The sequence below is a fragment of the Sturnira hondurensis genome, unplaced genomic scaffold (assembly GCF_014824575.4).
Source record: "Sturnira hondurensis isolate 20B ecotype Veracruz unplaced genomic scaffold, ASM1482457v3 Scaffold0006413, whole genome shotgun sequence".
Taxonomy (NCBI): domain Eukaryota; kingdom Metazoa; phylum Chordata; class Mammalia; order Chiroptera; family Phyllostomidae; genus Sturnira; species Sturnira hondurensis.
In genome coordinates, this window is record NW_028079044.1 from 8,083,984 (window position 1) to 8,372,341 (window position 288,358).

Consider the following 288,358-nt stretch of genomic DNA (forward strand, 5'->3'; position numbering starts at 1 on the left):
AGTCAAACATCTGCAGCCAACTTTCTTTAAACCTATGTCTTGGATGAAATGAAGGAGAATTGACTATAACTAATTGGACTAAACTATATCCACAAGGCCTAGAAAGAACTTCAACCCAAATTAGAACAGGAAATCTATGGATTCTAGAAAGACTATCTTCCAAAAAGAGAAAGAATTTCTAAACAATAGGTATAATATGGAACAAGATAGTGATACAATAAAGATGGTTAGTATGTTCCTTGTCTCAACAAAAAAAAAGAAAGATGACTTTAGGTTTAAAAGAAAAACAAAAAATATACAAAAATATGATCCAAATAAGAAGCAAACAAAGTGTGGCATGATTTTAAACAAACAATACAAGAAGAAAGCATCAATTTTTTTGACGCCAGGAAATTTCTCTTTCAGTTACTTAGGGATTTTTGACTTTGGATTTGCAGAGAAGAAAATATGTGCTTCACTATAGTGAAAAAAATACTAATAACTCCTTTTTAATGTGTATGAACTGAAGACAAAATATAGACTTCAATATAGTTGTAGAACAACATGTAAATATTATCAACACTGAAGGTGGAGGGTGTAAGATATACAGAGAATAGTAGAATCCTTAAGAATATCTTCAGTAAGGGCACTTAAGAAATGCAGTTGACATCCCCCTGTCTCTTTTGTGCCTACCAATTTCAGCTTGTTTTTTTTTTAAGATTTTAATTATTTATTTTTAGAGAGATTGGAAGGGAAGAAGAAGGAAAGGGAGAGAAACATCGATGTGTGGGAGAAGCATCTCCATCAGTTGCCTCTCATACTCCCTTCCTCCACACCTTGCCCCAGGGACCTGGCCTGCAACCCAGGCATGTGCCCCAGTGAAGAATCAATGATGATATAGGAAACGAAGCCAAAGAGCTTATATGCATGACCCATGGATGTGAGCTAAGGGGGGGATTGCTGGAGGGCACGGGGGGTACTGGGTTGAGGGAGGCAAAGGGGGGAAATCGAGACACCTGTAATAGCATAATTATTAAAATATATTTTCAAAAAGATGCGATCAAAAGTTAATATTATAGAATAGGAAATATAAGAAACTTTAAGTATTTAAATAAACGTATTATTCGACATTACAAAGTTAATGTTAAGAGATTTAGAAAATTATACCACTCTCACAAACTGGGGAAGGTAAGAGAAATCTGTATTATGAATGAGCTAAATTTTCTTTGATGTTGCTCAGTCAAGACATGATGTTTAAATGTGATAAATCAAGGAATTAGGATATAAATTATATTACTTATCCAGCCTTAATATTACAAATATCTGATAACTATTATGGCACAGACACATGACTTCTGCCTATATAACCAGGCAGAAGTTTACATATTCAGAATGGTGGCTCACTGGGACACACTGGCTACATGTCAACTCTTTTTAAAAAAGAGCTAGGAAAGTAACAACTTTGGAAATAAAAATTGGAGCAGGCTGAAAGGTAGGCAGGGTTGGCATAGGGAACTGCTGCTTTTCTGTGTTATTTTAACTATTGCCTTTCTGTGTTATTTTAATTTTTACTGTATGCATGTATTACTTTGAGGAGAAATAATATCTGTAAAGGGATATTTTCATTCTATCAATAATGAAAACAATTTAATATATACTATAATTCTTTTAAAAACCTATAAGCAGTTGATATTCAGTAGAAATAAGTTTAATAAAATAATAGTAAACATTTTCATGGGTTAGTAGCAAATTTTTTAAAAATTATAATGTATCCTCATATGTATTCTCAAGAATACATTAAGAAATTATTTCAAGTTTTAATTTAGGAGATAACTCATAGTTTTACTTCTTTTTTATGATAGGGAAGCAATGGAAAAATATCCTAAAACACATAGCTTCTCTCCAGGGCACATTGCTTTAAAAGTTATCAATGCTTTTAAACATAAGGCAATTCTCCTTACCAAAATTAAAAGTGACGTCAGGAATTTTATTTTGCTTGAATGAATGGACCCCAACGAACCACATCTCATGTGTATGTGGCACAATTAACTATCCTTTCTGTTCTTTAGATCACACAGAGAGCAGGAGGCCTACCATAATTATTAGAAAATGTACTTTAAGGACATTTTTTACTTGAATTTATGAGTCACAGATACCGTTAGTGGCAAGAAATAAGTCCATGAAAAATAGTCTTCAAATTACACAGATGCCTGGGCTTAGAATTAGTTGGATGTCAGATTCATTCATTCAAAGGTATATGAAGTCATTAAAAGAAAATATGTAAGAAAATGTATCCAAAGGTAATTAATTGCAATGGTCATGTTTCAAAACCTAGAATTCTGCAGAATTTTGCGTATATTTATAAATATGTAGAAATTTTCTTATTGTTTAACGGTTGTCATATCACGAGGTATAGAGGTGTGGGAGACGGGCGGCAAGTGAAGGTCCCAGAGTGCCTGGGTTCATTTGGAGGAGGACCTCACAGATCAGTTTTGAAACTGCATTCCATTTAACCAATATCTAACCTTAAATCAACTTCTTCACTGTATAACGTAATAATATCTTTGTGAGGTATTTTTAGACCATCAGAGTCAAATAACATAGGTTTGCCTACCATATGGGATTCCTCTTGTATGTTCCAAACATTTTTTTAATTTAATTTACTTATCTTTAGAGGGGAAGGGAAAGACAGGAGAGAAACATCAATGATGGTTGTCTCTCCTGTGTCCCCTGCTGGGAACTCGCCCCTGCCGGGAACTGGCCTGCAACCCAGGCATGTGCCCTGACTGGGAATCGAACCATGATCATCTGGTACGCAGGCCCGCGCTCAATCCACTGAGCTATACCAGCCAGGGCTCTTTTTTTTTCAATTTCAAACATTTAAGTTACAGTTCTTTCTTATGTTTACTATTAATTTTTATAGATCCTTTGGAATATAAATACATTTTATACATAGCTTCTTCATATGTAGAAAAATAGTGCAATTTCTACATGAATGCACATTCTGTAACTCAGAAATGAAAAAGAAATCTTAAATGAAGTGAATTTGAATTATTTGACTTATTCAAACCAAATAGCTCTGTGTTTGTACATATATGTCTATAATAGCTTATTCAATGGTAAAGATAGTTAATAATTCAAAGCTTTGATTTTTTAATCAAATAGGTGGACTTTTTGAGGCCATAAAAATCAGATAGGCATAAATACATGAAGTGTATAATTATAGTTAAAATCTTGAGTTCTAGCAAACATCTGTAGAAATATACCAAAATTACTTTTTAGAATCAGTATACAGTTTTTAGTTAATGCAACAAGGTTACATAATCCATGTATACTAAAGCATCTCTTTTTGTTCTATGGTATAAAGTATTCAAAGCAGAGTTCTTGCCCTGGCTGGTGTGGCTCAGTGGGTTGAGGGCCAGCCTGCAAACTAAATGGTCACCCATTAGGTTCCCAGTCAGGGCACATGCCTGGGTTGCAGGCCAGGTCCCCCCTGGTGAGGGGCGCCCCACAGGCAACCACACATTGATGCGTCTCTCCCTCTCTTTCTGCCTCCCTTCCCCTCTTTAAAGATAATAAATAAATACATACATCTTTTAAAAAAGCAGAGTTTTTGAGGGTTTTATGACATAGCAAATGAAATAAATACTGTTTTAAGCCACATTATTTCTACCAAAAAAAAGTTAATGCTGTTGCTTGTTCCACACTCATTCAATCGTTCATTCATCATTCATCTTATAAATATTTATTGAGCCCCATTCTCTCACACTACTACAGTGAAGGCCAACATAAAATGTGTGGCCATGGTACAGTGCGATAAGTGATCTGGGTTATTTAGCAAGGTAGGCCACTCACAGGAACAAATAAGTTCTTTACAAAAGGTCCTTCAGTAGTGTTACTTCTGAAGTGACAGGTTTTAAAAATAAAAAGTTGTGTACATGAGGCTTCATTATGTTATAAAAAACTAGCAAGTGGAAAACTCTAGAATTATTATATTTACATTACGAAGAATTAGGCAAGATGCCTATCTTTTTAACTTCGTGTTGATTTTAATGGACATCCATTCTTCATCTTTTTTCTTCAGTCACAGAAGTTCTCGAAAGGCATTATAACAGGTTCATTTTAATAAGAAAGAGGACAATCACACAGAAAATGACTAAATTATCCTCAGTTTAGGATTTCACTGTTTATTTATTTATTTTTGCCTCGGGCTTTGGGACATTAAAGCTATGTTATAAATCCTGGTCACTGCTTTTACTAAAGAGCAAAAATGAGACTTTATTAGCATCTCAGAAGTTGCTTCAATGATAGCAAAACAGCGCATCATTACTGCTCATTAGTTTCATATTAGATTCATTTGCAATAGCAATATATCTTCTATTCACACTGGATTGCAAAGCAGCTGATATGATTTGACACCTGCTGTACAATAGAATTCATTAGACAGTAATAATACAAATATAAAGGCAGAAGCTGGACTTCTATTTGCCTCTATGATGACTCCGTACAGGAAAAGGCCTCTGAAATCATCTAGGCTAGAATAAGATAAATATGCACAGCAGATAATCAAGGTTTTCAAATACTGAATTCTCTGTTTTTCTATTTGCCATAATGTTCTATATATACAATGTAATACTTTAATGAGTGGCATAATTTCCAAAATAATGAAGCACTTTCTACTGCACAGATGAAATAAAATATTTGTTCAAAGAACCATATTGAATGAAAAACAAGTCTAAGAGAGTATAATATTCTGAACCCCAAACAGAATAAATATAAAAAGAAAAAATATCTTGGAAAAGCAAAATAAAACTGCTAAAAATAATAGACCAAATTTTAAAAGCATTCATGAAATATACCTTTCAAAAGTATCATTCCAAACTGAAAGGTAAATAAAGATATTTTTTGAAAAAAAATTTACCATCAACAAATTCTTACTAAAGTAATACTATGGGTGATCTCCAAGCAGAGGAAAAATAGTTCTGAAGGGAAGCTTAGATGTGCAGGAAGGACTGAAGAACAAGAAAAATGTAATTACATGGGCAAATATAAATATACTGTATAAAACAAAAATAGCAATAACAGGTCACAGGGTTTAAAAATATATATGAATTATAATACATGACAATAATAACAAATAATTTATGAAGGGGTAAATGGTGATATAATATTTTAAGATCCTTGCTAGGTCTGGAAAGTGGCTGAATGCCAATAAAACAAAGAAGTATGCTGTAATTTCTGATGTAAAATCCTAAGGAGTAATAAAAGAATGTGTAACTATTAAAATTGTAGAGAGAAAATGAAACTACAAAAAATTCTCAATCATTTTAATAGATTGCCAGAAGGACATAGAAGGCAAGAAAAAGAATACAGGCAGGCCAAATGGAAAACAAATTGTAAGACAACAGACGAAAATACAATAGTCACATTGAATGTCAATGAACTAAATGATCCAAATAAAAGTCAAAGATATAGACTCAATTTTAAAAAGCCTATGAGCCAATTAAAAGAAGCACACCTAAAATATAAGGATATGTAAAGCCTAAAGGCAAACAGATGAAATAGATAATCCATACAAATATCCACCAAAAAGAACTATACACCTACATGAATGTGTGCCCATATTAATATACAGTTAATGTATCAAGAAAAGAATTAGAATTTTCCTCTTTATTTCTTTTCCCATTCCAGAGAATCACTGGTTTGCTTCCTGTCATTACACATGTTTGCATTTCCTAGAATTCTTTACAACTGGAATCATATATTAGGTACTACTTCACTTAGCAAAATGATTGTGAAATTCATCCATGGTGTAGTGTGTTTCAATAGTTCTTTTTACTTTAATCACTGAGTAAAATTCCATTGTATGGATATATTTGTTTATCCATTCACTCCCGGATATTTGGTTGTTTCCATTTGGGGGTATTACCAATGAAACTGTTACCAACATTCATATAGCAATCTTGGTATGGACATGTGCTTTCATTTTTCTTAGGTCAGTACCTGAGGACTAGAATGACTGGATGATATGGGACTATAACATTAATCATACATTAACTTTTAAAGAAACTGCTGAACTTGCTAAACTGTGTTTATATCCCCATCGTAAGGGTATGAGTTGCTCCACATTCTAGCACTCAGCATGGTCAATCTTTTAAATTGTAAACATTCTAATAAATGTGTAATGGTAACTCATTTTGGTTTACATTTGTAGTTCCCTCATGTCTAATGCTGTTGGGATATTTTCAGGCTCTTATTTGCCATTTATATATTTTTCTCTGGCTAAATGTTTTGTTTTCAACTGTGGTTCTTTTAAAATATGATCACAAATTCTTCAATACTCCTCAAAAAAGAAGCTTCATTCCCATTGCCTTTAGTGTGGGCTAGATGTAATGTGAGTTTTCTCGTTAGGCTTCTTTCTTCCTTTTATTTTCCTTCTTCTCATGCTCTATATAAATCTCCAACTTGTTCCATTATGAACGCATTCATTTATTTTTGTATGATTGCCATTATCTCTGGGCCAGCTATTTTCACTCTATTCCAGAGAATAACATAGAGAGGGCAGGTGCAGAAGATGGGCTTGTCCAGCCAACCCCACTTCTTGCATCTCGTCATTCCAAGTCGAGGAAGTCATCTTCCTTTGGAGAACCCCATGCGCCGCCTGAACACAGGAGAGAGATGCATCCATACACTCAATCCTCCATTGATTTTCTCCAGAATTCACTGAATTTTGCATCTATTCTTCACTTTTGGTTGAGTATCTGGTACTCTTTTATAGGTTTCATGTAGAAAATGGAACAATTTTTCCCTTCATTCTATTTGTTGCTTCAAGTAGGTTTTAGAGAGCATAGTGTGGCAGAAAGTCTTACTCTACTATACCTAAATGGAAGTCATTCTAAACTTTTCAAATTTATAGAAAATACAGGATAAGTTGCATTTATGACTGTGTGCATTTATATTATCACTTCCTTCATGAAAGTGAGAGATCTGGGACAGGATATGTGATTATTAAACCATCTTTCAGGAAGGTCGTACCAACTTAGATGCCATAACCAACACAGGAGTATGCCTACCTTCCCACCTTTCACTAGTGGTGTTATCCTTCTTTTTAATCTTTGCATGGCAGATAAATAAAAATGGTATATCATCTTCTTCATGTTTAACTATTTATTTCTAGTAATAAATATATGTTATAGTTATATATTTGCAATTTGTAACTTTTAAAATAAAGTGTCTTTTATAAAGGGTTTTTCTGGTTGCTTTTTCTTTCTCTTCTGATCTATGGTCAAGTTTTATTGGAAACAGACATCGTAATGGAGAATTTTTTGCAGGAAGTTTTTCGGGGGAATGTATTAGTTCAGATTCTTTTTTTTTTTTTTTTTTTTATAGGTAAAGTGAGAATGGAACTGGCTGAGAAACCATTCTTTTTTTTTTTTAAGATTTTATTTATTTATATATCTTTAGAGGGGAAGGAGAGAGGGAGAGAAACATCAATGTATGGTTGCCTTTTGTGCGTCCCCTGCTGGTAGTTAGCCTGCAAGGAACCGGCCGGCAACCCAGGCATCTGCCCTGGCTGGGAATTGAACCGCGATCGTCTGGTTCACAGGCCCGCGCTCAATCCACTGAGCTACGCCAGCCAGGGCTTTAGTTCAGATTCTTAAAAGGACATTGGCTCCCATGATTATGGGAGGCTGAGAGGTGCCATGATCTACCACCTGCAAGCTAGAGACTGCAGGAAAGCTGGTAGAGTCATCCTGAGAACCAGAGGGCTGATGGTGTACAGTCCGGGCCAGGGCAGGAAAAGACTTACATCCCAGCTCAAACAGTAAGGCAGGGACAGGGAATTCCCCTTTCCTCCACCTCTTGGTCCATTCAGGCCCTAAATATAACACACTGGGGAGGGCAATCTGCTTTACTTGGTCCGCTAATTCTATATTACTTATATCTCAAAACACCCTCACAGACACACTCAGAAATAATGTTTATTTTGTGCACTGGTCAAGTTGACACATAAAATTAACCCTCACAGAAAGTACTCTTGGAAGCAATACCAGTGAGGGGTGTAAAGGAAGTAAGATTGGCCAGAGAAATGGAATTGAACTATAGTCACAGCAAAGCCTCTAGGAATGGTATGGTCCAGGAAAGTTGCCCACATAAGACAAAGGGTCAGGCTTTGTTTTCCCACACTTACTGGTTATTTGATCTGGGCTGTCCTAAGGAGGGGGCATGATCTTAAGTGAAATAGCCTCCTCTGACTGAGAAATTGCTGGAGATGGTCTCAATGGTGAGCCATCACCAACCAAAAGTCCTGGAAATTGTTAAACTGATTCCCTCTATCTTAAAGGGAATTTACAGACAGTGTACCACAGCATCTACCACACACAGTTCTGAGTTTCTTCTGTGAAACTGAGTTCCTAAAACTTCAGCCATGAAGTTTGTACAAAATTGACCTCATAGGACCTCTAGCTCCCAGAATAGATTGTGATTGGCCTAACCTTATCTACAGAACCTCAACCAACGTCCTTGCTACCGTATTTAGTTTAAGTGTAGGCACAGCAGTAAATATAATTACCTGAACATGATGTTTCTTTGAAGCAACCAAAATCATCACAGACGGTTCAATCAGAGCAAAGACCAAAACTGGCTTTCAATCAATCTCTCTCTCAAAATAAACAAAGAAACACATAGCCCTGGGAGCTGCTGGGAGCCACATTTTTGACTAGGAAAACTAAGCATAGGATGCAGGCGTTAAGGTATACAGACTTTAGTTAATTAGCAGATGGACACTCAGCGTCAGGATAAAGCTGACAGTGCAGAAAGAAGCAGAGATGTGGATGAAATCAGGCTCTGTGGCAACACTGGATTTCTGGCTAAAAGCAATCTTGAAGACTCTCTGTGAAGACTATTTCTACACCTGCATGAGCTAAAATGTTCTCATGTTGTGTAAGCCAGTATGAGCTGTTTTTGTTTGTTCTGTCATTTGGAAAAGGAAGGGGGTACTGAGAGGTCTGACATGGAGATATCTATGCTCATTGCTAATGTTTCTATTAAAGTATAATCATTTTTTCCATATGCAGTTTGCAGCTTGTTCTTCTAAACATCTATTGAGTGCTATATTTTATCATGTTCCTTTCTATTGTCCTCTATATGAGTATTATCTACACGTCTTATGTTGTATCCTATCAGCAAAAAATGTGAGTTATAGTTCACCGTGTGGATTGAACTGTCAAAGTTGACTCTGGTTGATCATGAATATTACCCATGACATAACCGAACTTTACTAGTGATTCAAAGCATAGAGGCAAAAACTGGCACAAATGTAGCATTTCTTTTTGGACATGCTCAAACCCTTTAGCTCCAGTTTCAAAAACATACCTTTCTTTTTTGTTAAGACAATTTGAGTTAAGATAAGAGACAAATTCTGAACAACGGATGTGGAAGTATGTGTCTCAGAAAAGTGGTTTAAGTTTTATAGTTCCCCAGTTTTATATTCAGTTACCCAGATAGAACATATCCATGTTATCATATGTCATTCTCCAGCAAGAAAATTACAGGGTGACTTACAAGCATTCTGCACAGACCATGTATAGTATTTTTTTCAGATAGGCATTCACCAGTATCTTTCCCCTAATAAATGTCACAAGCAGGTTTTATAAGAGGTCTGCACAGAGTGGTCAGAATAGGTAAGAAGTAAGTCACAGTTAGCTTGTTTTATACCACACACAAAACAATATCTATTCAAAGCATGTACATATATTGTATCATAAAGTATATATAGAAGCAAAAATTTAGAAGACACAAGAAAAAGACATAATACATTTCTTAAACACTGTTTTATTTCTTTTTTACATTTTTTAATTATTGATTTTAAAGAGAGAGAGAGAGAAAAATCAATTTGTTATTCCACTTATTGATCCATTCATTGGTTGATTGATGTATGTGCCTTGACCAGGGATCAAGCTTGCAACCTTCGCACGTAGCATGATGCTCTAACCAACTGAGCTACCTGGTGAGGACTATACTGTTTTATTTCATGTATAAAGAGCAAAAGTCTTTATGTCCTTTCTACAATATTATTTATAAAATTGACAATAATGGTAGTAATGTCTTGTGCAGCAGTATCATTGAACACACACCATTGATTTGGAAATTTTTGATTTAATATTCTTTGACACAATGCCTCTGAGATCTAGGTTTTGGATACTTGATTTTAATGATTAATATAACTGAAAAGAATTAGGTCCAAGTACATATGGTTCCATGTGGCATAGCTGCTGAATTATCTGTACTTACTAAATTATGATATTAACTTTCAAATTCCATAACTAATTATGCATAGTTATTTTTGTTAAAAGTTAGCTATTAAATTTCTAACTTCCTTGTTGTCAATTTTTGCAAGATAATCAGAATGTGACATAATCACACATTTTTTATAAGAGGTTCAAAGTTCACTGAAACTCCTCATACAGAAGACTTCATAATCAAGTTAGAAAATTGTGCTTCCAAAAATTTTAAGTATGTGGATATATGAGTCTTATCACTAACACATTTATAGTATTATCAGTCACACACCTATATACACACGAAACCCCACACAGTGGGGTTTATTAGCAATGAGCACAGTGTAGTGGAAACAATTCCATACAATCATTTTCAAACCCTTTTCTCTTCACCATGAGTTTCTTTGAAAAAACAACTACTTTCTCATTTGTTAATAAAAATCACTTCCATGAGAGAATAGGTTAACGTGGGGTTTTTTTAGAATATATACCAACTAGCAACTGGCTGACAGCCCTTTTGTCTTTATAAAAAATTTAGAATATGTTTTTGTTTTAAAAAAACTCATAGCCCATTTAACAGGAATCTAAACAACAAAACAAACAAGCAAGCAAAATGTAACCAAAGACACTGAAATACAGAACGTGCTTGACAGGGACCAGAGGGGAGAGGGGAGAGAATCACAGGGGAAAAGGGGAAGGACTCACATGAAAAAGTATAAAGGACACATGGACAATAACAAGGGGCAGGTGGAAGTGGGAGGAAGGTGGGGAGGGCTAGGGAGATGGGCTGGGATGGGGGTAAAGGGCAGAAAACTGTACTTGAACAACAATTAAAATTTAAAAAGTTAAAATTAAAAAAAACCAAACTCATAGCCCAAATTCAAATTCAACATTTCTCTTAAGTACTTCATCATGAGGTAACCAGTACAAAAATTTCTCATAGTCAGTTCTCATCTCATGTGCTGAAAAACTATTCTATGATTCAGGAAAATACAATCTGTCAATCTCTCTGTCTGGGTGCATAACACATTGCATAGGCCTAAACACACATCACTGTATGCAAAAAAACAAAAACTCCTGAGAGGGCCACTGCCACTGCCGGTCTCTCAAGCTACACACCATGGAGCCTTCTCCTCTCCTTTCTCTCTGCACCACTTTAACTGAATGTCCTTCATAACAGTAACAAAGGGAAGCCGCCAGTGCAGTCTGTACAGTGAAGGTAAATAGAGGTTGATTTATTTCTTACTTTTAGTTTGCACATAATATAATTGATAAGTCTACTATGTCTTTTTTACCCTCTGATTGATCATTTGGTTTTCACCCATGATGCTCACACCTTGAATTGTATGCACATTTTATTTAATTCCTTATTTGATTTTCCGCAGTGTCTGTTTTGATCATTACTGCTCTTTTTATATCATTTCAGACTACCCCATTTTCATCTCCTTCACATAGCCCATATTTTATTGCAATTGTAAAGAGTACAACATAGATACTTACTAAAGTGTTCTTGTTTCCTAAAGTAAGTAATGTTTAGACACCCTTTGATTATTATCTTTAGGTCCATGTTTTACTTATATTACATGAGAGAATATTGCCATTGATGCCTCATGGTGATTCTTTTTCCAGATCACTCATGCTTTAGTGAGGAACAATCAATATACTCAGGTCTACAGGTCATAAATTGCCAGCAAATGTGCATTCCAACTTTTATCTTTACTTAATGTCTCCTGGGATGCTGCTGAAATTCTCCTCCCACATCTGAAGCTGAAGAACAATAGCTATATGCAGAACCCTCCACCATCATGCGTTCAATCTAGCAGTTCTGCACTGGCAATGCTTATTCGGTGTGACTGGGGCAGCATTGTTTTTTCACCTCCACTGTCTGCTTTCTTTACTCTGGGGAGGCAGCGTGGTGAGCTGCCTAAGAGCATGCTATCTCAAATCCTATTGCCTGGGGTCCTATCCTGGTTTTGCCACCTGTTAGAAGTATGACTTTGGGCAAACCACTTAATTGGTCTCTGCTTTGGTTAGCTGATAGCTCTAAGAGTGTACCTCTAAAAATAAAATCTTTACCTTGCCGGGACAATTCTGGGGCCAATGACCAAAGAGATCTTACTAATTTCTGTTAGGATCCACTTTTTGCTAAAAATTCTAGATGAAAGTAAAATTTTCTGAAGAATACCAATTCTCTGTTTTTCCTACTTCTACTCTTGCTTACAGCTGATTTCATTGATATCCAGACATGAGTGTGTCCTATGTATCCCTATTCACCTTTGGCTAGTTTATATGCCGTGAGGTCAGAGGCGCAATGAATAGGGGCAATTTAGTCTGTTGATTAATTTTGCTGGCCCCAGCAGGGGTGTAATGGCCACTCATTGTTTTGTTTAGGCCGTGGCCTCTGTTTCTGATACAGGGAGAGGGAATGTGGGTATGCAGGGACTCTCTCCCATACCCTACCTGCCCGTCCGTGTAGAAGTTTCAGAGGCCCAGACACAAAGGCTGTTGTTTCTTGATCTGATCCTTCTGCATAGCTCATGTTTTCAGAGTTTGGCAACGCTCTATATCCCTCTAACTCAACGATTTTCAACCAGTGTGTCCAAAGAACTTTTAAAACATTCAACACTTGACTCTTACTGTCAGTATTCAACAGATGGTAATCAATAAAGGGGATCAGAGGGAAACTGAGCTTAATAAACTGGGGAACATGAGCCTGTTTTCTTCACTAGGAAGCTACAGCTTTTTCACACTGCAGGGGATCGTAGCTCTGGGTTCCACCAAGGGAATTAACACTTGTCCCTTGGCCCCCACTGGTCCTGGATTGTTGGCGGGCACAGGGAAAGATGCTGGACTATTGAGGCCTGTCAGTCTAACTAGGATGTGGGCCTATCAAAAGCCCACAAAAGCCTAGGAAACTAGTTCTTTTGAAAAGGTACCTGGTCCATCCCAAGCCCAAATTAATATAATCCCAGGGAAACAAAGAAACTCTCTCTCTCCTAATGACCTGCACTCACACAGTGCACATGCCTGTTCTCCCCATGGCCAGGTGGCCCTGGCAGCCACATGGCCCATGGCCACGTGAACTCCACACCCAGGCTCCAGGAGGAAGTTTGAACTCTGCAGCACAGCAACGGACTTCAGCTGGAAACACACACTAAGCTAACCAGAAGCTGGCCTGGACGGTACTTTAATATGGAGAAGAATCTCTGGGCGGTCGTCTGTATACTCACTCTCCTAAAGGCGTGGTTGGACCCCGTCTATGGCGAGGCAGACAGAGATGGAACATTGGGAAGTCAGGAGGGGAACCCCCTTAATTTTATATCATCAAGGAAATTCACCATAGAGCTCCATCCTCCTGTACAGGTCCCAGAAAATGTTTTCCCTACCATAAGACACCATAAGAACTCATCTTCCACCGATAACATGACTATTTAGTCAGGAACTCTGACTTCTTTTCCTTAGGTTGTCAAATAAACAAACAACAACAGCCCACACAACAGCCACCCAGTGTGAGTGAATAAAAATTATATCTATTTTTGTCAGATCATCAAAAATTAGTTTTTGGTGTGCTACAGAATTTTAATCATTGGTTTACGTGTGCCATGAGATTTTTTTTAAAAGGTTGAAAATTGCTGCTGTAACTCACGACACTCCCTACCTTCTAACAGACTGTGTTAATTGCGTATTGCTGTCCCCGCCCTGTCATTGCTAGAACGCTAGCTCTACAAAAGCAGGGAATCTCTCTGTGTGTTTACCTGTAACAATGCCTGGCCCAGAATAGGCCCTGAAATAAATAGTTTGTAACACATTAAAAACCTTACGTTTCAGTGCAGCTGTGACTCAACCAGAATTCCTGGGTTTTCAGAGGCATTGCAGTGAGCTAGCTGGCAAACCCTAACTTGGAGGTCAAGAGCCAATTATTTACATTTTCTTCAGTGTGAGACACGGTAGTGAGAAGCTAGGAAAATTCCTTGGCTAGTGGAATCAGAAAATGGAAACAGATAGCTGGACAAACTGGCCAAGCACTTTATAGCCAGATACGGAAGCTGACCTCCCCAGAGACAGCATCTAGGCCTAAGTTGTATTTCAGCTCCTGGCCCAGAGAAGCAGAAAAACCATGTAAGTTATGCCAGGACCTACTGCAATGACTAATGACCCCCTACCCTGGCACTGACCAATCAGTGGAGACCATGACCCTGAAAGAGCACACCTGGAAAACTGAGGAATATTTTTCTGAAACCCCTCCTGAGATCTCCCCTGATTCTTGCCTTTAAGAAAAAAAAAAGCCTCAAGACAGAGGACTCAGGACTAGCAGTCACCCTCTGGGGAACAGCCAGTGCCATTTCCTTTCCCCTCTTCTGTCCTCTCTTCTTCTCCCACAGGCACACATCTTCTAAACTCTAAGCGATGCCAAGCCTTGCACAGGGGAGCAATGGGCAGGGGCAGCTCATCCCAGGCTAATTCCCTGAACCTCTCTCCAAGACCCTATTTCCTCTGACCTCCCAGTGAGTTAAGGCAGTCCGGCATAGGCCCTGCCACTGCATCTTCTATCCTTCCTTGTTTCACTGTCCCCAGCTTTAATAAGCGTACCCTCATGGTCACCTGGACTAGTGTTGTGAAATCTTTCTTATATAAAGTCAAGAACCCATGTAATGCGGTACTAAGCTGAAGGCCCCCTAAATTGAGAGAACCCCCACAGCTATCGTTTGGGAGATGAGGGAAGTAGAGCAGGGCCATTGAAAGCTACTTTGCATATCGGAAGAGCATGGCCTGTGTTTAATAATGTTAAAAGCTGTGCCTGCACTTGGGAGCCAGGGAGATGGTGTGACTCTAACCTGTGATGCAATATAGCTGCAGGGACTTGGAGGCCGCTCCTAGGCCACAGGACCACACTTGCCTGAACTAACAATGGCAGCCCAGAAAGGCAGAAGAAACCAGACTACTGGCAGTTGTGACCCAGTGTGGGAGGAGTCAGAGGTAGGGTAGGATTCAAACTCAGGTGCTCCAGCCATGCTGGGGCTTAACATGGGCCTTATCACGGGGCTGGGGAGCTGGGAGAGAGCGCTCTCTCTCTCTCTCTCTCTCTCTCTCTCTCTCTCTCTCTCTCTGCCTGCCATGCTTAAGCTCTGCCTCATTTGGAAAGGAGAGTAGGAGAACCATGAGAGGTTCTCTCTCTTGCATGTTTGTGCTCTTGACCTTGAGGGCGGGGAAGGAAAATCCTCTGGACCATGTAGCAGCAGTGTGGGATTTTGGCCATGTGGTTGGAAAGAATGCAGAAAGACTCCCCAGCTCATGGAGGACGCCGTCTTGGATTAAGAGCTACTGACTTCTAAGCTGAGCTTCGTACTTCTGTTTCTTTTCTTGAGATAGGTACCCCTGCCTGGCCTGGTTTGGCAAGAGAAGGCAGAACTGTGGGTGTTTTAAAAGGTCTTTGGGATTTAATGGAAACCTTCTTCCATTATTCTGAACCTCTAAAACTTTTGAATAAATAGTTTCCTTTTTACCAAACTCTGGCACTGAGAGCTACAGTTCATATGGGCAGCGGGCAAAAAGAACCATAGAGTAATAGACCCACAGGGGGGTTTCTGTTACGCCCACACACTAGAGCTGGCCCTACGCAGACCCACTCAGGGCCAGGTCCCCTGTCTGGTGACAAATGCATATCAGTTATTTATAAATATACATATTTAACAACCCAGGCATTTTTGCTGTCATTGTTGTAATGCCAGAGAAGACCATTGAAGTCACTGAATTTTCATTAAGAATGGAAAATATTCCTCAAACAATAGGTACCTAAGGGCAAGGGCAAAACTTCAACTTTTTTGGTTAGGCATAGATGAAAAACCTGATTGGTCACAGAGGCTGCTCTACATATATTGTTGGGAGCCGCCCTGCCTGGTTTCAGAAGCTGTGACCCACCCTGGCTAAGGCTGAGTAAAAAGACCTCGGGACCATAAGGCACTAAGGCGATATAGCTTATCCTCCCCGCAGGGGTGCAGCCTCTGCCCCCTTTACTTCACCCTGCTTGGCCCCGGGCAGATGACTGGTTAGCCAATGACAGGTAAGATTCCTCAAAGGAGGGATGACCTAAGATGGGCATGGTCATGAAGGGGCCATTAGGGAAGGATTTAGGGGACTATAGAAAAGGGGTGGTGGACCCTCACCCCTAGGCTTTGTCATAGCCTGAGTCCCCATTCTATCTGTAAGAAGTCTCCTAATTTCTTGGCCGCCTTATTTCCCCCACCTGACTTAAGGTGGCCTGAAAACAATGCTAGAGGTGGGTGCGGCCCTGTGCTGGAAAGGGCAGTTCCCTGGGGCAATGGGTCCTAAGAAAGAATGCGTGAAATCCTGTGAAACCTGCTTTGCTAAGAGTACCTTCAATTTAAATGGTAAGGGTCCAAGCATGAAGTGAGTTTGTTTCCCAAAGTTTTATGGCCCGTTAACTATCTGACCCTGACTCAGAATAAGCCCTCAGAGTCCTTTGAATCATCATTTCTGCCTGACAATGATTGATGAGCTTTACATATACACCCTGCATTCCTACGCAAATTAAACCCAATAAAATCCCATTGAGGAATAGGTTCCTGGTCCTTCTCCTTTGAGAAATCCACCACCCTTCCTCCCCAGGCAGATCCTGTTGTCTTGGTAGACTTATTCTCATCTGCTGCAGCTGTGGGGGCTCTGCAGGTGGAGCCCCCCCCAATAGATTATCTAATAAAATTGGTTTTAGTAATATTTATAACAGTCCTTTTTTATTTCTTCCAATTCTTTTCAGTTCAAAAGTCCTATCTTTATTTATGGTGATTCTAACAGCCAATCAAAAAGCTTCTATTAGGCCCTGGCTGGTGTAGCTCAGTGGATTGAGTGTGGGCTGGGAACCAAAGGGTTGCCGGTTTGATTCCCAGTCGAGACACATGCCTGGGTTGTGGGCCAGGTCCCCAATGAGGGACACGACGTGAGAGGCAACCACACATTGATGCTTCTCTCTCTCTTTCTCCCTTCCTTCCTCTCTCTCAACAAATAAATTAAAAAAGAAAAAAAAGAACTTTAAAAAAGTTTCTGTCAAAGATGCTGGCTTAGGAGATACTGAAATTTCTGGTAGTGTTTTACAAACAGTGATTTAATGTCATTCTTCTAATAACTCATATGAAATCATGGAAGAAATACACACTGGAGTCTGTTGGTCTTTTTGTCTTTATGAACTTTTTCTTTCCTAATAATTGCACTTACAATGTTAAGAGAGTAACAAATGAGTTCAGGTTAAGGTACTGGAGATCAACACCAGTTCAATAAAATTAAATCATATTAAGTCCTGGAGCTCTCCACAGATTCAAATTCACAGTCTCATTTGCTGTTAGATAAATGCTATTACCTGAACTAAATATCACTTACTATATGGAGAACAATATTTGAGTCTGTTATTTTCCAACAGTTCTCATTCTTTGATAGCAACTGGGTGTCCTGTAATTCGATCTGATTCCAACATTAACTACCCAGTACTTATATCAGACTCCACAGATCGAAGGCGTGAATCCCACAAGACTGCCCTCACTTCAGATACCAGTCACAATTACTGGGTCCTGAACTTCTGTCCAACTTGGCTAGGTATCAGGTTGTCCCACAACTCCCCCTCCCTGTTCGATGATTACTAGAATGACTCACAGAACTCAGGAAGTCACAGTACTTAGAATTACCAGTTCAGTAGAAAGAATGCAATTCAGCCAAACGAATGAAATGCATGGGTGTGAGGAAAAAGGGACAGAGTTTTCTTGCCTCCTCAGGGAGTGTCATCCTCCCAGCACACCAATGCATTCACCAGCCCAAAGCTCTCTGAAGCTCACTGCTCATGAGTTTGTTAGGGTTCCACTCCTTAGGCACGCTTTATTAAATCTTTGTCATTGGTGGCTGAATCTGTTTTCCAGCCACCCTATTCTCTCAAGAGGTGGGGGGATGGGAATGAAAACTCTAGTCCTCCAACACGTGTGGTCAGTCTCGCCCTTGAAACTATTTAAGGGACCACCTTGAGTGGCCTCATTAGCATAACACACAGTGGAAAGAGACAATTATTCTGAAGAGCAAAAGACACTCCAGTCACTCAGGAAATTTAGAAGGTTTTAGGAGTTCTGCGCCAGGAACCACAGACACTAGATAAATCATATTGGCTAAATAAAACACTTTGCATATTATACCTAAATAATAGTAACTATTTTAGCTACCATTATGTAGCCAGGTATTTTTTAATAAAAATAAATAAAATTTGAATCCTCCAGTGAGTTTTAAAAGGTCACAAATTTTGTTAAACCTCCCATATCTAAAAATTCAAACTATGCCATATTTTAAAAAATCATAACTAGAAAAAAGTAGGCTCATTGAGAAGAACAATTTTTCAGAATAAAGCAGAAGTTTAATTCTAAATGTATTCTATTTTCCATTTTAAAATAAAGTTTAGTTTCAGTTTTAAATTAATAAAATTAAACCCCAAAAAATCAAGAGGCAAAAAATAAGTCTATTGGAATCTCTGTTTTTTAAATGCCAACAAATTTTATGGTGAAACGTGAAAATAAGTACAGTATAAAAAAGAATTTTAAGTATTATAATCAAGGTTATAACACTACTAAAATAACCTGTATGAGTGCATGTGCAGAAAAGATTTATGTAAGTTCAGTATAGGTCTACTTGTATCAGGGGGTTTTTATTTTTGCATATTTACTAAGACCATCAAAAATATATGACAGAGCAGGGCCAGAATACTTAGCTCTAGACAATATATTTACATATTCTGATTGGTAATACACTATGTGATGCTGAAAGAAATAAATAAGTTAAAATATCCTTTCAGTTGTAACCGTGTAAAGAATTTAATTTTTTAATTATCTGTAAGTTTTTTAATGTAAAAATTCCTCCCTATATTTTTAAAATAAGTACAAGTTATTAAAGAGTTTTGTACATACCTTGTTCAATGCAAACTGACTGAATTTTCATATTATTTTTATATTAGACTAATATTTTCTCAATTTACTCAAATTTCACATGTTATAGGTTAATCCTTTCCTAATACTTTCAAAACATAATAGGTAGAAATATCACGTGGCCAATAATGATATCACTGTGTTTTCACAGTAGAGATTTATTAGCAGCTATTCTTAGCAGTGAGAATTCTTGTTAATTGATTTATTTTCATCAATTTTTAAATGAATAAAAACTGTACAAAAACTTGTGCAAAAAAAAATTGGACCATAATAAATTCTAATTTGCTGTAGCTGGTGTCCTGTTCTGTCTGCTCAAAGAGATTAAACCATCAAATCTACACACTATACACTGGACAACAGTAATGTAAAATATCAATACTGTATGCTCAAAAATAACTCCAGTTAATTACAATGTCCTTTTTGCTGCATTCAGATACCTAGTTCATTTCTTATTATGAGGTTTTCTTTGATAATTGATTCTCTGTCTACTCCTTTTTCTTTTTTTTAGAATTAATTCTGCGGTCTCTTGAGTTGCATTGTATAGCCCTACCGCTTACAAATCTTTGACCTTTGCCAAATTGCCTACACATTCTGTCCCTTGGTTTCCTCATCTATAAAATGGAAAGTATTGTAGTGTTCACCTTGTGATGTGTTGTGAGGATAAAATCATTTACTGCATGTAAAAAATTTGAACTCTGACACATAATAAGTATCCAACAAATAATTTTTGTTGATAATATTTTAATCATCATATCCCTGTAGAACTTTTAATGTACATAGTCTCTATTGTGTTTTACTTTGGAATAAAGTTTTATATCTAAATGTGATCTTTTTTAAACATTCCTAAATTGCTGCATTTGTATAGATGCCATATTTTCTACACTCTCCTGGGATTATGAACTAGAGAGTTCTGACATTTGCCCTTGTTTCTTGGAATGAATCTGTTTTATTCCCTCCAGAGGACATTTACATTGTATCCTTACAACAGTTTTCCTCCCTTGAAAGACAAAATATCTACCTATTAGTAGATAGGTAACCTGCCTGGTTATTTTTCTGTTTGTTCAACTTTACAGAATGAGACACTTTGTTCAATTGGGGAAGTGGATACGGGATCAGCTAGCAATTATTTGGGTTTCATTTTTAACTTTTAACTCCAGTCAAAAGAGAAAATGAAATGTTTTTCGTTCTCTGTAACTTTATTTTACGAAATGCAGAAGTCCTAAGTGGCTGCAGAGAGCAGCCCAAGAGCTTCTGGGGGGTGGGGGGGGAGGCAGTCACATGATAGAAAACTCTGCTTTGGTAAGAGGTTTTCTTGCCACAGTTGTTGAACAGCCCGGAGTCAGCCGAGCGCCTGTCCCTGCCATCTCCACCTGACTGGACGGAGGCGAGCCTCTGCATCACTGCCCACTCCAGCCAGTCGTGTTGGTGCCCTCTATTACTGTGATTAGTGGCCGCTCCAGGGGACTGAATCCCCAGCCTCTGGTCAGAGATTGGGTTTGGGAGGAGGTGTTAGGCAATACTGTTTTCTTACTCGACAGGTGGACTTTTCTTGTCATAGCTGCCTCACTACAGACTAGTTATGGCTCTTAATCGGATCCCACCTGCACTAGGTTTTGTAGAAACAACCCTCCAAGTTGAGGTCTCTTAATGGCCTTTTTGTTAATGCTAGCCAACACTGCTAATGACGTGTTCCAGTTGTCCCATTATTTACATTTCTTTGGTCAGTTCCACGGAACTTAGAAAAACAACATTAAATACATGTACTCACATTAATATCCTGAAATGGAAAGGTCCTATTTTTTAATGGGAAGTTCTTACTTTTCCCAAGCACTGACAGTGTTTGAAGTATGTGATTAAATATGTAATACATTCCTTCAAGGAGAAATCAGTTACTCTATTTCCTGTTAATATGGTAAAGCCACACTCTCTTGGATTTGTAGTTGAATATGTTAAACAACTAAATACGCCAAATAAGATGAAAATTTTAAAGCTGCTCCTTGATAATATTCATATTTTTATGAATATAAAAATATTCATAGTGCATGTTGTATCATAATAGGCAACAAATATGCATACAAAGATTACCTCACTTGGCTGTAAGGAAACATATTCTTTAAAAAAAAAACAACCTTTAAACTATGAAATTAAGTCCAGTTCTTCAATGATAGCATTTTTTTACTTAGTTCAGATTACCTTGTTATTTAAAAGATTTCCATTTATGAATTATGTATATTAGAGCTTTTCCACTTTTTAAAATTCATGTTCCCTTTGTAACAAATGTCTGTTAAGAGTGTAATGTTCCTAAAATTTATATTTCAAAAGATAATGTTCATTGGTAAATATAATGTAATTTTGTAATATTGAATTATATGAATTATTTCAAAGTATAGTTTTCTTACAGAAATTCTGATATGCCCTCTAGGCTACCTATGTATACATTTGATTCCTGTTTCCTTTTGGTGAAAATACTGATCTATATGGAGGAATTGCATCTAGACTTTTGTGTTGTTTATTTATTTTGTAGTGGAGATATGATCTGGCTGAGAACCAAACTCTGATTTTTCCTTTTAACTCTTCTCTAAATGATCTAGGCATAGCTGACCACTTCTAAATCTGAGGGTATAAATTACAAGTTCTCCACCAAGAAATTGCTAGAACCAATAAATGAATGCAGCAAAGTAAGAGGATACAAAATTAATGTCCAGCAATCACTTGCATTTTTATATGCCAATAACAAACTAACAGAAAGGGAAATTAAGAAAACAGTCCCATTCACAATTGCTTCAAAAAGAGTAGAATACCTAGGTATAAACCTAACCAAAGATGTAAAAAAAAACCTATACTCATAAAATTATAAGACACTGAAAAAAGAAATTGAAGAAGATACAAATAGGTGGAAGCACATACTGTGTTCAGGGAGAGGAAGAATTAACCTCATGAAAATGTCTGTACTACCCAAAGCAAGCTAGAGATTCAATGCAATTTCTATCAATACTCCAATGGCACATTCCACAGAACTAGAACAAATATTTGAAAAATTCATATGGAACCACAAAAAGCCTCACATAGCAACAGCGATCCTGAGAAAGAGGAACAAAGTTAGAGGAATCAGACTGCCTAAGATCAAATTATATTATAAGGCCATGATAATCAAAACAGAATGGTACTGGCATAAAAACAGACACATGGATCAATGGAACAGAATAGAAAGCCCAGAAATAAACCCACATGTTTATAGTTTATAGTTTATAGTTTATAGTTAACTGATATTCTATAGACAAAGCAAATACATATAATGGGCTAAAATATTTTACTCAACAAATGGTGTTGGGACAATTGGACACATAGGTGCAGAAAAATGAAACTAGACCACCTTCTTAGACCACACACAAGAATAAATCCAAAATGGATTAAGACTTAAATGTTAAACCCCAAACCATAGAAATCCTAGAAAAAAACATAGGCCGAAAAATCTTGATTGTTGCTCATAGCAATATTTTATCAGATATATATCCTCAGGCAGGGGAAATGAAAGGAAAAATAAACAAATAGGACTACATCCAACTAAAAACATTTTGCACAGCAAAGGAGACCATTGACAAAATTAAAAGACAACCCACAGAATGGGAGAGCATATTTGCTGTTACATCTGATAAAGGTTTAATATACAAAATTTATGAAGAACTTAAAAACTCAACACCAAAAAACAAACAACCCAGCTAAAAAATGGGCAATGAACTTGAAGAGACACATTCAAAGAGAACATACAGATGCCTAATAGACATATGAAAAGATGCTCAACATCACCAGTCATCAGAGAGATGCAAATTAAAACCACAATGAGATGTCATCTCACTCCTATCAAAATGCCTATCATCAATGAATCAACAAACAACAAGTGCTGATGAGGATGTGGAGAAAGGGAAACCCTTTTGCACTGTTAGTGGGAGTGAAGATTGGTATAGCCACTGTGGTAAGCAGTTTGGAGATACCTCAAAAAATTAAAAATGAATCTGCCGGTTGACCCAGTGACCCCACATCAGGGGATACAAAGTCTGTCCGGAAAAAGTATAGCCATTGTTAACACGAGAAAGGTTTGTGCTACATCAATGTAACCTGGCAGCCCAGGAGAATGGACTGCAATGCACATGCATGAACAATGATGACTTCACTGTATTAGTCGGTGTGGGTGGTAGATGCCAGTGAGTGAGCATGTGTACTGCGGGGTCTGCGCGCAAAATGACTGAGTGTGTAGAGCAATGAACCCGCATCAAGTTTTGTGTTAAGCTTGAATGTTCTCCTATAGAAACTATTCGGATGATTCAGAAAGCCACAGCTATGGGCAACTGGTGACGGGCAACTTCATCACAACAACATGCCTGCTCATGCATCATGTCTCATGCCGAGTTTTTTGGCCAAACATCAAATTACCCAGGTGACTCAGCTCCCCTGCAGCCCAGATTTGGTGCCCTGTGACTTCTGGTTTTTCTCAAAAGTAAAACCACTTTTTGAAAGGGAAGGGATGTCAGACTGTCAATGAGATTCAGGAAAATGCAACAAGGCAGCTGATGTTGTTTGGGAGAACTATGTGAGGTCCTAAGGTGCCCGCCTACTTTGAAAGGAACTGAGGCATCATTGTCGTATGTACATTATTCTTATATCTTGTATCTTCTTCAACAAATCTCTCTATTTTTCATATTGCATGGCTGGGTACTTTCTGAACATATCCAGTATATGTGAAGGAACCCAAAACACTAATTTGAAAGAACAAAGCACCCCTCTGTTCATCGAAGCATGTGTATAATTGCCAATATACAGAAGCAGCCCAAGTGTCCATCGATAGATGAGTGGATAAAACAACTCTGGGACATTTACACAATGGAATACTACCTGACTATAAAAAGAAGAAAATGTTACCCTTTGTAACAGTGTGGATGGACTTAGAGAACATTATGCTAAGTGAAATAAGCCAGTCAGAGAAAGACAAATATCATATGATTTCACGTATATGTGGAGTCTAATGAACAAACTGAACGAACGAGCAGCATAGAGACAGACTCATGAATAGAGAACAAGGCGACAGCTAAGCTGGGGAGCCTAGGGGCTGGAAGAATTGAGCAAAAAGGAAAAAGGACTCATGGACACAGACAATGGTGTGATGATTGCAGAGGGGAGTGGGGTATAAGGGGACTGAATGTTAAATGGAGAAAATTACAGTAAAATTTAAAAAAAGAAATGGTGGTATCTGGGGAGTAGATTTGGGGTTAAGAGAGAGACTTGCTTTTCCTTGTATAACTTGTACAACTGACTTTTTTACAGGCATGCATTATTTTAAGTTTTCTAAAATAATCAATAAACTCTCAGAAGTAATTGAGATTCTCACAAGCCACTGGTCTAATGTAAACCATTTAGACCTTAACAAAGCCACGCTGGAGCTCTTGACCTTTTGGGCCACGGGCCCGTCGACAGTCCAGGGCAGCCTTTCATCCCTCCCCTGTAAATAGTTAATGTTTTTTAAGTGGATAAAACAAATAACATAGAATCATAAAGAAATTAAAGTCTATTAAAATTACAGTCTATTATCACAGTATCTTTAGAAACTAGATTTGACAGTGAGTCGACTTTTGAAATAGTGATGAACATAAATATTTTGATACATCTATAATAGCTCTATTATGACACGAAAGCAACTTCAATTTCTCTTGTTGGAAAAATCATAAGTAATGCTGATATGACATGGTTTTTAATGTAATTACAGAAAATGCTAAATTCCATCCAGACAGTCACTGAACCAGGACTTTAAATTAAGAACGCTTTCTTTATAAAAATTCACTGGGATTATATTCTTGTTATTCAAAATAAAAAAATTTAATATAGATTCTTGCCATGAGGGTGTCAGATGAGTAGCTAAATGAGTATGTCACTGTATATTTTTCTTAATTGCAACTTATAAACATGCCTGAGATCTTTGTTTTTCTAAGATACCAGTCAACAGGTTCATAGAAATATCACAACAATTTTGTTTGAGTTTGTACTAATGTATGAGATGAAAAATACATGAACTACCCAGTGAATTGTTTTCATGTAGACACCTGTTAATGTTGGTTTTAGTCTTTTTTTAGTCATTGAACTTCCCCTTTTTTCTCTATCTCACCCTAAAGTCAGTGACTTACAGTTTTTAACATTTCCTTTACTTTTTCTCTGTGCGCAGGACTCAGCTAATAGCACCTCCCATACCCTCTCCATGCCTACGACAGATGGCCACTGAAACCTACATTTTCATTTGATTTTATGTAGCATTATGTTTTTCATCCCGGGGTACATGGTTAAAAGAAATTGCTCAAATTCCAATGTCCCTGACTTTTAAACAATTGTTGATGCTTTTTTTTGCCTCAATCGTCAAATCTGTTAGCACTTTGAACCCTCTTTAAGTTGCAGAATGTCCACTTGAAAACCTTAATCAGTCAGAAAGTTGGTAAATTATACCTTCATGCTATCCATATTGAATACCCATTACTCCTGGACATAGCACATTAACTGACTCATTAGCTATTTCAAACCATATGGACTTGGGTTTGGGTGGGTCATTTTGATAATATCCTGAGGTGAGTTTCCTAATTATTGCAATTATGTGATCTCAATCATGAGGCCAGGCTCACAAAACAGTGTCAGTGCCTTTAGAATGGGTGGCAGTGCACCCAGACAATGACTGAGATGAGCAACATGCTCTTTGGTTGTTATAAGTCCCTTGATACCCCACAAGTAATTACTTGAAAAGTTTTGAGAAGATGCCAGAAACAGGCTAAGAATGGAAGGAGCTGGAATGCCGCGGTGCTTGACAATCATAAATAGATTACTCAGAGTTGAAAGCGGAAAAACTTGAATGCCTTATGTTGATGCTGCTTAAACCTTATGTTTGCTTCCAATGTATATCTTGTGGAGTATTTTAAGTAACAATGCAGATATTTTTTAAAAGGAGTGATAAAGTGCAAGTGTGAAAATCATGTTGTCTGCGAGAAATTCTGTGATGTTATCACCAAACAGTAAGAGGTTACACATTCACGTATCAAAACTGGAGGAGAGGAGAAAGAGACATATTTTTAAATAACAGAACGTTGTTTTTATAGCAGTAAAATATACTTGAAAGTTACCATTTCAAAGTGTACGGTTTTGTAAGTTCAGTGCGTTCACATTGTTCGGCAGCCGTTACCACCACCCAACTCCAGCGGTTTTTCTTCTTGTAAAACTGAAACTCCGGACCGATTGAATAATAACTCCCCATTACCTACTCTCCTTGCCCAGCAACGAACATTCTATTTTCTGTCTCTATGCATCGGACTACTCTTGGTTCTTCATATAAATGAAATCACACAATTTGTTCTTTTGTGACCAACCTGTGCCACTTAGTATAATCTCTTCCAGGCTCACCTATGCTATAGCATGTATCTGAATTTCCCTCCTTTTTGACTCAATAATATTCCATCGTGTGAATGAATAGACAGATGATTGATGATAGATAGATGGATGGATCTATAGACACCACATTTTGTTTATCCATTCATCTGTCCATGGACACCTGGGTTGCTTTCATCATTCAGCCATTGCAAAGAATGCTGCAGTAAACATGGGTGAACACATATCTGTTCAAGTGCCCGCTTTCAATTCTGAAAAGATTTTTATTTTTCTCCTCAGGCAAGGACATTTTTTAAAATTACTTTTAGAGAAAGAAAGGGAGAGAGAAAAACATCAATGTGAGAGGAAAGAAAGCATCATGGGTTGCTTCCTATATGCATCTAGACAGGGATAGGACCTGCAACCCAGGTATGTGCCCCGGTCCAGAATCGAACCCACAACCTTTCAATTATGGGAAAGTGCTCCAGCTGACTGAGGCACACAGGCTAGGGCCAAAAGGTTATGCTTTAAGAAACAAAATAGTGGATGTGCATTTTTAAAGCCTGCCCTCTGTACAGGCAACTAGAAGTTACCAATTACAAATTAGAATTAAAATAGTCAATTTGAAAGTAAAATAAAGGAAATCCCCCAATTTTTCTGGCTTCTTTTTGAACAGCCAAAGATAAACATTAGAAATAAACAATTTCTTTTTTCTAAGAATGTAAGATAGATATGAAGGGATTAGGACAACCACAGTTGCCAAAATGGGTCAGCTGGGGACAGCACCTGAACATCGTTACAGAATAAATACAAGCCTACCTTGTTTTATTGCACTTCACACGTTGCACTTCTTATCGATGGAAGGGAAGGCATGGCTGTCCCCCGGACAGTGATTATGGCTCGCTTTACTGCAGTGGTCTAGAATGGAACCAGCGAGATCTGTGGATGTGCCTGTGCTGAAAGCTCTGGAGAGGAGTGGGCATGGTCAGGCTGGTGTGAACAACCAAACGATTGAAATATGGAGGTTTGCAGGAAAGAAATATATAATTCCACAACTGAATACTAATGGGGAACAAATGACTCACTGATAAGAAGTATTTTTGTGTCTCAGGAAAAGTCTAGAGACGGAGACACAAAGCCGCTCTGAAATACACATACCTGTAGGCTGGAATTGTGGTTGATGGTGTAAATGGGCCTCAGGTTTGCAAAGCACCATTCACATTAGTGAAAAGTTGAGGGTTCAGAGGTTGGAATAGTCTCAGAAAGCAGAAGACATCAGGAACTAATGGGTGTGTGTGTGATTCTGTAGGAATTAAAGCATCTGATAGAGTGTAATATCAATTGGTAGTGGGAGTCTAAATTCAGCAGATTTATAGTGTTCAACAATCAGACTATTGAGAAGACACTCCCATTGGCTTTAGTTCTTTTAAGTTTGTTCGTGGAGGGAAAGAAAATCCTGGCCTTCTTGATATTTTATTCTAGAATCGTTCTTCTAAAATTGGGCCTATCCAACTTTATTCCTAGCCAGCCTACCCAGAGATCCTGTTGAAGAAAATCTATTACCTCTGGCATAAGGGCCAAAGACTGTACAGACATTTTATTTCAAGGTTTTCATGCCCTTATAAAGACCTGACTCCTAAACTTCTAAGTTCTTTAGCTGGACTCACTAGTATTCAACTAACAATGCCTGCTGAGGGGACTGAATTGAGTTGGAGAATGTGACAGCTGCTGAATCCATAAACTGGGGAGTTAGGGATTATCTAAAGAGATTCGCATATAAGAGAAAGAAACGTCTATTAGAAACCAAATATAAATGTAGGAGCTTGTTTTATTTGCCTGAGAATTAACTTAGAGAATGACGTCAGAAAGACTGGATGGTGAGGCTTCTTTCCTCTGCAAGAGACCTGTCACCCGGTTGCTCTTTAATGGAGCTGTCCTTGTCCTTGACCCCACGTTCCCTGAGCGTTGGACGAGGTGAAGAACAGTGGTGAGGAGCACAAGCTCTGCAGCTAGACTGCCTGGGTTTAAATTCTGTCCCTGTCCCTTGCAAATGTGTGACCTGAAGCAGATAATTAAACTTCTGAGAGCCTCAGGTTCATCCTGTGTAAAAAAAAAAAGGTTGTGGGGGGTGGAAAGTATATATATCTTTGTTCTTGTTTGTTTATTAAATGACTTAATAACTATAAGGCACTTACACCACAGCCTGGGACCTATTAATAGCTCCATAGATGATAAGCCATTATTCTTGCTGTCACTGTGGTTTCCTTCTTTCATTTGACTTCTTTTTTTTTTTAAAGCCAATTTTACAGAAAGCCCTAATTAAAGACCCAGGCAATAAAAGAAAATCATAAGCCATTTAAAAAAAATTAAAATATTTACTATGTTTTAACCCTTTCTACGCTAAATGCTGTTTATCTACCTTCATATTCATCGCTCAGAACTGTCCTGTGAAGTCTGCTCGTGCAAAAGGCATTATTGTCTCTGTGAGAGCTGATGGACAGCCCAAACCTGGGGCCTGAACTTTTTGTCCAGGGACAGAATGAATCCTGCAGCTGGATTAAAGATGCCCTTCTATGCTGGAATGCTTTATGCGGGTGTTTTTCATAGTTGATTCGGTTTACCAAAGAAAGGATGCCAGTTGAGTGGCTTTTATAGAAAAGGTAAGCTTCTGCTAGAGAGACTCAAAAACCTTTCACCTGACCTTTGCAGATCGCTGACTCCTGTAGTGGCCTTTCCAAGTAGTGTCTCCTTTATCTAACTTTTGCTCCCATACTCCCTGTCCCTTTTCATCTAATTTATAAGATGTACAAAGCATACATCTGTTTGTAATGGTTCCTGTGATTTCAGTATGGATAACTACTTCTCAGGCATTAAATAGTGTTCTACAAAACTATGTGTAAATGAAATAAAATGGGACTCAGTTGGGAGATTTTAACACTTCAATTACTGCAAGTCTTTTCTCTTTCACTGTCCTCTGTCTCACTTGTTTCATCACATCATGGAGAAATGCAAAGTGAAAATTGCCTGGCACATTTTCTGTTTGGAGAGAACGGGAGCATCTCTGAATGGCTGAGTTTGTTGGAAAGTCCTGTTGCCTCAAAGCTAGTGTGGCCAATTGGGCCAATGCTTTGAGAGACAGAGGGAGAGGGAGGGAGGGAGGGAGAGTCAGTTTAGTATTTGATTTTTGTGATTAATTTTTATACCATGAAAGTGGCCTAGATATTTAGCAAAGACAGTTGATGTGACTCCTCTAAAGATGGCAGATTCACAATACTCTTCCTCTGAATATGAAACCACGAATAGTAGGCAGATTCGAAATAATGTGGAGTTTGTGAAGGGAGCTCGTCAGTGTTGGTAGCTGCAGCATTTCAAACGAGTTAGTACACTCTGTGTTTGTTTTAGAATGGACTGACCTTACTGGAATAAAAGACAATTTAGTAATTTATCATATAGTCTGGTGGCAAAAGCAAAAGCTTTCTTGGTGGACTGCTGAAGAAATAAAAACCTACACATTTTAGTGGGTTTGAGTTAGCCTGCGGTTTTGTAGTTTTAAACTTTCATTTAAAATACAATAATAATAAGTTAAATAGCTATACCATTTTGTGCAAATTAAGGATGCCACTCCTTTTTCAATCTTTTCTTTTCCCAATTATCTAGCACTTCCATCCCATCCCATTCCAAATTTAAGGGCACCAACCCAGGAGGCCCAGTGATTCTGCAAAATGAGAAAAACCTTACTGAGGCCAGTGACAATCCAGGGTGTAACATAAAGACAAATGCCTCCCCATCCAACCCTACGAACATAAGTCCTTCAAGTACTCAAATCACGTCCCAGGAAAGGCACCAGAAATGGGTAGTGGTGAAAAGACTTCTAAAGAGTTTGAGCAACAGCTATGGTTGGTAATAGAACTTCTAAAATGGCTGGACATGAATCCAAAGCAGTCTTATGCACAACAAAAGACTGGATTTCTCCTACTTAACAAACTTATTTTTGAGGGGCCGCAGGCCAGGGGTAGTGATTCAGGGAAGCTGTGAAAAAGGTTGGAAAGGGGGGTGGAATTGTTAGACATCTGTGAAAATGTGGGGCTGCAGAGTTAAAGAAAATAGTCAATTGTACAGTTAGTCAACTATATAAATAAAAATTACTTTTGTATACATCTTAGCCCGTGTATAAAAAATATTAACTCCACTACAGATAGAAATATTGACAGAACTTTTTTAAAAAACAAATACATATATTTTAATTTTATTTATTATTTTTAGAGAGAGGGGAAGGGAAGGAGAAAGAGAGGGAGAGAAACATCAATATGTGGTTGCTTCTCGCGCGCCCCCTACTGGGGACCTGGCCTGCAACCCAGGCATGTGCCCCAACTGGGAATCGAATTGGGATTGGTTAGCTTTGCTGCCGCTAAATCCACTGAATCACATCAGCCAGGGCTTGACAGAACTTTCTTACAGGTGTCTCAGACTAGAAAAAATAATTCTGCCTTCATCTATAGGATTTACAGGAAAAACTGTAAGTTTTCAACATGGAAGACCGACCAAAGAGAGAATGATAGGAACATTTAAATAAATATAACCAGTATTTTATAAGAGAAGTCTTAAGAAGAGGAACTGGGGTTGGCGAAATGACATAGTTTTAGTAAAATGTGACCAGCATCACAGTATTTGTCCATCTGGTGGATGAGGAGTAAACTTCACTGCCGAGGCTTTTGAATGAGGATCTGCCTCGTAAGGAAGACAGTAACTGTTATTAAGTAGACCTCAAACAAGCTTGTAATCTAGGTCTTGAATCTAGATGGAACCTGTCTGAATACTGTACCCGGATTCACCAGCTATTTTTAGGATTCAGAGCAGGGGAAATTGTTTTTATCTTGGGACTTGTATTGATCCTGATTTAGCGCTTTGTACTCGAGGGCTCTCAGAAAAAGGTAGCACTGAACAGCAACAAGAAGTAACATCCTTTCCTGGTCTGTTCCATCACTCCTTTTACTGTAGCTCTGCATCAAGGGATAAGAATATAAAGAAGGAAGCCTTTTCTTCCCAAGAGTAATCCAATAGAATAGTTTCTGGCTTCATGAAATTCTTGACAGTTACATGAAAACACTTAGCCATTTGATCTGTCTTGAAAAATACCCATAGACCTTCCTAAAGATGAAAGATCTAATTGCAGTTTGGATATCCAATAATTCCAAAAAAAGGGCAGCTGAGAATTCTATTCAACAAAGTCCTTTAAAAGCCTAAAGCACTCTACAGAAACTGATTAGCTATTTTCTATTTCTATTATAAACCAAATAGAAGGGGAGGCGGGGGCGGGAAAGAAAAGCAAACCTCTAGGCATGAAGTGATCAACATAATTGGAACCTTCAGTTTTTTTCCACTTTCATTATCTTTTACCTGTCTGGCCTGCTTCCACCTTTCCTGTCTGTTATAGACTGGTTTCCTCTCAGGCACCACTGGACTTGAACTCTCAGAAGTCTCGATTTTTCCTCTCGAACCTAGCTTAAATGGAATTATTTTGCTTTGCACAAATTCAGGTAGAAAGCCTTGACTTCTGCAGAAAGAAGTTTAATTAACATTTAAGGGGAAATTTAAATTATTTTATATTGACCAAGTGTAGACTTGACCAAAAGCTAGTGGTGTGGTTGGCAAAGCTTGTGGTTGGCAAAGCTCTGCCCCGTTTTCTTGTCTTAGCCACTGTCTTTTCCCAGGACCAGATGAAATTATTCAGATCATTATGCTAAGGCAGATAGAGTGCCTGCCTTGTCATACTGAGGTTCCTTGAGGCATTTTTCTCTGTTTGTCTATGAGTTTGTGTCAGGATGGCCACTTTGGTTTTGGACTCCATTGAGCTCCAGGTCTACTTTCATTTTTGATTGTTGACTGTTCTCGTTCACATTTATCCAACTTTTCCTTGAGTATCTGAATGAGAAAGGCACATGTCTGGCCCCTAATAATGCCTTCTGAGATCCTGAGGCATCCCTCACCCATTTATCATCATTGTTTGACCTTGTGAATGTTACTGGAGCTCTAGAGCCTTTGGAGCCACACATTTTTTTAGATTCTGAGTTTCTGTCCTGTGTCGTCCACTGAAGAATCTTCAGGGACCAGTTATTAAGAGTGTTTCTACCAGGAACACTTTACTTCTCAGGGAAGTGAGCAGCCCAGTTTAGCCTCAGAGTCAGGTTTTTAGCAGGTGACCCCAGCCAGGATGTCTGTTATTATTATTATTTTTACCTGCATTGGTTAAAAGACCTCTTCCTCTTATAAAACAATTGCTGCATTTAGGTCGTCTGAGGACTCCTTTAGCTGTTACCAGCTTGATACAGACATCGAGGTTTTACTCAATGAATGTGCACATAGGTTATTGCTGCTTATTTCCCAAAATCTAATAACCTTAAGTTAATTACTCATTTATAATCTTACCATTATCTCCAAATCTATCATGGACCAAAAAATCATATATATATATACATATATAATTTTCAGGTATATGAAATGCCTGTTAGATCCCTATAGAAATATGATGAAGTAAAGTAAATATACAAGCTTGAAATTCACTGCAATTTATTGAAACTTGTATGGCAGATTCTACATTTCAAAGATGGCAGCAAAAATCTCTCCCATCCCACAAGCTCTTCTCTATTATGATCTGGACAGCACATTCCACCTAGAAGTGGGGATAGGTCTCCTCTCCTTAAATATTGGCAGGCTTGTGACTGGCTTGTAATCAACAGCATGTCTCAAAAGTGATGCACAGGACTCTTGAGGCTGGGTAAGAAAAAGCCATGCAGTTCTGCCTGTTCCTTAGGGCACTCGCTCTGCAGCCCTGAGCCACCACATAAAAAGTCCCAGTACCCTGAGGCTGACATGCCCTGAGGAAGTCAAGACACCGGTCCTTGGTCTTGGTCTTCTAGTCCAAACATGTGAGTGATCAAACTGTCAGATGATTCCAGCCCTCCGGCTGCAAGTGATCCCCAGCCTGCAAATCATCCCAGCAGGGGCAAATCATCCTCTCTGTGACCTTTCCAAGTTCCCAAAACACAGAATATGAGTGCATAATAACATAGCCATTGTTTTATGCCAAGTTTGGAGTGTCACTCCAAAATGGTAACTGAGACAACTGGGTGGGTAAACTTTGGAGCTCACAACACATACATTTCATTTAAAGCCTTGGGACTCAATGAAATAAAAGATTGTCATTTTCTGTACCCTGAATAGAAACTCAGCATAAACAGATTAAGCAAAGAAGATTTAGAAGGAAAAGCCAGTGGGCTAGAAGGAGCACAGGGAGTGTGCGGTGTCATGGAAATCCAAGGAAGAGAGCCAAGGTTGAAAGTGATGCGTTTTTTTGGTGATGAGACCAAGAGTACGATGTCCATTTCCTCCTCCCTCCCCTCAGAGTGATTGGCTTCAGTAGGAGTGGATTAAAAAAATCATTGAAGTTGAGAGGTCAAATTAAAGAAAACTTTTAAATACATTTTGAATGATAATTAAAATAATTAATTCGACTTCAGATCGTTAGTGCTCAGCACCAGTATGTTCTGGCTGTAATTTCCATTATTCACATGCAATCCAAATGATAGCTAAGTGCTTCCAAGTCCTTCAAGGTCCAGGTAAAATGAACTCAAGACCCTTTCCTAAAATGTATATGGATTTTCATGAATTTATGTTCTTATGGCTATGTCTGAACTGAGCTTCTTCATGTGTTTTCTCTGATTTGAGTCACATCTACTCAGACATGGAATGTGGATGCTTCCATTTACACACTAATACAAACTCAAAAGAATGGAAAAAGATGAGAAAGGAGTTGGAATTATAGTAATTCAAACAACTTTGAGTAAAACAGTAAACATTATTATTCCTGACGTCCTTTGCCTATCTTACAACATCTGTCCACTGTGATGACTTCTTACCTGATCCAACATCCAACCTCAAACCAACTCTCAGATTAATCTCTTACCCACTTTCTGGTTTGCTTACCCCTCTTTTGCTTTTGGAAAACTCCAAGAACACACTTTTTCTCAATTCTGCATAGCAATTTTCTCTTCAAGTTATTGGCAAATATAATTCCCTTTCTTAGAAGACAGTGTGATTGTGAATAGATAAACAAAGAAATCCCTGTTCTTACTTTTGACTCATTTTTAGTGTTTTTCCTCAGGTTTTTAGTTACTTAACTCAGGAGGTTTCTTAGCCTATCTTCTGACTTTAACATGTTTGAAAATATCTCTATTTTTACCATCATGCATAAGGTTAACAACTGTGTTTAGCATTCTTAAGTCACAGTTATTTTATATGCAACTATGTGATTGAGATTCCTTTCTTTCTTTTATTTAGTGTCATAGTGAAGAATTTTTGAGGCCCATCTAATTTTGTAGGCAATAGATTTTTGCCCTGATAGTTTATGGCTATTTTCCCCTTATCTTTGAAGTTTATTATCTGTCCTTTCATTTGAATTCTAAAAGAATTGTATAAATCTTTCTATATAACAAAATTTGCTTTTTCAGATGTAACAGACTGAGCGCTTTTATCTTGGTTTATTATTTAGATTATGTTATTTATCTCTTTCTTTCTGGTCCTCTGTCCTAAGGGCTTTTAAGGGTGGAAATTTTAGGTGAGGTCCTAGGGGAGAATCCCAATAGAATATTCATCAGCTTTCCAGGTGTGTCCTTTCAGGGTCACAGTCTCCACTGATTGATCGTGCCAGGACAGGGAGTCATTAGTCAATGATGCTGGTCCTGATGTTGGCCAGGGCATTACGTTGTCTGGTTTTGCAGCTTTTATGGGCCTGATGCTGAAACACAACTGAGGCCTAGGTGTTATCCCTAGGAGTTAATGCTTAAGGGAGTAATCATGCAAGGGCCACCACGAGAATTGCAGGAAGCCATCCTTTGGCCCCTTGTTCCTCCTCCAAAAAACGTCCAACAACATGCCAGGGGAAGAAAGGTCAGGGGAGGTTCAGAACTTCATGACCAGTGATCTTGAAGGTCGGGGGGACTAAACCACATAGTCTGTGATAGGCCAGGGGAGGAAAGGTTACCCTGGGGCTTCCTGCCCCAGCGACCTTTAGTACTGGGTCCATCGTTCTTTCTGGCTAACTACCTACCACAGTGACATTTGCATTTCTGCTGATTCAGTTCTCTTCCTTGTGAATGGAGGAGTGCTGTCATGAATACTTTACACTGCTGATTCACTCCCATATATTGGTATTTGTGTGTTCATCACCCCTATCAAAGTCAGTTCAGCATTCCTGGCTTCACTTCTAGGAAATGGGTTTTTGTAGCTTTCTCCTCCATAGCTTGGAAGGAGGGAGAAGAGAATGATCCATGAGGTATGAATGAGTGCTAAAATTCCTCCATTTTTGAAGTGAAGTCAAGTGGCATCAGATGAAATCAACCACATAGGTGTAAAAATATGTAATACTGAGATGTGGATAATATTCCAATATAAAATGAGATTCATCTGTAAAAAAAAGCGTGTATCCTTAAAATAGAGTTGTTCTTTTGAACTGTATCATTGGAGAATAATCTTGGAAGGAAGATCTTCCAAGACTAGTTGTGACTATTATCCATTAGGATGACTTCATAGAAGTAGCTTATATCCTTTTAAACATCTTTGTTTGTGAGTAATTTTTCTTTTATATGACTGAGACAGTAAATAAAACACAGTCTTTTTAAGAACCAAGGCTAACATGATATGTCATTAATTTTATCCAAATATTTCCTGAAGCTGTCCAATTATATGATTATTTTTCACTTAGTATAGTTCTCAATAAAATGTAGAATGTAAGCAATGTTGCATTTCATTTTTCACCAAGAAAAGAGAGTATGTTTAATATAATAATAATATTTGAGTCCTTTATATTTAAACAAATATCCCCTTAAACTAGAAAGTATCTACATTCTACTGGATACCTAATTATCTTCCTTTAGAACTTAAGGGAAAAAAAACAAATGTGATGAGGTGGTAGAGATATCATTAATTTCCATTTAGATTTTCCAAATTTCCATTTGGATTTTTCTTTGTCAGAGTTAGTAACACATTTCAGAGGTCTAAAATAAAATATTAATCTACTCTCCCCTTTCTTATTCCACATTCTGAGATAATGATACAGTCATTGTCAGTATGACACCTATTTTCCATGTCCTTTCTTATGTTTATGCCAATAAAATTAATACAAATACATATATGAAGAATTTGTGAAAATACCTCAGGCAGCATCAAAAAATAAATGAAATGTATTGTAAAATTACTATAGTGAAAAGAATATGGTATCAACCAAGGAATAGACCTTCACATATACACCATTCTATATTATGTGTGGTCATCACACATCAGCATTGAGTGTTCGCCTCCTGATCGAGTTTCCAGTGATTCTCCATTGCCTATGGTAGTGCTGTCCAATAGAAGTTTCTATGATGATGAAAATATTCTATAGTGTGTGCTGTCCAATAGGGTAGGCACTAGCTACGTGTAGCTATTAGGCATTTGAAACCAGGCTCATAAAATAGAGTTACTGAATTATTTTTTAATCCTCGCACAAGGGTATGTTTATTGCTTTTGGAGAGAAAGACAGAGATAGAAACATTGATGTGAGAAATACTGATCAGTTGCCTTTCCTGTGCCTCCGCACTGGAAACTGTACCCACAGCCTTGGTGTGTGCCCTCACTGGGAGTTGATCTGCAACCTTTTGGTGTACAGGGTGACACCAGCCAACTAAGCCACTCAGCCAGGACAGGGCACTGAACTTTTTATTTTAAATGATCACAGATGGTTTGTGGCTACCCTACTGGACCGCACAGTTCTAGAATACTAAGTCCTACCTGCTTATCAAGCAGTTAAGGTCCGTCATAATTTTATCTCAGACAACCTGAGATCCGGACCTATAGGGCTTGATAATAGAAACTGTTAGTGGAGCTGTGAACTCACAAAAGCCTGAAAACATAGCTCCCCTGATGTATGAGACAACTGCTTTCACTTTTCGTTTGATTATATCATCCATGCTATTTTTATTGAAAGCACAACTTCTGCTAAAAAATTGTTAACTACTTTCCTTTCCTCCTTTTCCAGCTTGTGCTTTTGATTATTGCAGGCATGTTCGTTGGTGGGGGTGGGGAGCAGAAGATAAATAAATATAGAGTGTGAATACGGTCTTATGATTTAATAAACTTTTATGATGCTTATATGAGGGGAATGGACATGGTGGGACTAACACCACTTCTTGCTAGCCAGTATTAGGTTATAGCACATTCCATTTGGTACATATTTACTTCCAATTATTTGGCAGGAGGGCTCAACTAATTGATATCTCTGGGGGAGGGTTTACGGAGCCTGCTGTCATACTCAAGGATGACACTTTACATTTTTTTTGTAGCCTTGTCTTTCATTTATATGGACAATAAAGAATGATGTCTTTTGGACAAATAAGTTCATGGTTTGTGATGGTCTCACATGTAAAGAATGCAAAGGACATAGATATTTGGTTTGGCGTATATATAATAGATTTGTGATTCCTTTTATCTTCAAAATTTCTATGCCAGGGATTGTGCATTTGTGAGTGCGAATGGCCTCCTGGTTTTTATAAAATAAAAACTAGCTCTTCCTTGGCAGGCAAAATGTTTCCAGTGACGTGATCTCCTTTCACACATTAAATAACAAAGATTGGATTTTTCTGGATGTTTTGGCTACGCAACATCTTTAACACTTTAATCGATTTGAAGTGATCTTGGCTTTGTAGAGTATGCTCACTGAATGGTTAGGTGTTTCTTCTTTCTTTGAACCACTGGAAGCGTTTTACAGCACCTGGCTCTTTGAAAAGCAGAACCCATGCCTTACCTACATACACGCCTGCACACAGCCAAGGAAGTCCTTTTGTACGTGTTTGTGGTGAATCATTCAGGGTCTGTAAGATTCATCGAAATTGTGCTGTTTGAAAACCTTGTTTTCCCTACGTTTTTTGTCTTCTGATGACTCATACTTCGGTGCCCTTTATGTCTAGATTCTCTCTTCTCTCTTGTTTCCCATCCTGTTCATTCAGAAGACGTTCTTTCACTAGTTCCAAAATTTGTACTTCTATATTCTGTCAGTTTTCATCTTGAAACATACACACAGCAATATGCTCTGAATCATAAAACTCTGCATTAAATCCCAACACTGAAAAACCCCACATATTCTCAGTACAAGTTTACCTGCACTTCTGTTCCCATTTCCATTCAGTAAAAATGTATTAACATTTTAAATTCATTGGCACTTGAACTCTTATGATGTCATCTGTTAGGAATATTTTGGCTGCAAGAAACATAAAAATCAATGCTAAGTGGTTTAAACAATAGGACACACCACCTCATGGATGAATATGACAAGTATGGTGACTTCCAGGTTAATCGAATCAATAGTTCAAGAATGGTCCCAAGGACTCAGGCTCTTTTCCATCTTTCTCTTTAGCCATTGTTTTAAGTCAGTTTGATGGAGGTACCATTTACATATAATAAAATTCATAGAATTTAAGTGTACAAGTAAATGAGTGTTGACACATGTATGATCATGGAATCACTATCACAATCAAGAAATTAAACATCTCCATCATTCCAAAAAGTTCCCTTCGCCCTTTTACAGTCAGTCCCAGCCTCCCAAACTGGGTCCCTGGCAATTTCAATGACATTATACAGTTTGCATTCTTTGTGTCTTTTCTTCCTTCACACAGCATCGTGCTTTTGACATCTACCCAAGTTTTTGCCTGCATCAGTAGTTTATTTCTTTTTATTGCTGAGTGACATTCTGTTGTATAGGAGATACGACATACATCACAATTTGTTTATCCACTCACTAGTTGATGGGAACTCTAGGTATTTCCAGTTTTTGGCTATTACATATGAAGCTGCTGTAAACATTCCTCTACAAGTCTCTTTCTTTTTTGCTTTTGTATTTTTAAAGTATATTTTATTGATTATGCTATTATAGTTGTAGCATTTTTTCTCCCCTTTATCCACCTTCATCCTGCACCCCCCTCTCACCAACACCCCCCTGGCCCCAGTTAGTTTATGTCCATGAGTTCTAGGTATAAGTTCTTTGGCTTTTCCGTACTAGTCTTAAACTCTCCATGTCTATTTTGTATCTGCCAATTATGCTTCTTATTCCCTGTGCCTTTCCTCTTGCCCCCCCTCCCCAATCCATGTGATCTTCACCTCTGTGATTCTGTTCCTGTTCTAGTTGTTTGCCTTGTTTGTTTTCGTTTTTCAGGTTCAGTTGTTGATAGTTGTGAGTTTGTCATTTTAATGTTCATAGTTTTGATCTTGTTTTTCTTAGATAAGTGTCTTTAACACTTCATATAATAAGCACTTGGAGATAATGAACTCCTTTAACTTGACCTTATCTGGGAAGCACTTTATCTGCCTTTCCAGTCTAAATGAAAGCTTTGCTGGATAGAGCAACCATGGACGCAGATCCCTGCCTTTCATGACTGGAATACTTCTTTCCAGCTCCTTCTTGCCTGTACGTCTGTTTTGAGAAATCAGCTGACGGTCTGATGGGAACTCCTTTGTAGGTGACGGTCCCCTTATCTCTTGCTCCTGTGTGCTGGGAGTTTCTCCCACTGCTGCCCCAACCCCCCACTGGTGTTTTTAGTCAGGGGCTTTGAGGCTTTATTTTCCCATGCTGGAACCTGGGTTGTGCAATCTGTCTCATTCCCCAGTTGCTCCTCCTCGTTTATCCACACGCGAATGTGGGACTGCCTGCTCCACCAGCCACCTCCTTGCCCGGTTCATCAGTAGCTGCCTTGCCATGAGTCCACTCTGCCTGGCTGCCTATCTCTACCCCTCCTGCCAGTCTGGATGAATATCTCTTCTTTAACTCTTTGGTTGTTGGACTTCCATACAGTTAGATTTTCTGTCAGTTCTGGTTGTTTCTTGTTTTTAAATGTGTTGTTGTCCATCTTTTGGTTGTGTGAGAAGGCACAGTGTGTCTACCTACTCCTCCAATAAGTCTTTGTGTGTATATATATATAATTCTACATTTCTCTTAGGTAAATATTTAGAAACACAATTGCTGGGTCATATGTTATTTATATGATCGACAGGATATGAAATTGACAAACTGTTTTCCAAAGTGGCTGTACCATTTTGTATCTCCGCCAGCAATGTAAGAGAGTGCCAGTTACTCCACACACTTACCAAAACTTGGCATCTTAATGGTGCTTTTTGAAGAACAATACCTTTTTAATTTTGATGAAGTTAATTCATCAATTTCTTCTTTTAGACTTTCAGCCATTTTTTGGTACATTCTAATTACTTAAACTCAAAGATCAGAAGGATTTGCCAAATCCAAGATCATAAGGACTTTCTCTTAGGTTTTTTTCCAAAATTAAAAAAATAGCCCTTATATTTAGATTTACTTCTATATCAATTTCAAGATAATTATTATGAGGGGTATGAGTTAAAGGCTGAATATGTGTGTGTGTGTATTCTAACCTTATTTGTTGAATGTTCTGCTATAGGAGGCCACTCAACCCTGAGTCAAATCAAATCCAGGGAAAATACACATCCCTGGGTGGAGACTCAAGGTGCTTAAGAAGGTCTCACTGACTTTTGAATAAAGATCTGAAGAAAGTGATAGAGCAGGTCATGCAGTCCCCAGATTGAAGGATGGTTCAGGTAGAAGGGAAATTATAAAGGTCCCAAGAAGAGCAAGGACACATGGTTGGAGAGGGTAATAAGGTAGGGCTGTGGGGAGGGTGAATGCGCAGAACATGTAGATCACTGTAGGCAAGTCATTCTCAACCAATAAAAATTTTGGCAAAATGTACAAATTTGGGTAATATCTGAGGACGTTTTTGGTTGCCATAACTTGCAGGGGAGGAGGGGGTGCTAGAGAGGCCCTGGGTGCTGTTAAGTAACCTACAATACCCACGAGAGTCTGAGTTTTGAACATCTTTCCTTTACAACAAAGGATTATCTGGTCCAAATGTCAATAGTACCAAGGTTGACAGATGCTATTATAGGTCATAGTAAGGACTGGCTAATACCAAGTGAAGTAGAATGACACTGAAATGTTTTGAGAGGAGAAATGATTAATTTAAGCTTTTAAAACTATCATGTGGCTGTTTGTTGTGAAAAAAAAAACACTAAAGGGATAAATGGGTAGGAAATAGGATAGCATTTGGGAAAGTACTAAGATTATCCAGGAAAGAAATAATGGTTTGGACCAGAATAATAGCAGTAGAGATGGTGAGAAGTAAGGGATTCTGGGCATATTTTCAAAGTCAACTTAGTAGGACTTACTAAGTGAATGTCTATGTCCTGAAATTCTATGTTGAAACCCAATCCCTAGTGTGATGGCATTTGGAGATGGTGCCCTTGGGAAGTGAACTTCCCAGCCTACAGAAATGTGAGAAATATATATATTTGTTTAGAAACCACCTAGTCTCTGGTTCTATGTTATCAACCTGAAAGGACTATGACACTAAAATACTGGGTATATAGGTGAAAAAGGGGAGCTATGGATGTCCCCTCAAGAGTAATCTATTGTGCCTGGTACTGGAGCTGGAGGAAGTAATCTGGAGAAATGGACAGAAACCTAAACAATTGGGGATGGAAGAAAGAATACCCCTACAGATGTGTGGACAGGCTACCAGTAGTATTTCTTACATATATATCTTATAGAAATAAGAATGGACATTGTTGGATTTGTGAATGACTACCTTAAAGGGCACAAGTATTCTACATATAGACTGTGGAGTTTCTTTAAAAAATGTTTTTATAGCCACAGCAGCAAATGCTTTTTAAAAAATGTCTCCTCATGCAAGCACTCCTTTGGTGACAATCTGAGAGATGTTGGTACTCCCCAAAACCTGTTCTATCAGTCATTAGAGGACTTGGATTTTCCTTTCAGCATTTGCATCCCAAACACTTAGTGACTTCCTACACAGGAAATTGATGTATTGCTTAATCATTGCTTTCTGAGCATTTGTTTTTGTCTCCCCTAAAATATTAGAAGCTCACCGAGTCCTTACTATGCATTAGAAACTCCTTAAATTATCATAATCATCTTTATAACTGTAACCTGATAAAGATCCTTTCCTTGACCAAACTCTAATCAGGCTTCCATGAACTCTTTTTCAACTAGGCCTTGACTTCTGGACTTTCATGTTCTTTCTATACTTGTCCAAGTTTAGTAAGCATCCTGTTAAGTCAGTTTGGCCAGAATCCCTCGTCTTGCATGACTGATCACCCCGAATTCTAATGGCAGTCCCCATCCTCCAAAATCCCCCTGGTGCAGTCTGATCACCCTGGCTTGCTATGACATCCTTCCTGTGAGCTCAGTTTAGCCAGAATCCTCCCTTTACTCCAGCTCCTTCTGTCCTCCCACCCTGCTCCTTGGCTGTAAATTCCTACTTTCTGTTGTTGTATTTGGAATTGAGCATAGCTCTTTCTGCTATTTCAATAATTTTGAACAAAACCTTCCTTACCATTTTAACAAGTGTCAGAAATTCTTTTCTGTTAAACTTTAAAACCTAAATAACCTAACTAGGGTTATTTCCATTTTGCAGATGATAAAATTGCAGTTTTGTCAAGTAATTACATTTAATAAAGGTTATCCAACTTGTGAATTGAGCATTATTACAGTAGACAATGTATAGAAGCCACCCAAGTGCCTGTCAGTAGAGAAGTAGATTTAAAAAAGTGGTGGTACATGTGCATGATGGAATATTACGCAGCAATAAAAAGAATAAAATCTTACCATTTTTGACAGCATGGATGGACCCAGAGAGTATTATACTAAGTGAAATACCTCAGACAGATAAAGACAAATGCCAGGTGACTTCATTTATATGTGGAATCTAAAGAACAAAACAAATGAACAAACAAAATAGAAACAGACTCATAGGTATAGCCAACAGATTGGTGGTTGCCAGAGGGTGGGATGTTGGTGGCTGGGTGAAAACAGGTGAGGGGATTAGGAAGTACAAATTGGTAGTTACAGAACAGTAAGAAAGATGTAAAGTACAGCATAGGGAATACAGCCAATATTGTAATAAGTATAGGGTCAGGTGGGTACTGGAAACTTCTGGGGGAACACTTTGTAAGGTACATGACAGTCTAACCACTATGCTGTACACCTGAAACTAATACAAAATAATATTGAATGTAAACTGTAATTAAAAAATAAAAGTAAAAGCAGATTATTCGACTAGTAAATGGTCTTGAGCCAACATGCCTTTTAGAATTTAACCACTCTGTTACAAGCACTCCTACTCACAACCAGCCTTCTTGCTCAGGCGGGCCTGGCTAGTGTGTTAGTTTTCTGGGAAGGGCCCGGTAAGGGCTTGGCGATTCAGTTAGAAGCTCTCAGTACTTAGATCGTGGTACACCAGACCTAAAATGGCACAAACACAAATGTTGGTCCTGGTTGATTCACACTGAACTGATCTGATGGCTGATCTTAGGACTCTGGCGGGCGAGGGTGGATGACAATAATATAGCTCTCATTCTCGATTTAGAACCGCCGCTCCCTCTTCCCCTCGGCGGCCCCCCAGCGTGGACAGGCCGATGGAAGGAAGGCACCGGCCTCACCCGGACTCCGCGAGCCCGGGCCCGTCGGCCGGGAGGGAGGGGGCGCCGGCGAGCCCTGAGCAACGGGCCCAGGTGCGGGGAAGTTAGTCTGGCCCCTTCCGCGGGCCGGCCCGGAGCAGGGCCCGCCTCCCCGCAGGATTGGAGGCCCGCGGCCCCGCCTGGGCACCCACAGGCCGGCGGGAAGCCGAGCGCGGGTTCTCCGGTGTCTCTGCCGGCCCCGCCCGTGCTGCGTCGCGAGGAGCAGGAGTCCGAGCGAGGTGCAGGCCGGGTTCCGCGGTTGCTTTTTCAAAAGTCGGAGCGAGGACCCGGGTACGGTTGACTTTCTCCGGTCCACCGAGAGCCTGAGCCGGGCAGTAAGTCTCCAGACGCGGGCTTCGCGGTGGGTCGGGCCGGCCTGCCCCGAGGTCCGGGCGCTGCGGACAGGGGCCGAAGCGGGTGCTGGGATGCGCGGAGCTGATCTGTCGGCCTCACTCGGCGTTCTGGCTGGTTTTCAGGCCTCTGGGTGTCGGTCCCCCGCCCCCCCCGCCCCCGGAAGCTCTTGAGCACTTTTCCTCACAGCCCCAGGAAGAAATCCAGAAGCAGAAGGGACACCCGGGGACTGACCAGGAGAGGAGGATGCCTCTTCTCTCTGGGAAGGTGGACTCAGGATCCGCGCCCAGGATGTGCATTTTACAGTCACATTTCAGGTCTCAAGTTCTGATACCCCCAAATTTTTACTCTTCTTAAAGTTGTTCTTCGGAGACTTTAGGTTTTAAATCAGCAAATATGCACTGGACACCAGTATGTATAAAGTACTGGTCAAGAGGCACCACCACAAAACTTTCCTGCTTTAGGCTTAGTTCACCAGCTAACTTTCTGGCCTCCCTTGTGTTCCCCGTTGCAAGAAGGGCAGGTGGATGTCCTTAAAGATTTCAGCCCGGCTCCTTTGCTCTGCCTGGGGCATTGCTGCTAGATAAATGATAGCAAGCCATTGGATGAAAGTAAATGAAGGAGAGAGAACCTATTAAAAGGAACAGAAACTTTCTCATTCTGAAGATGGGGAGATGGTACAACAAAACCTTTATACTAACTTTCGTTCAGAAGCACTCAACACTTTACAAAATTCTTCGGAAACGCAGGATTGCAGGTGCCTTCACTTTCAAATTAGTTTGAGGCATATATGCCGGCCTCTGGCACCTAAGAAGTTTGCACTTCTAATGTAAAAACCTCTCATTTGAACTTCACTGACCTGTGCACAATTATAATGAATTGATTAAAGTCATGTGACTGTACTGTGCGGTCTGTGCTTTTGTTGTTGGCTGTGCCACGCTAACCTCGCAGGCAGAGCAGTCTCCCCTTTGGTGAGGGTGGCAAAGGGACAGGGCATAGAAAAATGGGAAGGAACTAAAAGAGGAGTGTCAGTCTGAAGCTGCCCAATGGCCTAGTGCGCTGCTGAATTATAAATCCATGGAAACCTCAGCCTTCTTTAACAAACTGACTGTGTCCTTGGCTGTTTGGTGATGACGTACATTGCCATCTTTCGTATTTTTTTGGTCCAAAGCTGTATTTTTTCCTAGTGACCCAAGACCTCCTCTCTGACACTGCGTTCTCAGTGAAAGGAGCATGGAACATTTATTTCTGTCATTGGAAATTATTAACTCCATTTTTATGTTATTACTAGGTATTAGAGACCCCCAGATGAATTTTGGAATGTTGAATTAAGTTCAACAGGCTTGTTTTTAAAATACCAATACCTCTTAGATTGCACTATTATGATGGATGTGAATCTTCAGTTTGAATATATGAGGACTTTTCCATACCCAGTTGACTCCAGAACCCTAATTTCTGGAAACCTGGGAAAGTTCCCCATAGAAGACATTTCGAGAAATGTATTATAACTGCAATTTTTTGGTTACTGCTGTTTTTATTTTTAATCACTGACCTCACTCACCCCTTCTGCCAGCAGAAGTAATGCCACCAAGAAGGAACCAGAAATACAAACTCCCTGTTCCACTTCCAGAAGGCAAGGTTCTGGATGATGTGGAAGGAAATAAATGGGTGCTAGGCAAGATGATTGGTTCTGGAGGATTTGGATTGATATATCTAGGTAAAGTATAATTATAAATTACCTTCTATTCTTATATACGTGACTGTAATATTTTGAAATTACAGCTTTGAAATACAATAGAATAAATGTGCTTTATTAAGTACTATGAAGATGGTAAATGTTTAGTAGAATTTCTAGTTTCAAGACATGACTGGCCCCACTCCTTGTCCATTTTTTTCCGAATGATTCTTAGGAGTATTTTCAGTACATAACTACACAGGCTGCCAGACAAAAATGTTAATGTTCTTTTTTGAGAATGTGTTTTCCTGGAAACATTGCTTTTTTACAGCCCTGAAACCACACCTGCGTAAGTACAAATACTTCCTGTTTGTGACTTTTAATCATTAAGTGATGTAAGGTCCTGGTGATTTCTTAATTAGTTTCCACTAGAGCAGCGGCCCCAACCTTTTTGGCACCAGGGACCAGTTTTATGGAAGACACTTGTTCCACGGACTAGAGTAGGAGGATGGTTTTGGGTGATTCAAGTGCATTACATTCAAACTCACCTGCATGTGATCTTGTCCCTAAGAGGCCCAGACCTGTACCCCAGGGTCTGGAGGTTGGGGACCCTTGCACTAGACAATGAAGCCTTCCTAGCTCAAGGCGTCTAGCATGAAATGAATTAACTTCTCTCCTGTGCATCTAGAGTGGTACTCGATACGTGCCATCTTCGGACAAATTGAGAAAATAGACACTCAGTATTATTTTCTGTGTTCTTTGTTATATGGAGCTTTGGTTGAGTATACTTGTACACTACATTTAAAAATGTTTAAGTTACACTAAATTTAAAAGAGTCATGTAGGGCTACCTTAAAATCTGCAGTTTAATGATCGGGGGAAATCCATTATAAGACTGGATTTAATGGATAAAATAAGATTAACAATAGTGATTTAAAAAAATACCCTCAAGGATAATTCTAAACGTATTGACTCATTACATCTGTTTCTGTAGGAATACAAAAACGTTGGTAAAAGACCTCCACTGCAGACATCTTGGGATCCTCATTGAACATTTTAAGTTACAGGGTAGGAAGGACTTTCCCTCCACCCTCTGTCGCTGGGTTTATGAAATGAACTGACAATTGGTAGATTAACAGGAAAAAAGGTGTACAAATTTATCAATTAAAAAAATTTGATTGTATACTAACTTGTGTACAATTATAACTAATTGATTAAAGTCGTGTGACTATACTGTGGAATCTATCCTGTTGTTGGCGGTACCACATGAGTCTCTCAGGCAAGGCAGTTTGCACGGGAGCAAGGGTGGGGAAGGGACAGGGTATGGAGCGACCCAAAGAGCTGAAACATGGATCGGTTGCTTCTTGCATGCCCCCAACTAGGTACCTGGCCCTCAGCCCAGGATTGTGACCTGACCAGGAATCGAACTGGCGACTTTTCAGCTTGCAGGATGACACAAAACCCACTGAGCCATACCAGTCAGGGCCAAATTTATTAAGTTTTAATGTTATGTGCATGGGGATATTATAGAAAAAAAGTAAATATCCCCCAAAGTGGTGAGATTTGAGAATTTACATACTATCTCAGGGAACAAGAGAAGGGATGTAGGCCACTTAAGGCAGAGTAAATAATTTTTGGGAAAGATGAATGGGCCCTTAGGAGAATAGACGGGGGGGTCTGGCTTTGTGACAAAGTTAGGGAGTGGTGTCAGCTTCTGTTCTCCAGTGGTAAGAATCCGTCTCATCTACCTGATAAAATTCTGGAGGTGGATTTATGATAAGTTGAGGTTTTATTGGGAAGGTCTGTATCTAGGCAATGAATGGGAGTTCAGAGAAAGCCTCTCTCTGCAGTAGTTATTTTTCAAGTCTTTTCAGCTCACAGTACAATTAAACTTCGGACAACATCGGCTTAAACTACATGGGTCCACTTATATGGGGAACTTTTTCAATAAATATTGTAAATGTCTATTCTGTTCCTTAGGATTTTCTTGATAACATTTTTCTTGAACCTCATGCCTTATCAGACATACTTTTAGTTTTCTGTTTGAATTATTTGAATAATGTCAAAAACTACGGTAAAGTATTGATTATAATCATCTTCCCTTTTTAAATGGAAATATATGTGAGGATATGTGTTATGTTTAAAATGAATATGACTATACACATATGTATAGGTATATTTGTATGGTCAGTATTTGTGTGGTAAAAAGGAATTTATTTGCTCAGGGATATGATTTATTTGTCTCTTTTCAAGTACAGAAAAATCTTTGCTTCATTCAGTCTTAAGCGCACGCCACATAGTTTTTGCTTATTTTTTCTCGTTACCAAACAATATTTGTTGTATAACTTCAAGGTTCTATGTGTGTGCAATTCCTTCTACTGTGTGAATTTTAGAACCTGGATCCTGGGAATATTAGCAAATGAGCACCACTGGGAAAAGTTTAGTTACTTGAGGCAAAGGCTCCATGCATGCTTCAGAATCCGTAGTAAAGCTGTGTGTTCCAAATGTCGTCGTTGTTCCAAAGGATGGCAGAAGTGGCTCTCATAAATCACAGAATCTGCTTTTTAGTGACATGCCATCAGCAATAACTTCATTAAACGGGTTTGTATTGATTATTTTCAAAGCTATATAAGCACATCCATAGGACATTATATCGTGCTTTTGCATTTTACCATGGTTCTCATCACTTCTGTATATACATGAAGAAGCAGGTAAATCCAGGTTTTCGTTAATACCTTGTGTCCAGCTGCATTCATTTCTGGTATTCGTCTTTCCAGACGCACTGTTTTGGCAGACGCTGCTGCCTAAGGCGGGGAGCAGTGAGCCTCCGTGTCTAACTCATTGTACATGTACAGCTAGCTGTCCTCTAGCTTTTAGATCAATAGCTAAGACCTTTCAGTGATCAGCAAGGGCAGAGAAATTTATTTACTCTTGACTTGAAGAGATAATATGCCTGCAGCAGTAACAGTAAGAGTTATAAGAGGGAAAAGAAAAGTTTGAATACAAGAACAGAAAGTCAAGGTTCTTTTTTTTTTTGGTATATGAAAAGAGAGAGGAAGAAAAAAAAAGAAGAAAGGAAACTGGTTTAGGGGATGGGAGAAATCACTGCCATTTTAGTATGAAATCAGTGGGAACGTTTCTAAAACTCCAGGGAAGGAGAGAGAACTGAGTTTGAATTCTGCTTTCATAGAATTGCATAAATAAGGGCACGGGTTTTGGTGTGTGGCAAATCTGGGTTAAATTCTGACCTTACTAAGCCACTTAAAACCTGCGTGACTCAGAGTCACAGGTCTTTGTTCCTGTTTTGTGTAATTGGGATAATAATGAATGTGAAGCTCGAGATACTGGTTTAGAAGAATTTAGATTTTGTTAAGCCCTTAAATGTAACTTATTTCTTTCTTTAGAGTTTCCCATTCTCAGTGATAATCGAACTCTGGGTTCAGTGTCTGGTGCTGCAGGTAATTAGGGAGGTGTCTGAGCATCTGTGGGAGGGATTTTCCGTGCATCCCGCCAAGGATGGTGATAGATTTAGCGACTGGTATGGCATAACTGGGAACATAGAAAGTGTCAGTGGGAGACTGGGACATTTTCCTCACCAACCACTGTCTTTTTTCCCCTTTACGGTTTACGGGGGTGGCCAGGATGGCACCGTGGAAGGTTCTCATTTAAGCCATTTTGTCTGTTCTATATGCAAAAGATAATGGGTTTCTGAAGTTAGTCAAAAATCCAGAGAAACAGAATTATTGGTAGTAAACTTCAGCTAAATTCCTGTGAAGACTTAGATGAGTGAAAATTAGAAATGCTTTATCTGCGGAAGTATTCGTTTTTTTGAAGTTGGGTATAGTGATGACTATTGAGCAGCTGTAGAATATCAGGCACCAAGTAGATGTTCAAGAGTCATTTGTCTGAGAGGTTGAGACTGTGGTTGAGATATTTCACCCAAACAGGTCAGTTTGCTTTATTTGCTTCCCTAATATAGATGCCACCCTTAATTCTACCCTGTAATCTCAGAGTCATAAGAAGAGCTGGGACAAGTTAAAAATCCTGATGTCATCTCAAAGAACTTATGTATGCTTTATTGATAGGAAATCAATAGCATCTTTTATGAAGATGAATACATTACTGTAACTAAAGTTAACTGTGGGGAGGCCTCAAGACTGAGTCATTTATGCATAGATAAGTGTTTAGACTTCATTTAAGTGACTGTCATTACATTTTTTTGGTTGTGCTCCCCTATTAAGTTAATTTTGATCTTTGGAAACATAGAAAAAATCTTTTTTGAGGGGGAGAAAAGTAAATAGGAATACTAGGGTTTTTAGAAGTTACCAAATTTAACTCACTTATTTGATTGACTTCTACTTACAAAGAAATAGAAAAGATTATTTATGCCAATGTATTTTTTACTTATTTTACTTTTTAGTCAGCTGTAATGGGTTAATTTTTACAGCAGGCGGGATAATGTTCACAAGAGCCTAATGATAAACTATCAGCAAGGTGTAGTTGTTGGAACCTGAGTTGCATTGTCGTGCATTGCTGTATGGAAGGTTTCGGCCGTGATCTACTGAGAAGGATTTAAGATAAGCAGGTTGTCTTATTTAACACAATGCAGCATTATGCTGCCACTTCAACTGTTGCTTGGACATTTTGCAAATGATACTGTGGGGGTGAAAAGAAGAAAGTAATAAATATGAAATTAGGATAACATGCATTAGAAAGCATATGATAAGTTAGTTCACAGAGGGAGGTGTAGGGAGATAATGGGTGATAAAAACTCCACTTGGATTTGTGAATTTTATGCCCCTATTTGGCCGATAGGTAAGAAATAAAAGTTTCCAGAAGTTGTATTTTAATTTTGTATGTGCTGTCCATGGGCTGTTAAGAGCACTGTTCATCTACCTATCACTTAAAGAATCTTTTAAGTATTTACAAAAGTTTGGCTTCTTTCTATAAAAAAGGGAGAGTTTTTCTAAGGTGTAGCTTTTGCTTGTCATTTTCGTTTTTTTGAAATGCCCAACCTTTTTAACATATTTATATTATAGTTTTCATTTTCAGCATTTTTGCTGTTAAAAACTTTTTTGCCTCAGGGAAGATATACAAACGCTTCTGCTCTTCGGTGATTATAGATGTCTCTTCCACTGCGCCCGTTACTATTTTTTAACTGTTTGCAGTGGTCAGGGTTTTAAAACGTGAAACCTATTGCTATAGGGAAATGTCTTCCTCATGAAATGAACTCGCCTCTTTTGCCGCACGATAAAAGAGTTCTCAGCTTTTGAGAGTTTCTGGCTTCCTTATGAAATATGGATAGACTTTGCCTTCTCAAGTGTTTGAGGGTATTTTCTTTAGACACAGAAGAAGAGGATAAATTGTAGGAGGTATGGTCCTTCTTTAAGAAAGGAATAGCTGTGTTTATAAAATAAGTGAGAAGTGAAATTCCAAAGCTCTGAGTGGGAGGATTTACTAGAAATTAGCTATTTGAATGATGACAGTTTGTCCACCACTTACAGTTAACAGTGATACAAAAGTGTTTATGGATTTTCTATTGCTTAGGTACTTGGTTTTGTAATTCATACTTCTTCAGAATGTTTGTTCCTTATAACTCCATTATATGGACTGAGTGCTCTTTACAGTAGTCTAAGTGTAAGAGTATTCTAGGAGAAAAGACAGAAAACACAGCAATTATTCCAAGACAATTGTTGAAGATTTCCATTGTTTCTTTTAAAAGGATGTCCTTCAATTAGTCAGGTAGGCTTTTCTTTTCGAGCATCTCCAACCAAGTAATACTTAAGGGGCAAGATTCTGTAGAAAGACATCCACTGAAGGCCGGAAACATCTACAGATGCAATGTGATCCCAAGCAATGAAGCATGTGGCCCTTCATTGGCATTATATGATAACAGGAGGGTCTTCTGGCAGAAGAGCTGACTTTTGCTGCGTTCTGCATGCTGCCCCTCCAAACCCATCTTTGATTGGCACCTATGCCCTATTGAAACTGGCATCACACCTTCTGAATGGGCACGGAGCCAGGCTAGCAGATGGGTATGGGCAAAAGCCTGCCAGAAACCCAGTATGTGCATCAAGTTTAAGTATCAGGGGCCCAAACTTCCATCCAGGGATATAAAAACTGCAGTCTGTTGAGAGCTTTTTGTGCTTAAGGTTAAAGGACATGCCATTTCTACTCTAGCTTAGAGGTTGATTAATTTTGAAAGTCAAACAGGCGCTCCTGTGGCTGAGTGAGGCACAATCCTATCTGTGGTGAATGAGAATTACCACTTCATGTAGGGAAGAGAAAGTATTGTAATGAAGTTTCCGATGAGAGTTACTCTCCTGCAAGTGCCTCCAGCACTTAAGCAGCATGCATTCAGTGGAGATGAATATTTCTGTTCTCCAGCAGAGCCAGGTGCAATCAAAGCCAGATCTTCAACCTGCTGCAGTGAAGAACCCTAAATTTAGAAAGGGCAGGCAAAGTTTGGAAGAACTCCTTGGTGGCAGCTTTCACCAGGAACTGATGAGGCTTCACAAAAGTGTATAAAGGAGATGAAGGAAAAGCTCCAAATAAAAACCCTTTGGGATACTTTAGCCTCACACAGAAAGATCTTCAACAAACCAAAGGAATAGTTTAGTCCTTTCTCCCCAGTGTAGAAATTCTGCTGAATTTTATATCAATAAAAACTTAGTTTACCAAAATGTTAGAACCAACTTAACGCATGAGTAACAAAGCTTCCTATTCTAACATTTATTTCATTGCATGTCTATCATGTATATAAACTTCACTTCTTGAATAATGGATACTGCATAAAATTGAGTTCTAAATATCATATTCCTTATGATCGTCTCACACCAACTACAGAACTAGGCAAAAAAGGGGGGGGCATCATTCCTTGTGATCACTTCACTTATATCCCCTAAATGGTCTTAAATTTACAGGAATGCCTGTAAGACCAGCTGCGGCCAAGACAGGCTCTTCCTAATCGCCTTATAGCCCATTGCTTTTTCTTCTCCACTGTGTAAACTTTATCTATGGAACAGATTCCATGAGACCGTTGTGAATACTTCAACGTATTCAAAACATACAACTGCCACAAATTAAACTACTAAAACTAAAGCTGGTGCCTTGCGACTGCCAAGTAGAACTGGCACGTCCCTCTGTCAGACTGCGGGAGAGTGTGCCATACAGGCCTCAGAAAACACAATTCATCCAGAAGCACTCTTGTCACTTGCTCTGATATTAAACCGGAGAAAGTGACATTAATTAAAGAAGTGACACGAGCCAACAAAGGCAATGAAATTCAAAGCTCTGGCTCATGGGCAGACCTTAATCCAACTTTCTCTGCTTAGGTATTGTGGCCATTTCTGGAGAGGAGTGTGGCTCCTCCCCGCCTCCCGCACTCCTCTTTCCATGCTGAAACATCCTCTTCAAGCAACTCAGATTTCCTAGCCAGGGTTGGACTAGCCAGTTGGTGCACTGGTAGGCATCGCGGGGTTTCCCAGAATGGCAGTGTGATGGCATGCGATGCACTTCCTGTGCTTGGTAACTGCAGGAGATGAACAGTCAGAGGCAGAGGCGAGTTGGTCTAACAGAAAGGCCAGCCACAGCCGGACAGAGAAGAGTCCCAGGGTGTGGGGGACCGGAAGCGAGGGGAGTCTGCTGCTGGGATCAGTTCTGAAAAGGAATGGCCTGTGGGCCTTAGGAAAATTCTCACGTGCCAAAGAGGCAAGCCGGGGAGTAGCCACAACTTTTCCTTCTCTTTGTTTCCGTAGTGTGCTCTCTCACAGTGCTCATCTTGCTGTTTCATATGATTATTACTTGTGTACTATCTTATTCACCCCCTTCCCCTGCCGACATTAGATTGTAAACCCCTGGTAGGCATTCTCAGGATGCTTAAACAAGGCCTTATGTATGATCGTTTTCTAAAAACGATTGGTTAAATTAACTTTAGAATGAGTTTGTTATGGCAAAACAATTTTCCCAACAACTATCTGAGATGAAATTTTTTTGCTGCAACACGTGTTTTGGGGATAAGACACTACTTTCAGATTTACAGACACTATTTAAAGAATTGGGGGGACTTTAGAGGGGGAACCAGACATACAGGTTTATTCTCTTATAAAAATACATTAGCATATTTTTAGGATACAAGAAACCATGTACTTATGCCACAGATTATAGGAAAAGCCTAATTTGCTCATGCGTTGTGTAGGGAGAGTTGGAGAAATGGATATTGTGTTAAGATTAAACAATTTTGTGTCTGATTAAAACAGTTCCGCTGAGTAGTGCTTACTTGAAATAGACCTGATAGCAAGTATGAACTGGTGCAGCGGAAAGGGGTGGCGTTTGCTGTTGAATGAATCGGCTTGTAGGCATGTAACATGCATAAGAAATCTACTTTTCACAGAATGTAAACACAACTTTAATGGAAAATAAATTATTGGAATTTCTTTTAAGTGAATGACAGGTTTGATTAAGAGTTTTGTACGTAGTCAGGAGCTTTTGTTATGGTTGCTGGGCATAAGTATTTTGTAGTGGAGATCAGAAATTTTTTATCTGTGTAATTAGTCATGAGGTTTAATGTACATTTTTCATATCAGGCAGACAATTGCTTCAAAGAGACAGCAGTGCTGCAAAGGAGCAAGAAAAGAAGGCCAAAGTTGACACACACAGAGGCAAAACAGTGTAGGAAAAATCAACACATTTTGCAAAATCAATCATTGAAAATGTGTCAGTGTTCAGGAGACTGCCTTTAATTTGCAATCCAAGTGAAAAAGAGTATTTAAATATGAGAGGCAGTATTATTGAGCCCAGCATGCCTGCTACCACTTGTTTGACTAGCTCAGAATAGAACACTGAGAGGCGAGGGCTCAAAGTTAAATGAACATTTCTACATTTTAAAATCAAATGAAAGATTCAAAGTATATTCATGAATTAAAATTTTTTTCCAGAACCCTAAATTTAATCAGCTGGAATTACTTTTAAAGTGTCATTCTATTTAACATTTGGGAATGATGAATTTGCCTTTTAATAGGGATGCTGTATTTTATCATGAAGATGAAACAAACTGTCTTTTGTTAATTATTCCCCAGAGACACTGCCATTTTTCTTTTCTCTCCTGTGCTTAGTGTGGAGTAAAGGCAGCTTCCGCAAAGTGGTTTTGAGCAAGAGCAATCTGAAGCTACAGCGTGTGTGAAAAAGGCTCATGGAGAGCGTGGCCTCCATTGGAGATGTTCGGGGTGCCAGCTAATGAAATTTTTGTGGGTAATGTTAGCACAGCATCACCGAGGGGCCATGAACACAGCGCATAGAAGAGTAAAAAGAAGAAAAAGAGCATCATCTCTGGTGGAGAGTAGCCAAAGGGTCCTATGCGTCTGTGGTGTTTGATACGTACTAGGGGCACTTCTTGTCTTTTTTTTTTAAAGGAAATCTCATCATCCACTACTAAAATCTTTTCCTAGTGTGTGCCAAGCTCTGTGTTAAATGCTTTAGGTGCATTATTTCACTTAATCCTCCCAACATCTTAGCATGGAAGACATTGAGGCCTTGGGAGGTTCAGTAAGTTGTCTCCATGCCACAGCTTCAGTAATTGTCTTCATCTCTATTTGAACCCAGGTTTCCTTGCTCTACTGATTGGTGTCCTTTGTGAAGAACACTTTGAATTAATCATGGCTAGAGGAAATAGTGGCAAATGACATGCTAATGACATGCTCATTTCCAAAATAACAGTGAAGTATCTAATTGATAGTATTGGCAACTGATTTAAGAAATCTGTTAGTGACGATGCTAATGGTGTCTTTTTCATTCAGATTGACAACTCGAGGTGTAGAACATCAGTGATATGCTTTTAATTTTATTATGTTCACAAAAAATCTGTGAAAGAGCATCTGATATTTATAGTAAATCTAATATTAAGAACTGGGAAAAATATATTTAAAATGTAGGATACCTAGATCAAATAATATTTTTATGAAGAGTGAGAATAGGCAACCAGATAGTACATACAAATTGTTGGGAAAAATTTGGTGGATTGCCCTGGTTTTTTAAAAATGAATGAATGTGTATTTTATATGGATTTTGTGTATTTGTTTGGAATCTAATAAGCAAGAGGGAGAACAAAAGAGGCCTCTTTGAATCTCTGACACAATTTTCATAAGCATCATGTAAAAATCTATATTTTTACAAATATTGAATTATTCTTGATCATGTCTTTTTTATTGGATAACAATTTAAAGATACACTCTTTAGAAATCTAGGTTTTTCACAAAGTAAAAAAACGAAAATATTTAAAGTAGAATCCTGATAAACAAAACATTTTCTTACAGAGTTTGTTCAGATACCAAAAGATTTTATCTACAATAGAAGTATAGTTTTTGAAAATTATTCAGTTCTTTCGAGATATTATACCATGTTAATAATCTAGTACATACTTATACATGATTTTATGAAAAACATGACATTTCATGCAGAGGCAAATTTTTAGGTTTTTGTTTTTATCCTCACCCACGGACATGCTCATTGATTTTAGAGGCGGGGGGAGGGAGGGAGAGAAGTAGGGCCGGGGGTGGGGGGGAGGAGAGAAACGTCAATGTGAGAGAAACATCCATCGACTGCCTCTTGCATGTGCCCTGACAGGGGTACCGAACCTGCAACCTAGGCATGTACCCTGACTGGGAATCGAACCAGGGATCTTTCAGTCCATGGGATGACACTCTACAACTGAACACACCAGTGCGGGCTTAGGTGTTTTTAATGGAGAAGAGTATTTATTATCTATTGCAATACTGATTGTTATGCTAGAATATTTTTTGTGTATATACATAGGAAGAAAAAGAATGAAAAAACTATATTACATTAGAACATGTGTTTTTGAACACTTAGGGTGATACAGGGTTACAGTTTCAATTTCTGGAGGATGTGAAGAAAACTTACTATATTAATACTTGACCTTTTTTTAAATTAAAAGACTATGTGTTATAAGTCTAATTTAGATCTCCAGGGTCAAATGTGAGTATTACCGTTGAGATAGATTATTACTTATGTAAACCCTCTCTCTTAACAATTTGTTAGGACGGTAGAAGGAAAAGTAGTATTGCTAGAACATTCTCACAGTACATTTCAAGAAAAATGAGAAGAAATCAAAACAAAATTGTGTATCTAATGGGCGAATGTTGCTGTGTGGTACCAGGAAAAGACAAAAATTGTATAGACTTCTGTGATTTCAGAATTTCTATTCCAGCAACTGGGGAACGAACATTATGTTCCAAAATTAACTAGTTTAATGTAAATTGAATGCATTATGACAGCTCTATAAAAATAAGTTTTTATTGGGGGAAGAACTTTTAAATTCCTCTGATCCTAACAACCTGTGAGATCGTGAAAGATAATGAGAGATACAGAAACATGGAAACAGGCCTTAAGGAGAGAGTTGACTCACCTGTGCAAAGGTGAGTTAGCTGTGCTATTAATGAGAAAGCAAAATGTCATAGAAAAATGACATAAAGAGATCGTCAAGAAGAAAAGATCATGCTCTATTATGTTTATGTAGTGTATCTTTGGATAATAAGAATATCACATGAAAAGGTAAAGACATGCAAAATAGAGACCATAATGAGAGATGTTAAGAGAGACTTCTCATATTTGAAACCTAACTTTAAAATTAGTATGAGTTAACTTTTGGAAAGTATTTCCAAAAAGTGAGGGTGGGGCCGAAGGTTTTATGTAGTGGGCTTTTAAACTTAAAATACAGAATTTAATTATATCATTTCAAAAAGGGCAGTCAAGAACTACTTCAGCCTTTAACTCACAGACCGAAAATAGAAAAAGTTCATGATAACTAAGAGAAATATGGCTGTTATTCCACTATGCTATCTATCCTGATTGAATGTTTCAGGATATTGAACAGGATATCCTGTTTCAGGATAATGTTCAAAAATTACAGTTTTGAACCTCGAATATTATGATGTAATTTCTAAAGTAGATTAATGAACCGTGTTTAGTAATTATAGGGATAAAAGTTAAACAAAAATGTTAAGTTCCACATCAACCTTTCAGGCAAGCTGAAAATGTATTTAACTAATAATACTAATGATGAAAACATCTGAATTAGAGTTTATCACTGTTAAGAGTGTCTGAGAAATAGGTAAATAGATTGAAAGGTAGTCTATTATGAAGCGAAATAAAATACGTACCATGTAGGACAGTATGTAATTGATAAAGGAGAGAGCAAAGAAGGATAATGATAACATAAATTTGTAGAGCATTGGATTACAATACAGTTGCCAGTTACCACATTAATAAAAACAGCCTAAAATCCTGTTAAGGAATAGTGTTGACAGAAATCCCATAATTAGTTACCAAAAAAAATATACTTAAAACAATAAAGACAATAAATGCTCAAGATTTTTCATGCACATGTAAGAGTAAAATAAGCAGTTTTTAAAAATTGTTCTACAAACAAGGATGTAATGGCAAAAGTTTAATAAAGCCAAGTAAGATTACGGTGATAGAATTTAACATAGCTGGATTGCTGTTGCTTATTTTTATGCTTAAAAAGAGGAAAGAAAACATATTATTCAATCAGAAATACTACCAATATATGAGAACTGGAGAAAATGTGCACTCAGAAAATGATAACTCAGCAGCAGCCTTCACTCGCACTGGCCTCGGTGGAACCCAAGAATATGGGGGGAGGGGCCCCGGTCCTTCACTCCTGCTCCACCCGAGCATTTCTTTGATCTGTTCCAGGAAACATCCTCTTACTGAAATTGGTTGAGGGTAACTGTGCTATAAAAATCAGTGAACTACATAGTTGAATATTTAAGAAGAAATAACTTATATTTGGAGGGGCTTTTATAGCATTATAGTGAGTAAGTGTGGTGGAACTTACTAACCCAACTACGCAGAACTCATTTTAAAAATTAGGTGTGTGGTGGTTAAGTAAATGTAAAAACAAGAATATTGATAGGTCTTAGTTTTGGAATCCTCTGCTGGAAATAAGTAACAAGATCAACTTGCCTGTTCTATGTTTCTCTTTGTCACCTTTCTCTCGCTCTCTCCAGTTTCTACGTAATCAGATTGTGTTCAAGTCCGCCTTCCCCGTGAAGCCTACTGTTTTCCTTTTTTGCATTTTCTGCCAATGTTTTGCGTGATGTATTTTTCAACAATATTTTCCCTCTCTTTTATCACTAAGCATATTCTGCTTTGTATTAGGATTATATCTTAGTTGTATCTTTTTTGTTAATATTTAAAAATTAATATAGAGAAAAAATGACTTAATGTGTGTGTATATTTCTATGAATTTTGACACGTGACAACAATGAGGATAGAATACAAAAGAAATTCATTGCCCCTAAAATCTTCTTCATACCATGTCTTTGTAGTACACTTTTTCTTTGCCCCTAACCCCTGGCAACTGTGATCTGTTGTTCCCCATTACTGCAACTGTGATCTGTTGTTCCCCATTCTGTATTTTTTTAACAATGTACAGAATTCCTGTAAATGGAATTGTATAGTATGTAACGTTTTGAGGTTGAGTTTTTTAAATTAGCATAATGCCTTTGAGATTCATCCAAGTTGTTGTGCACATCAGTAGTTCATTTCTTTTTATTGCCACATAGGGGTGTATTATATGCATGTACCAGTTCATTTCCTGTGCCATTAAAGGGCGTTGGGTGGTGTGATTTCTTCTACTTTGTTCTTTGTAACAATTATATTAGCTCTTTTTTAAATTCCTGCCTTTCCATATATATTTTTTATAATCAATTTATATTTAGAGAAAAAAGCTTGCTGAGGTTTTGATTGTTATTGAGTTAAATCTATAGGTAACTTTGGAGAGATGTTACTTTTTTTACTATGTTGAGTTTCCTAATCCATGAATACAGTATGTCTCTCTATTTCTTTAGGTCTTGTTTTCTTTCTTTAGTATTTTGTAGTTTTTAGTGTATTGGCTCCGTATGTGCACTGTTACCTACATATGTAAAATTTGTTTTTAATTTTTTGGTGGTCTTGAAAATGTTATTTCTTTTGTAATTTTGGTTTCTAATGGTATATTGTTACTATATAGAAATATAATTGTTTTTGCATGTTTACCTTATGTCCCGTGATCTTGGTAAACTTAATTATTCTAGGACTTGGGGAGGATACCAGGTTATTTGGAATTTTCTAAACATATTAGCAGTAATGTCATCTGCAAATAGGGATTATTATATTTCTTCCTTTTAATCTGTATGCTTTTTATTTCTTTTTATTTTTTCTTTTTATTTTTTTTAGATTTTTGTTATTAAATTATTTTTCGAGTACAGTTTTCTGTCTTTTACTCCCATCCCAGCCCACCCTCCCCCCCACCGTGCTCCCCACCTCCCTCTCATTTCCACTCCCCTTAGTTGTTGTCCATGTGTCCTTTATACTAGTTCCTGTAAATCCTTCCCCTTGTTCCCCTGAAATTCACTCCCCTCTTCCCTCTGGTTGCTGTTCCCCTGTTCAGTGTCTTTGTTTTTATTCTGCTTGCTTGTTTGTTTTGTTGTTTAGGTTCCTGTTAAAGGTGAGATCATATGGTATTTGTCTTTCAACACCTGGCTTATTTCACTCAGCTTTCCAGTTGTATGTCTTGCTTTCCAGTTCTGTGTGTCTTTTATTATTTTTCTTGACTCATTGCAGTGGCTAGGACTTCCAGTACTTATTGAATAGAAATGGTGAGAGTGCACATACTTGACTTGTTCCCAGTTTTCGGGAGAAAGCATTTAATCCCTCATTATTTAGAATGATTTTAGCTATAGGTTTTTGATAGACATTCTTTGTCAAGTTAAGGAAGCTTTCCCCTAGTATACCGAGAGTCTTTATCAAGAATGGGTATTGAATATAAGACAGAAAACTGTACTTGGAACAAGAATTAAATAAAAAAAATAAAATAAAAAAAAATTAAAAAAAAAATTTGAATTTGGTATTGAATTTGTCAAATGCTTTTTCTTTCTTTCTTTTTTAGTTGAATATACCAGGGTGACATTGGTTTGCAGAAACAAACAGGTTTCAAGTTTACAACTCAGTAAAACATCATCTGTACACTGCGTCGGGTACCCATCTCATCAAGCCAAGTATCTTTCCATCCTGGTTGCCCCCTCCTTTGCCCATCTCCACCTATTCCTACCTGCTTTCCCGTTGGCTATCCCTATTCTTTGTCTGTGTCTTTGTGTAAAGAAAAACCATACACACACACACACACACACACACACAAATAAAATGGGTTTTTTTGCTTAATCCCTTCACCTTTTTTTATGCAGTCCCCCAAGCCCCTGCCCTCTGATAGCTATCACTCTGCTTTCTGTGTCCATGCTTCTGTTTTTGTTTTGTTCCTCAGTTGTTGTTGTTCATTAGATTTCACACATAAGTGAGATCAGATGGTGTTTGTCTTTCTCTTCCTGGCTTATTTCACTTAGCATAATGTTCTCCAGGTCTAGCCATGGTGTCAAAAGGTTAGATTTTCTTTATTTTTTATACAGCTATTTTTTTTTATCCTATCATCTACTGATAGGCACTTGGGCTGTTTCCAGATCTTGACTATTGTAAATAATGCTGCAGTGAACAAAGGGGTGCATATATTCTCTTGAATTACTGTGTCAGGTTTCTTAGGCTGTATTCCCAGAAGTGGGATCACTGGGTCGGAAGACAGTTCCATTGTTAATTTTTGAGGTATCTCCATACTGCTTTCCGCAGTGGCTGCACCAGTCTGCATTCCCAGAAACAGGGCGCAAGGGTTCTCTTTTCTCCACACCCTTGCCAGCTTTGTTGTTTTATTGATGATAGCCATTCTGACAGGTGTATAAGAGTAGTATAAGCAGGCATTCCTTGAGGGAGACACTTTTATTAGTTTAAATCCAGTGTTTTCTTATTGGTTTTCTGTCTGACCCATCTATCATTGAAAGTAGGGTATCCAAGTCCCCTATTATTTTTGTATCGCTGTCTATTTCCACTTTTACATCTGTTAATATTGGCTTTATACGCCCATAAATGAGTGCATAAATATTTACAATTTTATCCTCTGATGAATTGATCCCTTTATTGCTATATAAATAATATAATGTCTCCATTATCTCATTACAGTTTTTGGTTTAAACTCTGTTTTGTCTGTGATAAGCATAGCTTTTCTGCTTCCCTTTGGTTTCCATTTACAAAGGACATCGTTGTCATTCTTTCACTTTTAATATCTGTCTTTAAAGCTGAAGTGAAACTCATGTAGGCATTACATAGTTGGGTCTTGTTTTCTTCTCATCTATTCAACCTTTCTATGTCTCTTTGAAAATTTAGTATATTCACATTTCAAGTAATTATTGATAGGTATGGACTTACTATTGTTATTTTTATAACTGTTTTTTGGTGTTTTATAATACCTTTGTTCTTTTTTTTGCTCTCATTTGTGATTTAATAATTTTTTTCATGGGAAGCTTTGATTTCTTTATCTTTTGTATATCTACTATAAGTTTTTGTTTTGTAGTTATTCGCAAAAAACATCTCATAACAATCTATTTTAAGTTGATAACAATTCAACTATGAACACATACAAAAGTTCTACATTTTTACATTCTCAGATTTTATATATTCAAAATTTACATGTTTTGTCTGATATGTTTATTAGAAATTATTATAGTTTTAAAAATAGTTTTGTCTTTTAACCTCTATACTAGGGTTATATGAGATTTACCACTGTCTATATTAATGTAGTTTGAATTTTACCATGTATTTACCTTTAGTAGCTTTATACTTTCATATGTTTTTTTTAAAATAATTCTCATCTTTTATATAAGCTTAGAACTTTTTTAACCTTTCTTGTAAGGTTAGTCTAGTGGTTATGAATTCCTTCAGCTTTTGTTTGGTTGGGAAACTCTTTCTCACCATTAATTCTGAAGAACTTTGTCAGTAGAGGATTCTTGGTTGGCAGCTTTCTGTTTTTTCATTTTTCACTCTTTTCTGTTCTGCAAGGTTTCTTCTGAAAAAGCTGCTGTTAGACTAAGGGGTTTTCTCTCGTACATAACAAGTTGCTTTCTTTCTTGCTTATTTTCTCTTGCTGCTTTTAAGGTTCTGTCCTTGTCTGTAATTTTGGACTATTTAAGGATAATGTGTTAGTGTGCTTCTCTTTGGATTAATCTTGCTTAGTACTAGGCTTCCTGGATCTGGAAGTTTGTTTCTTTCTCCAAGTAAGGAAAACTTTAGACCTTATTACTTTGAATAAACTGCCCTTTCTCTTACTTTTCTCCTACTGGGACGTTTAAAATATGGAATTGGTCTGTTTGATGGCGTCTCATAAATCCCTTAAGCAGTATTTACTCTTTTTTATTCTTTTTTTCATTTTGTTCCTCTGATGGTGTGAAATTCACTGCCTTGTCTTTCAGTTCATGCATCCTATTTTCTACTTGAGGCAGACTGCTCTTTAAACCCTGTATCAGACTTTTTAGTTCAGTTACTGTATTCCTTGTTTTTTCATTTATACTTGGTCATTTGTATTATTTTTTATGTCTTCATTGAAATCTCACTTTGTTTATGCATTGCTCTCCTGACCTCACTGATTTCTTTCTTTCTTTTTTATTTTTTATTATGTTTTATTGTTTTTTTTCTCACTGATTTTCTTTATGATCATTATTTTGAACTATCAGGTAAGTTACTTATCTCTTTTTCATAAAGATCTATTTCTAGGTATTTATCTTCTTCTTTTGGTTGGAATATATTTTATCATTTTTCATTTTTCCCTGACTCTCTTTGTTGGTTACTGCACATTACATAAAATAGCCACTGCCCCCATTCCCGACAGAGGTGTCTCGTGTTAAATCAACCCCGTCAGCTAGCCTGGCCTGAACGTTGTCTGTCAAACCTCTGTGATTATTTGAGGCGCCTTTTTTGTTTTCAGTGGAGCCAGTAGTTGAGGCTGTGCCCAGGCCTGTCAGTATTGCCTCGGTGAGGATCACAGTCAGTATCTCTTATTCTATGTGTATTTTTTCATTCACCTGATGTGTAGGAGTTGATCAGCGAGTTTATGCATCTCTTTCAGAGGGAATTGCTTCTTGCGTGGCTGTACATTCAGTGCATCCGTGGGTGGAAGGGGGCTCAGGAGTCTCCTAGGTCAGCATCTTGGCTGCTCCTCAGTCTTGTTAAAAATAAAAATTTTAATTCTATAAACGTACTCTCTGTACTACTACTATTCCTTAAATTACTTGTCAAATATATAATGAATGCCCGCTAGGCTCTATTGTAGGTGTTGGGGCACATCTAAATAAAACAAAACATTTTTATCTTTGTGAAGCTTATGTTCTGTCAGAAAAACAAGTAATAAATGTGAACTTTAACTGCATTCCTGTTTCAATGTGGTATTTTCAATGTTATTTAGTACTATGTATTTTCTCATTTCCATTGTGATTTCTTCTTTCTAGGGACCAGGCACTATGTTCACAGAACGTGGCTTTAACAATCCTGACTTTCTGGTATTTGATGAAACTTGCTCTGGGTACAAATACAGGCTGTGTCTAACAAAGTTTTACATTAGTTGGAAAAGAATGTGTATTATTTAATTATTCTGGTATTTTGTTTTATGTGGCCTCTGGTTAAAAAGTGTTAATTGGGTTTCAGGTTCTTTTTTTTTGTCTGCTTGTCTATATATTATAAAATTGCATTAAAATGTTCCACAATTTTTGTCACCTTTTCTTGTAATTCTGCTGGTTTATGATTTGTATATTATGAAGGTACATTATCAGATGTTTTTAAGTTCATAAATTTTATTTTTCTGTCGTATCATTTTTTATGATTAGGTTGGATTAACTTTAATAATTCTTATTTACTGAGGTTTGTGTAATTTTGAAAATATATATTCCAGCCTTTTAGTGGCTAGTTTTGTCTTATTATTTTATTTTTCTCTTTTTATTTTGTTTCTCTGTCAGCACTAGGCTTAGTTATGTCTCATAACCAGTATTCATTTATTTATTTTTAACAATGTTACAATTTCTTGCTTTAGCTGGTGAACTTAATTTACCAAATTTATTGTGATTACTGTCATATTTTGTCAAATCTAAGAAGTCATGGATTATAGATACATCATTATTTTGTATATGTATGTTGAGTTTCCATTAGATGCTTAAAAGTCCATAGTTCTCTTTCTTTTGAATCATTTCTTTGTGGTCATGTAAGACCTATTTTATATGTAATACTTAATGTTGCCTGTTGGACTATAGCATGATACCTTAAAGTTAGTCTTACAAATGGAACCAATAGAGTACTCAGTTGTTGATGTCATATCTTAATGAACATTTTTTCACTAATGTAGAATTTATGCACCACTCCTGTGTTTGGGCTAGCTAATTAATTAATTTTGAACTTATACAAATCATTGCAAATGATGGTTCAGCTTACCTGTAATACTACCCATGTATGTGACTCAATAAAAGTGAAAACAGACAGACACCGGGGACTGAGTGTATGCCCGCACAGACGGTGACAACTGCCGTGTACCTGCTGTGTGGCCCACAGCACCTGTGAGATACCTGCAGTTATCAGATGGATTCACACTTCAGAGATCTTAAAATGTGAAAAAAATGTGTGGCTAAAAACAGATGTACTCAGGTATCTTAATTTATTTCCATTTTCATATTTTCTAGTTTAATCTGCCTTTTATGTCTTTTTAAAAACTGTTCTTTTCCTATTAGATTTTTTTTTTTAGTTTTTCTTCACTTTTTTTCTTAACTGATTTTAAGGTTAGTGAATTTTATTTCTGTGGTTTTAGTGGGTACCTGTAAACTTTCAGTGTATCTTCTTGATTTAACAGATTATGAAATTAAGAGTATCTTTCTTTTTCTCTTGGACAAATACCTGGGCGTTGCAACACTTTAGTCACATGGTCCTATCTTGTACATTATTCCTGTCACCATTTTCAGTGCCCATATTTTCAGTGCACATATTCTGGTGTATGTGATCATTTTCTCTCAGCGTGTCAAGATGATGTTATTGAATTCTTTAGTTACTCTGTTGTTGCTATTCAGAAGTCTGTTGTCACTTCATCTACTTTTGTATATAATGCATTCTTCCTTGTCAAGTTGCTTTTTAGAACTTAGTCTTTAATTTTCTACAGTTTGAATACAGTAGGCTAAAGTACAAATTTATTATTTATCTTGCCAGGGACTTGTATTCTTAAATATGAGGATTCATGATTTAAAAATATTAGGAACTTATCAGACATTCATTCAGCAGTGTCTAGCCTCCACTCTCTCTATTTTCTAGGTGTCAAATTTTTGTTAGAAAATTGTTTTTTCCGTCACATATTTCCTGATGTTTCATAATCTCTTCTTCATATTTTATGTCTCTTGATCTATGTTTGCTGAATTCTGTATTATTTCCTCAGATGTAATCTGGTTCACTAGTTCTCTTTCTTGCTCAATCTAGTCTACTATTTTTTCTGTTTATTAGGTTTTGTGTAGTAATGGTATATATCTATTATGTATATTAACGTATAGAAAAGTCCATAAACATAGATTATCAACAAAGTGTAACTTGAAACACTCAATTCCCATTCAGGTGAAATGAATAACAGATCATAAACTATGCAGCCATCCAGAAGCCCTAACACCTCTTCCTTCCATTGTAGTGCTAACAACACTTTTTATTTTGCTGTTTTTGATTATAGTCATATGTATATATGCATTCCAGACCAAACGTAATTTAAATTTATGAGTTTTAAAATTTATATGAATCAAATCACAAGTATTTGTTCTATTTTATGCAGTTTCTTTTGCTGTACAGTGTGTCTTTAAGATATATCTGTATTGCTACAGTATCTGCATTTCATTTATTTGCTTTGCTGCAACGTATTCAATACTGACTGTAATACAATTTGTTAAACATTCTGCCGAAGATAGTTATTCGGGGAGCTTCCAGTATTTGCTGTTGCAAATTCAGACCTACTCCCAGGTTTTCCCTCGGCGTTGTAACGTGTTTCCTGTTTGTGGCTGTTCTTGTAGATCTCTGATGCTTTTCTAATCACAATCAGTCTGTTCAACACTCTCGTTTATATAGCATTTGCTTCGTTTCTTGTTGATACCTTTGTTTGTGGTGTGTTATCATCTTAAGCAGATATTCAATCTGTGGATCTCTATGGGAAGTACAAGTTCCGTGAGGTTGTATACGTTTTGTGTGTCTTTTCTTCTGTTTTGTAATTATGGATCAGTAACTTATCTTTCACTGTGCTTCAGCTCTGGTCATCTTGTGTGTCCTGAGTGTCCCTTGAAGGAGAGTTGCTTTCTCTTTCTGCCAGGTGCCGTCATTGGTTTGGAGTTTTGGTACCACACTGTGGTGTAATTTTTAGACTAAATTCCTGAAGGGAACTTTTGGAATAATTATCAGGTGACACTTTGCTTTTCCTATTACTCAGGGTCTAGGCCAAGACAAGTTTTTGTTTGTTTGTTTGTTTGTTTGTTTGTGTTTTGTGGTAGTGGATTCATTCATTTATTTATATTCTCTCTCTCATTCGTTTTCTCTTTCCTCTCTCCCTCCCCTTTATCCCGCTCCCCTATCTCCCTGTCTGTTTAATGCCCCACACTTGTAAAGATGCAGCACTTTGAAAATTCTGACTTTTTGTGGCCATCTCAACCTTAAATGTCTTTACCTTGCTGGCCCAAGGACTTGTCCTTTTCCCAGGAATGCGGTTCACACCTGGGTTCTTGATCACCCTGCCTGGGCAGCATCCTTCAGGGGCACGGCGTGGCCTGGACATCAGTGCTCTGCGCGTCTCCCACTGGTTTTTAGATTTCCCTTTGCCTTTGGTTTCCTTACTGTTTTTTTTTTTTTTTTTTGGCTGACTACCTCTGCATTTATAAGAACATTTGATTTATTTTATTCAGCACCCTATTTATTGTTATAGAGGAAAGTTTTGGGTTTACCTAGTGTACTAGTATTATGTTTTAATTTTTCTAGTTGCTGTGTAGTCTTTGGTTGCCGATGTTAGAAACACAAATGGGTGATTTTAATTCTCGTAAGTGGTACATACAAGGCTTTTCTGGCTGCAGACATGGGTAGACCAGGGCTCTCTCTCTGCCTTAACCCTACTTTCCTCAGGGCTGGATTTGGTTTCCAGACTTTATTTCCCATTTAGCTAAGGAAAATGATCACTACTATTTCTAGGGTTTTGGCATCCTTATAGCTAATGGGTTATCTTACTTAGCATTTTAACATCAAATCTTAGGGAAGAATTTTTCTTTACCTAGTTGGGTTTTGCCATTTCTGAGCTGTTTACTGTGGCCAGTGGGCTTGTATTTTGCCATTAGCCAGGCTCGGTCATGAGCCCAGCTGCGGAGTATAAGGGAGTAAATCCATATGGAAAGTGGGAGGTTTGGTTTCTCAGAGGAAAACCAGGTGAGGTTTCCAATGCATAGAAGAGAGATGCTAGGAAGGAGATATCACACATGTGCTCAACACGTTCCTTATCAGGCCATCAGACTTCTCGTCAGAAGTTTAACTGCAGGTATGAGACTACGTACTTTCAACACTGTCACTGTTGATGGTCATTCTTCTCATCCCCAATAGATCAATCAAGCTGTTACTTACCAAGCTAGACCCCTTTTCCTCCATTGTTAAGTTCAATCAGCTTCTGAAATCTGTTATTATTTTTCTTTATAACAGATTATAAAGTGCATTCTTTTCTGACATCGATGCTCTAGTCCAAGCTGTAGTCCTCTCTACCACAATTAAACCCGTACTGCTCTGTCCATATCTACTGAGGCTCCCTTCAGTCTGTTCTCCATATTGCAGTGCAGTGATCTGTCCACAGTGCAGATCTAATCGTGTGCTTCCTGTCCTCCATATATATCTCAAGCTTTTAAAAACCTTTCATTAGAAATTATTAACTAGATTTTCATCTAGCCCTTAATCATCTCTCCAAATAGTTTTGCTCAAGCATTTTCTTTTGTATAAATTAAATTATACATTCTCATACTACTATCTACATCTTCCTTTAACATTCATTATAATTACAGTTTTACACTGTGTATGAGTATTTGATGAATGTCTGATTTATAAAAGCAGATACCATGTCTGTTTACTGTGATCATTTAATTTTACTAGCTAGAATGTGGCTAGGCTTATAGTGGTAAATAAATATTTGTTTCATTACTTAACTGATTGATTACTGTAAAGAGAACTCCATGGTAACTAAGGCAATTTATTTGTTTAACATCTATCTCCAAAAGCTTTCTAGTCAATTGATTTAGGATTTGGGCTCTCCAATATAATCTGACTTGGGAGTTTTAGAGAACATTGTGTGACTATCAAATGAAGAGTATGGGGATGTTTCAAGTACTTGTCAACACGTGATTATATTCATGTGAAATAATGTGCAGGGAAGATTTGGATGGATTATAGGGATGTACTGATTGAAATCAGCAAGGAGTGGCGTTTTGGACTGGTTGGATATCTGTTTTCCCCATGGCAGCATAGTATGTTACTTTTGTCCAACCCGCGGCCTGCAGACTGCTAGTGGCCCAGGATGGCTGTGAATGTGGCCCAACACACAGTTGTAAATTTACTTAAAACCTTTTTTTTTTTTTGCTCATCAGTTTTTCGTTACTGTTTGTGTATTAAATGTGTGGCCTAAGACAACTCTTCTTTCAGTCTGGCCCAGAGACGCCAAAAGGTCGGACACCCCTGATTGAAATCCCCGTTTTCCTTTTGTGCTTTTCTGCTTTTTACATTCCGTTTGGCTTAAAGATTTATTTGCTGCTGTGGCCACTTGCTTTTAGACAAGAAGCAGAATGGTTTTTGTTTTTGTCATTTTTTCCCTCTTACCAGCTTATAACCCAAAAGGCAAAGACCAGTGGACCAGGGTTAGCACAGGACTGTTTCTCCGCGGCCGTGGGCCTCGTCCCAGAAAGATCAATTGCCCTTGGTTGGGAGGAGAGGCTTCTCTCGCCTCTCTAGCAGGACTGCAGCCCTTCTGTGAATACTTGCTTTTGTTTTTTTTTCTCCATAAACGTGGATAATTCACTCCTGCATGCACTTGCCTTGGGACTACTGCATGGGTGAAAGCAAAACCATTTTATATGAATAAAGGTGAAAAGAGAAATTCAGTTGAATATGAATAAGTTTAGTTTCTTTGTTACTCTAAAGACATCTAGGTTCACAGTTTATTTGTAATATCCACTAAGATTGAAGTAATAACTTCAACTGACTAATCGCATTGCTAACATCAAAATTTGGAAGACTGGGTAGGAAAATGGTGCATTGTATAACTTTAAAGTACAATTTATATGCTTTAGTAAAGTTGTGGCGTATTTTTTACATCTACCTTGTGAATCAGTAGGATAGCTGATAGAGTTAGGAGAAAGAAAAGGAAAAATGTTGGGAGTGGTAGTAATAAGAGGACACAGCATTTTGATCAGCATACAGAAAATATGCCTGAAGAATTTGATCTTGTTCTAAGTGCCGATTTTCAGTCCTATTCAATAACAATTTCACCTTTTCCCTTTTCACTCTCCTGTAAATACCATCCTAATGCTTAGCATGGTGCCTTGCATATTCTAGCCTCTTGATAAATAAATATTGGTTAGTTGAAGGAAGGAAGGAATAAATGGATGCTAATAAGTAATGGATGGGGAGAGAATAGATGAATGACAAAACTCTAGACTTCACAGTACAAGTAAATATACACGTCAACTTTCCTGTTCAAGACCTGAAAACAGAGGAATCTTCTAGTAATTTAGAGGAAGGTGTTAATTTCATCTAACAGTTTAACAATAGGGTTTTCAGAAGTTGTATCACTACATATAAAATGTAAATGGTAAATAATAAAATAGAGTAAGCTTGAAATGAGTATACATTATGAGGTATGTATTTTGATGTTGGAATCATAGATTGGTAAATTCAGAAGATAATTTTTAGAAGACTTTTTAAAAATTTATTCATTTTTAATAGTTTATTTTTATTGAGATTTTTCCAATACCATTTATCACCCTTATACCCTCTTCCACCTCCACCTACAGTCCCCGCAACACACACACACACACACACACACACACGCACGCGCGCGCGCGGCTGTCCACATTCAGGAGATCTTTTTCTCTTTTGCTGGAGCCCTTACTGCGTGATCTCCCCCAGAGCTGTGGGCCGGTTCCCTGTGAGTCTGTAAAAGACTTCGTTCATGTTCTAACTTGACTTATTTTAGAATTTTACCAAGTAGAAATTGTTTATAACTTTCTACTTAAAATTAATCAGTTTTCATTTCTGAATTATCATAGGTTTTAATTTAATAAAAATGAATCAGTAGATTTTACTATATATCATTTATTGAATTAATGCCATGTATTTAGAAAATATTTTCCCCACATTTAGATCTAAGCGATTAATATTATTTATTGGTTTTCCCTATTCGAATATTTAATATGGTTTGTGGTGAAGAGTGTGGGCTGTGGTGCCAGACAGATTTGAGTTTCAGTCCCCCATCAGCTACTTTTTAGCAAATTATTCAACTTGTCAAACCGTAGTCGGATCTTGTGTAAAATGGAGGTGATACCTACCATAACAGGTCTTTGGAGGATCTAATAAAATAATGTATGTGATGTACTTAGCACGGTGTCTGGAATATAGCAGGCATTCAGTAATTTGGAACAACTATTGTGTTGTTTGTTATTGATCCCTGTTGTGTTTTGTTCTGCAGCTTTCCCCACAAATAAACCATATGAAGATGCAAGACATGTAATAAAAGTGGTAAGTATCACTCTTAAATTTGTATTTTGCATATGTTTGACTTTTTTCTGCTTTATTTTATTTTTGTAAAAATGTTTCTCATCATAGTTTTCATAATTTTACTTATCATTAAACTTAATGTTATATTTTCACACTGTTAAAATGTAAAGACTGGAGAACTTTGTTCTTCTGTGTTAGCATCTGTAACCGTTTTATCTTCCTTCTCCTTCCCCCACTTCCCTCTTCCTTCCTTTCTACTCTAGATGGTATGGTCCTTACAGGCAGGGATGAGGTTCTATTTTTGTTCGTATCCCCTGTGCCCAGTACAGTGAATGAAATGCAGTAGATGCTCAGTAAAGGCATCAGGCAGCACGAGCCACCAGGTAGTCTGCAGTGTATCTCCTGATGTGTGTGATGGTACACACTTCAGGAGTGTCTGTTAAGTTCTCAATGCTTTTGGTTAAGTGCTTTCTGTTAACAGACTCCTTTCAAGTGTAAAACTGTATAGAGATAGCATTACAATAAGTTAAATTTAAAAATGAGAGTCTTTAAGTTTACTTAGTGCTTTCTGTAGAGATTTTTCAGTGGAAATCTGGTGCCTGGTTTTATAATAATGATTCAAGTACTATTGTATATTACATATGTATATCCATATTTTTACAGTTGCAATACCAATTTTGTCTCTAAGATTTTTAAAGTAAAATTAATTGTTCTTTTATAGGAGTATCAAGAAAACGGCCCATTATTTTCAGAACTTAAATTTTACCAAAGAGCTGCAAAAAAAGAATGTAGTAAGTAAAATTAGCAAAGCAAGCTACTTCCATATATGTGCTTGCTAAAGTGAGTGTAAATATTTTTATCTTTTTCTCGCCTTCTGGAAAATTCTTTCCAATTAGAAATGTTATTGTAAAATTATACAGTTATTTGTTACAACATATAAAAAAGACAGGTGGTTTACAAATTTTGATATTATGTAATGGGTTATATACTTCAGAATTTTTTCTACTGTTTTACATAAAATGTATTATTGATCCACGCTACCAAGAAAGAGTTCTGTAAATGTGAAAGATGGTAGAATGAAATTAATTTTTAAAAACACGGCCCTGACTGATGTGGCTCAGTTGGTTGGGCCTTGTCCCAAAAAGCAAAAGGTCACATGTTCAATTCCCAGACAGGGCACCTGCCTGGCCTGCGGGTTTGTCAGGCCAGGGCACATATGGGAGGCAACTGATCGATCTTTCTCCCTCACATTGATGTTTCTTTTTCTCTCTTTACCTCTCCCTTCCCCTCATTCTGAAAATAAATTTAAAAATCTTTTAAAGAAACCATTTGGATAGAAAGGATGTGAGGAAAAATAATTAAAATGGGCATGGGCAGTAGATACATAAGCAAAAGGAATGATCTTAGCATGGGTTAGGGTAAAATGTATAGGTACGATGATTAAACATTACAATGGTTTAGAAAATAAGTTAAAAATGCTAGACATTTGCATCTTGAGAATTTTGTTGGAGCTGAGGATCAGGTGTAAAAACTACCAGTTAGAGGGATTTGACTGTGAAATGCATATGAGCAGAGCTGAAGAAGAATAAAAGCATTTTCTAAACACTCTAAGTTATGTATGAACTAAGCAATGCTTTAAGGAAGTTGATTTGAGTAATGACTTTATAGTCAAAGTTCCTTTACATTATGTTTAGGAAAAGGGATGATGAGTTTAGCCTCAATAATTAACTTTTTTTCCCCTTAATAAAACCTTCTAAACATTAAGACTGTGGTTTTTCCTGATTGCTTAAAGTAGTTCAGGGTGACAAATAAAATCCATTAAACTTGATTATTTATCAGTAGAGCTTTCTTAAACATTAATTTTCTACATGGTAGAAAAGTGAAAAATTAGGCTGATTGTTGTAAGTGGATCCAATTTTTTAAACACCAAATTTAATCAAAACTTTCTGTATAACATAATTTCAAAGTAAGATCATTTTTTTGCCTAGTTCCTGTTATTTGACTACTTTAGATTTTTAAGTAATAAGAAAGAAAAAGCCATCTCTCTACTGATTCTTTGTTGGCTAAAATGTTTTTAAAAATTTAACTAGCTATAAAGGAATGAGTTCTTTCATGAATAACAACATTTGTCTATATGATAATGCATTTTATGACTATTGCTATTTATGTTATTTATTTTTTAATGTCATTAAAACATTTTATTAATAGACTTGGTTATAATTTACTTAATTTGAAATTTCTTTTCATGTTTTTTGTGTTAATATAGTGATAAGTAGAATTTAAAGCCATTCGATAGATACTTTTGATTTCTATAAAAAATTTAGGAAGGTTTAATTTCTGTTTAGGTTAGTTAAGTAAGTTTTAGCATCAATGCAAAAGTAAGAAATATATAAAAAACCTTTATCCTTTTTTCTGCCAAATTTGTCTTTGCAGTCAAAAAATGGATAAAACTAAAACAACTTGATTATTTAGGAATTCCTGTGTTTTATGGATCTGGTCTTACTGAATTCAAGGATAAAAGGTAAAAATAGAATTATTATGATCAAATATTTTCCAATACCTGTTTCCTATGTGGTCTGTTAATATCTGTGACTATATAACAAGTTACCCAAAATGGAGTGGCTTATCACAACCAATTCTACTTTAATTTCTGTGGGCCAGTTATCCGTAACTGGCTTACCTGGGTGGTTCTAGCTCAGGGCTTCTTAGGAGGATGTATTCAGCCATCTTCTGGGCTGCAGTCATCTCACAGTTAGATGGGGAAAGGTTCTGCTTTAAAGGTCACTTCTGTGGTCATTGGCAGGTCACTTCTGTGGTCATTGGCAGGCCTAAGAAGATCTGCTTCTAACGTCACTCATGTGATTGTTGACAGGCCTCACAGCCTCTCCGTCTCTCTCCATAGGCTGCCCAAGTGTATCAAAACATGGCAGCTGGCTTCCCCTGGAGCAAGTAACGGGGGAGGAAAGCGCTTGCACATACACGGGCAGGCATCCAAGAAGAAAGTCGCAGTCTTTTTATAATCTAATCTGAGAGGCGATATCCTATCGTTTGTATTGTACTGTCTTTGCTAGAAGCAAGTCGTTAAATATACCCTATACTCCAGAGAGGAGAATTAATTAAGTTCCATCTCTTGAAGAGAGGTAAAAAAAACTAAAAGAATTACTAGAAATAGAAATATTTTTTAAACCACCAAGTATAGCTCATCATTACATATAGATAAGTCACTTATAGCGATTTTTAAAAAGGAAAAAAAATGCTGTCATTTGTTACCCATTTTGTCCTTTCAGTAGCCTGTAAAGATAGGAGATTTGTTTTCCTTGGTGAGAAAACTAGGCTCAGAGGTCAGTGCTTTTCTCAAATGATCTTTAAATGCGTTAAATAAAAACAAAATGAACGAACAATAATCTTGCAACAAAATAAAGCTACTCTTTAGGGACTGAATGGCTAAGCATGCTACTTTCCCTGCCAGTTAGGGACTGCGTGGCTAAGCATGGTACTTTCGTATCCTGCAAAACTGTGCAGCCCATTAAATCGGTTAAAGCTATTACCAGTTGACTTGGAAAGATTTCAGTGAGCTACAATTGAAAAATGTATGATTCAGAAAAGTGCATAACATAAGATCACATTTTTGTAAAACCAAGACAAAAGTTTTTATATGTCTGTTTGCGTTTGTGTACATAATAGGTGGATGCAGAATAGGGTCCTGTGTGGGAAGGGAAGGGAAGAAGAGAAGGGATAGAGGTGCCAAATGGAAGAGAACAAGAAAGTGTCCATTTTTAAAAAAGGCCTGCTTATAAATATACAGAGACAATAAATTTGGTTTTATAAGGTCAAAAACAAATATAAATGAAATTTTCTCTATATAGAAAAAAAATAATTTGTTCAAGGTTCTATGGCAAGAAGGTCATAGAATCAAAGTGAACTAAGTTTAAACCGTTTAATTTAGAAAGAGTAGGTTTTTTCATGATCTAAGACAGTGTGAGTGGTTCAGCACAGCACTCTCTTCTAGAAAACTACGTGCAAAGTAAAAATGCACAAGGACAGCATTATTAATGTGCATTTTTCTTTAATGGTTCACACTGCATCATTCTTCATTGTTAGACTGGGGACATTTTTTCTAGTTTCAATTCACACAGAAGGTTTCAAGCATTGCTATCTTCAGATCTCTTTGTGACATCATCTTCTTGCAGTTACAGATTTATGGTAATGGAAAGACTAGGAACAGATTTACAGAAGATCTCTGACCAGAATGGTACCTTTAAAAAGTCAACCGTCCTCCAGCTAGGTATTCGAATGGTAAGAAGGAATAACTTACTTCACATGCTCCATTTTCAGATTATTTACTTGATATAATATACAAATTGTTGCCCGTTGTGGAATTGTTAGAGAGTGAAGGATTTTTGCCCTACAAACGTCAGGTATTGAGAGTCGGGTTATTTTGGTGCCATTGGGAATAGCAGGCTCCCTTAGTGATAGAATGGGCCGTGTTGGGCACGGCAAATGCAGCGTGTTGGGCACGGCAAATGCAGCGAGGCATTGGTTCTCCAGTCAGATGTTTTTTTTTTTTTCTTACGGCTTTGTTTTACGTATCAGAACAAGCTTGTGTTGCTACAAGAATAACTTCTGTTTTGTCAATTACATTTTTAACAATGCAAACTATGGCAGATTATATTATTTTCCATACTAAACACATGATGGTATCAGGGTGCTATAAAGTTTTTATTATGAGTTTGGGATGGTGGCAGTAATTAGTGTGGCAATGAATAATACATACTTTGCCAAATAAGAAGCAATGAAATCTTAATAGCACCCATGCACACATTTTGTTTATACCACATATTCGTCTTATCTTGTTTGTGTTTAGTTTGCCTAAGCTCCATTTTATTATTTTTTTTCCAGTTTAAATGGAATGAAACTGCTCATGCCAGGTTGGGATGTGACGCACAGAACTCATTCATTTTCCCACTTGTGCATTCATCCAGTTAGCCAGAATTCAGTGTTTATTGAACCCTGGGTGCAGGGACAGCTCCAGAGCTGAAGCTGAGGTTCACCCGGTCCCTGTGCAGAGGGAGAATGCCTCTCTGCCCGGGGGCATGCTGTTCTTTTCCAGGATCCCTAAAACTCTCTAATTATTCCTTGGGTAAGGAATCGCCCAGTGGGCTTCACGATTATCTCACGATTAGATCTCTGATTATATCGCGTTTTTTAGCTTTGCCCAATGTGGTTTGGCCATCAGGCTGTCAGGAGCATGGGCATAGACATTGTTGAATCTTGGTTTCCTTTCATCAAAGGTTCAGTGAAAGCACTTGATATTTGAGGGTCATTTTATTCAGCTTTTCCCAGGATGAGCAACCAGTAATGTGATGTTTTAGAATACATAAGTAAATGTGAAACATGCCACTTTGTCATTGTTAATATGAAAAAAATACATGTAATTCTATATTTTAAATGTTCCAGGTTGTTCATGAATTCTAAATTGACATCAGTATAACTTTATATGTTTCTTTTCACAGTTGGATGTACTGGAATATATACATGAAAATGAATATGTTCATGGTGATATAAAAGCAGCAAATCTACTTTTGGGTTACAAAAATCCAGATCAGGTAAATATAACATTAAGCTTTGCTTTTTATAAAGGGTTCTCAAAATACCATACTGAGACATTCAAAAAACAAACTAGTTTACATCAGACTAGTTTACAATGAGGACTTACCACAATGCATGTTATGATGTATCTTACTTTGCTTGCCAAATTTAATGCACTAAACTAATAAGTAATTAGGGTGAGGAAATTGAGACCCAGAGGGGTTAACTGATTTGTTAATGGTTATGTAGTTAAGAAGTGGCTGAACAGCAATTTGACTTTCTGAGCAGATACAAGGACCCATCAAAGTCCAGTAGGAGAAGAGGTGGATTTTATGCAGAGAAGAAAATACAAAGCTGTCACATTAGCTCTTTTTTCTCTTGTGTAAATAAGCTTTAAACAGAGTGTTTTCAATGGAACTTCCTGTGATGCTGGGTGTTCTGTATATTACTGTCCAGTACAGTAGCCGTTAGCCACATGTGGCCGTTCAGCACGAGATGTGGGTGACACACCAGCACACACTGGTGAGCACGTGGAGCAGTAGGAACTCTTATTCATTGTGGTGGGAATGCAAAATGGCCTGACCACTGGGGAAGACAATTTGGCATTTTATTACAAAACTGAACAAATTCTTTATATATGCTTTAGCAGTTATCCTCCTTAGTATTTACCCAAAGGAGCTGAAAACTTAAAACCACACAAAACTTACACATAGATGTTTATTGCAACTTTCTTTGTAATTGCCAAAACTTGAAGGAGCCAAGATGTCCTTTAATAGGTGAATGGATAAATAACCTGTGGCATATCCAGATAGGGCAATATTAGTCAGTGCTAGAAAGAAATGAGCAAGACGAGATAAAATATGTAGGAATCTTAAGTAATGCATAGTACTAAGTGGAAATTTGTGTAATTCCAATTATATAACATTTTTAAAAAAGGCAAAACTATGGGGATTTTAAAAAGATCAGTGATTGCTAAGGGTTAGGGGGAGGGAGGAATGAATAGGTGGAGCCTAGAGGATTTTTAGGGCAATAAAATTGTTCTGTATGACACTGCAGTGGTATATATGTACATGTCATTGTACATTTGTCAAAACCCATGGAATGTGCACCACCAAGAGTGAACTCTGATGTAAACTGTGGACTTGTGGGATGATAATGTCAATGTCGAGTGAGCCATTGTAACAGATGTTAGACTGTGGTGTGGGATGCTGTTTGTAGGGGAGGAGGTATTGGGGGGGGGGGCATGGGTGTATGAGAACTCCCTGTACTTTCTACTCAGTTTTATCTAAATTTACCAAAGTTGAATCTAAAAACTGCTCTAAAAACCTAAAAAAGTGATTACCATAATCAAGTTAACACATTCATCAGCTCACATAATAAACCTTTTTTTGTTTTGTTTTGTGTTAAAGATACTTAAAATGTACTCTTTCAGCAGATTTGTAGCATGCAGCACGTTAACAACTGTCCCCATAAGCTCCCCAGAACTCACTCATTTTATCTGAAAGTTTGTACCGAGACCAACACCCCCCATTTCTTCCCCCCACCTTGTCCTTGACAACCACTGTCTACTTCTGGTTCTGGAAGTTCCATTTTTTCATATGTCTCATGTAAGTGAGATTATACAGTATTTGTCTTTCTGTGTCTGGCTTTTTTCACTTAGCATAATGTTCTCTGAGTTTTTTCATGTTGTTGCAAATGACGTATCCCTTTTTATGGCTGGATCACACACCACTACATTATGTATGTTTATGTATATACATATGTATATCATATTTTTAGTCCATTTATCCATCAGTGGGCACTGTTTACATATCTTGGCTATTGTAAATCATTTAGTAACTGGGGAGTTCAGGTATCTCTTTGAGATAATCATTCCCTTTGCTCTGGATTATACTCAGAAGTGGGATTTCTATTTTTTAATTTTTTTGAGGAACTTCCACATTCTTTTCCATAATAACTATATCAATTTACATTCCTACCAACAGTGTACAGGGCTCCCTATTTCCTATACCCTCACCAATACTTACCTCTCTCGTGTCCTTTTGATAATAACCACTCTAACAGGTGTGAGGTGATGTCTCATTGTGGTTTTGATTCTTACTTACTTGATGATTGATAATGTTGAGCACGTTTTCACATTCCTGTTGGCTGTTTGCATGTCTTCTTTAGGGAAATGCCATTCAGGTCTTTTGCCCTGTTTTCAATTGGGTTATTTGGGTTTTTGTTGTTACTATTAGTGAGTTGTATGCATTCTTATATATTTTGGATATTAACCCTTTAGCAGGTGTATGGTTTGCACATATTTTCTTCCATTCCATAGGTTGCCGTTTCATTTTTTGATGATTTTCTTTGCTCTGTAGAGTAGAATCTTTTTAGTGTGATAAAGGCTTGTTTTGGCTTTGTTGTTCGTACTTTTGGTATAAATGGAAAAAAATCATAGTTAAGACTTGTGTTTATGGATAGGAAGAATTAATACTGTTAATATACCCATATTGCCCAAAGCAATCTACAGATTTAATTCAATCCCTATCAAAATTTCAATGTCATTTTTCAGAGAAATAAACAATCCTAAAATTGGTGTGGAACCACAGAATACCCTGGATAGTCAAGGCAGTCTTGAGAAAGAACAAAGCTGGGGACATCATAGTTTCTAATTTCAGACTAGATTACAATGCTAGAGTAATTAAAACAGTTTACTATTGCCATAGAAAATCGATACAGACCCATGGAATGGAATAGAGAGCTTAGAACTAAAGCCAGGTGTATATGATCAAGTAATCACTGACCAGGGTGCCAAAAGTCTCTTCAATAAATGGTGATGGGAAAGCTGGCTATCAAAAGAATGAAATTGGACTCTTATCTTTCACTGTGCACAGAAATTAGCCCGAAATGGATTTGAGGTTTAAATGTAAGACATGAAATAATAAAACTAGCAGGAAACATAGGGGAGAAGTTTAGTTTTAATTAATTTGAAGTTTAATAATCACTTGTGGCTAGTAGCCACTATATTAGACAGGAAAGATTTTAAAAGTTAAAAATATTGACTATAAAAATTACAAAAAATATAGTTGAATATTTAACTGAACTTTAAATGAGGAAAGAAATTTCTAAAATGTGTGAAAGAAAAAATCTTAGAAAATATTGAAAAAATTCAAGTTTTAAGCTGTCGGTATGTTTAAAAAATTAAAATAATGAAAGGCAAATGAGAAACTGAAATATTGAAGGTAGATAGCAAAATATAAAAAAATAATAAAAACACCAAATACTTTCTTAAAACAATGATTAAAAGGAATGAGTAACAGAACAGAGAAGAAATAACACTATCCAAGAAATTAAATGAGAAAACATTCACTACCACTAAAAACTAAGAGATATACAAATCAAAACAGTGAGGCAACATTTTTAAATAACTTACCAATTGGAAAAAGTCTAAAATCATAATCTAAAAAAATAATAATAATCTGATTATTTTGAGCCTGGTAGAGATGTAGAATACCAGTGGGATGTAAATTCAATGGGAGTAGAAGAAATTAAGTTAATGGAAGGGCAATTTAGCAACATATTAAAAGCCTTTACAAGTTTTTATACTGTTTTAAGGACAGGTTTATTAATATATAATTTACAAACAGTAAAATTCACCTTCTCAGATGTATAGTTTGATGTGTTTTGACACATGTATATCATATAATCACCATTGTAATCAAGACACAGAGCCTTTCTGTCATCCTCATGGGTCCTCTTATTTCCCTGTGCAGTCTGTCCCCTTTTCTCACAGCCCCTGGCAATAATTTGTACCCCTGTATTTTTTACAGTTTTAGGAATGCCATATTAATTGAATTATAGGAGATATACTTTTGGTCTGGCTTCCTTTACTTAGCATAATGTTTTTTTTTGGATTTGTACATGCCGTTGTTCATTAATACGTCATTCCACTTAACGATATGTAGCATTTTATTGGAAATCACTACACTTGCTTCATCTTTTTCCCTGTTGATGGATGTTTGTGTTGTTTCTAGTTTCTGACAATTATGAATCAACGTGCCGTTAGAATTTACATACAGGTTTTGGTACAAGTACATGAGGGGGACTCTCAAAAGACCAGAGTTATCTTCTGGAGATATTATTATCTCAGGTCCCTTGTAGTACAGGCTTCCTGTCTGTATTGGTGTGCCAGCTGAGATTGTTGTGAGAGGCTGCATTCGGCCTTAGTGAATCTTTTTTTTACTAAAAGCTCTTATTATATTTTTATTTTCTTAATTGTTACTTTTTATTATTTATTATTATTTTATTTTATCGTTGTTCTCAGTGAATTTTTTTTTACTCTTTCAGCGTGTTTGCCCATTTCATGATGGGCGATTTACAAGCACATCTGCCCATACCACACTGATTGTTCAGCCATTTTTGACGAAAAATGGCAGGACCCCATCCACCACCCTCCCTGTTCATCTGATCTTACCCCAGCACCTTTTTTTTGTTTGTTTCCCTGGATGAAAAAGTTCTCAAAGGGAATGTTTTGCTGATGTGAAAGAAGTGAAACAAAAAATGGCAGGAGCAGTAAAAAAAAGGCATCAATATTGATGAGTTCAAAAACTGTTCTGAGCAGTGGGAAAAGTGGATCCATAGGTGTATTGCATCGAATGGACTGTACTTTGAAGGTAACTGAAGCTCAAATGTGTAAGAATAAATATACAGTTTTTAATAAATAAATTCTGGTTTCTTTGAGCCCCCCCCCCATATGTCCTTAACCCTTAACTTCTGGGTTAAGAACCAGGAGTGGCATTTCTGGGTCATACGGAAGTGTCCATTTAACTAGAAAAGAAGCCGCCAAACTGTTTTCCAGAGTGATGGTACCATTCCACCTTCCCACAAGCAACGTGTGATAATTCCAGTTGCTCCACATCTTGCCACCAGTTGGTTTCATTCATTTTTTTAAATTTTAGCTGTTATAGTAAATGAGCGCTCATACTGAGTTTTAATTTGTGTCCATCATTTCTAAAGGCTAACGGCACTGGGGGTCTTTCATGTGTTGCTTTGGCATTCATTTATCTTCTTTAGTGAATTGCAGTGTGCCCATTTTAAATTGGGGTTCTCGTATATCAAAGCAACTTTACGTTTTGATGATAGGAACCCTTTGTCAGATGCTGGCTTGTGGGTATTCTCTGCATATGTAATTTATCTTTTCATTCTCATGTCTGTCTTTCAAAAAGGACATGTTTTTAATTATGATGAGTTCCTTTATGTATGAGAAAAAATAGGATTTTTTTCTTTATGATTTGTACTGCTTCTCTCCTAAGCTAGAAACACAAAATGTTTTCTTGTATGTTTTCTTCAAGAAGTACTGTAGAATTTGCATTTAGATTCCTGGTTTATTTCAGTTAATGTTTGTATTTGGTGCCAAGTAAGGGTCAAGGATCATTTATTTATTTGTTTATTTATTTATTTACTTATTTATTTTTACAGACATGTGTGTAGTTGTTCCAATACTGTATGTTGAAGTGAATACCTTTTCCCCAGTAAATTAATTGCCTGGAACCTCCGTCTAAATGAATTGACCATCTATGAATGAGTCTGTTTCTGGACTCTCTTTGTTCCAATATCATTCATACAGTCAATATCACGCTTTCTTGATTATTGTAGCATTGTAGTTTTAAAATAAAGTAGTATTACTCTTTCCAGCTTTGTGCTTTTTTTCAAAATTACTTTGGCTATTCTTGGTGCTTTGCAACTCCCTATGTATTTTAGAATCAGTTCATCAGTTTCTACCAAAAACGTGGCAGAATTTTGATAGAGATTGTGCTGAACTGTAGATTAATTTGAAAACATTGATATCTTAACAGTATTGAGTCTTCTGGCTAGATACCAAGGTAATTCACTGGGAAAAGAATGATCATTTTAATATTCATTTTTATTTATGTTGTTTTTATTTTTATTAACTTCAAAATATGTTCTAATTTCCCTTGTGATTTGTTTTCTGACCCCTGGGTTTTCTGTAAATACATCATCTAATTTCCAAATATATGGAGGTTTTCAAATTTCTGTTATGATTCCTAATTTAATTCTATTATGGTCAGAGAACTCCATATGATTTCAGTACTTTTAAGTTTACTGAGAATTATTTAATGCCTGGATATATTGGCTAGTTGCTGAATATTTTATGAACCCTTAGAAAGAATATGTATTCTGCTGTCTGCTTGAGGTTACAGTGTTTAATAAACATATATTAGATCCCATTGGTTGAGTTCTTGAAATTTTCTATGTCTTTGCTGAAAATAGTGTGGAAACTTCAATTATCATAGTATATTTATCACTTTTCCCTGTCAGATTTTGTTTCATGTATATTGACATTCTATTACTGGTATGTTCGGTAGTTTTATGTTTTCTTTATGAATTTTTTTTATTATCATAAAATGCTAGTCTTTAATCTCTGGTAATATTTCTTGTTTGGAAATCTACTCTGTCTGATATTAATATAGCCACACCACCTTTTTTCTTTTTGATTAGTGTTTATATTATATATCTTTTGCATTCGCCTTTAATCAATCATCAGCTGCACATTTAAGTTAAATTTCTTGGAGACAGTATTTCCATTTGGAAACATGTTTTTAAGCTTTGTTAAAACAGGTCTGTAGTATCCTAGTTTATTCCAGATAGGTTTTTCCTGCTTCCATGAAGTTCCATGATTTCTTCTACATTCCCTGTGAGGACTTGCCTGGGGGGTCAGAACTCAAACGTTTCCCAGCTCTGTGTGAACCCTGGAAATTCGTCTTCTCTTTACTCCCCTTTCTCTTTCGATCCTCATTTCATCCTACAGATAGGAATCAAGGATTTCCCTGTGCAGATTGTTCTGGAGCTTTTTTCCCCCTTCTCTTTCATTCTTTGTAGCATCCTCTCCTCTTCTGAACTCTGCAGTCTCAGGTTCTTTGGGAGCTTCTCTGAACCCAGTCACTGCCTCCTCAGTAGGATACTGTACTGCAGTCGTTATTTTCATTCCTGCGTTTGAGTTGGAGTTGTCACCAAGTGGATAGCTGGGGCACCAAGCAGAAAGCTGGAAAATCTTTTTCCATTTTTTCAAGTATCTCAGTCTTGTGCTGCCTATTTGATATCCAAAACATGCATAGCATTTATTTTATCCAGTTCCCTATGTGCAGCAGGAATGTATAGTCACCATTGTCTTTCTTCATTGACAAGAGTAAACGGGGCCCCTCTAAAAATTTTTTTTGTATGTGTGAATTGTCTACTCATGTCTTTTGCCCATTTTTTGTCATATTTTGGTTTTCCTTGATTTTGAAGAGCTGTTTGGATATGAATTAGCCCTTTAGCTAATACATATTTTACAAATATTTTCTCCTACTTGCCTTTTGCCCTTTGATTATACAATGGTGGTGGTGTATTGCCATGCAGAAGGTGAGTTTTTAAATATTTATTAATATGGTTAAATTTATCAGTCTTTTTTTTCTATGGATATTGAGTCATGGTTAGTATCCTTAGTCTGAAGACAGCTTTTATATGATTCTTATTGTATGGTTTAATTTTTAACATTTACATGTCTATTTTTTTAGAGTTTATTTTTTTTCACAACAGGAGGTAGGGAACTAATTTTATCTTTTTCTAAGTGAATTTTCTGTTTTTAACACTATTAAAAAATTCTTTGCTTCAGTGATACTAGACACCACTTTTGTCATATACTAAATTTTTACATGTACTTGAGTTTATGTCTGTAGTTTTGTCAGATACTTCTGGTCTATTTACTTCATTGCCGTCATTTCTGAGACTTCTAATGTATTTCAAAAGCTAGAAAAGCTGGTGGTGCCTTGTAGCTTTTCCATTTTAGTGTTATTCTAGCTACTCACACTTTCTATTTTCTTTTGTCTAGCTTCACTTATAAAAATACTTGTTGGCATTTTCATTGGAGTTTTGTTAAATGTATGAATTGATTTGGGGAAGACCTGTAATCTTCATGCTGTACAGAATATCTCTTCATCCACGAGGAATGTTACTATATTTCATCAGTGTTACATTGGTATCTTCTGGGGTATTTTAAAGCTTTTCTCACATTAGTTTTGCACATTTTTTGTTACTCTTATTCCTAAGTATTAAATCACTTTTGCTGGTATTGTCAATGCGATTTTACTCTACCATTTTATCTTCTACATGATTACTTGTTTGCGTATCTGAAAGGTATTCATTTCTATGCATTCATTTTTTTATACTTACTTCACTGAATTTTTTGAAGACGTTTTAGTAAGAATTCTCTAGGCTTTTTTGAGGAAACTGTCATATAATATCCAAATAGATATGGTTTTCTTTCTTTTCCAGTTCTTATATCTCTGATTTGATTTGTCCGATTGCATTGCATTGCCTAATACATCCAGCACATAGTACATGGCAGTGACCGTCCCTGCCTCTTTCTAATCGTAATGAAAATGCCTGAAGCATTATTCCATTAAAGGCAATGTTGGCTTTAAGACTAAGGAGTGTCTACATATGTATGTGTCTGTGTGTTTTGTGTTTTTCTCAATCTTAAGGAAATAGCCATCAATCGATACAGGGTCCAGCAGAAGTAACACCTGCTTGAGTGTGGTTGGTGGGGTAATGATATGGGTGTGATAATTTATTATTTTAATTTGAACATGTCACCTAAAATGTCATCTGGTGTTCTTGAGTGTGATATTGTTATGTTACAGAATTGCATGATTATGATTTTGTAACAAAAGATTTTGTAATATAAAGGGGCATTATTTGTGCTGGACCCTGTATGTTTTCGAATGGATTTTTTTTTTGTTTTTATGGAATGGATATTGAATTTTGTTAAAGGCTTGCTTAGCGTATATGGAAATAATCCTGTTTTCCTCAGATCTGTTAATATGGTGTAATGTATTGTTGTAATTCTAATATTGAGCCAACTTTACTTTCTAGAAATAAATCTACTCTGTCATGGTATACAGTTTACTTAATATGGTGATGATACATGTTCACTAATATTTTATCTAATATTTTCATATCGGCATTTGATTACTGGTCTATAACTTTCTGTCTTTTTGTTACTATTTTTATCAGATTTAGGTATCAACATTCTATTTCCTTCAGGAAAAGAATTTGCAGGTTTACCTCATTTTCTGTGTTCCAAAACTATTTTGATTACATTAGGACTATTTGGGTTTTGAATGTGAAACCACGGGGTTATGCTGCTTTTCTATGATGTAGTTCCTTTCAACCTTCTATTTTTTCCTACAGGTATTGGGTGTTTAAACTCTTTTTCTGTAATTGGGTCATATTCATTTTGTCTAGTTTTTCACATTTATTGGTGTGATGGTCTGCATTGTAGTGTCTTATGACTTTAAAGTTCTTCTAATTCAGTTGTTTCCTTCTATTTATATTTTACTTTATTCTTTCTTTTTTTCTGTCTCGAAGAAGGTGGCTAGTAAGTAGTTGTTACATGTTTGTTAATTTTTCACAAACTTGGATTTTGATTTATTATGAGGAATATTTTCTCTTTTTTCTCATTAATTTTTTATTTTGCCTGTATTGTATATTTTCTGTGCTTCTTTAATTTTACCTTGTTCTTTTCCTTAGTCTTCAATTCAGAAGACCATTTTTGTTTTCGCTTTGAATTCCTTTACTTCCATAGGTGATCAAGGCCACGATTGTTCTTTTTCTGGTTACTGCTTATATTGTCCTTCATGGGTTTTGATAGGGCCATATTTTATTATCTTTACTTTTTAGAAGTTTTTTATTTCTCCTTCACCAAAATGTTGTGTGATAGGTTTTCAAATTTTCATGTAGCAGTAACCTTTAAAAATATAATTAAAGTCTAGACTCGAGATAAGATGGTCAGGGTGTTGTTGTTTGGAATCATTTTACTGTTTGAAATGCACCGAAGCTTGTATTGTGACTTAAAAGAGATTAATTTGTGTTAGTTTTCCATGTCTGCTTGAGAAAAAGGTAGTTTCCATTTTAATACTATAAAGCTTAATAAAGTTAAAAGGTCTTTCTTATCGACTATCTTATTTGTGTCATCCGTGTCTGTAGTTGGGTTTTGTTCACTTGATCTGTTTTGTACCAAGCATGGTATTTAGAAGTGTTTTGTTATTTGTGTTACTGTTTCCTTAATTTTTCTGTAGTTTTCTGTTTCACAAAAGGTCATTGCTGTGCTGTTTGGTAAATACTCATTACTTCTATTTGCTATGTTTCTTATGCTCTGTGTTTCCTTTGATCTTATAGTGTTTAAGATTTTGGGGGGAACAGTTTATGAAAGTTTATATTTTTGGAGTATTTATGATATTTTGGTGTTTATCTTTTAAAAATGCTTTTAGTCCACATTTTTTTTGTATTTAACCTTTTACTACTACTGTGATAGTCTTTTGTGGTATTTTTTTTATTTCCACCAACTACTTCTTCATTACCAATGATCTTGGTTTACTTTCGTCTTTCTCTTAACACTGTTGTCTCATTTTTTAATAATACTGCTTAACTTTGTCAGAATGTATATCATTTGTATATTCTTCATTTGTCTTTAGCCTTGTTTGAATCTTAGATATAAATATATTAAAGAGTCATCTTTCTTGTTCTTTTGTCAGAGTTACCCATTCATCTTTTAATTGAATAAAACTAATCTAGGAGATTGTTCAGGAAGCCCTCGACAGTGTACCTTTGCATGCATAAAAAGTTTCCGTTGTGCTGATGCTTGAGGGTGAGCTTGGATGGATTTAAAATACTTAGTTCACGCTCTTTTTTCTTGAATTTCTTGAAGATGCTGATCTATTGCTGTCTTGTTTTGCATGTTGCTTTTAAAAAGTCTTCTGCCAGTTTCTCTTACCACTGTATGTTATTTCTCCTTTTTTACCTAAATTTCTTGTAAAGTTTTCAACATTTACTGTGTACTAGGTGTTATGTTACATTGTTTTTAAAAATTCCCATTTTATGTTTTCCTGACAGATAAAGTAGACATCGTTCTCTCAGACTACCTAACTTCTGTTTCTGACCTCACTGACTTGGGAATGTAAGATGGTGCTGCACAGTTGACTACTAGAATGTGAGGCTTCTGGGAGCTGGTACATGTATTTGGAAAACAGTTGTGCCTTTCTGATTTCATTGCTTATCATGGCATTACCAGCAATGATACCAACCGGTGCTTTTGCCACTGAGCATCACCCATGTAGCTGTATCTCTCAGTGCCGCTAGGGCAGAGCATTGAACCATTTAAAGTAAAACCAGGGTGTGTACACACATTTTTAATTTCAGTGGTGCAGATGCTCTCTCGCGTATGGCAGGCCTCCCCTTTTTGCACCAGCTCATATTCCTGCTCGTGCACGAAGCCTTTCTGGATGGTTGTGGTCTGTGCTGATCTCCATTTGTGATCTCCTTTAGCTTCTAGTGTGTATTTTAAACACAGGAGCACTCAAGTCTCACTTGTCTTGTGTTGTCTTACAGTCTAAACTGGAATGAACCCCTTGAGGCTTCTCTTCCTTCTTTTGTATTCCTTAGAACACCCAGGTTAGTGTTTCTTTGGGAATAATCCTTCAAGAAACATTTTACTGACTTCTCAGATGTGAGGCCAGTCTTGATGCAGCAATCCCTGTATCTCACTTGGCACCCAACACCTTGATTGGTCAGTGCCTTGACCCCCACCCCCATGCCCCGTGTGTTTCTGCCCCACACGGCCTGCTCAGTTGGAGAGGGTCCCTCTCAGGTAGAGAAGGACAGTTTTTCATGTCAGTATCTGGAATGATAAATGTGACTAAGGAAACCTGTGATTTTTTTTAAAACACGTGTTTGGTTTCTGGGACTTGTGCTGAACTGAAAGTCAGGAGAGCTGGTTCTAGCCTCCTGCCTGACACTGAGCAGCACTGCAGCCTTTAGCAAGTCATTTAACCTGTGTGGACTCTGACCTTCTAGTGCACAAAATGGGACTTTGACTAGGTGATCTCAAAAGTTCCTTCTAACTCTAAAATTCTGCGACTCTCTTCTCTGAAAACAAGCTTTTCAAGCTGATCGCAAAAGGTCACGTTTCTATGTTTCCAAAGTGCCTTGCCTATTGTTGCATAGCTAAAGAGGTTAAAAAGTTTAAATTTATGCAAAATTTGTCACTTCTGGGTGTTCTGGGAGCAGGAATTGTAGCAACTGACCTGAATCTGGTGGCAAATATTCACTCAGATTCCCTAGACTATCCATAGGGTGAGGTCATAAGCCTCATTAAAGTTGCTTGTTCACTGTTTGCTGGAGGGAATTCTAATGCAATCCATTTATCAATCACAGTTACTTGTAAGATGCAGTGTGAATGTTTGCAAGAATTTTGCATGTTATGTGTACATAATATGGTCACCATTTAGAGATAGCCTTTCCTTTGTTGAACACACATAAAATGTAGTCCTGGCAACGAATGTCGGTATCTCACTATCTCCAGAGTATTGCTGGTGTCTTACCTTGATGACACCATGATATTACTAGATGGCACAGCTGGTATGGCTACCTTACTGTATTTTGATACAATTCGAATAGGGTTATACTCTGGATTAAATAACATGGTTGTGTTTGCAGTCACTTACGGCATGCATGTTACTTTGTTTCTTCCTTGTGCAGATCTGCTGTGTGTTTTTAGTTAAGAGACTTGGAAATTTGTCCTTAAGAATTTACCTAATTGAACCTTAAACTTTTATGAGTTTAATGTTATTTTTAAATGTATGCTTTCATTGGACTTTTGTCTCAATATAATTATTTGTCATATGACTTTGTTGTTTTTGAAATTTAATAGCATCTATGTATCTGGTATTCATATACCAGCTCTGCCAACTTTCTATTTGGGGTTCTTTCAGTGTGATTTGTCAAATGAAAGTAAAGTCAGCCCCAAATTTTATTTCCATCAAATATTCAATAACGTGTTAATACTACCATTTTTAATTCTGTTATCTGATACTTAATAGTGTTTCTATTATCAGAATTTATTCTTAATGTGTATATTAAGATGCCTGATTTTAAGTCAAGTTAGATCCATGTTTAAAACATTCTTAATGCCATGCAAATGACAGTTATCTGAATGTGCACTACCAGAGTCTTATTGTAGGATGGTGGAGAGTAGAAAATATTGAAGAAAACAGCCTAAGAATTATAATTTAGCAGATATGGTCTCCATATTTAAAATTAATATTTTGTGAAGCTTATTTGCCAGTACTTCACAAGTGAGACAAGTGAGAATCTATTAAGTACACAATTTAGCCTCAGGAAGATACAGATTTTTACCCTTTTGTTTTGAAAAATTTTTAACATTCTGAGCTATAGGGGATTCCATGTACCCATCATTTTGACTTAAAATATAAGGTTTTAAAAATTTGTTTTATCTATGTTTTTGGCTGAAAGACCTTAAACTAAATATAGATATCATGACATTTTTCTTCTGAATAATTATGTATGCATTTCCAAAGAACAAGGACAATTCACTGTATTATAAAAATACTATTGACACACTCAACAAAATTAACATCATTTCTTATTATCAAATGCAGTTTTATTTCTTCCACTTTATTCTTTACCCTGAAATTCATGAGAAAATTGAAATATGGACAGTTTTTATTCTGATCGTACTTAATGCCTCTTTTCCTTTAGTAAAACAAATGACATACTGCAGTAGACTTCCTTGCCACAACTTCCCTTTCTGTAATTGACTAGCCTGTATCATGTGACCTCTTTGCCCCTCTTAGCTTTCATAGCCACTGACTTCCTAGATAGAATCAGTTGTTAGCTACAAATCTGACTTAGGAAACTGTTGGTTCAGAACCAGGTAGTGTGATTTTTTTTCAGTTAGATGTCGATCAAGAGAGCAAGTTTCTAGTCTTGTAAATAGGAAAACAGGGATTGTGGTCGATTCACTGATGTGCATCCAGCAGCTGGCACAGAACATGGCATACAATAAACAATCAATAAATAAGTGATGAGTGAACAATGAGTAATTGAATAGGTTCATGCATAAATGAATTGATTAAGCAATGTTCAGGAGTAATGGGTAAAGCCAACCAAATAAAGCTGGACGCGGTATAGCCAAGTACAGCAAATATGCCGTTTGTACATTTCTTAAATTCCTATTGGGAAAAATCTATCTACTGTGTCAAGAGATCTTTACTACTTAGTATAAAATTATGAGTGTTTTCTTACAGATAGAGCTCTGTTAGCATGGAGACTGCTATTGGTTGGATTGTGTCCCCTCAAGAGATATTAAAGTTCCAATCCCCAGTATCTGAAATTAAACTTCCATGAAAATAGCATCTTTTTGAGTTAAAGTGGGGTAGTTAGGGAAAGCCCTAATCCAATATGACTATTTTTCTTATAAAAGGGGAGTCATGTGTAGAGGAAAGACAATGTAAAGAGACAGAGAGAAGGACTTCACAAGCCGAGGAACACTGAGACTGCCCACAGCTTAGGAGGAGGGCATGGAGCAGGTTATCCCTCACCGCCACCGGGAGGGACCAACCCCGCCCGCGCCTGGATTTCGGATTGCCAGCCTCCAGAACTGGGAGACAATCAGTTTCTATTGTTTCAGTCATTCAGCTTGTGGGACCTTGTTATAGCAGTTCTGCAAAACTGGGACTTAGACGTGAGCTTTTGCTTGGAGGTTGAAATAATAGCATATTTCAAATAATGCTAATAAAAACTTCATAATAGTATTCTGCTGCATGTAAGTTGCTAACTCCTTAGCATGAATACTAGTGTTTTTTTTGGCTAAATGTGAACTTTGGGCACCAGGATAGGGAAAGAAAAAGGAAAGGGGGAAAGTAAGAATAGAGGGCAGAGAGAATTATCTTCTTTCACTTTTCCCAGGCCCACTCCAGGCAGGGCCAACTCAGTGAGTGTTCTTAACATGATTTGTTTTCACACCTGGGATCGCCATGCAGTCAGCTCTTGAATATGTGTGGTGGGATCTCCACTTTGTAGTAGTCTCCTTGCTTATTCTAGAGCTCAGTGTTCTTGTTCAGGGCATGAAAGGAGATATAAAAAAGAGGTATTTGCCTTCTCCGAATTCTAGGTAAAAGGTTTCATAGACCATGGCGGCTATTTGCATAACTTTCCATTATCTTGGGGGATTCAATGTGGAATAGTGAAGGCTAGAAGTTCTGGGATCAGACTCTCTGGCTTTGAGTTCTGGCCCCACCTCTCCTTAGTTCTTTGTTCTCAGCTATTGTCCCTCTCTGTTCTTCCATTTCCAACTCTAAAGATAAGGATAATAAGGATAATGGTACCTACTTCAAAGTTATATTTTAAAGATCAAATTATTTAAACATGTGAAATTCTTAGACTGGTATCAAGCGCATAGTAAACAGTCAATAAGTTAGAGATAAAAAGTATTTCACATTATTGCTATGCTTATGAAAACAGAATTTTTGTTTTGCTTCCCAAGAATTGTTTAGGTTTGTGAAAAACAAAGACATGTTCTGGTTAGATGTGAAGAAAATGGAGTTGAATTGGATTTAATGATTGTAATTTTTCCAGGTATGCAATTTATTCATAGACATCCTTCAAGTTTTAGGGAACAGAACATTCAGGGTCTATTTTTTATATAAGGGGAAAAGGTTTTATGTTTTAGGAGTGCATTTAACAAATCACCTATCTCCAAGAATACAGTTCCCAGGAGAGTTAATGCTGTTGAAAACTTAGTATTTGACTCTCAGTAATCAGTACAGGTTTACTGAGTTCCTGCTACTCCCACGGATCATATGATTTCTGTCTCCGAAGGCCAGATGCGTACATGACCAAAGAGGTGTTATGACCAAAATATTTGAGCATCCTGATTCACAAAAGGCTGTGTCTCGGGTTTTTTTTTCTTTCACCTGTTAGTATGGGGAAATGGCATCTCTGCATTCCGAATCAGCTCATTGAATTGTATAAATCGGATGGGTTAAGAGGCCCCCTGCTTAGGGGCTGTTAAAAAACTGCAAACGCCCTTGGGGCTGTGCGTGTAAGAACAGCCTTTTTGCTGCCCACCTCAGATACTGTCTTTGAAAACAATAGAATTACAGTTAACATAGGACAGGGAAGCTGTTTTGGATGTTGGATAGCTGTGTTTTATGCAGACACAATTTGTGTGTGGTGAACCTCTTTATTTATAGCAATGACAGTCAAATTGTATCAGGTAACATTTTGTATCTGCTGTTTACAGATATACCAACCTCTGAGAATGCTTCTGACATGTTGAAATTTGGTTTAAATTTGTTGAGATTTGGTTTAGACGGAGGAAGACCATAAATTGGATGCGATTCAGATTATTCTCTTCCATTGTCTATGTATTTTGTTAAAGGCCAGACACAAGTTATGTGCTTTGATATCACCTTGGAAATTACCTATAAAGAGAAGGTATTACAGGTTCTTTCATATCATCCTTGAGAACTTGTGTCAAAGGGACAAATTGGCAATAGACTGCAATTGGAAAGATTTTATTTTGTAGGTGAGGGCTTTTTAGTAAAGAAGCAATTTCTAGCCTCAAACTATTGAGGAATTTTCCCCCAAAGTCTGCAAAGCACACTTAAGTCACAGGCCTAGTTGATCAAATAGGTCTTCGTATGTTGCTAAAAGAACCAGGTTAGAATAGAAAAGCAGGTCATGAGGTCAAAATGCTAATGTCATTTTGAGTGTTGCTAAATATACCTCAGTGTTTTGTTAATGTTGCTTGAATTTAAGGGAGTCATAGGCTTGGGGCCTGATGGAGCAAAGGATGGTGTGAAGAGATAATGATAGAGACACAACTTATCTGCCACCTCTTCCTGTAACCCCATGGGCGTGTCTGTAAGTCTCTCTCTCCATGAATAGTGAGTATAAAGAAAAAGAATAAAATTCTAGATTTGAAGTATGAGTAGTTACGAGATCTAGGAGAAAAAAACCCCAATATTATGAAGCAGATTTTTTAAGCATAAGTACATGATGCATCTGTCATTAACCAGAAGCTGCAGACTTTTTACAGCTCACTAAAAGATAAGGTCACACTGTATCTTTGAAAAATATATCTTCATGCTTATTCTAATAAACATCGTGTTTGCAAAGTAAGCTGGCAAGTTTTAAAAGGTACATTATTTTGTCTAGGCTGAATGGTGGTAATGCATATGTAACCGTGCATTTTAAGATAGTAAATCCACGTTGACCCACAACATAGCCCAGTAAGCTGCCTTGTGCTTAAAGGGATCTGCATGCTAGAATAGGACTCAGGTATAAGCGGTGAACCCAGGAAGTGTGAATTGTGAATCCAGGACGTCTGGCAGGAAGTGGAGAAGAGCACTGGGGGTGCCAAATTGAAGACACAGGCCCTTCCCGTGCAGTTCACTGCAAAGAAGAGTTAACCACAGGTGTTCTTTCGTTGTTAGCTTCACCTACTTCTTAGGAAAAATGAAGCAGTATAAGAGCCTATAAACATTAGGAAGCAGAGGAGATGGGAAGTAGAGGTTGCCTTGTCCTAAGTACAGAACTCGAGATGTAGCATACATACATGGGTGAAAGTCTAGCTAGGTAAAATAGGATGTTGATTTTTTGAGGCAGGCATGTTTAGTATGGGAATGTTGTGTTTTTCATGGTCAACAAAGGCAACTTTGTTTTCATCTTCATTTGTTTAGAGCTTTTAATCAAGGCTATCATTTACAGACCATCTATGTCAAACCCAGTTCTCAGAGAAGCAGATGCTGAGACAGAATTAGCCATTCAAGGGCTTTATTGGGGGAAGGAAGTATGTTACCTATGAGGGACAAGAGGAGCAGCATTGGATGAGGAATCCTTGCAGAGTGGGATGTTGGTGTGACACCTGTGAAAGGAAAGGGGACAAGAAGGATTGAGCAGGGAGAGCTCAGACTGCGATCCAGGGAAGCTCTGACAAAGGCTTCCTGTAGGGAGCCCAGGAGAAGAGTCTCTGATTGGCTGGAATTGGCCACACAGTATTCCCACCATGATCCCAGTTTGCCAGGAGCCACCTGGGAGCAGTGTCGCCTTGACTCACATACTCTGGTGGTTCCTGGTGATCCTGCCACGGGAGGTGTTCAGCTGATTGCACTTCTCACCCGGGAAAGGCCAGTTCTTCCTGGGTGGGATTACAGCTCAGTGGCTGTCACACTGCCTTCGGGGATAAGGCATTCAAATAAAAAGTTCATGAAAGATTTGGCTCAGATTAGGTATTTTGGGGGGATGCTAAGAAGATCAATAAAAACAAAACCCCTTGTAGAAGCTGCACTTGGTGTTCGGTGACTCACACTGTTTTTCACCTGTTAAAAGTGGATAATGACACCATCATCCCTACCTGCCTCACAAAGTTAGAGAAAGTATGAAGCATATCTAGGAAAGGTGAGAAAAAATGAGTACCATGTAGAAACATGGGAGGCAGTGCAGTGTAGTAGAAAGTTGTTTGAAAAAGAAAGCAGGGCTGTCCTTGTACTCATGGAGAAGGGAAACAGTTACTACATTCAGAAAAGTTGCATAAAAATAATTTAAAATACATCAGGGAGCTAGATTTTAAATTTACTATGTCTAGTCTTATTATAATACAAATAATGGTTCTCTGTCTAGTGATTTTGAGTTTCCTACTATAAGCTTCTAAAACTAGGGATATTTTATATATGTATATACACACACATATATATTTATACTTAAAGTAAAAAATACTACCTAGTTGTTATTTTTGATTTCACAGGAAAAAAAGGTATAATGTAAAAAATGTTACCTGAAACCAAGTCTGTTTTTTTTTTTTACACTAGAAGTTTTTTTTATAAAGAGCCAGATAGTAAATATTTTAGGCTTCTATGGGCTTTGTGGGCCACATTTGGGACTCTCTTGCATATTCTTTTTCTTTTTTACAATGTAAAAATGTAAAACTTATTCATAGCTCAAGGGCATGCCAAAACAAGACCTAGACTGCAAACCTTACTGTAGGTTGAATTCTGCTTTGTTATAGTTTACTTCAATGAACTTTCATGAATGGCAGAATCCCAAATTGTATATTGTATTAAAACATGGACTTTGAAGTAATATTGGTATTGATTTGAATCCTGCCTCTATTTCTTACTAGTTCTGTGACTTAGGCAAGTTATATTTAACTACTGGGGTGCTCAGCTTCCTTGTATCTAGAATGAGACAAATGCTCCCTGGCTGAGTGGTTAATTAGATTTAATGAAATAATTTTTGAATGGTATTTTGCTCAGTGATTATCACATAATTAGAACCTCAACAAATGTTACTTCCTTTCTTTCCTTCCTGATTTTGTTTGACATTTCTTGGCCTTTTATTTCTTATTTTGAATTGTTCTAACACAATTTTAAACTGTGTATTTCTATTATCTTAGTAGAAACTCTCACTTCGACCTAATTTGAGGTAAAATAATTTGTCAACATTTGTTACTTTGTACAAATTATTGGCTTTGCTACCTCTTACATCAAAACTCTACCTACCAAATGCAGTCACTCCAAAATTTCTTCACTTGTGCTTCACAATATAAAATGTTAAAGTATTAATAGATTCTGGTAGTAAAACTTATATGAGAATTTTAGAGAATTGAATTCTCACTGAATCTGTAACAATATAAATATTTTGAATCACAGGCTGTATGAGTAGCTAAAAATCTAAACTAAAAAAAAAGGTTTATGTAGTGAGGTGGAGATAATTGTTTTACTCTTTTGTGTGACGGCATTCTGTGATCGTTTGACTTCTGCCCATAACTCTATGAAGACTACCAATTATGCACCCAGTGTGGGAGCACCTAATGTGTGAAGCATATATTAGCAGGCCTGAGGGAAAAATAGATAGGAATACACTAATTGTCAGGGGACTTAACCTCCCACTTTCAACAATGGAGGGAGTATCAGACAGAAAATCAGTGGGGAGACACTGGATTTAAACCATATGTTAAATGGGATGGACCTGATAGACATACAGTATATCCCATCCAACAACAAAGGAATATACATTCTTCTCAAGTACACATGGAACAGCCTTTAGAATAGCTTGTATTAGGCCACAGAACAAGACTTAATCAACTTAAGAAGATTGAAATAATATCAAACATCTTTTCTAACCACAATGGTGTGACACTTGACATCAATTACAGGAAGAAAACTGTAATATTCACAGATATGTGGAAATTAAACAACATGCTCCTGAATCACCAGTAGGTCAAAGAAGAAATCAGAAGGGTAATAAAAAAATACCATCAAACAAATGGGAATGGAGACACAACATTCTATAATATATGGGATGCAGCAAAATTAGTTCTAAGAGGGAAGTTTATAGCAATAAACACCTACATTAAGAAAAAAGGAAGGTCTAAAATAAAACAACCCAACTTTACACATAAAAGACATAGGGAAAGAAGGACAAACTGAGCATAAAATTAGTAAAAGGCAGGAAATACTAAATTTCAGAGTGAAAACAAATGAAATAGAAACTAAAAAGATGATAGAAAAGATCAATGCAATGGAGAGCTTTCTTTTTGTAAACAGACAAAATAGACAAACCTGTAGTTACATCAAACTAAAACATTTTTGCACAGCAAAGGAAAAACACCGACAAAATAAAAGGACAACCAACAGAATTGGAGAACAAATTCACCAATACATCTGATAAGTGGTTAATATCCAAAGTTTATAAAGAACTTACAAAACTCAATACCAAAAAATACAACCCAATTAAAAAATGGGCAAAGGACCTAATTAGGCACTTCTCCAAGGAGGACATACAGATGGCCAAGAAGACATATAAAAAGATGCTCAATGTCACTAGTCATCAGAGAAATGCAAGTTAAAACCACAATGAGTTATCATCTCATACTTGTCAGAATGGTTATCATCACTTAATCAGAAAACAGCTGCTGGTGCGGGTGTTGAGAAAGGAGAACGCTTTGCACTGTTGGTGGGAATGCAGACTGGTGCAGCCACTGTGGAAAGCAGTGTGGAAATACCTCACAAAGTTGTAAATGGATCTGCCTTTTGACCCAGTGGTCCCACTTCTGACAATATATCCAAAGGAAACCAAAACACTAATTCAAAAGAACATAAGCACCCCTGTGTTCATTGGAGCATGATTTATAATTGCCGGGATATGGAAGCACCCCAGGTGTTCATCTGTAGATGAGTGGATAAAAACAGCTATGGGTCATCATGCAATGGAATACTACTTGACTATCAAAAAAGAAAATATTACCCTCTGGAACGGAGTGGGTGGAAACTAGAGAACATTATGTTAAGTGAAATAAGCCAGTCAGAGAAAGACAAATACCATATGACCTCACTCATATGAGGAATCTAATGAACAAATTAAACTAAAAAGAAAATAGAGACAGACTCAAAGATAGAGCAGGCTGACAGCTAAGGGGGGAGGTTAGGGAATGGAGGGATTGAGGAAAAATGACTCATGGACACAGACAATGGTGTGGTCATTTATGGGGTGAGGGGGTATAAGAGGACTGAATGGTAATGGAAAAAATACAATAAAAATTTTAATGTGTTGCTGGATGACATTTGCCAATATTTTCTTGATGATTTTAGCATGTATGTTCATCAGTGATATTGGCCTATAGTTTTCTTTCTTTCTCGTGTCTTTATCTGGTTTAGGGTTTAGGATGATGCTGGCCTCATAAAAAGAGTTTGGGAGTCTTCCCTCTCCTTACATTTTTTGGAGTAGTCTGAGAAGAATAGGGGTTAGCTCTTCCTTAAATACTTTGTAAAATTCTTCTGTGTAACCTTCTGGTCCAGGGCTTTTGTGTGATGGGAGTTTTTTGATTGCTGTTTCAATTTCATTGGCTGTTAACTGTTACCAGTCTGTTCAGACTTTCTGCTTCTTCTTGATTCAGTTGTGGAAGATGATATTTTTCTAGAAATTTGCCCATTTCACCCAGGTTTTCAAATTTCTTGTCATATACTTGTTCATAGAAATTTCTTGCAGTCTTTTGTATTTCTGTGGTATCAGTTGTAATCTCTTCTCTTCATTTCTAACCATGTTTATTTGGGTCCTCTCTCTCGTTTTCTTGATGGGTGTGATTAAAGGCTTGTTGGTTTTGTTTATCTTTTCAAAGAACCTGCTCTTGGATTTGTTGATCCTGAGAATTGTGCTTTTCATCTCTGTGTCATTTAATTCTGCTCTGATGATGGTTATTTCCTTCCTTCTACTAGCTCTGGGCTTTGTTTGTTGTTGTTCCTCCATTTCTTGTAGATGTAGGGTTAGGTCACTCCATTAAAATGTAATCTCTAAGAAACATCGTGCTCCTATCCCTTCAGTCTCCGAAGGACAGGGATAGGAGCCTAAGCGCCAAGGAGCAAACATCCATGACTGAGCCACTTTGACCAGCTTCCCCTAATGTCTGGCACTACTTTTGACTAGCTCACTGCTAGTGTTTACATTTGTTTCAGTGGAGTAGAGTTCAATCTCTCTCTCCTTTTGCACTGGTCTTGAATACTTTCTTCAGGACAGTCTTCCTCGTCTTGAAGGCCTTTGTCTTTCAACTTCCTTGTCTTTTTAACTTGTGCCGTGCATTTTCTCTTTGGCTGATCGAGAGTAAAATTCTGGAGTCAGACTCTGGCTCCATTTTACTACACAAGTCAAATAATCTCACTAAGCTTCAGTTTGCATGAGTAAACTGAAGATGCTGGTATCTACATGTAGGATTCCTGTGAGGATGGCGTGGGTTAATGAATGTAAAGGTCTTGGCGTGCTCTGAGGTGTATTAGGTACTCCATGAAGTTTCAGTCTCACCTTTTTGGCTAATGACTACCGGAAAAGCTTCCTGATAGCTCCTTCCCTCCCTCCCTTCCTCCCTCCTTCCCTCCCTCCTTCCCTCCCTCCCTTCCTTCCTTTTCTTTAGTGTATTTACTACATGCTTCTGTTTCCTTCTGTATTCATTTACCATGTACATTTCCGGGATCTACTTTGTAAAGTGAAATCTATCAATTTAGTTCTTGAAATAGATGAAGATAAAATGCATCATAAATAGCGAAAGCAAGAAACCAGTTATGCCTCTGGCCGTGAAGTCGATTGACGTAGGGCGCAGAGGTCAGTTACCACTGAGACCCTGTGGAGAAACAGCACCTGTGGGCAGGAGAGGCCAAGCCGCTGTGCTGTGTTTGCAGACATGCCAGCAAGCTGCGTTCTGCGACAAATGAAGAAAACTCTGTGCTGTTTATATTTTGAAGTTCAAAACACCTCCTACGTAGGCTTTTCTAAAACCAAAAACTTAAACTAACATTCAAATACTAAATTTTTTAATGGATATTTTAAAATGCAAGTTGTCTTTCAATACTACTCTGTTGTTTTGTAGCTACATCATGAAATGTCTCAATCCCTAAATTTCAAAGAAACAACACATTTTAAAAGTTGAAACTGCTTTCATTTGGGAGGGAGCGTGGTAGCATATCATTGGGAACTACTGCACATCTACCGCTTGTCCGAGTCGGTGTCCGGGCAGAGCGTCTCCCCCATTCAGCATATGCTTTCTCCGTGACGCTGCTTCTCTCTCCTCCTCCTCCGAAGCAATCAGAAAGAGACTCACTTGGATTACCTTCTGATTTTTACAGTTTATATTCTGTTTGGAGACCCTGCTTGCAATTCCGACTGATTTGCAAAGATAACAGTGATGGTATAGACCGGTCTAAGAGGCCGAAGTACTGCACTGATGTTCCGTTCTTAAATGCAGACAACGGGCTCGTGTTTTTTAAAAGAGTTATTACTTCTTATAGTCTCTTCACTATTTTTATACTTCCTGTTAATGGGGGCTCCTGTAATTTTCCGTTTATATTTTCCCATTGTTTGCGCTCCTCTCCTCCTCTGCTTGAAACAATTCTATGTTACTGGGAGGGGGGTTACAAGAAAAGGCAGAACCTCATAGGCTGTATGAATACAGATAAAAAGACATGTTGTTTATAGATGTCTAGATACCCACTTGGAGGGAAGGGAATTCGGGAGGAAAATAAAAAGACTGAAAATCCAAGTCACCTCGGAAACACGATATGCCTGTGATGAAGTAATGCTTTCAGTTGGGAAGTTAGTTGTTATGGCCCCCAGTTGTATACATTGTATCCTGAGGCGCCATTCGGTTTAATGAAATGAAGATCTAGGGCCGCTCTTAACCGAACAGTTCCTTAAGACTTAATTATAAAGGCTATATTTTCAGGGGACAAAAGCATTATTCATTTGTCTGTTCATGTCTTCCAGGTTTATCTTGCAGATTATGGACTTGCCTACAGATATTGTCCCAATGGGAACCACAAGCAGTATCAGGAAAATCCCAGGAAAGGCCATAACGGGACAATGGAGTTTACTAGCTTGGACGCCCACAAGGGAGTAGGCATGTTTCTCTTTTCTTTTTCTTATTTTTATTTCACAAGAACAGTTAAAAGAGTAATAGGACTCCATGAAATGACCTTTGTGTAGTCCCTTGACGAGTGAGAGCACTGGTGAGATTTGTATCAAAAGGAGTGAATCCCTACGTGCCAGTGAATATTTGTGCTAACGTGGAGGAGGTACAGACTGTGGCAAGTGAAAAAAAGCAAAAAGGGTGTCAGGAAAGCAAAGCTTGATGCGCTTTTTGGGCAGGAAATTACTAGTTTGTGTAGGTTCAGCTTGGAGGTCAGCGACTGGATTTTTCTGCTGTAGTGAACATCAGAGATTTGGCAAAGGCGCGCACGTGGGAACTTGCTTCGGTTTTTCCTAGTGCCCTTGTCAGAGCCTGGGGAGGCGCCACCTCTCAACACGAAGAAAACCTTTTCTGAAACTGTAAAGTGTTAACTTGTGGAAATCTCTCCTGGTCTCTTTTCATATATCTTATGTATTTAAACTCACTTTGATGGTATCGGAAACACATTTGCAGGTAAATTACATACATAGTCCTTTTATTGGATATTGATTGTACTGCCTTGCATTCCAAGGCAGACTTAATTCAACAATTCCCTAATTAGTTAAAGTCATAACCTATGTCTTGTATTCATTTACCATTAATTAAACCTTAGCTGTTTATTACACTGCAGTCCAAATCCAATAGCCGACCCAGAAAGCCATGGAAAAGGAAGTGGGAGGTCAATATTGAAAATATATGGCATGGAGTCCCACTGATGGTTGCTTTGTTCCCAATCAATATGGTCAATGCAACTGTACTTTCTGAGTTGCTCTGTCAGCAAGACAAAAAGTCAATTCTAATGTTATGCTAGTAAAAAAGGTGATTATTGAAAAGCTTTGGTTTTCAAAATTATATTTTTTAAACTTTGTTTATAAAAGTATTTTCAGATGGGTGAAACCATACAAATAATTTTAAATAGCTTTGAAAGAATCATCTTCTCACTAAAAGACAGTTGGACATTTGTACTTGTTAATGACTGTTGAACGGTTACCCTAAATGGAGACTTTTTAACAAGTTTTACTTGGTGCAAACAACTGTAATATTGTTGCTTTTCCTATTAAAAGGACCATTGGCCATGTAATGTAGAGGGTCTCCATAATTTTCCAGAGCAGTTAAAACCCACCCTAGTTTAAGGGACACGTGCAGGTGTGTCAGTTGTATGCTTCCTTCTGGGAAGAATCGTGGATTAAATTTTCTAAAATGGAAATTAGCTTTTGTACTTTGGATTAGAGTAAAAGAAATTGCGATATTACTTGTCAAGGATAGTTGGGTTAAAAAAGTAATGATCACTCAAGTTTAAGAGTGTGTGTTTTTTCACCATGTACGTTGTTAATGAATCAGTGAGCACTTGAAGATATAAACGGGACATGGCTTTAATTAAGTCAGAAATGTAGGAATTAAATGCTCATTGATACTGGGTTCTTGTTCAGTTTAAAGTTCTTTTACTGTCAGTGAATTTCGTTCTTTACTTCTGCCAGATTTATTAATATAAAATAATTTTCAGAAACCCGGGAGAACTTTTTTGCTAGTGGTATTACTGGAAATTATAGATGCTTAAGCATCTGTCTGGTTATGTTAACTTATATTTGGGCCATTTATTTCAGCAGGTAGGTCTAATCCTGATACACTGGTTTTGACTATTAAGGCAGCTAAGAAACCAGTGTGATTGTTGAGTGGGAAGAAGAGTTTTTACTTGTTGGTCTGGTCAATGGTTGAACTGTGGTAATTCTGAAAGTCCTCTCCAGTTATTCCATAGTTTAGGGCAGTGTTTAGTGTGCTATCTTCATAAAAGATTTGAACAATTTTTACTCTGTAGTCCATTTGAGTTGTTTCCCCCCCAGGTACTAACGCATGTCATGAGCTGTACAGAGTCACCATGCTGAGGACAGTATCGAACTGAAAGTGATGGGAGGAAGATACTGGGTCCTGGGAGGGGCGTTCAGGGACGAGCCTTCCTACAAATGTTTGGTGCTTGTTGGACAGTTATATGCTGGAGTAAATATTCATTTTTATAGGTGTCATAGGAGTCCTATAAAGAATTCTTTAATGCATTTACAATAGAAAATGTACTAAACTTACAGACATATCTGTACCTATATATAGATATACAAAAATATGTGCACACACAAAACTGCATGTATATATATATATGTAAGCATATATATATATATGTATATATATATATACACACACACACATACACACACACACTCAAGTTTTAATACACAGTTTTAGTCTGGTAGTAAAGCAAAAGGTTTTATATCCTCAGATGTTTGAACTCATTCCTAATATTTTGCATTTACTTTTCCAAAGTAAAACATTCACTTTAGACTTTTATTAGAAGTGAAATAATTATTTAGCCATATCTAGGAACCAGGATAAGCAGGGCCATGAATCCTGTATGTTAACACAGAAGGTCAGATTTATAAATATTTATGTGTTTACTTTCAGTCCAGTCACTATGCAGTTTAATCTTAGAAAAATCTTTTCCATACTAGTCCAACTAAGAGATCAAAAAAAAAAATACTTAGAAAGATAATGCAAAGAAGAACATAAAGAACAAAACAAGTTATTACTCGGAAGCGGACCCTCAGGTTGTCGAGGCAGTTGGTGTGTATCGGGGACGTGTGTGTCCCGTCAGGAACCGGGGACGTGTGTGTCCCGTCAGGAACCGGGGCGTGAGTGTCCCGTCAGGAACCGGGGGCGTGAGTGTGAAGCCGGCTTACGAATTAGCCACTTCACCCAGACTGTTAACCTGATCAGACTGTGTGGTCTCTGCCCTTTCTGTCGTGGTTATTCACAAACCATAGCTAACTCTCATTTTTCTGTGGATTAGTTTTTTTTTATGGAGATTGTATAAGGTGCCAATTGGCAGTTTCACCTAAGCATTTTCTAGTTCAACTTTATGTAAAAGCAGGATTACTTGTATTATTACAAACCAAAGAGATATATAGAGATGGATGGCTAGATTGACAGATGGATGGCTAAATATTCCTGGAACTATCATGCACACATATATCTGTATTTTTTTAAAATTGCAGTTACTCTTTCAAACTTCATTTTCTTGTATGACCCAAAGGTATTTTCTCGGTGGCTGAAGTTCTTCACTTAGTGTAAAATTAGTGTAATGTATGTTGGGCTTATCTCTTTTATTATTAATTTTTCATTCTTCATAAAAACTAACATATAAACATTGACATATTTTGGGCCCATTGCCTATAATTAAAGAGAATTATATCTGTGTCAAATATACTATTTTAAAATTTGTTACATTCTTAGTAATGTTAAAAAAGCAATGTTTGGATCAATGTGTGGTATGGATTTTTGTAGATTTTTCTACTCACTGAGGCATGCAGTCAATACCTAATTTCTCTAGAGATTCACTGCATTTAACATATTGAGCTTTTTTAAATACTTCAGACCTGTGCATTGAGTGTATAATACCTGTTTTAATTTGACATCATTGATGACCATAAAATATGATGTCTAAACTGCATTTTAAATGTCTCTTTATTTATGTTATATATTCAGTATCAAGGAAAGATATATTACATACTTTTTTATTTTTGCCAGTTGCTATCGTATATGAAATCCAAGTCTTGTGTTGTTTCTTGCATGGTTTCATTTCACTCTAATTTAGCACTGCAGCTTACAAAATATATGTGAAATAAACTGAGAATGTATTTTCATGTTACCAAACTTGCGGAAGTGACATGCTTTACACAAAATTTATCCTCTCAAACAATGATTCAAAACAGGAGCCCCTTTTCAATGCTAAGATGTCAAGGAAAACCATCAAGCTATTGATATGCTCTGTTGGATCTGTTTTAATAAAAAAAAATACTGTTGATTTCTATTTTTAGGTTAATTTGACTGCTGTAAATAGTCTTTGGTTGTTGTGTTTCTAAATGATAATGAAGATACTATTTCTTCTCCATGGCATGATCCCATTTTGACATTTATTTTTTTAAGAGTGATTTTATTTTTATATTAAAGATTTTACTTATTTTTACAGAGAGGGACAGGAGGGAAAAAGAAAGGGAGAGAAGCATCAGTGTGTGGTTGCCTCTCACACATTCCCCAACTGAGGGCCTGGCCTGCAACTCAGGCATGTGCCCTGACTGGGAATCTAATCGGTGACCCTTTCGTTTGCAGTCTGTGCTCAATACCCCGAGCCACAGCAGCCAGGTCCAATTTTGACATTTAGACATGACTTTTAAAGTCATAACATAGGTGGGACTGTTTGGTTGGATGAAGAATACACATTTGCCAAATGTAAGATACCTTTACCTTTGGTCTGTTGAATTAACTTTTCCTAAGCCTTCACTATAGTGTTGAAAAAAAAAACAAACCCCCAAAACAAAACTAAGGCTTAGAATTTAAAAGGTACAGAAAGAATAAAAGAGACCTGGGTTTAATATTTTATTTGCAATGTCATGCACTGCAATCTTGTTTTCTATTCAAAAATCTTTTTGAATTTGCAAAAATTTATTGCCACTATAACATTTTCCAGCATTTTACACATCTGAATTCACAAAATACTAACATAGGTTAGTAGTAGTTAGAAAAATAAAACTAAAGTTGAAGTTTGTTTTGCATATAGTCCCCTTCAATTGATCAGGTGAGTATCTTACTCAGATATTTCTGCTTTCTTACTGTCATTTCTGAGCATATAAACTAGTCTCTGGGACATTTAAACTCTGGCTGCTTGAGGCAAAAGTTTTCAGGTTCACTTTATTATTTCCTACCAAACTTGTTTTTGTTCACACTTCATAATGTTACCCTGTATAACAGATAAAACTAAACAGAAAAAAACTTTAGGTAAATAATCAGGCCCATTTTGGGATTAACACGTGGCCTCTTCTTTTTCTTCCAATCTCTTTCATTCCATTTGATGAATGAGGCCCAGATGATTTCACGTGGTTTGTTTTTAGGACCAGTTCTCCGTTGCAGACCCCGCCTGCAGAGTCCTCCTATTGTGGAATGCACAGGCGACAACTATTCTGTGTGGAAAAAGGGAACAGACACGACTACTCTCAAGGGGAGAGTGTCTATGATGCCTCGGCCACTCCCTGAAGAGAGGAGCGCCCCGACCCTTGCCTAGACAGGCTTTTATTATTTTCCTGGGGTCTTACATCATAGAAAGATTTATTGTCTATTACATAGAATATTATTGTCTACATTCTAGGTACAATCAAGGAAATGAAAATAACATGCAGAGGGAAATGGCAATGAGATGATTAGCTCTGTCCTTGGGAGGGCTCACACAGGCTTTGGAAATTACCTTGAAGATAGACAATACACATCTGTTGCTTTAGACCAGGGTGAGGGAGTTCTAGCAAGAGCAAGCTGTAACAATCTGTAAGCATTTTCTAGGCCTGATTCCCACAGGAAAACTCTGTTTGAAGGTCTGGCTCCTGCCCACCGCTTCGCATCTGTAGGTTTTCCATACAGAGCTGAGTCACAGTTGCCAGGCCGAGACAAACTGGTCCCCTACAGTTCTCTAGGTAGCTCTCTGTAGTTCTTGTACCAGCTTCGGAGGACTATTTAACACTTTGTGAATAAATGTTTTAACTAGACACCCTTCTTCAGCAGAGTGAAGTAGTTTGAAAGAAATAGTACCTTGAAAGGATAGTTGCATAACAAAATTTGTTAATGCTACAACTTGGACCTCAGGATCTGCTGGTTGTTTGTTTATTCCTTACCAAAAGAACTCTCTTTGACTGAGTATATCTTTCGGTATTTTAAGTTAAAATGACCACTTCCAATAATTCCCTAACTATAGAAGTAGTATGTGTAATGTTGTTTGAATGGTATTAAAAGTAATGATGGAGGCAAAGTAATTATTAGATCGAGTGTAGGCTTTGGATTTGAAAGACAGATTTCAATGCAGAGCTCTGTCGGTTTTGGCTCTGTGATACTGAGCAAGTTATTTAACCTCTCTGAGCCTCTATTTTCTTATTTGTCAACAGGGTTAATAATATTTACCTTTTATTGTTAGGATGATTAAATGAGATAATATAAAAGTAGTTAGAGTGTCTGGCCCAGCAGCAGCTCCATAAAGCACATCAGTTGTTTTTATTTTAATGATGCGTTTCAGTGTCAATTGTTTCTGTAATCTGCTTGCTAGTGAAATAGAACTCAAGTCCCCACTGGTGCCTTTTATTTTTTTTCCAATCATTACTCTTAGCAATCCTGTACAATTTAGAAATGTTGAGCAGTCGAGAAAAACACAGGCTTTCCATGAAAAGAGTCATATACTTTGCTTCATATAATAAGCTCCATATAAAAGTTAAATGCTACATTGTATTTGGAAACTAACAAGAAAGTGTAGAAGACAAATATTAATAACTGAATTTTGCTACATTCTAATAGCACTATAAGTAATAGTGTGGTTTCTTTAGGAAGTCTATATAAAAACATACCATTAATGATTGTATTAACTACCACATGTAACTGAAGAACCCTGTGTTACAGTGTGGCGCGCGGGTGGGGTAGGGCGTGGTGGTGGGAAAAAACAAGAACAGAAAAAGTAAATGAACAAAGGAATATAATTACAAATTATATAGAAACAAAAGAATCCATAATGTATTTTAGCTTTCAAATTTAAAAATATTTTTATACTTAGACATTAATAATACTCTTCAACTATAATCAATTCTTGTTTTTATTTTCAGCATTTTATTTCTTTTGCAATACAAAGGAAATACCTAGAATAATGTAGTAAATATCAAAACATTCATTTCCTAGATTCAATAATAATTATTTTTAATGTCTTTATATTTTGATGTATTTTAAAGTCAAAGATATATAGGGTCAATTCATTGACCTATGTATTATTTACATACTATTGAGAGTATTTATTTTTAATTAAATTAACAGGCATTAAAGTCACTTTTCTGTGTACAGTAGGTGGAAAGGAGATGTAACTATTAGTAGAATCTTAGCTTTCGACTTCACTACTGCACATCAAACTCCGTAATCTATTTTTCTAGGGGGAAATTTCAGGTAGCACATGTATTTAGAAACACTTTTAGTACATCTGTCTTACCCTTTGATGGTGGAAGAGAGTAACTATAGGATATTTTAAAACATCACATGTATTTCTGTTGAACTCAATGGAACCAGTGGTCAAACTCTTGCCTAACCATAGTTATCAATGTATATTATACATACAGTAGAAGAAAATAAGGAAAAGGTGAAAATGTGATCATGTATTTTAATTAGGTAAGACCAAACCATAGTAGTGAAGGAAAGTTAACTCTCAAAGGGCTGTTTCAAATGAAGACCAGTTTATGAAAGATTGGCTTCAGAAATCTAAATGACTTGTCATTACGGCAGCTTCCTATCAATTAATCCCTCAGTTGGAGGGTGGGGGGAAGTGACTGGGAAGGTTCATTCCATTTTAATTCTTGATTGTTCTTCCTCAGAGAGCCTCTTGTGTGAAGCCTGTGTCATCCAAACAGGTGCCAGAGTAGAATTTTTTGAAAATTAGAGGATGTGCATTTTCTTAAGTGGTGCTAATCAGGAATTGCCATAGTGGAAAAGGGACTTGTGAGCACATCTGTACGAACAGAACCATTCCATTATTAATGGGAGATTTATTGCTGAAGAAATCACTACCAAACAGTGTGCTAGCGATCGTGTTTTTATTTTCATACGAGAGCCAGCGCTTGCATTAGGACGTCGCCGAAGCCTGTGCAGAAAGCAGATGGCCCCCATGGGACTGTCGCATTCTGCCAGACTGAAGGGCCTTTAATAATCCAATACTCTAATAGCAGTTAAGATGGAGTATGTGTAAGGGCTAATTTTGTCTTCTGCTTTTATACTAACTCGTGTATGGTGACCAAAGTAGTTGTGACGTGCTAGGAGCATTGTTCTCAGGTAACTTTTAAAAATAAAAACCAAGTTTCCTGAGCAGTGTTTTGGACTTTGTTTAATGAAAGATAACAAAACAGGATCCCTGCTTAGAGCACGTGTAACAGCCACAGATGACACGCAGGCGATTGTATATCCCTACACAGATGAGCATTCAAACGATGGTAGAAACATGAATACCAACCTATTGTCTGGTAACAATTTGGAATGGATATAAAAGTGAGTTCATTTTGTGGGATTTTGTTCATGTTTTAATGATTACTTCAATAATATTTGTTATATTTGACATGTTCCTTAGATTTCATTGCCCATCGTTGGGAATACGCCACTTTAAAAAAAAACGAAACAAAATTATGATGGAACTAATCTATAGCACTTAGTAGTTTGATCTAAAGGATATTTGCAGTGGCCTGAAAATGTTATTTCACTGCATTTTATATGAAAAGCCACCTCATGCATGCTGAAAGCCTTCTTTGGCTTCCGAATCGACTTCCCACCCCTCCGCCCACAGTCCCAGGCACGCCGTTGCCTCATCCTGACAGGTCCTGTTCAGGATGTTTGATCAGAATCTTGGTGCAGCCCTGTCTGTGTCTAAAATTAGTGTCTGTGAAAGTTTGGAACCCTGTACCCAAAGTAGTAGGTATGTTTTGTCCTGTACTTTCATTAATTAAAAATATCTTAAGAGAGACCTGCGTTTTAATCCTGCACACTAGATGGCAGTTTTGTCATACTCTTCCAACCTCAGCTGCTGCCAGTGCGAGTGGAGCCGAAAAGGCCATCAGTGTTTAGTCTGCACTCACAGGGTCTCTGCATGACCAATGCGGACCCCGTGGGCTTCCTGGAACATATGTTAGCAATTTAGCTGCAGACATTTATTTCTTTGTTTTACTGCTTGGCTCTTTGAGAAAGTGTTGGTGCCAGGTTATGGGTTGTCTGGATCATGTCAGAGGCCATGGAGATCAAGTTCATGTGACAGGCTAGACTAAGGAAGGATGAAGTCGGAGGAGGTGAGGAAACTGACCCTTACTTTCAACAGCAACAAGTCACTGCCTGTCTGTGGACTGGAGCCAAATGCCTCGCACTTAAGTTTTACTGCAGCTGAACAAACAAAACACGTTGCCCATTTGGCTTTTTCATATTTCATCAATAATAGTGAAATCAGTGATTTCTCTGTTTCTCAAAACTTGCTTATCCTCATCTTGCTCTCCTAATGCTTATTCCTACAGCCCTGTCCAGACGGAGTGACCTTGAAATCCTCGGCTACTGCCTGCTGCGGTGGCTGTGCGGGAGGCTGCCCTGGGAAGCGTGCCTGCAGGACCCCGTGGCTGTGCAGACTGCTAAAACAAAGTAAAGAGTTTCAGTGTTCCTCCACGTGCAGCCGCAGGTCCGAGGGCATCCGTTACAGGGAGTTAGTACCCCAGGGAAGGTGCCCTGTACCCAACGTGATGACCAAAGCACATTTCTTAAATTTGAAAAACAGTATTTACCAAATTGAACAGCTTACAGATGTAAAATCCATTAAGATAACAACTACAAAATCACATATATGTGAGTTGTAATAGAAACTGTAAAGCGAAATAGTTGTTCCTTTACATGGTGTTCTCCAGAGCTTAGATTCTAGATGGTGGTATGTGCAAGGAAGGGTATTCTCAAATTAGCATTGTGTAAGTGTAGGTAGGTAGTCTGAGCTCGGTTTGACTGATATTAACTGTGTGAAGCAACAGTGTGGAATGGGACAAACACCGCCTATATTTTTTGAGTGAGAGTAACGTGGCTCTTTCTTAATCCTGTGTCCTGAAGGGAGTATATTTTGTTTGTGAAAGGAGAAACAAACAAAAATTTTATATGACGTGTTTATAGGGAAGATAATTTTGCGAGCCATATAAACATTTTTAATATTTCACATTCGATTTTTCTCAGCTAGAATGTGTTGGCATGAAAATTAGGTCACATGGAGAACAGAGCATATTACTATTTTACTATCTTCTCACTGATCAGGCTTAAAAAAATGTCGATTGCACGTAGCACACAATTGCCCTTTTTTTATTATATAGCAGTATATGTGCAATAGTAATTACCCACAGATATAATATCACAACTGGAGAGGCAGCTGTGTTTTAAGTAGGGCATGTTAGGACAGAAGTTCAAAAACAGGGGCAGCTGAGTCAGAGAAACCAAGCTTCAGATTCAGTGTGGCCCTGGTCTCGGCAGAGGGAAAAGCTAGCCTGCCGATGCAGGCTAGTACAGACTGCATTTGTAGATACTGACATACTGAATGTTGTCTGAAATATTTCTCCACTTGGAATGTAGATCATCCCAGTCCCTCACCCAAAATGAACACATTTATTTAAGTCAGTATTAGAACCATCTAATCAGTTACAGCAGTGATTGATGTGTCCGTATTAACCCCCCGTGGAACTGACATTTTTTAATATATGGGTCAAGTCAAAGCACAGTAATGGGCACCTATGAACAGTCTCAGTATCCAGTTTTCCACCTCAGTTTACTGAATTTGAATAATGTATTTTATTTCAAAGATTAGCATTTTAATTCTAATGATTATATGTGTTTTTCTCTTAAAATTTACTAATATGATTTTAGATTTTTTATCAATATGTATATGTAGATGCATTCATCATTGATATCTTTAATATGCCTATGTGTATATTCAAGTATAATAATAGGGGATCATATAAAATAATACAATATACTGCTAATAAATATAATGCCTTTACATTTGGGGGATCCTTACATATGTTATCTTCATTTTGATTTGATTACTAGTGAAAACCTATAGGTCAGTAAAGCTAATATATTATGAAATATACAATTAAGGTAAACTGTAGACATTTTCAAACCTCTTAGAGTATATAATACATAATTTATTCAACTTGCTGAGAAGGCATAACACTGAATTTCCCATTAGGGCGGGCTTGCATATTCAGCCATGACACTGTATCTCCCGCACGCCCTTCGTTTTCCTGACCCAGGGTGATGTTAGATGAGAACATTTCTTGTTGAAGTTCTGCCTGCGCCTGAGTTTATGGCTCAGATATTCGTATCAGTGATATTAGTTGACTGTTTATGTATTTGTGGCTGAAGCAATTGAAGAGAGTTGTCCTTCTTCCGTGTAAAACACTGAAAATTGGTAGAATAATGGGGCTTTTTTGTTTTGTCTTTTGAATACTTCTTCTTAACCTGTTTAATCATAGGGTAGTATAAAACACTGCCCAATGGTAGATACTTGAGGGAAAATACTCTTAAAATCTAGGAGCAGTTTTTCTATGTATTTGTTCATGTTTTTAAGAAAAAATTATGATAGATGTAGCTACTTCTACATTCCACATCTTACACATGTAAACTTCGAATTAAAACATTTACTGTTTAGTTTTAGGTGACTGATATGAAATTGGTCACTGAGAATTTTAACCCTTCCCCACCCCTGCTTTCCATCTCACCATTGCCAGTGGGTGAAAAAAGTACTAAAAGTCAGGGTATTGGTGAGTCACCAACACAGAATTTGAGTTTTGCTTTCTGATCAGGACAGTGGATCACTGGATCGCAAATGCAGCCATTGTGTGTTGCTCTGTTTTGTTTCAGTCTGTTGGATGAGCTCCCCGAGTCAGTGCTGAAATGGGCTCCTTCCGGAAGCAGCTGCTGTAAGTCTGGATGGTAACTTCGACCTTCTCCAATGTGCTTGGAAGGTCACCACATTGGTCCCTCTCGGTTTGTTGCTGTTTAATCCACCCCCTCCAGTTCCGTGGGCATGGGAGGGAACTCTCCAGGGTCACACGAAGGTTGCTAGAGCAGAAACTGGTTAGATCCTTTTTGACATTAGAATGAAAGAATTCTGCATAAAAACACTTAGCTTTCTGGGCTCTGCCCATTGGTTTTTTCTCTTTAGATATGGATTATGGGAATCATGCCCAGGTTAAATTGTCAGCTTTATCTGGTATTTCTAGAGTTGACTTTCTATCTTCATTTACTCATAAATTGTTGAAAGAAGATAACTCTGATCTAAGAAAAGACCACTTTTAATCAGTAATTAAAAAAAAAACTCAAATCATTAAATACTCGGATGCTATTCAGACCCTGGGTCACAGCACCAGAGTTTTGGGTTGGCAAAGGCACGTGGCGTTGGGATTTGGAGGTGTGCTTCATTGAGTGGTTTGCTCTTTCAAGTCGGTAGAGAGCACTTCTGGAATCCTTTAACTGACAGTATTATGAGTAAGAGTAATACGTTGACTGAGAACTACCGAAGTGNCATGGGAGGGAACTCTCCAGGGTTACACGAAGGTTGCTAGAGCAGAAACTGGTTAGATCCTTTTTGACATTAGAATGAAAGAATTCTGCATAAAAACACTTAGCTTTCTGGGCTCTGCCCATTGGTTTTTTCTCTTTAGATATGGATTATGGGAATCATGCCCAGGTTAAATTGTCAGCTTTATCTGGTATTTCTAGAGTTGACTTTCTATCTTCATTTCCTCATAAATTGTTGAAAGAAGATAACTCTGATCTAAGAAAAGACCACTTTTAATCAGTAATTTAAAAAAAAACTCAAATCATTAAATACTCGGATGCTATTCAGACCCTGGGTCACAGCACCAGAGTTTTGGATTGGCAAAGGCACGTGGTGTTGGGATTTGGAGGTGTGCTTCATTGAGTGGTTTGCTCTTTCAAGTCGGTAGAGAGCACTTCTGGAATCCTTTAACTGACAGTAGTATGAGTAAGAGTAATACGTTGACTGAGAACTACCGAAGTGCCTGTTATTTTCTGTGCGTGCTGGGCACAGTGAGTACCAGGGTAACGACTGGGTTACGTTGTCCCGTGGAGAAGAGCCCCGTTTGGCCGTCACACTTGCTTTTGCTCAGACAAGCAGAGTGAGTCTCGTTCTCTATTTATATTGGCCAATCTCAAAGTTAGCTTTTAGCTGACTTATGAAAGTGAGTAGGAACACTGACCCTCTAGCTAAGGTCAAATAGTGTCAGTTCCCATCTGAGAGTTTAAAAGAGTTAAAGCATCTTAAAAATATATTTATAGCCCTTCTCTGACAAGGAACCAAACTTTTCATTTTCGTAGGAAACAAGAACAAACCAGACCCGCTTCCCCTTCTGTAATCCCCAAGACCCTGAGTCTGCCTCCCCGTATCCTGCTGTCCCTTTTCTTCTGATGGAGTGGGGTGGACAGTAGCATGTTCTCATTTGGGGGGATGGGTGGAAAGACAGAAGCATTGCATTTTTTGTAACTGCACTGAGTAACTTGGTCCATAGGCCAATATTCCCTTTTGACTAACATTCTTACTGGCATTTTACCGAGCCATATTGTTTTACTTAACAAAGACAGCAAAAAAAGAGAGCTAGGAAGATGTCAGAATTTTTTTCTTAATCGTATAACTCCCTTCCCTTTCCTGTTCCTCTTGCACAAAAGCTAACTATTCAGTTTCAGGTTAGAAAAGCATCATGCCCAGATGTCCTGGGTCGCACAAGACAAATGCCCGTGGGCCAGTGTGCATTCTGTGCCACTTCTCTCGCTAGAGCTAGGGTAAGAGAAGAGGGGAGTGATACAGGAAATCCCGGAGGAGTGCTGGGTTCCTCTTGTGCAGCACAAACCATTTGAGTCTATAGTATTATTTTATAAAATGCAGACTTCTTTTTGTAAAGCACAAAATGTTGAACCTTTAATAGTAACTGAAGGTCTTTTAATTTGGTCAGTTATGCCTAGGAGAAAGGGTATTGTAAGCAGGAAAATCCTACTGGTTTACAGAAGGTTTATTACTAAAACATTTTATAAAACAGCCAGGAAGTTGGCAGTTTGCAGGCTCAACTCAGTGTAATAATAGTAGTTTCAAACATTTCTCTCTCTTGAAATGACAGTTAATATTTCACTAACTTAAAAAGCAGATAATTTAAGAATATGATTGCATAGTAGTCAAAGTGTTTTGTTTTATAGCTCTGGAAATGTGCTAGCAAATTTTTTAAAATGTGCTTAAAATAAGAAGCCTAGATCTTGAAAGGCTAACATGGAAACCCATTCACCATCCCAACAGCCTAAGCTTCAAGTTTACAATAATAAATTTGTAACACAGGTGGCTCTTTCCTTTTCCTCTCTCTCCGTCCCCACTGGGCCCTTGTTTTTTCAAGCCCCAGGCCCGTGAAGGCTTCGCCGGACAGCTGCTCTCAGTTGGTGGAGCACCGGGGTCTTCCATCGACTTCCAGCGGTGACTTGTGAAAAGTGTTCCCAACATGTTCAGCTCTGCTCTCCATTTGGGATATTTTGGTTAATCGAATTGCAATCTATAGACCAAAGAACAACAGAATATTTATATTAGAATAGCAACAACTGTAATTTAACCTTTTTTTTCTTGATCATCCCTTCAGGAATTGGATGCCCCCATCCTAATTCCAGGAATTGGATGCTCCTGAAAATATGAGTTATAAACACGAAACCACAGCACTTGCTAGTTAATAGAAATCTGGTTGAGCGAATGCTAGGTAACAGATTATGCACATCTTATACCTTAGAGAGGAAAGAAGTAGGTTGTATAACTGCCACAGTATCCAAAACAAACATACAAAAAACTCTTGGAGCCAGGAGTTCTCATTTTAGTCACATTAGTCTAATATCCCTAAGAAAAATAGCTGTGGACAATACTGTGCATGACGGTCACTCTCTGACTGGCCCAGAGGAGACACAGGTGATGACTGCTCCTGTGGGAATGTTTCCCTGTGGGCAGTGGAACACGGTTTCTCTGCATTTCCCCATTTGAATGGAGGTCGGCCTGGAGGGGAGGGGAGGGTTAGGACTTCGTTCCCACCAAACCCACCAAGCTTCCCAGATTTTCTTACAATGGGATAAAGGAAGAAGTACCTGTGTCTGGGTCAGTAGTAAGTTTTTTTGAAGGGAAGAGTCTTGTAAAGACTAGTTTGTGGAATATCTAAATGTCAGCCTAAAGAAATGATATCACAATATTTAAAAAAAATGAAAGCATGCCCATTTCTTGTAAACAGTATATGGTATTATCACTCTTACCTGGATTTTAGATTGCACCTTCCTGAAACAAAAATGCAAAAACTACATTTGTTTTAAGGCTGCTATGCTTGTATCTTTGGGGTACTAATTCTACTTGTATTTAGAAGTTTGTAGTTCCTACATTTTTTTGGTGGTGGGGGGGAGTGACTTTATAGTCCTAGGAAGATTACAGCAGAGAAGAAATAGAAGGGGCGGCTTCTCATCCCTGTGCAGTGAGTCGGGAGGAGCCCGGTGCGGTGGACGCACCGGGCTGGCTGGGTGTGGAGGACGTGAGGGGGGCTTGGCGAAGTCCACAGTCTGTCGTGGCTGAACACATACAATTCAAGGCCATTTCTAAATGAGCTGTTCTAATCTCAGAATCAAAGCTTTAATTAAAATTTGGAATGATTTTTTTCCTTTGAAGTAAAGAGATTTATAATAAATATCCATTGTTTTTAACTGAATTTTTAAAACTTCAACATAAAAGTTTGATCTGTTGTATTATTCAGGTAGTTAGTAGTTCCACCCCATACATCAAAATCTCTAATTTTAAAAGTTTGCTTACTTTGATAAGATTAGTGAATTATAAATGCCAACAAAGATGTGTAAAAACATTACCAGTTTCTCTCAGCTTGTCAAATCTGTAGGTCACTGTATATTTCAGTCATTTTTGGATATCATTTAAAAAGTGCTTTTCATTGAGTTGTTCATTCTTAGTTTCTTCAGGATGTGTGTGTGCATAAGAGAAAAATAGGTTTGGGGGGATTCTGGGGTCCTGACATCCCTTGCCAATTACGAATGTCATGTAAAAAATTAATACTTCACAGGTGAAATAGCCCAGTATTTGGTATGTGCTCATAATTTAGCCTATGATGAAAAGCCAAACTATCAAATGCTCAAGAAGATTCTGAACCCAGGTGGAATACCTTTAGGACCACTGGAATTTTCCGCTAAAGGACAGAGTGTAAACGTGCAGACTCCAAACGATCACAAAGTAAGTAACTTGGTCCCTGGGGTCTTATGCTTGCCTTCTGCGAAGTGTTCTTCCAAATGAGGGTGTTTTAGGTTTCAAATGAGTTTGACAACGCGGTTACTTGCTTATTACATTTAATTCCTTTCCCCTTAACTCAGCTCCAGGAAATTTTGTTGAATGTTCTCTTGATTTTGACATATTATTTCTTACAGAAAAGTAGTAGGTTCCATGTTCTGTTGTGTACTGACTGTTAAAGGAACGGAGCCATCACTGATGTCAGAGAGGTCAGAGAGAAGACTAGGTTAGGGCTAATCTGACTGTATTCATGCAGGCCTTTATTTGCTGCTTTCCTTTCCTCTTTTTTGCATACCAATTTGGCCATAATTTGGTGGTAACAATAATAATCTTATATTTAGCATATTATTTGTATGTGCTGATATTTCAATATACAAACAATTCTTTTTTAATAAGTTATTTTTAAAGTTACATCTCCTTTACTCTGCTGTTTTCCAACTGACACCCTTACATCAAATTTAAAAAAAAAGAATTGGAACTTGAGAAAAGAATTAAACCTGAAATGATACAAAAGAATTAGCACAAAACATTTTTTAAGACGGTGGGGGAAGCCTGTGACTGCCGTCAGCAGCATTTCTAGACAGGTGACTGAATGTCCATTTCTTCCTTGACACTATCCACATGCGGAAAAAAAACAGGTGGGGTGGCATTTTTTCCCCTCACGGGTGCATAATAAGGTAGGGTCAGGATGCCATTCATTTTTAATATTTCTTGTGAACTTTGGATCATCACAAGTGTTCATGAGCCAAGAATGCAGGATGCAAACTAATGTGACTGATTGGCTGCTAGATGAATGGTGAGTCAAGTATCAGTGCACAGATGGTTCTGATTTGCTGAATTTTGTAGCTGCTGCAACTGAAGACATAAAATATCCTTCTAGCCATAAATTAGCTCTTTGGAAGCAAAACCTTGACACCAGAGCTTTACAACCTTCAATTAGTAGGGAAAGAAGTATTTGAATGACTGTGGTATTGACATCTGTAGGCCTGCATAGTAATCATTCCTAATAGAAGAGAATATCTGTTTGAGGAGGTTTTGCATGGCTAATTAACTACCAGTGAGAATATGTAATTTTTTCATGATCTCCTGATTGTCACCTTTCTCTCATGATACAATTACATTTTATTGTAGCGAGTGCCTCACAAACCAATTGTCAGCACTATTTACTATTGCAGCAGGCAGAACAAAAGTTCATGTTTAATAAAAAGCCACTGGATTTTGATCTTGGTAATTACTGAGACTTATTTTAACAGTTTTATTGACTTTTGTGTTTTTATCACTTTGCAACAAAACAAAGAGCCATTTCCTTGACATAGTATTTCCCTTGCAATAATGGTCATCATTTAATCTACACTAATTTAGGTAGGTTTTTTCCTTTTTTGTAGTTTTCCAGTTTCATAAACTTAATTGAAATATAAAAGAAGCCATTTTAAAAACCAATAGCTGTATCCTCTGATATAAAATTGTAATTATTCATCAGAATTTTCAGTTTCATCAAATTCAAAGGATGTTGTGAAACCATTACATATGCAGAGAATAGAACATAAAACAGTTTTTGCAGTGAGCCTCAATCAAATATATTTCATTCTTTTGATTAGAACATTTCAATTATGAGTAAAAAGAAAACACTAAGAATGATATACATTCTTAAGACCTTCGTTAATTTCTGTTAACAATACGATCAGCCTCAGTATATAGAAAGTATGCTGGTTGGGAATATATTTCACAGCTTATCAATATTTATTGGGTAATTACTTTATTTCTCTAATATTTTAAGTACACAAATATATTTAATATAGTATAAAATATAGGTTCACTATATGTGGCTAAATTTCGGTATCTTTAAAGTTTGTAGATTTTGTGATACTGAAAAACCAAACTTGAAAATGTTCAGAAGCTAAGTATCACCATATGAACTGTCCTACACTCTGTCCTTTTGCGTGATAAAGTGTAAGATAGTTTCTACAATTGATCTTTTCAATAACAAATACAATTTTAAGTTCAAAATGAATATTAATCACCTGGCCCCAAATTTCTCTCTTTTAAGTCACAGAATCCTCTTCAAAACATTTCTTCTTATTACTCTGCACATGGATCACTCTAGTTATTTAACAGACCAGTGAATGAACTTTGAACTTGTACTTTTTAGACAAAGATGCTTAAAAGGAGGCCAGTTCACCAGAAAATGTATACAGTTCAATAAATAAAATGTTTCTGTCACTCAGTATTCAAAAGAAAGTTAGGAATGTTTTTAAAAATGTTACTTCCCTCAGTCCATAAGTGGTTGTGCATTTTAAATTTAGAATTCTTAAAAATGTTTTGGTTAGGTATGAGAAAATAGCACATCAACATAAGAATCTCAGCAAACTTCAATCATGGTTTTGCAAAAGAAAAATGAGGTATTTTTTAATAGTAGGTTTTACTAGATTTTACATGCACTGTTCCCTGTAAACTGGGCCTTCTTCCTAAAGTCTCCAAATACTGTTACCAGAGTAAAATTGGGAATGCAATTTTGTCAAGTTAGTAGAAACACTGATATTTTTTCCTGAAAAGCAAATCTTTGGGGGTATTTGCCTCAACTGAAATGATGGTATGTGTCGCTGAAATCACTCTCTAGTAGGTCTGATGGCTCCAGAGGTAGCACTGACAAATTAGGAGAATCTGTCATCAGGGCTACCACAGTCTATTTATGCCATCCACTGGGATTTAATGTCCAAAATTCACTGAAGGAAGCCATATTTCAGTCGAATGCTTACTGAGGTGAGCTACAGCTCTAAGAATTCCCAGATGAGAATGCTCACAACGAATGGAAAAACCAGCATGACTGAAGTTCCAACTCAACCCTGGAATAAGCAGTTTCTTCAAGAGCCAGTAGCAGATCGTGTTATCAGTTTATCAATATCTCCTTCCTTAAGGTGATACCTGAATCCCTATGTTAAGAGGATAGATCCCTGGGCCTGCTGAGGCACCGTCTCTCCTAGATGCTTTCCCCGGGCAGAGGAGGAGGCCAGAGTGAACATGCTCCAGCTAACCCACATTTCAGACAGTAAAAGTTTGTCCCTACATTCACCCTAAAGTGGAGGTTCCCATAGCAAATCTAGGGGTGGATATCTTNCTCCTTCCTTAAGGTGATACCTGAATCCCTATGTTAAGAGGATAGATCCCTGGGCCTGCTGAGGCACCGTCTCTCCTAGATGCTTTCCCCGGGCAGAGGAGGAGGCCAGAGTGAACATGCTCCAGCTAACCCACATTTCAGACAGTAAAAGTTTGTCCCTACATTCACCTAAAGTGGAGGTTCCCATAGCAAATCTAGGGGTGGATATCTTACTACAGGTGGTAGTAATCTTTGTGCTGAACTTAAAAGTTTGCAAAATTCTTTCTTGAGCTTAATTCTCAAAGTAAACTTGTCTTCATGTTTATTTTATGTGGGAAAAGTAGAATATCATTTCTCCATTATATGCACACTTTCGGCATATTAAATTTTAAGGGCCCCAAAATGTTCCTGTTTGTAGAACAGTGTTTAGTACTAGTAGAAATTTAGGTGAAAAGTACCTTGTTTGAACAGTCACTTTCTGAAAATGACACACATTTGGGTAATATCCTTTTATTTGATTACGTGGGATGCCAAGTCTTGTATTTTTTATGACTTTGAGAAAAATGTTTACTGTGTTCATGATTACAGGTTAATCATCCCACTTCATTCTGACCATTTTAAAACTTTCCCTAGAAATTGAACTGTGGAATAAACTGGATGTCATTTTGTCGGTAGAGGTGCCTGTGGCAGCACCGCCTGCCCCTCCGCCACCTGACGGGAGGCGTGGCCTCAGGGAGCACTGAATCTGTCAGACCACCTCTTTGCACAGCAGGGGCGCCCAGGGCAAAACCTGGGAGACCTAACGTGCCTGGCGCAGAGGCAGCACCAACTGATCCTTTGGGCCATGGGACGTATTTTCACGGTGATTAGGGTAAAACCGTGTACAGCAGCCTTAGGAAGCTTTCTTTCACGCGAGGGGTATGATGAGCGTTTATTGCCAAGACGGAGAGTGGCTCAGGAGGTGGTTACTCGTGAATTTTCCCAGTCATCTGTGGGGGTTCAGTGGCGGAAACAAAGAATCCCTGAGTGATTGGGAAACACTTTCAGTTTTCAGGTTACGGAAAGGCTGTGGCTTTGCTGCCCTTTGGGAAGCTGGGATCTAGGAGGAGGAGTGAATAAAGAATGATGTTGTGACAACTCAGACCAAGCCACAAACAGTAGCATATTTTAAAGGGAAGGGGTGAACACACTTGGCAACAGAAGCTAAAAACGGAGAGGCTACCAATTAGGGCTCTGCTTGCCCAGCTAATGAAATCCATTCTGTTTGGGCACTGGCTACTCCATTATTTCCCCTGTACCATTCCCATCTCCTGCCCCCTAGTTAACCCCTGAAAAAAGGTGATGGCACTTGCAGCTGCTGTAAACACGACGCTGCTGAACAGGTACTTCACATAAGGGTCTTCACTGGCTTTCCCTCTTCCGACTGCATTGAGAGTTCTGCCCTTCTACTCCCCTGTCTACTTCAAGGTTATTAAGAGTCAGTCATCCCCTAGATTGCACCATGGTGTGAAAAAGAAACCTCAGAAGCAAGCTTGTTGTCAAACTTAACCTCTGATACTGGGACACAGTATTAGATGACTTGAACTGTTATTCATCTGCTTAAAGGTTAAATTACCTGTATAAAAAAAGGAAGCAACATTGTACGTTCCTCTTACGCATTAACATTAATTAAGCTTACTTCAGTCATACAAATCTAAGATTCTAATTAATAAGAATTTAAACTAAAAAGATATCCTGGATCCACTCCCAGCAAAGGTTAATAATAAATTCATGTGCAGTTTTAAAATGGGACAGTTTTCTGTAAAAATGCTGTTTTCCATAAGCAAACTATCTGTAGAGATAATTTCTAAAGAGTACACAACAGAGACCCTAATTTTAATTGATCTTGTCCTACTGATGAGAAAGGGTCACAGGATTTTGCCGACTACTGTATTTTTTCTATAACGTCCACTTGGTTTCCTCTCAATTTCTACTTATTTTTCAAAGCTTGGCAAGTTTAAAATTTTCAAGAATCTGGACGTGAATGCATTTTTTTTATGTGTCAAAAGTTTTCATTATATGTTACTACTTACTCTACCTACATCAACAGGTTGATTCGCAAAAGGCTGCAACAAAGCAAGTCAATCGGGTGCAAAATAGGTTCATAGAAAAAAATGTCCACAGTGAGAGAGGTGCCGAGTCCTCCGCAACATGGAGAAAAGTGCAACATGAGAAGCCGATTGGATTGCTTGACAAAGACACGGCTCAGGTGAGAAATTTTTTGTTTTGTATTGTTAACAAAAGGCATGTGCTGCAATAGCATATGCCCTTTGGAAATGAAGTCGTTTTATTTTCTCCCGAGGGCCAAGGTTGTATATAGTTTCGTTAAGTGAGAAGGGGCAGAAAATATCCTATCCAGCAGATAAAAACAAAGGAGCCAACTCCAGTAATGATAGAGACAGAATGGTGGTGAGCACATTTGCATACAGATCTGATTTCTTCCTTGAGCCTAAGAATATAATGAAGTGTACTTAAATTTTTATGCCATCTATGATCCATTAGGGACTGAAAATATTCCATACTTTTACACTGGTTCCTCCAGTCTAATCCTTATAATCAAATATGTAAGTGAAGTGTTGCTCTGTCAGTACAGTTGTGTTTTTTTACATCATTTGATCATTTGGTTGGATAGTGACTTGCCTTTAGTAGATGACTCACTCAGCCAATAGTAAGTCTTTCCTGATCTAACCTTTTTGATAAGAAGAGTACAATGTATTTGTATCTTCGGATAGGCCATTATTTTACACAATTTCTATACCGTCATTTTCCCAGAGTGATTTGAGGTTAACAGTGGACAACAGAGTAACTGAATGCCCTCACCTTCTACCTCCCATCACCACTCCCAAGCTGGTACATCGGGCAGCTGGGATATTATTAATCATTAAACTGAACACTGGAATTTCGCTCTGAACTTCTTGGCAGCCAAGGGAGAAATTTAGAAGCATGCTTGTTAGGCATATCTTGTCCAACCAGGAAGCATACGAGTTTATCCAGAGAGAAAGAGATGCTTGTTCAATACTAATAGGAATCTTTCGCATTTGTTCCGTTACAATAATAGTAGCATCAGTTTTAAAGTTGTAGAGGAATCTGCTTCAAATGGTTGTATCTCACAGTTCCTATTCATAAAATTAAAGACAAATACTGCTTGCTGACAAAAATAGGGATTCTCGAGTGCTCTTTTTCAGCCCTTCCTGTCACTAGAATCACCTGTGGAGGGCAGTGGGGCGGGACTGTAAAAATACTGATGCCCGGGTTCCAAGTGAAGAAACTGACTCATTTTAATTAGGGTGGCAGTGTGATGTGTGTAGATTTTTTAAAAGATCTTATTTATTCATTTTTAGAGAGAGGGGAAGAGGAGAGAAATATCAATGTGTGGTTGCATCAGTTGCCTCTCAGTTGCCTCTCCCGTGTCCCATCCTGGGGACCTGGCCTGCAACCTAGGCATGTGCCCTAACTGGGAATTGCACTGGCGACCCTTTGGTTCGGAGCCCGTGCTCAATCCACTGAGCACATAACCCAGCCAGGGCATAACATGTGTAGATTTTATCACTGTAGAAAGTTGTTCCCTTCCTCCGTCAGTCCCTTTCCTGCAGAGACAACCCATTTTGATACTGTGATTCTCATCCCTAGATTTGTTTTGCCTCTTCTAGAATTTCACATATGTGTAGCCATACGGTATGCACTCTTTTGCACCTGGCTTCTCTCCCTCCGTGTGTATTACTGTTGCCATACTCTTGCATGTATTAGTAAGTTCTTTTTCTGGTAGAGTGGTACTCCACTGTATAAGGATACCCCAATTCACATACCCGTGCTCTCTTAATGGACACCTGGGCTCTGGCCACCACAGAAAATAATTGCTATAACCATTCGGACACAAGTGTTGCTATGGACACGTTCTCTTTCTCTTGAGAGGTGGATATGCTGAATTGGAGATGCATACTCAATTTTACAAAAAGTGGACAAATGGCTCCCCTTCTGCACTTCTACCAGCAATGTGCAAGCCTTCCAGCCATTCCACGTCCTTCCCAGTGTTTGGTGTTGTCCGTCTTTTTCATTTTAGCATTCCATCGTGTGTAGATTACTATCTCATGGTGATTCTAATGATCACTTACCTGATGGCTAATAATTTTGAGCACCTTTTCATGTGCTAACTGCCATTCATGTATCTTCCTTTGTGAAGTGTCTTTTCAAGAGTTGTAGTCCATTATTTTTTAGTTGGCTATCTTTTTAGTATTTAGTTGGAAGAATTCTTTGTTTATTTCACATATAGGTCTCCTGTCCAGTAGCTGTATTGTGGATGTCTTGTCCTTAGTGTGCAGCCTGCCTATTTATTTACTTAACAATGTCTTCCATGAGCAGAAGCTATTTGTTATTTATATATGAAGTTCAATTAACCAAGTTTTTCTTTAGAATTTTTTTGGTCTGTAAAGAAAACTAAGAAACTTTTGTCTACTTCAAGGTCACAGTAATTTTGCTCCTTATAGAAGGCTTATTGTTTCAGCTTCCATGGTTGGGTCTGTGAACCAACTCAAATCAATGATTGTCCATGGTATGAGGTAGGGTTGAGGTTCGTTCTTTTCCGAACAGAAAGCCCGTTGTCCCAGCACTACTTGTTTAAAAATTTCCCCTTTCCTAATTAAATATGTTGGAAGACTTTTTCAAAAGTCAGCTGACCATATTTATCAAGTTGGTAATATTTCTAATGTATTGAGAATTATTATAAATGGGTGCTGAATTGTGTTAAATGCTCTTGCTGTATCAGTTAATGTGATCATATTTTTTTCACTTTTATACTATTAACATGGTGGGTGACACTGATTAGTGTTTGAATATTGAACTAATCTCAACCTCACTTGGTAATGGTGTCTTATTTTTATATGTTGTTGGATGCAGTGTGCTAGTATTTCTTAGGACTTTTGAATCTGTTTATTAGGAGTACTGATTTGTAGTTTTTATTTTATTGGTCTAGTTTTGGTGTCAGGGTAATGCTGATGAGTTGGGAAATTTTCCTTCTAATTTCTAGAAGAAAATTAGTAGCATTGGTGTTGTTTCTTTTTAAAATGTGTTAGACAATTTTCAACTGAGAGCATATAGGCCTGGAGCTTTCTTTTCCTTTTTAACTATGAATTAAGTTCATTTACTAAGACTGTTCAGATGATCTATTTCAAGAGTTGGCAGATTTTTCTGTAAAGAGCTAGACAGAAAATAGGTTTTATAGGTGGCATAGTCTTTGTCACAACTATTCAACTTTGCCTTATAGCACAAAAGCATCTTAGTACAATATGTAAACAAATGAGTATAGCTGATTTCGACAAAATTTTATTTATGGCACTGAAGTTTGAATTCCATATAATTTTCAGGTGTCACAAACTATTTTTTCCTACCATTTTAAAATGTAAAAACTATTCTTAGTTGGTAGGTTCTAGAAAACCAGGTGGTGTGCCAGATTTGGCCTGCTGACTAGTTTACCCCCCTAATCTAATTCATCTTGAGTTATTTTTGATAATTTATAGTTTAAGAATTGTTCCATTTTATCTAAGTTGTCATATTTTTTATGTTTAGAATTATTCATAGTACTCCCTTATTTAAATCCTTTACTGTAGAATCTGTAGTAATATTTCTTTCTAGATGTTGATTGCATCTGTTTTCTCTCTCTCTTTTTTTAGGTCAGGCTTATCAATTTTATTGGACTTTTTGCAGAACCAGCTTTTATTTTATTTTTCTCCCTCTTTGTTTTGTCAATTGCATTGATTTCTATTCTTGGATTTATTCTCTTTTTCTAGTTCCTTAGGATGAAAACTTAAGTCTCAGTTATTGAATTAAGACTTTTCTTTTTTCCCAATATAGGTATTTAGTATAATAGATTTTCTTTCTAGCACTGTGTTAACCATGTCCCACATACTGTGATATATTTTCATTCAGTTCAATATATTTTTAAGTTCCTCTTGGGTCTGTCTCCCATTCCGAAGAATGTTTTTAAATTTTTAAGTGCTTGGCGATTTCCCTTTCATATCTTTCAGCTTGATTTTGGTTTATTTTTCCTTTTTCTAGTCTAGGTGGAACATTAAGCTGTTGATTTGAATCCTTCATTTTTTTCTAATATAAGCATTTAATGCTATAAATGTCCTGCTAAGCCCCATTTTAAATGCATCCTATGAACCCTTGTATATTGTATTTTTATTAGTTCAAGACATTTTGTACTTTCCCTTGACTTATTTTGTGTGATACCTTATTAGATATGTCTGTTATCTTTGTTATTGATCTCTAATTGATATTGTCTGAAGATGTACTTTGTGTAATTTTGTTTTAAATTTGTTAAGGTTTATTTTATGACCCAGGACAATTATCTATCTTGGTTAATGTTCCAATTGCAGTTGTAAAGAACATGTACTTCTCCCATATTGGGGTGCAGTACTCTATAAATATCAGTTAGATCCCATTGGTTTGTGGCATCATTAATTTCTTTTATAGCCTTGCTGATTTTCTCTAGTAGTTCTACTAAGTACTGGGAGCAGGGGTTTTGAGTTGGGGGGAAGTGGGCTGCTGCCTCTTGGCTGTCATTTGCTGAATGCATAGCAGTAATGGCCAATAGCATTCCTGCCCACAGTGTTTGAGGGTTGATGTCTCTTTGCTGAAGTTTGCTTAACACAAAGTGGGCATGGTTGGTAGGACCCTACTGCAGTCTCCATACTGTCTGGTGAGGTGCAGCAGAGGCACAGTGCAGGGAAGGGTAGTCTACAAGGCTCTGCCCTGTATTCTCCATAGTACCTTATGGGGAGGGCAGGGGCCTCCTGCGGTAGTTTCAGCTGGGAATGACTGGCACAGCCTTCATAATTTCCATTAACACCTGGTGAGATAGGATATCACCTTGTTAGTGTGGGGATGGTCCACAGGGCTCCATTCTAGTTTCCTCAGTGCTTAGTGGGGACCATCGGTTTGCTCCCCAGTTAGTACAGGGTAGTGATGCTTGGCAGGGCTCCACCCCACAGTTCCCACAGCAGCTGGTGGGAACCGGAAGAGGTCCAGCTTCTTGGTTTTCACCTAGAGTAAAGCAGTTATAGTCAAAAGGCTTCTGTCCTGCAAACCTGCCATTTCCCTGGTCCCTTAGGATTTTTGGACCTTTTCTAGTCTGTGCATATTGTTTTCAGAATGCAGGCTGCTTTATGGTCCAGATGAACCAGAAAGAGGGGGATTAGGATGAAAGACTCATAACTAGGTCATTCCTCACATCCTGAGGTCTTTATCATAAAGTAAGGCTTCTTTCTATTCTACAACTTTCAAAATGGTCTATATTAGTTGCTTTTTGTCTAAAGTCTTTAGTTATAATTAGGAGGAGTAATTTAGAATGCTCTTAGTCTGTCTTGTCTGTTAATCAGTGCTCCTCACCTTCATTTTGAAAGCTTCAATGGGTATGGAATTTTTCATTCTGAACTTTAAAGATGTTGTTGTCCTGTCTTTGTGGATATTTTCTTCTGATATTATTCCTATCATTGACTCTTTATCTAATACATCTCTATTCTGGCTGCTTTTAAGATCTGCTTTTTTTTTAATCTTTGATTTTTTAGGGATGGATGTCTTGTGTTTATTCTGCTTTGGGCTCACTGAGCTTCTTTTACCAGTGGGTTGATATTATTTGTCATCACATTAGAAAATGATTTATTTGATGTTTCCTGCCTTAACCCTTTTTTAACTTCTCCTCTGAGAGCTAAAGATATGTAGAATAGAATGTTTTACCTTATTTAACAGATAACTAAAGCTCTGTTCATTTTTCAAATCAGTCTTTTATATTGCTGTACTTTACTTTGGATGTTTTTGCTGAGCCTCTCACCAGTTGTCAAATTAGCTGTTAAACCTAGCCAGTGAATTTTTCATGTCATATTTTTCAGTTCCAGAAGTACATTGTATTTTCCATGTCTTTGCTGAGTTCCTCATCTTTTCACTAATTGTGTTTAACTTTTCCTTTAAGTCCTTAAACATTTATGTGAATATTTTATTGTTGTTTGATAATAACTCTACCATCTGGGTCATACCTGAGTCTATTTCTACTTTTTCCCTTGTAACTATGGGTCAAATTTTTCTGCCTCTTATGTGTAAAGTTTTATTGTATGTTGAACATTCTGGGTGCTAAGTTCTTGAGATTCCAGATTTTATTAAAGAGTGTTGAATTTTGTCCAAACAGGCAGTTAATTTATTGGTGGTTCAACCTGAACATGTCCTGACTTCTGTTTAAATGTATATGGGCTGATCTAAAGTAAATATCTTAAATGTGGCCTTTCTAGGGTCTGGGTGGTTTTCCTTTCCTCAAAAATCACAGCCTTGTTTTCTATGCCTGATCAGCTGCTACATGTATTTTGCTCAACTTCATTGTTGTATTTATTTCATGGGTTTTCACAGCAGGAGGGGAAGTCTGGTATCCATTACTCCTGGCCAGAACTGGAAAGGGTGCCCATTTTTTCATAGCTTCCTTACTGATTCGAATGTGTGTTTAAGGCTAATGACTGATCATAATGCAGGGTTTCATGATGTCATCACTATTGACATTTTGGGCTGGGTTATTTGTTGTAAAGGGCTGTCTGTACATTGTACGCCACCATCCCTAGCCTTTATTCAGTAGATGCCAACAGTACCTCTTCCCAGTTGTGACAACCCAAAATGTCAAGAAATTGCCAAAAGTCCCCGTGGGACAAAATTCTCCCAGACTGAGAACCACTGCTGTAACAGAATAAATCATTGCATACCTTAAGCCCACGCTCCTCAGAGCGTGTTATGCCTACCAGCCCCACCACTATCACCTGGTGCTTCTTAGCAGAACAGAACCTAAGATCTCATCTCAGACCTTTTGAATGAGATCTGCATCTTAACCAATGATTTTTCTTAAAGGGCCAGATAATACATACTTTTAGGCTTACAATCCAGTCATTGTTAGAACAATTCAACTCTGCTGTTGTAGCATAAAAGCAGCCACAGACAATACAGGAAAAATGGGTGTGGCTGTATTCCAATAAAACTTTATGAGCCACACTTTTCTACCTTAGACTATTACAGTCAGATCTCTCAGTAAACTGAAGACAACTGACTGGTGGTTAAATTCTTTCATGAGTACTTGCCCATTTGATATTATTTGTTGTTGCTAAGAGAGATGTATAGGTTACACACATTTGCCTTGGTATTTTAGTAGCTTAACTTCTTATCTAGGTGGGGCTATCATCCACTTCCACATCTAAATTATATAGATGCTGCTTGAGTTAGCTTACCAGTAGTTCTCAGCCCTCAGAAATATTTGACTTTAGGGCACATTTCTCTTTTTTTGTGGAAGAACAATATATTGATATTATTGACCCAGTGAAATGACCATTCACTTATTTTGCTTTTAGCAAATTAAGCTGATAAAACTTCAGGAAAACTGTATTAGTGCGAATTTGCTAGAGTAGTTTAAGGGCAGTCATCCTCTTTGCCGTACCACATGGTTCCAGGTCACTTTGGCCACGTTCTTGACATTCTGTTAAATGCTTCTAGGCATGCACTGTGAAACTTCAATTTGTACAGACTATTTGTTTCCTTTTATGCTAGGAGAAAAGAGTGAGCATCTTTTCCTAGGTCAATTTTCTGGACAAATTAGGATTTTAATCAGCTGTCTTCTTGAGGTCCATTATCAGAAGATGCGAATCTCCAAAGCCCAGGCAGGAGGCTGCAAGCCCAGTCTACTCAGTGGGTACACAGCCATGCTGCTTCCCCAAAATCACTGAATTAGTTGTTAGTAACCAAAAAGATTCCTAGTTACTACTGACACCCATAAGATCACTTACTGGCTTACTAAATGGTTTAAAGGAACCAATGTTAACCAGATTTGACTGTCTGGTACTGGTAAGTACTTATTTTAAAATCCAGGATCTAAAAATAACTTCTCAGGTAAAATAAACACACAAAAACTGATTTAGCATTCTTAGAGTACACAAAATACATACTTGATAACTCAAATCTAATACACTATATATACATACATATATATGCATGTATTTTTCCACAGGAAAGCACAAGAAGACAAAAGTATTGTGAGTCTCAAGAATTTCTGAATGAAGTAAAAAGTCCTCCACAAAAAGACGGCTGTATGCAGTTTCCAGACTCATTTTATGAACCACAGCAAGATGCTACCAGTCCAGATATGTTCAACAAGTCAAGACGCCCACCTTGGTGCACACGCTATTATACAACTGGTACAGAAGGCACAGGCTTAAAGCGGTCCACAGGATTCTCGTTTACTATTGCCCGGTTTACCCTCAGTGAAGAGACAAAGGCAGATGTATATTATTATGGCATCACCATTCTTTTCCTTTTGATTGGTATTCTTATTTTGTCTTTTCTTTGAAGATACCACACAAAATCCTTCTTATAATTTTTAAAGTTTCAGTTCTTCACAGAAATATTACATTCTTACATTTCAGGGCTTCCTCACAGACATTTTCAAGGTAATTGGCTTTAAAAAAAGAGAGAGAGAATACATTTTAACAAAGTCAGTCTGAGAACATTTTTAAAAAACTACTTTATACTAAAAATGGTGCCATGATACAGTTTAGAAATACTTTTTTGAAGTTTCAGATCACCCAGAAAATCTAAAACAGGAGTTATTTTAAAAAAGGAATTAACTATTTTTGATCAAAGGGTCAATCTGAAAATTAAAATGCTATTTATAGGGATAACTTATCTTACAGAAACTTTTTTAAATACATAAGTTGCAAAAAGTTTTAGATAAGCTGATATATAGATACTTCTAAAATACAAAACTAAAGGCTAAGGACAGTTTATAAAATGTGACTAATTGCTTACCTTACTACAATAGGGACATTCACCAAATAGGATGTTAAAGCTCTGTCTGCTGGTCTGCAGTCCTCTCAGCCACTGAAGATTTTAAAGAGAAGATAAAGTATTAGCATGATTACAAATACTCCAGAAATATTCCCCTTTCTTTTTGAGTGCATTATTATATTTTTTATTCCAGAATATTTACCTTCTTAACTTTCTTTTGCAAGTGTAAGGGGGACATCTTCTGAGCAAATACCAGACAATAAATATGCTGAATAACAAGGGGAAACCGGCATGGATTTCTAGGTCTATCCACACTGGTATATAACCAAATTATGGGCCCCTGTAACACTTTGATGAAAATTATTCACCTTTTCTACCCTTGAGACACACAAAAATGATGCATACAGACTATGGGGCTCACAAACTTACCTAAATCTATTAACCACAAATTAAGCACTAGCACTGTAAAAGATACCATAGGCTCTTGAAAATCTAGGTCTTACTTCTGGTGTTAATCACCACTGGTGGGGTAATTCTCAACTATTAATTACAAGCATGAGGCAGTTTTAAAAATTAAATGATTATTCATTACTATAAAAAAGCACATTTTCCCTTAAGAGTATCTCTAGAATTAGAACTGATATTTTATGATTTTATATAAGTGAAACTGACATCTCTACCTCAGTTCTCCCTTATTAAAATACAGAGAGCACCAACTGCTATCTCTAATCATAAAAATCAGGTAGTAATACTAAGACAGACTCAGAAAATTGAAAGCACCATATCACTACGGTGTTCTGTATAATGATGCACGTACAGTTTATCTCATGTTAGCTGTGCCCTAAGACGAGTGCTATAGAGAGTAAATGACTAGAAACAGGAATGGAAGCAGATTTCACATAGAGTAAATAAAAGGTCACTGACTGAGAGTGCTGTGAGATACTCAAATGTAGCCTAAAAAGTAACAGATGCTCCATAGTGCACGAGGCCCCATTCCCCTATTGCCCCCACTCCTCCCAAGTGGATGAGTCTATGGTTTGTATGTGGTTACACGAAGTATTTACTAAAAGATTCCACTGTACCATCAATTTAATTTACGTGTCAGCAGTAGCCCATAAATGTATTCTGGGTATGTTTCCCCCTTCTTGGTTACTTTAGGACATTCTTCCCTCATGAGAAAGCATGATGAAGAAAGGAAGCATGTGGACATCTGAAATGAACTAGTACTACAGGAACTAATGGCAAAAGAGATCATATTGAAATAGATTTTGTAGTCTATACATTTCAAATATGCATCCTTCCTCTGCTGTGTTAGCTGAAAAAGTCTCGCTGATGTTATTTTTACTTTACCTCATATAAGCATATTTGATGGAAAGGCTGTCCACACTGGGGGTTATCGCACACTTGGTCAGGAATGGCACCATCCAGCTGAAAGGCATAGCAGATTCCACAATCCATAGAAAAATCCTTCAAAAGAAAAATGTAAGTGTATGTGTTTAAAACATACAAAATGGAAAACGAGAATTGAGTAATATGGTATGGACAGTATGAAACTTTTATACAATTTTTATGAAGGTAACTATATCACTATTATGAAAATATTAATATAGTCACATTACTATTTAACACTTATTTGTATGAGTGCTCCCTTTTTATCCAATAAATTTACACATATATTAAAAATTCTATTTTTTTAAATAAAATAGAAAACTTAAGCCTCACAAGATGAGCTTAAGTTTCCCATATTGTACATCAACATAATGCCACTGTAGTATGTAAAAATAGGAAGTGATATTAGCTAATGGTTACTAGCTTCAAAATTGTGTAACTAAAGGAAAAGACAAAAACATGTACACTAGTCTAGTGGTCTAAAATTTAGCAGCTTTGTCAGATATCATTCTTTTTATTTGCAAATGTAGTGGTGTCTGATGAATTGTGAGAAACTGGACTACCATTCTTCATAAACACTTACAGTACATGAATTAGAACTTCATTTCAGTCATCCAAAAGCAGGTAGTTCAGAAAATCCAAACATTAGCTACTTTGGATCTATCCCCCTATTTTTAGTAATAAAGACATGTGTTATTAATGTAATTTACTGTTACAAAGACCATGGAAAAAAGTACACTTATAACCACCAATGAAAGACTAACAAGTTCTCTGATGTAACTGTTGTTTATAGTTCGGAAAGCTATTCTTCTAGTTCCCTCCCTTTCAGCTTCACTTTTCTCTGGTGCCTAAAAGAAGCACATTTAACTTATTATGCAATGCTGTTTGCAGTATCAAAGCACTGAAAAAACTTACAGATTTTTCCAGGATAGCACGAGCTGGAAAATCAATTTCTAAAACATCTTTCAAATTCTGTAACAGAGTATTTTCTGGATCCCTGAAAACATGAAAACAAATTTGTTATTAAATTTGTAAAATCACAGAAAAGTAACAATTCTATTGTAAAGATACCTACCACAAATGTATGTTTCTGCTCAGCTTAATTCCCAGGGGTTTCACCACTTCAGGTGTAAAAATTAAAAAAAAAAAAAGTTCAATAATTTAGGGGTTGCTCCTCTCATATTGTAAAACCGTATTTGGCATAGAATTTGTCTCTGATTTAAACTGACATAAAACAGTTAGTTTTAGGTTTACAACATAATGATTTGGGATATGTATATATTGTGAAATGGGTACCACAAGTTAAAATCCATCACCACACATGTATGGACATTTTTTCTTGTAATGAAAACTTTCAGATCTTACAATAACTGTCAAATATATAATCCAGTATTGTTAGCTATAGAATTTAACTGCTTGATTATAAGATATTAAAAACACAGAAGTACAAAGTTCAAAATGGTGACACATTTAAAATAACTACCATTAATACTTTAGAATAATATATAGAATAATATTTTAACAGTAGTAGACAATGATTTTATGATTCTGTTAAAACATTTAAATCTGAGATCTCACACCATGGTCAGCTCCAAGAAAACAGCACTCAGGAAGCATAGTAGGATGCCTGGGGTCTACCTCTATATTTATTGAAGCATTATGCCCTAGAATGAAAGAATATTAAAGTTTTTAGAAGTAGAACAGTTAATCAAATAAACAAAAAATAAAGGAGTATCTATCTGGCTGCATACTTATTTCATTTTATACACAAGGAAAGAGTAGCCATATGTTTTGTTTTATTTTTTAAATATGTTCACTGAGTTTTAGAGAGAGGAAAAAGGAGAGAGAAAGAAATGCCGATCAGTTGCTTCCTGTAAGGGCCCCACCTGCAGATCAAACTGCAATTTAGCTATGTGCCCCGACCGAGAAAGGAGCCCCTAACCTTCTGGTGAACGGGAAGATGCTCTAACCACTGAGTGACACTGGTGAGGGCCCAAATGTTTTACAAATTTTTTATAAAGGTAAACATGTCATTATATTATAATTTCATTAAAACAGTAAAATTTGAAATTATAATTGTGACTAAAGATTTGGGAACCCTAAGTTTCAAACAACGGAGTTAATCCATAAATTAGTAGATTAGATTAGAATCCTGGTCAGGATTGAAGGTTCATTGGAATGGTAAAGATCTTCAATATAAAAAAATCACAGCTGACAGTTGCCAGCGTGGGTTGTTAGTTGGGCATCATCCAACAAAGTGAAAGGTCACCAGTTGATTCCTGGTCAGGGCACATGTCTGGGTTGAGGGCCAGGTCCCCAGTTGGGGCTAGTGAGAAGCAACCAATCAGTGTTTCTCTCTCCCCCCCCCCTTCCCTCTTTCTGAAAATAAATAAAATCTTGTAAAAAATAAAAAATATTTTTTTAAAAATGACAGGTCAAATATTATCTAAATTACTTTTCATAATTTTCTTGGTAATAAAACTTCAAATAATGTATAAAGACTACAAATACAATAAAAACAGTAAAAATAAATGTTTGAGATTTGAGTTTTATGATGTTTTATAATAATAATTTCTCAATTCCTCTCCTCCATGTGAAGTTTTCCCCTGTAAGTTAAAGGGTTCAATTCCTATTCAATTTGAATTACTTATTTAGTAAAAACAACTAAACCTTGGTTGCAGAATCTATGAAAAAACTGTATCTACTTGTCACTCAATTCTTTTATAAATTTTAATTGTACTAGAGTACTTTATAAATTTCAAAAATTTTACTGCTTTTTTGAAAGTGCACAGTATAACTGTTTAAGGTCAATTTAATTTCATGGTAAAAATGTCTTGATAAACTCTATACACTGTAGTGTTATAAGCCTTTGGCTAAGGTTGGCAACAACCTGAATACAATTACTACAGATCTGGCAAAAAAAAAAAAACCACAAGTAAAATAAATGACTATAAGTCATTCAAGGAAAAACCCCAAAATATAAAAACTTAATTTATAATCTCATTTGTTAATATTTTCTGTGCCACGAACACAAATTTCATATTAGCCTTTGGCAAAGTCATCAAATGACTCCAGAAAGTACTTTCAGTTAACTATGGCTATATTAACTAATCTCTTAATGTGGTGAAAACCTGGTCTTAAAAAAGCAATTCAATGCCTGAAAGGGGGGGAGGTCTAAAAGGTAAACATAGACAAGAGTAAATGAGGAAAACCCAGATTGTTTTTGCTGAACAATGAGAAATAAAAAGTATATTTAATCATAACCTGATAAGAATAATTATTTTAATGGGGACATGAAGACAAGTTACTACACTTCTTTGAAGAAAACATTTTCATTCTTAAAATATACTTGTTCACAAATGTACCAAAATTTGGTTAATTATTCCAAATTAAATACTGTTTGACTTTAACAAACTGGGTAACAATACTAGTTGTAGATTTGCTGTGCAATTATCCTTTCCTCTTCTCCTAATAACAGGTTACTTCTCTTCCCCCAGATAGTCTAGTATGCCTGGATAAAAACTATAAAAATTGCTTACTAATTGGGGTATTATTCACATAAGCATTTCAAAACATCCTTTGGAATATATGATTTGTACAGCATTATCTATTTGGGCTAGAAAAACAGGGAGGAAAGATATAAATAAGTATCTTCCACCCATCCAACTAACAGTATTTACTGTGAAGTCAAACTGGTGTCTCTGGGCCACACTGGAGGAAGAGTTGTCTTGGGCACACATTAAATACATTGTGACATGTAATCATAAAAAAAATCTCAGTATTTTAAGTAAATTTACAATTTTGTGTTGGGAGGTACTCAGAGCCATCCTGGGCTGCATGTGGCCTGGGAGCCATGTATTGGACACCCCTGGAAACACCTAAAATCTTGAGAGGCAGAATTTGAAAGCTGTTTTGCTCGTTCATAATTAAATACATAAAATCATCATTTTATAGTAAAGAGACTATGGTGATATTTGAAGGATTGTTTATGGTTATATAACATTTATTTCATATATTGATATTTATAATAAATACTTCAAATATATTCAATTATTTTATGCTTTTTGTGTACAAAAAGTGGGTATACACGGCCCATTTTGGGTTCTTTTATCCTTCTCTATACGTTTGTCAAAATATTCCCAGATTTGTTCACACTAATCTTATCTACATTCATAGATGAAAACTTCATTATTTCTAACATAATTGTTTTTCCTAAGTAATGTAAGTTTTGGAAAACCTGCTCCACTATTTGAGCTAATTAAAAGCTAATTAACATTATCTCTGAATCCTACTTCCATTGGATTATCACCTTTTCTTTCTTTCTTGTTTATTTGTTTTTAGAGAGAGGGGACAGGAGGGAGAGAGGGAGAGAAACACCGATTTGAGAGAGAAACATTGCTGAGCTCCCTCCTGTGCACGCCTCAAATGGGGAAGAACCGTATCCTAGACATATGCCCTGACCAGGAATCAAAACCAGTGACCTGGTTTTCACTTCACAGGACAACCCCCAATCGAGCCACACCAGTCAGGGCATCATCAGCTTTTATTATGAGACATCTCACTACTTGCCCTTTACCCCTGAAATATTTACATTTAAATACTTAGTAATAAAAAAGTTTATCCCGAAAGTTTTAATAGTTAACTTCATGCAGAAAAAAGTCTCACCTAAGAGTCCAACGTCATCTTTAGATTCATTTTCCTAATACAGAATATAATCCAACACCTTAGAAAGAAAACACCTCATTAATCCTCTTTCCCACCTACTGCAATTCTGCGTGCCGTTGCACTCCGTGTAGGTGTTTCTGGCTCAAGTACCCAAGTCTTCTCATCAATTTCATCCATAACATCCCAGAATGCCTTGAGTGATTCCAATGCTGCCAAAAACTGATTATAAATGCTTATTATGGAGCTCTATAAAAAGACGAAAGCTGAGTAAGTTGTAAGGCACTATCAACAGCAGGTACTCTTTCACTTAAAATACAACTCAATTTAGAATTTTAAGCTGTTTCATATCAGCTAAAACTAGTCTTGAATAAGAGTCAACTCTCCCTGCTTCAAACTTTTTCACCTCCATCCACATTAACAGGACTATGCAATTCTCAAGAAAGTATGGCATTTCAAAAAGTATACTTATTTTTACAATGAATTGTGTATTATATATGACATAGTAATTATTAATACAAGATATGTATGTACAACTTTATTAATGTATATAACATACTGGGCATAGTGTATATAATTTTAGTATGAAAATATTTTATTTTCGCTGTATACATCAAGTTTAATGCTGTACTATTTGTGACTTGATTCAATTACTTTTAAACATGAATAAATAATCTGACTTAATTAGGCAAAAATATGAAAGGTTTTTCACTTTTAAAAAAACAAATTACAGGATTTCTTTTTATGTTGGACTTTTAGCTAATCTCTGAATTCAGTATCTCAAACATTAACTAGTTAAATACATTTTATGGGAGTTAAATACCTTTCCACTAAATGATAAAAACAAAGCCATCACTGATTCAAAAAATCAATTTACATTTCAAAGTCAAAAGTTTCTCAAAATAATGTGGTATGTTTAAAAGATACTATTGTTTACTAAATATTTTTTGTAAAAAGCAATCAAAGCTAGATAGTTTTTAAAAGAATTTTGTTTCAAATAAGCAAAACATAAAAAGTCAGTGAACAGTTACCAACATATACCATACACATGAATAAACTCAAAATGGATAAAATACTTAAATGTAAGCAACAAAACCTAGATAAAAATCCTAGAAGAAACCAGGCAGTAAAATCTTAAATATCTCATGTAGCAGATATATCTCCTAGGGCATTGGACACAAAGGAGAAAATAAACAAATGTGACCACATCAAATTAAAAAAGCATCTGCATAGTTAAATAAACCATCAGGAAGATGAAAAGGAAACCCACTGTATATGAGAACATTTTTACCAGTGATATCTGATAAGGGTTTAATCTCCAAAATAAACCACTAATGCAACTCAACACCAGGAAGACGATCCAATTAAGAAATGAGCAAAGGACCTGAATATACACTTATCCAAGAGGACATACGGATGGCCCACAGACATATGAAAAAATGTTCAATGTCACTAATCAGAGAAAAGCAAATTAAATCCACAAGACACCACCTCACACATGTCAGAATAGCTACCATCAATGAATCAACAAACAGGTGTTGGCGAGGATATGGAGAAAAGGGAACCCTGGTGCACTATTTCTGTGGCACTCCAAATTGGTGTAGCTGCTGTAAAAAACCATAGGGAGATTCCTCAAAAAATCAGAACCAGCATACTACCCAGCAACTCCACACCTAGATATTCACCCAAAGAAATCCAAAAGCACTCATTCAAAAAGATAATATGCACCCCTATGTTCGCTGCTGCATTATTTATAACAGCCAAAATGTGGAAGCAATTTAAGTGTCCACTGATAGATGAATGGGTAAAGAAGATGTACGTGTGTATCATGAAATATTGCTGGGCCATAAAAAAGAATGAAATCTTGCTGTTTGGAACAACATAGATGGACCCAGAGGCTATTTTGCTAAGTGACATTAAGTCAAAGACAAATACCTTATAGAATCTAAAAAACAAAATAAATGAAAAAAAAAAAAACAAACAAATTCAAAACAGAGAACAAATTGATGGTTGCCAGATGGGAGGAGGGTTGGGGAACTGGGTGAAAAAGGTAAGGGGATTAAGAAATACAAATTGGTAGTTCTAAAATAGTCATGGAAATGTGAAGTACAACATAAGGAAGACAGTCACTATTATAATAACTACATATGGTGTCAGAGGAGTACTAGACTTACAGCAATCACTATTAAGATATATGACTAATCACTACATTGTACACCTAAGCTTAATATAGCATTGTTTGTAGACTTTAATTGAAGAAAACAAATTTTAAAAGCTTAATGACAATTTTATATTCTTTGTGCTTTTCCATATTCCCAACAATAACGTATTAATTTTTAAATCATAAAAAGCTTATGTAAAAATATAGAGATGGTCTCACAGTCATCATTTCATTTCATATATCTACAATATATCTATAGTATAAAGAAAATAAACTTAATTCAATGAAACTAATATTTCAACCATATGTCTGGACTATGTTGAAATCTGATACAAAGATAAAAGAATCCAGTTCATAAGGGGAACATAGCTCTAAAATCTTCATAGTATAAAAGTATCTGAGCTTAACCAAGACAAATTCAGCCTCTGGAAGCCTTAAAATTGCATCCATAAATGTGGGTGTGCACTAGATAGCTTCTAAGGTGACTTCGAGCTTTACAAGAATTCTAAATATAACTTGGAAAATCCATAAAGTAGGCCATTCTGTCCACTTAAAATTACCTATGTTTCAAGATCTCAATGACTATACTGTACTCCATTTCCATTTCTTGTTTATAAACAGATTTTATAATTCAAATTATATAACTATATACCATTAAATATAAAAAACTTATATGATTTAATATACAGCAATCATTTCTTTAATCAAAAGACTACAAATCAAAATATCTGGGTTACATTTTATATCTCCATGTACTTAAGGAAGAAGTGAAAAATGCATTATACAAGTAGTAGTATTTTCTTTTTTATTGAATTTATTGGTGTGACATCAGTTAACCAAATATTCCAGGTTTCAGGTGCACAACTGTACAACACGTCATTCGTACACTGTATTATGTGTTCACCACTGCAAGTCAAGTCTCTGTCCGTCACCATTTATTCCCCCTTTACCCTTTTCCACCTCCCCCAGCAATCCCATTGTTGTTCATGTCCTTGAGTTTTTCTTCTTTTTTTAAACTCCTTTTTTGCTCAATCTCTCCATCCCTCCCACATCCGACAGCTGTCAGCCTGCTCTCTATCTTTGAGTCTGTCACTACTTTGCTTGTTCGTTCATTTTATTCATTAGATTCCACGTACGAGTGAAGTCATATAGTACCTTTCTTGCTCTCACTGGCTTATTTTACTTAGCATAATGCTATTACTTTCTAAAATACAGGGAAATCTTTCAGCTTTTCAAAACTTTTGAGTTCTTGGAATTGGTTTGGAACCACAAATTCCTAGCAGGAATAACAAAGCAATTATATACTGTAAATGTGGTCAAGATCCAAAAATAACACTCAGTATGTTGCAACTCATTAATTTACTAATCAAAGGAAAATGACATCCTTCTTTGCACATATATATAGCACAATGTTAAAGGTAATGAAATAAAGGAACGAAGACACAAGACCAAAAAAAACTGGGAAAAAAAGACAATAGAAATTAGTACTTTAAAAAACCATAATGAAACACACTAAAGGCTTTGTGTCTCGATAAACTCTCACAGAGCAATATACTGTCTCACAGAGAAGAAAAGTATCTGTATCCCAGAAACAAAGATAATGATGTAGAAGCCTCTCACCTAAGCCTTGCTATGGTAGGAGAGGGAAGAGGAAGACAGGATAGCAAACAACCTCAGCAACCTCTTTTCCTTAAAATGTGAGTGAGTGAGTGAGTGAGAGAGAGAGGAACAGAGAAAGGGAAAAAAAGGAGAAATCCTGAAAAAGTTAGAAAATATAAACAAGGTGAGAAGAGTATATTCTATTCTACTTACTCCAAAGATTTGCAGCAAGAGCCCATGATGAAGGCATTTGAACCACAACAAATTATTTTATCTGTGTCTGTTTGTCTATCTTTTGGTCCATTTATATGGGGTAGGATGTAACAAGAAAAAAAGGCACACACTAGAGGACAGAAGTTAGAAAATTTTCTCTACAACATTACATGCACAGGGAGCAGAAGAGCTAAGTTTAACAGGGGAGCTATTCCCTGATATGGAGTCCAATTTCCTGTGTTAAAAGCCAAGGTCAGAAGAATAAAAGAATGACAGAAAATTGTACTTGAAAAATAATTCAATAAAAAATTGGGAAAAAAAAGAATGTATTAGTCTTGAGGAAAAAACAGACATCTTCACATGATCTGAAAAATAGCAAGCATGAAAATATTGAGAGATCAATCTAATATTAGGTTTACCTAAGGCACTTAATAAAATTCTCTGCACTGAAATCAGAATATCTGGACTGCTCTGTATATGGGCTTTTCAGTGAAAAGATCTGTATGTGGGACCCTACATTGATTCGCTGAAAATTTCTGAACAAACATAACTAAAAAGATTTCTGAACAGTTTGTTCTGTATGATAGATTCGACATTTAAACCTTGAGATTATGAGCCATTAGAAAGTTTGTTCAAAGGTAAACAAATCATGACCTTACAAAAAAAAAACCTAACAGATCTATTGTTTTTTTTCCAAACAGGTTTTATAATGCTAAAGCACAGTCAGACTATTTTGGCAATGCTTGCCAAATTTTATGTTGGAAGACATGCATAAATCAAGTACCCCAATAGTGAAACAGTGAAAGGTCAGGTTAGTGGTTCTTATTCATATTTAACAAGTAAAATAAACCATCAGAAGAGCAGGATGTATCATTACTGAAGAACCTTAAAAGGTATTACATTTTCTTACAAAGCTTAGCCAGTAAATAGGGAGACAGATGAAAAGTTCTCATTAGCCCCATGGCTACAGACTCTGTATCTTTAGTGAAAGAAATTAGTGGTCTGGTTTCTACATTGTCAATATCCACTGATGAATTTTTGTATGCTCAAGTCTAAATTCTTTTCAAAACATATTAGTAGCACTTAATGAAAAAGTGAGAATTTTTTTACATTTACAAAGAAGCTAGGTACAAAAAAACCCACTTACAAGTATAAGCTAAGTAGGATTAGTCCTCCAACCTTGCTGTTCTTTTGAGACTTTTCTTTTTATTATTCTAGGTCCTTTGTAAGTACAAATTTTCAAATCATTTTGTCAGTTTCTAAAAAGAATCTGTTGGGATTCTGACTGGGATTGCATTAAATCTATAGATCAATCTGAACAAAATTGACATCTTAAAAATATTGAATCTTTTAAACCATGAATATGGTACATATTTCCAATTAGGCCTTTAGGCAAAAAAATGCAGACATGTCAACAACAAAAAAAAGATGTATGGATGACAACTATGCACATGAAGTACACTCAACATTGCTGGTCATTAAGGAAATGCAAATTAAAATCACAATAAGCTACCACTACACACCTATTAAATGCTAAAGCAAAAACAAAGACTCACCGTAACAAACATCGGCAAAGATGCAGAGAAATAAGAACTCTAGAAAACTATTGTTGGAAATGTAAAATGGCGAAACCACTTTGGGAAACAGTTTAACAGTTTCTTAAAATATTAAACATACACCTCTTATATGACCCAGCCATTCTATTCCTAGGTATTTACTGGAGAGAAATGAAAGCATATGGTTCATATAATGACATCACATAATATTCACAGCAGTTTATTTGTAACAGCCAAATCTTGAAAACAACCCATGATGTCTATCAACAGGTAAATGGACAATAAGTGGTAATATTCATACACTGGAGTACTACTACTCAGTATAAAATGAACTATTATTATATGCTACAACATCAATGAATCTCTAATTATGCTGAGGAAAGAAATCTGACATAGAAAAGTACACAGAATTCTATAAAATTTTAGAAAGCAGATCAATAGTTGCCTGGGGACCAGACAAGCAGGCGAAGTGAGGGATTAAAAAGGAAAAAGGGGAACTTGGGTGTAACAGAAATGTTTATTATCTTCATTGTAGGAATGATTTCATGGGTGTAAACATCTGTCAAACTTACAAAATTAAACACTTTAAATATGTTTGGTTTACTGTATATCAATTATACATCAACAAAGCTGTTTAAAAAAAAACACTTGTTTTGATTTCTGGACAGTAATGGATCCACATAGCAGTACTTTCTTTTCAGTATAGACTTCTCAACAATTAGAAGCTTTTAAAAACTTAGAAAATGAAAACAGCAAGAACAAAGGCAGAAGAGTAACCATTCCTAAACCTATCACTTAGAGGATGAAATTTATCACTTATATGTATATGTAGATATATAAAATGTGTATATAACAAAGAAGGAAGGAGAAAAGATACATATGGGAACTAAGATGTTAGCTATTCCCCTATAACTGTTATTAAATTATGTTAAACTAGAAAAGCACTTAAGCAGAAAAGTGTGAACACTGCCAATCTCAAAATGTAATGCTTATTATCTTTAAAAGCATTTTGTTACTTTTATAATACCTGAAGTGATATAATAATGTCAGTCACTTAACCAGATCGTGGAGTATAATATCTTCATCTTAAGTACTATTATTTCCAGTATTTTAATAATTTTCTCACAGTCCTGAAATGTGATCTTTTGTGCTCTGATGACACTTAAATTAATAGCATAATTTTCTGGTACTTGCAACAGATGCTTTCCATTCCAATTTTTTATACTTTCCTATAATACTTGAAGATAAATCCTCTAATAATCATTTTTGTCTTTATCTCTAAGGGATTCAAAAGGCTTCAATAGAATAAGGAAGTATCAAGAGATTAAACTTTTTAAGAAATTTAATTTTAATATTAATTGCAATATTTCCAATCAGATATCTTTAAAGAGATAACGCCCTTAAACATTTGGTTCATTTGATCTTATTTGCAAGCTTCACTGATGTTCTCAACTCTTTCTGTAGGTACCACTACACTAAATCTATTTAATCAAATGCTCTTTTTTGTCAAGCAATCCATACAGAACATTTCACTTCTTCATATACTTAGGTTTATTGTGACTATAACAAACCAGTAATGATGGAAAAGTCTTGCCATTATTTTTAAGCCATGTGAACAAGTTATCTGCCTACAAGGTCAAATAAAACATACTTTGTAGCCATTACAGAATGAGTGTAGCAACTGTTTTTAAAAAACATCAAAGAAAGAAGGAAACATCTGTCAAGTGTAGTTGAAAACAATTAAGTTCTATCAATATGTGAATTTTTTTCAATTTCCTTTTTTTCTTATCCAGCAACCACTAATCTAGAACAAACCCTAATCACTTTGTACATGGAAGTACACAGCAGCCTCTCAATCAGCTTTCTTCACTATTATATAGTCTTGCCATCCTTAGAATCCTCTATACTGACAGTGTAACCTATCAAAAAAACAAGTTTTGGTGAAATCTAACTCAAAGAGGTGTTTTGAGGGGGGAAAAACTAGGTGGAAAAGTTGTAATACACCTGGTGTCTTAAGGAATCTGAGAAGTCATAAGTCAAGAAATAGCAGAACTTAAGCCTACAATTTCATAAATTGATTAGATCAGAGTCCTGTCACCTTACGCCTATTAATAGCCAAACCAACCAACCAACCAACCAAACAACACTTTTGAGATATGCTGTTACAAAACAAAATTCTGAACATGTCACACTTCTTCCACATAACCCCAACACTTTGAGGATAAAGCCCAAGCTCAAAAGAATTAATATAGCAGACCTGGCCAAACTCCAGCAAAAGCTTCCATCCATATAGTACTAAATGGTGTGTAATTCATGCATTATCTCCTACAATTTCATGCCTTTGTTCTTCGGTTAATGCAGTTCTCCCCTGAAGTTTCAACTCTCCTCTCAATCCTAACTTTTCATTTCTTAAAACTTACTGAGCTTAAATAATACAGGTATTTCATCCAGAAAACTTGCTTGATCACATCAGGTTAGATTATATGCCTCTTTTCCACGTTATCAAAACAGCTCATATCACTCAACACATTTTTTTACTGAAATTGTCTTTTTAAATACCTCTCTCCTTATTGCTGAGTTACTCTTGAACACCTCACTTTGTGTATTAAAACCTGTCTAATTTATGTAACATCCTCAGATAGCTCAGTGCTCTATACAGAGTAGACAAAAAATTTTTGCTGCATTTCAATTGCTGCCTACTGAAAACTGTTGCTTCTTGTATTTGTTTATTTACTTTCATGAGTTAACTATTAAGAGGAGACTTGACCATGACAGCTATACAATTTTCTCTAATAAAGCACTAAAATTAGGACATAACTTCCCTAGCAGACCTTTGTGACTCAGCTTCCTTACTTATTTTCCTTAAGTTCTATGAATGTCCAAAGAACCCTAAACTTCCCACACTAATACCCACCAAACTACACAAGTGGGTGGGAAAATAAATCAGAGGATTTATTTCTTTTGTCATTTGCCTCTAGCTGCAAATTAGAAATTCTACTCATATTTGGCACACTTATTTAAAATTTCAATATTTCTATTTAACTAGAGGTCACTGATGAAAACTATGAAAAAATTAACCTGTTCATCAGAATTCAAATACACAAAGTAAAAAATTATGCATTTAAGATTATATGAAAAGGCAGTTAAAGCTACTAGGTAAGTAACACGTGAAATAAATACAAACATCTAATTTCGATCTCTCCCCAACACTCACTATTATCACTAGAACTATGTTATTTTTTTTCTTTTCCAATTGATTGATCAATTGATTGATATAAAATACATCATGACCTAATTGGGTTTATTTCAAGAATGCATGATTGGTTAAACATTAGGAAATCAAACAAATAATTTAGCACATCACCTGATCAACAATTCACAACAGACTCACGTACTCAGACTCACTCCTTCCGAGTTCCAGTACCAGGGTAGCAGCTTGAAAGGCACCAGTGGTATACAGGCAGAAACTGCAAGTGTCTGCTATCAGGGCAAATAGATGCCACTATCCCTTTGCTGAGCCTCTCCCCTTCCAAGCCATAGAGCAGGCAGACTGATACCGTATTTGAAACTCCATCAAGTTGGCTAAAGTGTCTTTGACCTGCCTTGGAGATCCCCAGAGACTCTGCCCCACCCAATCTATGGGCCCACCCAAGCTGCTTTTCCATATGAATGGCACATCTTGGTTCAGGCTTCACAACTTCCTAAATCCTATCAAAGAACCAACAGCTGGCCTCAGTGAGCTCCAGGTTGGGCACTAGCAAGAGCCAGATTAGTTTCACAGTTTGGGAATCTCCAAGCCCAGCACGGGTAGCAGCCTTCTCCTATTGCTTTATATATAGCTCAGGAAGGGCACCTCTGGGCAAATCATAAGTGGGGGCTGACCTTGGTCTGTGCCACCCAGGAAATCCCAGGGCCAGTGGACAGCTACAGACCACATCAGAGCATCACCACCCTGTCTCTGAACAGCTAGCTGGTCCTCCACAGAGGGCAGAGTTTGCTGGTCAGTGGTCACAGTCAGACCTTGCAGCTGACTGGCCTGGGTAAATCCCTCCCATTGATCTGCCAACAGCAACCAAGGCTCAACTACAAGAGTAGAGTGTACTCAGATGACACAAAGGGTGCACCTGAATATGCAGCTTGGGTAACAGGGGAGGCTATGCCACTGAACCCAACAGGACACTTCCTACACTGGGCCACACTACCAAGGCACGGAGTCAAAGCAACTCTACCTAAAACATGCGCATACACACACAAGCGAGGCTCCCAAAGAAAGGAGATAAAAGATAGCTCAAATGAAAGAACAGATCAAAACTCCAGAAAAAAGCTAAACGAAATGGAGATAAGCAATCTATCAGATGCAGAGTTCAAAACACTGGTTTTGAAGGACCTCAAGGAACTTAGTGAGGTCCTCAGCAGCATAAAAAAGATCCAGTCAGAAACTAAGAATTCATTAACTGAAATAAAAAAATTTACGGGGAAACAACGGTAGAGTGGATGAAACTGAGAATCAAATCAAAGATCTGGAACAAAAGGAAGCAAAAACCAACTAAGCACAACAACAAGAAGAAAAAATAAAAAAGGGGGAGAGTATAAGCAGCCTCTGAGACAATTTTATGAGGTCCAACATTTGCATCATAGGGGTGTCAGAAGGAGAAGAGAAAGAGAACTTGGAAATCTATTTGAAAAAAAAACAAACACAAAAAACGATGAGAGAAAACGTCCCTAATTTGGTGAAGGAAATAGACATGCAAATCCAGGAAGCACAGAGTCTCCATCAAGTTGGACACAAAGAGGCCCACACCAAGACACATTATAATTAAAATGCCAAGAGTTAAAGAGAATCATAAAGGCAGCAAAAGAAGAGAGTTACCTACAAAGGAGTTCAGATAAGACTGTCAGCTGATTTCTCAAAAGAAACTTTGCAGGTAAGAAGGGGCTGGCAAGAAGTATTCACAGTGATAAAAAGCAAGGACCTACAACCAAGATTACTCTACCCAGCAAAGCTATCATTTAGGATGGAAGGGGAAATAAAGTGCTTTCCAGACAAGGTAAAGCTAAAGGAACTCATCATCACCAAGCCATTATTACATGAAATGTTAAAGGGACTTATTTAAGAAAAAGAAGATCAAACTATGAACATTAAAATGATAACAAACTGCCCTGGCTGGTACAGTTCAGTGGATTGAGCACTGCCCTGCAAACCCAAGGGCCACTGGTTCAATTCCCAGTCCAGAGCACATGCCTGGGTTGTGGACTAGGTCCCTAGTAGGAGGAGCATGAGAGGCGACCACACATTGATGTTTCTCTCCAGGTGCCCTGGACTGGGAATTGAACTGGTGACCCTTTGATTTGCAGTCCAGTACTTAATCCACTGAGCTACACTAGCTAAGGTTACACAATTATTATTTTAAAAATGACAACAAATTCACAACTATAACAACTGAATCTGAAAAATAAAAACAAAATAAGCAAACAACTAGAACAGGAACATAATCACAGGTATGGGCATCATTTGGAGGGAGTTACTGGCTGGGAGAAGAAAGAGGAGAAAGGGAAAAATGGTTCAGGGATCAAGAAGTATAATTGGTAGAAAAAAAATAGACAGGAGAATGTTAAAAACAGTATAAGAGAAAGGGCCCTTTCCCTGACTGGTGTGGCTCAGTGGGTTGAGTGCCAGCCTGCAAACCAAAGGATCACTGGTTCAATTCCCAGTTGGGACACATGCCTGAGTTTCAGGCCAGGTCCTTGGTGGGGCATGCTGAAGAGGCAACCACATGATGTTTCTCTTCCCTCTCTCCCTGCCTTCTCCCCTCTAAAAATGAACAAATAAAATCTTTAAAGAAAAAATAGTATAGAAGAGGGAGAGCCAAAGAACTTACATGCAGGACTCATGGACATGAACTAAAGTGGGGTGGGGGGAATTCCTTAAGGGAAGGGAGTACTGCGCAGAGGGGGAAAAAGGAAAAAAACTGGAATTGTAACAGCATAATCAATAAAATATACTTTTAAAATGTTAATGAATAAAAGGGCAATTAATAGGCAAGTAATTACTAAGTTCATTAAGTCACGTTGCTATTTTTTACCATATAATATATCTCCATAATGAATGAAATTTCTTTGTTTTGATTGCTGTGATGTCTTTTTTATCCTTATTATTGTGGCAACAAAAAGAATACCAAGAAAACAAAAGCACTTTTAATTAACCAAATTAAGAGTGAACGAAAATCTAGTACTATGGGTTCTCCAACAAAGACAGCAAAGAGAAAAATGGAAAGAAAGATAATCTAGTAGGTCAGAAAAGAATTTCCACAGGATTCTCACAGTGGATATTGAGGGGGGTCTTTCCCCCTTGTTGTTTTAAATCAATTTTTTTTTCTTAACATCTCTATGAAAAAGTTCATTATTCCATATAAATATGAACTGAGGTAAATGGCAGTCATGTGACTTACAATTAAGTCAATGGCTGAACTGTAAACAGAACCCAGGATACCCAACTGCTAGTCTGCTGCTCTAACTAATGGACCATGCTCCCTGCTGTGTAATAGGACTGTTTCCTTTAATTACAAATTCTTCATTCACCACCAGATTACTAGCCAGAGGCTTTATCATTAGTTTTGCTCTTCTTGCATTCATGGCATTATTTCAAGAATATGAGATTTCCATGTTAAAAATATAAAGACCTCTGCTTACTGTATCATACCAAACCTGAAAATTCTAACCACCCTGGCAAGAATACTTCACCAAGCCTGCATTTAATGGCACATTTATAGGTAACTGCAATTTTAACAACCATTTTGGGTTGGTCAGTGACCTGGAGAAAATGAATTTTGTTTTTTATAGAATCATTAATATCAGCACACTTACAATTTTACATTAAGGAATTCTACAGTCTCATTAGTCAACAATACTCACATATGTGGCTTGTATATAAAAGTCCAAAAGACAGCAGATTGTTAAAGATCCGTTTTGGAGCATTTGTGATGTTGGAAAGTAGAATAAGATAAAAATCACAGTATACTCTTACATTATTTACTAAAATCTATAAAAGGAAATTCAATGGAGCAAACAAAGTAAATATCTGAAAAGAGGTGAGCAGGCACTTGTCTTTGAGAAGCACTTTGTGTTTCTTTGGCACATAGCACAGCAGCATTAGCAGCAGCAGCCTTGCCCTTGGTGCTGATTTCTTACTACTCTAAATGTCTCCTCTGAGCCAGAATACACTGGCTGTTGCTGATCATGCTGTGAGACACCTGCACTGGCTACTAGGCTTGTCATGACGCACAAAACCCTACCATCTTCAGCTTGACATTGTGCAAGTTATAATTATTCATCCAAATGAATATGTCAGAGCAGCAGCAGCAGACCTCTCATCAGAGCAAAAGAAAAATACATCAAAACATTATCAACCCAGCAGGAAGACAGGGACCATAAGGAAAATTACCCATTTTTAATATGGATGCCACAAAGCCACGTCTATTATTTTACAAAAAGAAAGGAAAATAAAGATCTTCCAAGTTTAAAGTCCAGAAATACTGAATCCAAAGAAAAAGTGTACAAAAGCAGACAAGGAATTTTTTTAAACCAACTATCTATAACCTACTGTCCCTTAAATCTAAATTTGTTCATAGACTATAATAGTAACATTTATTTTGCTTAAGAACAACTGTTTAAAAATTGGCTTAAAAAAACCCTCATATAAGCAGCTTTCCAACAAGTCAATGGAAAAAGGGCAAAAAATAGCAAAAAATTCTGATATTACCTCTTGCTTTCAAAACACATTACCAACACTCTTATCATATCTAAACACTGAAGAGTTCATAGCCCTGGGAACATCACCAAAATTCTTAACATGCACATCTATACTTTAGAAGAATAGGTAAATATTATATTTTGAAATTTTTCTAATATTTAATGGCATGTGTAAAAGAAAAATTAAAATCAACCCTGATCTCCACGAATAAAGATGGCACATCCAAATTCTATGAGTGTATATAAAATAGGCAAATTCTTATCTCACACTTAAATACTTATTTAAATATTTTTAAAGTATAACTTCTAGAACAATAGAATATATTCTCAGAACAAGATATGCACAATTTTTCCATTCAAGACAAAAAACCTCGAAATCACAAGCAAGAAACTTATAAATGTGACCATACTGAAAGTTAAACTTTTGATTGAAAAACTATTTTACATCCAAAGTTAAAAGACATGCCACAGGGAGAATATACTTACATCCCAAAATAACAAAGAACTATCCAAAATATAGAAGAAAAGCTTATAATAGAGAAAAAATTAAACAGGCTAAGATTATAAGTACAGTAATAATGACATCATTCTTGATAAGAATTAAGGTCAGAATAAAATCAGACTAAGACTTGGAAGGGGTTGGAAAGCAGGACTCATACTATGCACTGCTGGGTAAGAGTGTAAACTTACACAACCAATTTGGGAAGGCAACTGGCAATGTTTAGTAATCTCAAAGAGGTGCATCTACCAATAATCCTGCATTTTCACTTCTAGGCATAACACACACTAAGAGTCTAACATGTACAAAGAAACATATTAGGATGTTCACGGCAGCAAGAAATTTAGTAAAATTGTGAACAACGACCTCAGTAGGGCAACAGATAAATTAGCTGGTAGATTAATATAATGGAATGATTAAACATGCACGGATCATTGGTAAACCACAGAAAAATTCAGACTGCAATGCCATACAGAATATGGCATTAACAAATGTAGCAAAAATATGAATAGACAGCATACACATCGATTTCAGGGAAGTGGTTACATCTAAAAAGAAAGAGAAGTAAATGAAGAGGAAAGGAGAGAGGGAAAAGAGGGGCAAGTCTCAGTTGTTCCAAAAACATTTTATTTCTGAGAGGCAGAAACAGGAAGCGATATAACTGAAGCAAATATGACAAGATATTAACATCTGTCAAATTTGAGTTGTGGATAAAAAGGTGTTTAAATTTTTATCTGTGATTTGCTAAAATTTTAGTATAGTCTATAACTTAAAAAACAATTTGTAACATTCCAGTTACTACTAATTAATTTTATTTTCTTGGAGCTAGTACAAAACAGTGAACTTGTATGACCCAGTTAAATCTAAAACTTTAATTTGAATTAGTATGATAAATACTTAACTCCATACTTACATGTGCAAGGCAGTTGTATAGTAGTGTTAAGTAGGAATACAAATTTTTTTTTTGTTTCTTTAAAGACTTTTCAGCCTAGTAGAGTCACAAACTAAGTTTGCTAAATCACATTTTTCTGTGGAGATGCAAACTTTATTTTTTTTAAGATTTGACTTATTTTAAACAGAGCGGAAGAGAGGGAGAAATAGAGGGCGAGAAACATCAATGTGTGGTTGCTTCTCATCTGCCCCCTACTGGGAACCTGGCCTGACCCGCAACCCAGGCATGTACCCTGACTGGGAGTTGAACTGGTGACCCTTTGGTTCGAAGGCCAGTGCTCAATCCACCGAGCCACACCAGCCAGGGTGAGATGTAGATTTTTTTTCACAGACTTAAGTCTGGAGGAAACTTGTATAGTTATCTATATACAAATTAAAAACTAAGGAACATCAAAAGACATTCTTCAATTTTGGGTTTAGATAAGTTAAAGTATAATTTAGAGAAAACATATCTGTAAAGAGTAATACAATCTAAGTACAATGCCATCTCATGATCCCACATAAAACAAAGAAAAAGCTTATAGAGCCAAATAGACAATCTATTATTAAAAACACAAGAAAGGTATACAATTTACATATAATTCTAATTCTTTTTTAAGAAGTCAACCTAGTATTTCTTATATATTTGTAACATATAACAGAATACCAAAAGGAAATCCATGGTTTTTCCGTTCCTTTATTTTGCTTTTTTCTCAATTTCCATTGAAAAGAGGAAGACTTTGTTGTTGTTGTTTTTAAAGAAAAAAATGAGAAAAATTTTTAAATATATATGTATGATTAAAATGACATGTGAACCTACACAAGACTATTTAAATCCTGTTAGGCTATTTTTTTAACTAACTTCATATATAGGACAATTTATATATTTGTAACATAAATTGTAAACATAAATTTTCAGTTGAACCTATCAAAATTTCATAACAAAACAACAGGTATCCTCTATTTAGAAAATATTTGTAAAATGTCACTAGCAAGTTTGTTTTCTTTTTTTCTTTGCACAAGAACAGAAATGTTCATTTGCTTTCAATTGATATGATTTACCAGTGAAAGAAGGACCAGGCCCATTATCACTAGGGTGTCCTTTGAACGGAACTGCTACTATTCTGCCAGATCTGTAGAAACCACACATGTACTACTGATGATGGCACTACTAATAATCATACCACCTTATACCTATATAGTGTTACAACTTACAATGTGCTTCTAAATGCATTATCCTGTTAGATATCATCAATGTATTGAGAAATCCAATTGACAGAAGCAGGAGAAAGAATCCCCTATATTCTTTATTCAAAGTATGAATGTTTCAAAGCATATAAAAAGAAAATAGTCCAAGTTCAAAGCTGAATGAAGGAAAAACACTTTAAAACTATAAAAACTGACTTGACATGGCAAGGTTTATTATATTTTTAGTCATAATCCATTCTCCTTTGAAAAAGATTCTGATATTCAGAATATTCTGATATTCTGAATTCTGATCAGAATTCTGATATTCTGTCATCAATGTTAAAAGTTTTAGCAATCTGAAAAATTTCACCCAGTTTTCCCCTTACTGCTCACTACTTTATAAAGTCTTTTAGAATTTAAATTTAAAGCAAACTTTCTGTCAAGAAAGCTGCTTCATGTTTATTTTAACTGAAGCATAAAGAACTATAGTCTGGAAGATGTGTGTAAATGTGTGCATGTGTGTGCAGAGAGAAAAAGGAACATTAACTGCTGGGAAATATGAAATAAGCACTCTAAAAGTCCTGTTTATAAACAAATGCTTAAAGAAAACTTAAAAAATCACTTTATAACCTACAATGGTCACTTACAAATAAGCAGAATATGATCTTTTAGCTCCTTAAAACAAATTTATTAATATACCTGTGGTGTCCTGGAAACAGAAAATGAAACAGGAAAATCCACAAAACAATCCGGTGATTCTGCAGGGTACTATGAAAAAGCATAAAATTTGGTTATTTTTGCTCCTATGTGACAATTTCACATGAGGTATTTCATAAAGACTGAGTATATTAGTAAAAGTATTACAAGCACAAACTTATTATAAATAAATATTTTGATTCTACTGTTAAAGAGATGTCAAGAACTGATTAATAGTCAAGTTATATTCAGGAGATACAAAGTCTGGTGATTTGGCAATAACAATGGAATCAGTTTCAAGCAAAGAGAATGAATTAGGTCAGTGTTAGGTCAGCAGCTAATGTGATTTGAGGGGTAAACCACAATGGACCTCAGTTTCTTATCTTTAAAACAAGAGGTCAAACTAATTGGTATTAGTTTCCTTTTAGTCTAAAATTTAATCTCAAACAGCCTGAGTTACTATTTAAGGCAGAATTAAGAAATGTACAAAAATACAATTATCAATTATATGAAGTATTTTCCACAGTTAAATAATTACTTTTAGTAAAAGGATAAATAAAAAGAAACAATAAAATGCCTTCTGGCTTATTACGAAAAAAAAAGTAATAGTTTTAAGCCAGAAAAAGATTTGCATAGTTGATAAATAGAAAATTAATTTTTCAGCAGTTTTATACAAAAAATAATAGTCACTCGAACAAATCAGTTTTCTAAGTAAAGGCAAAACATAGTTTTTCTTAAAATCAATTTTGTAACTGGAGAACTGTACTACATAATTTCTCTAAGATGCAATTCTGGATTTTTCAAAGTTGTGTGTAATTAAAAAAAAACTAATTTCTTTCCATTAAAAACCTAAATTTATCCCAATACTAAAATAAACTTAGTTTTAGGAAAACTTTCTCTCATTTGACAGAATGTTTAAAATAAGTTTCGGACTCAATTTTTCATCTTATTTTTCCCTACTTTGCTGAATGAAGCAAAAAGGGACAAAAATTATCACCAGAGTATTTGAAAAATAACACCAATCCACTGAAGTCAATGCTCTAAAATGAATTAACATTCAGTTACAATCTGTTGGGTGAAAACAAACCTATACACTCTGACTAATGGTATCTGGCTATGTAGAACTGGTAACACAAAGGCAAGTATATAGAAAATCATATAAAATATAACAATGCTCTAATTTGGAAAAAAGAAAATGAAGAAAGGCTATCCTGAAATTAAAGAGGGAGGTCTATTTCAGACAGTTAAAATAGATGATGTATTTAAGAGTGTAACTACTGTAATCACTGGAAAAATAATTTTTATGACATGTTTATAAGTCATGTGATTATCTCAAAGTGAACACAGGCAGAGACTTTAGCTTTCTTTAGTTTTCAGCTCTGCTAACTAATTTGTGTGATCTTCGACAAGGCAGAAAACTTGTTTTATAAGTAAAAATGATGAAATTCAACTAAAAGTGTTATAAAATCTCCTTTCCCTCTAAAATGTTAAATTCCATAAAGCTAATGATGCACACTTAAAACCTCCATGGCTCAAAATTGGAATATTTATTTTGCTTTTGACTTACTGCTATTTATCTTCCACTGATGCTGACAATGAACAACGTCAACTCTCTAACTGAAATCATCAACCTGAGTAAGAGTATGAAGTCAATGAAATGTTTACTGTATTTAGAGTAGCTAAACTAAGTGAAGTACCTATGACTTTGGAGATCATTAAGTACATACAACTCATTATGCTAAAAAGTATATGGTCTTATATTTCAGTAGGACATAGTACAGTACATGGTATGTATGTACGGACATAGAAAGAGATCTAATATAATAAATAATTGAGCAAAAAAGCAGGTTATAATAAATCTGATCCCACATACAAAAATGTGAGATAGTTTGAGTATCTTTTAAACATATTTCATGTGCAATTATATAAACATACAATCATAAATTAGACTGATCTACATGTAGGTGGCTTTGCTGTGTATCTATTATAAGTTAAATGCTTAGATACAGTATGTTACTTATATTCACATTTAAGATCAATTTTATTTATATAATAAATTTTGACATAACTGCATAGAACGTAAAAAAGCACAAACTTATATACATATGGATAATTTCACATGAATTATTCAGTAGTATCCTAGATATTCATTTTCAGAATCATTAGTAACTATAACATAGATAACTAAAAATAACTACCAAAATGCAGGTAGTTTTCAGTTAGTATAGGTATATATAAAATCACCACAGACTGTCAAAAGTGAAACTTTTGACAACAATAAAAATGCCATATAAAAGAATATTAATTGAAAAATAAGTATAGTAATTATTTTTAATTAATATATACTTTAAAAAATTCACTTTAACCAATTCAGTCAAATCAATAACTATAAAATAATACAATTATAAAATGGTAAAAGTGTATTTCCTGTCACATGCAATATATTTAGACTCTAGTATATAGTTCTAAGAAAAAATTTTAACCCAAACCGTTCTGTGATTGGACCACCTAAAAGGTAAGGCAAGTGAATACACACAAACCACAGATTACAAAAACCCATCAGGGATGGAGTGCCCAGCCTCTGATACACATCTGGCATTTGTTTTTTAAGTAGTTCTGAGCATGGCCAACGCTAAGAAAGCCCCAGGCTACTTCTTTTTCAAGGAAAGATAATTCCATCCCACAGTTCAGGACACATTGTAAGTATTTCGTAAAAATGCACCTATAAAAACAACAGAATACAACTATTTCCTTCATCATATTTATTTTTTATTTAGATCATTATTTTAATATGGGGAAATCTAGTCAAAATTAATATTTTTTTCTTAGAGGGTTTTTGGAGACAGTGAGGGAAGGGGCAGAATTGGAAATATACACTTCAGAATAAAGATACTAAAACAAATGGGTTTCTTTGTAATATATCCAAAAAAAGTGTGTATTTACATAATAAGCCTGTTTTAAGGCTTGTTAAAAAAAATCAGCTTGACCTTTAAAATTTAGTGGGATTAAGATTTTGCACTATGTACTCTTAACACAGATCCAGCTATAGTCACTACTTTTAACTGAAATCCCAGACCCGAATATTGCTAGAAAAGAAACGATCACATCTGAAAGAGAACTTGAGTCCTCTATGAAAATTAAACTAAATGGACAATTAAAGAATCCAGTAAATCATACCATCATGAGATTCATTTAGTTCTACTCTGTCTTTTAAAAAAGAAAAAAAACATTTTTTCTTCTTAATTCTTTCCCAACTCAAGGCTTTCTCTTCTCTCCTGCCAGGGCATCTATGACAGGGCTTCACAGATACCACTATTGCAAACACTTAAACATGTTCTCCAGAGAAATATTAAGTGTCTCTTCATCTGCCTTGTGAATACATTAGAAAAACCAAACAGACTAGTTGCTACATCTGGCTCTCAATACTACCAATAACATCATTAACTGGAATTAATAATACAATTTTGTAGGAATAGATATAGGCAGTGTAGACTTAAATCATTATTTGTTCAATAAGTGGAAATGCTTGCAAAAATTAGGCTATTAAGAAAAAAAGAGAATCAAGACAGGATGTATTTAAAATCTCTCTTTTTGGTTTTCACAGTTGCAAAGCAACTTTTATCAATGTACAATTATTAACAAATAAAGCTGTGAAGGAAATGACAGGACCCTTGCCACTGGCAGTCTGTGACCTTTGGAAGGATAACGGCAGCTTTCTCCCTGGTCTTAAAAAGAGCACACCTTGAAAAATCAAAAGGGAAAATAATATTTTTTACTTTAACCAAAATATCCATGTAACTTCTTTTACAAATAAGATTTCTAAGTCCACTAATTTTTTAGCACTTATCACACGAGTCTTAAAATTGTACTTAAACATTCTGTGTGTGAGAAAAAGAGAGCAATTCCTCAACTTGTCTGATAGAGAGACACTGTTAAGACATCAACTTTTCTGTGTCATCCAGTACAGCTTTACGTATTAATTCTCTCTCCTGGAAAGCTTAAATGCCAGGCACATTTTTTAAAAGGACAAACACAATTGATCTTTTCATCACTACAATCTTCTGAAATAGAGTTGATTGATGACTCCTGGGAATAAAAAAAAAAGATGTCCTGGTTTTCTCAAATTCTAATGTTTCCCCAGTGATTACTAAATAAATGATTAATATGCTGAACTTGCTTATTCTACTCATTTCTCAAAATTCACAACTAGAACTAAAAAATAAAGATGAAGGCGACTATGTTTAGTGTCAGTAGTCACAGATCACCTGCCTGCAATATGGGCCGACACATAGAGGCATAACTTCGGCATATTCTTAAAATTATAGAAGTAAAACAAAGTTCAGTCAAAACAAACAAATTATAAACGACATGGGTGTGTGTGTGTGTGTCTGTGTTTGAGGGTTGGGAGTAGGTCAGAAATCAGAATACAAAGGTCATTAATTCGTAGTAAGAGTTGAAGACAAAAGACCTTCAGTAAAACTTTACTTGGGACAGTGGAAACTCCCAACTCTTCCTATACTGGACATGACAAAAACAACATTTTGGTACTTTGAGGCTACTAGATCTTATTGCAATATTTTTTATGAAGTCTATATTTTGATCAAATTTGAACTAAAATAGTGACATGAAATTATATTTAAGCTTTTGGAAACCTGGTGAATTTTCTTTGAGGCTTTTCAAAATAAAACTACCATTATGTGTATTTTTAAAAGCAGCTAGCATTTCTTTACATTGAAAACATTCATAGGGGTCATTTCACAAAGTATTCCCTAACCACAATAACAGTGTAACGAAGCACATACCTTTGCCTTCAACTTGAGAGTGATTAGATGCTCTCTACCAGAAGCATCTTCAGCTTTTAACTTGATGGTACTGAAGCAAGAATCCACAGATACAAGTCTGGTGAGTAGAGAGAATAAAAAATGATCACACTGGGGAGGGCAGGATGGGCAGCGGGGGTGGTGGTGAAGGATAGTAGGATTCAAAATAAAAATATTTGCTATATTCCTATTAATCCATTACAAATATTAATCAGAGGGATTTCTGCATTCCAGCCCTTTATGCTGCTATATAGATTTACTGCCGTTAATACACCAGCCTAGTGCTTAATGCAGTCATAGATCTCTGGATTATTTACAATGTGTGTCAAGGCTCATGCTGTGGTCAGTGAGCACTATGTTTCGGTTTTCCATCACTGGAACCTTTGGCACACACAGCATGTTCCTGTCAGCCTCTACTTATGTACACATTAAACTTCCTGTCAAACTCTCTGATCCATTTCTGTAGTTTCATACAGTATGAGACTTTTATGCTTCCTTTATTTGTTTTCTCCTCGATGAACTTTTCCTTTATTATCAATAATGTTACTTATAAAAATCTGGCTGATATTACTTCATATACTCAAATTGATCCTCCAAGGAAAATGCTGTATAAGCGCAGGTACAGCCTGGTCTCCTAACAATAAATTTTCTTTTTGTGCGATATATAGCTTCTGACACTTAACCTGGGCATGTATTCCAGATGACTAATATTTTAAACATATAGCACAAGCACGGTTATTTTGGCTTTAAGTTGCTCTAGATGCATGAATTTTTCTATAATGGAAACCAATACCCTTTGAAATATATCATTCTGTAAAACTATGGTCCCTTGAGTAGCATAAGCTACTGCCAAAAATGTTCAAATTTAGTAGTACATTTACTAGTGAACTGGGCATGTGGATATTTTTTGACATTTTTACAATACTATTCTCTTGTAAAGATAAAAAGTAGCCTAAAAGTATTGCACACCTTATCACCCACACTGATGGTAAGACACACTGGAGTTCAGAACCAACATTACTCTCCTAACCCAAGAAACATTTTTTTAACATCACTACATGCTATTTAGTCACTGGCCAGATACAATGGTAAAAGTGGGTCAATTTCAAAAAAAAAATATGCTGGGCAATAAAGTAATGGATCAGTTTATAATGAAAAATAGCTCTAAATCTAAAGAAGCACCTATCTTCAACAAGAGTCTAAAAGATAAGAAAATCTTTATTAACAGAAGGAATGTTTATCATAATCTGCAAAAACTCTAGGGTCTTAGAAAACAAAAATAAATTTATTCTAAAAAAATGTTTATTTACATTAAAAATATCAAAGGTGTTATATATAAATGTTTATTAATTTCCTCCAGCTATATCTGTAAGCATCTCAAATTCCCCTTACCTCAAAAATTTAGAACATAAGACTTTATCAAATGTTTTAGCAATATAATTCTAAAGGTAGATATATGGGCATCTAACTTTTGAAAATATCAATACTTCAGGTTCAAGATGCTGATATAACCATATGCATATGCTTCTATCTACTCACTAAAAAAAGTGTAAATCAACCCACAGTTACAAAAAGAACAAGGAAATAGCATCAACTGAAACAAATTTTCAACAAATTCTGTAAAAATAAAACGTGGTTTACAGAACACTGGCCGACAAAACACACTAGAAGACAGGAAAAAAGGGTTCCAAAAGTGAGATAGCTGGCATGAAAAAAGAAGAAAGAAAGTCTATAGAATAGAGGGTATAACATATATGGGAAGAAACTAATGGAATGTTAAAAAAAATGTATAAGAAAGCAAAAAAAGAAGACAAAATTTTAAACCAAATTATAAACAATGAATCTGTGTTAAAAATTATAATTGTTCTACCATAAACTTTCCAGTGAAAAATAGTTATGTAATCATAAAAAATCAAACTGCTTACTAACCACAATTTTAAAAATCCAACAGTAGTCAAAGCTAAAAGAATTACAGCTATAGGAACTAATGTAAATATATTTGACCAGTTTACTTTAAAAAGAAGAGATGCCAAAAATTGAGAGGTAGGAAGGGGAAAGAGATGAGGAGGAAATATTAGGAACACTAAAATTCGTAATTGCTGATTTGAGAGTAAAAGATACACGTCATTAATTGAATGAACATGAAAAAAGTTTACAAAATATTAACCATAATAGAAAAATAAAAAAACAATGAAGATGGGAGAGAGATAGCAGTATAGGAACTTAATTCTTTCTAATCATAGTAATCAGTATGCAATTCCTAAAGCTGATATATCAAGCAATATTAAATATAGGCATACTATTTTAAAATATGAAAGCTGTAACATGAATATTTCAGAGTATTTGTCTCAAAGAATAATACTGGAGATACAAAACGTGGGAAAAGGCTGCTGCTTTTTTAATAAGCCTTAAATAGGTTATAATCATGATGAATATATACAAAGACAGCATAAGAAGGGCAGGGGGAAAAGAAACAACAAAATCACCAACTAGTACTTTTCATACTTCACATTGCTGCTCCTCATCCAAATGTTCAAATCATTATTGAACATCTACAAAATTAGACAGAAATAAACAAAAGTTCTAGTCTCTTTTTCTCAATCACACAAACAACATTATCATCTTTCCACAAAGTTCAAGGCATGTGGACAACACACTAGAGACCACGCCATGCCCAAAAAATGTCCCTTAAGTCAAAATGTTAAAAAAAAATTGTTAAACTTTTAAGAAGTCAAAACCACAAAAGACATTTATAATTTCAGGTTAATCTCAGCCCGGTCATTTAAAATTACACATTTTACTCATCTTGATTTCTGTCTACTTTGTTTCGGGGACAGGGAGAAATCTTATTATGATTATTAATACCTTGAGAATATGTGACCTAGACTGCTACATATGATCTAGTATTTATTCTTACCTTCTTCTTTTTGGTAATAGAACCCCTGCCTCCCTAGCACCCTCCACTACACCAAGTTTTAGCAGGGTACACTTCCAACCCAATAGCAACCCTTCCCAGCTGCCCTTGGGTATCAGCATATTACTAAATTTTGGCCAATAGACTGAAGACAAAAGTGACTGATATGTGCACTTTTTCAATCATTTATTAATAAAACCATGCCTTCTCTTCTTCACTGCCCCTCTCATTCTCTGTCCCTTCCTTTTGACTAGATCTGAGACAGACCAGTATGAACCAGCAAACACCACGCAGACAAGAATAACTCTCTTAGTGCAGTCCTGACCACTAGAGCACTTTCTGCAATAATGGAGGTATTCTACATCTGCACTCTCCAAAACAGTAGCCACTGCGGCTATATGCGGCTATGGAGGACATAAAATATAGCTAGTATAGACACAGCAATTTTAATTTAGTTTAAATATAAATGCCAATAGCCACATGTGGCTAGTAGCTACTATACTAACCAATGCAGTAGATAGTTACGAAACAAATCAAGGAAACCTGAGTTCTTGTGTGACCTTGTGGAACAGAGCCACCTGTACTCACTCCTGACCATCTGCCTACCTCTACACTGTTAATGAGAGAAGAATAAAATTCTATCTTGTTTGAAACATTCAGGATTCGAGGCTCTCTTTTTAAATAGCAGTTCAGCCTATATTCTCATTTTAAAAACATATTTCTATATATTCACAATAGAAAAGAATAATTTTGTTTGGTCTACAAAAGAGATATTAAAGAGAAAAAACAGTGAGAGGCTCTTACAAGTAATACAAAAATCAGCCTTTAAACAGTCTATTTCAAATGTTCTGCTTTATTGTTAAGGTGGGCAACTTAATTTAAACAATATAGCACAAATAATTTTTACTGAGTTAAAGAAAATAAACAATTCATGTAAATAATATATTTAGAACACTTTCATCATTGGAAAGCTCAAATTCTTTTAAAGTTATGAAATCACTTTAAAATTTATACGTAGGAGTTTGGGTATTATTACTTAGCTAAGCATATTTAAATTGGCTAAAAGTATAAAAACACAAATATAAAATCTAAAGAAATTGAAATATACTCTTGGCACTTTGAATTTATTATTTGCTGCATGTCTTTGTAAATCTGCTTGTAATAACTAAAATGGCACTAAACATGACAGTTAAGTTTTATAAACACTTAAAAAGGATATTAATACTTTAGCTTCAGGGAGGTTTTTGTTGTTCTTGTTAATAGCTGAATGCTGTTGTCAATACAGAGCAGCAGAAGAAATGTGTGCTTTATCTCTTGAAATACTGTATCTATTTTGACCAACAGCCTGTTACACAGCTTTTCTTTTCTTTAAACATCTAGATATATTTGTATAGTAATAATATCAAAAGGCAAACTAAAGACTTTCATGGTTTAATAAAACACCAGAGTTTCCATTTTTACCACTACTCTCAAGTTTAAACATTACTTCAAACCTAGATTTCAAAAAACAACCTAACTGATGCCTTTACTTCTTGTCTCTTCTGTATACCAACCTATCCTGGCTTCCATGACTAGATCAATCTTCCTAAGCATCTTTTAATCATATCAAGTCCTTGCTCAAAAATACTCAAGGAGTCCCCATCACCTGCATATAAAGAATCCTTAATTTATCAGTCAAGCCTTCATCTGGCCCTGATATTAATCCTCTTAGGTGAGCAACTGATTTACTCCCAAGTCCAGAAATGAATTGTACATTTCCATCATTACAGCCTTGCCTCCACCAATCCCTCATTTTTAAGGCTTTCTAATGTTCCTCCCATGCTTATCCCAAAACCCACCTCCTCTAAGAACCTTCCCACATTATCTGTAGACAAAAAGGACCTTACCTTTCTTGAAACTCTCAGACTGCTCCTTTTCATGTAAGTTTTTATGTTTTTATAAGAATATAAAAGCTTTATACTTCCATGTATGTGCCAATGCTCTATGTATTGAATGAACATGGAGAAGCTATTGTCAGATTGGCTCTTATTCACTGCTTCACATGTATGTTTTAAACAACTGAATGCAAAATGTTTAAATTTGATACTATTAGCACATTACCAATTTATAAATACACAAATTTTTCATTATTAGATAATTTGCAGTTATTTAGTTATTTGGATATACATGTGAGGAGAAAAACAGACTTACAAATATAATTTAGAATGAAGACCATACTTACTAACATCTATGGTCTTTTGTGTTATGTAACAAAAGTTATTACTGGTTATAATTAAATCATAACATGAATTAAGTGCTATAAAACTCCAAATATGATACATTCACTTAGAAAACTGCCTCAAACTCAGTCGTATCAATATAATAGAAATAAAACTAAAACATTTCCTCTTCCTTTCCAATCCCTTCCTATATCCCTAAATATTTCTAACACTAAGGTCTTCACTTTTAAGCCAGACCTCAATATCACTATAACTTCAGCAGAATTGCTATTAGTACATCTTAATTCATTACTTGTCTTCTTTGTCTTCTTTCCTCCATTGGTATGCCACATTTTATTTAAAGGTTCCATCTATCTCAACTCGTATTTGGGAATGGTACCTTATCATATAAAGACTAATCTCATAAATTAATATAACTAGTCCTCAATATCACCATAACAGTACATTTAAAATTACAGGTAACATCCATGTCTACCTAAGATGGAGTAGCTTGCTATAGACCAGCACTTCCACTGAGAACAACTAAAGTAACCTGATGAAAGGGAAAAGAAAAAAATAAGTCTGAAGGCATCAAATAACTACTAAGGCAAGCAGGACCTGAAGGGTCCAGGTCCTGAAGAAGGGGGAATAGAGGAGAAATAAGCCAAAACTTTCCAGCCACTTTTCCTTTTGACTATTTACCAACTCTGAACACAAGCGAGAGAATAAGGATATGAGCAAAAGGCACCAAGAACTACTCGTAAGTAGCAATGACAACAAAAACCTAGCAGAATTTCTGGCAATCTTTTGAGATAGAGAAATCCAGTGGAAAGGTAGGACCAGAGATTTTGGCCTAATAATTTGACAATTTTCCATCAAAACTTTTGATAAATCCATACCCTGTGATAGATAAGAGGATAAAAAGCCAAGCAGAAAGCCAACGAAGAAAAGGGAAACTATTTAAAAATCTCAGAATTAGAATTTAGAACCCACTAGTGAGAAAAAGTGCCAGTGAATATCCCCAAACTCTCAGTGGGAACCCTTGGAGGACCACCCACAAAAGCAAACAAGAGGTAGATGGAGCATTGTGAAATGGGTCAATAGGTTCTTCTAGCTATAAAATAAATAATGGGAATGTAATGTACAGCATGGTGACAACAGTTAATAACACTATATTGTATATGTGAAATTTGCTAAGACAGTAAATCTTAAAAGTTCTCATCACAAGAAAAAAATGTGTCACCATGTGTGGTGATGGATGTTAACTACACTTACTGTGGGGGTCACTCTGTAATATATACATGTATTGAATCATTATGTTGTATACTTGAAACTAATATAATGCTACATATCAATTATATCTCAACTAAAAATATTAATGACAATTCTTTAGGCAGGAGGAAAATTATTCTAGACAGACGGATAGGAAGGAATAAAAAACCCTAAAAAAATAATTGTGTGTGTGTGTTTATATACACAATGGAATACTATGCAGCAGGAAGAAGAAACTCCTACCTTTTGTGACAGTGTGGATGGAACTTAAGAGTATTATACTAAGTGAAATAAGCCAGATGGTGAAAGACAAATACCATATGATCTCACCTATAACAGATGAACAAAACAAACAAATGAGCAAACTCGAACAAAACACTGAAATAAGGAACAGACTGACAGTGACCAGAGCAGGGGGAGGGAAGGGGAGAAGGGGAAAAAGAAGAGGAAGGGTCTAGACAGGGAATATGTATAAATGACTCATGGACATGGACAAGGGTAAGGATTAACTGTGGGAGTGAGGACAGGGTGGGGTAGTGAAGAGCAGTGGGTGAAAAATTGGGACAATTGTAATAGAACAACAGTAAAAACAAACAAAACAAAAATAAAGTTTTGAAAATATGATAATATTTTACTGTGTACATTAAAATGCTACTTTTTCCAAATTTAGTATTTTATATAGTAGGTCAATTTTTTGTAATATCCCTTTAATTTACAACCACAATAAAGATGAGATATTCTAATTACAATGAAACAGACTAAAAACAGGTATAAAGAGTGGCTAAAACTGCAAATATATTAAATTGACTGTATTAAAAAAAAGACATTTCTAAAACATATTTTAGCCCTGGCTGGTGTGGCTCAGTGGATTGAGCACGGGCCTGTGAAGCAAAGAGTCACGGGTTTGATTCCCAGTCAGGGCATGTGCCTAGGCTGCAGGCCAGTTCCCAGCGGAGAACACATGGGAGGCAACCACACATCGATGTTTCTCTTTCACTCTTCCTCCTTCCCTTCTCCTCCCTCTAAAAATAAATAAATAAAATATTTTAAAACATATTTTAAAATAGACATACTTATCCCAACCAAGAATTTCTATCTCTTCAATAAGGCTTGAGTAGAAGTGAGGAGGAGGAGGCAATGCATGTATCTCTTGTTTATTCTTTAAGGCAACTTCCTGTTTAAAAGAAAAAAACCTAAATTAGCTGTGGAATGATAGACAATGAATTATTAGTACCTGATTATACAACACAATTTCATAATCTTCTTTGTGCCTAACTAAAGTGGCCATTTTTTTACAGAAAATGCAACCGAATCATTCCACTTCTCATAAAAAAAAGACACAAAAAAGTTAAAGAATTGCACTGAAGATCATATAAAAATGTCAAATATTATACCTTCAACCTTAAGATTTTAATATTTTTCTAGACTATGATACCTATCAAAGGTAAAAATATTTTTAGAAAATACTCATCCCCAAGGCTTTACTATCTTACTATTCCTGTGGACATAATGTTTGACTGAAAGAAACGTATACCTTTAAATAAAAGCCTAAACTCTTAAGTACATTGCTTAGACTAATATATTTGTATTTCATTATGAATCACAATCTTACAAACAAAAACTCTTCATTACCACATACTTATACATATAACAGCTATTACAGTATTTCCTCTGAAATTTCTATTTTTATTCAGAAATATTAATTACTGCTATCCACAAATATTAAAAGTAAAGAGGAACTTATAGATAATAACTTAAAAACTAGTTTAGCCCTGGCTGGTGTGGCTCAGAGGATTGAGTGCGGGCCTGTGAACCAAAAAGTTGTCTTTTGATTCCCAGTCAGGGCACAAGCCTGGGTTGTGGGCTGGGTCCCCAATTGGGGACATGTGAAAGGCAAGATTGATGTTTCTCTCTCTTTTTAAAAAAGAAAAAGAAGAGGAAAATATAGGTTAATCCTAAATTTATGACATTTGTAAACTCTGCCTTTTACCTTAGATCAGACAACTTACTCCTATTCTAAAACCAAAGCAGGAAAAAGGCAAAGGTTGAGAAGAAAAACATGCTTTGTGAAGGAGGAGGCAAAGGTATAGGCATAGTAGAGAGAACATAAGCTTTACAAAGATTTAAATCCTAATTTGAACATTTCCTAGTTTTGAGGCCTTAAGTGCTCAGTGACTCAGATCTAAAACAGGAATAAAAGAACCAACACTTCAGATACAAAGATTTTTCACAGTAAGATAAAAAAGATACAAGCAATAAAAATCAAATAAGTAACAACACTAAAATGCCAAATCTGATGTGGAAATATCAATGTGAATTCACATTTGCTCTTTCTAAAAAGTATTTTTTCCTAGCTTCTCCACTAAAAAAGTCTAGAAGTTACTGAATGAGCACATCAGTTTCTAGACTGTGGCATCCAAATACCATTTTCTACAAAGAAACCATGGTTCTTTGGAGAAATTACTGATTACAGTTCTGGGATAGGATGAGTGAATGAACCTGGAGCAACTGGTGGCAGAAAGCAAAACTTGTGTCAAGAAGAAAGGAGGGAAGGGAGGGAGGGAGGGAGGGAGGGAGGGAGGGAGGGAGGGGAGTGGAGTGGAGGGAGGGAGGGAGGGAGGGGAAGGAAGGAAGGAAGGAAGGAAGGAAGGAAGGAAGGAAGGAAGGAAGGAAGGAAGGAAGGAAGGAAAGGGAAGAAAGGAAAGGAAAGGAAAGGAAAGGAAAGGAAAGGAAAGGAAAGGAAAGGAAAGGAAAGGAAAGGAAAGGAAAGGAAAGGAAAGGAAAGGAAAGGAGGGAAGGAAGAAAACTCAGGAGCCAACATGAAGGGGCTTACACTAACCAAAAAGTGTACAATCAAAAATAGTAATTGCAATGAACTGAAGTTAAATGTATAAATATGCTGGAGTTCATAATGATACTAAAAAATCATTAGTTACCTTTGACAGTTTGTAGGCACAAACTTACTATTCTACAAATTGATTTAAAAAAAAGAAGAGAAATAGACACTTATCCTATCTCTCCAGTATGAGCTACACTTCAACAAGTAGCATATAAGGGGAAGTTCTCTACAGATTTTCAGCTAATAAACGTGAATGATGTAATTTTAAAAATCATCATCTGTAACTTCTAATGAAATAGTGGATATAGGCAATGATCATCATTGGGTGCTAATATCATTAGGTGACAGGGTGATGGAAAGCTTTATATTAGATCTATCTAAATCTATTGATCAACCCTAACTTTTAAAGAGGAACTATCAGACACCATGTACATTCTGATGCAATATATGAAGTAGAGAGCACAAAGTACTATTAGCAGAACATAAAAACCCAACTTTGTTGAGACCTCTAGATCTAACTCCCAGATTACTAAACAAGGCAGAATATGTTAAAAGAGACCATGGCTATCTAATAAACCAAATCCAAAATGTGGGAAATTTTACATGACACATAATCTGGTTTATTGAATATATGGCACCCCCCAAAAAAGGGTGGGCAGAAGAGGAGCTGCTGTTATAACTTAAGAGACTTACAAGATATATAGCAACTAAATATAAAGTATGGACCTTACCTTCATACTAACACAAACACAGCAGCTATAAGGAATTATCACTAACTTTGTTGGGGTTAGAGTAGCATATTTAAAGAGAGACAAAAAACACGTAGCTATTAAAGATATACAATGACCTATTTATGGAGGACTGGACTCAATGTCCATGTTTTTCTCTAAAAATACTCCAGTCCCACTTTCGCTAGGTGGCTTAATTGGTTGTAGGATTGTCTCATACATCAGAAGGTTGCAGGTTTGATTCCCATCAGGACACATACCTAGGTTGTAGGCCCCACCCCCCACTAGGGTGGGTGCAGGAGACAACTGAGTGATGTGTCTCACATCAGTGTGTCTCCCTTCTCTCTTCCCCATTCCTCTGCTTTAAAATCAATAATAAAAAAATTCTGGGGTAAACATTAAAGAAAATACTCCAGTTCCTTACTCCTAAATGCTGAAGGTAAGTCATGGCCCCATGGCTATTTACTATAATCTCCTCCCTTTTGTTTTTGTTAAAAATTTACATAACAAGAAGTTTTTTAAAAAATACAATGTTTACGGAATAAATATTTTATACACAATAGACTAACTGAATAACCAATTACTATAAGAAACTGTACTAATATGTATGTAATGAAGCCTAATAAGTTTTTAAATAATCTACAGCTTTATACAAAACTACTTATACATTGTATTATGTCTTTAGGTGTAACTGCCTAATCTCTCTGAGGATGTTAAATTCTCCAAACAGACCAGGACTGCATTTTATTTTTTCACCATCTGCCCTTGACTAGTTTCTAGTATACCCAGTTTATGATAACATAAAATTGGTTCTTACAAACAGTTCTGTTCCTCACACAGTTCAAGAAGAGTACCATCCACATTTATGCACACAATAAAATTAAACAGTAACTGTCTGGAAGTTGAGTTTTAAATTCTTATGTTAGTTTTTACAGGAATTACAAAAGCAATCAAGACCTAGAGAATATGGCATCAATGTTAGAAAACACATACCAAAACCATCTTCAACTCCATCATAAAGCTCATTAGATCAGGAGAGTGCTTCATTCTCTAGATCAAAATAACATTTTCAATTAATTTCACTTGTACAACGATTATTCCATGCACTGAAACTGAAATAAAATATACGTCCATGTGAATGTGAAAAAGATAGTTTTATCTATATCACAGAAGAATTAGAATTGGACTATTGGTCATCATCCTTACTATTCCTACCAATTTTATTTTGAAAGAGTAATTAAAGACCTAAAATCTACTCTGGTGAGATAAACACAACTCCTCTCTTCTTCAACACTGATTACTATCGAGTTTAGCAAATCTAGCAAATCACATTAATATTGTTTATTTTCTTATAAAAAAGTGATATGGGAGTAAAGTAAGTGCAAATAATAGTGTAGTATATAAAAATCAGGAAAATCTATGTAATTAAAAAACTAGGTAGAGCAACTAATTAATAATTATTAATAATACTATCTATTTTCTTCATTGACCTTAAAGATCTCCTATAACTTTTGGCCTTTCACAATTAATCTATATTATTTCAAAAACAGTCTGTCTTTGCTCTGGCTGGTACAGCTCAGTGGACTGAGCGCGGGCCTGTGAACCAGAGGATCGAGGTTGGATTCCCAGTCAGGGCACAAGCCTGGGTTGCAGGCCAGTTCCTAGCAGGGATGCAGTTCCCGGCAGGGGGTGCACGAGAGGCAACCATACATTGATATTTCTCTCCTTCTCTCCTTCCCTTCCCCTCTAAAGATAAACAAATAACATTTAAAAAAACATTTAAAAAAGTCTGTCTTTTAATAAAGTAAAACATATACAACTAAATGGCCAAAAAAACTCTCCAAAGTAGAATGAATTATTGAAGACTCATGGTTCCATTTCTTAGAAACCATTCTTAAAATAAAATAATTATACAATAAAAATGCAAAGAAAATTCTAATTTAAAAAATTTTTTTAAATAAAACTCTATCATTTCTCTGCTTGAAATCAAATATTGTATTTTTTGTTATATTTTGTGATACACTGCACTATAGCCACACAGTTCTGGACAAAATCAATATGTGAATTTGTTCACTCTTTTTAGATACAAAAATAATAACCTAAGATATTTCAGAAATGCATGAGATATATGATTCACATATGAACATAGCTTTGAGTGGGTCCATGTTCGTGTAACAAATCTTTGACTTTTCCTTCTTCTATACAATATCCTACCCCCCACCCCCCCGTTTTCTAGAGATGAGTAATAAATTATATCCAGGGTCTGCAAACTACAGTCCAGAGGCTAAATCCAGCCAATGCATGCTGTGTAAATAAATTTGTACTGAAATGCAACCAAACCACTCCTTTAACTCTTGTCACGGCTGCTTTGGCACCTCAGGGCAGAGTTAAGTACCTGCTTAGGTCCACAAAGCCTGAAAAGTTTACTATCTGGCCCTTCACTGAAAAAGACGACTGATCTCCCTGATCCATATTTACTAGTTAAAAATGATACAAGGAAAGAATAGTAATATTCAGCTGGATTTTGAAATAAAACAAAGACTCAACTAATACTGGGTTCTACATGACCAACTGGATAGGGAGATTACGTCATAATTGGAACTTTTTCTAGAAACCCCTTGATGAATTGGTGAAGAGAAACAGATATTATTTTACTCAGTCTTCATTAAATTTTTTCAGGTTATTTAAGTATCTCAACAGATTCATTTCTTAAACTTTAATATACAATATAAATAGTCATGGGGGATGAGGAGGGGGGCAGTGGATAGAAAAAAGAAAGAAATAATTTAAACATACCCTTAAAAAACGGCTGTAATTATACTGCCAGAAATGACAGCTCATATTCTACAAATCAAATAGTTTATCTCCTATTACTTCTTTGTGGTTTAGTTAGTAATGCTTAATGTGAGAGTTTCTGTCATTGTCAGTTATCATAGATAATAACCTGCCTTTTTAGATTGAGAAAATATAGGAGAGAAAAACACACAAATGAAATGCAGTTCTACTTAATCTATTTTTCCACAAGAACCATTTCATTACTTTTGGTTGCTACAGTAATAGTGATTTTGTTTTTAAGTTTCTCTAATCTTTAAACAAATGTTGGGGTAGAGAAACCTAAACATTAAGAATAATTAAACTGGGGTTTAGGAGGCAGGCAAAATGGGTGAAGGTGGACAAGAGGTACAAACTTCTGGTTTTAAAATAATTTTCAAAAGAAGAATGAAATTAACACTGCCTGTATCTCATCGATGCTGCCTTTACTACTCCTATTACGTACACATGTAATCCTAAGTGACCTCCACTACACCTTTTCTGTTCCTAATCTAGAACTACAATCTCATTTTTGCCACAGATACCCTACAACTCCTAAATGGGTCCAGGCATTTTTTCATACCACCACTATTCAGTCTTAGAAGAAAAATCACTCAAAAAGTGATAGATATGGATAAAGGTGAATGCATTTGAAGGCCTAAAATCTCAAGGATGGAAATTAGTTTCAATATAAATGCTGCCTGGAGATGCACTAGGATTCCGAGACAAAACATTTTCTATAATGTATGGATCCTTAAAATATTTCATAGAGATAAAACCTATAAAATTTAGCAACTATTAAACAGTTTATTACAACATTCTGCAAAGTAGGTCTTTAAAAAAGATTAAACTTAGTGACTTCTTATCCTTGTTTAAAACCTTTTGAAGGACTCACCTGCTGTACTATTTGATGGTATCCATTAAGTATTGTCCTCAGCTGCCAACTACATAGTAATCTAAAATTTTAATGGAATAAAATAATGTGTTCATTGTTCAAAATAGGAAAAAAGGTATAATACAAGCAAGCATGAACATAGAAAAGAATGACATAAACATAGTTCTGGCAAGTTTTACCACTTATAGAGTTGAAAGTCTTCAAACTCTCAGTACTAATTTTATTTCAATATATAAATAACTGCAACCAATAAAAGATATGCAAAAAGTACATCTTTTAAGTTTTAACATGGCAAAGTTTTTTATTGAACTAGATTCTGATTCAAGATGGGTTAAATAAAAACAACAGTTTAGATCATAATATATAGAACTGTATTTGAAAAGTATATGTACCAATATAATTTTCAAATTCCAGAGTAATGCAACTAAAAGAATACAGACTTTTAATTGTGTTAGTGATAAGTTCATGTTCATCTATCCGCTGGCTCACTCCAGCAGTGCTCTCAACATTGCTAGGTAAGACACCTTTCTAGGGAAGTGACTTCACTAATCTAGAAGTAGGATGCCTCTCTGAGGTTTCCCAACATTACTTTTCAAAGTAGTTTACACAGGTTAAAACACACCTGGCTTTTATCTACATAAAATCTAATCTTATCTAACATGATCCCTTTGCAACACTCAGCACTGTTAACCATTCCTTAAGTCTCTGGTTTCAGATTTCCTCTTTACTAGTCAACCCTTAGTCTCCTTGTAGGGTCCTCTTCATTTGCCAGTCCTTTAGTATGCCCTCAAGAGCCTTTTAGTGGCTTTCTCTTTTCACCCCACCTATGCAGGCACTGGGAAGTCTATCCATACTCATAGTCCCAATGCCCATGTATACTGTGACTTCCACAAACATCTTCATTCCAGGTCTCACACTGGAGTTCCACAACACAGTACTATCTACTAAATAGTTCCTCTTGGTATTTCACACCTGATAAGTCTTAAAAACAATTTCTCTTCTATTTTTCCATTAGTGACCTCTTCTCTACCTTAGTGATCTAAGCCAGGAACTTGAAAAGCATCTCCATTCCTCTTTCCCTCTTATTTCCCACTTCTACCGTCACAAAATCCTGTTAATTCTACTTGCAAGTATTTCTGGATTCTTCTTCCCCTGCACCCCTATGGATATTTAGGAGCAGAAATGAGATCTGGGGCACTACCTCATTTCCAGTCTCATCTTCTGACATTCCTTGACAGGCTGTCCAACAGCCCACATTGATACCTAACTTACACTGGACTGATCTGATAATACAGGTTTTGGCAACAGATGGAATATACACAGACTATAACATCAGTCAGCAGTTGGAAACAGTCTTCTAATTCTTATGTAGTCTCCCTTTATACTTCTGTTCAGTACTTGTTAGAGAAACTTACACAATTGCTGTTACTGCTTTCATGGAAAAAAATAGAGAATTAATGTGTCACCACTGAAAAGCCCTTCAGCACCAGGAGAAATCATCTACAAATGCACACTGATGGGGAAATCAGAAATAACTGATAAGCATTTTAGAAAAAACTTTAATGACTCAAATCAGGTCGTAGCAGATTAACTAACCACCCATCCCACAAAGATGTATAAATAGAACAAAACACCTCATCACCTTGCATTCTTTAGTTGCAAATCTTCAGGCAACAATATTTTAATGTGGAAATCTCTTTCCTGTGGAAAATATTGAAAACATTCACATTTTCATCTTTCACTTAATGTCATGAGTTTCACTTAATTTTAGAATCACATAGAAAAGGCAATGTTTCTTTTATTTTCTGAAAGGTATCAACTTTATCCAAATGTTTATACCTGTTAAAACTATACGCAACAGAATACTGCATCTGAGGGAAAAAAGCTGTCTGAAACTTTGTAATTATTGGGAAACCAGAACACTAAGATAGGACCTTTCACAGAGAAAGTTTAAGAAACATAAACATAAGAAATATAAGAAATTGTTAATTGTAGGCACAAAAATTTTTAATGTTATTTTTTTAGAAAATAATTTATTAAGAACAAAATTCCTTTAAATCACTTTGCATACAGAAGAAAAATCACAATGTAAAATAGGAATATGCAATACATTTTGGGCTTCACATTTTCAATTTCCTATACTTTATAAAATGAAAATATATGTAGTTAAATAATCTAAATATATAAACATCAGAGGAATACTTTCATAAATCAGAATGTATTTAATTCTCCCACACTTGCAGACCTTTAACAAATAAAACTGCTAACATATTACATTACTTCTTTTAATTTAAACATTTACTAGCTATACATTTGAGCATACCAAATTTTACTCAAGAGTCTTTAAGGACTGTTCTCTGAGAAATACATTCAGTTTTACTTTCTTCAGAAAGTGAATGAGTAAGCAGCTTCAACTTTGTACCTTAAATAGGTTAATACACATGAAATCTGAGCAAAAGTAAGCGGAAAAAGACAAACAATTATAATCTTTTACTCCAACAGTATAAAATGAAAAAGAGCAATAAAACTCTCAAAAAAACAATTACCACGAGAATTTTAGCACTGACTCCCTCAAAGCAGTTTCAAAAATAGAGGAACACAATTAAATGTACCCCATAACCTTTACTTTCATGGTAATATTACAGTTCTGACTTTCATTACATTTAAATGTCCTTTAAAAAAAATGAAACAAAATGTACTACTGACCTTTTCAAAAGGTCAAGTAACAATAATTCACTATTTTATTAAAGCACTAAAAGATATTATGTAGCAACTTTAACCTAACTTTACAGACATCCCACTCATAGGTGTAAGAACAATCTGGAATTCAAAATGTACATGAAAAATAGTAAAAGTTCTCTACTGATCTGTTATCTGAAAGGATAAAATTTCTAAGTCCCTTATTTGCAAAATCCAGCCAGTTTAAAAGGTCAGATGCCATGTCACATGCCATCATACTTTTCTGATTAAACAAAATATCCAAATTAGCTTTTTTAGTGAATTGCTTTTAAGAAGCAGATTTTCCAGGCTTAGAAGAAACAAAAGTACTGACATTTGCCTAAATGTGAATCTATCCGTATATCCTCCCCCGAAATTATAGAGATCAATATTAAAAACAAGAAAAAAACCGCAAAAATCTCATGTCCTCAACAAAATCAGAAGACAGAGAACACAATCAATTTCAAATTACCTGTAGAAAAAATATCAATGGGCCACTTTCCGGCGGTTCCACTCTGCAGCTCGCACAGTGAGTCCTTTTAGACAACTAGGGGGTTCAGAAAAAAATGCATGGAATAGAGAAGAGGGGACTGGACCAAGTGCAGAAATACTAATAAAGAGTCTCACAGCTCAGAATCTGGTAGAACACTGACTACAGGGAGGAGACTAAATATGAACACAAAAGTCAAGAAGCCTGTCTTAGAAAAGATGTGTAGGAATAGAAGATGGTAAAAAGGCAGGAAGAGACATCCTTTGGAAACTGGGTGTTAAAAGAAAAAATAAGTAAGAATGGTGAATGTAGGCTCTTATATAATAAAATAAAAACACTCAACTTCTTCCTGGGCACTACCAAAAACATTGTCCATTAAATAAACTGTCAGAAGCTGGTATTCTTGAACTAAAAATTTTATAAACCATCGCAAACAGTCAAATTGATCTGAAATGGAAAATAAGCAAAAGAAAAATTGAATCTACAAATAATTGGAGAACTTTAAAAGGAAAACAAAATAGTACAAAAGATTTAAAATTATATATAATCCAAGTATACTTTCTGGAAATGTACATACTGGAAAAAAAATAAATGGAAACATGAGAAAAGTGGGTCATAATGACCCACTCTGAGATTTATCTTAAAGAACACACTTTAAAAATAAGAAAGTCCATAGCTTCTAACAAAAATATCAAAAAATTTATATGGGAAACAGAATAAGTTTGGCATCAGACTTCTCAAAGCGAGATTTTTTAAAGCAACAATGGAATAGAATTTTTAAGAAACTTAAAGGGAACTTCTGTTTCTTGCCACGATTAAAAAAGGGAAAGAGAGGATTTACCTTCCCACATTAAGTAAAAAATTGAACTAAATACGTATGAGTCCTGGCCAGGTGGCTCAGTTGTTTGAAACATCATCCAGTACACCAAAAAGGGTGTGGGTTTGATCCCTGGTCAGGGCACATTCCTAGGCTGTGGGTTCAATCCCAAATAGGAGTCCATACAGAAAAGGCAACCAACTGATGTTTCTCTCTCACATCAATGTCACGTGCTTGCTCTCTCTGTCTCTCTCTTCCTTCCTCTCTCTGTTAAAAAAAATCAATAAACATATTCCTGGGTGAGGATTAAAAAAATGTAAGAAACAATGATTTTCAGACATCAAGAAACAGGCATTGTAAGACAGTGGTCCTTGACAGAGAAACAGATGAGAATATCTTTATAAGAATTTTCAGGCAGCAGGGCAAGGATGAAAAACCAAATACAGCCAACATTCTCCCTGATTTCAGAAAACTGGAGTGAGTTAGGAGAAGCCAAGATATACAGAATTCATGATGAACAGTATCAAAGAGAAAATACATGGAGAAGAAAGAACTACAGAAAGTAGACCTAGAGAACTTCAGAGGATTCCTCAAAAGGAGGCTTCAACTAAGTAGTGAATGCTGCATAGATGCAAGAAAACCACCCAAAGCTGGGGTACCATGAGAATGGAACATGCAAAACCACCTTGGAGCTTGCCCACACAAGGCTGGGAATAGCCATGTTCTAACCAAAGTGGAAAACCTTATACAGTAAGAGCTAACAAATAGAAGAGTGTTGCCTCCGTGGTAGAACCTACATTAGTCTAGGCTAAAGTCTACTCTGTTTCTGCTTAACAAAACATAAAGGCAAACATTACAAAGATGTTTTCCAAGTAATTTAACTACAGCATAGAACAAATATCAAGAATATTTACGAGAATAAAAAATATCTAATATACAAGTAAAATGCATAATGTCTGGCATTCAATTGAAACATACCAGGTATACAGAAAAACAAGAGAGTAAGATTCATAATTAAAAGAAAAATCAAGAGAAACAAACATAAAAATGGCAGGTGAAAAAACTGCTCTAAATTTTTAAAGCAGTTATAACAATACTACATGTATTCAAGAAGGTTGAGGAAAGCACAAGATTGATAAATAGACACAGAAAAGATACAAAGACCTAACTGAAAAGATAAAGAACATAATGTCTAAAATCAAAAAATATGCTAGATGGCATTAACAGCAGAGTAAACCGTGCAAAAGAAGATGGTAGTGTACCTCAAAGACAGAAATAGAACATTTCTACCAAAAAAATCACAGAGACAGTTTTAAAAAATGAAGAGACCATGAAAGAATTACACAACAACGTAAACTGGCCTAACACGTCTGTATTTGGAGTAACCAATACAGGTGAGAAGGAGAAACAAAAAATATTTTTGAAGAAATAATGGCCAAAGTTTTTCCAAATTAAATAAAAAAGCCTCACGAATCTAAAAATTAAAAATTAAAAAGCTGCAACAAACTCTATGGAGGGAAAAGATGAAGAAACGACACCCAAGTACATCATGGGTGTCATGATGTACAAAAGCCAATGACGAAAAGAGCAAACTTAAAAGCAGTGAGAGAAAAAAATAACACACTATTTAAAGAGAAACAAAGATAAAAAAAGTTCTCACAGAAAATAATGCAAGACAGTAAAGAAACATCTTTAAAGCACAAAAAGAAAAAAGAAGTTAACATAGAATATAATACCCAGTGAAAGTACCTTTCAAAAGCCAAATAAAACAATTTTTCAGACCTGTAATAGCTGAATGAATTAATCAGTAGCAGACACATATGACATGAAATCTTAAAGGAAAAGCTTTAGGAAGAAAATAAATGAAATGAGATGGAAATCTTGTATAAAATAAGGAGAACAAGTAAGAGTATACAAGTAAATATAAGGCTTTTTTTCTTATTTAAAAAAATGTCTTTAAAAGACTATCAACAGTGCCAAAGCTGGAACAATTTGAACAACAAATGAAGAAAGAATGGATTACAACTGAAAATATAAAATAAATGTTACTGAATCCATACTGTTTTAAATAAGTGAATTAGTAAACAGGAGAGTTAAGCTAATCTCCCACGTGGAAGAATTCCAGATAAATTATATAGATACCCTACCTTAAAGGAAGGGGAACATAACTCCTCACTCATTAATGGGGGCTGCTCATAGCAACTTCCTTCCCAAGAGTATAGTATGGTTAAGTGGAACAAAAAGCAACTTTATAGTAGAGAAACCTGACAAATGCCACTTCAGCCAAATGATCATGGTCAACACTATTATTAATAAATCATATTGGTAATCTATACCCTCAACATGATCTGAAGAAATGGTACCTAAACTGTGATGTTCCTTTCAAAAATTCATAACCCCAGTCTAATCACGAGAAACTACAGTAGAGCATCCCACAATACACTTGACTAGCACTTCTTAATAAAGAAGGTCATTTCATAATCATAAAGGAGTCAAATCATCAAAATCAAGAGAAATCTAAGAAATCATCACAGTCAAAGAAGTCTACAGAGACATAATAATGTGTTATCTTAGCCCTGGCTGGTGTAGCTCAGTGGATTGAGCGCAGGCCTTCGAACCACGCGATCATGGTTTGATTCCCAGTCAGGGCACATGCCTGGGTTGCAGGCCAGTTCCCAGCAGGGGACTCACAAGAGGGAACCATACATTGGTATTTCTCTCCTCTCCTTCCCTTACTCTCTAAAGATAAATAAATAAAATCTTTTAAAAAAATCAAAAGAAATAATCACAATCAAAGAAGTCTACAGAGACATAAAAATGTGTTATCTTAGATGGGATCCTGGAACAGAAAAACATTATTAAGTAAAAACTAACAAAATCTGAATAAAGTATGGACTTGAGTTAATAATAACGTACCAGTATTGGCTGGTACATTATTATAAAAAATGTACCATACTAATGTAAGATATTAGTACAATAAGCCAAACTGTGTTTCTGTGGGGAATGGGATGGTATATGGGAACTCTCTGTGCCATCTGCTTAATTTTTACATTAAAACAAGTCTATTAATAAAAAAGTAATTGTTAAGCCCTGGTTACTGTGGCTCAGTGGGTTGAACACTGGCCTGTGAACCAAAAGGTCTTCGGTTCAATTTCTGGTCAGGACACATGCCTGGATTGAAGGCTAGGTCTCCAGTTGGGGTGTGAAAGAAAGATGTTTCTTTCCCTCTCTTCCTCTCTCTCTTCTCATCTCTCTAAAAATATAAAAATAATATCTTTTTTAAGTAATTGTTTTAAAAATTAATAACTGTATTTGGAGAGTTATAAGATAAATAGAAATAAAATATATGACAACAATAGCACAAAAGCCAGGAAATGAGAAACAGAAATATGTTGATGTAAGATTCTTAAACTCTTAAGAATAGTGTTATACTTTAAAGTAGATTAGACAAGTTAAAGATGCATATTGTAAACCCTAGAGCAAGCACTAAACAAGAGAGACAAAATAATAGAGCTGACAAATCAACAGGGCATGTAAAATGGAATCCTAGTATTACTTTAAGGAGAACCATGACAGGTTTAAGACGTATAGTGTAGACCCCAAAGCAACTATCTGGAGGTTGCCTCGGCAGGGGGTGGGGGTGGAGCTAATAAGCTGACAGAAGAGATAAGTGCCATTATAAAAAGAACTCAATTAATGTAAATTATAGAAAAGTAGAAAAAAATTTAAATAGATAGTACATGGAATAAACAGAAGACAAATAGCAGGGTATTCTACTTAAACCCAATCATATCAATAACTGTATTAAACACAAATGGTTATCAGATTGGATATAAAATGCAAAGCAAAAAGAAATCCAATTTAAATATAAAGATATAAATAGGCACACCACAAAGAATGAAAAAACATAAACTATGCCGACACTAATCAAAAGAAAGCTGGAGTCACTATCGTAATATCGAAAATAGAGATTCCAGGATGATTATTAACATGGATAAAAAAGGGCATTTCATAATCATAAAGGAATCAGTTCATCAAGAGTGATTAACAATCTTAAGAGTTTATGTACCTAACTAAAGAAATTAAAAATATATGAAGCAAAAACTGATAGAAATAAGGAAGAAACTGAAAAATTATAGTTGGAGATTTCAATACCCCCTTTAGTAAGTACACAGAAAATGAGTGAGGATACAGAAAACTTGAATAGCATTATGAATCAACTTGACCTGACGATTGAGAACACTCCACCCAACAGCAGCAAAACACACATTCAAGAATACACAGAACATTTACCAAGACAGATCATACTCTAGGCCATAAAGTAAGTTCCAACAAATTTAAAAGCATTCAAATCATAAAATTATGTTCTGTGACTAAATCATAAATCAATATCAAAAGATATCTGGAAAATCCTTGAATATTTAGAATTATCTAGTGCTATGGTAATATATGAATTGAAGAAAAATTATTTTTGCACTAAATAAAAAACTATAACACACTAAAATGTGTGTGAAATAGCTAAAGCAGTCTTTAAAGGAAAATTATAGCACTAAATATCTATATTATAAAGGAAGAAAGGTCTCAAAAATCAATGACCCCATCTTCCACCTTAAGAAATTAGTGAACTTAAAATCAGAAATCAATGAAACAGAAACAGAAATAGAGAAAAATCAATGATATCAAAAGCAGATTCTTTGAAGAAATCAATAAAACGTATATGCCTCTGTCCAGATACATCAGAAATTTTAAAAAAGACACGAAATACAAATAACAGTATTGGGGACACCACCTCCATGTGTTGGTGCCTTGTTTCTCTCCTTTTGACTATGGGCTGCACTTGAGATTTGCTTCTAACAAACAGAATAAAGCAGAGTAAGTATATCTACCGAATTTTTTGGACCGTAAGATGCACCTAGGTTTTAGAGGAGGAAAATAGGAAAAAAAATTTTGAAGCAAAAAATGTGGTAAAATATTTAATAACACAAATAACATAGGCCGCCCCTGCCGCTGCCCCCACAGCAAACCAGGTAAGCTACATTCAGACTATAAGACGCACCTGCTTTCCTCCCAAATTTGGAGAAAAAATGCATCTTATAGTTTGAAAAATACAGTAACTTCAGAGAATAGGGAAGAAAAGCACTGTGCAACTTTCTGACTGATCTCCCTGTCCCATCACTCACTAGCTAGTTGGTGGAAGCTGGCTGCCATGTGTCCTTGACAGTCAGCAACACTACGGAGGTCTCTGTGGTGTGGAACTGAAGCCTCCTAATCAAGAGCAGTAAAAAACTGAAAGAAAAAAACTAAAACAAAATAAAACTGAGGCCTCCAGCCAATGGCTATGTGAATACGCAATTATGGAAGCAAACCTTTCAGCTATAGTCAAGTCTTTAGATAACTGACATCTTGGCCAACCTCGTCTTCATAAAAATCACTGATCCAAAACCACTGGCAAAGTCACTTCCAAATTCCTGATCCACAAAAATGTGAAATAATAAATTTGTTGCTTTAAGCCATTAAGGTTTGGAATAATTAGTTATGCAGCAAAAGATAGCCAATATAAAGAGTACCATTAAAGTGATAATAAGAGAATAATATAAGTAATTTTAAAGCCAACATTTTAAAAACCTAGATGAATGAACAAATTCCTTGAAGGAAACAAACTATCAAAGCTCACTGGAGCTGATAACAGAGAAAAAACCCTCTTTTAATTACAGTTGAATCACTCACACAAAGGATCAATGAGTTGCACAGAGTAGAATTTGTACAAACAATGCTGTCTAATTACAATGCAATAAAACTAAAACTTAGTAATAAAATTAAAAATCACAAAACACTTTCCATGATAAATTTTTAACATCTTCTATTAAGTAACTCCTAGGAGCAGGGCAACTAAAAAGTAAAATTACGTAAGTTCTGAAAAATGATGATAAATCACTACATGTCAGCATCCATAGGATAATTTTAACATGGTGACAAGGAATGCAAAGCCTTAAAAATTTATATCAGTAAAAATGTGCTCTCACTAGCCAAATCAGGGACAATGTAAGCATCAAAATAAGGGAGGTCATGATTATAACCTATTAAATAAATTATTTTTAAAATCCAGGAGTCTGCTCTGATATGAATAAATTAGAAAAAAGGAAAGCTATTTCTATCATAGAATGCCAATTAATACAGAAGCAATGATGGAATTAGAAAATCATTCGGCAACCACTGCAGTATTAACTGACTCAAACAAGAGTCAACGGATGCTACACCAGGGGTATGGGTATGAAAGTCTGATGCCTCACAGTAACTCCCTAAAAAGTACTTATTAATTACAATGGTATGTCTGGCAGATGCCACCTTAAACAGGTTACCAAAAGTAACAATATTAACAACCAAACCCACTGATGTCATATGCCTTGAAAAGAACACATTGTTTCTGGGGCATCTCTGCCAAATTGCACAATCTGAATTTAATGATGAAGAAACATAAGTCAAACCCAAATTGAGGGCCATTGTACCTAATAACCAACCTATACTCTTAAAAATTGTCAAGTTTATTAAAAGCAAGGAAAGACTAAGAAACTATTTCATGTTAAAGGCACAGGACAACTAATGCAGTATCTTACATCAGTATCTTACATCAGTAATGCAGTATCTTACATCATCAGATGGTAGGGGGCTAAAATAATTTAACTGAAACATTAAAAAAACTGAAAACGGGCTCCAGATTATATCATGATCAAATATTTTGATTTTGCCCTGACAGGTATGGCTCAGTGGGCTAGGCATCTTCCTGCAATGCAAAAAGTCCCTGGTTTCATTCCTGGTCAGGGCACATGCCAGGGTCACAGGTTTGGCCTGTGGTCAGAGTGTGTAACAAGAGGCAACCTGTTGATATTTCTTTCCCGCTCTCTCTCCTTTCCTTCCCCTCTCTCTAAAAAGTCTTTTTTAAATATTGATTTTTAATGTGGTTATGTATGTATGTTTCATTGTTCTCATGAAATATACTGGGAGTATTTAGATATAAAGGGGCACTCTGTCCGCAACTTAATCTCAAACTGTTGAGCACCTAAGATTCTTAGGGACTGGTAAAAGTTTCGTTTAGCAAGTGATTTTGATAATGCACTCAGTATTTTTGAGAGGTGTTATGTTTTAAGAAGTCTTCAAAACACATGGTAATTCCTAGGAGACAGCCCCAATCCTCAAAGAATACTGTGCTGGGAAGGGGGCAGGATGTTGAGTAAAATGGTCAGGGAACAAAGCCTATACTCAAAATGCCCTCCTAAGGTGTCCTGCTGCAAATGCAAAGAGGAAAAATCCAGGTGTGGAATCAGCCTAAATTTAAGGGGTTCTGTTGTAATCATGGACGAGGAACTTGACCTCTCCATTTTCCCATGCTTTGATTTATTCAACTATGAAACGAGAATGGTGATTTTTTAAAATGTCTCCCTCAAAAGGCTGAGGATTAAGTGAGCTTGTACTCGGAAAGCGCTTTGTAAACTTGTAAGCCTTACACGTGTGTTTCTATATGTAATAACCCCACAAGAGAGGTTACTTGGAGTCACCAAACCCAACTCATTGTGTCGTCAATTTCCTACAAAACATCACAACTAGATGTGGTCGGGTACACAGGACTCGACAAAGCGCCAAAATGGTTTTTCTTCAAAAAGTTCTTTCTACAGGAAACACTAATAGAATAATTAGCAGGGATTCCCATGAATGGCCCCCAACCGGCGTGGGCGTGGGCGGTGTGAGAATAGGTAGGCAGAAAATTCCAAAACCAAAAAGAACAGTTTAAACAGACTGTTTAAAAGAACAGTGAGAGGGCCGCTGAATTCGGATAGAAGCAACTGAGCGGGGAGGGAAAAGGGGCGTGAACCTCCACTCCGCCCGGGCGCCCGTGGCCGCGCAGCGACCCGGACCCTGGCGCGGCGGCGGGGGCGACGAGGAACGTTTCCAGCAACGGCGGCGGTTCTCAAACCTGCAGTCTCCACTCTCCGAGCAGTCGTTACGTGTTACCGCTCTCAACACCCTTTAGTCGGGGCTCCTAACTCGCTCTGGTCGCAGGCTCCAAGGGGCGGAGCTGCGCCCCGAGAGGGAGGCTCTCCTAGCGAGACAACAGCACCGGCGAGTACCTGAGCCGTAATGAATCCTTCATACACGGTTTTCGCTCGGTTCTGGGGCAGAAGCAGCGGACATTGGTGCAACAGGCTCGCTTCTGTTTCCTCCATGGCTCGCGGTCCGTGGAGCCTCAGGGGGTCCAGGAGCCGGACGGGCACTGCACATGCGCAGTCCCGCCTGCGTTGAGAGGCGGAAACCCGAGCATTGGCGGGAAAAAGCCTCGAGGCTTCCGGGGCGGAAATGATGGTCCAGTCTTGGCGGGACCACCTGGGCTTGAGCCCAGCTAGAGTAGATGTGACTCGTGACGAGGCAGCAGTGGCCCCAGCAAGAGGCGGAAGGCAAGGTTGTGTTCAGTTGCGCAGATCCGACTGAAAATGGTCTTTCTATCCCGATTAGTACAACAACGCTTTTAGTGATTTTGTTACGTTTTATTGAAATGCAGCTACAACTTGGGAGTTCCATGTTTTTCCAGTATACAAAGTTTTTACAGAGTGTTATGTTGCTTCTTTTACTGGAACCTGCCTCACCTCACCATTTTTCACTACCATCAATCTCCTATTAGCATGCTTCACAGCAGGGGTCCCCAGCCTCCGGCAGCAGCGGACCTTTACCAGTCCAGGCCCGTTAGGAACTGGGCGCACAGCAGGAGGTGAGCGTGAATGTCCCGAAACCATACCCCACATTTCGGTCTGCGGAAAAACTGTCTTCCACCAAGGCGGTTGGTCCCTGGTGCCACAAAAGTTGGGGACCACTGCTCTACAGGGTCTCCCATACGCCTTCAGCATACAGAATAATGTTATCATGTATATAATAATACATAATGCCATGTATTACATTCCATTCACTATATCATATACCATATATTACAGCTCTGTGGCTTAACAAATGTAAAGCATCTGATACACTGCACTCACAGATATCTAAGGCAAAACGTGAGGATTACTGATGGACTTAATGAACCAAAGTAAATTTTTCTTTGACCATACTGTCTATACATTTTTCTATCTTAGGAGTGGTAATCATCCATTCCCTTTCACTAAGGGTTTAAATGAATAAGGAATTTGTTAATATTTACTGCATAATTATTTAATATTTCAATCTATGCAGCACATTTTTGAGCCCTGGTATTTGCAAAACATCATTGTAATATGCCAAGGCTGTGCAAAGATGAATAAGAACACACCCTCGCATCTTTATTACCCTCAACATGGAATCACATGTCTGGAAGATTCTTAAAAGTTTGAGAAGAATTGTCCCAATATTCTGCGTGCTTAAGGATAAACAGGAATGCTAAGGTATTTAGATATAAATGACACTGAAGCAGTGGTTCTCAGAAGGCGATTCCAGAACCAGCAGCATCACCATCACCTGGGAACATTATAGAAATGCAAATTTTCACCCCTGTATCTCAGACCTAGAGAATCCCAAACTCAGAGTGAGACCCCACCTTTTGTGTTTTAACAAGCCCCTCCAGGTAATTATGATGCACACTAAAGTTTTTCTCGAAACCTCTAACCTGTTTTCAAAGTCCTCATATGGTATCTCTTTTTGGAAACTTTTTTTATTTGTTGAAAATTATTGTTCTCACTAATCATAAGTATATTTTCTGGTACATTGTAAACGCCCATTAACTATTTACTAAATTAAGTATACACCAGTCCTCTAAACAAAATAAAGCAAGTATTTTAAGAATTTAGAGGATATTTGAGTTGGTCTCCATTTATGATATCTTAATAATCAGGTTATATAGCACTATTATAGACTTTGTAGGATATATTTAATTATAATACAATTGACATGTGTAAAACACTTCAAAATGTCATTTCATTTTCATTGAAGTACTCTTTAAGAAGATATTTTTTATAATTTCTGCTTTGTACACAAGAAATCTGAGATTCAGAGATATCAAATTGTTCAAGAGAGTGACTTAGTGACCTGTAAAATGAGAACATAAAGTCTTTTAAATTTTAGTTTCAGTAATCTTTTCATTTAAGTTTGACAGAGATGGACTGCCCATCATGAAACTTAGGTGAAGTTAATTTAAAGTTGTTAATGATTCATTTTAACAATGAGGCTAAGAATTTAACTTTGAAAGTTTAATAACAGATTTCCCAACATAATCCATTCCTTCTTAATATAATCATAGCATTTTCACCCTAAAAGCCACATATTGTGAAAAAGATAGCCTAAGAACATTTTGCCAATAGCTTTTTAAGGAGCTAAAGATTTTAAATGAAAGCAACCTTATATATTTCATACTCTGACACCCTCATTATATAAATTAAGGAAATAAAGTCCAGAAAAGGAGAGTAATTTTCTCAAAGTCCTAGCTTTGTTTTTGTGTGTGTACATATATAAATACGAATATGTAGTGAGACCACACTAATACTGTTCTGAGGACACCTAATTAGGCCAGTCTCCAAACCTACAATTCCCTGTCCTACACTGAGCTTTCAGTTAACTGACTAAATATCTTTGGTTTTATAGACCTAAAAGCTTCTGGAAACTTCTTAAATAGCAATTTAGTCTTCCATGAATAGATATGTACCCTTGTCTAAAGAGGCTATTTTCATCACACTCACTGGCCAACTCCCACCCCCACACCATGGATATACTGAACTGTAGCTAACAGCTGAAGACAGTTGTATCCTTTCATCTGAATCCTCCTGTCTTATTTGACTTAAAGATTTTTACATAATTTATTGCTAAATACTGTCTTAGTCCTTAAAGAAAACATATCCAAATCACCTTTCATAAGTTGAATTTGTAAATGAGCATTCTCTTTGATAAGGTTTATTATTTAAGAAATAACAACTCCAAGGGAACAAGATGAGATACTATACAAAGATTTTTTTTTGAAAAATTTAGAATATATATGTATATATTAGTTCTATTACAATTGTCCCAATTTTCCCCCATTGCTGTCCCCTCCCCAGGCCACTCCCACAGTTAATCCTCACCCTATAGTCCTTGTCCATGGGTCATTTAAACTTGTTCTTTAACAAGACCCTTCCCCCTCTTTCCTTTGTTATTTCCCTACTCCCTCTGGTCCCTGTCAGTTTGCTCCTTGTTTCCATGCCTCTGGTTCTATTTTGCTTACTTGTTTTGCTCATTATTTAATTCAGTGATACAGCCATTATCTTTAGGTGTTCAAGATTGAATGATGGATACTCACTACTGTCATCAGTTGGGAAATGATTATCATAATCAAGAGAAGATGCTAAAATATAATTATGAGAAATGATATTAAGGAGGTGGAGATGCTGGCTCTCATCCCCCACCTGTTCTTCATCCAGGTGTAACTAATGGGGTGCCTCATCGCTCATTACTGGTCCCTCTTCTCTATATACCATCTCCTCTCAGTAGTCCCAGCTACTCTACGGATATTACCTGTATTTTTCCACATATAATGCTCACCTATGGTTTAGTGCTACCTGTGTATAATGCACATTCTTATTTTTCCCTAAAAAATTTCTGTAAAACATTGTGCATTATGCATGGCAAAATATGGTAAATGTCAGCCATGTACTGATGACTTCTAAATTTATCTATTTTATCTCACCCTTCAGACTTGCATAACTAACTACTACATGATATATCCACTTTAGATGTCTAATTGTCATCTCCAATGGTTTGTATCAAAATGACCATTTTCTAATTTCTAAAGAAATAATTGATTTAGGCCATAAGCATCAATGAATGCTTAAACCATGATAGGAAAGTTTATGGTGAAATATATTTTCATACAATGCAAAATTATCAACTTTATAACAGTTGAATCAGGCTATATCACTGCCTGGTGCATCTTTAGTTAAAAGATGGACATCCATAATTGTCAACTGATGTATTGCAATAAGTACAACACCAAAAATGTTTGACATAAATCTAGTCAATCTTATGGATGTAACTTCTAGTTCACTAGTAAAACAGGTATAGAGGAACAAGCTAAATGACATCAGAAGAACAATCAGTCAAATCCAGAACATCAAGTATAACATAAGGCAAATGAACTAATTTATTTGTCCAATTGATGGCATGGGAAAAAAAAACAACAGAAGGAAAGAGTACTGTTAAGCTTTAAAAGAGACTTAAGAAACATTAACACTCAAGCAATATGAAATTTTGAATATTAATTTGAGTAAACCAATTGTGCAGGCACATGCAGTGGTCCTAGGAAATAGAGATTTCTGGATTGGTGAAGTTTTGATAATGGCACAGACACCCAAGACCAATAACAATAAAGAGAAAATTCATATATTTAATACACAATATGTTAAAATGTGAGTTCTTATTCAGTCTTTATGTAGAGATGACCACAGATCATCTCGTGGTTCTCAACCATGGGCAATTTTGACACCCAGGGTACATTTGGCAATATCTATCACAAAAAAGGCATGAGTAGGATGCTACTGGAATTTAGTGGGTAGATGCTAAGATGCTCCTAAGCAATCCACAGAACAGCCCCCCACAACAAAGAATATTCCACCCCAAATCTCAGTAGTACTGAGGTTAAGAAACCTCACAATAGACCTCATAATCAATTAAATATCTACACCAGAAAGATAGAGACCAATGTTGATTTTTTTCCTTTGACCTTGGCATAGCTTCTGGTACATGTTAAGAGCATGTATTTGATCATTCCTTATATTGTGTACATTTCCAGATTTTTTGTAAAAGTGGGGGAAGTCAATGAGAGAAATATTGTTTGCAGTGCTGAAACTTAGAAGACAGACCTTAGAATGATTTATAAATATACATCATTAGTATTTAGGTGGTAATAGAAACCTTAGGAATGAATAAGAACTTCTATAACACTGGTCCATGACCCTCACTGCAGATTAGTAACTTGAGCAGTTTTAAGAAAGTGCAGATGCTTGATTTAAACCCAGAGCTTCTGATTCAAATGTCTGGGAGTGGACGATATGATAAACATCATATTTTTTAATTCTCATATTATTTTAATATGCAGCCAGTGTTGGAAATATGAGATTTTTTTAATGAACTATATTCATTATATTGGGTTCATTCATAAGACATTCTGCATTTAGTGTGGTAGTTCAAGCAGTTGGCTATAGTTTTAACAGTTTTTCTGGGTTTGCTGAAGCAAAGAGGAGCCCACTATTTGTCTCTTTTAGTAAAGTAAAAGGCCAGAAAGCCCTTGGCACAATGTAGAGGAAAGAATTTAAAGACTGGAAGTAAAAAAAAAAAAAGTAGATTAAATGGATCGTGTGTCTTGCTTCTATATCCTGGCAAGGCCCTGAAGACTCTTCTCCTTCGCCAGTAAAAATAAAGTGAAAAGGGAAATATCCAAATATTTAAAAGTGCTTTGCTGGCTCTCTTTTTGTTTGTTTTTTATTTTTCCCTTGGGTTTGGAATGCTTTTGGAAGAATATACAATAAAAATGGTATTCCTGATCTCACTGGGGAAGTGAGAAGCCAGCTGAGACCTGGCCCAGGTGATGACTGTTAACAGTCTGAAGCAAAGTGGGTATTGTTTTAATAGCCAGATGCTGCACTCAGGGATCAGGGAATAGCTTCGGTAGCAGAAATCTCTGGCTGTGGTTAATTAATCATGGGGTCCCCAGGAATGAAAAAGACAGACAGTCAATTAAGGTGTGTCTTGATTTATTCAACCAAAGCTATTCTAGGTCTGAGGAACAGAGGCATCACTGGAGCCAACGGTGCTAGAGAATTTTGGATTCACAGACCCAGTGAAGGAGAGGCTACTACCTATGAGGAAAGATCCTGCTGTAACACTACCCAGGCATACTGTGAATCTCCTGCTTTGTCTTTCCTAATGAGGCTGACAGTCTCTAACCTGGATAGTTGTGCACTAAGGAAAGGGAAATACTTAAACTTGGGAAATAGTGAATATAGCCCCACAGGATCACCTATTCCCGGGGACCTGTAATTCCACTGGGGATCATTGAAGAGCCCAGGTTTTAAATGGAGTTCTGACTTGAGTTTATTTCATTGTATCCCAAGTGGGACTCCCAAAACTTTCTTGGGGTCATTTTTTTCAGATCCTGAGTGAATTGTTGGAATGGCTATTATGGGAAAATGGCAGAATCCACACAGTTTCTTATGCCATAATTAAGGGCTAGGACTTTAGGAAGTCCAGGTGGAAGCCATTTGACACTCCCCTTCCCTTCTACAACAAGGAATGGACAAGAGCACTATAACCGTGGGGGTTGCTTCCTGAAAGGTGCAGAGTTGCTGATTAACAAAGTGGTTTGGCTTCTGCAATCTCAAACATCTTAGAGAATGACTGTGGGTTATTGGAAACAAAATTAGTTGAAGGTCCAGTTGTGACTGCTATTTTTTTCTCCTTACTAGAATAAACTAATGTATCTTTTATTACTTATGGTGCAGTTACCAGTCCTGCCAAAACATTTTTTATCCACTTTGTATATAGGCATTACCTGACCTTCATAGGCCTTCATTGACAGAATCACCAATAAATTTATATTGCCATGCCTCAGAGATATATGTCAGTTATCTAACTCTACATACCATCTATCATAGTTTGCTGGGAACTTGGCCATGTTACCACCTCGATCCAAGTAGTGCATCATTTTGATCCAATACCCACAAAACATCATGCTGATAGGACATGTAGATCAGAAAGAAATGATCCTGGATGCCTTTGTAAGCCATACGTATGCCTGTGAAATTCTATAAAACCAAAGACCTCTGACATGACAGTAAAGAGCCTGGGTGTTTGAGGATCTATGGCATTCCAGGCTACTTATTTCAAAATGAATATCTAAATTTTGAATGCAGCTTATCTGTATGTCTTACTCTGACCATTAACAAGATGATCAAAATTTTATTCATCTATAATTGGAGTCCATAATAAAAGAAAGTTTAGCACCTGGTCCACTGCTGCAGTGCAGGGAACTGTCTACAACAGGTTCTTATGAGCTGGAAGCTCCCATGATGGTGCTCCTATGATATAGTAAGCAAATACTGAACAGAAACCTGCTAACTCCAGGGTCCTTAAGTTTGGACAAAGGCCCTCTTCAGTAGTTAACATTGTGTGAAAATTCCTGACTGATGTAGCTCTGAAAGAGACTCACCATGGGAGTCCATGTAGCTCAAGCTGCTCATAATGAACTATGTCCTATTTAGTCATCCCAGCCATAAGGTTTGTGGTGCCCAGTAATTTAATAACTGGACATGACCTACAGTCCTATGCCTTCTGCAGACTGCTGTACTTGTTTCAACTGACATAGATATCCTAGAGAAAGTTTCCCAGGAAAAAATTGACTACAGATGTAAAAGTCAACTTTACATTCTGATTTAAGTAGTGGAGGGAGTGAAGCATCCTGGTTTAAGGATGCCTCCACACTATGTACCTCTATTTGATGGAAGATGATTGCTGGCTCTTAGGGTAACGGAGAATAGAAATCGCCTTAGCAGGCAAAATTTGTGCTTTACATGTTAAATACTTTTCCTGGAAAATGATCTGGTCAAGGTAAAGATACCTTTCCAAGACAAAGATACATACAGATACCTGGGAAGGAGCTAATAGTATGGATTATTTAGGATTTGGAAGAAACAAGATCAAAGGATGGGTAAAAAGCAAGCTTATGGAATGGGTGGATGTATGGAGTGAGTCTCTTAAAATAGTCCCAGAACCTGGAAATGTTTGTACCTCAAGCAAATACCCAGCAGAAGGGCTAAGATGGAGAAGAGTACCCTCAATAATGAGGTACACAGGATGACCTTCTGACATGTTATTTGATCAATGCTTTCATCAACATAGTGGTGCTGGGGTAGGAGATATGGGGAAGGCAATTAGAAGGGAGAGAATGGAAAATGGGAAAGAACATTGCAAAAGACAAGAGAAGTAGAATTTTTGTCAAATGGCTCTGAAAACCCAGGTGAAATTAGAGATGATGAATTTTTAACTACAATATGAACTAGTATGAGTTTCTCTTCAAAATCGTGGATTGAAGAACAGAAAAATTAATTTGATGCAAATTTGAGGGTTTATAGTGACTATATCTAGAAGTACAGCTTGCAGGGGAAGTTGGACGGGAAGGAGAACTATTGCTATACCTGAGAAAATTCTGTTTTGCAACATTTGTAATTTTTTAAAAATTACAGAGATAATAGTTTAACATGAAAGTTAAGGTTATTATGAAAAGACATAAGAGGAAGCAGTGCTTGAGAGCAGGATTATGAGTCCTAATAGGAAGATAATTTAAGTGTGGCTACATTTGTTCAAATTGCTAACAAACTGCACAGGTCTGCCTACAAAGCTGGTTCCTCTGATTTCTGAAATCAAGCATGCCTGAAGAGTAGTGGAACAAGACAGGAGATAAGGCACTGAGTGTTCTGGTCGCAGATTGAGACCTTGTGGTTATATACCGAAAGGACTATGAAAAATGGGCGAAGAAGTGATAGGTGATGGACTGAAAGAAACGGGATTATAAGACTAAAGGACTGTGTGGGTCAAAGTGGTGTATCTTGCATCCAGCCTTGTCTCTGGCCACTAGTATTTTCTTGACCCATTTATTATTTGCTTCTTTCCGTGTCTTTGCCCTACTCCTCTCACTAGTAAGCCCTGCCCTCATCTGCCGATCCATGTATTTTTACTTTTTTCAAAGCCTTGCTCCAAAAGAGTTTTTAAAGCACCCTAATTACACTTTAATTTTAATCCACCTTTAATCAACACATTGATTTTGTGCTATGTGAAGACTCTGCAGTATAGTGATTTGTACTTGTTGATGTTTCTCTGAAAGTGTTTTTACTTATTTCATATGCATTTGTTCAGTTTCCCTACCCAAATTAAAAAAAATTTTTTTAATTGCCAGCAAATACTTTTCTACTCTGATATGTGGATTTACTAGTCAGTGGGTTGTTGATACAAAAGATATGTTTAAAGTAGTTTGATTTCATTCACTCATGTGGATAGATTCTAAATTATCTAATCTAAGATTTTTCTGATAAATCTAAATTTTGTATTTTTATTGGCGATGAAAGGTAAAAGTTTGAATTTTCTTTTGAATTTGTGTTTTTTGAAAACAAACTGAATCATACCGCAAAGGCATTTTGCCAGGAGGCAAAAATAATGAACTTTAAAACCGAGAAATATTGGAACCAATAAAATACACCTTTAGAATATTTTACTTTAACTTGGGAATCAGTAGAGAAGCATAAAAAGTATACAATTAAGATTATACTAGAGAAAGAGTAATAGTAATAATTTTTAGAGGCTAATTCCTCCATCATTGAAAATTATATGGAAAAATACTAAAATTGTTACTAATGAAGAGAATATAAATTAATTTATGATGCAGATGGGATAGTTCTTGCACCATAAATTGTTTTATTTATTTTCTAAATACCAACAATGTTAGTTATTTAGTTCCAGTGTTTTTCATGGGGGCCTCTTTCAAACTGAACCCTAGGGTTTCAAATAGATTTTATTTTGACAAATGCTGCTTTGTAATGTCACAGAAAATATTTCCCCTGGAAAAAGTACTTTGTTTACTCCATTCATAAAAGATTTTGGCAGGGATTGATAAACTCTATTTTTTTAAACAACCCTCAAAATAACATGCTATTTGCTTTAGGCTTATATATCTTATGGGATGTGTCAAAGATTCTGAGCCTTACATTTTAAAAGACTTGTGCAACAATGACACATATGGATTTGAAAATGACCTGGCACCCAAGAAACTGGTCCATTTAATCAGTTCCAAATAAGATCATTTAAGTCTAATCTAGAATAACAGTTTTTTAAATTAGGTAATATAATTTAAATAGCCACTTATAGATTGTGATGGATTATTCATTTGTGCTGGATTGTATAGAGGAAACCCTACATTAAGAAGATTGGGCAAAAGAGACAATTCTTCTGATCCCTTTATTCTCTGAGTCTATAAATGAGTGGAGGAAAGCACCAGGAGACTCAAGTTAGGCCCCGAGCTTTCATACATACACATACACACATATGTACACATATGTAAATGTATGAAATGTGTATATGGCACATTGATTTTTATGACACACTTTGGTGTTTATTATGAACACCAAATGTAACAAATCCTTTGTAACAAGTTCTAAACTGAGATTAATAAAGCATTATAAATATAGACCACTGACCAAAGCTATATGCATTTTTACTATTTGACTTTAATTAAAACTGACTTTTATATTAAATTTCAGTTATTTTAGGACTTAAAGTTTAAGTCTGGCAATGCAGGATTATTTGCTTCAGGTTGCTACTTTATGTCATTAGTATCAACCCTGTTCATTTTTTATTTAACCTTTAAGAAAATATTCCAAAGAACATTTCTAATCTTGCCTACTGCAATAAGCACACTCTAACTGATAGGTCTTTCATTTTGTAAGAGCAATCTATATCTATACTGAAAGTCAATTTCTGTTGCTACATGTAAGAGTTTGGCATGAAATTGGTAAAATTATTTATTGAAACAATCTGATTACAGAAACTTTTAAGTATAAACTTCTAAGGAACCAGACTCTATCAGATCACAAAAACATGGTATGCTATCATACAGCATATAATAAGTCTGATTCCCCTTATAAAAATTATTCTTATCTATTACAATTGTGTCTCATGAAACTAACTATATTAAACATAAGTTCCTTATGGCTGGGAGCATATATTTCGTTCTAGCCCCTACATCAACCAAATATGCTTTGACTATGCTGTACAATAGTAGAAATTAAAGAAATAACTTTAGTAAATTTATGGATGAATACCACAGGTTTCCAGCTTATCTGAAGAGCGTGATAAGGAAAAGTGAGACACTTTGTGCACTCTACAAAACAGACCTTTTTCCAGCAGTGCCCTATCTCTATCTGACAAGGAACTGTTACTAACATTTCGCAGGTGCCACAAGAAAACTCTACCACTTTTATAAAGGAAAGAGTATTTATATAGATTTAATTCATATTTAATACATCACCACCAGGTCTATCACTACATAAAAAATAATCTTAATGCAGCTCATTTAGAGTTATTACTGGAGACAAGCGATAGCTTAGGAAAAGCTAGCAAAACATTTCTCTAACTCGTCTCCTAACTGATTCCTGCTTCCACCTTTGCCCTTCTATTGCCAACACAGAACTGAAATCCTTTTTAAATGAAAATCACATCGTGTCACAATGCTGCTCAAATCCCTCCAATAGCTCTCCATTTCAATCAAGTAAAAACCACAGCTCTCATAACAGGTCCAACAGGACCTGCCACCTCCTTTTCTTATCTGATCTTATTCCCTACTATTTTTGCTCCCTGCTCCAGCCACGTGAGTCTTGATGTTTCCTGAACACACCAGGGATGCTTCCGTCTCAAGGTTTGGTACTGGTTACTCCTCTGCCTGGAATGTTTGTTTCCCAGATACCTTCTCCCCTCCCACCATGTTCAAGTCTTTGTCCAAATGTTATTTTTTTAATGAGACTTCTAAGTCAACTCTATTTAAACTTGTAGGCTATCCCAACCACATCCTATATCCCTTAGCCAAATGTATTTTCCCCTTAGACTCATTATCTTCTAATAACTGTAAATTTGACTTATTTTGCTTATTGTCTGCCTTCCCTCTGCCCCATCCCCAAGACTGTAGATAAGATTCCATGAAACAGGATTTTTTGTTTTATTTTCTGCCATGTCTACAGCACTTAGACTTACTCATCCCTTGAACATACTAGAAACTCAAATTTGTTGAATAAACTATCACATATACAAATTTTGCCTTAATTTTATCAGTTTTCAGTCATGTTATAGTCATAAAGTTACCGATAAAAAGATGAATAAGCTACATTATCTGATATCTGAAAATAAGCTGATACAAATAAGATTCGCACGTTACAAATGATATACATTTGCAAGTGAAATACAAATGATAAACATGAACAGACCAATTTTCCATGAATTATATTATATTAAGACCTGGAACATATTCGAGGAATATGGCTCACACAGCATCCATTCTGAGCAGTGCCTGCACCTCTGTGGTAGAGGAGAAAGCCAGTCATTCTCACCCTGCCCCAAACTGTAGCTGAAGATAAAATCATTTTTCAAGATGAACTGCCTCCAGATCCAGACAAATGTGAATTTTTAAAACATAAGTTAGTTTGATAGATCAGGTAGATCTAATGTCTACTAACTCAACCCAGGCCATCATTAATGGGCAAGAATGCTGTATGAAGGTGACCACTGCTGAGGACTTCATGACTTCATTATGTAGGACTTATTCAGGCTTAGAACATTCCTAGTATGACCATTCGAATTCATGGGTGATGAGTGGAAGCAGAAGGCACTCATCATTCAGATATAGTTAGTCACGAAGTATTCTTAAGGAATATCGGCAACTGGGCCTACTGTACTAACCCGATAAAGTATTAATTAACCACACTACTTGATGAAGTTATCCAACACTTCAGAGTCTGCCATTACAAGGACTTATAAACAGGTCCTTTTATTTACACATGCACTTTCACTTCTTCCAGATGCCAGAATCCAGGGAAGTCCATAGCTTCAGGTGGGGCTCACATGGAGCAATGGGGTAGGAGAAGGTCATTAGGCCACATCATCCAATTCAAGTCTGATGACCAGTGGGATGATAGAGGTCAAAGCATCTTATCCTGTCAGACTCTGCTGCATTGCCAGCACCTGGCACACTTCTACTTCTTTATTCCTTTGATCCTTGATTTCTTCATTCAGAAATAGTCACTGAGAACCTACTTATATAAGCTGCTGCTCCACCTGAAGTAGTGAACCAGAACCAGTAAATACAGTCCTTGCCAGGGTGGAGCTTACATCTACTTGGAGGGGCAAACATAGCAAAGTATAATTATGATATCTATTACAGAGGAGAAGCAGAAGTTGGTAAGAAAGCACATAATCTAGAAATGATCTAGTTTGAGATTTGAGATATAAACTCTCATAGGAACTAATCATGCCCAAATCTGAAGGATGCATAGGAGTTAGTCAGGAAAAAGAGATAGGAGGACAATATATACAGGGTGCCTATCTGAGGTAGGAAGGTACATGGCACTTTCAAGAAACTGAAATACAAAGAATAGAGGGTGGAAAGGAGTCAAATGATGCTAATGTGTGAAGCAGAAGACAGTTCTTTAAACCCCTTGAAGTCAGTGTAAGGAATTTTAATTTTATCATAAATGTGGTAGAAAGAATTTATAGGAGTTTAAACTGAAAACTGACAAATTAGGTATAATTGGAGGTTGGTTGAAGGTAGGGGGTCATGCTGAGTACAGTATATAACATGCTCGATAATATAAAATCTTTGTGACTGCAGTGTTTATAATTCAAGGGCCAGGATGAAGATAGGGATTAGTTAAGAGCCTAGTTAGTTTTTACTAACTTTTAACGAGGTTGTTTGATATTTCTAGTGATTATCTGAAATGAGCTTTCCTAGGGCCTTCAAGTCCTATTTTTCATACATTAGAGCAGATAGTGTGAAAGACAATTGAGAGGCTATGGAAGAGACCTGCATAAGCTATAATGGTGTTTGGGCTGAAGCAGCAGTGATATAGAGGGGAAGAACAAAAGGGTTCTAAAGGCACAAAATAGAATCAATAAGGCTTGCCAAGTAATTGGTACCAAGGTAAGATGGGCACAACTGGAAACATAGTCATTTACTAGGCTCATAAACAGAAGAAGAACTGGCTAATGAGTTCAGTACTGAATATACAGACCTGCAAAATGGACACTAGCTGTATGGGTTTAAAGTGTGGGTTTAAGGGCTGGAGATATAAATGGGAGTAGTTTGCACATGGATGGTAATTTAAGCTATGGATAGAGGATGGAGTCTAGACAAATTGAGTAAGAAAAGAAGAGGTGGTCTTGAGAAACTCAAACATTTCAAAGCCAGATAGAGAAAAAGAGGGCATCAAAAAGAGTAAAAATAAGTCACCAGAGAGGTAGGATGAAAACCAGTTAGCAGCATTCATATTTATGGAATAGATGAATGTAGGAGAGTTCTTAGGAGGTAGTACTAGATTCCCTCTCATCAACAGAACAAAATGTTTCCTGGCAGTGCACTTGGATTTTATAGATATAGAGGTACTCATGCCTGCTGGGAGAATCCATTCTTGGATGTAGAATATGTAAGTAGACCACCTCTACCTATAAATACATGCCCACATTGCTTCTTGAATGAAGCTGGCCCATGCTGGTCCCTTATCTAGGAGGTACGCATTGATAGTCAAAAGCTGGCCTTAGTTGGTACACCATTCCCACCACCTAAGTCAGGCTGCATGCTTTAGGCATTGTAGCCAACTTATCAGGAAGGGATCCAGGTCATAGGCCACGACGTTCTAGGCTAGGTCCTATATTAACCAGGCATGAAAGCCAATCCCTTCCTTTCCTACCTTACATATTATATGTCCTCCACTCGCGGGCGGGGCTTGAAGGAGTGCAAAGGGGCCAAAAAAGGAATTATATATCAGGAGTGTTTAGAGGTGACTGCCTCGAGTACTTCTCAACTTTTAATGTGCATATTAATTACCTAGGGTTCTTGTTAAAATGAAGTGCATCTGATTCAGTGTGTCTGATTTATTGCCTGAGATTCTATATTTTCAACTCACTCCCAGGCTATGGAAATGCTGCTGCCCACACTTTTAGTAGCTAAGGTTTAACTTCTATTTATAGGCTAGCAAGCCAGAAAATAAAATAACCACCTAAACAACTAGAGCCGAAAGTGATCAAGAGAGAAATGGAATGCTATATGAAGCACAGATATGACCTCTAGGTTCAGGACCAAGTTCTCAGCAACATGTATGAATGGTGGTACCCAATTAATGTGTATTGAACCTGGTTACTTAAACAAGGGGCTCCATCATTTTGGGCTTTGTGCTTCTTAGGTGCCTTTTCATTTCCTAGGTTACAAATACTTATTCCAGAAAAGTATGAAGCATAATACATTTGTAAACACAGATGTATAGCAAAATTTTTATATATTAGCAGCATCTTTAGCTGTGATTTTGTTTGAGAATATAAAAATTATTCCTGATGACAAAGGAAATGGAGAAATATTTCTAGTAAGAATTCGAATCCACTTAATTTTTGAAAGTGTGATTTTATAATGTATACAAAGGGGAACACCAAAAAGCAACTGGAATTCTCTTCTAGAGGGTGGGCCCCTTGTAGTACAGGATTCCCCCACTAGGTTAGTGTTCTAGGATCCCATCTGTATCAGTGTGTATCAGCTGGTGGTGTTGTGAGAGGCTGCATTTGGTTTCATGTGAAAAATTTTTGAAGACTCAGTACATTTGCCCATTTCATGATGAGTGGTTTACAAGCATATTTGCCCACACGGAAATGAGTGTTCAGCAGTTTTTGACCAAAAAACAGCTTATTCCTGTGCTCCACCCTCCCTATTTACCTGATCTTACCCTGAGCAACTTTTTTCTGTTTGTTTCCCTGGATGAAAAAATTTCTTAGAGATAAATTTCTCATTGTTTTACCAATGTGGAAGAGGTGGAAGGAAAATGGAAGAAGCACTATAAGACATCAAAATTGATGAATTCAAACACTATAGGAAACAGAGCAGCCAAAGAACTTATATGTATGACCCATGGACATGAACTAAGGGAAAGATTGCCAAGGGAATGGGGGGGGGGGTACCAGGGGGGCAAAGGGAGGAATTAGGGAAAACTGTAATAGCATAATCAATAAAATATATTTAAAAAACTATTTTGAGCAGTGGAAAAAACATCTTAATAGGTGTATACATCAAATGGAGAGTACTTTGAAGGTGACTGAAGTATAAACATATATACTTATGTAAGAATAAAAACACAAATTTTTTAAATAAATTCAGGTTTTTGGGGGAGTCCTCCCTCTTATATTATATAACAAGTAATTGTGTTTTTTTCGTGTGTGAGGGAGCCTAGAAGAGTTATATTTGAATCAGCAGTTAAATACTTCAATAAAATAATACAACTCTACACCTATGTAATTGTTGCCTTCTGTAAAGTATGTTCAAAGTAAAAGAAAAAGCTGAAAAAAAATATGGCATAGAGAGAGCCAAAGAAAAAAAGAATATATAATATAAAAAGAAGCAGATAAGGAAAATTAAAAGGAGGGGTTTTACAGGAAAAAACAATTTCATTTCATTGTAAAGACCTAAATGAATAAATGAAGCCGTTGAATGTGAAGATGATTAAAAAGACAAAATCATTAGCTGAATATATTTACAAGTTTAGGCTCTTTCATTTTGATTGTAATTTTAATTAGCTGGACACTGTGGGGGGAAGAAAATGAAAGCCTACATCATTTACTTACTCTTTAAATTGTACTTCACCTTAATTTTCTGCTCTTCAGTTCTTAATTTTCTCTACTTTTGTTCTAAGTAATCCGGTTATCAGGCTAAACTGATTTCCCCTCAGCCAGGTTTAGCATTCAGTGTTTGCATCTGTGAACCAAAAGTCCACCCCATTGCTCTAGTCTTTATTCTTTCAATAGCAAAAACTCTCTACAGGTAACTTTTTTCAGTCCTTTGTCTCTACAACAGGTTGCTTTGTGTATCCAAGATGGTTAGATGACTAACAACAAAGACTTCTATTTTTGAAATAATTATGCTTTATTTATACAGTTTTCCACAAAAATTACTCATAAAATTTAGAAGGCAGCAAAGCTCTAAAAATCTGTAGTTTTACTGTTCATTTAAAGCATTTTCTGTGTGCAAGCAATTTGCTTGTTTCTATTTTTCTGACAAATTAGAAGCCCCCCAAAATCAGTATTAGTTAATCAAATCTAGGATTTATGTCTGTGTGAATAAATTTCTTAAAATAACGTTGATATGAGGCAAAACACATCTGTTTAGAATAACCTATTTTAGAGAGGGTTTATCTTCAAGAAATTATCTGGCTTTTTAGTAGGCTATTTACTTTGCATTTGTTAAAGAAAACAAAATTAGCACAGCTAACCATGTATTACATGTCTCTCAGTTTGCCCTGTCTTCCAAAAAAAATTCACTGAAATAATGTGAAGTAGCAATGCTGGAGTGCCTTGAGGTCTGAGGATGAAAGGCACTATTTAAGTGGTGACAAGTATTATTATTATTATTATTGTGCCCTGGATAAAGAGTAACAATTGGCTTTCAAAACCATTGTGGACAATTTCATTTTGCTGCCCTGTACCTCAGAAGCGATCAGAGCACAGAGTGCTCAGCAGATGATACTCAAACCAGGACAGCATATGTACAGTGATGAGGGTACAAAAACAATTATTCTAGCTGTTAAACACCCCAGAAGCAGCTTTGGCTGCCAGTCATAGCCATCCACAGTGGCATATTATAAGGAAAAATAAGTAAATTAATAAAACAAAACAAAACAAAGCAATCCTCCCAAATTAGCTGTACCTCTGATTGTTTCTAGAACCCAAAATTTAAATTGTATTTCTTTAAGGTTTACTTCACCTTAGATAAAGTCCTTAAGATGAATTATTCTTTAAACCTTATCATTGTTGCATTATTTCAATAATAAGAATTTACAAATACTTGCCAGATACAGGGTATGGAAAAGGGGTAGGATAAGAGAGGGGAAATAAGAAGTTGAAAGAAGAAATTAGAGGAAGAGTTGAAGGTGAAAAAGTGTGCAGCAAATAAAATATATCAACAAAAGAGATCAAATTCCTGATTTTACCCAAGAATACAATGCTAATTAACATTGTAATCATTGGGAAGTGTTATCAAGGAATGCTATAGAATTTTTATTATCTGGAAGTTTTTTAAAAAATAGGATGCTTGGGTCTTTCTGGCGTGGTTTATGGATACTGTTGAGCAGAAGTTGATGTCTGATTAGTTGTTCTATCTGGGATAAAGTCTCCTTCTTTAATGCTCTTTTGGAATGATATACCGGTTTGTTTACAATTTGGATATGCTATGGCAGCACTGGGATTTATTCCAGCATTTCTTATCTTGCCCATTCTGTCCAAGACTTATTGCAAAGTGTCTTCTGACTCTTGCATCAAAATCAACTGGAGTACTTTCTAAGTGTATAGATCCCTGAGACCCCATCACATGGGGTCAAGTACACTCAATTTGTGAGTCTGCAGACACCTACTAAGATGAGGGAAGGATGTTGTAGGAGTTAGAGAGTGGCAAGGCATGGTATTCTCCAGTAAGGTGATATAACTGAGGCTCCTCACCAGGTGCATTCCCAGCCTGAGTTGGGTATACATACACCTCTGGTTTCATATGCCTCCCACCCCTCCTGTGATAACAGTTAATAACACTGTATTGTAATCACTTTCGTTTCATTGGGAAGGCCACTGATGACTCAGAATAGGGCCATGTGTGTTTTTTTGTTTACTGTTGAGTCTCCAAAACCTACTACAGTTCTGGAGTCATGGCAATGCTCAAATAATACTTCATGAATGAAAACAAATTAATGATTAAGCTTCTTAAACAATAGCTAGTTTGGTAAAATTAAAAAAAAACAACAATTTCCATTTCCAGCAAAATTAAACAGAGAAATAATGATAAAATTAGAAGCAATGATTAAATTCTTACTAAGTGTCAAAAGTGGGTCTAAATGCTCTAAATGTAGTATTTAAAACCATACAACCCTATACGTGAAATACTACTACTACTATTACTACATTTCATCATAAAGGATGGCTTTGTAGCCCAAAGTTACATATCTAGAAAGACAGGGCTAGGACTGAATTCAAGGCAGCTGGACTCCAGAATCCATGCTCAAGCTGTTACTCTGCATAATGTAGGCAATGATTAAGGTACTGTCCTAGGAGTGGTGGAGGATGCTAAGAATATGGCCCTGCTTTCAGGTGCTCTTACAATAATTAACAACACATGCTTATCTGAATAACTTGTGCCTTCCTTTTCTCTGAAATGTAAGAGAAAGGGGAGAGAGAGAGGAGGAGGAAAGGACAGGGACAAGAGGGAGGAATCAAGGTAGGGGTGGGTGGACAGGAAACAGACTTAATTCTTTACCAACAAGTTTGTGACCCATTTTATACATGTTTGATTATGTTCTGAACAAGCAACCATGAATGAAAAACTCTCAAACTAGCACTTAACCTACAAATTGTTTTCACCATTCTTTGAGTTTTAAAAAATATGTAAGAATTATTCTTTATTAGAAATCATTTCTTCAAAAGTAGTGGAAGGAATGTTTTCTGCTTTCAAAATAACCAACATGTAACATATATATACTGTGACTTTAATCCCATTCTACCAATTGTGATCCTACCACCATAGTGTTTATATATATTCTAAAACTATCCAATGATGTGGCATAAATTGCTAATTTATTTTTACTAATGATCATGAAATGTAATTCTTAGAAGTTTATGAGTCTCTAAAAAATTGCGAAAGTAAGGTAAAAAGAACAAAACAACTGTACTTGTAAGAGAATAGGGTTCAGGTGTAAGATGAAGCATATCAAAGATATATAAAATGTAATTACTTTGAAAAAATAAAAGAATAAGTTTAGAAAATCAACTATCAAATTACAATTTTTAAGAGGGGCAGTTAAAATGTTGATGAACAAATATAAGATGATGACTCAGGCACACTAAAAACGTGAAATGTGTGGGTCCACTAGATAATACGATAAGTACTGGGACTTTCACTTTACAACCCATTGTGATTAAACTGCATACTGCTAAAAATGCAGATGTGAGACTACCATAGTAAAACCAGCCTTTTAAAACATGTTTCTAATTAAATCATGAAAAATCAAAAAGAAAATGTTGAAAGAAGCCATTTTAAAGATTTTATTAATGATGCATTCATGCAGAAGACTTTATTAGATTTGAGCTAGCAAATGCTAATGCTAGTAAACAAAATGATAGATAAGCATTTCCCCCCTGAAAAGTATTTTTCTCTTTCAGGACAAAAAAATCTTTTTTTGTTTGCTTGATTTTGGGATTTTTTTTTTGCTTGTTTATTTGTTTTGTTTTTACTACAAACACCTTTGGATTCTTTGATGCTTAAACAAAACTCTATGAATAATTTTTTCTTATAATAGTAACTCAAACCCATTGTAGGTAAAGGCCCACTCTTATACCTGTTTTCTATTAGATAAAAACCCCTTGACTGATCAATTTCTACCTAATCTATCAGCTACGCCCCCTTGGCCTAGTTTATATACCTGGAGTGGTTCATTACATCAACTGTTTCCTCCCCAAGCTCTTCAGCCACTACCCCTCTAGCACACCCACTCAGCAACATCACATTCTGGCCACTGACAGACCACTTTCTCTGTTACACTTGGGATGCTGAGAATAGCTAGAGAAAAACCTCAGGACCATCCAGATTGGCGATATGACACCTTATTGTTTCCAATCTCAGGGTCTCGATGCCATCACACAATCCTAAAATTAGATCCTGTCAGTTCCCTTTTGGATTCAGTGACACTTTAATATCTTACCATCTTCAACTTCCTTACCCAAATGAACTTGCCTCCTATTTCACAAAAAAATTAAGGTATAAGGTTTGAGACCTCAGCATACGCTGTCTCCCCTCCAGCGCCATCCTCCCCCAACTAGTTCATCTGTACCTGCATTCCTGCTTCTTCCTTTCAAGACCCCCACTTCCTGTGTTTTAGATCTCAGTGCCTGAGGTCTAACTCAAGACCTCACTGTCTTTGTTATTTTCTAGTTTTATTTTCTTTTGTTTGCTTTTCTTATCCTGTGAATATGTCCCAGTGTCTCCAAGTCTTAAAGCAGTAAGATAGCTATTCCTCTACACACACACACACCCCCTCTATACTCTCCCCTGCTTGCCCACAACACTTCCCTTTATTGTTTAATGAGCTGTCTTCAAAGAGGACATGACTCTTGCTTTCTATGACTCTCCAACACTCAAATTTCCTATAATTAGGTTCTACAGAGACTAGAGTTGGGGGGAAAATTTACCAATGACTTTCAGGTAACTAAGTCCAAAGGTCATGTTTTGATCCTTACCTTAATAAATCACTCTATTCCATTTAACACTATTGACATTTTCTTGAAACTCTGTACTTCATTGGTTGACATTTTACTGTTACTTCATTCTTCTCTCTCACCTTTGTCCACCATTTCTTCACTTCTTTGTAGATTCTTTCTCATTGCCTGCCTCTTTCATATTGGTGCCCCACAAAGTTTTGTGTTTTGCCCACTACTTTTTTCTTTTCCACATTCTTCTGCACAATTGCCTAATTTTCAGTGGTTTTAACTCCCACATATAATCTAATGACTTTTTTAAAATGTGCCTTCATCTCTAACCTTTCCTCTCCTTTTATTTTTATACATCCACCTGCCTACTAGATATATGCCTTCAGATATCCTATTATAACCATATATGTAACATATCCCAAATTGAACTCACCATCTTCCACCCCCCATCCCCCATTTATTTCTACCATATCTATAGTGTGATATTGTAATTTATAATAAGAAATATATATTTTGTCTGGCAGAATTCCTAAAACCATTGGATAAAGCTAAGTGATAAAATCAAAGAAAGTCTTTTTCATTCATAACAAGCCCTTTTCAACTATACCTGATTTTATGTCAATAAGGTGACCTTTTGGGAAGTCCCTAAGAATGGACATCTGGTTGCCAGAGGAAAAAACAAGGTGATTTGGGGGTTGAAACATTTAGCCTTACCTACTAACCTCCAGGGAGGAGAAGAACTGGAGGTTGAGTTGATCACCAGCAGCCAGTGATGTAATCAGTCACATCTATGTAATAAAGCTTCCTTTAAAAAACAAAAACAAAAACAAAAAACAAACTAGCCCTGGCTGGTGTAGCTCAGTGGATTGAGCATGGGCCTGCGAACCAAACAACTGCATTCAATTCCCAGTCAGGGTACATGCCTGGGTTGCAGGCCAGTTCCCAGCAGGGAATGCCTGAGAGGCAACCATACACTGATATTTCTCTCCCTCTCTCCTTCCCTTCCCCTCTAAAAGATAAATAAATAAAATCTTTAAAAAAAAACTAAACCTGGAGAGTCTCCAGGTTGTGAACATACGCAGAAGTGGGAAGATGGCACACCCGGAGAGGATAAGGAAGTTCCACGCCCCTTCCTACATACCTCCACTCTATGATTCTCTTCAATCTGATGTTCCTAAATTGTAGTGATAATAATGGTATTCATAATAAACTGGTAATCCAGTAAGTAAATGAATTCTCTGAGCCATTCTTGCAAATTATTTAACCTGAGGAGGGTGTCAGGGGAACCCCCAATTCACAAGCCGTCAGTCAGAAGCACAGGTGACAACCTGGACTTTGCACACTTGTTTTACACACTTCTCATGATCTCTTTGTGACCTGAAGTGTTAATCTAACTTTTCTTACATTGTTTATGTCTTTTTTATCTTTTGAAACCTATCCAAAGCAATATTTTTTAGGAACAACTTTCATTGACTACCAAACATTAGAAGAAAAGCCAGAGCGATTAATTCACTTGCAAGAGTAGAGTTGGATGTGATTTAAAACATCCTCAGTGTTTCTTCATGGATGTTTCTGAAGCATATGCTAAATAGCAAAGGCTATTCCAGGAGCACAATTTTACTCTTCTCACTACCATATTTGGGTACCTCTCGTGTTTTTAGGACTATAAGATGCACCAGACCATAAGACGTACCCAGGTTTTAGAGGACAATAGGAAAAAAAATTTAAAGCAAAAAATGTGGTAAAATATTTACTAACCTGTGACCCTGCTCCACCACCGCCCCCCTACCACAGTGAGCTGGGTAAGCTACATTCGAACTATAAGATGTACCCCCTCCCCCCAAATTTGGGGGTGCATCTTATAGTCTGAAAAATACGGTAGTTGTTTCTGTATTTTATTTTAATTTACTTACATCTTCTACCCAGATGGAAACAAAACAAAATTAGTTCCTTTGGAAAAAAACTATTTCTTCAAGGAAGAGCTTACATGTAAATTAAATTTATAAGAATAACAAAGTAAAATGGGTTAAGTAAATTGGTATTGGGAAGGGGTCAGTTAATTTAGTCCCATCTCTCTCTCCTGCTTTCCTCTAATCCTGGTCCTATATTTGAGAGAATGTACTCAGTTTTTGAGAAGTAAATAAAAAAAAAACTTGGTATATGGTATAAAGTGAAAGTCAAAATTGATTCTACTCCTAAATTGCCAACCAATTATCCCAAACTAGACATTGGTAAACCTTTTCTTCCCCACTGAATTATGAAGCCCTCATGGCATGTTAATTTCTTATACATAATACACTCTACTTGCAGTCTTTCTTTCTCTTCCATTGCATTCTTTCTGAGCAACCTATCTCTTTTTACACCAGAGCTTTACTGTTTTAATTAGTATATTTTTTCATGTGTAGTAATTAAAACCTTTTATCCTAAGAATTAAAAAAAATACTCTTTCCTCTGTATTATTCCAAAGGATCCTAAGAATTTTAAGTTATATTACATTTGAGTGGTATAATTTTCAATATATTAGAATTTTAAGCTATTCATTTTTATTTTGATTCTGTGAAATCTTATTTAATGTAGCCAACTTTCCCTGTCCCAGATTGATAGCACTATGTTAAAATATCTTAGCATAATGGTGTTTCCATGCATCTTTTTTTTGGTTCTGTGACGGTTTCTTCCTTAGGTTTTTTTTTTTAATTCTGACTCTGTTATTTGGCACTTCATATCAGTTCCCATGTAATGACTGGCCTTGGTTAGGCCCAAATCCATCTGTAGGGCCAGCCCACAGAATGTTCGGAAAGAATGCAATTATCAGCTGAAGACCAGGAAGAAGATCATTTGATGGGAAAAGAATGACATTGCCAACATCCCTGGTAGATGGCAAGGTTGCTAGAACAGAAATGGCTCAATGCCAGCTAGTCAAAGGGGAAGCCAGGGATGGTGGAGGGAATGGTGTGGGCAAGAGGTGGGTACAGTAGATAAAAGAGCTTGAGATGAGATCTGGGTTCGTGTTGTGACAGAAACAACATGAGTCTGAGTAGCTTCAGGAGTGTGAGATGTGAGATGGTACTAACCAATTATTAGCAAGATATCAGAGAGGAGTACCTGCGCTTCCTCAGCTGAGAGGCAGACTCCTGTCAGAAGAGAAGGGCCCCACTGTAACGGGGGAGTCAGGCCAGATCGTTGGGGAGAAGATGGAAGGACTCCAATCTGGCATGACAAGATGCCCTGCCCTGGGAGAAGGGAGTGGGCAGAGAGTAACCCCAAGACGACAGATTGAAGCAGCAACCAGGGAAAAAGCCTGCTTCCCTGGGAGGAGATGGGAAGTGCCAAAGGCAGCCCAGATCAGACCCAGAGCTGTGGCGTGCTTCCATATTCCTGGAGAAAGGAAACAATGCATCTCATGATGCAGGCTGCAAAGAGCATGCGTGGGCTTGGGAGGTCACAAAACACACGTGACAAGGCAATGCCCTGCCCCCGGCCAACAGACGCAGTGCTGCTGTGCGAGGATGGAAAACTTCGCTCCCTTGGGCGAAATGACAGCTGGAAGAGGGGCAAAGACACCCGGAAGCTGACAAACATGGCAGACATGGGCGTGCACTAGTTGAAACACTGAATGCACCATTAAGCATGGATTTCTGGATCGCGCATTTAAAACAAAATGCACCAGAAAATGTGTTCTTTCCTCTCCTCTTCACCCCTTGTCCCCAACCAGAGTGTGGTGCAGTGTGCTTGGGGAACCAGCAGACACCAGGCCCGCTCAGGGTTCTTCTTTGCCTCACACAAGTGGGCAGCTGCACTTGCAGAGATGGAGATCCCCACAGCTGACAAAGCCAGCCCAGGGGGCGCTACAGCACTGTGCAGCACACCACATGGGTCCTAGACTGCTTCCACTCTCTCACCCCGAGAGCAAGCCAGGAGAGTTCCTCAGCCCCATGGGCACAGGCATCCTCCTTTGGGAGCCCATGGATGGAGCTTCCCCTGCGTGACCAACTGGAGTGATCTGGCAGTGCACGCCAGACCCTGGGAGGGAGGCAAAAAACTGAGTAAGGTGATGGCCATGCCAGAACCCACAAGTGTGCACGAGAGAGAGAGAGACAGAGAGACAGAGACTGAAGATGGAGACCTGTTTGTGTAGCCATCTTGAGCTCCAGAAAGGACAGATAAGGGATGATGGGGAACTTCTGGGCATGAATTTGGTTTTCAGTCTTTCTGGAGCAAGGGAATTTCTGTGCTTTGCGAAAGAGGTTGACTTGGAGCAGGGATGCTCCCAGTTCCTTCAGATTGGGTACCCTGTTAATAAAAACCATTTTCCTTCCCCACATATCTTTGCATTATGTTTACTCATGGCCACAGGTGGTGAAACCTCAGGCAGCCTGGTTACACAACTACGTCCTCACTTGATTTTGAGTCATTTTATTTCTCTTTTATAGAGAAAATGGGATAAAATAACACCTGCACTTTTAAGTGAATCTTGTAAATTCTACTTTGTTTGAAATTAACACTGCCACCTTCCTCCCCACTTGCCTGAGTTTGTTTTACATAAGTCCCTTTTGCTTTTGTTGGTCCTATCTGTATTGTTTTGTTTAAACCATATCTTTTATAATCAGACAATTATTGTTTTCTTAAATCCAACTTGGAAATTTTTGCTTTTTAATTAAATGCAACCATTTACATCTATGGCTGGCTGTTCACTGAAAATATGTCCTTCTCTACCATAATGTAGAGTTGTCACCCATAAAAAGCTGTGTGTGCTACAAGTGTGAACAAGATGAGTGTGTTCTCACTACCCTCACTCTTTTCTCAATATTCTGGATGGATGTCAATGCCCAGGGTGACATTTGAAACTGGAGATGGCAGAGCCTTCTCACCTAACTCCCCAATGACCTGATGTAGCCCACACACCCTCCACACATTAGATTCTTCTGTGAGCAAAAACTCGACTTTTATTGTGTAAAACACTGCCATTTGTGAAATTTTTATAGCAACTGGTGTTACTCAAACTTACATGATTCTTAGTGTTTTTTTTCTATTCTTGTGCTTCTTTGTCCTTTATTGTTCAATTGTCACTTATTGGCAAACGCTCTTTTATGATATGTATTGTGTTCTGTACTCTGCTATATACTTCAATGTTTTGTAAAGGAAACATCTTGTTTTAAAATACACTATTTGGCCCTGGCTGGTGTAGCTCAGTGGATTGAGCACGGGCCTATGGACCACACGATTGCAGTTCGATTCCCAGTCAGGGCACATGCCTGGGTTGCAGGCCAGTTTCCATCAGGGGACTCACGAGAGGCAACCATACATTGGTATTTCTCTCTTCCTCTCCTTCCTTTCTGCTCTAAAGATAAATAAATAAAATCTTTAAAAAAAATAAAATATACTATTTGTCCTAAAGCTAAACCTATATTTATCATATTGGCAAAATTAAAATAGTGAGTGATGACTATTTCTTTTAGGGAAAATAAAACTTATAATTTGGCTTTCTACTCTAAAACTCTTTTTACTAGTTTTTGCTAATTTAATCTGCATTCATGGGTACCATCATTAAAAATATTTCACTTTTCTGATTTTTTATTCTATTTTTAAACCATTTTGATCATGTAAACCATTTCCCAGTTGTTTTTCTTTTTTTCCATTTATTGTTCTACCTTTTGCTGATTTTGGTTCTGATTTCTCATCCCTATGTGATAAGAAATATTTTCTCATCCCTACTACTTATTGTTGATTCATTTTCTGGTAGAAAAGCATCTTTTAGTAACCTGTCAGAAATTGTGTCTGGCTGAGATCTCTTCTGTGGCCTTTGGTATCTGAGAATGTCTTCTAGTTACCATTGCATATGAATAATAACATAATTGATTATAAAGTTATTGAAATGTTGCTTTTTTCTTTAAAAGTTTTTTAGAACCTTTCCCAACTGTGTTTTGATATTGATATTTGTTTCTGCAGGGGAAATCTAAATTTTAATTATTTCCAAAAGCAAATATGCATGTATATATACATGTATGTGCATGTGTGCATGTTTGCACTGATTACTTACAAGTTCCTCTGTCAATCCAGAAATTTAAGATTTTTACCAGCCTATGTGTAGGGGTTGATTAATCTCTGTTTCTAATTTTTACCAGCTATATGTTTATCCTTGTCAGTTTTGAGTCTTGGTTCTCTTATTAAAGCTTGAAGATTTTTAGTTATATTTTTGCTTACTGTTTCTGATCTGTTTGCTCTGTTTTAATAACTCTTCAGAAGCTAATTCATATTTTCTCTATGTAGTCATTTACATGTCTGGGAACGTTTCTCGAGTTTAGTCTCTGTATTATTGATTTAGTTCTTTGTAGCCTTAAGCCTTACTTTTTTGTTTCTAGTGGAGCTAATTTCATTTTGCTTAGCTTAGTATGTTCTTCATATAATTCTACTTTCTACTCATCTTGTCCTATTAATTTCAGGAGGATGGTTTGAGTGCCTTGGACAATCAGGAAAGGGTAGAAAGTCAGGCTCCCCGCTTGGCCTCTTCTTAGAGGCATGAGGAATCGGGAGCTATGGTTTTTCCTGTGGTATTTGCTGGAGTAGAGCAGTAACTATCTAAAAGTTTCCATCCAGTGAGGCTACTCTTTCTGTTCTGTTGACCAGACAGAATAGCTTTTGCTGAGACTCTATGGGCTCCACCCACTGGTGTTTTCCATCATTTCTCCAGCACCCAGTCTGGAACATACTACGCATAAAGAAAATCTAGGGAACTCACCACTGTGTCCTTCTTTTGGTCTCCGTCACTAGCCACCCTGCCTTCTCTCCACATTTCAGGGTGTCAATGTAAGAAACATCCAAGCCTGTAGAGAATTTTTCAAAAGTTTGTTTGAGCCAAAACTGATAATAATTGCCAGGAAGGAAGATCTCACATGCTCTGGAGAATAACAGTTTTGCAGTTGCTTTTATGTATTTGAAATTAAGGAGGGAATATAAGAAAAGATTACATGAAAGTGGGAGAAAGCAAGGCAGGGGTTGGATTATAGAATTGTTAACAAGACCATGTGCCCTCTTGAGGGCGGTGGTGCTTTAGAAGGAGGGATCTGAAAATCGGCATTTCAAAGGTGTGCTAACCCAGATGCACAGAAACAATGGACAGGACTGGCTGGAGGCGAAGATAAGCTTTTTACTTAAGACATTTCAAGCCTGGGGCATAACAACCCACCATCACTTGTCCAGTTAGGAATTTATGATCAAATCACCCTGTGAGGTTACTTTCCTAGAACCCTTTTTTCATCCATGAGTCTTCTTTGTATTTGTTTTATATAACATGCAGGGTTTTTAGTTTTACTTAGTGGGAGCAACAGAGAAAAGGGCATCTACTTCATATTTCAGGAAGCAGAAGTCTTTAGCTGAAAATTTATAGATAAAGAGGAAATAAGAGGAGGCAATGAAGTATATGTCCTTTTTTCCAGTCTCCAGACAAATCATCATAACTTACATTTTCAAAGAAGGGTCTTAGTTTCCGGGCTCGGCCTTAACTAATCAGATGCACAGAGAAAACCAGGTCACCTCCCTAAAATGTGGCCAATCCATACAATTTTAAGAACATTTGATATTTTAATTCTGTAGTTAATCTCAGAATCATTTTAACTGCTTTCCCTACATTGCAGCGTTTGACTCATTTGTCTTTCAAAGGACTAGTAAACCTCAATTTGCTTTAGCGGCTTTGAATGGATTTTTATTGTTTCTTACCACTGCCTTTCAACTCATGTAATTTCAAAACTAAATGCAAACTGTAAAACTCAATCAATCTGGTAGTATTCTTTTAATATCAATTTTTATATAATTAGCTCCCAAACTGTGTTCAATTACTGACAATTAATCTTATGCACTTTGAAGGACAACACTAATTTCACACTTAGCAGCATTTAAAGGGAAGGTAGTACAAATAATATAGGGAAGAAGTCTCTCCCTAAGGAGTTATGCTTTATTATCACTGACTAGAGAATAAAAGTACTTTTCCATTGCAGTCCGCTGTAGGGGCCCACATTTTCTTTAATTTGAGGCCAGGAGATTTGTGTAACAAACACAGAAGCAGAATCACACATACTTTAATTACAGTTTTCATGAGACATCAGCCTTTTTAAAAAAAAAATTCTGAATTTTCCTTGTTCTTTTGACAATGTTCTTGAGTTAGTGTTCTTATCAATGCTACATGGTTAATTGCTCTGTTGAGACTGACGACTAGAAACCAAACAATGGGAATGTAATAGGACAAAATGTGAGCACAACAACTACTGAAGGTAAAAAACGGAAAAACTTATTACAAAAGAAACGTTCTTAGGAATCAAGGAATTCCAAAAAACAGAATGTATTTAGTCACTACTTAATACTTATAATGCTATATGACTCTTCTTATATATTACTGACTTTTAAAAGAAATGTACTGATTTCTAATTCGCAAATTACATTTTATCCTATCACTGAATTGTACATACATAAGCACATCCCCCCACTACTCATTATCTTAAGTTGAGGTCCTCAAGGCTGAACCATATTAAAATAGTTTTTAAATACTATCATAATTTCTCCTAATAATTCAAAATCAACTACTGTGAATAAACCAAGGTTTGAACTATCTTCTAGTGTCAAAAAAATAATGAATACATGTTGGATTGTATGCACGGTGTTTAGCAAAAGGGGCACACGTATCTGTTTACTTTGGTCTTTCATGACTTTGACCTTTGAGGTGCTTCTTGTTAGTAATTGGGTGATGAAGAGTTGTAGCAAATTTTAATGTTTGTAATTCATACTCAGATATGCAAATTGATGAGCACATTATAAATTTTTAAAATTATAGGGACAATTTATAGTGCAAAGTGGCATTTCTCCAGGGGCTAAGCGGAGGCCTGGGAACTTGGAGCTGTGCATTTTAATTTTGATTAATTCTCAGCGTGACCACAGGCAAAGTACCTTAACCTCCCTTATTTTGGATTATTCATCTATAATGTGTGTATAATAATTTTCTTTCTGTAGTTGAAGTGAGGAAAAAGTATAATACAGAGAGTGGCTTAAAACAAAAGTATATGTATGTATATATTTTTTTACATCAAAGACCAATATCAAACTAAAGATTTTATGGGTTTCATAAACATTAAGTTCTGTGCCATTTACACAAAGATAGCAGCCCAGGCTCATGAGAAGTATGGCAATCACCATATTCCAATCTAGAAATCTGATTAAACTGTATTTAACATAAAAATAAAAAATTTCTAAGGGCTACCAGACATATATGTGGATATTCATTATCAAAGAAATATTATTTCTTAATGCATGTTCTCTTCAATTTTATACATCTTCCAAATGTAAAATAATGTGTTTTAAATGCTTTATTAGGTGCACTTTTTAAAGGAGAGCCCCTTTTTTCCCTCTCCGTAGCAATGCCTAGGCTTCCATTAGGTACTTCAGCTGTACACCAGGAAAACAAAAATCACACAAAGGACTCAATGTAAAAGTAGAACATTATGAAATAACCTTCAAATTCATGGTAATTCACGGTAAAGGGTAAATCTGTATTTTTAAACTCACCTAGTTGTCCTATCTGTTAAAATATAAACTGTATCTTGAGAGCCACAGAATACACAGGCACCACTGCTAAGCTGATGATAGAATTTGAGCCTCTCTACTTTTCTGTATATTGAAATGCCCTTCTTTTTAACTTAATAAATAGCTCTGCAACAATGAATTTCAGCGGGGAGGCCGTTTTCCAGTTGTGGAACAAAACAGTTTTGAGCCCTAGTGTCTTCCTCAGCCTCTCTTGCACTGTGAGGTTGATATTTAGAAAGCTCTAGCAAACTAACACCTGCGAAACATAAATCACATGCAGAAATCTACAACTGGACAAGCTCAGGAAGATATAATAGATCAAATCCATGAAGAACCTCACAATGCATTAAGAAAACCTTAAACTTAATCCTATAACCTGACAGGGAGTCAGCAGACTGACTTATGGAGAACTGTAATGTGGGAATTGGACTGAATGCCAGATGGCTTCTAGAAGTCAAATTAAAAAAACAAAACAAAACAAAGAGGAATAAAACTGCAGTTGAGGATAAGCACAGGTAGGGAACCTGACAAGGAAAATGCAGTAACTACATTTTGAAAAAACACACAGGATGAACTAATATTTTACACTGTATTTTCTTTCTTTTGTTTCTCCCAGCCAGCTTGACAGAAAGGAATAATGTTTGCTTAGTTCGAAGCCTAATACCAGATGCCAGTTTGAACAGGTGCAAAAACAAAGAATAGAATACTTACATTTGGAACATCATCAGCTTTTCTCCTTATGTAGTCCCTGATATGCTTTCTGGGACCTCATCTACTAGGTTTCTAAATGTTATTCCCCTGCTTGGGAGAAGCTCTATTTGATAAACAGGTAGCATATTTCCTTAGTCAATGAAAAGAGGTCAAACAGAGGAATGACCGGTTAATTTTTGTGGAACCTAATCTCATTCCAACATTTCAACATTGAGAGAGGATACAGTGCTAGAATTTTGAGATCACCATAGGTGGTAATGTGCCTGTTCTCTGTTACCATCATCATATAATTGTGAAGTGCTGAGACATAATTCAACAAGGGAAAGACAGTAGGAATTGGCAATGGCAATTATCAATGTTAAATATATGGTCAGTCAGTACCAGGGACTCAGACAAACAGGCAGCTTGTTCCATACACTCAGTTGGGAAATTAGATGCAGGCAGACAGAGGAACACAATATCCCTCCTCTGTAGGTGGTCTCTGTTTCATTAGGTTTCCAATTGATGTTGCTGCATGGTAATCCAAAAATGTGTGATGGGAACATCACTCTTATTTTTCATTAACACTTCTTCTCAAATGTATTGGAGGCAGGTATGAAACGAATATTTTGCCAGGCTTACTTTTACCCTCTTGGAGTCTACTGCATATCCAACATCACTGCTGGGTGCTTAGTTTCTGCTCTTTTAGAGTTACTGTTTGATATGATCAACTTCTTTAAAAATGCTGTGGAAATAGTGGAAGAGCTGCTAATCTTTAAAAGTCGTGTGATTTAGCCCTGACCAGCGCAGCTCAGCGGGTTGGGTGCTGTTCCAAAAAGTGAAAGGTTGCTGGTTCCATTCCTGCTCAGGCCACATGCCTGGGTTGAGGTTTCTGCCCCCAGTTAAGGCACCTCCAAGAGGCTGCCAATCAATATTTCTCTCTCACTGATGTTTCTCTCACCCTCTCTCTCCCTTTCTTCCCCTCTTTCTGGAAATAAATAAAATCTTAAAAAAGAAAAGACATGTGATTTAGGAAAATCAGCTTATATACACTAATGAATAGTAACATGGCTACTGAAGTCAGGTGGGGCAAGAACAAAGTTTATTACCTCTACAAAAGTAGAGGTAATATCTATTGTCTCATGAAATCTAACAAAAATGTATAAACTTTGGAATTTTTTTAGATCTGAGAGAACATCTGCCTGATTTCCTCTTTTTCATGAGAAAAGGGAGACATACTGGTTCTGGCTTTCTCAAAGCAATGCAATTATTAGCAACAGATAAGACTTCAAGGCAGGGCCTCTAACTCATCCCCGTTCGGTATACCATATTCAGTCTATAGCATGTGGACTCAGATAATTACCAAGTACTACATAATTCACATCCTTTGCTTCCATGAGCCTACATCATAGCTTCTATTTATAAAGTTGCATCAAGACCTCATCTAAAATATTCCCCAGTTTATAGCTTTTAGAGAAATCATTCAGCATTATGCTATGAGTAGCAGTGTTAGTGTGCTGGTATAAAGTGTTACACACTTCCAGTAGATTTTGAGACAGTAGGCATCATCTCCGATTTCTATCAACTAACTTTAGTAACGATAATACAACTAGCCTGCATGCCTGCCCTGAATCCCCAGATGGTGCCATCGTGCCTTGATTGTAGCCAGAAGCCTCATCCCCAAGATGAGGTTGGACACTTCTCACATGACCAATCCCCTGTGCTTGACTCCAGATGCATGGCTGTGTGCTGCATTAGTGGTAGCCATGTTTTGTCTACATGATGGGACTCTGGTTGCAGTGTTTTTTGGAGTAATGAAGGAAACCTGGTACATAGGGCTTAACCCACCTGGTATGATCTCAGAGCCAACTCTGACTACATGGGTCCCATGTGTTTCTCTCCTGCTGTCATTGAATCATGTATTTATTCCCTGTGCTTCTGGAAATTTCTTGCTTCAGTAAGTGGGGAATTACCATCCCTCAGTTACAGACCTTAACATACACTCAAAATGTTGAATCACAGCATTTGTGTGTATAAATGCTCAGGATTATTCACCTAGCTAAAGACTAATGTAATTCCAAAATATGAATATCAAGAAAAAGGAAGACATTTCAAACTATTTAAAATTCTTCAGAATATTTTATATGTAAAAATACAGAATATGTATATATATATATATATATATATATATCACAGTTTGCTCAGAATTTTCAGCACGTGTTGTATTCTTTTTTTTACTACAAATGTTAGGAGTGAATTCATACTACCCACTGTGGTTCATCATTGTCCTATTTTAAGAGCATCTAATCCTCATCACAAAAAAGAGTGTTATATAGGTAAATGCAGCAGATAAAGAAACATAAATAGCAGATTTTGGTTGCATTATTTTATTGTTATTAAAAGTCATACAATTAACCATATACAATTTCTTATGGTATGAGTAAGTAAGAAATGCTAATCACATACTCAAAACAAATGGTACAGAGTGATTCCCAGTACCTCCAGATGCACTTTAATTCCATTCATAAAATTCAGCGGTCTTAAAGCCTCTTGCAAATCCATTGGCAAACGTAGATAAACAAAAATGACTAGTAAGCTGAGAAACTTAAAAATCTGTGTAATAACCCCTCACGTTCTTTGGGAAAATATTTCCTTGATGGATACCAATACAAATGTTATTTCTATGATATGATTAAATGAAATTCTTGAATTACATTTGTCATTGTGCCACTTCTAAACTCACTTTTATGAAATCCCATTAACAGCACTGTTTCAGGATAATGTTGAAATAATGCTACTTTGCTCACATGCTTTGCTTGAGTGAAAGGACTTGTTGGGGTTAAACAGAGCATGCCTGGTGCCGACAAAGCCCTCTGCTCTCATTAGTCAGTTTCTCTGTCAAGGCTGCATCTTCGTGAAACCTTTGCAGTCCCAGGTTCAGAGTCACTTGGGAGGTAGTCAGGCCTAAAACATGTATTTTTAAAATTTGAATTCTAGGTTAACTATGATGTTATAAATAATGAAAACTCCATTGAGAAAATGAATTTAAAATTTAAATATAAAAATAGCAGAATTGGGGACATGACTATGGTATCACAAGAAAATCTGTGTTCTTTGTGTCAATGACAAAATGAGAAAAGAAATATATTAAAAATGGAAAGTTAAAGTATACCTTAGCACCTGTAACACTCTAACAGAAAAACCCAACTCAGGATAGTCTAAATGATAAAGCAGATCACTTGCTCGGGGAAGGAAAAGTCAAGAAGTAGGGCAGACTTCAGGTCCATTTAAGCCGGAGTCGTCACCATGCTGTCAAGGCCTTCGTCTTTCTGCATTAGTCAGTTCTCTTCGGGTTACCCCAGGGGGCCCATCCCAGGGCTGCCTTCCCCCATAGTGAGATGATGTTGCACTGGCTTAGCAGGGAGCCATGCTTCCTTTTCTGTTCATGGGGGAAAACGTTTTGTAAGCAAGTCAATAACATTCTCCTGAAGCTGGGGCCCTGGGAGTAGGGTCAACTTTCCCTGAAAGTATAAACTATATAGACAAGGAGTAGGTCTATACCCTTTCCCTCCCATCCCCTACACGCAAAAATTCTGGTTTCTGAAAGGATGAGGAATGTGAGTAGGTAACCAATATTTGTGTATTATCAAATTGGACAGAATTTTCAAATTGCACCTTACATGTACTGATGAAATAAATACATTTTCATATTGCCCATAATTTTATTTATGGAAATTATCAGGAAATGTAAATATCTTTATATTTATATCTTTTTTTAAAATTTTAAAAAAGATTTTATTTATTTATTTATCTTTAGAGGGGAAGGAGAGGGAGAGAAACATCAATGTATGGTTGCCTTTCGTGCGTCCCGTGCTGGGAGTTGGCCTGCAGGGAACCGGCCTGCAACCCAGGCACATGCCCTGACTGGGAATCGAACCGTGATCCTCTGGTTCGCAGGCCCGCGCTCAATCCACTGAGCTACACCAGGCCAGGGATTATATTTATATCTTAAACTTTATATCTTAGCATATGAAAGGGCTTCTATTACAAGAGATACATAAATTGAACCTTACAAAACCTAAAGTTTGGGGGAAATGTAGAGTCACATTTTTATTAATAATAATATTAAGGGAAGGTACATGAAATACTTTATAACTCCTCCTGGAGTCACTCTAAATTTTCACATCTAACAATTTGTTTCACTGTGTTTTTCTTTTCTTCCTTTTAGGCCATGAAAAAAAAAAAACCTCAAGGATCAGCAGTCAGAGCTGCCTGGTTGACAAGGGAGGTTTGGTTGCCAGAAGACCCTGAAGCAAGGATTCTAAATCAAAGATTCAGGGGCAATTTGAGTTTGCATTTAAGATCCTTCTGCTGGTAGCAGTGACCTGTGTGTTGTGTTCAACTGACTTATAAACACTATGAAGAAATATTCTATTACAGTCTTTTAGGATGACGTTAGCATTGTGTAATGCATGTGTAGTTATAGATAAAAATTTTGTGTATTTTCAAATTATGACTCTTTAAGGCAAACCTTGAAAATTCAATTAATCTATATAATTGACTTAAGTAATTATTGTATTTCTATTCTATATCTAGCAGTGAGCAAGTTGTTACAGAATAAAACATATAGAAAACAATGTCTCTTTTTAAAGGCTAATTATTTCCCATTTCAAGTGAGAAAAATTATGCCCTGAGTAGTTGTTCAATTTATATTGCAAACATTATTACTTTGAAACTGGATGATTTTACCAATGGAGATCAAAGTTGTGCGGAATTGTCATGGAGAAAGAAAAAAACCTAAATGACTGTAATTGTCTGATCTCAGAATTAATTGTGCTTAATCTATGAAAATACATCCTTTGGAGTTGTGGTTGGCTTTGCATAGAGCAGTTTCTGTCCTTTATAAAATGAACTTGTGTGCTGGAATCAGTAGTGAGGGAAAAGGAAATTTGTCTATCATTCAAGCAGACATTCAATGATAGGAAAGAAAGTTGAAGGAATTTGTGAGTATCCTTTCCTCTTTGTGTTTAGGAGTGCATGTGCATTTCTGCAGCAAAGGAAAAAATTAATGAAAATATTATTTTTAAGAATCTTTCTTTGAATTTTATATGTAGACTTACAAAACAATTGTCACTAGTATTGTTCACTCTGCATAATACTTTTCAGTCATGTGTAGGCTGTTTCATTCAGGGAAGTGTTACTAACTTAGGTAAAACTTTAAAATGACAAAAATAATGTTATAGTGACATATATGCTTCTGAATTTTTTGTTTGTACAGTCAAATATTGTATGGATGGAATTTCCCCCCAATTTTCATTGTTTCCTTTGTGAATGTCTTTATAAAACAGCACAGTTTTTGAAACACTCTACTACTTATCAATCTAACTAGACAACTTAAGTTGTAATCTGTGTCTATCACTTCAGCATTTTGATTTCTATTCATATCCTTTTTGATGATACATGGACATTCTTGTTTAATTAGTGGTGGGAGCAATAGAATCTGAGGTCTCAAATTATTTGCCAAAGTCACTGGTTTTCCTTAAAGCTGGTCAGATGGGCTTTCTTCCTATCATCCTATTATAAGGGGTTTTTGTAAACTAGTGTTATAAACGATTATTTTTAGTTAAGAGAAGCCCCAGGAAAGGTTTTTTAAAAAATGGATATAAAGACATTCCAGTTCTTGATCTTACCTTTTTCTCATCTCAACCTTTAGAGAGTCTTGCTGGAAGAACACAAGGAAAGGCAGGAAGCCTTCTTACAGATCTTTGAGACCTCCTTCCACTCAGATCCCAGGGGAGCTAGAACGCTACACCTCTGTGGTTCAAAAAGTCTTTGGACCAGAAAAGGGGCCTTTATCTGCTAACATTTCAAACATATTCAATCAAATATTGATCTAGAAAATCAGCTACTTTTTCCTCTAGTAGAGAAATTAAATTAGTACTACCTACTGAAGGCCTATACGTGGTCCTCGGGAAGATAATGATGGTACCCTAGGCTGTTCCTAGGATCAAAAGTTGATATGGACACCAAACTGATTTAACTTTTTCTGTAATGCATGGAGACAAAAGGGTGAAAGATCTGCTTGCCAATAGTAATGTGCTGGAGATTATCTCATGCGGCGAGTCCTTGCATCAAGAAGCCAGGTTATGGTTTTCAAATCCATCTCATCTCTGAAAATAAAAGGGATGGAACGTGGCCTGTTTCACCTCACTGAAAGGTTTTCATCACCAGAAATATCTGATGGCTCTTATTCAAGTTGACAGTAGCACATGTTTCTCTGACTCATAAACAGTCCCTCTCTATTGTGTCCTGTTTCCAAGAAGTACCTGATGTTCTGTTATTAAAGAATAAGAGTTTTATCTGCTTATTCTCCCACAAATACAAGGATTTTTTAAAAATTGAAAGCTTCCCAAAGTCTAAAATTACTTGGTTTTTCAAGTTTAATTTATGAAATAATGTGTTCAAGTTGGTGTATAATATAAAGGATAATCTTTGCCTCTGCACAGTATAAGGTTATGACAGCCCAATTTTAATTAGAAATTTTAGGTGGCTGAGACTTTTGTTTCTACCCATAGTATCCATGGTTTATTTTTAAGTTACAGTTATTTAAAATTATTTTCCTGGAGATGTCTTTGAACTTCACTTAAAGAAACAGGAATGGATTATATGACTTACAAATTGTGCGTGCTGAAATCAAAATTTTCACAAGTTAGTGAAACTAAGAAAGTAAAGTATTTCCCCTTTGAACCTTACCGGTGGTGGCAGTGGTCCTCAGTATTGTGAACCCACTAATTACACGGCAGCACTGTGGGGACTAAGCAGGTGAACAGCCACTTTACTGCATAAAAATAAAGGTTTTCAGGCTATGGAATTGTTAGTTGTTTGGCACAAAGGTTGGATTCTAAGGTAAAATGGGTTGTATTTTGGAGACCTGCCATAAACTTTGGATTTTTAATGGTACTGACACTTATTAGAAAATTATTTCAAACATTGTCACCATGAAATCACTTGATTAACTGTTTTGACTAAACTCACTGATGATGCAACCAAGCCACTTCCCTGACTGTCTTGCTTTCAGCATCACGGCAACACAGTCAAAGAACGATGTAAATGAAGAGGTTTTTGAGCAACTCTTATGTGTTAGCCGCTTTAGTAAGTGGTGAACGTAGTGGTGACCAAAAATATACACAGGCCCCACTCTCAAATAACCATGTAATAAACATAACATTACTTTTGTAGTAAGAGATGTATGCGTAACAGAGGTACAGACGGTTGTTGCGTCGCTGTTTTGTGTAGAGCATTTTTGTTTATTACAGAAATTAATATAGCATTTTAATCAAGGTTGAAAAAATTAAGTACACATGTAAGAACTAAGGAGATCTACTTTAGAATTTATACAGGAAAAGAACTGATATAAGAAGAGTATAGTTGATGACAAGCTTAGTGGGAAACAGTTTGTACTATTACTTTCAAATAACTCAAGCAGCTTTAGAATGATGAACAGAAGCCCAGGGCATGGGTTAAGAAAGAGAAAGGCGTCTGTATGTTTGACACTGGTCCCATGTTTTAGGTTCCTTTTCTTAAAAAGGATATTGAAAATCTGGCGCCGGACTAACAAGCTGAATCCATATGATGAAAAGTCCAGAAACCATGTCTATGAGAAATATTTGAATAAAATAGGATGCCTGGCAAAGAGAAGACAAGGGAGATTATGATAGTGTCATTAAATAATTAATATGCTGTCATGGAAGATGAATTAGATAATGTTGTATAGCCATACGTGACAGATTTTAGACCAACCAAAGGGTGGATGTTACAAGATTAGGTTTATCATTAATAATGAACCTTTCAACCATAAAAGGTAAAAAATACAATGAGCCCTTTGTGAGGTATGGCTCCTGTGGCATTAGAGATGTCCAAATAGTGGATTGAACAAAACGTTTCCAGATGAGTCAAATTCAGTCATTTTCTATTCTGGTGATACTCTGCTTGAAATTCTATTTCCAACAAGATTCTGATCTGAATGATCCAGCTTGGTTCATAGTCCCACTTGTTGGCTTCCTTGTCCCATGGAGACTAAGTTCATTGGAAGGTGGCAAAGAACTGGGATCCTTTTTTAAGAGAAAATGGAGTTTGTACCAGCCTAGCTCTTTTATTTATTATGCTAATATGTGCAAACCACTTTTCTTTCCTCTATCATTGGTCACAAAATAAGGAAAGTAAAAAGTGATCAGTGGGCATATTTTGAAAATTGACCTTTCAAGGCTTCCTTAAGATTCATGTAGGGAGAGTATTCCATGAACATGAATCCCATGCTTATGGCATCTTGTCATTATACATATGCACCATTTATACAATAGTATATATAGGATAGAGTGTATATGGTGTGTATATATAAAATATATATTAGATATATATAGGTTACTGAGTATATAAAATATGTATGTGTATATATTACATGCATATATGTGAGTTATATACACATATATATACATGCAATATATATATACACATAGAGAGAAGTAAGATGACCATTCACTTAGTGTCCAAAAGGAGTACATGAATTTTTCCACTTTTCAGTGGAAAAAAAGGGTACCTGATATTAATTTACTTCGATTTTTATTTTTCACTTTTATCCTCACCTCAGGACATAGAATATAGCTATATTATGGGAAAACCATTATGAATGCACTCTAGGTTCAACACTTTATCAGCATAAAAGTGTGCCTTAGTACAACAAAAGCTTTTCCTACAGGTATGACCAATGTTGTAAATTGCCTCCATTGCTTCATGCAGACATGTGTCTTAGGCTGCTTAATTATATTTTTTCCATTAGTATTTTTCTTCATTATTGCACCTTCGCTGTAAAGTTCTGTAATGCAACTAACAAAAGAAAAGCCACAAGATACTGGGGATAAAATGAGAAAAATCAAGAGGAGGTAGAGAGACAGGTCAATGAAATTATTATTATGAATGGTGCATTGCAAGGTTTCAGCACTATATTTTATATATAAAGGAACAGAGCAATTTTTTAAAGCTACATTTAAACTGTGGTGAAAGAGCAGTTTAATTGGTTATATATAGGTCTACACGACACAGTGCAGTTGGGTTGCCCCTGGTGAAATCAATTTGTATTTAAGCATGTCTTAAGAAAGACCTTTGCTTTTCTGGATATGGGCACTTTGTTGGTTTATTAGTGAAGATATGAAGATATTTGTGAGTTTGGCTCTAGAAAATGTAGAGCCAAATGATGGCCAAGGAGCGAGGTGCAAAGCATGTAGGCCCTAATAAACATTCCAAAGGAATTCCAAAGGATTTTGCAGGTAGAGCTGAGCGGTGACACCTGCTCCCTTCTCTGCTGCCACAGCATGGAATATGATTTTGCACTGCCATGTCACATTGGCCCATGATAAACAAAGCTATTTATTTTATAAGAAACAACAGCAACAAGATATGACAACTTGAGCTGGCCTAGTGCAATTCAATTGTGTTATTTTCTGATAACAGGAGTATAGCTTGTGTCATCGCTGTATATCACATCCTCTGTGTAAATTTGGTAGGTTTTTTTCAAGCCTAAAAAACAAATTCTGTTTTTATTGCTTTTATGTATTATCTTTAAGTTACATAGCGAGAGCTGCTGCCTCTTACATTAAACTTACATGAAAATAATATAAACTGGAATTAAGAATTAATATGATTACAGTCTATAATAAATAATTGGGCTGCTACCAGATGATAAAATTGTCCACCACTTGGTTTCTTTTGTTTTTTGAGGAAGTGGGGGACACAGGTCTTGTGTCAAAGAAACAGTCATTTCCCAATCTACTCTTTGTTTCAGAACTGTTATCAGTTGAGATGCTTCTATTTCAGATCCTGTAGAATAGTATTTTATTTATATAAGAACTGCAGAAGGCTTTTTTTGTTATAGAAATCAAAAATAAGTGTGTCTTTAATGTTATTTATAACTGACAACAGTTTAGTAGATTATACTTTTTATAAAAAATGAAACATTTGCATTTTCCTCCTTACCTGATCCGAGGCTTTGACAAGACTGTCATATTTGAGAGTGCTGTGCATAGAATCATATATGACCAGATAGTTTTAAGGAACTAAGATCGACTTTATGAAGCCAATGCTTACAAAGCCGTCTTGGAAAAAACAGCTTGGTGTCTGTCTTAGAGGTGTTACAGATGAGTGAGGAAGTTCACTTCCTGACAGGCCCCCTAAAATGAAGCTGCATGGGGGAGCCCAAGAAGAAGAGGTAGTCACCCAAACCTATCTGCAGTGCAGGTGAAGCCCAATGGTGAGTTCTTAGCTTGGCACCCTAGCCTGAAGAGAATTTTGAAAGTCCAATCTAAGATTCCTTATGAAAGTCCCAGCAAAGAAAACTTACAAAGGCCTATGTGGTCAGTTACCATTCTTGATGTACTTACCTGAAAGATCAGGCTAAATTTAATGAGACTAGACTTATTGTATAAACAAGGGTTATTTTACTTTGGTTATCTTTGATCAAAATGGGGCTGATGGTAGAGGGAAATTTTGTGTTTTGATGGAAATCTCTAACCCATCCTTGTGAGTTATCGGATTCCTCTTGTTCATTGTCTGAACTATTTTTTTACCTCTCCCACCCTCTTCATCTGGCGCCAATGAAAACTGAAACTGCCTTTTTCTTGAAGCCCTGGATGACTTGATATTACTTCAAAGGCTTTATCACCCCCACAGTGTGGGCTGCTCAGGGTTTTACCAGAACACTTCCACTTCCCAGTCTCCGCTCCAGGAAATGGCCGTGACTGTGACATCACTACCACCATTCTCACTCAAGATGCTCCTAACCCAACATCTAAAGTCTTCTCAACTGACTGACCTTTGACTTAAAAGCTGAGTTTAGAGCCTGCACCAACCACTAATTTTTGTTTTTCTCTTCCTTTGCAGAATTCTTACCTTACAACTTCTAACCTGAAGTTAGAAGGAATCAATCCAGCCTCTTTGGGGGTCGAACTTCTAGGAAAATTTTAGGTAAGGTAAATATGCAGTCTAATTTGAACTTCCAGAATTGGTATAAAGATCATTTTAAAGTAAAAAGATTTGCATTAAAAAGATGCAAAAAGAGCCTTGACCAGGTGGCTCACTTGTTTGAAACATCGTTCTATGCACCAAAAGGTGGCAGGTTCGATCCTCAATCTGCAAGGGTTGCAGGTTCCATCCCCAGTCTGGGCACATGCGAGCAGGCAACCGATTGATATTGATGTTTCTTTCTCACATTGACATTTCTCTCTCCCCTTTCCTCTCTCTTCCTTGGGTGAGGATTAAAAAAAGATGTAGAAAGAAATCTTACCTGAATTCCCCTTATTAGACTAAAGCAGAGTGTCCAGAAAATACAGCTGCCATTAATGCCTGCTCCAGAGATTTTCTTGTGAATTCAGCTACCACAGAAACAGGTTGCCCATTTCTATTAGCACCAAAGAGCCCAATAGAACCTTCCACACCCTCTTATTGAAACCATTAACACCCCCCTTTGTTAAATTTTGTCTGGAAACCTTTTATTTCTGTCTATTGAGTGAGTTACTTTATCTATTAACACTCTAGCACATCTACAGCACACACATAAATAAACCCTGTCTTTATTGCTGTTAATCTCTCTACTGGTAGTTAATTCACAGGCTCCCAATCACTGGACCCCAGGTGGAAAGAGGAAAGTTTTCCTCCCAGCAGTGACACAAGAAATGCTGGAATGTAGGTGAATGTGTGACATGGCACCGGCAGACTGGTTAGGATGAACAGAACTTCACATGAAAATAAACATGATCCTCAGTAGGCAGAAGAGAAACACTGTGTGAAGGCTGGCTGGTGTCATGATTGGTCTTCCATCTTACAGGACCTATTTGTCATTATGTTTACAGGGGCTCCAGCTCTCACAGGTGAACTTAACCTTAAGTAAATTCACTAGACTGATTTATAAAACCTGAGGGTCACAGTTAATTTAATGTGTAAGAACCGGATTCTCTAGGAATTAGCAATCCAATTCTAAGACTCCAGAGAAAGGAAAACATATGTCCACAAAGAGATTTGTACGTAAATGTTCGTAACAGATTTAATCCTAAAAGTAAAAAACTCAAAACAACCTAAAAATTAGGTAGTACCTCCCCACAATGGAATACTAGTTGACAATATAACAAATTAACTACTGATACAAACAATGACATGAACAAATCGCAAAAGTATTATGCTGAAATAAAGAAGTCACATAAAATAGTTCACACAATGTGGTTGGATTTATATGAAACACTAGATCAGCCAAAACTATTCTATGATGATGAAAATTTAAAAATGGTTGCTTAGAGGACAGGGTGAGCAATTGACAGGAAAAGAAATTGCGGGAACTTTCTGAAATGATGGCAGTGTTCTGTTGATTGGAAAGGTGATCGAAGTAACTATAGCTCATGAAATTATACATTTAAAATCTTACACTTCTAAATTTTACCTCATAAGAAGGTTGTTATAAACGAATAAATAGACACAAGGCTGGAGACACCACCAAAGGGTGAATGTGAGAAAGTTGATAACTTAGAAGAGTTGATGTGTAACTAAATTCAAAGTATCAAAGAACAAAATAAAGAAACTAATAAGAGAAAAGTAGGCAAATTAGAGTACAAAAACAAGACAAAGTAAGTACAAACCAAATATTGAAGAATTAGGTCACTGTAGGCGTTTACATATTGCTCCTTGTCCTAAAAGTATAAGCATGAGAGAGAGAATAAACTTAACTGATCCTTGGCATGCCAGAAATGGCTGAATATGCCTTTACTTTCCTGGGGACCATGTACAAAATGACTGCTTGAAGATATAGTTTCAGTCCAGGAGGTAGTGTCCCAGAAACCAGGTGGTCCGGCTCCTGGTTGGAGGGCTTGGCTTGCCAGAAGTTCTCTGGTGTGATCCCAGCAAACTTAGCCTCACTTAAGGTATAGAATGTCACTCTTCAGTTTGCACCGTGGTGGACTTGGCCATAAGACTTGGAGATTTAAAGGCATTTTAATATACATCATTCACATTCTTATCCAGAGTCTGATGAAAACACTTCAAACATTTCATGCCTTCAATGCTCAATGAAGAATCCTTGAGTTGCTCTGTATTTCTGGTTCCCAATCAAGCTGAAACAGTAACAGCTTGTCGCATAGTATTCTGGTTGAGTGAAGGTAAGGCAACCAAGGTAGGGCAGAGATTAGTGAAAATGGAAACCAACAAAGAATAAAATTGCTCTAGCTTCTGTTTTTACAGTACTTAGTATGAATGTTTGTGTAGTTCTGATTTTTCTAAATAGATGGTATGATTTTTACTTTCATTTTTGTGCTGAAACAGCTCCCATCCTACGTATCCCCTCAAAGTACAGCACATGAATCCATATGATTTAATTCTGACATCTCCTGTCATCTTACCCTGAAATCTTAAGTCATTATTTTTTAAAAGATCTACTCAACACAGTATTTCTTTTTAAATTCCCTGGAAATCTCATAAAGACTATATTATTGCCTACTTCAATTTACAAAATGAATTTCACATTAGCTAGGCTTTTCCTAACATATTTTTACATATATAATATACATTTTCATAGAGTCACATATCATGTCAGAATTTATGATTTGAATCATCGTGCCCCTAAAATTTGTGATGCTTGAAAAACACTTTTGATAAACAAAATTCATACTGGTGTTGACACATATAGAACATGAATTTCAGCTTACAAAAATCTAATGGTGAAAATTTATAACCTATACAGTTCTTAACAGTTTTTATACCAGTACTTTCCTAACCTTCATTAACATTTAATTTCAATTTATTTCATATAGGGGCATTTTTATTTGACTTAAATTATATATTTTGTGTGCTTGGTGTCATTTGTAGTGTGATCTAGCTTTAATGCTACTCATTTTCACCACTTTAGGAGGTTATATTTTTTTATTGTTATTACAGTAATGTATGTCAATTATTTATCTGAAATTTAAACATTACATCTATAGTTCTAAAGGCATATTGCTGAGATATTTCAATGCAATCAAACAACTGCGTAAGAATATATTTATTTTTAAATTCTCCTTGACAATGTACAAATATGTAAACATTTTGTGTTTCTAATGTATATAGTAAGTGCAATGGAAAATTATAAATTACACAGATAGTTGCATGGAGAATGGTGAGATTATGACCTCTGAGGTTTTCGTCCCACAGATGTCGTTATCCATGTGTGGTTATCATTGTCATCACAGATGTCTGGCTTTTTCCCTTCTTCATCACTAAAAGAATTTCCCCACTAAATTATGTTTAAATTTTCATTTATAAATTGGCTACCAGAAACTTCAAAATCATTAAGTAACAAAATAAAATGTTTTGAATAATGGCTAAACTTATTCTGAGGGTACTTCCCACCTACAGCCACTAAGAGAACTGTCTCTTACCCTAGAGGTGACTGAGATGGTTCAGTGTGGCCATCACCAATGGCAACAGTTGATCTGACAAAAGTAGGGATGTCTGGTTAGAGCGAAACCAACTCAGAGGCTCAGCTTGGCAGACAGATTCTCTCTCTTTAGGACTTCAGGATTAAGGATCGAGACATGGGGAGAATGGGTCTCTTATAACAGAGCATTTGCCTGCAAGGGCATATTAAGTTGGTGCTGGTGTTCGGCAGCAGGGATGAGAGAGTGAATGTTTTGATCCTGTGCGTGAGGGGTAGAGAAAAGTTGGTCTTCACTGAGAAGTAGACAAATGAGAGAAGAGAGCCCGTGTTGCCTCAGCCGCCTATGTGGTTGCACGTGTCACCTCCTAATAGATTTCTAGCTCCTGGCTCTAAACCCTGTTCCGTCGAAAGGTGCTCTCCACCTTTCTGTGCCATAATATTTCCCCATTCATTCTCTTATAACTTTATCTTTTTCCTTTAGTTTAAATGGGTATGTTCCTTGTTACCAAGAGATTCTACATAAGTCATTGGTGGAATATAGTGCTATTAGAGAAAATATAGCAGAATTACCAATACCTGGGAGTAGAAATACATGTGAAATAGGAAAAAGGGGGAGAGTTTCAATTTCTTCATAAGTTCCAGGCCAGGTTTAATCAAAATTTTGCAACAGGCAAAATGTGAGCACGGTACCTTGCTATTCCTCTTCTGTGCCCCAGTCTCCCAGTGTCCCTTCTGATGCCCCAAGCCCTCTACCACAGCATTCCTACTTTGAGGAGGGTAGAAGAACAAATCTGTTTAGTTTTCCAAAATGTCCAATACCCCCAAATTGTTAACTATTTCTACTATTTCAAAGAAATTGATATAGTATTAAATGGAACCCTTGTAATGTGAAATTGCAACTGTGTCACATACATGCAATTTGCCTTGGGGTCTTGGTCAAGTTCCTTAATCTTTGAACCTCAGTTACCATGTGTCTAAATCAGGGATCTAACCAATTCACAAGTGTTGGTGTGATTTCAGCTAGCAGTAACCACTAGCTCTGACCCAGTTATCCTAAACAACAAGGTGGATGAATTCATTCACAGGACACAAAATCCTAAGAGTGGGCAGCTATGGGAATATGAGTATTGGAATCAATGGTTAACTAACGTAACTAAAGACACTGCAACTTTTCATCTTTCCATCAGCCATTTCAGCATGGTGACTCAGCAACCTCCTGGTTGTTAGAGGACTTCTGTAGCTCTGATTTTATTCCCTTCTGAAGCGTGGCCTCACATGTAAATATAACAATGTCTGATGGAAGAAAGGGGACTTATTTCTTCCTATGAATACTTTTTCTTTTTTCTCTCTCTCTCTTAGAGCAGAATAACATATTTTGGAAGCCCTTCAATAGTACTCCCTCATATCTCATTGGCCAAAAATAAGTTATTAGAAATGCTCACCCCAAATCAATCATTAGTAAGACAAATGATACACCATGATTAGTTGAGACTTACTTTACTTGACTGTGAGACACAGTGAGGTTTAGGGAGTGCCCCCAACCAGGATTTTCCATGTAAGCAACTGAGAGTAGAAAACCAACAGTGTCCTTTTTGTCATATGACATTATTAGTATCAAAGTATGTGATATTTCTTTTTAAATTTTAAATACCTGAACAAATATATATATAATAAATTTGTTTTATAACTGCTCTAAGAAATAAAAACTAACATTCTAACATTGTAGGTGTTTTAAGTTATTGGCAGGAAAGCAATTATATTCCATATTTTCAAACTAATTCTCCTAAATGTGTGACTATTAGCTTTTTTGTTCTCTTAAAACTTAGTTGCTTTTTTAAAACGGTGTGTTTAGTAAGCCAAGTGATCCACTAATGAAGAGATTTTTGTGGACAGAACAGAGTGACCTGGAGAATGTTGGCCAGGACACACTATCAAGAGCCCCGTGAAACCTTCTCCCATTGCCTCCAGAACCACGTTCAGACTCAGATCTTTGGAAGCTTCCCGTCACCACAGCTTCTTGCCTTCCTCTGGTTCAGGACTCAGAACTCATGAACAATGCCAGCACTGTCCTGCAACTTCCATCCACATGGTAGAGGGGTCATCGGTGGTCTTAAGACTGCCTCTAAGTATATATTATTTCAGAATTTGGTGACTTACTGATCAAATCTGGCACAGTTTGAAAACTGTGGAAATTTTACCTTGAGAGGTTCAAGGTTATGAAGGAAAATTTAGAGCGACCTGGGTTATTTTTAGTATTGCCTAAAGGAGCCTATCAGAAGTCTTGATTGTTCAGCCTAGTGAGAAAATAGGTAAGATGACTCTAATCCTTACACAGTTTTAATTTGGGGCCTAAAAGATATTCAGAGAATATGGTGGCTGGTATGTTTTAGGTCACAGCTGTGTTCTGCAGAGCACCAACTGAGCAGACATTCTCCTATTACATTTACACGTGTGGCCTAGTACATTGCCTATGGCTCTGGCACAGTGGTTCTAACATAACTGTTGTTTTCAAAGACAGAAGTTGAATTGAAAGTGGTCATATTCATATAGACCTTCTACCATTAAACTGGTAACAAAATGTTATTCTTTAGATATCACCAGAACTCTTTCTATTGTCATTTCATGACCCAATTTTATAATATTTGCATCTATCATGTACCTACAACAAACTTCTGAAATTTCTTCCTAAAATCTTCCTGATGAAATTACAGAAAGACTAAAATGCTTCTGCTCATCTTATCTAGTCTATAACACAATTCAAATATCTTCCAACTATAAAATGCTTTTGATTTTATAATTGCAGGGTCTCTCTATATAGTGTGGGCTCTCTATGATGTACTGTGTATTTGTTACTAATTTATGTTTAGTGATATGATGATTCTTATTTCCATGAAAGAAAGATTTTACTATCCAGCGAAATCATTTAGCGCACCCAAAAGCAGGTGGGAGAATTATGAGATAGTCCCGGATATTAGCCCTATAACTCACTCCTTTTTTCTTGGTAGTTAATTAATAACTTAGAAGTCTATGTGGCTACTTCAGGGTAACCTCTTCTGCAAGGCCAGCAAGGTGGATGAGGCAGTTGTCTCTAGGAAAAGATCCATAGCTTAACCTCTCTAAGGGTCACCCTTTAACTACCTGTGGTGTCCTGGGTGTATATAATTGTGTAGAGAAATTGGCTCTTGTCCTCAATGACTTTACCATGAGATGGCTTTGTTTCAAATTTTAACTTAAATCATTGTATATCTTGTGAAAATTGAAAAAGTATGGGGAAGACTGTCTATTCAAAATAAAAAATTTTAAGTTAAAGTTAATGAGTTTGGAAAATGATATTGAAAAGTGAACTTATGTTCTTTAAAAACTCTATACATTTCAATTACATGCTTGGAGAAATATGTTCAATACATTTTAATTCAGTTGTCGTTAGGGAAAAATAGAAGTGGTCTATGAAACTTACTGACTCTACTCCTTAGATATTTCTTCCAACATATTTTAGACCTAAGCAGTGCCCGTTTTATACAAAATAAAAAATCAAACAAATAAATAAATCTCGAGCAGGCATTGATCTTTAATAAGCTTGTTTGGTTTGAGGTGAATTTTGGTTTTGTTTTGTTAATTTTAGTCCCTTAGTCTACTGAGCTATTTAAAGAATAGAAAATGGAAGACAGTAGGATGATTTTTAAGAGATTTTTTCCTCCTTAAAATCTGTGACTGGGGCTGAAGGTGGAGAGAGAATGACTGCAAATGAAAGACCTTATTAACAGTAAAAATGTTTTAAAATTGATCATGGTGATGGTTGTGCAGTTCTATTAATTTACTTAAAATCATCCAATTGTACAGTTAAAATTGGTGTATTTAGGGTATGTAAAGTTATATGTTATTAAAGCTATTAAACACACACAAAATAAACAAAGCCCCCCCCAAAACCCTGCTTCCAGACAGATGTGGATTAAACATCTGTCAATGAGTTATATTTATAGCATTCTTGTTTTCATATTAAGTATATTAGCCTGCTGTAGTAAGAATATAATTGAAACGAAACAGAAAAAAACTTTTTAAAATAATATCAGTTCTAAGTGATCACTACTACAGATTCATTGGCAGTCACCTCTTTTGCTCCTTAGGTAGAATCTTCCTTTTACTAGATTCCAGCAAAGACCAAAGAAAAGCAAAAACTTAGCGTTCAAAGTAAGCTTTCATCAAAGTAAAATCTGGCCTCACATTTTTCTTACTTAAATTTCTAATTCTCCATGTAAAAGGAAAACCTCTTCTTTTATCAACTGGAAGAAGGGGTAAAATCTGAATCTAAAAAAAAAAAAAAAGAAGGAGAAGAAAAAAGAAAAGAAAGGAAAAATCTTTCTTAACAGCTTAAATAAGATTTAGGGGCTGGTTTTTAATTTTTCTTTTTGAATCCTGGAGTTGCAAAAACTATAAATACTATTTGGTTAAACTTTAAAAGTATTCCAAGTGGATTATAGAGCCAGGATTCAAACCCAGGAGATTTGGATCTGGAGCCTGCATGTGTAAGAATACATTGTAGTCGTTTTAGGTATATGTGTAGACAAAGGGAAATTGTTCAAGAGGGACCCCTGGAATTTTTTTCCTGACTAAAATTGGGGCTTTTGCAACTTACCCATCGATTCTATGGAAAAGAGATAAGATGTCTCTGAAGAGGAAATAAACAGTAGTGAGATGTGTGAAGGACAATGGCACAGGGATAAAATTAAGCTTTCTGTTTAAGAATCCTGCCCTGGCTTATGTGGCTCAGTGGACTGAGTGCTGGCCTGCAAAGCAAGAAGTCACTGGTCAAATTCCCAGTCAGGGCACCTGCCTGGGTTGCTAGCTAGGTCCCCAATAGGGGGTATATGAGTGGCAACCGCACATTGGTATTTCTCTCCCTCTCTTTTTTTTCTTCCCACCCCCTCTATCTAAAAGTAAATAAATAAAATATTTTTTTTTTAAAAAGAATCCTGGTTGTTTAGTGAGCCTGAAGTAGTCCACACAGATTTGCTGTGGCCAGGGTAGTAGGAATGTTAAGTTGTTATATTGGAAGTATCAGTAAATAAATTCAGTTCCAAGGTAGGAAGCCTTTACCAGATTATAGCTATTATTATTTCAAAAGACCAGAGATTTTACAAATTTTTCTGTTTAGTCACAGGAACAGAAGGTTAGAAATGGCTCAAGGATAGATAATTAATTTTCAACATAAGATAACTGTTTGAAGTGAGCAATTTGAAATATCACCTGTCTTTCTACATTCCAGAACTACATGGATCTTGGCAGTAGCTAGTAATAACAGAGCTACTTGGGAAGAGAGAAATACGGTTGATTAATATTGAGTCTAAAGGAGAATAGATAAATAAATCTTTTCTGAAATTAATATTTAAATCCTAAATTAAGAAAATAGCCTTTAGAGCAAAGAGATCATTAAAATGTGAACAAATAAACAGAACAGGAAGCCCAATCTGAAAGATATATTAAACTAGGAAAGAACAAATACTTCCTTTAGTCGCAGTTGGCTGAGAGATTCTTTTCTATTTCCCAGTCAAGAGAATTTAGCAGTTAATACCAGAATCACTTATCATTTTGCTTCACTTGCCTAAATAATAAACTATAGTCTTTGTGCTGTGAATTCTAAACCTATCATTCTAAATCTATTATTTTGTAGATTTATAAAATTTGGCAGCATGGTACAGTAGAAAAGGGGCAGACTCTGGGGTTAGAAAAACAAGTGTTCTCTTTTGAGCTTTACCTGTCACTAACTATGCCCTGAATGGTTTACTTAATCTTTTCTCATCTGTAAAATGAGTATAATAATATTCACAATGTTAGCTATGGATTATCTATTTAAGAAGGGTATAGGGATGGAAGTCTTATTGATAAGGGGTGAAGGAATTTTTCTTGAAGCTGAATCTGGAGAATTAGCACACTGATTTTATTTAAATGTATTTATTTTATTTTTAGGTGTATTTTATTGATTATGCTATTACAGTTGCCCCATTTTTTCCTCTCCTTTATCCCCCTCCACCCTGAACCTCCCTCCCTCCAGCATTTTCCCCTCTTAGTTAATGTCCATGGGTCGTACAAAAAGAGTTCTTTGGCTTCTCCATTTCCTATACTGTTCTTAACCTCCCCCTGTCTATTTTGTACCTACCAATTATGCTTCTTACTCCCTGAACCTTTCCCCTCATTCTCCCACCTCCCTTCCCCGTTGATAGTCCTCCATGTGATCTCACATTTTGTGATTCTGTTCCTGTTCTAGTCATTTGCTTAGTTTGTTTTTGTTTTTTAGACTCAGTTGTTGATACCATTTAGAACGGAAGGGCAGATAAAGTGCTTCCCAGATAAGGTCAAGTTAAATGAGTTCATCATCACCAAGGCCTTATTATATGAAATGTTAAAGAGACTTATCTAAGAAAAAGAAGATCAAAACTATGAACAGTAAAATGACAAAAAGCTCACAACTATCAAGAAATGTTTTTATTTAAATTTATTTTAAGTGATGGGAATTATAAGAAAGTTAAATATCTATCCCATTCTCAAATCACTCCCTAGCACCACCATAGGATGTGGGGTTAGCAGGAAGATTGTTGGGGTAACCTAAGCATCAAATTCACTGGGAAGTCAGCAAATATTAGCTCTCTTCAGAACTAATCTGTGAGTTCAGATTTTACATAGGTTGGTATTAGAGTAAAAATTCTGATAATTTGAAAAGAAAATAAAATCAGGTAAGCTACCAAACTGATGGACTAGTGCTCAAAGAAGACCTGTTTCTATTTTAGTTGGCCACGTATACAAAAGCACTGCTTATCAGGGGCACATCGAATTACAGAAGAGAACAAAGAGGCTCCCAATGTCAGAATGTCTTCTTTCCTCTCCATCTCTCTCTCTTGACTGTGAGTTTATGAAAAATAATACCACAAGTATAGTATTATTGTAGAAAATTAAGAAAAGGCTAAAGAATGCCTAGAAGAAAATAATACTCATGGGTAATCCCACTACATAGATAGAACCACCATTAACATTTCATTTATTCAGCAGTTCCCAACAGTGTCTACTGTGTGGCACCTACTCTTCTGGCAATGTGGTCACAGAAATGGCTCGTACAGTCTGTCTGTAAGCAGAGGGAGAGAGAAGGAATTTCCCCTGGCATTGTACCTTTAACATCAGAATTTATTTTATATTCTCTCTGCTGTTTTAAGTCTTTGTACAAAGCTTAATATTAACATTGTTTGTAAAACAGGGGAGTGATGCCCGGCCTCGCTGCTGTTCCTGTGGGGCCCGGTTAGAAAGGGAGAAGCCCTTCCCAGCCACAGTTTTCAGAAAGGGTCGGTCTGAGGTGCAGGTTACTTGGAGACCTTTCCCTGCCCCACAGACCTGGCATTTCTCATCTGAGTTCTTCTCTGAAGGTATCAGAGAGCTTCTGCAATGTTTTACAGTATTTTCCATTAAAAGTATGTCATGTAAATCAATCATGGCTTCAATTTTTCTGTCAGACTCCTATAACCTTAAACCAAATCTTTCAAAATTAATCAAAAGAGTAAATCAATTTAATTTTTTATGAGAGAATAACAGTATGGGGTTTGTCTTCAGCAATCTCAATGATAAATATTTATTAATGAATTGTAGTTGATAAATTTTTACAAAGGGAGTTTTAAAAATACGGATTTTTTACAAAAGGTCTAGTCTTAATTTCTGCAGAAATAATTATGTTTTAAATAATTTTTCTCATCTTTGTGTAAAATACAGAAAACTATTACAAAAATGAGAAGCTCACCATCCTACATTCATGATATTTCCATGGTGAAGAGTCATTCATTTATTCATCTAACCATCCACCATGCAGTCTATAAGTATTTATAGAGCATCTATGCAATGCTAGGCCTTTGGCTGGGCATTAAGTATGCCCAGCCAAATATGAACCATTTAGTTCTTGTCTTTGAAAGCTCATAGTCTCATTGTGGAGAAAGACACATAATCAGATAGTTAAAACACCATCAGTCAAAGAAACAAGAACCACAGTTATTGTGGGTGCATGGAGGAGGGGCTAGTACTAACTTGGGGTTCAAGGAAGAAAGGGCCAGTCATGGGGAGGTTTTCTGGAGGTGGTGTGCCTTGGCCGAATTTGCAAAGGGAAGGAGAATGGAGCTACAAGTTGTAAGAATTCAGAGACATTCATTCTAGTCAGAGAAAACCACAGGAAGCTTAGCAAATAGAAAATATATATTAAGAGGATGCCTTCAATTGCAACTAACCAAACAACGGACTCAAGGTGGTGTAAATAATAAAGGGAACTATTGCCTGTAGCTGGAAATACAGAGTAGGAAAGGCTTCAGAGTTGGTCAATTCATGAGCCCAATAACGCCACCAAACAGCCAGTTACTCTCTATCGCTCAGCTCTGCATCCTCAGAGTCAGCTTCGTCTGAAGGCTGGTTCCCCTGGGGTTGTGGAGTGGCTGCCAGTAGTAAACAAGGCTATGTGATTTCTCAGCTCTGTCCAGCAGGAATGTCAAACAACTGTCAGACGGGAGGCTGAGATTGCTCAGCCACCCCGAGCCAGTCCTGAGGTCACACACAATGCCATGCACTGATGGTTGGCTCAGGTTGGGATGCACAAACCAGTACTGGTTTCTGTCTCGTCAATTTTCACTGTTCCAGTAGGTGACCAGGAAATATGAACAAGTAATTTCTAAATGAGGAAATACAATGAAATAGCAAATACAGATAGGAAAAAAATACCTCTTAACAAACTGAAGATTTTTCTATTACTTTTTGTTTGTAAACAGGCCAAAAATGAAGTAATTATGTCTTTCTTGAACTTTGGTAGAAATTTTCTGAGCTTCTGTGGTGTTTGTACCATAAAAATAGTCTAAAAGTACTTGTGACAATTAAAATAATACAAATAAGTAGTAACTTTTCCTTCTGCCAGAGAGACATATGTAAACTCTTTTCTATGGATATGCAAAAATATGTATTTTTACCAAAATATGACACAATATCTTTCACATTTTATGTAATTTCCTTTTTAAACTTAAAACCTATCATTTCACAGTAACATAACATATTTTATTGTCAATTCATAGAGAACCACCTCTTTCTTCTTAATAGCAATATAAAATTCTATTAGGCAAATCTATTGTAATTTATTTAGCTATTCCCCTTTTGAAACACTTGTAAATTGTCTAACAATTCAAGTACTTGCAAGGAGCAATTTTGAAGTTCAATCCTGGTCTTTATGTAGCTAGAGAAGATAATAATGGATTGACTCAGTCTGGAACAAATGTACTGCTGGAGAATATAGCATCCTATAGACTGCTTGGTGGAGAGAAACGGTATCCCTTGTAGAGAGTATGGGAAAGACGGAAAGAATTCTTTGAATTCTAAAGAAAAACAGAAAAGCCAGTTCTACAAGAAATTTTAGCTTATAATAAATTTTAACATAATAGATTGTTGCTGAAACACTTAGTAACACTGTGCTATAATCAGAATATCTCCCAAATATTACAATTTCCCACTAAATATTTTTCGGCATATACTAGTGAAAGGCAGCCAGAAGTAGCTAACTGAAAATCTAGAATAACTCTTGATATGTACTGAATGCAAGAAGACAACGGAAGAAGACTGGAAGACAATGGAAGAAGATTTGACAAAAGGGCTTTGGAGAGGCTGCTACAGAAGTGCTGAAAATTGAATAGCCTCATGAGGAAGGTTCAATTTATTTTCTTTTTTTCAAATACAGTTTTCTGTCTATTACTCCCATTCCATCCCACCCCCCTTCCTCCCATTTCCACCCTTCTTAGTTGTCCATGTATCCTTTATATTTGTTCCTCTAAATCCCTCCCCTACTTCCCCTGAAATTCCCTCCCCTCTCCCCTCTGGTTGCTGTCCCCCTGTTCTGTATTTCACTGTCTTTGGTTATATTTTGCTTGCTTGTTTGTTTTGTTGTTTAGCTTCCTGTTAAAGGTGAGATCATATGGTATTTGTCCTTCAACACCTGGCTTATTGCACTCAGCATAATGCTTTCCAGTTCCATCCATGCTGTTGCAAAAGGTAGGAGCTCCTTCTTTCTTTCTGCTGCATAGAATTCCATTGTGTATATGTACCATAGTTTTTTTTATCCATTCATTTACTGATGGGCACCTAGGTTGCTTTCGGCTCTTGGCTATTATAAATTGTGCTGCCATGAACATTGGGGTGCATATGTTCTTTGGGATTGGTGTTTTAGGATTCTTTGGATACAATCCCAGCAGTGGAATTGCTGGATCAAAAGGCAGGTCCAATTTTAGTTTTCTTAGAAAATTCCATACTGTTTTCCATAATGGCTGTACGAGTCTGCAGTCCCACCAACAGTGGACCAGAGTCCCATTTTCCCCACACCCTCTCCAACATTTGTTGTTTATTGCTTTGCTTATGACAGCCATTCTCACCGGTGTAAAGTGGTATCTCATTATGGTTTTAATTTGCATGTTTCTGATAGCAAGCGATATTGAGCATCTTTTCATGTGTCTCTGGATCTTCTGTATGTCCTCCTTGGAGAAGTGTCTATTCAAGTCCTTTTTCCATATTTTGATTCAGTTAGTTGTCTTCTTAGAGTGAAGTCCTGTGAGTTCTCTGTATATTTTGGAGATTAAACCTTTGTCTGAGGTATCATTGGCAAATATGTTTTCCCATACAGTTGGTTGTCTTTTTATTTTAATGCTGTTTTCTTTAGCCATGCAGAAGCTTTTTATTTTGATGAGATCTCATTTGTTTATTCTTTCTGTTATATTCCTTGCTCTAGGGGACATATCAGTAAAAATATTGCTGCATGAAATATTTGATATTTTCCTGCCAATGTTCTCCTCTAGGACTTTAATGGTGTCACAGCTTATATTTAAGTCTTTTATTCACCTTGAATTTATTTTAGTGTATGGTGTAAGTTGGTGCTCAAGTTTCATTTTTTGCATGTAGCTGTCCAGTTCTCCCAACACCATTTGTTGAAGAGGCTATCTTTACCCCATTTTATGTTACTGCTCCCTTTGTCAAATATTAATTGACTGTAGAGAGTTGGGTTTATTTCTGGGCTCCCTGTTCTATTCCATTGGTCTATATGCCTGTTTTTATGCCAGTACCAGGCTGCTTTGATGACAGTGGCCTTGTAATACAGTTTGATATCATGTATTGTGATCCCTCCTACTTTGTTCTTGTTTCGCAACATTGCAGATGCTATTCAGGGTTGTTTATGGTTCCATATAAATTTTTGAAGTGTTTGTTCTATGTCTGTGAAATATGCCATTGGTACTTTAATAGGTATTGCATTAAATCTGTAAATTGCTTTGGGTAGTATGGACATTTCGATGATGTTAATTCTTCCAATCCATGAACATGGTATATGTTTCCATTTGTTTGTGTCTTCCTTGATTTCTTTCTTCAATGTTGTGTAGTTTTCTGCATACAGGTCTTTTACCTCCTTAAAGGTTAAGTTTATTCCCAGATATTTTATTTTTGTTTTTGCTATATCGAATGGGATTTTTTCTCGATTTCTGCTTCTGCTGATTCATTGTTGGTATACAAAAATGCCTTTGGTTTCTGGATATTGACTTTGTTACCCGCTGTTTTGCCAAATTCGTTTATTAGTTCGAGCAGTTTTGGGGTAGAATCTATAGGATTTTCCATGTACACTATCATGTCATCTGCAAACAATGACAGTTTTGTTTCCTCCTTTCCAATTTGAATGCCTTTTATTTCCTTTTCTTGCCTGATCACTGATGCTAAAACTTCCAATATTATATTAAGTAGAAGTGGTGAAAGTGGACAACCTTGTCTTCTTCCTGATCTTAGTGGAAAAGATTTTAGTTTTTGGCCATTGAGTATGATGTTGGCTGTAGGTCTTTCATATATGGCCTTTATTATATTGAGGAATGTTCCCTCTACTCCCATTTTTCTGAGTGCCTTTTTCATAAATGGATGTTGTACCTTATCAAAAGCTTTTTCTGCATCTATTGATATGATCATGTGGTTTTTGTCTTTGGTTTTGTTTATGTGATGTATTACATTTACTGATTGGTAGATATTGAACCATCCTTATATCCCTGGGATGAATCCCACTTGGTCGTGGTGTATGATCTTTTTGATGTGTTGTTGGATGTGATTTGCCAATATTCTGTTGAGGATTTTAGTGTCTATGTTGATCAGCGATATTGGCCTGAAGTTTTCTTTCTTTGTTGTGTCTCTATCTGGCTTTGGAATTAGGATGATGCTGGCTTCATAAAAAGAGTTGGGGAGTTTCCTATCATTTGGGATTTTTTGGAATAGTCGGTGAACAATAGGGGTTAGCTCTTCCTCAAATGCTTTGTAGAATTCTCCAGTGAAACCATCTGGTCCTTTTGTGTGATGGGAGTTTTTTGATTACTGCTTCCATTTCATCTGCTGTTATTGGTCTGTTCGGGCATTCTACTTCTTCTTCATTGAGTTTTGGAAGATTATATTTTTCTAGAAATTTGTCCATTTCACCTAGGTTTTCAAATTTCTTGGCATATAGCTCTGCATAGTAATTCCTTACAATCCCTTCTATTTCTGTGGTATCAGTTGTAATCTCTCCTCTTTCATGTCTGATTGTGTTTATTTGTGCCCTCTCTCTTCTTTTCTTGATGAGCCTACTTAAAGGCTTGTCTATTTTGTTTATCTTTTCAAAAAACCAATTCCTGGATTCATTGATCCTTAGAATTGTGCTTTTAGTCTCTATGTCACTTAATTCTGCTCTGATCTTGGTTATTTCCTTCCTTCTACTTGCTCTGAGCTTTCTTTGTTGTTGTTCTTCGAGTTCTTGCAGGTGTCAGGTTAGATTGTTTGTTTGAAATGTTTCTATCTTCTTTAGGTAAGCCTGTATTGCTATGAACTTTCCCCTCAGGACATGGCCTTCGCTGTGTCCCATAAGTTTTGGGTTGTTGTGAGTTCATTTTCATTTGTTTCCAGAAACTTTTTAATTTCTTCCCTAATTTCATTCTTGACCCATTTGTTGTTTAATAGCATACCATTCAGTCTCCATGATCTGGGGTGTTTCAATTTAGATACATTGAGAAGTTGGAATTGGGTTGTGCAGGGTGTGTTTGCATAAGGGGTGTGTTTGAAATTCCATGGAGACACAAAAGTATAATTTTTCAAGAGGCTACAGATAGACTAGAGGTTCACATTCAGGGCTGGGGAGTCATAAATATATTCAAGGATGTCAAGGTAAGATTGTAGAAAGCCCTAAATGAAAGTCTAAAGCAGTCCGGATTTTGTTCATTTGACAAACTAAAATACTTTAGCATGAGAAAACTCTTTTATTATTCACACAAAAAACATAACTTAGTAAAGAGATACATCTTGAGTTATACTTTAGTGTTACTGTTATACATACAGTGTATCCTGCTTTAGTCAATCTTTTTTTTAAATTTCTTGATTTTAGAGAGAAAGAGTGAGGGGGAGAGAGAAAGAAGGGGGAATATCAGATTGCCACTCCACTTAGTTACACATTCCTTAGTTGCATCTTCTGTGTCCCCTGACCAGAGATCACACCTGCAAGCTTCACACATTGGGACAACACTCTACCCAACTGAGCTACCCAGTTAGGGCCTGTTTAAGTACATTTTAACAACTCGTTTTTGTATTTGTACACAGATTCCTAATTACTCTGTGTATTAAGAATCATGGAAACAGTGACTTATTTCCCTTCTTCAATAAAGGAGCTAATATATTCTCCATATTCAGCTACTTCTGTGTTAGCCCTCAAAACTCCACTTACTGTTAACATTACCAAGATAATCACCTTCCTAAAATTGTTAAAACCAGTTCTTTTTATCGCCAATGAAATATTCTACCATCTATTACCTCCTTCAAATCTTATCTCAGATGTTCAAACCAATAGCAATATTAATTAAATTCCTCTTACCTGCCACCCTCCAATGGTGGTGACGATGTGTATGGGGGTGTGTTGTATGTGAAGAGGTGTTAGTTCATGGTGTGAAGATGTTTAGAGTTATTCTATATATATCCTTATTGTCATACTTTTCAGTAGCACAGTAACATAATTAAATAAGTTCCCTACAAATAGGAAGATGCCATTTTTTCAGTATACTTATTGAACAAAGTATCAAGACCCAAGTTTTACTGAGATATTTGGCAAGTTGTCCTAAATGCAAAATTTGCTTTTCCTTGCAGAAATATAAGATGATGGGTGCCAGTATAAATAAAATGTTGAAAAACTGCTCATAATTTCTTTGAAAGAACCCAGGTGTGTATTAATATTCTGCTTCTCCTCCCTGCCCTTTGCCAAGCCTATGGCACCACAGCTCCCCCAGTTCATATTCCTGTTTGTGCTTCACAGACTTGTCCAGATTGTTCTTGTGATGACATTTATATTGTAGACTTGCTTATCCTACCACAGCATTATGAGTGGTTATCACATTCTAAAATGCCAGATACTGTTTAATTGTAACGGTGCCCACTTTTTATCGAAACTATTTGCACTTTATTACTGTAAACAACTTTGATCATAATGATGCCATTCAAAAGAGCTGATCAAGCTGAGAAAAATGACACTACAGTCGTAAAGTCACTCTATATGCAGCTATTAACATTTTATAGCACATATAAGGAAAAGTGTTCAAAGTTGCAACCATAGACAAATGAGAAAATTAATTTTAAGCAGGAAACTATCCTTTTGAAGATTAGAAATAATGGTACTTAAGTAATTATTGCCAGCAGATACTTTTAGATTCTAGCAGATGACCTTTAATACAAAGAGCAGCATAAACACTCAGTTTTGCATTTAGAGAGAGTCAAATAATCTTATTTTGCTAGGGTAGAAAATAAGGGCCTTCCTTCCTAGGAACAAGAAGGAAACTTACTGTAACCTCACTTCAAAGTTCTTCTCTGGTTACATATCAGAAAGGACAAGGTTATAGATGAGGAGCTTTAAGAGACACATTCCTGTAGCACTTCCAGGATCTAACACTCTGCAAATGGAATCAAAGACACTTACTGGGCTCCTACTGTGCGTGTGGCATGCTGCAAAGTATGGCAGAGAATGTTGCCTCTGACATAAGGAAGGCCATATTCCAGCTGAGGTGAGATTGGATAAACACAGGAACAATTAAAGACTCGCATTTCAATCCCACCAATATTTAAATAACAGTGTGTGATAACAATAGGAGCAATAGAAGGCTATGTGTACACATAATGACCACGAAAACTAGACAGAAATCACCAGCACTGGAATTCAGAGGAGTTGGTGCTGGGGTGATCAGTGAAGGTCTTAGGAAAGCGTTCTTTAGCTGGGCCTGAAAGACTGGTAATAATAGTATCTCACACTTGTTCAATGTGTTGTAGTGTCAGGAGTTCTCTGAAGCTGTAGAAGCAACATGGTTCATCTTCCTATGATATTGATTTACCTAACAGAAAGTGACTTAAAACACTTCACTGTGAAAATAAACAGGGATTTATGATTCCTATCACTTAAAGTATCAATAAGGATACTAAAATGAGAACCACCTTTGTCTTGGTAATGTCTAAGTGCGTCCCATGTATTATTGCTTATAATGGAGTTTATCACTTATTGTGGATTTCAGGCTTTGTTTGATTTTCACAAATAGATCATAGGCATAGGAGAGGCTTTGCTCTTTTGCAGGCTTCTTTGAGATATATTCTCTCCTGCTCAGGGCACCTCCTGCTCAGGAAGTTATGGCCTGCCAGGAAGTTGCACTGATGTTATTTGCTTTAATTCTCACAGAAATCTTGTCATGTAGGGAGCACGGGTCCTAGCAATGAGGAGAATAAAGCTCAACATGCCTAGTGGTCAGCTGAGGTTTGTTCAAAAAAGGGTGATCTTATGATTCCCTTTTCTTCTCATAGCAAATGATCTCAGGGCCAGGAAGGTATGTGGCATACACAATTACAGCAGGGTGGGGGCTGAAACAGTAGGTGGTGACCCTGGTGAACTAGAGGGTGTCTCTCTAGAGATATTCAAATTCAATTAAACGAATAAACAAATATGGTATCCGGCATTGGAGAGTGGATAGGAAGGAGTCAAGAATAGTTTTGAACTTTATTCCAATAGTTTGCTAAATGTTCACTGATATACATAATATATTGCTTAGATAATTAAAAACAGATAAAAAGAAAACAAAGCTCCTAAATATAATTAGTTAGACAAATCAGGGTGGTAAACAAATTCCTATAGCTCTTAGGCCACCAGGTGGTAATCTCTGCCACTTGCTGCCTGTCTGTGACAGGACGTGGACATTATCTAAGAAAGGGATTAGAACCTACAGGTACCCCGTGTAGATCACTGTGTAGAATGATCTACACAGTGTGTTAGGGCACCTGGCTCCCTGCTGTTCTCTGTGGTGTCTCTCATATCCCCCGTGGGTGGACCGCCATCTGCTCCCCGCAGTTCTGCTCTGGTCCTTTTAAAATCATTTGCAATCTTCCCATCCTCCTCCAGACCTTTTCTGAACATGGATTTCACTTGTTTTATTAAATAATGTGTTTTTATATTCTCTTGCAAGGCTTGCTGTTATTCCATTTATGATAGTCATATTTTCCTCCCAATCATTAATTCTTTCATTAATTAATGTACTCAATAAGCTCTTACTGAGGGTCTCTCTTGTATCAGGCAATGTAGTAGGTTCTGGAACTCTGAAGATGAAGGCAGCTCTGTACTGCACACACAGTGCAGAGATCACTAAATGATTGGAGAAGGAAGGGTTTCATGACCTCAGCACTATTGACATTTGGGGCTGCATAATACTTTGTTGTGTTTGTGGGGGGGGGGGGTGTTCTGGCAGGGTCTTTGGCATCATCTCTGGCCACTACTCACTAGATGCCAATAGCAAATACAAGTGGAAAAGTCTGCAGACATTGGCAATTATCTTCTTGGAGATATGAGAACCCTTCTGAGAAGCACTAGACTAATAATTTTGAAAGGCTGCAAGTAAAAATAGTATAACATCAAACACTTCTTAGTGATGAGCTATAACAAAATTCAGATGTGAAGAGTTCAACTACAAAAGAGGTCTTTGTACTGTAAAAATACATTTTAATTTGAAAAGAAAGGTAGTTTCAAATAAGTTTGGGGAAATTTAGAAGATTTATAATGTTTTCCAGCATATTAAAAAATTAAGAATTACTCAGAGAAGAAATTCTATTTAACCCAGTTACCTTGATCTTATTTGCTGAAGTAGTTTCCTTTATTTTGTTAAACATAGTATTTATTAGTAGCCTGTGAACTACTGACCCATAAAACACACTGTGAGAAATTTAATGTCCTAGTTTCATTGTGTTACTATCATTGGTTGATATAATGTAGGCATTGCTATCTCATCATCGTCCCCTGATTAGATACTCTCTTAAGAATATCATCAGCCCTGGCCAGGTGGCTTAGCTGACTGGAGCATCATCCCATACACTGGAGGGTTGTGGTTTCAATCCTCGGTCAGGGTATGTTCCTAGGTTGCAGGTTTGATCCTTGGTTGGGGTGGGTGTGAAAGGCATCCTATCAATGTTTCTCTGTCAAGTTGATCTCTCTCTTCCTTTCTCTCTAAAATCAATGACTATATCCTTGGATGAGGGTTTTTTAAAAAGTATCATCAGTCCTGGCTGTTATAGCTCAGTGGATTGAGTGTGGCCCTGTGAAGCAAGCCCACATTCCCAGTCAGGGCAGAGGACTGAGTTGCAGGCCAGGTCAGGTCCCTAGAAGGGGCATGTGTGAGGCAACCACACATTGATGTTTCTCTCCCTAACTCCTTCCCCTTCCCTCTAAAAATAAATAAATAAATAAATAAGTAAATAAATAAATAAATAAATTTTAAAAAATATTCATCATCAGTGGTAGTCGGGACCCCTGGAAGTAGAAAGAAGAAAAAGGGCATAGTTTTAGGCTAGTGTTTTTATTTTATTTTTATTTTATTTTTATTTTTTTAATCACCTGGAGAGCTTTCAGATTTCTGATTTAGTAGGTTGCAGAGGGACCTGAGAACCAGATTTCTAACTGGTCCCAGGTAATATGGATGCTGTTCCTCCAGGGAGTCACTGTAGAGAATACTGAGAGCACCAGACCAAGTTATCACTTCTATTTAGAGGGAAAACCTTTCTTGGTTCGTTGAAGTGGCTAAACCCTATGGCTTGTGTTTGTCTGTTTCAGAAAGCCAGACAGTAGGGGCCACAGAGAGCATGACCTTTGTAGCAGGAATGACATGAAGCAGCCGTGGCCAAATGGGGGTGGTATTTTTCTATTCCGTTGCCATTGCACCCTGGATATCTCTCGGTAATTGGAGGTCTGCTATGTTCAGATGTTCAGAGCACTGTGTAAAGGGCTGATTAAGTTATAAATAAGCCTCAAACACCTTCTCTGCCCTCACTGAATTTGTAAGAGAAGCACTTAACAATACAAATCAGCATACTATAAAGGCAAAATTAGCAGAATAGTAAGATAGGGAAAATAAATGAACATCATTAATATACCTTACATAAATTATTTCATTTGATTATTTTAAAAAACATGAAGGAGGTATTCATTGTTTTCCAGATACGAAAATACCAGAATACTGGTATTCTTGTTTTCCAGATAAGAAAACAGAGACCTAGAGGACAAGTGACGTGCTCCAGATGACTGACCGGGAGGAGGCAAGGCAGGGACTGAAACCCCGGTCTGGTGAACTACAGGACAATGCTACTTTCTTGTTGTGCATAGGATGGCTTCCGGTATCCATTTTTTTTAGCTACTTCCCCTTTACAAGCTATATTATTTACCTATTTTTATCAACTAGGCTTGTTTTTGTTTAGTATGGAAAAATGTTTGAAAACCAATAAGTTGGCATCTCAGAGCTAAATATGTCTATACTAGAACTTAAGTGTGCTAATTTTAAGACTCAATTAAATGATAACATTTACAAATGTGGAATTAACCTTGAAAACAAAAAGACAACTCTTATTTTTAAGAACGTTTTTGTTAACTGTGTTTCTCTGATATGGTGAATCGAAATAATTTTAGGGTACCATATGTTGCCATTCCAAACTATACAAATGCATGAAAACTCTAGGGGGAAAGTCCCTAGATAATAGATAGCACTAAATGATGTGGTGAGAAATAATTATGAAGGGAACAGAATTTTAGAGCTTGAAAAGAAATGAGAGTGAATTAAATGAACATTTTGTTCATCTTAAGAATTTATGGTTGCCTATGAAAGGCATCAAGATAAATCATAGTCGGGCTAGATGAGACAGAACAAAGATGTGTTGATACAGGAAGCTTTTTCCTTTCAGAAAATTTTTGTGTGCTGAGAACTGGGTCTAGAGGAGTTTTGTGAAGACTTCTTTACCACAATGGTTCGCACACGTTAGGGTGCTTTACAGTTAGTTACCTGACAGACTTGTTAAAGTAGACATTGGTAGCATCCACCCCCCAGAATTTCTGATTCAGTAGGTCCGTGTTGGGCCAACAATGTGCATTTTTAACAAGTTCGCAGGTAGTGCTGGTGCTGTTAATCAGGGGATCACACTCTGAAAACTGCCATTCTAGCAATGCTAGCTCCTTACACCCTGTTCTTAAACAGCACTATCCCACCACTTTCCAGAAGAGAAATTCTGCCTGAGGTTCACGCTTCACATGACACACTCTTTCCGATTTTGCGCTCTGCTGTTTATGTCCATGAAAGTCAGGCAGCCACTTCTATTTTCTAGTCCTTGCAGAAAGATGATAAAGTGAAGAGAGAGCTGATCTGGGGATTGGATGACTTGGGTTCAGCTCTGGATCCTCCGCTCATTATCCTGGGCATCAGTTACCTCATGTTGAAATTGAGAGATTGACATTAGTTGATCCCTCAGGAATATTTCAATCCCCAAATCCTGTATTGGATTTTATCTCCTTCACCAAGAGAACCTACTCCCCAATGGGCACAAGAACCCTGGGGTACCGGGGTACCAAACATTTTTAAAGTTTTCAACAGTATGTGGAGACATTCTCAGGCATTCGCATCCTGTTCCTCATCTGAAGAGAACGTCACCTTGCCTCTAAGAGTCAGAGCTTTCAGCTTTCAGCCCTGGTTCTGTATTTGATCTATCTAACCTCATCTATCAGTCTCAGCTTTCCTATCTAAATATGTGTGCATGTTCATTTGGTCATTTTCACCCCCCCTTCTATATTAGATAAAAAATTATGTAATGATGTTAGTCTTATCCTCTGCTTACCACATCAAACTAATACTTGCCTGTTATATGCCCAAGTGATAAAGGACTTTCATTAACCTGTAAAAAGTGATGAAAGAAAATGTGACCTCCCACCAAGGGTACTTCATCAATGAATAATTTCTTAATAACCAGAGACTAAAGGTATTCTGTTATTATTTCTGATATTGACAGATGATGGGGCTGTGGCGGGGCTATTTTTAGCTAACACTTTCTTCCATACCTTGGAAGCAACCGAACAAACCACCTTCGCTACATCTGAGAAATGCCAGTTCCTACTTTCTAAACAGTCATGGAGCCGTGATACCGATGACCCACCTCCTCTATTCTCCTATCTACCTCTCTGATCATGCTGAAAAAAGGATTTAAAACAAAACTATTTTTGGTCTTGTCGGGAGCTGTGGGGAAATGTCTGAACCAACTTTGTTCCCTTAGTAAGTCAAACTCAAGAACTGACTAGGTAAAAATAAAATCTAAAAGATAAAATGCCATTTTTAATATTTGTCCCAATCAGCTGTGAGATATGATTGCTTCTATTTGGAAAACAAATTGGAAGATACTTAGTGTAAGTGGGTCACACTCGTCACAATGATGCAAATGCATTTCACTTATTAAATGCTTGCCTTAGTGAGTGTGAATAAAGGATTACACCTTTATTCTCCATGAAAGGAACATTGGCATGGATGTGAAGAGAGTCAGAAACTCAGGGTTTAGATTGGTGCTTGGATAAGATATCTTTTAAATAATTATCTTGAGTTGCATTTTATCCCTCAATTATATAGAAACTAATACATTAGATGTTGACTTTAGAGAAGAGCATGACCCTTTGAGCTCATGGAAGTAACTGGAGATTTCTATGGAGGTTAATACAAAGACAAAGGGAGCAGTGAGGTTGAAAACATTCAAGAGATACACTGATGCTTGTGTGAATAAAAGGCAATGAGCAAGGTTCATTGACATTGACTGAGAACGCAAAAAGTAAAAAGTGCCATAAAAGTGTCAGAGACAAGATCTTCAAGTAGTTGAAGAAACTGGTGTATTGATAATGGAGATTATAGAAGTAAATGCAAAATCACTGATAACATCAAACTTGGTCTCAGAAAAAAGCTACTTCCCGGTAGCTATTCACTTCTCCTTTCAAGGTGACCTTCCAATATGCACTCACACATGCGAATGAGAAAGTGGCTGCAGGTTTTAGCAAAATAAAATGCTCTGAGCTCCCTATTCTACACCTTTGATTCCAGTGGTACCCCATCCCTGCTGGAGTAAGTAGGGTGAGCTCAGACCTGATCAGCCTGTAGCCTTTCCTAACTTCCAACAGCCATGGAATTAGATTTTTAAAAAGATGTTATTTGTTTATTTTTAGAGAGAGGATAAGGGAGATAGAAAGAAAGGGAAAGAAACATCAATGCATGATTGCCTCTAATGCACCCCCTACTGGGGATTTGGCCCACAATCCAGGCATGTACCCTGCCTGGGCATTGAACCTGCAACCCTTTGGTTTGCAGTCCAATGCTAAATCCACTGAACCCCACCAATCAGGGCTGAAATTGGATTTATTTTTAAAGGAAAGAAGCATCTTGTCTCTGAATGGGAAGTTTTTAAAAGTGCTTCATTCTATTTTAAAGATTTTATTTATGTATTTTTAGATAGGGGAGGGAGAAAGAAAGGGAGAGAAACATCAATATGTGGTTGCCTCTTGCACGCCCCCTACTGGGACTTGGCCTGCAATCCACGCATGTGCCCTGACTGGGAACTGAACCAGCGACACTTTGGTTTGCAGGCCAGTGCTCAATCCACTGAGCCACACCAGCCAGGACTGAAATTAGATTTTTAAAAAGATCTTTATAATGATGACTACCTTCACCAGGTAAGTACTTTTGCAAACTAGATGACAAAATAAAAACACATTGCTGCTGGTGTAATTTAATTTGCTCAAGTTCACAATTTTTTGAAACATATTATAATACCTATATGTACCTACCAGATAAAGAAATCAACTGAAAATGGATTTAGCAATTACTTATCAAAACTGGGTCAAAGATGAAAGTTTTAAAAATCTTTAAAACAATTTTGTTTTTACATTATGAAAAATTAAACATTAAAAGAATCCAACCCATACCTTCAATTTTATAGTAGACCATCTAATACATTCGGTGACTATTGAGAATCTAAGAGAACATGCCAGTTTCGTATAGAATGGTTAAAGCAACTTTTGAACCCTGCCTTTATCCTACAGTTAGTAACTGGAATTTCACAATGGAATGAGTCATTTAAACTATTTCCACTTCAGATTTCCAATATATTAATTAGGGCTGCAGATATTGTCATGCATTCATCTTCAGTTTTTTTTTTTAATTTTAAAACTGAATAATTCATTGCCAGGAACAGGATTTTATTGGCAATGATAAGCCAGAAAAGTCAAGAGTGGTTGAGCGGAGAAACCAAGGAAAACCCCAGCATCAGGGAAAAGATAGATGTTGTAATTTCTCCGACTTCCTTGATATTGCCCCAACCCCCCCAGCAATGGCTTGGGCACATTAGGTCTTTCACCAGCAGACCACAGGTTTTCATTCACAGCCTAGAATTCGGATGCAGGATGCCAGTCCTTTGAGGAAAGAGAAAAGCAGAGTAAGGACCTATTCTTAGGTATTCACAGAACCTAGACAAAAAGTAATGGGAGTACCAGAGAGAAACTCAGAATTTTATGTGGGAATTGTGGTAATGAATTTGGATGCCAGTTACAAGAAGTAACAAAACCATTCACTACAAGCAGAAACAAAATTGAAACAGAGTAGCAGAACCACAAGATTGGTTTGGTAAACAGTTACCAAGAGATGGAGTGTCACATGTCCTCTACCTGGGACCTCATTTGTCCCAGAGCCCAGTAGCTCTAAGATAAGATAGATGCAGTAAGTCCTCACTTAATGTCATCAGTGGGTTCTGTGACTTCAAGCAAAACCAGCTATCACAAAACTGATATTAACATAGGTAATTGATACAGAGCTAAGTTTCTATGGCATTTCATCAATGTTATAATGAAACAAAACTGAATGCAACAAAGACGTGTTCTATAAATAGCGTGGTTTTCTCAACCTGCTGCTCTTACAAACCTATCAAGTCCAGAGAATTTAGGTCTTCCTTGGACAACAGCAAGAGATGAGAGAGGGACAAAAACTTGAATATGACTAGGAGAAAATATATTTTTAAATTAGAAAGATGGACTGACCATGAAGTGGGAAGATTAAAGATTTTCCATCAGCAGACATGGTGTATGTGTTGGTGTGTATTGGAAAAGCTCCAGAGCTAAGCTGCTTCAGATGAAGAAAGTCCTGCATATTTCAGCTGCGATTTTTACAATTTGACCTAGCAATACATTCAAGTGCCCTGATTAGATTCCCTTTTCATTTTGATTCTTTAATCAACCCCAGCAAGTGCACCCTCAAAGTCCCAAATAATGGCTAGAAATTGAGGTTTTAAATATAATTTCATTAGTATAATAAGCATGATGACCAAGCATCAGATTTGTCTTTCTCTGTATTTATTTCAGCCCATCTGGGTCCCAAATGCTGATATGCGATATACTGCAACCAAGATTCTACCCGCTTTTTTCACATAGTGTGGGCTATATCTCTCTGGAAGGGTTACCTCTGTGAAATTCTTCATCTAATCTTTAAATAAATAAGGATGCATGATGCAAATCTTTTATTCAAAATTCCAGAGGGGACTTAGAAAGGTTCTAATTCATTTGGTCGACTTAGAATAGCCTGTTCAAGAACAAAAATGCAGCGAAGGACTTTGGCGAGAAATTGTTCTTGAGAGGTCTCTCTTCTTCCAAATACTTCAAAATTCTAATTAGTTTCTATCACTTTGATACAGGGTTCTTCACCAGCACCACTCTGGACTTTGGGGGGCTAAATAATTCTTTATTCAGACGGATGTGCCTTATAGGATGTATGGCAGCTTCTTTGGCTTCTACCCGGCAGGTGCCACTAGCAAGCCCTGTCTCAGACGCAACACTCCTGCCACCGCCACAGGTCTCCTGGGGACAAAACCACGCCCAGTTGAGACCCATTCATGAAACACCTTCACAATACTTTGATTCTTCTATTTTTAAAATCCTTATTTGAGGATGTGTTTTGTTGAGTTGAAAGAAAGAGAGAGAAAGAGAGAGAGAGAGAGAGAGAACGATGTGAGAGAGAACCATCAATCAGTTGCCTCTCATCTGTGCCTGACCAGGGCTAGCACCCACAATCTAGGTAGGTGCCCTGACTAGAAACCGAACCCACAACTTTTTGGTGCATGGGGTGATGCTCCAACAAACTGAGCCACCTGGCTGGGACTCAAAATACTCTGACTCTTTAGACAAGATGTGTAATTAGATTGGTATTACCAATAGTTAATATCAGTATGTGATATTATATTTTATAACTTTAAGGAAACAGTATGCACATTGCTCTTGCCATCCAAGCAACAAAATGTAATATTGTCTCCATCATGGATTATTGAGCAATTGAGAATAAAACAACAATAAAGAAAAGAATTATTAGATGACCCATAAACCATTATTAGAATAAATAAGAACTGAAATAACCAGTAATTCTGTTTCTACAGCAAGACCATTTTTGTATTTTATCTCCCTTTTAAGAAGCTATTTTTCATTCATAGCACCATTGTAAATTATGCACAGCAGACTTCTTCATTTAATAGGTTCAGGTCAGCGAGTGATTATATTTCAGCAGTTGGTATTCAGGGATTTTGTAATTTATGAGGTTTATTAATTTAGCAGGTTATTTGCTTAAGATGCCAGTACCCCTTCATGAAACACTCACTGTGAGAATTCCCGGTCAACTTTGTATTTTTAAAAGAAGCTTCAGGATTTACAGCCTTTTCATATTCTTCAGAATTATATAAATTCCATAAAATTTAGCCCACATAAGTGACTAGAAAGGATGCAAAAGCACTTTCTGTTCCTTTTGTGAATGTGAGTGAGGGAAGGTGAGAGACTGGAAGCTAAGGGCTGAGGGGCAGTGCCTGGTTGTTTCCAGGGAAGAGTCAATAGGGAATGAAATTTTGTTTAAAGCAGCTAAAGAGCCAGATAGGAAGCTCTTTCAGGATTAGGCCCCCAAAAGGGGGCAATTCCCACATTTCCACCAGCATCTTGAATTGGTCTCCTGCTTCCTCAATCACATTACAAAACACACAAGAACAGAAAGAGCAGGGAGATCCTCCTGCTGATGCAAAACGGCCGAAAAGGGCTCAGCCACGGGTGACTCTGAGACACAGGCACGTTTTTTTCTCTGTATTTAGAAATATGAACTGTTGCTACTGGAATAGATTGTTTTTTAAAAGATCAGGTTTGAGAACTTAAATAAAGTGGTATTGTTAGCAGAGGCCTAGGTGTCTCCCAAATGCCAGGTCTGACTCTCAGTGTCTACATGGTCATATCTGGTCAGTGGTTCTCTAAATGCAACCACCCTACTGAGGGACTTAGTGTAGACCTGCTACAGGGCGCCCCTCTGTGGAGAAGGGGCCTTGCTGAGGTCCTTAGAAGCTGATCCACTGACTGAAATGAATTGTATATTTTCCCTTTAAAGTAGGCTCCCCATATTCTACATGGGAAAAGGCCCACAACATAGGCCTTCTGCCTCTTTCTCACTTTCAACCTTCCAAGAATCTTCCTCCTCATGTCACTGGTGGTTTCCTTCCTGTACATACTTCCAGCATTTCCTCATCTCCTCACTTTGCTCATACCTTTCCCCTCGCACTGAATTTCTCCCCATCTGCCTCTATCTGCATCCTACCACCCCTGAAGTTCTGGCCCAAGACTTCTTTTGTGCTGAAACCTTATTTGAACTCCACCTTCACATCCCCTTTGTAATAATATCATTAATCTCCAAACATGATGGTCCTTACTGCCAGAACCAGCCATTTGTCCTTGCCAGTCACTGTTTGTATATTTTAATATTTTAGATGCATATGTTTTATAGTCTTAATCATCGGGTAGCCACCTTACACATAAGGGTGATTAATACTTTGGCATATCCTTTACACATAATTGGTATTTTAAAGAGGTTTAAGTAATACTAATTGAGAAGGAGGCGGTTTCTTTTTGTTACTTATGTAATCTGATATTCAGGCATTTCTCTCCTTTTTTTTTTTTCCTGAAACTTCTCTACCCTGCCCGCCCTGCCCCTGCTGCTGCCTGCCCAGTTCCAAGCATTTTGCTACTCGTATTACAAAGCTAGCTGGCTCTGTTTCTAATGCCCTCCACAACCCCTAAGAGCAGGTTGTTTCCTAGTAGATAAGAACAGTGGGTCAATCCGACAGATTAATTCCTGCCCATGAGTGAGTCAGATTATTAAAGCCAGTTACTATGGACTTTCTGTGTAGAGCGTGTGTGTGTGTGTGTGTGTGTGTGTGTGTGTGTGAAAAGATGAGGAGGCTCTTCCAACATTCTCAGATTAGGTCCCCTAGTTGCTGGCTACTGTACGAGGATGAGCTGTGTACACCCATAGGCTACAGGTAAAGGAGGAGAGAGGATGATACAAACTCATAGTGAAATGAAAGTTATCTTAATCCACACTTATTAAACATCTAGGAGAATATCAGATTTGTAATTATTTTCAATAAATCTTTTTGAACATTCAGTTTTAAAGTTTGCTTTGTTCCCCCAGCCCTCACATGCCAACAGCCTGTTTCTGTTCTATGTGCACTGAACCGGCATTGAAATCCCTCTCAGGTGACGCCTGGACATCCACATGGAATTCCTTTGTTCTTTATAAAATTAGCCCAAATGCAATAGTTCATTGTGATCACATTGAAACTTAATATTAATTCCATACCATGTAGGGCTTTGGTTTCCAACTTTACATAACAGAGAATGATTGTACCTTCCCTTATCTCCTTTTTTCTCTTTCTATATAGTTATTTCAAATTTTCACTGGTTTTCTTGAAACTTAACAATCAGATAAAACCGTCTTGATTGATGTTACAGAATCATGGATTTCCCGCCAAACCAAAGGAGGCCCTCCTCATTATCTCGGTTCTCTGCAGCTAGGCCATGCTCATCTTCAGGTAAATGTACTCATTCCCTTATCTTCTCAAATCAGCTATCCGCTATCCACTTTTCCCCAGCCAAGCCTGGCTGTAAATTGACAAGATCTCCAGTTGTCTTTGTGATTTCCCTGCAGAGTGCAGCTGGGTCCCTCTCAGTTTAAAAGAAACAGGTGTGGGTGTACCTCTGCTCAACCTTTAAAAAATTGCTGTCATAAAAGACAGAGATGGAGTGGTGACTTAAATTTGTTTTTTTGTTTTTTGTTTTTTGAAATGGCAGAAGCATTGTATTGTTATGGAATAGGAAATGCATGCAACATAAAATAGTCTAATAACAAAGTATCAAGCTCACTGGCTGCTTCCATTTGTTCTTCATATTTTAGACAAGAAGAAACTTTGAAATTAAAACTCAGGTTTTAAAAGCCCCAAATATACTTATACAAATTAGAAACAGTGAGGTCAGAAGGGAGTATTAGCTTTGAATCTTTCCAAACTTGGTAAACACCAGAAGAGATTTGTCTTTGGAAGAAGCAACGTAATGAGAATTAAACAGTTTGGGGTCCAGTCCCATCTGACATGAACTAGCTGAGAGATCTTTGAGAGGTCAGGGAAACTGAACCTCAGGATTCTCATCCACCAGAGGAGGAAGTTGAACTAGATAATCCCTGATAGCTCTAAAATTCAAGGGCTCAACATGATATTTGGACCAATTTTTTCCCCCATTGGTGCAGAGCAGATGCAGCTTTTTGTTTGTCCTAGAGAAATTTGGGAACACAATAGCAACAATTTTAAACTTAGAACCAGAGATGCTAATGAGAAAATTATTTGTCTTAAGCATCCTCTAATCCTCTTAATGTATCATTATCACTTAAAAAGACACAATCTGTTTATTACCGCCTCTGCGTTATTAGGTGTGCTGGGATTTGGCTGATCTGGTCTGGACTCTGCTGATAGCTCTGCCTGGGGTCACTGGTCTGTGGGTGAGTGACCCCACTCCATATTCGACATTTCTCTTGTGCTTCTTTGCTGGAGAGTTTAGCCAGCACTCATTCTTCTCATGGTGGTGGCAGAAGTTCAAGGGTAATTTTTTTTACCTACAAATAAGAAAAATTAAAGTCAAAGAGGTGAAGTTATAATAAAATCCATCTCAAACTGGGCAAAAGAGGAATGGGAGGGGGAGATAGTTCACTGGTTTATATAACTGGAAAAATCCGAGTGGATGGTCTGGCTTCAAGCACAGCTGAATTGATCGGCTCACACGATGCTCTGGTGTCTCTGTCTGTCTCCATCTCCTGGCTCCGCTTTCCTCCCTGTTAGTTTCATTCTCAAGCACACTTGCTCCACGGGGCAGCAAGATGGCTGCCAGCACTGTCCTTCCGCGCTCACAGTAGAAAAGAAAAATATTCTGCCTTGTTGTTCATTCCCTAACCGTTTACACTGGCTGAACAAGAGACAGGAACTTGAAAGGCCATCTGCCTGGCCCTGAGGTAAGAGAAGTGAGGCCATTTGATGTCAGCATGGGGGAGGAGGAGGCAATCCTTGGAGGAAAAAGATGCCAAATTAATAAAAACAACAGCAATGAAAAACAGAAAACTGACAGGTGCGTACTCCAATGTTCACCTGAAAGTTTATAAAAGTGGCCGAGCCAGAACTGAAACATCTCTTTCCTAAATCCTTGGCCACTACTCTTCGGGATACCTTATGTGAATTAGTGGCATCGTTTCTGTCCTGTGCAGACAGTGGTGAGAAGCGGGACTACCTAATAATTAATCAATGCCAATTCTAAGACTTGTATGGGCAGAAACGATGCCTGAGACACATTCCTCTCACATCTCTGGATTTTGGAAAGATATTGAGCCACGTGTTTAATCTCTGATGATCCGTCACATTGAGTCTGATAAGACTGCCCAGCCAGCCAACTCCATTCCTTAATGCCTGAAATAAATGGCTTTTTATGCTGTTACGGGTGACTTCATGTACTTGGGTATGCAATGCCTGTATGTAATTAAGGAAAAAAAATATTATTTTTTCTGACTATAACTTAATCCACTACTGTTTCCCTTATTCATCTGCTTTGGACAGAAACCATGGGGTTTCTTAAAGACTTTTCTAAATGGAAAGGGGGAAGTCCTATATCGTGCTCCTAGGCTGCGGTAACCAAGTATCACAAATGGGGAAGCACAATTTTTTTCTCACAGTTCTGGAAGCCAGAAGTCTGAAATCTAAGTGTGGGTGGGTTTATGCCCCCCTGGGAAATTTGTATGGAGAATCTTCTTTGCCTCTCTCTGGCTCCTGGTGGTTTGCCCTCGACCTTGGCCATTGCTTGGCTTGTGGCTGCATCACTCCAGTCTCTGCTTCCACTGATACATGGTTTTCTCCCGGGTCTCTGTATGTAAACACGACTGTCTTCTTATAAGGACATCAGTCATACTAGATATGGGTCCCCCTTTCTCCAGTGTGACCTCATCTTAATTAATTACATCTGCAATGACTGTTTCTAAATAAAGGTCAGTGAGGTATTTGTTGTTAGAACTTTATGTATCTTTTGTGGGGAAACAATTCAACTCAAAACAGTTCTTGACGGGATAAAGGGTTAAAACTGGAGGAACTGCTGGCTGCTTAACACCCGAGTGAGTGAGTGTTCTAGTCCTGCCTTGCTCTTTTCCTTCCTCTCTCTCTTTCTCTTCTATCTTCTATTTTCCCTGTGAGAATTTCCAAAGCACTTTCACCCTCAAGAGATAGATAATGTCTTATGTTTAGCTTCTGAGAACATTTTACACATCTACTAACTTATCATATCTTACATTGATCCACGAAGGAAATTAGGCAAACTTCATTCTGTCTTTTCAATGAGTGATAAGAGAGAGAGACAGGGAAGTGTGAATTGACTTACCTAAGGTCACACAGTTAGGTGGTAAAGCTGGGATTAGAATGAGGATGTTAAATCAAATACGTGAGAATCTTTTACTCCTCTACTGTCTCCAAATGTCAGTAAGACCCATGGATTTGGTGGCTTTTAAACTGATCTTTTCTTTCTACAAGTGCCACGGCTTCCCTACCTAGCCTGTGCCCTATTCACCCATGCCTCCGTTTATCACCACACACTGATGATTCACTCAGCTTTAAACGAGTCCTGACAGATTTTCTCAGGCACAAGCCCCTATATAACAGCAAAGTGGGCATCCTGACTTGGGGGGCCATTAAGGATAGCAATTTAATATTTACTGCCTCCCCAACTCTGTTCTTCTCAGATCTCACATCTCTATCAACAGCCACCCGAGTAGTTCAAGCGAGACACCTGGACTTTGTTCCACTCTTTTGTTGATGCACATATCTAACTCATTGCTAGGCCACATTGAACTTGACCCCCAGATTCTCTCAAATCTGACTCTTCCTTCCCATCTTCGTTAGCACTACTACAGTTCAGTCCCTCACCAGTTCTGCCCAGACTCTGCCTTCTCCCAGATTCTTCCTGCTCTAGGTCTGATAGCCAGGAGACCTGAATTACATCAGAAATATGGCTGGATGAGATACGAGAAACATCGATGAAATTTTGGGAGCAAATATGGTAGAAAAGTTGCATTATTAAAACTATACATAGTCTCAGATTTCTAAGCTAAGAATATTAAATATTCAAAAAAGAGTTTTGGTAAAAAATGCCTGGCGAATAAGGAAGAGGGGACATATGGGGACTCTGTACTACCTACTTAAGTTTTCTTTAAACCTGCTGTAAAAAATCTATTAATTAAAATATAAAATAAAAATTGTTGAAACTGGATTGTCATCATCACAAATAGTGATAAAAAGAAAATAAGTGAAATTAAGCATAATTACTTTTAGATATTGCAGCTGGTCTGCATGTACGTTCAGGGTTAAGAGGACTGAAAGGAAGCCTATTCGCTCAATCGTATTACAGCCTAGCTTGCTGATATGCTGCCTTGCTCTAAATTGCGAGTTTCATAAGCACTAAAAATTGGCTGACCTACTTCACCATAGTAATTGAAAGGGATTATTACTGACAATTAGCAAGCAAGCTATAGTAATAGATAATTTACTTTCCAAATATTTTGCAAGCAGGCACATTTTTTTTAAAAAAAGGCAACACATTAGACAGTTGTTTCTTGGCAAATTACAATGCATCTTCTCTTTCTTGACAAATAATTCATACTGCAATATTTTTTACAGCCCATAATTCTAATGTGGCTGTTACATTCATTATGTCGACAGACACTTTATTGAGATAAGTATTCAGTACACTGCATGGGGACTTAGCCACAAAGCCCTCATTATAGCTGATAGTCCCACGATCATGGCCTGGGCAAAGCTCAGAGAAGAGGGCTTTTACAGCCAGATTTTGCCGTTGGAGGAAAATGGGTCATTTTCTATGTAAATGTTAAAACTCTCCTAGCCTCAGATATCCTATTATATCCTTTCCAAGGTGTAAGTTTTCTTTTTTAATGTAGTGAAAAATTCGGTAAAGTTATGGATACTTGCCTGCACATCTTTCTTTTCCACATAATGAACACCAATTATTGTATGTTCAACAGAGGCTAAGTAAGGTGGCCGGTGGAAGGCTTTAATGATGCAGCTCATATCATTGGACAATATCTCAATTCATTTTTGGAGAAATATATTTTGAGTTTAAAATAATTCATGCTCATTGTGATATGTGTCTGGTCCATATGCCATTGTTTAGCACTTGAGTATTCTAATTGTAAGCTTGTGATAACAGTTTCCATGACTTCTTTTGGATCACTATAAGTTAAGGTTAAGTCTAATGCTAGACACACATTAGTTGCTCTAAATGAATTGAGTCCTCTTTGAGTTCTTCTGCAAAGGTCCTGCACTCATGTGTTTCCCAATGTCGGCGAAACATGTTCTTTCCTTATCTTCAGAAAGATACACTGTTTTCTGCATAGACAAGGTAGAAGGAATTACAGTATTTGCAAATCAAAAACTCTGAAAGCAGTATGTTGTCCTGCATTCTAACGAAAAATCCTGGACTATGCGAAGATTATTAATCTGTGTTAATATGGTTCCTTTTTCTTGGAATAGTATTCAGAAACTGTTTATATGATTGAATGGATGAATGCCTTTCTCTCTACATTATCCCCCCAGGACCCAACATATTCTTGCACAGGTGTCCAACCTTTTGGCGTCTCTGGGCCACACTGGATGAAGAAGAGTTGTCTTGAGCCTCATATTAAATACACTGCAACACATAATCACAAAAAGATCTCATAATGTTTTAAGTAACTTACACTTTTGTGTTAGGCCTCATTCATAGCCATCCTGAGATGCATGTGGCCAGTGGGCTGCAGGTTGGAAACCCCTGATCAGAGTTTATCTTTACTGCTATGGCTTAGGCTATAAGCCACTACATACCGCAATTATATTTTGTGCATGTTTCCCATCCACTAAGTCTGGCTTTCTGTTAGTAAGTGTTCAGTAAATATCTGATAAATTGATGACCTGGCTTTCAGTGATTTATTTGCCCTCTCAAAAGTATTTGGCATTACTGACTTTTTTAAACCGTTATTTTATTATTATTATTTTTAAAGATTTTATTTATCTTTAGAGGGGAAGGGGAGGAGAGATAGAGAGAAATATCAATGTATGGTTTCCTCTTATGTGTCCCCTGCTGGGAACTGGCCTGCAACCCAGGCATGTGCCCTGACTGGGAATTGAACCGTGATCCTTTGGTTTGCAGGCCTGCGCTCAATCCACTGACCTACACCAGCCAGAACTTTTTTTTTTTCCTGAGAGGGGGAGCAATGGAGAAAGAGAGGGAGAGAAACATTGATGTGAGAGAGAAACATCAGTTGGTTGCCTTGTGCATATAGCTCAAACAGGGACTGAATCCTCAACCTAGGCATGTGTCCTGACTGGGAATTGAACCCACAACTTACAGGTTTGCAGGACAATGCCCAACCGAGCCATACCAACGAGGGCTTTGGCAAATCTATGGGTGAGAGAGACACTGTTTTTATCCTCAACTGAAAATATTTTCATGGCTTTTGTTTTTTTAGAGCAAGAGGAAGTGTGGTGGGGGAGAGAGAGAGAGAGAAACATTGATGTGAGAGAGAAGCATTGATGGGCTACCTTCTCACACACGCCCCGACCAGGAATCCAACCTGCAACTTTGGTATCTGATCTGACTGGGAATCAACACTTCAAAAAACTGAGCCACACTGGCCAGTGCCACTACTGACTTTTTGAAACGAGCTGTAGTTTTGGTGGTTTTTCTCCTGCCTTCTAGCGAACTCTTCACAGGCTCCTTTAAGAATTTAACAGGCTCCTAGACCTTCTTTTCTTTCTATCTCTTTAGGTAATATCATCCCTCATTTTAGGACTAAACACAGTTTAAGTGTTGAAAACTCCCCAAATGTCATTTCTTTTCCATGTTAACCTTTGATCTTCTGAGCTCTAAAATCATTCATTAAAAAAATATTATTTATCTTTTCTGTGCCAGGTGTACTAGACAGCTCAGGCTGCCAAGTAAAATACCATAGACGGGATGGCTTAAGCAACAGGAATTTATACCTCACACAAATTCTGGAGGCTGGGAAGTCCAAGATCAAGGTGCTGGTTGATTCACTTCCCCAGTAAGGGATCCCTTTCTGGCTTGCAGATGGCCACCTTCTCACTGTGTCCTCACCCAGTGGAGGGAGAAAGAGAGGAGGCAAGCTCTCTGGTGTCTGTTTTTATAAAGCACTACCATTGTCATGAGGGCCTTACCCTCATTACCTCATTTAAACCTAATTAGCCCCCATAGGCCTCCTCTCCAAATACCATCACACTGGGGATTGGGGCTTCAACATGCAACACTGGAGGGAAATAGTCCATAGCAAGAGCACCAGGTGACCACTCCGTGGGCATAGCAGTAAACAAAACTGATAAGGTATACTCTTTTCTGGAACTCGTATTCTTTCAGGAAAGTGAACAGTAAAACAGTAAAAATATACGTATGATAATTTCAAATAGTGGTTAATGCTATGAGAACAAGAAGCAGGGGAATGTGATGGACTGAGACTAAGTTGAGGTTAGGAGTTTGAAAGGAAAGAGAAACAGGGCTCAGAGATCGTCTTTGCAGGGAGGTGAGCATTTGAGCCCTAGAGCTGAATAGTGAGAAGAAATAAACTAAGGTTCAGGGCAAGAGTTTTCTAGGTACAACAACTCTGAGCTTGACCAATTTAAGAAATAGAACAATTGTACAACCAAGTCTGTGCTTGGTATCTCTAGTTGGCTCTCTCAAAGACATCTCGTAAGTATAACCAGATTCTAGATCACCTCCCAGAACTGTGCCTCCTTTCTGATATTTCCCACCTTAGCAAATGGTTCTACCATGTGCCTACTTGATTAAGTAAGGGGCCCACAAGTTTTTCCTCTTACCTCTTTCTCGTCCCCAACATGCCATTCTTAATCAAAACGCATCTGTGCACTTTCTTCCTGCAATGACTGTAAGACGAGTCACTGTGATTTCTGCACAGGAACTAATGGGATCATCTACTAGTCATTCTCATTGTTTCTACCTTAGGCCCCTTTAAGCCATTTCACACAAGACTGAAGAGGTGATCATTTTAAAGTGTAACTTGTTCAGTGATGCAACAGTAATCAAGACAGACACTGGCATGAGGATAGATAAATGGAGTTGAATTGAGAGTACAAAATAAACACCCAAATTTATGCACAGTTGAGGTTTAACAGCAGTTCCAATAGGAAAAGAATATTCTTTTCAACAAATGATGCTGGATATTCACACAAAAATTAACTAAAAATTCATTTTTGATCTGAATATAGTTTTGAACTAAAGCTATAAACTCTTAGAAAAAAACAGAGGGATAAGTCTTTATGATATTAGGTTAGACAGTACTTTCACAGACAGACATAACAACAAAAAGCATAAATGGCAAAAGAAAAAAGATAAATTAAACTTAATGAAAAGTAAAAAAAAATTGTGCTGCAAATACTATCAAGTGAGTTAAAAGACAACCACAGAATGGGAGAAAATATTAGCAAACAATATATCTGAAATAGTCCTGGCTGGTGTGGCTCAGTGGACTGATGCCAACCTGTGAATCAAAGGGTCGCTGCTTCAATTCCCAGTCAGGGCACATGCCTGGGTTGCAGGCCAGGTTCCTGGTAGGGGGCATGCAAGAGGCAACCACACATTGATGTTTCTCTCCCTCTCTGTCTCCTTCCCTTGCCCTCTCTCTAAAAATAAATAAATAAATAATCTTTAAAAAATAAATAAAATCTATCAATAGGTAAATAAGGAAAAAAAGAAAAAGTAATGAATCTCACTTTCATTTTGATCACCAAGAGTAAAATTAGGACCATTGAGAAAAAGATTGAACAATATGTTGAAGCTTTGCCAATAAAAAAACAATCTAGCGTGTAGTTTTAAAATATGGTTAAAACAATGAACACACCATACACCAGAATAAACTCAAAATGGATAAAAAATTTAAATATAAGTTGTGATACCATAAAAATCATAGAGGAAAACATTGGCAGTAAAATTTCAGATATCTTATCTAACAGCATTTTTGCCAATATATCTTCTAGGGAAAGGGTAATAAAGGAAAAAATAAACAAATGGGACTACATTACATTTAAAAGCTTCTGCATAGCTAAAAAAACCAACATCAAAATGAAAAGGGAACTGCCTGCATAGGAGAACATATTTGCTGATACATCAGACAAGGGTTTAATCTCCAAAATATATAAAGAGCTTATACAATTCAACACTAGGAAGACAAACAATTTAATTAAAAAATGAGCAAAGGACCTAAATAGACACTTCTCCAAGGAGGACATACAGATGGACCAGAGACACACGAAAAAATGCTAATGCCACTAGCTCAAGCATATATATTTTATAAGAGTAGAATAGCTATGCTGTTCTATTCTTTTTTTAAAAGATTTTATTTATTTATCTTTAGAGGGGAAGGGTAGGAGAGAGGGAGAGAAACATCCATGCATGGTTGCCTCTCGTGAGTCCCCTGCTGGGAACTGGCCTGGAACCCAGGCATGTGCCCTGAATGGGAATCAAACCACGGTTGTTTGGTTCGCAGGCCCACGCTCAATCCACTGAGCTACACCGGCCAGGGCTATTCTGTTCTATTCTTAAACTTTAATGTGCAACAAGTCACCAGGGGATTGTGTAAAATGCAGATTCCAATTCAGTAAATCTAGGATAGTTCCTAAAATCTGCATTTCTAGTAAGTTCCCAGGTAATGCCAATGTTGTTGGTCTAGGGACCACACTTTGAGTAGTGACCCTGTATTTACTAAACTTTGCTAGTAGAAGTTCCATTACTAAAAGATGTGAGTAAAAGTTACTTTGGGGATTATTTAACACAGTCCTGACTTCAGGAGATGAACATCTACCATGTAGGACAGATGGTTCTTCTCTTGGAGACAGATCTATTCTATCTCCAAGGATACACCCAACTGCTTAATTTTATATCCCATTTTAATATTTAATCACTCTGGTTCTTGAGAAGCACATATTCTGGTAAAGGTGAAAATATACAGATGCATGAACCATTTAGAACTAATACAAGGCAATATATGACCAAAGGGTAGCTGCTACCCTTGGATCTCTATTCAAGTATATCTTTCCCTATGTTGTTTTTTAAAACTTTAAATACTCTGTTTACATTATTGTATATATAATCAGATGCTGCATAAAATAATACTTTGTACTATAAAATATATTAGGAAATGTGACATTTTTACACAATGGGTCTGATAATCAGAAATAGGGAAAATATTAGCAATCACTAGGTATTGTCCTAGAAGGCTTCTTTTATAAGATGTTTTTTAAGCTGGTTCTTCAGTTGTGAGTACACATAAAGTATGGGTTAGGAAGGTGAGAAGGATAATAAGGTGTGTCAGGTCAAGAATGAGTGGAAAAATTTGGCTAGTGCAAGGGTTCATTAGAAAACTATAAGAAATAAAATAAAGTAAAATTTTAAAAATAAAATTGACCCTGACTGGTGTGACTCAATTGGTTGGAGCATTCACCCTCTCTACCTAAAGACAAAGGAAAAAAAATGTCCTTGGGTGAGGATAAAGAAAATTAAAACAAAAAGTAAAATTGAAGTGAGACAGTAGAGAACTTTACAGAGTTAGACTCAGGGATTTGGCTACTCTTCCAAAGGCAGTGGGAGGCACTGAAGATGTTTTGTGCATGAATGACGGGCTGAAAGAAAGAACAGTCAGTTGCATAGGCTGTTGGAAGCAAAAGGGAGGTGAAGGCACATAGCCCAGCAGCCTCACCCTGCCATCCAAGAGGGTGCTGGGATGGAAGTGCAGGTTGAAGTGGAGTTGGAGGCGATGCATTTGGACAAAAAGAATTCTGAATTTGGTCCAAAATAAATGTTTCCAGCTTTAAGTTGAATCAATTACTCTTGTTTGATTTCTGTGAATGTGGGGAAAAATGATTAGACTATTTGTATAAATTGAATCTTCAAAATCTTTACACACAAGAAAATAATGAGTATGTTACTCTTTACTAGATTTTTTAAGCTGTTAAATGTTTTATGTTCGGTTCTTTCTTAACCTAAAACATACAAATATAAACACACACATATACATACAAAATTACACACAACAGATGCACACACCATCTCAACTCATTTTTTTTCAATTCATCTCAACTTGTTCTTCTATTTTACTTCTTTCTTCTTGAACTTCTCTGTGCATAGATGAATGAAAACTTACTGCTTTCCCTTCTCTGCTGCCAATCTGCTCCCTAACTGTGTTGCAGTCTAGCTTCCGCCCTGCCACCCAGCTGGAATTTCTCTGAGGAATCACCTCTTAATTTCAAACACAGTAGCCTAAATATTTTTTATAATGAAAAATTTCAAGCATATAGGCAAGTCACAACACAACAAACTCTGTATCTCCATCACTTATATTCAACAGTTATTGAGAGTTTGCCACATCCCCCTGATTGATGTGGCTCAATTGGTTGGGCATCATACCACAAAGCAAAAGTTGCCAGTTTGATTCCTACTGCGGACACATGCCTGGGTTTCAGATTTGGTCCCTGGTGGGGGCATGTTTGAGAAGCAGCTGGTCAATGTTTCTCTTTCACATTGGTGTTTCTCTCCCTCTCCTTCTCCCTCCCTTCCCCTCCCTCTAAAAATAAATTAATAAAGATTTTGCTACATTTACTTCATTTATCTTTTTTCTTTTTTTCTTGATGAATTATTCAAAAACAAATCCCAAGTCATGTCATTTTATTGCTACACATTTAGGTCTATTTGTCTAAATGTGGACATTGTCTTCTATGATTATGTCACTAACACATCTAACAAAATCAACAATTATTCCCTAATATAATCCAATACCCAGTACTATAATCATATTTCCCCTAATTATCTCCAAAATTACTTTGTGTAATTGTTTTGTTTGAATCAGGATCCAAACAAGGTCCACACATGACGTTTTCTTGATAGGTCCCTGAAGTCTCTCAAAATCAGAAGCATTTTCTCCCTTCTGCTCCCTGCTTTCCTCCCTCTCTGTTTTTGGCTTGTTTTTAAAACAAACCCCCCAAAACTGGCTCTGTTGATTTGAAGAACACCCCACAGCCTGCATTTGTGTATTGCTTTCTCTTCATGTTATTTAGTATGTTTCTCTCCCTCTTGTGTCTGCTGTACATAGAGGTTCCCCCTCGATACTTGTTTAGAATAAAGTTCAGCCTTTTATAGCAGGAGAAGTTATAGGTGCTGCTCTGTGCTATGTATCAGGAGGCACATAATGTCTTAAGTCCCCCTTCTAGTGCTGCTAGGGTTGATCAACGGGTTCAAGTGCCGACAGCCTAATCCCTCCATCTACTTTTCACCCAGGGTTCATCCATTGATGATTTCTCCCTGAATCACTTCATTAGAGTTTGAAGAGTGATTTTAAAAATTCTATCATCAATTGCAAATTTATGGAATTTACTTATAAAGTGCAACTTTTCTTCCATCATCAGTGGGGCTATTAGATCAGTCTGCAAGTTCATTTAAACAGGAAAGGCAGAATTAATGCTTCCTTCCTTCCCTTTAGTTGCTGGTCTTCAGAGTAAGGTGTTGGTGTTTAGTCACCTCCAGCAGTGTCCAGTGAGATGTCCCCACCAGCTCACCTTGGAGTTCTTTTTTCTAACCACTCTCTCTCTTTCAAAACATAATTTTGATTCATAAGACAGCATTCAACAAATTGCATTAATTATTCTTTTTGATTTTCAAAATGTCCCATCTGTTGCTAGTTGGAGATCTTTCATGTTAATCATTGAGTTCATTTGACACATCTTAAGTTTGATGGAGTCCTTGGTTTCCAATACACCAAGGAAATCCATGCTCATATTACATAATTCCTGCCCTGCCCTCTAAAATTCGGTTATTGATTGATTGATTGATTGATTAAACCCTGAAATTTTAGTGGGGACTGATGTTTAAATGCCAAAGACTGGCTCTAAGTGTGCTCATATTTTGCTAGCTTCTCATTGCTTCTAGGCATATTTAGTGGACAAAGCTAAAAAGAACAGCTTTTGTAGGAGAAAACACAATTGGGTAAATAATTTGTCACTCTTCCAATTCAAATATAAATACAAATAAAAAATAAAAATAATAGAATTTTAACTTTTTGGATGGGTTTTATGTTTATATCTCTTCTTTTTATACTGAAAATTTGGCTACTGACAGTAGTAATGTGATGTTTGTTTGCATTATCCTATCATATACATAAAATAATTTAAAAATGAAAATACCAATGTTATCACTAATAAACTGCTAAGCAAAATTAACATGGGTTTGCAGCTCTTTTTGCTTTTGGATATACTTTCCTAGGGACATATGTTTTGTATAAAGTGAGTTGAAACAAAGACTTTCTTTGGGTGGTTTTGTCATCATTTGGTATGCATTCAAGATAAATAATTTTGTTTTCTATTATTTCATAATTTTTTAAAAATTAATTTTAGAGAAGGCAATATATTTTTTTGAAAATCAAAATTATAGAACAACAAAACATTTAGAATAGTCTTACTTTCTTTCCAGTTTCCTCTACCGTATTTTCCTCCTCCCTTCTAGATAATTCTTTTCATTGATTTTTGATTTATACTTTTTGACTTTATTTTTACTAGAGTAGCAGATCATTTTGACAATGACAGCCCAAGCACTGTATCTTTTTATTTTTCTTTGTAAGTACTCTATTTTCATGCCTTGACTTCTATCTTTGTGTTCTATACATTCTTAATAAAATTTGTCCCAGTTTTGTGTGAAAATTTTTCTTATTACACCAATCATTTTGAGTATTTTTTTCTTTCAAAATGCAAGCAACCTTTAAAAATGCATATTTGAAAGTCCCTATTCCTAACTGAACAGCGTGTAATCTAAAACCTGTTCTCTGAGGTTATACTAGTTATAATAACCACTCACTCTTTTAGGTGAAGTACTATAGCAATGAAAAAACATTGACAAAATCCTAGTTATCAGGGAACTCACAGTTTACCTGGAATAGACAATGAACAAAAACATAAGTAAATATATAAAATAAATACAAGCATGCTAGGTGTATCAGTTTCCTAGGGCCTCTATGACAAAGTATTATAACTTTAGTGGCTTAGAACAACAGACATTTATTCTCTCACAGTTTTAGAGGCTAGAAGTCCAAAATCAAGGTGTGGGCAAGTCCATGCTTTCTCCAAGGCCTTTTCCTTGCCTTTTCCAGCTTCTGATAGTTCCAGGTGTTCCTTGGCTTGTGGCAGTAGAACTCCACTCTCTCAGTTCATGGCATTCTCCCTGTATGTCTCTCTGTGGCATCTTCACATGGCTGTATTCATATCAGGAAACCATTCATAATAGATGAAGAGCCCATCTCTTCCAGTGTGACCTTTTCATAGTTACATCTGCAAAAGCCTACATCCAAATGAAGTCATGTTCCGCAGTACTGGGAGTTAAGACTTCAAAATATCTTTTTAGGGACCACAATTCAACCTATAGCATTAGGTATCTATAAATATTCCAAAGAAAAATAAAGCAGAGTAAGGTAGATAGAGCTGATGGTGGCTTGTATGATGGAGTCGTATTAGAAGATGAGATGTGATTAGACTTTAGACATATTTCTTAAGGCTCATTTTTCAGAAACCATGGATAGATAGGATGTGTTATCAAGTTTTTTGGTTTGAGGAACTGAAAGAAAGGAGGTTTAATTTGCATGTGCAAATACAGAGGAAGAAGTTCTGAGAGACTAATCAAGATTTTGGTTTTTGATTAATTTTAAGTAGACTATTGGATATGCAAATGGAGACAGTAAGCAAGTGGCTGGATATACAAATTTAGAGCCCAGGGCAGAGGCCTGAATTAGAAATACAAATTTGGAAGTCATTGATGATAGCTGGTACCAAATGCCATGCAAATGGACGAGATCAAAGAGATTGTGAGTTGGCTCTGAGTAACGCACATGTTTCAAGATTAGACATACCAGCATAGGAAACTGAGGAGGGGCTTGTGAGGTAGAAAATCATCAGAGCACCACTCTTCTGACTCTTAAATATCTAAGTATTTTGAGAACAATTCTCTGTGTCTGTGGATGCTGATAGAACAACTTAAATGAGGATTGGAATTGAAGATTGAATATAACAATGTGAAAGTCATTTGTGACCTTGACAGGATCTGATGATAGAGTAGTAAGGGGGGGAAAAAACAGTCCGTGGTAGGTTCACAAGGCAATAGAAAAAAATGGATACAATGAGTGTCCTTGAGTCTCATTAGGTGAAATTCTGCTTAAGAAAGGAAGCAGAGAAAGAGAGAAGCAGATAGAATGAGCATTGGGTTCAGAGAGCTGCTTTCTTGATGACCAGTAGAGGAGGCAAAATGGATGGTAAATAAAACAAAGGTGACAATTGCAGGTGGATTTCAGTAGATATGAGGGGACAGGATCTAAGGAGGCATTGGCCTTAGTTAGATAAGAGATAGGAATTCTAATACAATTAATCTCTAGTAATAGCAGGGAAACCAGAATATAAATGTGGATTTAGATATAGGTGTTTGCTGTTTTGATGGTAGACACATATACATTGCTTCTGTTTTCTCAGAGAAATAAGAAGCAGAATCATCAGTTGAAATTGAGTCCTTCAAAGTAAGGCCAAGATGAATACTTCAAGATATACAATTACTCACTTTATAATAACATAATGGAGATTTATTTCCATCACTTACAATTTATTATCTGTATCCATCATGCACAAATCTATATTACAATATTTTTAACGACTGAGGTTTTTTACTATGAAAGCTTATTTCTGAGTTTTTTAAGAAACAAGAAAGACATTGCAATGGAAATTATTTACTTCATCATATAAAATTTAATTGTTGCTTTTGGGGGATTTTAAAAGAAAACACTCATTACAGATATGATGGGATATATGCCAAACTTTTATAAAACTTTGACTCTGCCTGCAACCATAAAAATGATCTATTTCAAAATAAAATAGTCTCACTCATTTGTAGTCATCTGGGTAGTAGTTACTAAAGTAACCAAATAAAGCAGAAAAAGAAGAATGGGAAACACCTTATTTAATTTATTAAATTAGTTAATAAATGTAAACAATGAAAGTTATCTAAACAAAAATGTCCTTTAAGGTAATATCTAAAGATATCCTGTTGGTAAATTAAGAGATAAACTGACATTACATGCCAAAGAGATAGGGTTTGTTTTATTATTTTCTGTGACATCGATACAGTGGAAAACATCAAAGTAAAGCTCTTGAGAGAAGCATATAAGTTTGAATGCTCTTGGATGAAGCATTTGTAACTAACTTTGAAAGGATAGTTTATGTTTAAAATTGATTTTTGAAAGTTTGCTGCTCTGTCTTTACTGACATTTGTCAGTCATATCTTTGTTGACGGTCTCCCGTCTGCATATTAAGTTTGTGTGTGTGTGCATTATGTGTGTGTTCAAAAAGAGGCAAGACAGTAGAAAGTAAAAAGTTTATTATTTGGGAAAAAAGATACAGTTCTAGCTTTATTCGAGTCTGGTTGAGAAAACCACCTGTACAGAGAAAAATATTTTTCTAGATATTTTGTAAATAATTATGATTTAAAATACATACAAGAGCAAGCCAGCACAGCAAAGGGAACTCATTCCTGCCACCAGAGAAAGAAATGTTGAATGCCAATAGAGGAGAGTACGCAGAATTTAGTTGTAATAAGTTCCTGGGTATTCTTGGCAACGTTTAAAATTTCTGACCACTTTTTTCAGCATTTTCCTTTTTCTTAGATTTTGTAATGCTATTCTCCCCCTAAATCCTATGCTCCCTTTCTGTTCATCCTTTCTTGGTTGCTTTTGCACACTTTCCTTCCTATCAGGGAACAACCAGATTCAGTTATTGATTCTCTTCTTTGGCAATGACAGTAGATACCTGGCACTGTTATATCAATCGCTGTTCTAAGCACATTTTGTTATTTAACCTTGACAATACTCGGCGAGGTAGGAACTATTAACACTGTTCTCTGACGATGAGGAAATTGAAATCAAATCACTTATCCATATAATTTTTTCAATATTTGTGTATTCCTTACTTTTAGCATAAAATATGTTTCTTATGTTCTTAAAATATAACACTTTTCAAAATATAAAAGTAATTCATGAGTGTCTGTATTAGTCAGGGTTCTTTAGAGAAATAGAACCAAGAGTACATACATGTAAAGAGACTTATGAGGAACCGGCTCCTGTGAGTATGTATGGAGGCTAAATCCCCAGACCTGCAGTCGACAAGCTGGAGACTCAGGAGCTGGCCTAGTTCTGCTGCAAGACCGGAGGCCTCGGAAATAGGACAGCCAGTGCTGTGCTCAAGTCTGAGTCTGAGCCAGAAGGCAGGAGGAGACCAATGTCCCAGCTCAAAGACAGTCAGGCAGGAAGAGCAAGTTCTCTACAGCCCTTCTGTTCTATTCCGGCCTGGCTTAAAGGGATTGGATGAGGCCCACTGTGAGGCAGGTTGGGGGAGCACAATTTGCTGAACTCTGCCTACTGATTCAAGTGCTAGTTACATCCAAAAACACCTTCCCAGACACACCCAGGATAATGTTTAACCAAATATCTGGGCACCTCCTTGGCCCTGTCAAGTTGAACTATAAAATGAACCATCACATGTCATAAAATATTTTGATACCATACAAAAATATAAATTGGTAATTCCCCCCTCCTTTCATTTTTGCCATCATCCACTAAATTCCTGTCCCACTAATCTGCTTTTGCGCTTTGTATAGGCCAGGCATCAACCCAAATTGGAAGCTTTGTCTAAAACAATTACTCTTCCTTCTCATTATCTAAATTTTAACTCAAAAGTCTCTTCCCACAACTGGATCACCTTCTCTGAAGTAACATGTAACCTGACCTCCCATTCTTAATCTGGGAAGCTCCCAGTCATTCTTTATTTTGCTGTTCTGCTGTTGTTTCTTTCTGAATCTTAATACCAGAGATGAGCGTATTTATTTTTATTTTATTTACTTTTTGTATTTATCTTTCACTTTAGGATATAAGAATACAAAAGTAAGGGTCAAGTTTATCATATTTCTTATTTTATATTATCTCCAGAACCTAGAGAGGTACCTGGTTTAACAGAGTAAATACTCAATAAATATCGAATTAATGGGTAAATGAAGGAATGATAGTTCCCAGCATCTCCAGGCTTATACCCTCCAAGTCCCAAGTTCCAAAGAAAGAGAAATTCTTGTTGGGCTTCTTATATCTTTTAATACGCTTAAAAAAATCCTCATCTAAGGACATGTTTATTGATTTTAGAGAGAGGGCAGAGAGGGAGAGAGAAAGAGAGAAAATTGACATGAGAAAAAAACATCAATCGGTTGCCTCTCATATGCTCTCTAACAGGGACCAAACCACAAGGTAGACATGTGACCTGACTGGGGATTGAACCTACAGTCTTTCAGTTTATGGGATGATGCTCCAACCAAGTGAACTACACCAGCCAGAACAGGGGTTTTTTTGTTCGTTTGTCTGTTTTAGCTATTATATTTGTGGTAATTTGTTATGGTAGCAATAGAAAACTACTACAGTATTATTGTTTTATACAGTAAGAGTTTGTTCAAATTCATTTGTATACTGATGATAATTTTTATTACTAACAATTCTTGAATCTCAAACCATCTTCTAGAATTGTTTTTCTTTTCTTTTTATTTTTTAAAATTTTTAAAAATTTAATTTTAAATTTTCAAGTACATTTTTCTGTCTTTTACTCCCATCCCAGCTCACCCCCCCTCCAGTGCTCCCCACCTTCCTCCCATTTCCACCCCCCTTAGTTGTTGTCCATGTGTCCTTTATACTAGTTTCTGTGAATCCTTCCCTCTTTCCCCTGAAATTCCCTCCCCTCTCCCCTTTGGTCACTGTCTGTTGTCTATTTCAGATTCTTTGGTTATATTTTGCTTGCTTGTTTGTTTTGTTGTTTACATTCCTGTTAAAGGTGAGATCATATGGTATTTTTCTCTCAACGCCTGGCTTATTTCACTCAGCGTAATGCTTTCCAGTTCCATCCATGCTGTTGAAAAAGGTAGGAGCTCCTTCTTTCTGCTGCATAGAATTCCATTGTGTATATGTACTATAATTTTTTTTCAAATTTTTTATTTATTTATCTTTAGAAGGGAAGGGAAGGAGAGAAGGAGAGAAATATCAATGTATGGTTGCTTCTGGTGCACCCCCTGCTGGGAACTGGCCCCTGCTGGGATCTGGCCTGCAACCCAGGCATGTGCCCTGACTGGGAATCGAACCGAGATCCTTTGGTTCACAGGCCCACGCTCAATCCACTGAGCTATACCAGTCAGGGCTTGTACTATAATTTTTTGATCCATTCATTTACTGACGGGCACTTAGGTTGCTTCCAGCACTTGGCTATTGTAAATTGTGCTGCTATGAACATTGGGGTGCATATGTTCTTTTGGATTGGTGTTTTAGGGTTCTTAGGATATAATCCTAGCAGTGAAATTGCTGGGTCAAAAGGCAGGTCCATTTTTAGATTTCTGAGAAAATTCCATACTGTTTTCCACAGTGGTTGTACCAGTCTGCAATCCCACCAACAATGGATTAGGGTCCCCTTTTCTCCACAGCCTCTCAAGCACTTGTTTGTTGCTTTGTTTATGATGGGCATTCTGACCGGTGTAAAGTGGTATCTCATTGTGGTTTTAATTTGCATCTCTCTGATAGCTAGTGATACTGAGCATCTTTTCATGTGTCTCTGGATCTTCTAGAATTGTTTTTCTTCTTTCTGAAGTAAACTTCAGAAGGTAGTTTACTGGGGATCTGTTTATGGAACACTGAGCTTTTTGTTTGCCTTATTTTGTATTTATTCTGACAAAATTCCACTGGGTATATACAATTCAAGGATGACAGTTTCTCTCAGCACATGAGAGATATCCCCTTTTACTCATTTCAAAATCAGCCATCTGACTAATTGATTATCCCTCATTAGATATTCTGTTTTTTCTTTCTGGCTACACTTAAAATTTCTCTCCAGTTTCATTTTAATATAATAAGTGTGTTTCTTTTCATTTAATCTTTGAGGGGATGTGTCCTGAGTGTGAGAACCCATGTCTCTTACATTCATTATCTCTGTGAATGTTTTGTCTCCTCAGTTCTCTCTATTGTCTTCTTTTACAACTTCGTGTGTTGAACGTTCTCACTCTGTCCTCTCTATCTCCTAACCTTATTTTGACATTCTCCATTTCTGTGTCTTTCTGAACTTCATCCTGCATAACTCTGATGGCTGTTTGAAAATGGATACGGTTGCAAAGACAACCACCAGTACAGTCAGGATTTGGGGTGAGAGGCCATCAGGTGAAGATTAACAATTGAAAATGTTAGGACTATCTAGACCATATAGAGGAGAAGGTCAGAGTGGAAAATATTAACCAGCTACAGAGGACAGAAAGGTAAGGTGTGTAAAAGCTTTCAAGACAACATTTAGAAAATTCTTTGTAAAGGAAAATAATGGGAAACTTGTTTAAAATATTGTATTCAATCTCTCATCCTGACAGGTGAGTAAAGAGAATGCATCTTGAATGAATGATTCTCTGCTTTGAGCCAGAATATAGATTGCATGAAAAAACAGGGACAGAGGAGTTCTGACCTATGAACTAGGTTACAAAGTTCAAGAGCAAAATGTTAGAGGGGAACTATAGAAATCCCCCAAATATATGGGGGTGAAGTAGAATCACTACAAAAATGAAAGTGTAATGGTATCACTATAGCATTGCCTATTATATTTTAATTTGCATTGCCTAAGTGGTACAAGGGTACATTCCTTTACATTTTAAATTTGCATTGCCTAAGTGGTACAAGGATGCATTATTTATATTTTAATTTGCATTGCCTAAGTGGTACAAGGGTACATGCCTTTACATATAAAGCCAAATTTACTATCCCCTTACCCTCAGTTTTGGAATCCTCTTCTTCTAGAGGCACCACTATCCAGACTTCTTTTAACTATTTATATAGAGAGATGCTCAAATAAAACATACAGATGAATTATGTGTTTAGGCAGTGTGTTTTACAAAAGGTTAGAAACTTCATAGGTAGATGACAGAGACTAGAAAGCCAGAATCAGATTGATAATATTCTAATCAGGAAGTAACCAGGCCCCAACAAGGGATTGACAGAGCACAGAAAGCTGCCCAAGTTGATAAATGAGTACATGTGGAAGAAGAAAGATTTGAAAGTAAAGATAATGCCAAAGATTTGGGCTTAAATACCAGGATAGCAGCTGGGATTCCCTTGGTGTTTAGGAAGTAGGGCAGTTGGGAAAATTATAAATGAAACAAAGACTTTTGTCTGAGGCACACTGATTTGAAGTGGAAGTGGCCTTGAATCTGATTAAAATCTTTCTTTTTTCAATGATTAATAACTCAAGGTTTATTTTGTTTTCAAGAACCAAATTTATATCATTGAACATTAACATTAAACAGGTGATCAAAACAATACCATGAGGTACAATTGTATAAATACTACTTATTAATTCCATGTTAATTTTTGCTTAAAAATATTTTTTCTGGCTAAATTGCAAGTATTCAGTATATCAAATAGGATGCAAATCTAAATGAATTCTTGAGGTTAAGTTGACTAAAATCTTTAATCAAATGACAGTCTTTTGTGGCTTGAAATGCACAATTTGAATATTTAATAACCAATCTACCTTATGGAATATTGCAGGGTATTTATTTTTATTCCAGTCATTATTATTTTCTGAATTTTTAATTTATTAAGAACAATTTTTAGAAACTTTTTCAAAAGAATATCTTTTAAACAATTTGCTGTTCAACAATACAATTTTTTATTCTGGGCAGTCAGAACTGTGTGGCCTCAGGTAACTTGCCTTTCTTTGACTTGAGTATTAAACTTCAGTATTGCAGACTAGGTATTCTAACTTAGCCTTCTGCTGAAAACAACTAAAAATGTTAAATAATTATTTCCATCTCCTTAAGTGTGTTCATAAGACGACTACAGACAAATCAAAAATTTAATAAAGCCAGGATCCCAGAACAGTTACTACATAGAAGGGTAAGGGGGTTAGAAACGAACTAGATTCCCCCTCCCCTGACCCCACCCCACCCTGCCTTAAACCATTATGTTCAATAAAAGAGAAAAAAATTCTCCCCTGACAACTGTTAAACAAATGCCTACCCTGAGAGCCTATAGATCAATTTACATTGGCTCAGTTTTCCAAATATCCTAAAATGGATAGAACTGTGGATGCAGATGGTCCTGGACTGGTCATGCCCCAAAACACCTGAGAGATCAACAGCAGATGCTCTTTGGAGTTCACCTTATCAGAAGTCTTATACAACTCTGATAGCTAAGGCTCTACATGAGATAACAAACTGGAAAAAAAAAGCCTGTGAAGGATGCAGATACATGAATTATCAAGTACCAACTACAAAAAACCCATGTTTAATATCTTTAAGAAACAACAGAGGAGCTTGAGAATATGAGCAGAGAAAACATAAAATAACAAGCATCTTTGAGAAAAACAAATAGAATTTCTAGAAATAAAAACTACAGTAATTAAATGAAAATGTTAGTGGATTGTACTAACTGCACAGCAGACTGAATTAGAAAAAATAGTAAGTAAACTGGAAGGTAAATGTGAGAAATCATTTAGAATTGAGAATGAAGAGATGAAGATATAGAACATACACAGAAGTGATATCAGGGATGTGGAGCATAGAGTGAGACACATTTTTTTTTTGAAAAATGGAAAGGAGAAAAGAGGTAGCAGAGGCAAGACTCGAAAATTTTTCAAAACCCATAATTAACATAATCCATATCTTCAGGAAGTCTGCACAATTACAGACATAACAATTCCATGCCTAGACAAGTCCTCGTGAAACTGCAGGGCAGTGAATTGCAGAGATATTATTAAAAAGACTGATTTTGGTAACAGAAGCAATAATAGACCAGGAGTCAGTGAACTATTACTGTGAAGTGACAGAAAGTATTTCAGGTTTTGAGGACTCTCTGGTCTCCATTTTAAATATTCAATTCTGCCATTGTAGTAAAAGCAGCCATAGAAAATTTGTAAATGAATAAGCACTGGCTATGTTCCAATAAAATTTTATTTCAAAAAATAAAAAAATGGATCATGATTCAGATTTGCTGACTCCTGAATGAGACTGGCATCTGATTCCTCAACAGTAGATATGGACAACAGAAGGCAGAGATTATCTTTAATGGTGTGAAAGAAAACAGTTGCCAACCTATGTTCCCATGGCCAGCAAAATATCATCCAAGAGTAAGGTAAAATAAAGATATTTCTCAGAAAAAAAACTGATAGATTTTACCCACAACCTATCTTCAAATAACGTCCTAAAGGATACAATTTAAGACAAAAAATAAAAAAAGTGATCCCAGATTAAAAAAATAAACAGCAATAAAACTAGTAGATATGGGAGTAAATCTAAATCAGCATCAACTATATAAAAAATAACAATACAGCAAATTATAAACAATAAAAAAGGTAGAATTAAAATTTTCAACTATAGCGTTTACTGTGAGAGAGGTGACTAGAATAAAATGCTCTAGGTTCTAGAATTGTTCAGGAGGATAAGAGAAATACTGATTAACTTTACCCTATAATGTTATGTATATAAATTAAATGTATGTAAATATATGTAAATGTAACATCCTCAAGTAAGAACTACAAAATATAAATATAAAATAGAAATCCTAAGTAGTAAGTGGGAAACAAAATGAGAAAAAAATTATCTAAAGAAAGTTAAGAAAAATTATATAAGGAGATATATAGCAAAAAAATTTAAATTATATAAATAATTCTACATATATACATTTGCTAAAATAAATGTAATATACTGAATGCTCAAACTAAAATTTTAATGTGTTAATGCTGGTATTAGAAAATTCGCCCACTAACTACTTTAGGGAAAAAACATAGATATTGAAGGCTAAATCAGGCAGAAGAAAAACAATAGTAAAAGTTGGAATAGAAATCAATGAAATTAAAGAGTAAAACAATGAACAAAACCAAAATCTGTTTCCTTGAAACAATCAGTAAAATTGATAAACCTCTAAGCTAGATTAAGAGAAAGGAGAAGACACAAATTATCAATGTCAGATGAAAGGGCAGTCATTACTACTGATCCCATGACATTAAAATAATAATTAAATATACTAAGAACAATTCTATGCCCACAGTTTTTTTTAAAATATATTTTTTAAATATAATTTTTATTTAATTCTTGTTCACGTACAGGTTTCTGTCTTATATTCCCAACCCTGCCCGCCCCCCAACCCATGCTCCCCGCCTCCCTCCCCTTTCCACCCCCCACCCTTAGTTATTGTCCATGTGTCCTTTATACTTGTTCATGTGAGTCCATTCCCTTTTCCCCTATAATTCTCTCCCCTCTCCCCTCTGGACCCTGCAGCCTGTTCCATATATGAGTGTCATTGGTCGTATTTTGCTTGCATGTTTGGTTTGTTTAGAATCCTGTTAACGGTGAGATCATATGATATTTGTCTTTCACCGCCTGGCTTATTTCGCTCAGCATAATGCTTTCCAGTTCCATCCATGATGTTGCAAAGGGTAGTAGTTCCTTCTTCCTTTCTGCAGCATAGAATTCCATTGTGTAAATGTACCATAGTTTTTTGATCCAGTCATTTACCGATGGGCATCTAGGCTGCTTCCAACTCTTGGCTATCGTAAATTGTGCTGCTATGAACATCGGGGTGCATAGGTTCTTTTGGATTGGTGTTTCAGGGTTCTTAGGATATACTCCCAAGAGTGGAATTGCTGGGTCAAAAGGTACGTTCATTTTTAGTTTTCTTAGAAAATTCCATACTGTTTTCCATAGTGGTTGTACCAGTCTGCAATCCCACCAACAGTGAACTAGAGTCCCCTTTTCCCCACAACCTCTCCAGCACTTGTTGTTTGTTTCTTTGTTTATGATAGCCAATCTGACTGGTGTTAAGTGGTATCTCATTGCGGTTTTAATTTGCATCTCTCTGATAGCTAGCGATATTGAGCATCTTTTCATGTGTCTCTGGATCTTCTGTATGTCCTCCTTGGAGAAATGTCTGTTCAAGTCCTCTGCCCATTTTTTAATCGGGTTGCTTGTCTTCTTTGAGTGAAGTCGAATGAGTTCTTTGTATATTTTGGAGATTAAACCTTTGTCTGAGGTATCATTGGCAAATATGTTTTCCCAAACAGTTGCTTATTTTTTTTATTTATTATCGAGAGAGAGGAAGAAAGGGAGGAAGAGTGGGAGAGAAACATCAATAGGTTGCCTCTTGCATGTGCCCCAACCACACCCCAACCTGGGGACCAGGCCATAACGCAGACATGTGCCCTGACTGGGAACAGAGCTGGTGACCTTTTGCTTTGCAGGATGATTCCCACCAACTGAGCCATGTCAGCCAGTCCTATGCCCACAAATTTGTCAACTTAGGTGAAATGGACCAATTCTTTGAAAGACACAAACTACCAAAATCTACACAAAGAGCAGATAATCTGAATAGGCCTATATATTCATTTTAAAAATTGAATCAATAATTTATAACTTTCCCTTTCAAGATAAAAGCATCAGACCCAGATGGTTTTATAGTTTAATTCTACCAAACATTTAAGGATAAAATTGTACCAATTTTCCACAATCTCTTCGAGAAGTGGAAGCAGAGACAACACCTTTAACCTCATTGTATGAGGCCAGAATTAATGTAATACCAACACCAGTCACATACATTACAGGAAAGGAAAATTGTAGACCAATATCTCTCATGAACATAAATGGAAAATGTCAACAAAATATTAGCAAACAGATTTCAGCAATGTATAAAATGAGTCATATACCATGATCAAGTAGGTTTTTTCCAGGCAGGCAAGTCCAGTTCAGGATTTGACAGTCAGTCTGTATACTTCTACATCAACAGAAAAGAAAAACCACACAATGGCATCAACCGATGCAGAAGAAGCATTAGCATGTAACGTAATTTAGCGCCCATGCGTGATATCTCTCAGTAAACCAGGACTAGAGGACTTTCTCAACTTACTCAAGAACATCTACAAAAAACCCATACAACTAACATTATATTTAATAGGTATACACTAGATGCTTTACCCCTAAAATTAGGAATAGGTCAAGGACATCCTCTTTCTTACCACTTCTATTCAACATTATATTGGAAAATCTAATGAGTTCAATTACACAAGAAAAGGAAATAAAATATGTATAGATTAGAAAGATATAAAGGGTCATTATTTTCAGATGACATGATTATATATGTAGAGAATCCCCCCCATAATTGCCCAAAAAACAAACAAAAAAGATTAATGGACCTAATAAATGAGTAGTTTAGGATACAGTTAGTGTCAATGGTTACTATACAAAAGTCAGTGCTTTCCTATATACTAGCAACAAACAATTGGAAGTTGAAGAATTGAAAAAATTTACTTAAGAATAAAGAAATCAAATGCTTAGTTATTAATATAATGACACATATAGAGGATTTATATGCAGAAAACTACAAAACTCTGATGAAAGAAATGAAAGGAGACCTAAAAAAATGGAAAGATATTCTGTGTTCACAGATTGGAAAGCTCAATATTGTTAAGCCTTCCCAAATTGATCTTCAGCACACTTCTAATTAAAATCCCAGCAAGCTATTTCATAATATTAACACATTTATTCCAAAATTTATATGGAAAGGCAAAACACCTAAAATAGCTGATAACAACAACAACAACAAAAACCAAGAATTCCATTCAATTTCAAGATTTACTATAAAACTACAGCAATCAAGACAGCATGGTATTGGTGATATAATAGGCACATAGATCAGTTGAGAAGAATAGAGTTCATAAATAGACCCATAGAAAGATAGTTGCTTATCTTTGGCTAAGAAGCAAAGGCAATTGTATTAGTTTTCATTGCTGTGATAATAAATTACCACAACTTGGTGGCTTCCACAACACAAACTGATTATATTACAGTTCTGGAGTTCAGATGTCTGATATGAATCTCCTTGAGCTAAAATCAAGATGTCTTCAGGGCTGAGCTCCTGTCAGGAGACTGTAGGGGAGGTTCCCTTCATTCACCTGTTTCAGGCCTCCGAGGCACAAATTACCTGCCTCAGGGGAAAATCCATCTTTAAAGGCAGGAGTGGCCAGTCAAGTCTTTTTCATATTGTGTGAGTCTAACGTTGCTTCTACTATCACAACTTCTCTCTTTGGCCTCGCTCTTCCACTTTTAAAGGCCCTCCTGATTACAGTTGCACCCACCTAGATAATCCAATGTGATATTTCTATCTTGAGATCATCTGATTAGTGATCTTAACTCCATCTGCAAATTTCATTGCCCTTTACTGTGTAAACTAACATGTACACGAATCCTGGGGATTAGGATGTAAGCATTTTAGGAGGAGAGACATTATTTTGCCTAGCACAGCAATTTGGCGGAAAAAGAATACAGTGACCCCCCACTTATCGCAGGAGTCACATTCCAGAGACCCCCATGATAGGTGAAAATCCGCAAATTAGCGGTGTTTATTTATTTTATTATTTATATGGATTTTAATGCTTTATAAACCCTTCCCACACTCCTGTAAACCTTTCCCACTCTCTTATTAACCTTTCCCACACTCTTACAAACACTTCATATGCTCTTAAACACTTTCTACACTCTTAAACCTATGTAATTTTAACAACATATAAAATTCTATGTGGGTACTCGCCAGTGAAGTATATAGTCGTCCCTTGCTATATCGTGGTTCACTTATTGTGGCTTCACTTAAAAAAAAAAAACCCGCAATGCAGTGAAGCCCAGTAAGTGGAGTGCAATATAGGGAGGGACGACTGTAGTCTTTCCAACAAATGGTGCTGAAACAATTGGATGTCCACATGCAAAAAAGTGCATCTGGCACAGATTTCACAATTTTTACAGGAATAATCCTAAAATAGATCATAAGCCTAAGTGTAAAGTGCAATACTATAAAACTTGGAATAAAGTAAGAGAAAGTCTAGGTACCTGGGTTTGGTGGTGAGTTTTTAGATACAACATGAATAGCATGACTCATGAAAAAGCACTGGTAAATTGTAATTAATTAGTTAGAAACTTCTGCACTGCAAAAGATACTGTCAAGAGAATGAAAAGATAAGCTATAATTTAAGAGAAATATTTTTGAACATCTATCTGATAAAGGACTTGTACCCAAAATACATGAAGAACTCTTAAACTCAGCAATAAGAAAACAGAAACCCAATTAAAAATGGGCACATATCTGAGCAGATGCCTCATGAAAGAAGATATACAAATATCAAATACACAAATGACATATGCTCAACATTATCTGGCATTTAAGAGTTACAAATTAGCCCTAGCTGGTGTGGCTCAGTGGATTGAGTGCCAGCCTGAGAACCAAAGGGTCTCCAGTTTGATTCCCAGTCAGGGCACATGCCTGGGTTGTGGGCCAGGTCCCTGGAACGGAGCATTCAAGAGGCAACTACACATTAATGTTTATTTTCCTCTCTTTCTTCCTCCTTTCCCCTCTCTAAAATAAATAAATAAAATTTAAAAATTGAATTACAAATTAAGACTGCAAGGAGTATTACTACACATCTATTAAAAGAACAAAACATCACCCAAACAAAACAACTCAAACCTGACAATAACAATTGCTGCCAAGGATGAACCACAGGAACCCTCATTCTTGATGGTGAGGATACTAATTAGTATTGACACTTTGGAAGTTCACTGGCAGTTTCTTACCATGATCAACATAATTGTATCATACAACTTAGTAATTGTACTATTTATTTACTAAACTAACCTGAGAATATGTGTATACAAAAACCTGCAGGTGAATGTTTACAGCAACTTTGTTTGTAATCACTGAAAACTAGAAGCACACCAGATGTCCCTCAATAGGTGAAAGGGCATACAAACTAAGGTATATCCATACTATGGATTATTATTCCATGATAAAAAAGCAATAAATCATAAAGCATGAAAAGACACAGTTAAGTGCACATTGCTACGTAAAATAAACCAGTCTGAAATGGCCACATACTTCATGATTCCAGTTGTGGATCTTGGAAAATGCAAACCTTGTAGGATCAGTGGTTGCCCAGAGTTTTGGGAAAGAAGAAAATTTGAATAGGTGAAATGCAGGGCAACAATATTTTAGGGCAGTTAAATTTTTCTGCATAATATTGTAATGATAAATCCATGTCAAAACCTCTGTCAAAACCTATAGACCTTGACAACACAAAGAGGAAATTTTAATATACAAATATATACAAACATTTAATATATACAAACATTTACTATAGAACATTGTGGGATCTCAGTATGAAATGCAGAAATGTGACAAAATGATATATTTTTTATCACACATGTTTAAAACAACTCCACTACAGGGAGTATGGGAAAAAGTTGCTGACCTAAGTAACTTTGGAAATGACTAGATTGTATAAGACAAAGAACAAGAGAATCTATACATAAGCACTATAGTCTAGTTGATAAATTTCTTTCTGGATAAATAATTCTGACATTGCTAAACATGTAAACTGGAACTGAACAGTTAAGTAACTGGGCGACAGAGTGGGATCCAGGTTTTTCACTGTTTGAGCAGGAGGGTACACAAAGCAAGAGGAAAAAGTTAGAATGATCAGTGTGGTAATGGATTAGAGTTGGAGACACCAGTATGAACTCATATTTAGCTTTGTATATATAGTTACATACATTTCTCTCCTGTGTCAAGAGGACCTAGAAGCAATGATACCCTGGTAGCAATGAGCACACCTAGTGCCCAGATCTTGGTTTCTAATACTACTCTCTAATAAGAGGAACCAGGGCTTCATGGAGATACAGCTGATTCTAGGACTGGGAAAGGAAAAACAAAAATGATCCTGGACACCTTGTGGTATCAGAGAGCAAGGAAATGCTAACCACACTCCCCCAAACAACACCCCAAAATATCATACACACTCAATTCATACACTCATACTCACAAACACACACCTGCATGCACACAATGATGGGAGTATGTCAAATAGATACAAGAACCAACCTCAAGTTCTCCCAATGGCCAAAACTGGAACAGTTTGAGCAATACAATAAAGTAGTAATGAATGATAGCCCCAAGTATTAAAATTAATGTACATGAGTCCATAATTATATAGATAAATGATTACACACATAAATAAATAGGAAAGAAAAACATCTCCTGAATAGAAAAAGAGCCAAATAATTTATGTAGATTCCCTGCTGTCAAGGAGGGGAGCATAACTCCCAACTCCTTAAGAGTGGGCTGCACAAAGTGAGTGTCCTTAAAACAGTAGAGTATGGGAGGTGAAAGGAAAAGTAACTTAACAATAGAGAAATATGATACATGCTACCTCAACCAAGTAATCAAGGGCAACATCAACAGTAATAAGCCATGCTGATAGTACCTACCCCTCACATTTGTGGTCTGCCTTCCAAAATATGTAAGCCTGGTCTAACCATGAGTAAAGCCCTAGACGTATCTCCATTGGGGAACATTCTACAGAATACCTGACCAGTAGTCCTCTAAACTGTCAAGGTCATGCAGCACGAGGAAAGTCTGAGAAACTGTCACAGCTAGGGGAACTTAAGGAGACATGATGACTACATGTAATATGATATCCCAGAAGGGATGCTGGAACAGACAAAAGACATTATGTAAATACTGAGGACATCTGAATAAAGTAGGCCTTTAATTAGTAATAATGTATCGATAATTACTGGCTCTTTAATAAATGTACCATGCTTATGTTAGCTGTTAATAATAGGGAAAACTGGCCCTGGTCAGTGTGGCTCAGTTGTTTGGAGAATCATCCCATACACTGAAAAGTCACTGGTTTGATTCCTGGTCAGAACGCATGTCTCATTTGTGGGTTCAGTCCTCAGCTGGGGCCAGGGCGTGTTGTGCGGGAGGCGAGAGATCAATGTTTCTTTCTCACATCGATGTTTCTCTCTCTTTCTCTTCCTTCTCTTC

At 36.7% G+C, this 288,358-nt stretch overlaps 2 protein-coding genes across 5 annotated transcripts; one reads left to right on the forward strand and one right to left on the reverse strand.

The window, feature by feature from the left end:
- Positions 1 to 44,392: 44,392 nt before the first annotated feature.
- On the forward strand, positions 44,393 to 133,547 carry VRK2 (VRK serine/threonine kinase 2). 3 transcript variants are annotated; one of them, XM_037047962.1, is made up of 13 exons: positions 44,393 to 44,541; positions 46,131 to 46,274; positions 71,892 to 71,941; positions 72,642 to 72,711; positions 74,354 to 74,441; positions 76,111 to 76,216; positions 77,434 to 77,526; positions 101,663 to 101,795; positions 110,948 to 111,068; positions 113,322 to 113,380; positions 117,557 to 117,723; positions 122,961 to 123,119; positions 130,938 to 133,547. In XM_037047962.1, exons 2-13 carry the CDS (start codon positions 46,139 to 46,141, stop codon positions 131,274 to 131,276), a joined length of 1,521 nt encoding a protein of 506 aa, XP_036903857.1. In that variant the 5' UTR covers positions 44,393 to 44,541; positions 46,131 to 46,138; the 3' UTR covers positions 131,277 to 133,547. The 3 variants fall into 3 exon arrangements, with proteins under 3 accessions (XP_036903857.1, XP_036903858.1, XP_036903859.1); XM_037047963.1 differs by having other exon boundaries at positions 46,134 to 46,274; XM_037047964.1 differs by lacking the exons at positions 44,393 to 44,541; positions 46,131 to 46,274; positions 71,892 to 71,941 and having other exon boundaries at positions 72,690 to 72,760.
- FANCL (FA complementation group L) lies at positions 126,568 to 185,144 on the reverse strand. Of its 2 annotated transcripts, XM_037047965.1 has the most exons (15): positions 184,981 to 185,067; positions 175,156 to 175,280; positions 174,475 to 174,533; positions 172,833 to 172,893; positions 170,120 to 170,176; positions 166,633 to 166,733; positions 159,158 to 159,254; positions 154,359 to 154,427; positions 137,863 to 138,013; positions 134,683 to 134,766; positions 134,178 to 134,223; positions 134,018 to 134,099; positions 133,064 to 133,180; positions 131,735 to 131,806; positions 126,568 to 131,384 (listed from the first exon to the last, which is right to left on the reverse strand). In XM_037047965.1, the coding sequence occupies exons 5-15, from the start codon at positions 170,171 to 170,173 to the stop codon at positions 131,349 to 131,351; spliced, it is 909 nt and encodes a 302-aa protein (XP_036903860.1). In that variant the 5' UTR covers positions 170,174 to 170,176; positions 172,833 to 172,893; positions 174,475 to 174,533; positions 175,156 to 175,280; positions 184,981 to 185,067; the 3' UTR covers positions 126,568 to 131,348. The 2 variants fall into 2 exon arrangements, with proteins under 2 accessions (XP_036903860.1, XP_036903861.1); XM_037047966.1 differs by lacking the exon at positions 175,156 to 175,280 and having other exon boundaries at positions 184,981 to 185,144.
- Between the last annotated feature and the right edge of the window lie 103,214 nt (positions 185,145 to 288,358).

Excerpts from the sequence above, each read along its gene's own strand:
- VRK2 (XM_037047962.1), top strand. The coding sequence starts at position 46,139 with ATGCCACCAAGAAGGAACCAGAAATACAAACTCCCTGTTCCACTTCCA. Across the intron at positions 77,527-101,662 it reads GTTACAAAAATCCAGATCAG|GTTTATCTTGCAGATTATGG; the intron begins GTAAATATAACA and ends CATGTCTTCCAG. Across the intron at positions 117,724-122,960 it reads AGACTCCAAACGATCACAAA|GTTGATTCGCAAAAGGCTGC; the intron begins GTAAGTAACTTG and ends CTACATCAACAG.
- FANCL (XM_037047966.1), bottom strand. The coding sequence starts at position 185,076 with ATGGAGGAAACAGAAGCGAGCCTGTTGCACCAATGTCCGCTGCTTCTG. Across the intron at positions 172,894-174,474 it reads TTGCAACTAAAGAATGCAAG|ATTACTATGTAGTTGGCAGC; the intron begins GTGATGAGGTGT and ends TTAAAATTTTAG. Across the intron at positions 131,385-131,734 it reads AATGTCCCTATTGTAGTAAG|CCAATTACCTTGAAAATGTC; the intron begins GTAAGCAATTAG and ends CTTTTTTTAAAG.